This window comes from Lissotriton vulgaris, chromosome 5 (assembly GCF_964263255.1).
Source record: "Lissotriton vulgaris chromosome 5, aLisVul1.2, whole genome shotgun sequence".
NCBI lineage: Eukaryota > Metazoa > Chordata > Amphibia > Caudata > Salamandridae > Lissotriton > Lissotriton vulgaris.
The window spans coordinates 1,222,080,469-1,222,313,928 of record NC_141693.1 but is presented as its reverse complement, the minus strand read 5'-3'; the positions used below and the strand labels follow the sequence as shown (position 1 = coordinate 1,222,313,928).

The 233,460-nt window shown below is 45.7% G+C and overlaps 1 protein-coding gene across 3 annotated transcripts; it reads right to left on the bottom strand.

The window, feature by feature from the left end:
• Window positions 1-71,204: 71,204 nt before the first annotated feature.
• On the bottom strand, window positions 71,205-215,244 carry LOC147712342 (uncharacterized). Of its 3 annotated transcripts, none has more exons than XM_086923035.1 (7): window positions 215,062-215,244; window positions 202,016-202,136; window positions 194,377-194,487; window positions 187,951-188,058; window positions 147,495-147,608; window positions 119,936-120,025; window positions 71,205-73,872 (listed from the first exon to the last, which is right to left on the bottom strand). In XM_086923035.1, exons 1-7 carry the CDS (start codon window positions 215,083-215,085, stop codon window positions 73,205-73,207), a joined length of 1,236 nt encoding a protein of 411 aa, XP_086779161.1. In that variant the 5' UTR covers window positions 215,086-215,244; the 3' UTR covers window positions 71,205-73,204. The 3 variants fall into 3 exon arrangements, with proteins under 3 accessions (XP_086779161.1, XP_086779160.1, XP_086779162.1); XM_086923034.1 differs by having other exon boundaries at window positions 71,336-73,875; window positions 215,062-215,233; XM_086923036.1 differs by lacking the exon at window positions 187,951-188,058 and having other exon boundaries at window positions 72,986-73,875; window positions 215,062-215,211.
• Between the last annotated feature and the right edge of the window lie 18,216 nt (window positions 215,245-233,460).

Here is a 233,460-nt window from a genome sequence, read left to right as displayed (position 1 = left end):
TAAGTGAGCTGCGACTTGCAATGGTTTTTCATTGTGTACCAGGTAAATAGCAATTCATTTGTTAAAATATAAAAAACGAAAAATAGGTATCAAGGAAACCTATGTATCTCCTAAATGGGAACAAAAATAGAGTTTAGAAGCAGTGGTTATTTGCAAATCTGAGAAATTGTGCTTACATGTACTAGCATGTTAGAGGAAATTTTTCAAAATTACTTCTGTTTTACACATTGTCTTACATTTGGAAGGCAGAAATGCATACAAAGAAATTGTTAATAACATTTGTTCTACTATTCAGTGTTCCCCCAAGTCTCCTGATAAAAATTGTACCTTCCTTGTGTGGGTGGGCCTAGTGCCCTCGACAGGGAACAGGCGAAAAACGCAACTTGTCGCATCACTTTTTTCCAGTGAAAACTCACCCTTTTTGTGCAATGTGCCTAGCTGTGGATTTGGGACGCTAGCTCAGCCGGCACCTGGGGGGAAACCCAGCAAACTTGTAAATGTTTGAAAACTATGCACCCAGGAGAATCCAGGATGGGTGACTTGTGTGGCTCTCACCAGGTTCGGTTACCCAGAATCCCTTGCAAACCTCAAACTTTGTCAAAAAAACACATTTTCCTCACTTTTCTGTGATGGAAAGTTCTGGAATCTGCAGGGAGCCACAAACTTCCACCCAGGACGCAATCAATCAATCAATCAATCGGGTGCTTCTAAAGTGCACTACTCACCCGGGAGGGTCTCAAGGCGCGGGGGGGTGTGCAGTTTCGGGTCAGTCAAAGAGCCTGGTCTTGAGGTTCTTCCAGTAGGTGTGCAGCGTAGGGGAGCATCTGATGTGGACTGGTCTTGACCGTGAAGTAGGAGAACGCTCTTCCACCTGCTCTTGATTCTGCAGATGCACGGGGTCTCTGCTAGGGCGAGGTCTGCGGAGCGGAGGTTTCTTTTGAGTATGTGGAACAAGACTTTCGTTGAGGTATTTGGGTCTGATGTTGTGTAGGGATTTGTAGGCGTGGGTGAGTAGCTTGAAGGTTACTCTTTTCTCTACAGTAAGCCAGAGGAGGTCCCGCAGATGTTGGGTCATGTGCTCCTGTCGTGGGGTGCCGAGGACGAGTCTGGCTGCAGTGTTCTAGATGGTTTGGAGTTTGTGTATCAGGGATTTGTTAATTCCTGTATAGAGGGCGTTTCTGTAGTCCAGTCTGCTGGTTATGAGTGTGTGGGTGACGGTCTTTCTGGCTTTGGGGAGGATCCACTTGAAGGTCTTGAGGGAAAATGCGGAAAAAGTTGAAGCAGGTGGAGGTAACTGATTGATCTTGCACGTCAAGGTGAGGGAGGAGTCTAGGATGATGCTGAGGTTCCGGGCGTGGTCCGTCGTGGTGGGTGAATTTCTGAGGGCGGAGGGCCACCAGGTGTTGTCCCAAGCTGTGGGGGATGGTCCAAGGATGAGGACCACTGTCTTCTCCGAGTTGAGCTTTAGGCAGCTGTTGCTCATCCAGGCTGTGATGTCTTTCATTCCTTCCTGAAAGCTGAATCTAGTGTCTTCAGGATTCTTCGTGAGGGAGAGGATGAGCAGGGTGTCATCGGTGTAGGATACTATGCTGAGCCAATGCTGTCTGATGATGGCAGCGAGGGGGGCCATGTAGATGTTGAAGAGAGTGGGGCTGAACGATGATTCTTGGGGTACTTTGCAGTTGATCTCTGTGGGTTCGGAGAGGAAGAGTGGGAGCCTGATCCTTTGGGTTCTGTCGGCGAAAAAGGATCAGGTCCAGATGAGGACGGTCACCCCTACGCCAAGGTCTTGGAGTCTGGCTGCAAGACGGTGGGAGACGGTATTGAAAGCTGCTAAGAGGTATAGTAGGATGAGGGCAGCAGTGTGGCCCGGGTCGAGTAGAATACGGATGTCGTCGATGGCGGCGAGGAGGGCATTCTCGGTGCTGTGGTTACTGCGAAATCCGGACTAGGAAGAGTCGAGGATGGCCTTCTGTTCGATGAAGGTGGTCAGCTGGGCATTGGCGAATCTCTTTGTGACTTTTGCTGCGAAGGGAAGGATAGAGATGGGGCGGTAATTTTTCAGGTCTGTCGGGTCAGCCAAGGGTTTCTTGAGGAGGGGCTTGACCTTCCAGACTTCGGCATTCCCCCAAGTCTCCCGATAAAAAAAGGTACCTCACTTGTGTGGGTAGGACTAGTGCCCGCAACAGGAAACAGCCCAAAATGCAACCTGGGCACATCACATTTTTTCTGTGAAAACAGACCCTTTTTTCGCAATGTGCCTACCTCTGGATTTTGGACCCTTGCTCAGCCGGCACTCAGGGAAACCTAGCACACCTTGACATTTTTTTAAACTAGACACCCAGGGTCCAGGTTGGGTTGACTTGTGTGCCTCTCACCAGGTTCTGTTAGCCATAATCCCTTGCAAACCTCAAACTTTTGTCAAAAAAACAAAATTTCCCACATTTCTATGATAGAAATTTCTGGAATCTGCAGGGAGCCACAAACTTCCACACACCCAGCATTCCCCCAAGTCTCCCGATAAAAATGGTACCCCACTTGTGTAGGTAGATCTAGTGCTAGAGACAGGAAAATGGCGAAAATGCAACTTAGGTACATTACATTTTTCCCGGGAAAGCGGACCCTTTTTTCACAATGTGCCTAGCTGTGAATTGGGGAAGCTAGCTAAGCCGGCACCTAGGGACATTTTTTAAAACTAGACACCCAAGGGAATCCCGGATGGGGTGACGTGTGTAACTCTCACCAGGTTCTGTACCCAGAATACCTTGGAAACCTCAAACTTTGTCAAAAAAACAAATGTTCCTAATTTGTCTGTGACAGAAAGTTCTGTAATCTGCAGGGAGCTACAAACTTCCACCAAAACAGCATTCCCCTAAGTCCCCCGATAAAAATGGTACCTCGCATTTAGGGGTAGGCCTAGTGCCCGCGACAGGAAACAACCCAAAACGCAACTGGGGCACATCACATTTTTTCCAGTGAAAACGGACCCTTTTTTGGCATTGTGCCTAGCTATGGATTTTTGACCCTCGCTTAGCTGGCACCTAGGGAAACCTACAAACCTCTACATTTTTTAAAACTAGACACCCAGGGGAATCCAGAATGGGGTGACTTGTGTGCCTTCTATTAGTTTCTGTTACTCAGAATCCCTTGCAAACCTTAATCTTGGTCAAAAACACATTTTCCTCACATTTCTGTGATGGAAAGTTCTGGAATTTACAGGGATCCACTAACTTCCACTCGCCCAGGATTCCCCCAAGCTCCCCAACAGAAAATTGTACCTCACTTGTGTAGGTAGTAGGCCTAGTGCCCGTGGCAGGAAATGGCCCAAAACGCAACATGGGCACATCACATTTTCCCAGTGAAAACAACCCTTTTCTCACAATGTGCCTATAGCTGTGGATTTTGGACAGTAGATCAGCCTACACCTAGGGAAAACTATCAAACCCGTATATTTTTGAAAACTAGACACCCAGGGGAATCAAGGATCCCTTGCAAACCTCAAACTTAAAAAAAACAACAACACATTTCCCATACATTTTGTTATGATCTGGTAGGCTTCCTAGTTTCTGGTCATATCTAGAATGTCACCATGTCATAGAATGCGATGATGCATGCTAGAAAGTGGAACATTGAGATGGAGATTACTTCTGTACTGTTGGTGTTGTGCTTGGATCCTGAATAAAACATCTCTACCAGCTTCTACTTTGAAAAGGCTCCTTCTTTTCAACACTGGCGACGAGGTATTTTGGCCTTATTTGGGACAGGCAACCCACAACACCCTGTTCTTTTGATTTATCTTCGTTTTAACACCATCATTGCTACAGCAATTCCCCTGCTGTGCTGAAGAACTCAGAAAACAATGCAATCATGACGAGCTCAGCTCGCCATGAGCGTACGAGAGGTGTACCTCATGACAAGCTGAGCTCGTCATGAGCATCGAAGGGGTTTAAGACTTAGCGATTATTGCTCGCTTCGACCACTAGAGGGCAAACCTGCCTCACTTTGGAACTGTAAGTAAATATTGCTTGAATCAATAATACGTTTTATGAGTGCTTGGAGCTACGTTACTGTTAATTTTCGGAGCTCACCGTTAACTGCCGTTACTGCTCGCGCTCCCTCCTCCATCATTCTGCTGGAACGCACGTTGCACGCCGCACTCCAGCATATCAGAGCTGTGACTACGCAGCGTGTCTATCATTGAAACGTACACAGTGTTTTAGATGTATGTCAAGTGTTCACGTTGTGCAGCCATCTTAATTCACTCTACAGTTACCGGCACATTGTGAAGAGGTTTATTCTACATCTTATCGACCCCACGGAGACAAAGACAAATACGGTGAGACAATGCAGTATTAAGGAAATTTTATTTAGTACAGCAGATTTAGGACTTTGTGTAGGCAAAAACAAATATGATAAGACTAAGCAATATATTGGATGCTTAATTTGGTACAGCAGATTTACTACAAAAAGGAAATTGTAGAAATTAAAAGAAAGGATTTTGTTGTTATCTCCATTGGAGGATTCAGTTTTATATCATAATTTTGATGTTTCAATTGCATTGAGGAAGACGTATTTTACATTCATCTTGCTAGAAGGACTGCTTTGTTTCTCATTTTGTATGTACTGTTAAAATTGAATAAGGACTTATTTTACATTCATTCTACTGTGGAAACTGTTTTCTTCATCCTTTTACATCATTTTTACCGCTAGTCATGGCTACTTCCATAAGTATGTCGCAACCACCACCATTTTTGTCAGAAGAAGGTGAACCAATTCTTTCCTGGAAAAGATGGAGGAATTTATTTGACTCGTATATTGTAGTAACAGGAGAAAAATTGTCAGCGTTCAGAAAACAAGCCATTCTCCTCCATAATTTAAGGGTGGAAGGAAGGAACATATATGATAGCATGGATTTGATTCCCACTGGTAGTGGAGATGGTGAGCCTGCAGACGTTTACGAAATGTCCATGACCATGTTAGAGAAGTATTTTGGTCCTCGCATTAATGTGGTCTTAGAAAGACTTACGTTTTTTACTAGAGTCCAAGGCTCTGTCTAACAGGTTGGAAGTTACATCACATCTCTTAAGACCTTATCGAGAACTTGCGAGTTTGGCGAACTCTCAGACTCACTTGTCAGAGATCAGCTTGTGAGATGTATTAATTACATTAGAGTTCAGGAGAAATTATTGTTTAAGAACCCATCATTAAAGGAGGCTGTTGCCATTGTAGAAGGTATGGAGAACACTTCTACTTGGGTAAAAGAGATGAGGAAAAACAGAGAGGTTAAAAAAGAGGCACAAAGCGATGTACATGCTCTGGTTGATGGCGAAACCTTGTAGTGTTGTGACAGTATTGCCATGGTCTCACTTATTGAGAAACATAAGCTTTCAGATAAAGACACGCGGCCACGTAGTTCTCCCAGAGGGCTGCCAACTAAACTTGACCGCGAGAATCGTCCTCTTAATACCAATAGTAGCAACACCAATGATAAAGTTTCTGGTGAATTTTCCAAACCCAAATGTTTTAGATGTAGCAGTTTTTCACATTTCTCAAATTATCTTCACTGTTTTGCCATAGAGTCAATCTGCAATAAGTGTGGTATTAAAGGGCACTATGCCAGAGTGTGTAAATCATCGTCATCTTCTTAAATCTTTTAAAACTCGTAACCCAGAAAAAAGTACAGACACTGTGCGTACTATAATATTGAGCATTGATCAAAGCAAGGTTGAAACTGATGCCGAAGAAGTAGTGAAGAAGATTGAACAAAACAACGGAGAGGTTGATTCTGGAAGAATAATAATGCCGGAATGTGACATTACAGTAGATGGTTATAACCTTATAGTCCTTGCAGATTCAGGATCACCATTTACCATGATTGTCAATAAGCAATGGGAATAGATAGTAGGGTTGGATAATGTAAATTATTGCCGCCTTATATAAACCGTGTCAGTTATGGTGGTGCCAAAATCGATGATCTTGGTTATGTAGAAGCTGACATTTGTTTTAAAGAAGGATGTACACTTGCTAAAGTTTATGTGGCTGTAAGAGGGGATTACCTTTTAGGGTGGAGACATCAGACTGATTTAGGCATTGTGCTTAACCCCAGGGTGCAAGATCCCAAGGACCAAGTTATGTTAGTAGATAGTGAAAATGTAGATCAAGGCTGAAGTTATTTCGAGAAATTTCCCGTAATTTTCACAGACACCTTGGGATGTCTTAAGGGGTTTGAGCATAAGATTGTCCTAAAGGAAATGGCTGTACCCTGTGTTCATAAAGTCAGAAGAGTGCCCAATATGATGATGGCACCATTAGAGTCTGAACTCAAAAGATTCTTAGAGTTGGGGGTTATTGAGGAAATTGAAAGTTCAGAGTGGTTGGCCCCCATCGTTTTGGCACCCAAGTATGGTCGTACCAGTGTGAGAATGTGTGTGGACTTGAGTGGCCTAAATGAATGGATTTGGGTAGATCGCCAACCCCTACCGAACATTTCTGAATCCCTTAGTATGCTTAAGGGGGCACAAGTCTTTAGTGTGTTGGACTTGTCGTCTGCCTACCACCAGGTGCTTCTTCATAAAGACTCAAGGCACCTTACGTTTTTTGTGACGCCTCTGGGAGCTTACCGTTTCCTAAGAATGCCTGTTGGGCTGGCATCAGCTGCAGCATGCTTCCAGAGGGTCATGAAGATGGTCCAGAAGGGAATACTTAACACCATGTTCTATCAGGATGACACTTTAGTCTATGGGAAGAATGAGACTGAACACAGTATTACTCTTATGTCTGTTTTGGAGAGATTGAGAGAAAGGGGTCTTACTGTGAAAAAACAGAAGTGCCGTTTGGGATTGAAGTCAGTCACTTATTTGGGACATGTAATCTCTGGTGATGGGATTCAGCCCGAATTAGAGCTAGCGGAAAGTGTAGTAAAAGTTCCTGCACCCAAGGATAAAGATCAAGTCAGGTCATTCTTGGGACTGACTGAATTTTATTCTAAGTTCGTGAAGGGTTTTGCCACAGTTGACGAACCCATCAGAGCTTTACCTAAGAAAGGCACACATTTTGAGTGGACAGATGACTGTCAGAGGTCATTTGTTGACATTAAGACTGAGATTGGGAAATTGCCAACTTAAGGGCACTTTGATGTCAAGCGAAAGACGGTACTGACTACTGATGCCAGCCTCAAGGGGTTGGGGCGGTACTCTCCCAAATTGCGGGTGGAGAGGAGGAAACAGTTGCTTTTGCTTCTAGAGCTCTTAAGGATGCAGAAGCAAATTATTTGTCTATTGAGAGAAAGGAGCTCTTTGTGTATTTTGGGCTATTCAGCATTTTAAGTTTTATCTTTGGGACATTCCATTTTTGGTTAGAATAGACCATCGTCCTTTGATTCAAATGTTTTCCTTCCGCCAGAGTGAGAATATCACACCCAGACTCAAACGCTGGAGTGAGGGTCTGCAAGAATTTAACTTTCGTGTGCAGTATATACCTGCAGTGAGTAATACATCTACTGACTGTCTTTCATGCCTACCTATCTAGAACAAACCGAGTGAGTCTGAGATTGAGAATGTTTGTTGGGTGACTGAGTCAACCTTGTCAAATGAAGAGTGGATGGATGGTGTGAAGAAAGATGGAATCCTTTCTTCTCTCAGGTTAAGGACGAGTCAAGGCTGGCCTGACTATAAGACTCTGGACCAGGAAATGAAGCCATATTGGTCCATTAGAGATGAGTTGTCATTTTATGGAGGTAATCTTATGAGAGGAGATAGAGCAATCCCTCCTGTATTATTTAGGAACAGAATAATCAAATTGGGCATGAGGGACACTTAGGCAGGAGTCTCACTAAGGCTTGGGTGAGAGAAAGATACTGGTGGCCTGGGATGGATCACATGATAGAGGAAGGAATGTATGACGTGACAACGCATGCTTTTACCACGCATGCTGTTACAACGCAGGTTTTACTACGCATACCATTACAACGCATAGCGCTTTGGGGTGCTGGATAGTGAAAAGTTTAATTTACTATTCCAACTCCAGTCCCCGTGGACACTAGGGAAGGTGTTGGATAGTAAATTAAATCTATTCCCTATCCTAGAACGCCTTCCAGAGCAATGCGTTGTAATGGTTTTTGTTGTAAAACCTGCGTTGTAATAGCACTGCGTGGTAAAAGTTGCGTTGTAAAGGATGTTTCCCTAGAGGAAGTAATCAAGTATTGTGTATTGTGTGCTGCCAGTGATAAATCTCGCATTCCTAGCCATGCACCATTGTCTCCTGTGGAGATTCCTGATGTTGTGCGGACTAAATTGGGATTAGATATTGCTGGCTCGTTTGAGCTCTTACCTCATCATGAGCGTTTTGTTATTTTATTAGTGGACTACACTTCAATATGGGTATCCACCAAATGTGTGTCCATTGTAAGCACCAAGAATGTAATTGATTTTCTCAGAGATGTTTTTGCCGTTGAAGGTGTACCAAAGTTCTTGGTCATGGACAATGGGGTACAATTTGTTTCCCATGAAATATGCAAATTTCTGAAAGATCACAATATTATTCATCAGAAAACAGCTTTCTATACACCTCAGGCTAATGGTTTGACTGAGAGGATGAACCGTGTCGTCAAAAGTTGTGCCCAAAGTGCTTTAGAATCTAAGCTGTCTTTTAATAATGTTTTGAAAGATACAGGGTGGGCACACCGCACCACTCCCAATGTAGTCATACAGAAGTCTCCTTTTGAGGCTTTGAGAGGGAGAAAGGCTGTTTCAAAGTTAAATCCAGTTTGGTTACCAGTTGGTATTGGAAGTGGCATTTCTGTTGAAAATAGACGTGCCAGAATTTCTGAATACCAAGAAAAATACAAATCCAGTTATGATTAAAAAACTGTGTTAAGGGAAGAAATGGAATCTTGGTGACAAAGTCATGGTGAAAAATCCCAAACATATCTTTAAAGGGTAATCTGGTTTCATTGATACCTTTACCATTGTCGCTATTAAGAAAAATATAGTGAAAGTTGACACAGGTTGTATATGGAGCATGTCTAGACTTGTGAGGTATTCTGGAAAAAAATCAGATTCATCTTCAAGTCTATGTGTGCCTCCTTTAGATCACTCTTCTGATGATCATGTCTCCTTAGATGTGGACGTCAGCTGCAGTGATGATGTTTCCTCCGGAAGATGTAAAAACTTACCTGCCAAGTTTAAGGATTATGTTCTATACTGATGGTCAGATTTCTGTATTTCTGTTTCCTTGCATCTTTTGTATTTTTGTGTTCTGCAAAGTTTTTAATGATCTTTGTTTTGCATTGTTTTATTATTCTTATATTGCTTAGTTTTAACTTTACTTCCTTTTTTTATCAATGTTTTGTTTTCTTCATTCGGAAGGAGATGTGTTATGATCTGGTAGGCTTCCTAGTCTCTGGTTATATCTAGAATGTCACCATGTCATAGAATGCGATGATGCATGCTAGAATGGTGGGACATTGAGATGGAGATTACTGCTGTACTGTTGGTGTTGTGCTTGGATCCTGAATAAAACATCTCTACCAGCTTCTACTTTGAAAAGGCTCCTTCTTTTCAACACAATTCTGTGATGGAACGTTCTGTAATCTGCGGGGAGCCACAAACTTTCATCCACCCAGCATTCCCCCAAGTATCCCGATAAAAATGTTACCCTCCTGTCACGGGCACTAGGCCTTCCCACACAAGTGAGGTAGCATCTTTATCAAGAGACTGGGGGAAACGCTGGGTGGTAGGAAATTTGTGGCGCCCGGTGACCCTACAACTTTCCCACACAGAAAGGTGAGGGAAAATGTTATTTTTTTTATAGCTAAATTTGAGGTTTGCAGAGGATTTTGGGTAGGAAAATGTTGGGAGATCCACGCAAGCTGCACCTCTCTGGACTCCCCTGGGTGTCTAGCTTTCAGAAAGGTCTGGGCTTGGTAGGTTGCACTAGAGGGCAGCTGAGTTTGGGACCAAAATCGCAGGTGACTTCCTCACAAGTGCAAAACAACAGTTGATGAAAAGAATGCGGAACAATGTCATACATTCACCTCAGTACAGAGATCTGGGCCTAAATCCATCATTTTTTGCACTCCACATCACCCCAGTTCAGACATGGCCATATGCAAATCAGCCGTGACCCTATGCCTCATGGGAAACGTCCAGCCCGAACTGCCAAGCCATGTCTTTCCTGGACCGGAATCAAGCATCCTAGGACCGGTTTCTGGCTATCAGCCGTCTTCAGCCAGGATACCTTGACTCCAGTGGTGTGGTGAGCATGGGACTCACGTCTGAGCATACCCATCCCATTCGGGGTGACAAATGCAAAACAACAGTTGATGGACAGATTGCAGAACAATGTCATACATTCACCCCAGTACAGAGATCTGGGCCTAAATCCATCGGTTTTTTGCACTCCACACCACCCCAGTTCAGACATGGCCATATGCAAATCAGCCTTGACCCTGTGCCTCATGGGAACAGTCCAGCCCAAACTGCCAAGCCATGTCTTTCCTGGACCGGAATCAAGTCTCCTAGGACTGGTTACTGGCCATCAGCGTCTTCAGCCAGGATAGCTTGACTTCAGTGGTGTGGAGATCATGGGACTCACGTCTGAGCATACCCATCCCACTCGGGGTGACAAATGCAAAACAACAGTTGATGGACAGATTGCAGAACAAAGTCATACATTCACCCCAGTACAGAGATCTGGGCCTAAATCCATCGTTTTTTTGCACTCCACACCACCCCAGTTAAGACATGGCCATATGCAAATCAGCCTTGACCCTGTGCCTCATGGGAACAGTCCAGCCCGAACTGCGAAGCCATGTCTTTCCTGGACCGGAATCAAGCATCCTAGGACCGGTTTCTTGCTATCAGCTGTCTTCAGCCAGGATAGCTTGACTTCAGTGGTGTGGAGAGCATGGGACTCACGTCTGAGCATACCCATCCCACTCGGGGTGACAAATGCAAAACAACAGTTGATGGACAGATTGCAGAACAATGTCATACATTCACCCCAGTACAGGGATCTGGGCCTAAATCCATCGTTTTTTTGCACTCCACACCACCCCAGTTCAGACATGGCCATATGCAAACCAGCCTTGACTCTGTGCCTCATGGGAACAGTCCAGCCCGAACTGCCAAGCCATGTATTTCCTGGACCGGAATCAAGCCTCTTAGGACCGGTTTCTGGCTATCAGCCATCTTCAGCCAGGATAGCTTGACTTCAGTAGTGTGGAGAGCATGGGACTCACGTCTGAGCACACCCATCCCACTCGGGGTGACAAATGCAAAACAACAGTTGATGGACAGATTTCAGAACAATGTCATACATTCACCCCAGTACAGAGATCTGGGCCTAAATCCATCTTTTTTTTGCACTCCACACCACCCCAGTTCAGACATGGCCATATGCAAATCAGCCTTGACTCTGTGCCTCATGGGAACAGTCCAGCCCGAACTGCCAAGCCATGTTTTTCCTGGACCGGAATCAAGCATCCTAGGACCGGTTTCTGGCTGTCAGCCGTCTTCAGCCAGGATAGCTTGACTCCAGTGGTGTGGAGAGCATGGGACTCACGTGTGAGCATACCCATCCCACTCGGGGTGACAAATGCAAAACAACAGATGATGGACAGAATGCAGAACAATGTCATACATTCACCCCAGTATGGCCATGTCTGAACTGGGGTGGTGTGGAGGGCAAAAAAACGATGGATTTAGGCCCAGATCTCTGTACTGGGGTGAATGTATGACATTGTTCTGCATTCTGTCCATCTGTAACGACGTCAGCGTGCCATGCGCGAGGTTGTCAATAATTTGAAGAAGAAAAAATGCCTCAGGAAGTTGGTGAAGCGCTTCCCCACCTCCTGAGGCAAATTAAATAAGGAGCTCATGTGCACATGACAGAATGGTTCCGTCGAACGCACACAAGCACTGTGAGGCATGACAAAACCATTTGTCATGCGCATGGAAAGGGTTAATGCCTTCTGGTAGAGTTCTTTGTTTTGTCCAAACTCTCCTAAAGTAGCATAGATGATTAATGTGCCTGATACAAAGCACAACCTGTAACATGCAGATTATAGATTTGCATTTTATGTGGATAGATAATTGGGCGACTGCTTTTGACACAAATCATTTTATTACTTCTATTTCATAAGTTGCAATCCTTTTATTACAGCACAGTGACCTATTTACTGGAATCAAGGAGCTGTGTTCGAACTGTAAATCATGAGTCTAGATCCTTATGTTTTTCTCAATCTTTTGTTATTCTAAGATTGCAAAGAATTGTTCTTGTGGGACTCAATAAAATCTTCTTCGTAGACAAACTCAACCACTGTGTTACATTTTATATACTCCCATTGTCTTTCTCCCTACGGTTCAGTCTTAACATAAAATGTCTACAAGTAGGGACAGTATGACATTCCTACATCTAATTACCCTGATTGTCTTATGTAACACCTCCTGTACATTAATTTACACACTTGTATAATTTATTATGTTTTGTGTGCGTTGTAAAGTGCTCTGACACCTTACACTGGGATGAGTAGCGCTATAAAACACCTAAATAAAAAATAAATTAGTAGGTGCCATTGAAATCATTATTAGCGTAATAACTCATACAAACAGATACATCTTGAATTCTTGCAGTGCATGCACATCTTTTGCATTGGTTGAACAAAGTCAAAAACCTGCCTCCAAGTCATGGTTTCTTCACAATAATAGTGAAGTATTAAGTAATATACCTTTATTTATGCATTGGCATCTACATGTTAGGCCCTGGATTGCTCCCAGCCAGGATGCTACTTGAACAAAGGAACTTCTAATGACCATTAAATTAGGTGTTTGTTTGTGCCTGGCTGAAAGTGAGAATAAGTAAACCCTCACTGCCTGCTGGTTGCTGCACCAAATGGAATGTAGGCAACATGCTTGTGCTGTTGAAATATGTCTGTGTGTCGGAAAATTGCACCAGGACAAATTCAGCATATTGCCCTGGGTCAGCCGGATCCCAGAACCAGACCAGAAATAGCTGTCATAACCGGGATCCAACTCAATCCCCCTACTTTCTAGCACCGTCCCACCACTGCACATTAGCGTAGCAGGTACAGGTCAGTTCAGGATTGGACAGATCGAGATAAACCGTCCAACCCGGCAAAGTAGTGGAGTGGTGTGGCTCACTGGTTAGAGGCGGCAGACCCAGAAGAAGAGAACGGCCCGGGACCAGGGTTCAATTCCCGACGCGGCGGGGTCGTGGACCAGGGTCAGCGGACTCGATAATTCTCGCCTCAGTGCCTACTCTAACCAGGGATCACACTCGGCAACTCTGGGCATAAGCTTGCCTCATCTCTAAAACGGCCCCCCACATTCGCCGGGGATGCCTGGTTTCACCTTGGAGATACCCAGTAGGGACCATCTCACAGGGATAGCCAGGACGGGTTCCCCAGCGGTCTACAGCGCCACGACGCCTCAGGGCAGAAGTGCGCTTTACTAGACACATTACATTACATTACATTACCTGCTAACAATCACATAATATGTTTGCAGGGTATCAGTCTACCCTATCGAGGTTTACCCAGCAAGGAGCCAGGGTTTGTAAGTCTGACTGAGAGGAAAATAAATTATGGTTATAGGTGGTGCAAAAACGTTAACTAATAGTACAACAGAGCATAGAATAGTACATAATGACATTGTGATCAATGCTTTATCCAATGTACTCAATGGGCTCTATGCACAAGCAAAGTAGTAATTCTACACCCACAGATTAACTTCTAAGTGGGGTGCATATTTACCACTTATAAGAATTCAACAGCCCCTCAAGGCAGCCATAAGGAAATCTGCACTTGGAACAGGTTTCCCTGTGCATTCCTTGGGAAATCACATGATTTTCAATTTGGGAATACATTCCCTCTGTACAGAGTTAAAAATGCACATTTTGATAGGTTAAGCCTGCTGGCAGCGTGCATACACTGTCGCTTGGAAATGATCCATTGGATCTAAAAAAAAAAAAACCCTGAAAAGGTGTTTTTAGCCGGCTCGATACTTGCCATTCTTTGGCATCATTATCACTCTTCTTTGCTGCTTTCTAATTTGGCAGCTCTTACAAGGTGTAACTTCCTGCGTCAACTCCCTTGTCTTTGCGTGGACTATGAACCACATTTTGGATCGGTTTATCTTAATTAGGGTCGGTCTGCTGCTCGTGCTGTGATTGAGGTATTAGTTCTTTTTTTGGGGCATTTTCATACAGCGCAAACTCGACACAACCCAAATATATCGGAACACTTTACATGAGCATCATTTACATTACACAAGTTCACATACATTTTTTTAGGCAGGGTGCATGTCTGCTTTCCGCGAAAAGACTTCTCGCAAAAACATTTAAATACAAGTACTCATTCTCCCTGTCCATGTACAGTTGCATATCATATTGTTTTGATCTTTGTCATCGGACTAAAAAAGCTTGCCAAATAGTTGAGGTTTTAGTTTCATAACAATTGTGCTCTTGTATGACATATTTATGACTAATACCTTTTTCCTGGCTCATCCAAGTTGTGAATAATAAACATTGGTGGAGACTCACTGCCCCAATAACAGCATCATTTGCTTTCCATGGATTTCGATAGCAGTAATCTTGTTCCTAGTGTTCTTCGTAGCATGCTGCAACTCTGACAAAATCTAAATTTAAGTCCCCTTTTCAATGCTGTTGCAATCATATTTTATCCAGATCTCTTCATTAGAGTTAACATTCTCAAAAAGCTTGTGTAATGCTTCGAGCACCTCAGTTACTGGCTCTATTTGCCATTTTGCATCTAGGGCCAAGTAAATTTAAGCTGCACCCCAGCAAGAAACGGGAATAAATTCCTGTGGTTGGGGGTTTTGCTGTCAAGAAGTCACAGAATTGAGTGCTGCTGCCCCAGGGAGAACCAAAATGCAGACCTTCAATTTTGGGTTCTGAAAATGATAGAATGTATACTGTTACCATCCATTAAAACAAAATATTGGTCAGAGCATAAAACTATGTGCTGGGATTGTGCCATAGCAAATGGTGATGGAATAGGAGGGTGGCATAATAGAGGGTGTAGCCACTCCAGGCAAGGTGCCCATGGCCCTACATGCTACACCCCTAAAACGCCTCCTAAATTTACTATTTCGGGGATTACCTCAGACCTGTCCCTCAGATCTGTGATGACCTAAGAAAAAAGAAGACACCCTGCAGTAGAAGCCAGAAGACGACAACTGCCTCAGCCCTAGCCCTGTCTCCGGTTTCGACGACCCTGCAACCTGTCTTGCAACAACGACCTCCAAAACCCCTGGTAGGACAGTTGCCTTCAATTAAGACTCCACTCTCCTGAGGGCAGTGGACATTTCCAGAAGAAACTGACTCCAAAGACTCCGGATCCAGGTGGATCCAAGTCTCCTGTCCACTCTGCACCTGATGCCCACTGCCTGAGTCTGAGTGGCTCATCTGTGCAGTGAAGTCCCCACTGTGATGCTGACCTCGTGTTCAGAGTTGGCTGACCTCTCCTGCCCTCCCTCCAGGGGCTCCCCCGACAGCAACCAGCTTCGGTAAGAAGATTCCGACATCCAAAGACACTCCTGTACCCAAAGCCCCTCGGCCTTGGTGAGCTAAACCCACAGTGCCCCTACACCTGCCTACATTCCAACTTATCTCTGCAGACTCTGGTCTTCCTCCGGCAACCTCCGGTGCCACACATGCAGCCTCTTTACTGTCGAGAAGTTCCTAATTTACAAGCATTGGGCTCCCGACATTGAATTTACGCCCTGCACACAGATGCCTCTGTGCCGCTGGTGGTGTATGGTTGGTAAATCGTAAATCATACGTTCTTATATAGCGCCTTTCACCGTAAGGTCTCAAGGCGCTTGCTTTGAGAACCCGTCCTGGCCTTTCCCTGCGAGATTACCCCTACTGGGCAACCCCAAGGTGAAGACCAGGCATCCCATCACTGGGGGGCTGTAGTGGAGATTAAGCAAGCTATTGCCCAGAGTTGCAGAGTGTGAACCCACGATTCGAGTAGGCACCGAGGCGAGAATTATCGAGTCCGTTGACATTTTGAGCTCAAGGCCCGCCCGCATTGGGGATTGAACCTTGGTCCCAGGTCTGACCTCTGCATCCGGGACTGCCTCCTCTAACCGGTGAGCCACACTTCTCCACTGGTGCGCGCTGTGTCCCCCTCCCCCTGTGCTTAACCTAACCCCACAAGCTTTACCCCTGAAACTGATCTACTTACCGAAGCAGTGTTGCTCCAGGCACACAGTCTCCATTGGAAAGCATTGGGTCAAACTCCAATTTTGATCTCTGCTCCCAGCTGCCTCTGTGCCGCTGGTGGGGCTGTTTTGGTACTTACCTGACCCCTGGCCCTTGCTCACTTTTGGCTCCAAAGACTGAATCTGTAGGTTCGATACTGACCAGTGTAACCACAATATTGTTTTCCCTATAGGATAAAATTGGACAGTGTGAAAAAGTTCATAAGTGTCGAAAGTGAAAAGTATTTTTAATTAAAAACGTACTCATCTTATTACCAGCGGCGGTTCCTCCGCAATCGTGGAGGAGTGCCACCCCACTGCCTGGCTAAGAGCCAGCAAATGAGAAAATAAAATTATGTCATTGTTTTCTTTTTCATTTGCCGGCTCTGAGCCATCTTACACAGGGAGGGGTGGGGCATGGGGAGGAGGAGTGCCATGTGCACACCCTAAGTGCGCATATGTTTGTCCGGCCGTCTCAGGCTGACCAAAACACACGGGCGTATCTAGGTTTCTTCAGCCTGGCAGCACTGAACTGCGGGCCAGAGAAACTACCACAGACTTTCTGGTGTGAGCGGAGCATTTTCCCAGCCCGCTCAGGCTATGAGAGCAGCGCGGGGATTTCAGTGCTTGCTGGGACCAGGAAGGACGAAGCGTGATGCGAGAGGTGGGCGGTAGCTCCAGGCAAGTGTTTATTTTTATAATTATTAAACCCTCTCCCCGTGCGTGCTTCCCCTCCCGGGCTCCCCCCCCCTCCACTTGCCCCACCACCTCTTTATTGAGGCCCCCTCCCCCCACTGCTTAGTACGAAGACCTGGGTCTTAAAATAAAGTACAAACAACGTATAATTTTATAAAATTGGTCTGGATCTCCTTCTTGTATCGTGTGCCCTTAATTGATCATGTGTGTGCAATAAATGTCTTACACTCATTTGTGTTAAGTCTAAGGCTGCTAGTCCACACTACCACTAATAAAGCACTTTGGGTTGAGCCCTGTACACTTTTGGGGAACCCCTGGACTCTGTGCACGGTATTACCACGTGGTGATAATATCATATACAGAGCCAGCTAGCTACAGAGAGCAACTTAGCAGCATTACAGTGTGTCCTGCTTACTTCTTCTATGTCATTTGATCTCCATCTTTACATGTAAAACATTGGCTTGTTTTTGTCAATGGTAAATCAATTTCTTTTCAATTCTGGCCTACAGCCAGAAATTAGCTTATGTAAATAAAGGGTTGTTCTTGGCATGTAGAGCTGTAGATACACATGCTTTGAATACTCCTGCCATCTAGTGTTAGGTCCGGATGCGGATGCCTTCGGTCAATATTATCGGACTCTTTATACCCCCCACTCAGCGCATACGGAGGTAGAAACATCCTCGCTCCTACGTGATATTTCAATGACATCACTCACTGGCGATGAGCGCTCTGATTCCGACCTAGATATCACAGTTGCGGAGGTCGAAAAAGCCATCCAAGACTTACATGGGGGAAGCATCTGGCCCCAACGGATTGCCCATTGAGCTGTTCAAGCTCACAGCGGGCAGGACGGCACCCTATCTTACTGAAATGTTCAGCAAAAGCAGGGAGGGAGGCATCCTGCCAGAGGATCAAAGACTCGCTAACATGGTTGTCATTCATAAAGCGGGCAAACCGGCCAATAAGTGTTCATCCTACAGACCCATTTCGCTGCTTAATTGCGAATCAAAAATTCTAGCGAAGGTTCTTGCCTCCCGATTACTTAGGGTTCTTACCTGTGTGGTCCATGCAGACCAATCAGAAATTATGCCTGCCAGAAACACCTCCCCAACTTGCGCAGACTCCACGGAGTGCTGTGCCGGGCCGACACAATCAGGGAAGACGCTGTGGTGGTATCCCTTGATGCTTCCTCCGCATTTGACACCATTGAGTGGCCATACATGTTTGCAGTCCACCATAATTGTGTTTCGGCCCCGAATTTATTAGTTGGGTGCGGCTTCTATACCACCAACTGCTCGCCTAGGTAGTAGTCAACAATAGGAAGTCTGCCGATTTCACTCTCGGTAGGGGCACCAGACAGGGCTGCCCCTTGTCTCCGCTCCTCTTTGCCTTGACCCTTGAGCCTCTGGCAACGTGAGTCCGCTAAGACCCCGCTATAAGGGGCCTCAAATGGATGTCTGGATGGGAGAATCACATATCGTTATATGCGGACGACATACTACTCTATCTGGCCTCCCCGGCTGCCTCCCTTAATGTGGTCCTGGATATATTTCATGTGTTCGGTAGATTTGCAGGCTATACTATTAACTAGACCAAGACGGTGCTTTATGTCCGCTATGGCGGGCGGCCTTCACTCCTTCCGGGCTGTCGATTGGTGGAAGCCACTGATGGCTTCAAATACCTCGGAATATAAGTCTCTAAAGACCTGTCCAGATTTTACAGTCTCAACCTCCTGCCACCTCCTGTGCGTCTTAAATCAGATGTCCTACATTGGAAATATCTTCCCTCTTGGGACGGTCAGCCCTATTCAAAATGCCTTCCCATATTCTTATATGCGCTACAAAACACTCCACACCCGGTTGGCTCTGCGTATTTTAAATAAATCTACTGTATTTTATGAGACTTGCTGTGGGAGGGTAAACCACATCGTATTGCAACACACAAACTTACGTTGGGGGGGTTTGACGAGGGCATCGGACTTCCAGATCTAAAGAAATACTACTGGGCATCACACCTCGCAGCAATCAATCAATGCATGTCCAGGCCGCAGGCGACCCAGCCTTTCAGATCGACCGAAGGCTTCTCCCGGGTGGCAGCTTTGAAGGGGCTCTCTATGTGCGATCGCTGAAGCCTGCTCTGACTGGTCCGACTGGGCACGCGGCACATGTGTGGAAAGTGGCTACCAGGAGCTATGGATGGGAGGGGAAATTCACACAGGCCACACCACTCTGGCACAGTGAGCAACTGGGCAGACTGTTTCGTTCCAAGGGCTTAGATGGTTAGGACCTCATAGGTGTATTCAAGGTGGGTGACAAGGTGGTCCCTTTTTCACTGCTGCAAAAAGAATATGAACTAGCCCGGTCTGAACATTTTAGATATCTTCAGATTAGACATGCCTTGTGTGCGGTTCTTCCTAGGGGTAGTGCACTCCCTGAGTCCTCCCAGCTCGAAGATAGCATTCTGGATGGCGATCTACCAGAGAAAGCCATATCACTTATTTGCAAAAAGCTGATCAATAACATGACAGATTCCCTAATGCGTTTGAGGGCTAAATGGGACCATGATGTGGCCTGATTGGATGACGAGGAGTGGTTGGCCACGATGGCCTCCCCTAGGGAGGTGACCATCTCCTCCAGACTCCGCCTAGTGCAGTTAAAGCTTCTCCCTAAATCCTACCTGTCTGGGACCCTGATGGTTAGCATGGGATATAGTTCTGATGGTGGCTGTGTGAGACAATGTGGGCTGGAGGGCACCTTTATCCACACCCTTTGGGAGTGCACAGTTATCCAGAAGTACTGGGAGGCAGTGGTGCACCTGATGGAGGAGGCGTTGGGACAACAGATTGATTGTAATATTAAATTGGCCCTCCTGAATGTATGGGGCCCTACTGACCTGAAGAAAACAAGTTACTTACCTGTAACTTTAGTTCTCCTTTATTGGAATCTTTCATAGATTCACATGCCTGAATCATTCCCCGTCGTCGAGACAGGAGTCTCCGGTATATAAAAAAGCAGTGCTTAGTAGTATAGCAAACTAAAAAGAGGCCTAGGCCCATTTCCCTTTTGCAACCCATAGCCTTTGTTATGTAAAAAAGGTCCAAACGTTTCCCTGAACCAATCAGAGCTCCTCACCCTCTAGTACACTCCTGAGAGAACCTTCTGCCCCTCAGATTTTTTGCGCACTTGTGCATATAACACACTTCCTGTGCTAAATCTGAGGTGAGCCTCTCAGGGGAGGAGGTTGGGTGCATGTGAATCTATGAAAGATTCCAATAATGGAGAACTAAAGTTACAGGTAAGTAACTTGTTTTCTTACTCTAGTATTGGAACTTTCATAGATTCACATGCCTGAATCAGAATAGCGAGCAGTGGAAAAACAAAGCACATTTCTCTGATACATTTCATAATCATCCCATACCATTTGAAAATGAAGCATAATCTCATATACATATATATAAATACTTATATAAAATGTGATTTTGTAAACAAGAGAAAGTATGGATGGAGGGATGTAAAAAAGGCTCCTCATTACTGGATGATATTCCGCAGTACCGCCTCTCCCACCGCTGCATCCGATTCTGCAGCTGCCTCCAAGCAGTAGTGCCTGGTGAAGGTGTGCGTAGATGCCCAGGTCACTGCTCTGCAGATATCCTGGATTGGCACTCCTCCAAACAGAGTAGTTGATGTGGCCACCGCCCTCGTGGAATGGGCACGAACTCGTGCATTCAACGGCTTTCCAGCAGCTTGATGACAGTAGACAATCGCACTGGAAATCCATCTGGCAATTCCCCTCTTAGACAGCGGGAAACCTTTCCTGGGTGCGCTGAAAGCGACTAACAACTGAGAAGACTTGCGAAACGCCTTAGTTTCTTTCAGGTAAAATTTCATACATCTTTGAACGTCCAGCGAGTGTAATACTCGTTCCACTGCTGTTGACGGATGAGGAAAGAAACGTTTCAACACCAATGGTTCGTTCAAATGAAAGTCAGTTGGCAACTTCGGAATGAACTCCATTGCACTTGAACCCTACCTAAGTTTTGTCACTAGGCCATTTCACAGGTTTCTTCTGACTAAGTTCAGATTTAACCTCATACATTTTTATTTGGGTCATTTTAATACATGGGATAAACCGGAGTCAGCTCCGCCTTGCACCTGTGATAACTTTTCTGTTCAAGATACCTTGCATTATGTTATGTTTTGTGTTTTCTTTTTGAAGTTTAGGAAAAAACATCTGTTACCTGTTTTAAGGGAGGCTGGTTTCTCCCAGGTGAGACCAGCTTTGTTTTATCTCCAATCACTGTGTAACATTCACATCACATTTTGCATGGTAAACTCTTAGTGGCTGCGGCTAGAACTAAATCACGCAATACATTACCAGGTTCTTCCCAATGAGTTGTATTTTAAAATCTTTTTATAGCCCTGTGAGAAGGAGGCCGGACTAGATGAGAACCGTACCTTGCGCTGTCATAAAAACGAACCGCAACACCCACGCTCCTTTGCTGTGTCTTCTCAGGAGGTCGGAAGCGGTGAAGGCAGTAACCCGGAAAAGGAGGTGAACCAACCCGGATGCAATACGGCAGAACGAATGAGAGTCCGCTACAAAAGGACGAGGGTGGAGACTGCGTGCGTCCTCGCTGAAGACGGAGAAAGGAGTACAGAGACGGAGACGGAGAAAGAAGACGCCGGACCCGTAGAAGGGGCAGGAGCCCTTGCCGACGGTACGGACCCGGTGCAAGAAGACGCGGGACCCCAGGAGAGCCAGCCCAACACCGAACAGGATGTCGAAGAAGACAGCTGGTGTGAGGACTGGTGGTGTCCGGTGGATGCTGGAGAGCGGCCGTGACTCTGGGAAGAGTTACGGCGGGGTCGGTGAGTGACATCGGCTCTAGGGGATTGTAACGGGTAGCGGGTGGGAAAAGACACAGGGAGGATTTTTTTTGTCTAAGGGGTATTGGCGCGCATTGTGCATCAGTGAATATCACCGGACCTCGACCAGAAACATCGGACGGTTAAAGGCACAGCGCTCTATTGTTGAATGTCTTTATTTCCTTCATAAACGTACAACTTAGAATCAGTGGGAACACTCTTGTTGATTTTACCCTAGACATTGCGAGCACTCGTCTTTGTGAGCACTTCCAAAGTTTCTTTCTTAGGCACTATAAACCTCTGCAAATATCCTGTACTATCTAAACTTCAACCCCTTACCACTCCGTTATTCACTATTGGCCCTGTACACTAAAAAGGTGAGGTGAAGGGAAAACTTCTCTCTAGATTATTTTTGTCCTTCTCACGGTACCTTCCTTTATTCCTCCCTTCTCTTATGAGCCACCGGGGAGGACCACCACGTCCTGAAGACAAGGCGAAGACCACACGGGCCCTTTCATCACCTGACACTTCCCCGGAAACAACGGAAGAAGAGGAAAAGTTTGAGGACTCTTTGCAATCTCCCATCACATCATCACTTGTTGTTAATAAACCTTCTTCCTTTAAACCACCACTACCGCCTCCACGCCTGTTTATCAAACCCGCCCTCTTACAAGTGGTGTCAGAAGTGGGATCACAAGGCACGATGGAGGCCGCCATGGCTAAGATGGCTGAAAATCAAGAACACCTGGGGAAAATTATGGAACGGTTTCTAAATGTGGTTGAGGAAGACCGGGACAAGATCCAAAAAGTCATTTCTGGACAGGGTCAAACACACGAAGCAGCTATGGGCAAACTTGCCGAAGTATTAGGACAACAAAGAGGTTCTACCACTTTACCTTCTGTAGTGCTACAAAGATACATGGCAGGAGAAGACCCTGATTTTTTCTTTAATAACTTTGAGAGAATGGCGACTGCAGCATCATGGCCGGCCGAGAAATGGGGCCAATACTTGGGACCTTTTTTATCTGGCGACTTACAGGCCGCATACCAAGCAGCGACTTTACAAGGAGCAGTTCCCTATGCTGACATTAAGAGGTGTATACTGGAAAGATTAGGAATAGATGAGGAAACTTATAGGGTGAAGTTAAGGCAGATGAAAGAAGGACCTCAAGAAACCCCACGTGCCTTATACTTCAGAGTAAAAGATATGACGGATCGGTGGCTTAAACCTGCTACTACCGATAAGGACGGAATCATGGCCAAGATCTATCTAGAACAATATCTGACATCTCTACAACCTCCAATTCAAAGATGGGTGCGGCAGCAGGCAAACCTTACTCTGGAAACCGCTGTTGAAATAGCGAGTGCCTATCATAGAGCTTTAGACTTCCAAAAAGGAAAAGATGAGTCCCCGGGGAAAACAGGAGCTAGACATCCCAGTCCTCCTCAAATCAAGAAACCTGAATCCTTGACTTTCATACCAAGTGCCCCGTCTATTAGTGCTCCTTTTCCTACACGTCCAACTTCTACAGGTCCACAATGTTTTCAGTGTGGAGGGATGGGACATATAGCTAGATTCTGTACCCAGAAAGAAGAACCCATGGAGATCGGGATGGCCCGTAACTATTACTGTTCCCCTACAGAAAGGAAACCACCCCCTTATAGGTGTACGGTTTCAGTGAATGGACAACCTTTAACTGCTTTGGCTGACACGGGCTGTTTACATAGTGTAGTCAGACCTCAGGATTTGGGGGAAAAGCTAGGACCTATAGATGGAATGGTGGCCATTAAATGTGTTCACGGAGACACGAAACCCTACCCCACTGCTCAAGTGCAGATCCAACACTCTCAGGATGATGGTACACCCATGACTGTAGGCCTTATACCACGTTTACCCGAACAAGTAATCCTAGGCAATGATTATCCCAAATTGACCCAACTATTACAGAATGCTCCTGTGACCGAAGAAAATTGGCTATCTACCGCACCTTTCTCCACTGATGCTCGGAAGGAATGTCCTTCTTCCAAACAAAAGAAAAGCAGAAGGCAAAGAAGGGCGGAGAAAGGGAGAGTTCCTGTGGTTATGCCTGTTATTCCCGAAGAGAATCCCTGGGAGACAGACATGAATTTTCATGCTGCCCAAAGAGAGGACCATATACTCCAAGAAGCATGGAGTAAAGCTCATGAAAATGAGAAACCACAACATGTATGTCCATACTTCTTTGTTACAAGGGGTTTATTATATAGAAAAAGAGGTCCTAATCAGAAAGCCCAGTTGCTAATCCCCAAGCCATTTTGGGACAAAGTGTTATATCTAGCTCATAGTCATCTATTAGGAGGTCATTTTGGGGCAGATAAAATGGAGAAAACCATTCTTGAGCGGTTTTATTGGCCAGGAATATACCAGCAGGTGAAACAATATTGTAGGGAGTGTCCAATATGCCAGAAACATAGCCAATATCAACCCCCTAGAGTGCCTATGCGTCCCCTCCCTATTATTGATGAGCCATTTAGTCGAGTGGGCATGGACATAATAGGTCCCTTACTACCCTCACGCAGTGGGTGTCGCTATGTTTTGGTGCTTGTTGATTATGCTACTCGATTCCCAGAAGCAGTACCTCTTCGCCGTCCAGACACTACTAACATATCAAAAGCTATGATTGGAATTTTTTCTAGGGTAGGATTTCCCAAAGAGATCCTAACGGATCAAGGGACCCCATTTGTTTACAAAATGATGCGAGACATTTGTAATCAGTTGGGCGTAAAACAAATAAAAACAGCAGCATATCACCCCCAGACAGATGGCTTAGTGGAAAGATACAATGCCAAAATTAAGACCACATTAAAAAAACTACTGGCGGGGGGGGGCGTGGCCAACTGCCGAGCATGGCGGCAGCTTGAAGAGGGAGCTCCGCAAGGCATAACGGCCTGTGCACAAATCCGTACTACTATCCGTGACATCGCCCGCTCGAAGGAGCGACATCAGCTTCAGAACGCAAGCGGCACTCACTGATCCGCTCCCGGAGAAAATCCGATGCCGGGAAATGCTCCGTTCTGAGACGGACTGCTGGGGCCTCTAACTGCCCGGCAGCACCGGCCTGGCGTGCCTGGCGGACCCGGGCGAAAGTGCACCCTGCCCGGCTGAGGCGCGCTGACACCAGCCGGCACCTGCAGTGATCCGCAGGAAGACGTGCTTCGCCGCTCCGTGTCACCGGAGTGAGCCCCTGAGGGAGCGACATCGGCTGCTTCGCCCCGGACTGGCTGCGCCTATCGCCCACACGCGGAGTGAACACCCTCGCAAGCGGGGACGTCCCTGAATATCGGCGACGCCATTTTGGGGATGAGATGAAGATTGGGAATACCGCACCCACTGCGAGGTGAGCCCGAGTGAGCCGGGGACCCAGCAGCACGGCCGCAGATCCGCGCATCGGACATTTGTACAAGCCTACCCGGGGGGGAGAACGCTGCTCCTTGTCCCGTGGCACACAGAACCTGTCCTGAGGGGGCGCCTGTTGTACACTCCGAACTACTGGACGGAGCTGCAGCCTCTTTGGGAATCCACCCCGGCGCTGCAGCACAGGAACGCGCAGGGAGTCTGACACTACTTACAGGGTGCTCCCTGCCCAGAGAACGCCGGCAACGCAATACAGCGCTGGTGCTAGGCGTGCTACATCGACCACGAAGGAGCGGAGTGCACACGTGGAGGGCCACACGACAAAAGCACTGAGACCGGCCTCCTAGCAAGTGCGACCCCACGGCCGTGATATACTGGGGCGCTGTGGGTGGCGGTGCAGGCTCCTGTTGACGGTAAGACCCCCGACCAATCACACATAGCCTGACGACAGGTGAACTACGGAGGAGACCGGGCTGCACGACAGTGAGCGCGACGCCATGGCGGGCAAAGGCACGAGAAGTGCGACGACGCAAGCAAAACTTGATAAATTTGCGTACAGTCAACATGGACACTCTCAGGGTGGCGGGCGCCAATCCTCTGGTGCACCTCCGGACACAGAAGGGACAAAGAAAGTAACCCTGGAGGACATTATGAAAACCCTCACTGAGGTACAAGCAACAGTGGGCACTATTTCCTCCGAAGTTAATTTGCTGAGAGCGGACTTTAAGAAAATGTCAGAGAGAGTGTCCCAAGTAGAGGTGGTCACGAAATCACTCATTGAGGACACTTCGGACCTGCACGTGGCGATGGAACGAATGGAAAAGGTCACAAAGCAACTACAGGACAAGCTGGATGATCAGGAGGGACGCTCCAGAAGGAACAACGTCCGCATCCTGGGCCTTCCGGAATCGGAGGGGAAAGGCGCCATGGACCTGTACATCGAGGACCTTATTAAAAACAAGCTACAACCGAAGGGCCTGTCAAACTTTTTCTCTGTTGAAAGGGCGCACCGGGTCCCTGGGGGTGCGGCCAAACCGGGAGCCACACCGCGACCTGTCCTGGCCAGGCTGTTCAACTTCAGAGATAGAGACGCCATCTTGCAGGCGGCAAGGGTCGCACCGCCTGTAAAAATTCAGAACTCGACTTTGGCATTTTTTGCGGACTACACGGCAGAAGTGGCCAGGCGCCGGAAATCCTTCACTGAAGTAAAAAAGACGCTACGTGACAGGGGCCTGCCCTACTCGATGCTTTTCCCCGCCAAATTGCGGATTGTGGCCGAGGGAAAGACATGGTTTTTTGACACACCGGAGGTGGCGCGAGAATGGCTAGATGGCTGGAGGCAGGTGGGCCAACCCCAGCGAACGCACAGGGACCGCCAGAACCAACGTAACGGGAGGACGACGGAGCACCAAACCACTAGTCCTACGACTGAAGAGGGAGCCGCGGGACTGGACTCTGATCTAGAGAGAGACCCTCTCGACTCAGGCCAACCTGTTAGGGGTTGATTGACTGTGCTACATATGGACCGGCACGTTTGCAGCCCTTGGGACCTCGTAGCTGATGGAGCTGAGTAGGGCGGGCATTGGCCGATGCCTGTGGGGGACTCACCAACCCCACGAGCAAGTAAGATAGATAGGGAAGGGACTAAGCACTCTGCCAAGTTGGGGATGCGGGCGGGACATCGTCCGTGGAGCAGGGGAGCAGGGAGGGGGTGGGGGGGGGGGAAAGTTGTAATGTTATGGTTATCGTTATTGGTCATCTCTACTTACATCAGAAACACGGTCACATTGCTGGTCATCCACACTTGGTGCTCCGACACACGTCATTTCATGCAGGATACGCCACACTGCTGCACATTGGCGTCACTGGTCTTGAAAACAGATGGCACGACAAGAGCAAGCTGCACCCACTGAGGGCACCCCTGCGCTGACGATGGTACCCCCACTGAAACTGCTTACGTGGAACGTCAGGGGACTAGGGGATAAAATTAAAAGGGGTTTGGTACTGCAAACCGTCAAACGCCATGGGCCTGAGTTGGTTTTGCTTCAAGAAACACACCTGGCAGGGACTACATGCAAGGCTCTAGATAGACGCGGGTACACCATGGCAGTTCATGCTGAATTTACTACGGGTTCCAGGGGCACTGGGATACTCCTTAAGAAAAACTCACCCTTTCTGGTTCATAGCCACAAGACGGATGATCAGGGACGCTTTGCGGCGCTTTCTGGCCAGTGGGAGGGGAGAGCCCTTAATGTGGTGTCAGTATACATCCCCCCGGCGCTGCACTCTACAGCACTACCGGCACTGGGGCAATTTCTTCTTGATCTTCCGGAGGGAGACATAATCATTGGGGGGGACTTTAATGCTATCACCGACCCCTTGCTTGACACCTTCCCCACACGAGACCGCCCAAGAGGGGCTGCGGTTCTTCCCAGCTTCCTGAACGCACTGGGCCTCACGGATGCTTGGCGTCAACTGAATCCCACGGCGAACCAGTACACGCACTACTCCTCCACACACAACAGCCTCTCGCGTATTGATTTCTTCCTCCTTTTAGGGATAGGATTGGGCTCCATAGATAAGCTGGAAATCCTACCCAGGGGCATTTCCGATCACTCCCCAGTCTTACTACACCTTACCACCAAAGAGTCGAAACGCGCCAGAATATATCCGATATATCCCAATTATCTTCAGATTCCTGGAGTCAGGAAAAAACTCAAACTGGCCACAACACATTACTTTGCTGAAAATGTAGGAACGGTCTCCTCACCCTCGGTGCTCTGGGAGACGTACAAAACGGTCCTACGAGGTGCAGCCATAGCGGCAATCACTGGGCATAAAAGGGACTCCAGGACGGAACTTGCAAACTTAGAATTGGCGCTTGGCGCAGCGAACACTGCCCACATGTTAGACCCCACCCCAGAAACCGCTCACACATTACACCTCCGACAGCAGCAACATCAGGCTCACCTGACAACGGTTACTAAGGGGCACTTAGCAAACACCGCACACCGAATATATAACGTGGGAGACAAGGCTGGGAAGATGCTGGCGTGGTTGGACAAGCGAGGCGGCAGTAACAGAGGGATACAGAGACTATATGATCATGAGGGCAGGATACAGACACACCCGGCACAAATAGTACGCACCCTAGCACGCCACTTTCAGGGGATATACACCCCGTTACGGTCCGTCACGGAACAGGAGGCAATGGCCTCGCTCGGCCACATCGATATCCCTGTGCTGCCACACGAAGCGCAGCAAGACCTAGAAACAGACCTGACAGAGGGCGAGATCCAATTGGCGATACAGGCATTACAATCCGGCAAAGCACTGGGACCTAACGGCATACCAGTAGAATGGTATAAAGCGACAGCCTCGGTGCTGGCCAGACCCCTGTTGGATATGTACAATGATAGTATAGAGAGGGCACTGCTCCCACTCGACCAGCGCACGGCCACGATCGTGGCCATTCCCAAACCAGCTAAATCACCAACTGAATGCACCTCATACCGACCCATTTCCTTGCTCAACATTGAAGCGAAGATATTGGCGAAACTCCTAGCCAGTCGCCTGACACAACACCTACACACTTTGATACACCCCGACCAGTCGGGTTTCATGCCTCACCGGAGCACGGCGCTGAACCTGCGGAGGCTACATGGGGTGCTGGCGCGGGCGCATCTCCTTACGGACCAAGCTGTGATACTATCCCTGGACGCCAGGATGGCGTTCGACCTGGTGGAATGGGAATACCTGTTCGCTGTCCTGACCCGAATGGGCTTCGGCCCAAAGTATCTTGCGTGGGTGCGGTTACTGTACACATCACCGGTCGCGCAGGTGGTCGCGAATGGTCACATCTCCCCACCATTGCCACTGGGGCGAGGAACTAGGCAAGGGTGCCCGCTATCGCCCCTTCTCTTTGCATTGGTGCTGGAACCTTTGGCAATCCTGCTCAGAGCGACGCCACTGTTCCGCGGCATCACCTGGGAGGAAGGGTGGGAGGACAAAGTCTCCCTGTATGCGGATGACATGCTGATCTACATGGTCAATCCCACCGAGGGGATCCCTGCCCTATTGGCACTGTGCGATGAGCATGGCAAGGCGTCGGGATATACCCTGAATTGGTCCAAATCCATAATATTAAACAACAAAAGGAGAGGTAGGGAGAATGAGGACACTCTCTTAGTCCCCGGTCAATTATGCAAAAACAAGAAAAGAGAGGTCAGATCAGGCTATTGATCAATCTAAACGCAAACTTTACAGACCACAGTTCATGGAGTTAACACAAGATTCGACTATCACAACCGATTTGGGTGATAAAGAAAGCCCTCACACACTGACCTAGTCAGTGTCATGCTTCATCATCGGGCCCCACCAACAGAGGCCGAATGCCTCTGTGGTGTGCTACGACGCCAGAAAGACTGCGGAGCAGGTTTTGTGTTTGGAGGGCGTGCTCTTGTTTACAGTGAAAGGTTTAAAAGTGCCTGAAAAAGGGTATCGAAAAAAATATATTTAATAAATGATCCCTGAGGCACAAAATAAGGAGTATTATGTGTCTGTATTTACATGCCAAGGTTTAAGGTTGGTAAAATACAGAATATACTCAATTTTTTAGTCAACATGTTTCAGCCATAAGGGTGGTATATTACCGTGGCATTCTTCGGGGTCCGGAGTTGAGGCCACAAACAGGTTTAACAGTGGGTCGAGAGCGCTGAGGGCGATGTGCCAGGTCGCTCCGATCCCCTCCCGAGACCCATGGTGCTAGTAGCGCCCCTTTTGAAAGTGCAGTGACACTCCAAATTTACGGAGTATTTTTTGGAATTGAGTAATTCACTCTTCCATTGTTTTTATGCACTTTTTTCACTTCTTATTTTTCACTTTCACGTCCCCAGGTTAGGGTGGGTGATTAGAGAGCCCATACCGCCGGGGTGTAGTCCTGAAGAATGCCACGGTAATATACCACCCTTATGGCTGAAACATGTTGACTAAAAAATTGAGTATATTCTGTATTTTACCAACCTTAAACCTTGGCATGTAAATACAGACACATAATACTCCTTATTTTGTGCCTCAGGGATCATTTATTAAATATATTTTTTTCGATACCCTTTTTCAGGCACTTTTAAACCTTTCACTGTAAACAAGAGCACGCCCTCCAAACACAAAACCTGCTCCGCAGTCTTTCTGGCGTCGTAGCACACCACAGAGGCATTCGGCCTCTGTTGGTGGGGCCCGATGATGAAGCATGACACTGACTAGGTCAGTGTGTGAGGGCTTTCTTTATCACCCAAATCGGTTGTGATAGTCGAATCTTGTGTTAACTCCATGAACTGTGGTCTGTAAAGTTTGCGTTTAGATTGATCAATAGCCTGATCTGACCTCTCTTTTCTTGTTTTTGCCAAATCCATAATATACGTGATCAGGGGCCCGGCCCCAACGTTACATGACGACTGTCCCCTAAAAATATCGTCCACCTCCTTTAAATATCTGGGAATTTTCGTTACTACTGATGCTGCGGAATATTATACCAAGAATTTGCTGCCACCTCTGGCACGCCTACGGGCGGACGTTAAATTCTGGGCTACACTGCCGCTGACCCTCCTTGGACGGGCAGCGCTATATAAAATGATGGCTCTCCCACGGTTTCTATATGTACTTGAGAACTCCCCTTATATCGTGGGCCCGCGATACTTTAAACAGGTCGCTGCACTGATATCCAGCTTGCTGTGGAGCAATGGCCCAGCGCGAATAACGCATGATAAATTGGTGAAGGACTGGTATGAGGGAGGGATTGCACTACCCAATCTCCAGCTATATTATTGGGCATCCCAACTTAAAATAATTAATCACTGGATCCACATCCCACGGGGAGACCCAGCATACAAGGCGGACTGGTCACAGCTGGGTACAGATGGCATGCTCGCTGTGCTATACAATTACTCGCAAGTAAAGAACCTAATCGGTCCGACGTTTCACACGGCGACACTATGGCACACAGCGCAATCGCGTCTGGGTTGGAAGGGGAAAATCACCAGGTTAACGCCGCTGTGGGACACTAAAGCGCTGGGGAACTTGAGGTCCTGCAAGGGATTCACACAATGGGACAACATAGGAATTTCAGTGGTGGGGGACCTTTGGGAGGGGGGCACGGTGCTTGCATTTTCCCAACTCCAACGACAATATGGTTTAGGCCCCACTGAGACATTCAGATATGTGCAAATCCGACACGCACTCCTACAGGCAATTCCACCTGACACCCCGCTCCCGGACTCGTCACCAATGGAGGACAGGTTACTGACGGATTTTATGGAACAGAAGGCAACCTCACTCACATATAAAAAACTAGTTAACAACTTACCGGACCCCACACAGAAGCTTAAAGAGAAATGGGTGGGGGAACTGGGTGAGATGGATGAGACGGAATGGAACGAGGCGCTTGCATCACCGCGAGAAGTAGGCATATCGGCCAGGTTCCGCTTAGTGCAACTCAAGATTCTACACCGCACTTACTACACTAGACCACTTCTACATAAAATACAGAGGGCGTCGCACCCTTACTGCCTCAGGGGCTGCGGGGAGGAGGGTACTCTGCTCCACACTTTGTGGGATTGCCCACGGATCCAAGAAGTCTGGAGGCAAATTATGCGCACGGTCTCCCAGGCCATGGAAGTGTCAGTCCTGCCTGAACCCCGTAAGTGCCTGCTAAACATTTGGGACCCTAACGACCTAGACAGGTATGGGCAGCTGTGGGTTACGTTGGCTGTGACGGTGGCCAAACGAGACATTGCGCAAAAATGGGGTGCCCCGGAACTGCCTACGGTAGCTGGGTGGATCAGGAACATGGACCTCCTAATGGTGAAAGAAAGGGCAGTGTATGTGCTACGGGCATGCCCCCGCAAATGGAATAGGGTGTGGACGCATTGGAACAAGTATAGGGGGGAACCGTGTGAACCATTGCCAGAAGGGGGGGATTCGGAGTCTGAGGAAGATGAGGACTAGATGGAGTGGGTCTACCTATTGAGTACTGATGTGTGACGGGAGGGGGCAGGGTTGCAATGTTACCCTGGGAATAATACAGCGCATTTGGAATGGCCGACTGCTGACTGTGTAAGGACATAACCCATTGCCAAATGATGACCTTAGTTGGGTTTTATTGTTTTTATTCTATCTAAAAGTTGAAATGTTAGGAGCGAATACACATTCCAAGAGTGAGCTACTCATGGACTAACATGTGGTAGTACTATGAAGAAATGACACAGGTGGTATATACCAGTTATTCATGACTGCTCCATGCACAAATCAAAGAGGCAAACGCTACATGTTGGAACATAGCATGTTTTATCCATTTCTCCTGAATGCAAATAACGTTGACATGTAAATGCGGTCTACATATGTTGATGTGATTATGCTTTTTGCCATCCTGACAATAAAGATTTTTCACAAAAAAAAAAAAAATACTGGCGTTAGAAGCACGCAAGTGGGAAGACCCCTCTAGCACTCTTCGCCATTAGGTGTAGGGAACAAAGAAGTACTGGATACTCTCCTTTTGAGTTGTTGTATGGACACAAACCCCGTACTTTACTTGACATGGCTCAAGAACAATGGGAAAATGAACCTGACAATACAAAACCTCTCCCGGAATATGTCTCCAACTTAAAAACAAATTCGGGATATTGTCCGAACCAATCTGGAAAACGCCCAGAGTAATCAAAAAGGGCATTATGACAAAGGAACTAAGAATAGATCCTTTCAGATAGGAGACCTTGTTTTACTCATGATGGCTACCTCAGATCAAAAGTTGTTGGGACAATGGCATGGACCTTATAAAGTCATTGCACAGGTCACTCCAGTTACCTACTGCATTGAAACTGATGCTAACAAACATGTAACCCAAATCTACCACATTAATTTGCTTAAAAAGTGGGAGGGACCAGCACCGGCAACAGTGAGTGTGGCAGAGACCTCAGTCCCTTTGTTCCAACAAAGAATTTATACTGAACTACCAATCCCCCAGAAAGAAGAGTTGAGTCAAAGGTTGCAATCTTTGTCCCATGCCTTTTCTACACAACCGGGGAGGGTTACTCTTATTGAACATATCATTAAAACTCCACCGGGGAAAAAAGTGAAGTTAAGACCATATCGTATCTCAGAAGCACGCCGACAAGTGATACGAGAAGAAATACAAAACATGTTATAAATGGATATTATTGAACCATCTAGGAGCGAATGGAATTCGCCCATTGTGCTTGTACCCAAACCGGATGGTTCAGTCAGATTTTGCATAGACTTCCGCGAAGTAAATAAGATCTCTGATTTTGATACCTACCCCCTCCCTCGGGTGGACGAAATGGTTGAAAGGATAGGGAGAGCAAAGTATATTAGCACCTTAGATTTATGTAAGGGATACTGGCAAATACCTCTCAAAAAGGAGGATAGAGAAAAAACTGTTTTTTCTACCCCTGATGGATTATATCAATTCAAAGTAATGCCATTCGGCTTACATGGGGCACCGGCCACATTTCAGAGAGCCATGAACATAGTATTGAGACCCCATGGCAATTCCGCTGGGGCTTATATTGATGACATCATAATATATAGTGATAGTTGGGACCAGCATCTATCACATCTTTCTCAAGTAGTACAAACTTTGGGGTCATATGGATTAAGAATAAACCCTGCCAAAAGTCATTTGGCTGCACAGACAGTGAAGTACTTAGGGTACCTGTTAGGAGAGGGAGTGATAAGACCACAGACATCTAAACTGACAGCTATTTCACAAATTCCACTGCCCAGAAACAAAAAAGATTTGAGAGCCTTTTTAGGGTTATTAGGGTACTATAGAAGATTCATCCCTAATTTTTCTCAGTTGGCAGCTCCACTAACTGACCTCCTACAAAAAAATAGTCAAACTGAAACAATCTTGAAATCTCCTCCTGCTGAGGTAGTAAGAGTATTCGACACTTTGAAACATTCTCTAACATCAGATACTGTTTTGATCAGTCCTGATTACACTAGACCCTTCATCTTGCAGACAGATGCCTCTGACCAAGGACTGGGAGCAGTTCTGTCACAGGAAACACTACAAGGGGAGAAACCAATCCTATATATTAGTCGCAAACTGTTTCCACAAGAGAAAAACTATGAGACTATTGAAAAAGAGGCCCTGGCCATCAAATGGGCCATTGACTCCTTGAGGTACTATCTAGAAGGGAGGGAGTTTACTCTTTTTACCGACCACGCCCCTCTAGAATGGCTAGCAAGGAATAAAGGTCATAACGAAAGAGTACTTAGATGGTTTCTGTCTTTACAACCATATAGATTTCAGACTAAACATAGAAAAGGAAAGGAACAAGGCAATGCTGACTACTTGTCCAGATATCCCCAAAGTACAGACTCTAGAAGAAGGACAGCAAGGGAAAGCGGATGTGAGAAGGAGGCCGGACTAGATGAGAACCGTACCTTGCGCTGTCATAAAAATGAACCGCAACACCCACGCTCCTTTGCTGTGTCTTCTCAGGAGGTCGGAAGCTGTGAAGGCAGTAACCCGGAAGAGGAGGTGAACCAACCCGGATGCAATACGGCAGAACGAATGAGAGTCCGCTACAAAGGGATGAGGGCGGAGACTGCGGGCGCCCTCGCTGAAGACGGAGAAAGGAGTACAGAGACGGAGACTGAGAAAGAAGACGCGGGACCCGTAGAAGGGGCAGGAGCCCTTGCCGACGGTACGGACCCAGTGCAAGAAGATGCGGGACCCCAGGAGAGCCAGCCCAACACCGAACAGGACGTCTACGAAGACAGCTGGTGTGAGGACTGGTGGTGTCCGGTGGATGCTGGAGAGCGGCTGTGACTCTGGGAAGAGTTACGGCGGGGTCGGTGAGTGACATCGGCTCTAGGGGATTGTAACGGGTAGCGGGTGGGAAAAGACACAGGGAGGATTTTTTTTTGTCTAAGGGGTATTGGCGCGCATTGTGCCTCAGTGAATATCACCGGACCTCGACCGGAAACATTGGACGGTTAAAGGCACAGCGCTCTATTGTTGAATGTCTTTATTTCCTTCATAAACGTACAACTTAGAATCAGTGGGAACACTCTTGTTGATTTTACCCTAGACATTGCGAGCATTCGTCTTTGTGAGCACTTCCAAAGTTTCTTTCTTAGGCACTATAAACCTCTGCAAATATCCTGTACTATCTAAACTTCAACCCTTTACCACTCTGTTATTCACTATTGGCCCTGTACACTAAAAAGGTGAAGTGAAGGGAAAACTTCTCTCTAGATTAATTTTCTCCTTGTCACGGTACCTTCCTTTATTCCTCCCTTCTCCTATGAGCCACCGGGGAGGACCACCACGTCCTGAAGACAAGGCAAAGACCACACGGGCCCTTTCATCACCTGACACTTCCCCGGAAACATCGGAAGAAGAGGAAAAGTTTGAGGACTCTTTGCAATTTCCCATCACATCATCACTTGTTGTTAATAAACCTTCTTCCTTTAAACCACCACTACCGCCTCCACGCCTGTTTATCAAACCCGCCCTCTTACAAGCCCTAATATTTTGTTACAGGAATTTGATTAGTATGACATTGTATAATAGTTTTTTATATGTATAAAAATCTTTTTATCCTCTTTGTATGATTTTTAACTAAATCGAATAAAGATTCTTTGACTGACTGACTGAACTTCGGGTTTGTCCTTGAAATTGTAAGAAAGGCTCCTGAATCGTGAGCGCTTGAAGTTCCCCTACTCTTCTCGCCAAAGTCAATGCAATGAGAAGGGCCACTTTCCAGGACAAGAACTTCAGGTCTGCCCTGTGTATTGGTTCAAATGGTGGCTTCATCAATTGAGAGAGTACAATATTCAGATTCCATAATGGTGGTGGAGGCCTCACTGGAGGAAAGACCCTGAATATTCCCTTCATAAACTGTTTGATAATCCTTGATGACCATAAGGATGGGCCTGACGATGATCTCCTGTAGCGGGATAACGCAGCCAAATGCACCTTGATGGAGGCGTGTGCTAATCCTGACTTTGCCAATAGCAGAATGTAAGGAATAATTTGATGAGGTGCAGCAGTAAGAGGGTGCACATTATGCCTCTTACACCACAGACAAAACCTCTTCCATTTCATCCTGTAGGTTTTGTTGGTACTTTCCGCTCTGGCCTTGGACAGGATCTCTCTACACTCATGTGAGATGTTCAGATGGCTAAACTCACAGTGTTCAGGAGACAGGCTGCTAATCGCAAGGATTTCAGGTCCGGATGGAGCACCTGCCCCTTGGACATTGTTAGAAGCGATGGAATTGGACGCAACCAAATTGGACGGTCCTCCGACAGTAGCAGCAGTTCCGTGAACCAGTGTTGTCTGGGCCACCACGGGGCTACTAGGATCAGTCTGCACGGCTCTTTCTTGATCTTCACCAGTATGCGGGGAAGAAGTAGAATTGGAGGAAAACCGTAGGCAAAGATGCCGGACCATGCCATGGAAAACGCATTCCCCATGATCCCTTCTGGGGAAGCCAGCTTGCAAAGTACTGGCATTTTCTGTTTTCCATTGTAGCGAAGAGGTCCACTATCGGTGTTCCCCATCTTTGAAAGGCGCTGTCCAGGATCCCCTGGTCTAGCTCCCATTCGTGGCAGGACGATTTGAGCCTGCTGAGAGTATCCGCCTTGACGTTTTGATCCCCCGGGAGGTGTTCTGCTGCCAATGATATTCCTTGCTGAAGAGCCCATTCCCATATCTCCTGGGCCTCCTGAGACAGGGAGAGAGATCTTGTTCCCCCTTGCTTGTTCACATAATGCATCGCCATAGTGTTGTCTGTTCTTATTACCACCGGCGAACCTCTTATCCTTGGCAGAAAATCCAGCAATGCCAATCGGATCGCTCTGAGCTCCAGCAGATTTATGTGTAATTGCTGCTCCTGCGCCTTCCAACGACCGCTGACTTGAAGGTCCTGAAGGAAAGCTCCCCATCCTTCTAATGACGCATCCGTCGTAACCACTAGAGGAGCCGCTCTTGCCAGAAATGTCAGTCCTTGAGACACATTTGCTTCTTGCGTCCACCAATTTGCTGCCTGTACCATCACTGGTGTCACCCCTATTGTATCGTCGAAGGATCCCTCCGCTTGTCGCCATTGGAGATCGATCAGCTCTTGCCATGGTCTCATCCTTAGCCTGCAGCAAGGTACCAGGGGAATACAAGATGACATCGTGCCCAGTAAGGATTTGTACTTGCGGACTGAAAGAGACTTTCTTTTTACAAAGTCTCGGAAGAGGGACACAATCCTTAGTTGCCTTTCCTCGGAGGGAAACGCCTTGTTGCATTCCGTGTCCAATTTTGCCCCCAGAAATGTGATCACTTTTGCTGGGCGGAGGTTCGATTTTCCCTCGTGGAGAGTCAATCCTAGTTTGGCGAATAATTCTATGCAGGCCTGTGTTGACGCTCTGGCTTGTACCTTTGATGGTGACTTGACTAACCAGTCGTCGAGGTAAGGAAATATTTGATGTTTTTGTTTCCTCAACACAGCCGCTACTGGAGCCAGGCATTTCGTGAACACCCTTGGCCCTGATTTCAAGCCGAATGGCAGTACCTTGAATTGGTAATGTCTTCCGGCTACCCAGAACCGAAGGTACTGTCTGTGTGCAGGATGTATCGGCACGTGGAAATACGCGTCCTGTAGGTCCAAAGTAGTCATATGATCTCCTGCGTTTAATAACGGAAGGATGTCCTGCAGAGACACCATCCTGAAAGATTGTTTCTTGAGATAGGTGTTTAAGGATCTGTGATCCAGAAGGGCGGCACCACTGGAGCTTGTTTTTCTTGATAAGAAAAAACCGGGAGTAAAACCCCTTGTTTTCCTGGGCTTTCGGTACCGGTTCTATTGCTCCCTTTCGGAGCATTGTCCGAATCTCCTGCCGGAGCTGATGCAGATAGTTGGCTTTCTGGTGCATCAGTGGCGTACAGGGGGCGCTTGAAGAAATTCTAGGGTATGACCGAATTGAACTATTTTGAGGACCCATTGGTCCGTTGTTATTTTCCGCCAATTGTGAAGATAGTGAGCAATCTTTCCACCCAGGGGAGCATCTGACATTGTCGGAAGATGGAGGTTGTCATTGTCGACGGGCGTTGTCCTTTCCTCTGCCACCCTGTCCTCTTGGAGTTGATTTTGTGTATCCTCCTGATTGACGCTGGCAGTATGGTTGACGGTAAGGCTGCGATGAGGACGGATAAGAAGACTATCTCCCCTGTTGGTATCCTCCTCTATACGAGGATTGTCCTCTACCCCTGGAGCCACGAAAAGTGGCTTTCCTGTATTGCAGTGTTCCTAGAGCCTTTGCCGTATCCGTATCCTTTTTGATACTCTGCAGAGTATCATCAATATGCTTTCCAAATAACTCTTCCCCATTGAAAGGGAGGTCTAATATTTTGTTTTGCACCTCCGGCCTAAACGCTGTTGCTCTCAGCCATCCCTGCCTGCGTAGTACCGCCGCTCCTCCCAGGGATCTAAACGCTGTGGTCGCTATATCTATAGCGCAGTCTAAGACTTCAGCCGAAGTCTTCTCCCCTTCCATGAGAATCTTCTTCGCTTCCTGTTTCTCTGGGTCCGGCACCTGGTTGATGTATGGAGATAGGTCACACCACATCTGCCTCTCGTACCTTCCCAAGATAGCGAGGGCATTAGCAGCTCTCACTAACAGAGCCGACATTAAGGAAAACCTTTTTCCCGCATTATCCAACCTTCTGCCCTCCTTGTCTGGAGGTGCTGCGATCAGAGCAGATGGGTTCCTGGATTTCTGTTGTGCCGCTTGTGTAATAACAGAATCCGGTTTGGGATGACCCAAAAGGCAAGCAGGAGTATCCATGGGCGCCTTATACTTCTTATCTAGTCTGGCCAGAACCGGCCTTACCGTCGCTGGCGTCTCCATGACCTTTAATCCTTCCTTCCAAATATGAGACACTATAGGTAGGGCTTGCACGGATTTCCGATATGAATCCTTGAAGTCGTATAAAAAACATTCCGTCTTCTCCACTGTCATGGTCAGTGCAAATCTCTTAGTGGCCCTTTCCATCAAATTATGAAAACCACTAATGTCCTCCGGTGGAGAATCTACCGGTTTCTGTGGAGGGGTAGACGGTGAGGGGGCGATATAGTCATGCCATTCTGCACTTGTGTCCGCAATTTCCCCATCCTCATGATCGTCATCCGAGGAATCCTGGCGTGCCGTCGGTGGTGGAGACCTAGCAGTAGGTTCCGGCACAATCTCCCTCCTCCGAACCGGTGTCCCTGGTACCGATAAGGGCGTGGAGTAACCTCTGGGGCCTGTTGAGCGACTGGAGTCGCTGGGTATCTCTTCCTATAATCTTCCAACATGCCTTGTAGATCCCTCAACAAAGAGGATGGCACACTTGTCATCTCCTCACTTTGCTGTTGGCGATATCGGTGCTGTTCCTGGGGTTGTTCCTGATAACCCCCATATTCCTCCTCAGAATCCTCTTCCTGGTACTTGACCTGCATTTGCGAAGGGCTACTGGCAATTCCATACTCGTCATCCTCCTCATCTGAATCTTCCTCTTCCAGCAGGTGAGACGGCAGCAATGGGGAGACCTTGCTCGGAGATGTAACCTCTGGTGTTATAGGTTTTTTCAGAGGCATCAACCTTTTTTCTGGTGTTTTTTCCCTCGTCGAAGAGCCCGTCGACGAGATTCCCATCGCCATCGTCGACCAAGTCATCGTCGTCGACGCCACAGTCGATGCTGTTTTCGTCGTCGTCCTCATCGACGCTGCCGTCGTCGACACAGTCCTCGTCGACGCTGCCGTCGTCGACGACGCAGTCGACGCTCTCGCCGACGGTATCGTCGTCGACGGTGAAATCGGCGACGCTGTTTTCTCACTAGCTTTAGCATTATCCTTCTTCGTCGACGACGGAGGTGTTTTTGTCGTCGTCGATGATCCCTTTTTCGTCGACGGTCCCGCCAACGGTGCTGAAACAGTACCCTTCTCCTCAGAAGGCGTAGAAGATGACCTCTTGATTGTAATCTTGATTTTCTGAGGTGATTGTGGTGGATCTGAGGCAGATTTCACAATCTTTACATCACTAGCAGAACCCTTCTTCCCTTTAGCTGAGACTAAAAGGGATTTTGAGGGACTGCGCCCTGAAGACCCTGGAGTGGCCTTTTTTGGGGCCTTCTCAGGTCTTTCCCCTGAGGAATGTGTCTGAGGAGATCTACTTCTCTTCTGAGATCTCTTAGACGCCACAGATTCCTCTTCACTCTCGCTTGAGAGGATCTCCTTTCTGGCCTTATCCTTCTGAAGCCAGATCAGTAGCCTTCCCTCACGATCTCTCAAGGTCTTATTTGAAAAGGTACGACATACCTTACAATCTGCTGCCTTATGGTCTGGATCTAGGCAGTAGATGCAGTCCTTGTGAGGGTCATCTGTATAAAGTCTATTCTTAGAGCAGGTGGAACAAGCTCTAAATAACCCTTTCTTTACTTTCTCAGACATGGTAGATGAACAAACCTCAAATCTAGTCAAAATACTGTAAAAGTAAAGAATTAAAGGAGACTCCCTAGCACAACATGCGGTAGAAAAATCTGAGGGGCAGAAGGTTCTCTCAGGAGTGTTCTAGAGGGTGAGGAGCTCTGATTGGTTCAGGGAAAAGTTTGGGCCTTTTTTACATACCAAAGGCTATGGGTTGCAAAAGGGAAATGGGCCTAGGCCTCTTTTCAGTTTGCTATACTACTAAGCAATGCTTTTTTATATACCAGAGACTCCCGTCTCGACGAAGGGGAATGATTCAGGCATGTGAATCTATGAAAGTTCCAATACTGGAGTAACTCCAGGGAGCACACGTGAGTCACCTTGGGGTTGATGTTGGCAAAAAGAAACATCGCGAGAGTGTGGAGGGTCCAGAGCCCACCGTGTATAGCAGAATGGAGTAAAGATATGGACTGGTGTATGGTCACAGAAAAATCCATATACGAAGCCAGGGGGTGCCCGAATAAATGGACGCAATATTGGGGCAGTGGAATGTCCACAGGGGAGAGATATGTGAACCTCCAAGATCAGAAGAGAATATTCTCAGTGGGATCTGAATACGTCCAGTTGGAAATTGTCATTTTGTTTGGAGGTGATCATGCTTTAAAGTATTACCTGCATGCTACCAATGTATTGCCAATCTGTGTATAAGTCGATCACACATGTGTCAAGCCTTGTTTTCAATAAAAAAGAGTTAATAAAACAAGCATTTGCAATGCAATAGGGCTCGCATTAGTAAAGTTAGAGGTATTAGTATTGTAAATGACACATTTTTTATTTATGTTTTTGTTTTGAAAATAGCGAAATTAATAACTTTGACATTTACAATGCCAATAGTGTTAACTTTTGCAAACGTGACACCTATAGCATTTGTAATGCAATATGTGTTGTATTTACATGACTTAGATGTATTAATATCAAAAATAACAATGGGTTGTATTTTTTTCAATATTTAATACTTAAATAAAAGTTATTGTAATTTATAATGTCAATAGCCTAAACTTTTGCAAATAACTTTTTGGAAGATTATGTTTAGTGTATTTTATTGTGATGAAAATACAAGAACAGAAGTGAAATATTAACATTTTTTTGTGACATTTGTAATAAAGTTTGAAATATTGAGAGAACATATTTGAATCAGTTGTTCTTGAATGGTTGCACAGATTGATGCTGTGGTGGCTCTGAATGATGTTGTAGCGGTGACGAGTGATGCTGAGGCGTTCAGTGATGCTCTGGTAGTGCATAGCGATGTTGTGGTGCCCCTGAGTGATGCTGTAGTGATGCGATGGATAGTGAGGGCGATGGATAGAGGGAGGGCGAAAGATAGAGAGAGAGAGGGCGAGAGATAGAGGCAGGGTGAGAGATAGAGGCAGGGCAAGAGGACGAGGGATGGAGTGTGGGCAATTGATGGAGTGTGTGCGAGGGATGGAGTGTGGGCGAGGGATGGAGTGTGGGCGAGGGATGGAGTGTGGGCGAGGGATGGAGTGTGGGCGAGGGATGCTGTGGTGGATGCTGTGGTGGTGCTGCGTGGTGCTGTGGTGGTGCTGAGTGGTGCTGAGTGGTGCTGTGGTGGTGCTGAGTGATGCTGTGGTGGTGCTGTGGTGATGCTGAGTGATGCTGTGATGGTGCTGCGTGGTGCTGTGGTGGTGCTGTGTGATGCTGGGGTGGCGCTGAGTGGTGCTGTGGTGGCACTGAGTGGTACTGTGGTGGTGCTAAGTGATGCTGTGGTGGTGCTGAGTGATAATGTGGAGGTGCTGAGTGATGCTGGGGTGGCGCTGAGTGATGCTGTGGTGGTGCTGAGTGGTGCTGAGTGATGCTGGGGTGGTGCTGAGTGGTGCTGAGTGATGCTGTGGTGGTGCTGAGTGGTGCTGTGGAGGTGCTGAGTGATGCTGAGTGATGCTGTGGTGGTGCTGTGGTGGTGCTGAGTGATGCTGTGATGGTGCTGCTTGGTGCTGTGGTGGTGCTGAGTGATGCTGGGGTGGCGCTGAGTGATGCTGTGGTGGCGCTGAGTGGTGCTGTGGTGGCGCTGAGTGATGGTGTGGTGGTGCTGAGTGATAATGTGGTGGTGCTGAGTGATTCTGGGGTGGCGCTGAGTGATGCTGTGGTGGTGCGGAGTGGCGCTGAGTGATGCTGGGGTGGCACTGAGTGATGCTGGGGTGGTGATGAGTGGTGCTGAGTGATGCTGTGGTGGTGCTGAGGGGTGCTGTGGTGGTGCTGAGTGATGCTGTGGTGGTGCTGAGTGATGCTGTGGTGGTGCTGAGTGATGCTGTGGTGGTGCTGAGTGGTGCTGTGGTGGTGCTGAGTGATGCTGTGGTGGTGCTGAGTGATGCTGTGGTGGTGCTGAGTGATGCTGTGGTGGTGCGGAGTGGTGCTGTGGTGGTGCTGAGTGATAATGTGGTGGTGCTGAGTAATAATGTGGTGGTGCTGAGTGATAATGTGGTGGTGCTGAGTGATAATGTGGTGGTGCTGAGTGGTGCTGTGGTGGTGCTGAGTGGTGCTGTGTTGATGCTGTGGTGGTGCTGAGTGATAATGTGGTGGTGCTGAGTGATAATGAGGTGGTGCTAAGTGATAATGTGGTGGTGCTGAGTGATGCTGGGGTAGCGCTGAGTGATGATGTGGTGATGCAGAGTGGTGCTGTGGTGGTTCTGAGTGGTGCTGTGTTGCTTCTGAGGTTGTGCTGAGTGATGCTGTGGTGGTGCTGAGTGGTGTTGTGGTGGTGCTGAGTGATAATGTGGTGGTGCTGAGTGATAATGTGGTGGTGCTGAGTGATGCTGGGGTAGCGCTGAGTGATGATGTGGTGATGCCGAGTGATGCTGGGGTGGCGCTGAGTGGTGCTGTGGTGGCACTGAGTGGTGCTGTGGTGGCGCTGAGTGATGCTGTGGTGGTGCTGAGTGATAATGTGGTGGTGCTGAGTGATAATGTGGTGGTGCTGAGTGATAATGTGGTGGTGCTGAGTGATGCTGGGGTGGCGCTGAGTGATGCTGAGTGATGCTGGGGTGGCACTGAGTGATGCTGGGGTGGCACTGAGTGATGCTGGGGTGGTGCTGAGTGATGCTGGGGTGGCGCTGAGTGGTGCTGGGGTGGCGCTGAGTGATGCTGGGGTGGCGCTGAGTGATGCTGTGGTGGTGCTGAGTGATAATGTGGTGGTACTGAGTGATGCTGTGGTGGTGCTGAGTGATGCTGTGGTGGTAATGAGTGGTGCTGCTGTGGTGGTGCTGTGGTGGTGCTGAGTGGTGCTGTGGTGGTGCTGAGTGGTGCTGTGGTGGTGCTGAGTGATAATGCAGTGGTGCTGAGTGATGCTGGGGTGGCGCTGAATGATGCTAGGGTGGCGCTGAGTGATGCTGGGGTGGCGCTCAGTGGTGCTGTGGTGGTGCTGAGTGGTGCTGAGGTGGCGCTGAGTGATGCTGTGGTGGTGCTGAGTGGTGCTGTTGTGGTGCTGAGTGATGCTGTTGTGGTGCTGAGTGATGCTGTTGTGGTGCAGAGTGATGCTGTGGTGGTGCAGAGTGATGCTGTGGTGGTGCAGAGTGATGCTGTGGTGGTGCTGAGTGATGCTGTGGTGGTGCTGAGTGATGCTGTGGTGGTGATGAGTGGTGCTGTGGTGGTGCTGAGTGATAATGTGGTGGTGCTGAGTGATAATGTGGTGGTGCTGAGTGATAATGTGGTGGTGCTGAGTGGTGCTGTGGTGGTGCTGAGTGGTGCTGAGTGATGCTGTGGTGGTGCTGAGTGGTGTTGTGGTGGTGCTGTTTGATAATGTGGTGGTGATGAGTGATAATGTGGTGGTGCTGAGTGATGCTGGAGTAGCGCCGAGTGATGATGTGGTGATGCCGAGTGGTGCTGTGGTGGTGCTGAGTGATGCTGGGGTGGCGCTAAGTGGTGCTGTGGTGATGCTGTGGTGGTGCTGAGTGGTGCTGGGGTGGTGCTGAGCGATGCTGTGGTGGTGCTGAGTGATAATGTGGAGGTGCTGAGTGATGCTGTGGTGGTGCTGAGTGGTGCTGTGGTGGTGCTGTGGTGGTGCTGAGTGGTGCTGTGGTGCTGTGGTGGTGCTGAGTGATGCTGTGGTGGTGCTGAGTGGTGGTGCTGAGTGGTGCTGTGGTGATGCTGAGTGATAATGTGGTGGTGCTGAGTGATGCTGGGGTGGCGCTGAGTGATGCTGTGGTGGTGCTGTGTTGGTGCTGAGTGGTGCTGTAGTGGCGCTGAGTGATGCTGGGGTGGCGCTGAGTGATGCTGTGGTGGTGCTGAGTGATAATGTGGTGGTGCTGAGTGATAATGTGGTGGTACTGAGTGATGCTGTGGTGGTGCTGAGTGGTGCTGTGGTGGTAATGAGTGGTGCTGTGGTGGTGCTGAGTGATAATGTGGTGGTGCTGAGTGATAATGTGGTGGTGCTGAGTGGTGCTGTGGTGGTGCTGAGTGGTGCTGAGTGGTGCTGAGTGATGCTGTGGTGGTGCTGAGTGGTGTTGTGGTGGTGCTGTTTGATAATGTGGTGGTGATGAGTGATGCTGTTGTGGTGCAGAGTGATGCTGTGGTGGTGCAGAGTGATGCTGTGGGGTGCAGAGTGATGCTGTGGTGGTGCTGAGTGATGCTGTGGTGGTGCTGAGTGATGCTGTGGTGGTGCTGGTGCTGAGTGATGCTGTGGTGGTGCTGAGTGGTGCTGTGGTGGTGCTGAGTGATAATGTGGTGGTGCTGAGTGATAATGTGGTGGTGCTGAGTGATAATGTGGTGGTGCTGAGTGGTGCTGTGGTGGTGCTGAGTGGTGCTGAGTGGTGCTGAGTGATGCTGTGGTGGTGCTGAGTGGTGTTGTGGTGGTGCTGTTTGATAATGTGGTGGTGATGAGTGATAATGTGGTGGTGCTGAGTGATGCTGGAGTAGCGCCGAGTGATGATGTGGTGATGCCGAGTGTTGCTGTGGTGGTGCTGAGTGATGCTGGGGTGGCGCTAAGTGGTGCTGTGGTGATGCTGTGGTGGTGCTGAGTGGTGCTGGGGTGGTGCTGAGCGATGCTGTGGTGGTGCTGAGTGATAATGTGGTGGTGCTGAGTGATGCTGTGGAGGTGCTGAGTGATGCTGTGGAGGTGCTGAGTGATGCTGTGGTGGTGCTGAGTGGTGCTGTGGTGGTGCTGAGTGGTGCTGAGTGGTGCTGTGGTGGTGCTGAGTGATGCTGTGGTGGTGCTGAGTGGTGGTGCTGAGTGGTGCTGTGGTGATGCTGAGTGATAATGTGGTGGTGCTGAGTGATGCTGGGGTGGCCCTGAGTGATGCTGTGGTGGTGCTGAGTGGTGCTGTGTTGGTGCTGAGTGGTGCTGTAGTGGTGCTGAGTCATGCTGGGGTGGCGCTGAGTGATGCTGTGGTGGTGCTGAGTGATGCTGTGGTGGTGCTGAGTGGTGCTGTGGTGGTGCTGAGTGATAATGTGGTGGTGCTGAGTGATAATGTGGTGGTGCTGAGTGATAATGTGGTGGTGCTGAGTGGTGCTGTGGTGGTGCTGAGTGGTGCTGAGTGGTGCTGAGTGATGCTGTGGTGGTGCTGAGTGGTGTTGTGGTGGTGCTGTTTGATAATGTGGTGGTGATGAGTGATAATGTGGTGGTGCTGAGTGATGCTGGAGTAGCGCCGAGTGATGATGTGGTGATGCCGAGTGTTGCTGTGGTGGTGCTGAGTGATGCTGGGGTGGCGCTAAGTGGTGCTGTGGTGATGCTGTGGTGGTGCTGAGTGGTGCTGGGGTGGTGCTGAGCGATGCTGTGGTGGTGCTGAGTGATAATGTGGTGGTGCTGAGTGATGCTGTGGAGGTGCTGAGTGATGCTGTGGTGGTGCTGAGTGGTGCTGTGGTGGTGCTGAGTGGTGCTGAGTGGTGCTGTGGTGGTGCTGAGTGATGCTGTGGTGGTGCTGAGTGGTGGTGCTGAGTGGTGCTGTGGTGATGCTGAGTGATAATGTGGTGGTGCTGAGTGATGCTGGGGTGGCGCTGAGTGATGCTGTGGTGGTGCTGAGTGGTGCTGTGTTGGTGCTGAGTGGTGCTGTAGTGGTGCTGAGTCATGCTGGGGTGGCGCTGAGTGATGCTGTGGTGGTGCTGAGTGATAATGTGGTGGTGCTGAGTGATGCTGTGGTGGTGCTGTGGTGGTGCTGAGTGGTGCTGAGTGGTGCTGTGGTGATGCTGAGTGATAATACAGTGGTGCTGAGTGATGCTGGGGTGGCACTGAGTGATGCTGTGGTGGTGCTGAGTGGTGCTGTGGTGGTGCTGAGTGATGCTGGGGTGGCGCTGAGTGGTGCTGGGGTGGCGCTGAGTGGTGCTGGGGTGGCGCTGAGTGATGCTGTGGTGGTGCTGAGTGATAATGTGGTGGTACTGAGTGATGCTGTGGTGGTGCTGAGTGACGCTGTGGTGGTAATGAGTGGTGCTGCTGTGGTGGTGCTGAGTGGTGCTGTGGTGGTGCTGAGTGGTGCTGTGGTGATGCTGAGTGATAATGCAGTGGTGCTGAGTGATGCTGGGGTGGCGCTGAATGATGCTGGGGTGGCGCTGAATGATGCTGGGGTGGCGCTGAATGATGCTGGGGTGGCGCTGAGTGATGCTGGGGTAGCGCTGAGTGATGATGCGGTGATGCCGAGTGGTGCTGTGGTGGTGCTGAGCGATGCTGTGGTGGTGCTGAGTGATAATGTGGTGGTGCTGAGTGATGCTGTGGAGGTGCTGAGTGATGCTGTGGAGGTGCTGAGTGATGCTGTGGTGGTGCTGAGTGGTGCTGAGTGGTGCTGTGGTGGTGCTGAGTGATGCTGTGGTGGTGCTGAGTGGTGGTGCTGAGTGGTGCTGTGGTGATGCTGAGTGATAATGTGGTGGTGCTGAGTGATGCTGGGGTGGCGCTGAGTGATGCTGTGGTGGTGCTGAGTGGTGCTGTGTTGGTGCTGAGCGGTGCTGTAGTGGCGCTGAGTGATGCTGGGGTGGCGCTGAGTGATGCTGTGGTGGTGCTGAGTGATAATGTGGTGGTGCTGAGTGATAATGTGGTGGTACTGAGTGATGCTGTGGTGGTGCTGAGTGGTGCTGTGGTGGTAATGAGTGGTGCTGTGGTGGTGCTGAGTGATAATGTGGTGGTGCTGAGTGATAATGTGGTGGTGCTGAGTGGTGCTGTGGTGGTGCTGAGTGGTGCTGAGTGATGCTGTGGTGGTGCTGAGTGGTGTTGTGGTGGTGCTGTTTGATAATGTGGTGGTGATGAGTGATGCTGTTGTGGTGCAGAGTGATGCTGTGGTGGTGCAGAGTGATGCTGTGGGGTGCAGAGTGATGCTGTGGTGGTGCTGAGTGATGCTGTGGTGGTGCTGAGTGATGCTGTGGTGGTGCTGAGTGATGCTGTGGTGGTGCTGAGTGATGCTGTGGTGGTGCTGAGTGGTGCTGTGGTGGTGCTGAGTGATAATGTGGTGGTGCTGAGTGATAATGTGGTGGTGCTGAGTGGTGCTGTGGTGGTGCTGAGTGGTGCTGAGTGGTGCTGAGTGATGCTGTGGTGGTGCTGAGTGGTGTTGTGGTGGTGCTGTTTGATAATGTGGTGGTGATGAGTGATAATGTGGTGGTGCTGAGTGATGCTGGAGTAGCGCCGAGTGATGATGTGGTGATGCCGAGTGTTGCTGTGGTGGTGCTGAGTGATGCTGGGGTGGCGCTAAGTGGTGCTGTGGTGATGCTGTGGTGGTGCTGAGTGGTGCTGGGGTGGTGCTGAGCGATGCTGTGGTGGTGCTGAGTGATAATGTGGTGGTGCTGAGTGATGCTGTGGAGGTGCTGAGTGATGCTGTGGTGGTGCTGAGTGGTGCTGTGGTGGTGCTGAGTGGTGCTGAGTGGTGCTGTGGTGGTGCTGAGTGATGCTGTGGTGGTGCTGAGTGGTGGTGCTGAGTGGTGCTGTGGTGATGCTGAGTGATAATGTGGTGGTGCTGAGTGATGCTGGGGTGGCGCTGAGTGATGCTGTGGTGGTGCTGAGTGGTGCTGTGTTGGTGCTGAGTGGTGCTGTAGTGGTGCTGAGTCATGCTGGGGTGGCGCTGAGTGATGCTGTGGTGGTGCTGAGTGATAATGTGGTGGTGCTGAGTGATAATGTGGTGGTGCTGAGTGATGCTGTGGTGGTGCTGTGGTGGTGCTGAGTGGTGCTGAGTGGTGCTGTGGTGATGCTGAGTGATAATACAGTGGTGCTGAGTGATGCTGGGGTGGCACTGAGTGATGCTGTGGTGGTGCTGAGTGGTGCTGTGGTGGTGCTGAGTGATGCTGGGGTGGCGCTGAGTGGTGCTGGGGTGGCGCTGAGTGATGCTGGGGTGGCGCTGAGTGATGCTGTGGTGGTGCTGAGTGATAATGTGGTGGTACTGAGTGATGCTGTGGTGGTGCTGAGTGATGCTGTGGTGGTAATGAGTGGTGCTGCTGTGGTGGTGCTGAGTGGTGCTGTGGTGGTGCTGAGTGGTGCTGTGGTGATGCTGAGTGATAATGCAGTGGTGCTGAGTGATGCTGGGGTGGCGCTGAATGATGCTGGGGTGGCGCTGAATGATGCTGGGGTGGCGCTGAATGATGCTGGGGTGGCGCTGAGTGATGCTGGGGTAGCGCTGAGTGATGATGCGGTGATGCCGAGTGGTGCTGTGGTGGTGCTGAGCGATGCTGTGGTGGTGCTGAGTGATAATGTGGTGGTGCTGAGTGATGCTGTGGAGGTGCTGAGTGATGCTGTGGAGGTGCTGAGTGATGCTGTGGTGGTGCTGAGTGGTGCTGTGGTGGTGCTGAGTGGTGCTGAGTGGTGCTGTGGTGGTGCTGAGTGATGCTGTGGTGGTGCTGAGTGGTGGTGCTGAGTGGTGCTGTGGTGGTGCTGAGTGATAATGTGGTGGTGCTGAGTGATAATGTGGTGGTGCTGAGTGGTGCTGTGGTGGTGCTGAGTGGTGCTGAGTGATGCTGTGGTGGTGCTGAGTGGTGTTGTGGTGGTGCTGTTTGATAATGTGGTGGTGATGAGTGATAATGTGGTGGTGCTGAGTGATGCTGGAGCAGCGCCGAGTGATGATGTGGTGATGCCGAGTGGTGCTGTGGTGGTGCTGAGTGATGTTGGGGTGGCGCTGAGTGGTGCTGTGGTGATGCTGTGGTAGTGCTGAGTGGTGCTGGGGTGGCGCTGAGTGATGCTGTGGTGGTGCTGAGTGGTGCTGTGGTAGTGCTGAGTGATGCTGGGGTAGTGCTGGGTGATGCTAGGGTAGTACTGAGTGATGCTGGGGTAGCGCTGAGTGATGATGTGGTGGTGCTGAGTGATGCTGGAGTGGCGCCGAGTGATGCTGGGGTGGTGCTGAGTGATAATGTGGAAGGGAAGGGAAGAAAGAACAAAAGAAAGAAGGAAGAAGGGAGGAAGGAAAGAAAGAAAGGAATGAAAGGGAGGGAGGAATGGAAGGAAGGAATGGAAGAAAGAAAAGGAAGGCAAGAAAGGATATAAAGGAAGGATGGAAAGGAAGGAAGGAATGGAAGAAAGAAAGAAAAGGAAGGCAAGAAAGGATTGAAAGGAAGGAAGGAAAGGAAGGAAATAAAAGAAGAAAAGAAAGGATAAAAGGAAAGAAAGAAAGGATTCTAATTGCAAGTGTCAACATGAACATACTTGTTTTGAAGACGTAGTCCCCACATTTGAGATTCCACGGCAGAGAGGGGCTGTGAAGGAGGGAGGCGACGGGGACATCAAAGGAAGGGTGGGAGGGGAAAAAAACACATTAGCGAGCGAGAAAAGCCATAAACACCAGGGGGGGGGTTGCGGGGAAGTAGATTGCCTCCAAGCTTTCAAGCCTTTGAGAGGCCAAGCGCGTGCCTGGGGAAGCAACGTTGAGTGCTGGCACGACAGGCAAGAAAGAGGACAATGTGGAGCACTGGGCGGGAGAAGAGAAGGGTGTGAGAGAGATCCATGTGGAGAGATCAAAGTGGGGCGCTGCATAGGGATGGGGTGAGGACTCGGAGAAAACAATGTGGAGTAGTGGGTGGGGGAGCATCTAAGGATAGAACGGGGTGGTGGGAGCAGAGAAGTACCTCAGGAAAACAGCCCAAAAAAATATGCACACTCATGCAGTGTTTTACAAGAAAAAAATAAAAAGACTTACCAAAAAGTTTAAGAATAGAAAGAGCCTATCAGAGAGGTGGTGAACAGGGTAAGCTTCATAGGAGGGACAAAGACATGCCTATGGACTAAAATAAAGGTAGCAAATACTAACCCAGCAAATATAAAGCAAGCAAATGTGAGTGATAAACCACAAAGCCAATGGTAACCAATGAGAGGAATAAATACTACCTAATCTTTCAGCATGTCCCCAAATAGGGAGGAGGGTTGGGGAAAGGTGCCTCTGTGCTGCTGCCTGCCCTGCTGCGGCCATGATTTATTGATCTCATCCTGGGCAGAAGGTCGCTGGCGCTGCAGTAATAAAGCAACAACATAATGGTTTTTCACTGCAGATCAGTTAAATTAGCGGGTATTGGGCAAATTACTCAGGAATGTTGTGATTCACAAAATGGCAAAAAGGTGGTGGTTTCTGGTTATTGTAGACTCCTGCAGGGACTGCAGAACCCAAAGGGTTGCACTTTCACGGAACTGTCTACCATTTGCAGTTTCTTGCTGTTAACACCCCCCTCCTTCAGCGATCTATCCTGCTGAATAAATCCATTGGCAAGACAAGATTAAATCTGTTAGCTTTCTTCCTGTTGTATGCTAGTCACATACGCTGCCAGGGGCGGAAACTCTTATAAAACAAGTTATAACTCAAAGAACTCCCTTTCTTGACTTTATGTGAAGGGCTAAAACTAATGGGCATGAGGAGCCAACTGGCATGCAGGTGGTGGCGGCGCAGTGGGGCACCTCTCCTTGTGAGAGAAAAAGGGGGTTGTTAATTGCTGGATGATAAGCTGGATCACGTGATAGCGGCTTGAAGTCAAATCAAAGTCAGAAGGTTGAAAGAGCGCCTCTGCTGGTGTTGTTTCCCCTCTCTTCACACGCGACGCTGCTGTGCTGCCTGTGGACGCACAGAAGCGAAGGCTGCAGCTGGGGGCTGCGGGGGAGAGGCGGGGCGCTGTCACTGGAGAGAGGGGTGAACAGAGAATGGGAGAGTGTGGCAGATGGAATGTCGGTGAGGGAAGGGGGCAGGCAGGTTACTAGCAGAAAGGTGCGGTGTTACTGTTACGGAGGAGAGTGTGACAGGGGCCAGAGTGGAAAGGGCTGACAGGCGGGAAGGAGAGTGTGCCAAGGACTATTGGACAGAGAGCGCAGTAGTGGAGAAGAAAAAGAGTGATCAAGAAAGATAAACTGAGAAGGAAAAAGAGACAAAAGCAAAAACACAAGACAAGTAGGAAATCATTAGAACGTGAGCAAGGTGAGAAGTGTATTGTTGTGAACACATGAGTGACTGACATGAATACTACAATAAAGTTGAAGAGTAATACAAAAACAAAATAGTAAGAGATAGAGATGGCATGTGCCGGACTTCAAATACAGTACAGTATTGATCAATTCTAAACGGTACCAAGTGAGTAGCGTTTCAGCAACAGGGTGGACGTGGCAAGTGTAGCACGAATCCTGAGATAGGTCGGAAAACAGATTACAATCCAATGAAAGAGGCAATAGATAAAATTATATCCATCCGTACTATGGGAGCGTACCATAAAATAGAAGGTACATTCGGAAGGGAATGACATGGGTAAAAGGTGATTCAAAAACGCCCGCGCTTCTAACGTGTAAACACTAATGGGTGTCAGAGGTTCATACTTAAGACATATGCAAATGTAAACAGGCAAATTAGGTCTGATATGAAAGCAATACCGCGTGGTTAAACAACATACATCACAGAAAACGGCTAAAAAGACTTGTCCGGTAGGCATAATAATGCGTGATGTCATTATAGCCTTCAGTAGTACAAAAATAGTGTGGGCGCTTCGTGTAAAACAGCAAGTGATACTGTGAAGCAAATAACATGGGTGGCAGGTGAATCCAACATGACGTTGTCCAACAGCAATTAAAACTGCTAGGAATCCCTGATATGAAAGTAAATCATGTGCAGATATAAATAACTGGGTGCCACTGATTCAAAGGATGACTCTGTGCAAATATAAACAGGGAGATGAGTCTGACATAAAAAACAATGTGCAGCGTGGTAATTCTGCAAAAATCACGGTGGTCGGCTATTGAAGACAAAAACTGGTAGGCAAAATGGTCCGTGAATGTAAAAACCGGCGCAGTAGAAACCACAAAGAGGTGATCGCGTAAGAAAAAAGATGCTGAGGAAGGACGGGGTGTGTGACAAGGGAGGGAAGGACATAAGATGGAAAGAAAGAAAACTGTGGGTAGATGAGAAAAAGTGAGAGAAAAAGATAGGAGAAAGGGACGACAGCGAATAGTGGTTACAATGAGGATCGGAGAGAAGAAAGGTAATTTAAAGGGAAAAAAGAAGGAAGAAAAAGAATTACGCATTGAGAGAAGGAAACTGTGGAGTACAGGGAAAGAAGAAGTAAGCCCTGAAGTGAGAGAAGGACTGTCATAGGGAGGATGAGGAAGACGAGGCAGACTGAGGCAGCTGGAGAATAATGGAACGTGAGAGAGTGATGCGTGGGCAGAGAGAAGGCAGGCGCTGGAGAGGGAGGGGGTGGGATGCCTGTGAAAGGGACGACACACAGAGCGAATAGAGGTTACAATGAGGATCAGAGAGAAGAAAGGTAATTTAAAGAGAAATATTAAAATAAAGAAAAATAATGAAGAAAACAGAGCACTAATTAAAAAGCTCCCATTGGAAGCATCCTGCTGAGGAGTACAGTCACCCCTACCCTCCACCTTTAAAAAACAAGTTAAAAGGAGACTAAAGTGAAAGTACGGCCGGCAGGCCGTGAATAATTAGGGGGTGACAGATGCGCTGCAAGGGCTGCCTTTGATGTGGTAATGCGAGGCAGGCAGGCAGGCGGCTGGTGGCATTGTGCACGCGCTTCATGCACTGCAAGGAATCGCCAGCCAGTGGTGGTGTGGATAAAGACTGGATAAGCCCCTATAGAGCTTGCCAGCTGTGCTGCGCACAACAGGCGAGCCCTAAAAAGTGTGTGTAGAGCTTGCTCTGTTACAGAATCAGGTTGAGGAAAGAGGAAACTGATTGTTTAATATGAAAGGCAGAAACTACTTTAGGGAGAAATTTAGGATTGGTTCGAAGAACCACTCTATCTTTGTGAAACTGAAAGAAGGGCTCTTGTATAGATAATGCCTGAAGTTCACCAACTCTCCTTAGTGAAGTTATTGCTATGAGAAAAGCGACCTTGCATGAGAGGAATTATAATTGATACCTGTGAATTGGTTCAAATGGTGGACCCATTAGCCTTGTAAGGACTATGTTTAAGTTCCACACTGGTGCATGTGGGACTCTTGGTGGTATCACTCTTTTTAATCCTTCCATTAAGGCTTTATTCATTAGTACTCTGAATAGAGATAAGTGTTGTCTGTTTTGTAAGTATGCACTACTGCTGCTAGATGTAGGCGAATGGATGTGTAGGATAGTCCAGATTGCTGTAAATGTAATAGATAACAGATGATGTTCTGCACAGAAGAATCAAGAGGACTGATAATGTTATTGTTACAATAGATAACAAACTGTTTCCATTTTGCTGCATAACATGCCCTAGTAGTAAGCCTTCTAGCCTCTTTTAGGATATTCATAAAGTCTGGTGATAGTTGTAAATAACCAAACTCTATGACTTCAGGAGCCAGATCTCCAGGTTAAGTTCTTTGGGATTTGGATGCATGATTTCTCCATGGCTCTGTGTGAGGAGATTGGAGGTGCTATGCAGCTTTTTGTGTGGAATTACTGACAGCTTCAGGGGGTGGTGAACCAGGGTAGACATGCCCATGTGGGAGCTATGAGAATCAGTGTGAGGGATGTTTTCCTGAGCTTCCGAAGTACCAGCGGAATGAGTGGGAGAGGCGGAAAAGTGTATGCAATATCCCTGACCAGTTGATCCATAGGGCATTGCCTTTGGAGAGCGGGTGTGGGAACCTGGAGGCGAAGCTTGGGCATTTTGCGCTTTGGTGAACAGGTCTATGTGAGGAAATCCCCATTCCTGAAAGTAACGGAGGAGAACCTGAGGAGGAAGTTCTGCTTCTGTATGCTGAGAAGGTCTGCAGTCTGATTGTTTACTCCTGGAAGGTGCTCTCCCAGGAGAGACATCTTGTGGTGTATAGCCTATTTCCAAATGGCTAGTGCTAGGTGTGACAGTTGGAGAGAGAGTGCCCCCCTGTTTTTGTATATAGTACATAGCTGTCATGTTGTCCGTGTGGACTAGGACATCTTTGCCTATGAGGTGAATCTGAAAGTCTCTGAGTGCTAGAAACACTGCTAGCAGCTCTAGGTGATTTATATGGAGACTCTTGTGCTTTAGACTCCACAATCCTTAGATTGTGTGATTCTGTAAGTGAGCACCCCAACCAGTGAGCAATGCGTCTGCTGTTAACACTGTCTGTGGAACAGGGTCGATGTAGGGCTGCCCTTTGGATAGATTTTGTGGGTTTCACCACTGCAGAGAGCGATGGGTGAGGCCATCTACCAACAGTAGATCGGTCAACCGACCCTGTGACTGGTTCCACTGACTTGCTAAGCATTCTTGAAGGGGACGCATGTGAAGTCTTGTATGGGGAACAATCACGATGCAAGACACCATAATTCCTAGCAGTTGCATGAAGACTCTGACTGGTAATGATTGGTTGGGCTGAAACTGAGTGAGAAGAGACTGAATACTGATACTTCTGGCTGCATTTGGAGAGGCTAGAGCTTTTTGAGTGTCTATAATGGCTCCCAGATAAGTTTGTGTGTTTGAAGGCTGCAGATGGGACTTCATTTCATTCACTGTAAACCCTAGTTGGTGTAGTAAGTGAATTGTGGCTTGAGTGTGTTGGAGACACTTCTGGTAAGTGCTAGCTTTGATGAGCCAGTCGTCCAGGTATGAGAAGACGTGGATGAGCTGTCTTCTCAGGTGAGCTGTGACTGCCAGGCATTTGGTAAATACTCTGGGAGCAGTGGTAACTACAAACAGTAGTACTTTGAATTGGTAATGTTGATCCGCTATCACAAATCTGAGATATTTGCGATGAACGGGGTGCATTGGAATGTGGAAATATGGGAATTAGGAAATACAGGGAGTACCGCCTGACCCTTGATATTGTAACGGTACAGGCTATATGGCTCTTTTTAACAAGAGAGGATGGGCTTCCTGTATGTGCAGGTGTAAATGTTCTGGTGACATTTTGTGAGAACGAGGTGGAATGTTTGGAGGATTTGTGGTAAGCTCCAGGCAATAACCATGTTGGATAATTCCTAGCACCCATTTGTCTGTAGTTATGGATTGCTAAATGGGGAGGAATTGTAGGAGATGTCCCCCGACAGGTGTTAAATGATCGGGGGAAGGATAGGTAAGTCACTGCTTGTTAGGGGAAAGGGAATTATGTGGTGTGTAACACTTGCCCCTAAATTTGCCTTTGTTCCCTCTGTATCTTTCTCTAAAGAATACTCTTGTGGAGGAAGAATGATTGCTGCCTTTGTACTAGGCAGCATTACTGTTGGACGATGTGGTGTTAGATCCCCCACAGTAGAAGGACTGACAAAAGGAGTTACGATTGCCCGATCTATTTCGGGCCTGAAGAGATGCTTTTTATCAAATGGAGTATTTAGGATGAATTGTTGGGCTTCAGGTTTAAATCCAGAAATCCTTAACCAGGCGTGCCTCCTGAGTAACAAACTAGTGTTAATCGCTTGAGCTGGGTTGTCAGCAGCATCTAAGGCACATCTAATAGAGGAATTGGAAACAAGCTTTCCTTCCTGTGCTCAATCCTGAGCTTTAGCTTAGATATTAGAGCAATTGCTCCATTTCGTCCCAATGCGCTCTATCATACCTGGCTAATAGGACCTGGGTGTTGGCAATGCGCTAATGATTTGCTGCCTGGGCAGCTACTCATTTAACAGAAGCGTCTAATAATTTTGACTCTTTGTCCGGAGAGGGGGGTGGGGCATAATTAAAGACAACAAGAGAGTCTAGTGGTAACTGCCCCTTAATAAAGACTGGATCAGACGGAGCAGGTTTATATTTTTTCTCTATTCTGGGAGTGAGAATACGAGCACAAACAGGGTCTTTGAATACATCATCGGCATGTCTCATCATGCCTTTGAGCATAGGGAGAGTCTGACTAGATCTGTGTGTACTACTCAAAGTTTCAAACAAGAAACCTCCTCTAGGAATTCTTTGTGTACTTGTATCCCGTGATATTCTGCAGCTCCAGCAAGTAATTCTAAATACCCTACATTATAGTCAGGAAGGGAAGGCTTTGCAGGGAAAAGTCTGGGTCATTGTCTGCAGATGAATCAGTATTGTAGTCTTTCCAGGGATCTACAGGTAAATAAGTATCTCCATCATCATCATCATCATGCTGAGGTGGTGGGGAGTTAGTTGGTGTAATAAGTAAATATTCTAATGCTGGAGAAGATGGTGAATAAATACTGACATTCTTCCTCTTTAAAGGAATGGTATAATGTATGTCCTCTGACTCAGGTTTACGCTTCTGAGGCAGTTTGGTAAGAAGATGTCCTGTATCAGGATTAATGTAAAGTTCCATTTGTTTTGGGTCAGAGGTAGGATGTCGAAAATCAGATTTTGCAGCTTCAAAGGAGCATTTTACTGTTTTGGCACTGAGGACTTGGGTGCCTGGGTGAAATGACTTTTCGGTGCAGAAGATTTAGGTTCCGAGGCTGTTTTCTATTTTGGCATAGTGGATTTCGGCTCTGAAGCAGTCTTCAGCTTTGCCTGAAAGTTCGGCTAGGTGCCTGACTTTGGCCGACTCGATCCTGAGCCGGAAGGCTTAACAATGTGTTTTGGAGCCTGGAGGCGAGGCATTAGAAACATCATCTCAGTGTTGATCGTGGCCCGAAGGGGGAGGTGGAACCGAAGCCTTTTGTTTGGTCTGAATTGGATTTTGGGACAAGGGCTGTTCGGTACTCACGGGATGCTGACCTTGCTATATGTCGACTTCCATCTCGGAATCTGATTCCGGAAAAGATACAGGTTCTTCCTGCTCCTCTTCGGCCCCTTGTGCATCGAATTCTTCTTGCTTGGATCCTTCTCCGAAGATGTGCAGTGTGTATTCGATGTTCTGACTTTGCATTTTACGATGTTGAGCCAGACGATCGTGGAGCATATTCTGCACGCGTCACAGTCCTGTTCGTTGTGCTCCGTAGATATGAACAAGTTGCACACTAAGTGTGAGTCGGTGTGCGGATACTTTGCCAAGGGCAAAATTTAAATGGAATCCGTTCCATCGACTGTGAAGTGGACCGACGCAGTCTGGCCCGACTGCCTTCCACAAGTCTTCTCATCGAAATAGAAATTTTCTTCGACCGATACGATATGCGGAGAAGTGGGATACGCTTTTAAAACAATACTGATGTAAGTAGAGTGGATTGCACACTGAGGGGAACCCGAAGAACAGTTTCGTACCGGAGCGCAGCAATACACGTCCGAACACCCAGGCGGAAAAAAACAATCTAACAGTGGAGTCGATGCCCATGCGCCCTATCTCCGAAAGGAGGAGTCCCCTTACCTTGTGACTGGAAAGACATCTTCGAAGAAAAACAACTTGCAAACATCCAGACCCAACGCTAGATGACAGGAGTATGCAAAGCATGTGATCTTCAGCTCACATACCTCGAACACATATTTACATAAACACACACAAAGAAGAGTTTTGTTTTGGCCCTCTTTCTCCATCGGTCAGTTCAACTGTTTCCAATTAACTCCGCATACAACGTGCAACAATAAGTCTGCTCACCTTTACAGTTGGCTATATTGTATTGTCAGTGATGGTATTTTGCTTGATCTCATGAGCACAATACCACAAAATGAGATTTGGATCAGCCCCATGTAAGTGAATAGATGGTTTTGCTGTTTATTAGTTGTCTGCACTTGCTTTGATGACTTTCATCCAAATTCTTTTAACCCATCTTGGAGTATTTGGTCTCATGGTTTTCTGACTGGATGAGTTTGATCCTTCTTCGGCACACTTGAGGGGACATTTTTAATTATTTAGTATTGAGCACTGAATGGGGCTGCATGGTTCCCTGCTCTTTACCACTTCATTCTCCTAATCTCCCCTCAAACCACCAATGTGCTCCTTTTTCCCTACCCTGCTTACAAATAATCCTGGACAACAAAACAGGGTCTAGACTCCTAACCAGCAAGGCTGAGTCAAATCAACGTAATCAACAACACAACTGCCAGTGCTGGACTCTAATTAGTTTCTTTTATGTAAAGAGCTGATACGAAACAAAACATACCAGTCCGTTTTTACTAACGTCACTAGTTTATTTTAGTCATTTATAGTCACTAGTCCGATTATTTTTCATTATTTTTCAAAAGACATTTGTTTGTGCATATACAAAATATATATAAATCCATACAATGGCTGCTGTGAGGCATGCCATAAAATTATAATAAAAAAAGTGTTAAAAGCATTTTTGTTACCTTATTTATAACCAAGAAGACATAATGAAAAACTGAAAAATGTTTATGCAACTAATTTGAGGCCTGTTAAACTACCCACAGGGTAGCCTTTTAAGAGGGGTTGTGTGGTATTTGAGCAAAGTATTTCCTTTCTGTATAAGGTGATAATCTGTTTCACATTATCGTGTTTGATAATAAGATCAAGGAGTGAGAAAATGAAAAAAGCATACGTAATGGTGGTGAAGATCACTGATATTGCGTGGCCAATGCGTGCAAGGGACTCAAAAGTGCAAGTGAAAAAACACGGGTTCTTAATCACGGTCCTAACGAGGTTGTGAGGTAAACAAACTAATAATGTGTTCAGTGCCCAAAGGAAAAAAAACACGCAGGTTCTTAGTCACGGTCCTAATGAAGTTGTGAGGTAAACAAACGAATAATGTGTTCAGTGTCCAAAAGAAGAAAAAACAAATAGTCATGCCTCACGGAGAATGGCGGTTCGCTGGATAACATGGTGCATTCAATAGTGGTAGAGATGATTTACCATGATATACGGGATAGTCCATTAACAAAGTGCAAAGCGCGTAAAGGAAAAACATCGTGGCAGCATGCATGCGTGAACAGCGATGAAAGCTGGGTCCGTTACTGAAAATTCCAGCGAGTTGTCAATCTTACCGCATAAGTGGAAATCACGGGTCTAACGTTCCGATAGTAAACTCCAGTGTCATCACTCTGGAGAGTGTAACGTGCATGGGTGCATGGGTGTCTGAAATGTTCGTAGCATCAGGGTTGGAAAAAGCGAAAAAGGACTCATACATGGCGGCCATATTGGAACGGGTGACAGTGCACCGAATCCCAGTGTGCATAAAGTTTTGGTCGAGAAGAAAAACGTGTGGTGATGCAAGTAAGGGTGAAAGAGGTTAAAAAACTGAAAATTGTTACAGAGCACACAGGAAGGTACCAATGTAAAAAGTAAAAATTAAACAGAAAAATGAAAGAGGAGGGAACACGGCCTGGGGGAAGCTGGCTGGGGAGGGGGAGGAGAAATCCAAGGAAGGCTGTGTGCGGGGAGAGAGAGGGTAGGTGCTGGAGCTGGGGAACAGATGGCCGTGAAAGTTTATGGCCCAAAAGCGCGTGCCTGTGGCCACGTGAACTCGAAGAAAACCGCACCAAAAAACCCTTAGTTTCACGAGTATTTTGAGCACTTGAATTCTCTCCATTTCCCATTCCTTCGGAATGGAAAAGGCGAGACCTAAAAATGGGTCATGACGCACATGTGCATGTGTCACGATGGAATGTACTGCTGGTTACCTTGGAATGGGTCTCCTTTAATAGGAAACCATTCTAAGATTGCCGGCTTTGGGTGCACATGCCTCGTGACCCACGCATTCATGCGACAATGCCAACACGCATTGGCAAATAGCTTGGGCTCTGAAAGTCAACAACTAGTGCCTGGCTGTGAGGGGTAGGCTACACAACGTAGACACGGGAGCAACAATCTTAGCTACAGAGGCTTGACTCACTGATGTCCATCCCGCCAGGCATTGCTGCTACATTTACTTATTGACCTTTAGGCATGGAACAATGTAAGAGCAGGTATTTCATTTCCAAACTGTTGTTGTAAACACTGATACTAAGTAAGATCAGCAATACTGTAGACAGCAAGCTTATAGGTCCTGATTAATCGCGGGTGACTATACCCTAAGCGAGAAACATGTTGACCAATACCTTCACCTTTTAGTATAGTCTTGAGTGAGGAATACATCACTTTCCAGACCTCCCAGACTAACTATTGTTTTTAGTTAGCGCACGGGACCACCCGAATAAAGTTCCTTCCGGTACTCCTGCTTTATTTTACATTTCACTTTCCGTCTACTACTATCCTGGCCCCTCACCCACACTTCACCCACGGGCAGTTGGATAAAAAGATCTCCGCCAAAGAGCCCCTCTTTGAGGTGTAGCCCGTTGGGTATTGCACCGCCCACCCAACGAGGAGCATTGCCCATGATGAAGCATGACACCTGCAAGGGTGTGCGAGGCCAATATATCCAACAAAATGGATACCCACTAGTTGGTTACCATTTAACCACCTTTGCATATCCATTTCCCTTTGACCTGCACCTGTACTCCAGGAACAGCCCAGTCCTCTCTTTAGTAACACTTGATATTTTTTAGTCATCATTGCATCTTTAAACTATGCCATGAATTCAATGGCAATAGTATCTTTTCTTTGCACGAATAAAAGTCATATTTTTGTGTGATGTGTATTAAAACTAAAAAGAGTTTATATATTTGTTCTAAGTACTCCTGCCTTCTAGTAAGCACCCTTACAGTTTGATTGCAATTATATGCATTTTCCCAAATGTATTTTTGTTCATTTCAAGGGTATGACTGCCATTTTTAGTCAGTGCATGGTTTTGTTTTTGGCATATGCTTGCACTAAAACATAACAAAATATAACCATGACATCAGCTTGTCAATCAGCCCTATTGACTTTGCCAATGTTTTCTGTATCTTGTAGGTTTGGTAGCCATTCTCATTTGCTGAATTAGACATGTTTGGCAACGTTTATGTATTCTATCACATCTTCTGATACACATTTCTGCCCTGCAACTCCACCTTTGGCATATAAATGCATTTCATAAACTGTGTATTTCTTGTGATGTGGCTTTGTAGTGGCAGGTGCATTATATTTGCGGAGGTTTATCTCTTGGAGACTTGGGAATGTCATTGTTAACTACAATGACTAAAGCATGTACCTGTTTCCCGTCGGTGTATATTTATTACGACCCACCAGCTGTGTTTGAGAATCATAGATCATCATTATGCTGGTTTCCAGAGAAAGGGTGCGAAATATGTAGAAACTGTAGCTAGTCCAGGAGCCGCTCTGCAAAAGGGAGTTGGAACAAGAGCTAATTCCTGCATTCACTGGACAAAGTAGGTGCATTGACATTGATTGATAAAAGACATGATGAAATATGGGAGGCTTTCTACAGGGAGAGAATGAAGAATGCGGATGCATTATTGATACCTACATTATTGATATCAACCTCCCAGCACAAGTCTATCAAACTACTCAATTTCAATATTGCGGCACGTCAGTCTGTGAATAAAGAGGCAATAATTAAAACTCTTGTCATTTATTTTACTCAACAACTTTATCAGTAGTTACATCCAGTTAGTGTATAAAAATAAAGTTCTCACTCATCTGATGGGCATTCGGAGTAAGCTATGGAACAATAAGCATCAACTGGTAAAACTAATAAAGTACCTTTTTACTATTTGGAGTACATACGCCTGGTTACAAACTGACATGTCTAATTTATGAGAGGTGACAGGTTGGGACAGCAGAAAAAAAGTATAACGAGCTCTACTGAAAACAAAGGAGAGGTTTCATCAACTTTATGGTACGAAGATTGAGTGCACACCTTGTATCTCGAACATGACTGAAAGTGGAAAGCAAACTGAATGATGGATTCTTTTACAGGACCGGAGGCTTCAGATTATGCTTCTCAATCTTTTACTGAAACTCACAGCAGCAAATGAAAATACGTATTTTTCATTAAAAACAGTAAACAAACTACATATCCCATCATGACATGTACTTAGGCACGCCCCCTCAGTCCATAAGAGCTCCTTGCGTGCAGGCATCTTCCTCTTTCTTTGCTGCTCACAGCAAGAGATAAGTGCACTTTGTTTCCTCCCTCTGCTGTTGGCATGGTGGTTGTATGATATTGGTTATTTAAATGTTGAGAGTATATATTGAATGGTTATATCGATTATTTAGCGTTGCTATGCTTGCGACTTACCCTCCTATCGTGTGTTGGGCAGTGTGACAGGTTTTGGTGCACTGGTGGGAGTGCGGGTGCTTACATCGCCTTTTTCTCCCCGTTTTTTGGCATTCCTGTGGCTGGTGAAGGCTCGACTGAGCGTTTAAATCATTACGGTCGTTGACTGGGGGCAGACCGGCACCGTTTCTCCTCGTGGAGCCTGTGTTATTACCCGGAGCATACTTTCCCTTTGTGTGAGTGGGCGCGTCTATCGCGCAAGCGCAGGGCTTTCCTAATTGCCCGATGACGCTGTAGAGACCGGGTGGCTCTTGGCGGCAGCGCGCTCCCCAAAGCGCTGAAATTTAGGCTACTTTCTAGTAGGGTTTCAGTCGCGTTTGGGCAGCGCGCTGCGGTGCGAATTTCCTACTGACAGTTGCTCGAGTGCTGGGCATAGTTTGGCATCGGTGGTCGCTCTGCTCCTATAAATCGCCCCAAAAGGTTGTAAAATCGATGCCATTAATTTGGAGTGAGCACACACTCTTGGTATCTTTCATTGGCCTGGGTCTCTGGCCCTACTGACTACAGCTTTGCTGAGGGGGTTTCAAAGTTGATCATTGGTGTGCAAAGTGGGCTGACCCCCCCTCCCCGCCCCCCCCCCCCCCTCCTTGTGGCTTGTGAAGGTCTGTCAACACAGTGTGCTATAGTTCCCTAGAGTGGAAATAAGTAAGCCACCTCTATAAGGATGTCAGAAGGAGAGCATTACTATGAGGAGTATGCTGAGGAGGAGACATATGACGGACAGCAGGAGGCTGTCTTGGAGGACAATATAGTAAATGCTTTGGACGCTTCCGTCCAGTCCTCAGTAAACAGGGCTATGGAGACTACGGTCCCACAAACTGTCCAGCAAGCCCTAGCTGCAGCCCTACGCCCTATCAGGAAGTAACTGGAGGGCTTCGCTAAGAGACACGGCTACGACAAGCCGCAAAAGAAGAAGGTAGAGGCATCTACATCATGTCGGCCACATGCGCAAGCCTTATCCACGTTGCCCGCCGGAGGGGCAGTGGATCATTCTTACTCCGAAGGCAAGGCTAAATCCAAGCACAAATCCCATCCGGGCACGGATACTGACACAAACACCACTAACACGGACACGGACACAGACACCTCGGAGGAGCCTCCTCCAAAGAAAGCGAATACGTCCCAGCCAGCTGGGGTAGCACCCGTGAACATCCCATTCACGTTCGACCCGTCGGATATAATGCACCCCAGGTCCTCGGACTGGGTGCCCCTGACTGCGGTCACGGCTTACCTACATGAGAACCTACGTAAAAGTTTCCCTAGGGAGGTGCGTAATCGCCTCAGGTCTGAATGCTCATCCAGATCTTCCGGACAAGGTGGCGGAAACGCCGGAGATCGACGCTAGTCTTTTGACATTTCTAAAAAAGTTTTCAAAAGACCCCAAGCGTGGTCTAGATCGCGCTTGGAGGGGTTGTCAAGACAAGATGTTGGATGCGATAGGCCCTTTGGCAATAATACTGGAAATGGCCCTAGCGGCCAAGGAGTCGTCAACACCGGTGGACCCAGATGTGTTGGCAGGATGGACCCAGCGGGCCATATGCCTTATCGGCAATGCGAATTGCGTAATTTCGGCAGAGCGGCGCAAATCCCTCTTAATCAAAATGGACGGCAATCTGACAGAGTTGGCAGACGCAGAACCGGGTCCTCTGGCAGCAGGTCAGCTATTCGGGGATAAGTTCGTCAAGGACGTATCAAAATACGTCGGGACTTTCACGGCGCTGGGACTTTCACGGCGCTGGACAAGGCGCAGTCAGGCATCAAAAGAGCACTAAGCCAAGGTGTTTTTAACAGGGCCGAACGAGGCGGGGGTCGCTCGTCGGGCCGTGGAGGTCCACAAGGCCCCCAGAGAGGTGATTATGGTCGAGGCAGGAACGATTTCGATTCGACCAGAGGAGGGACCTTCTATCCCTCGCGCAGGAGGTTCAACAGGAATCACTTCCAGTCAAGCAACAATAGAGGGAACTTCAGGAATCAGCAAACCACAGGTGAGGGTTGCAGATCTTTCTCTCTTTCCTTTGGTGGGTTGGACGCAACACTGCCTCCGACAATGGCAAGAGCTTACACGGGACGCCTGGGTGTTGCAGACAGTGCAGGGCTTTCACTTGGAGTTTTATTCTCATCCTGTTCAATCAGGTATGCCGGCCAGTCTCCATTTTTCCCAACTAGATCTCAGTTTTATAGAAGAGGAGATCAAGGGATTGCTGCAAAAGCCCGCGATAGCACCGGCCGATCAGGGGCCTCACAGCTTTTGCAGCAATATATTCATTGTTCAGAAGAAAAGAGGCGGACATAGGTTGGTTCTGAATCTCAGGGAGTTCAATCAGTTTATCACATACAATCATTTCAAGATGGAGGGCATCCATCTCTTGACAGACTTACTACAGGAGGGGGACTGGATGGTCCGATTGGACCTCAACGACGCCTATCTTTTTGTCCCAAACTTCCCTCCACATCGCAGGTACCTCCAGTTCAGGTGGAAGGGCCAATGGTACGAATATTTGGCTCTGCCTTTCGGGCTCTCCTCAGCTCCTTGGTGTTTCATCAAGATAATGAAGCCAGTCGTGGCTTATCTCAGAGAGAGGGAGATTTGTCTCATAATATACCTGGACGACATCCTGATCATGGCACAGGATCAGAGGATCCTTCAACAGCATCTCGAGCAAATGACGACGCTGCTTCAAAAATTGGGGTTTGTCATCAATTCAAAGAAATCTGTGATGGTCCCCACCCAGGTAATAGATTTCCTGGGGTTCTCGATAGATTCACTGGCGGCACAGCTGTGCCTTCCAAAGGAGAAACTGAAGGATCTAAAGAAGGAGATCCGGAAGTTGCTGAGCAATCAAACGGTCACTCTCAGAGCGATTGCCAGATAAGTGGGAATTTTGGCGTCACCGGTCCAAGCGATATTCCCGGACCCTCTGCACTACAGGGCCCTGCAACAGCTAAAGATCAGGCACCTGCAGAAGGGACTGTCATATTCGGACGTCGTCCCTCTCTCGCTGGAGGTAAGGATCGACAGTGGTGGCTAGGCCATGTAGACGCCTGGAACGGCCGGGCAATATTCGGCTCACAGCCGGAGGTCATTATCGTGTCCGACGCCAGCCGCTGGGGCTGGGGTGCGCGCTGCGGAGACATTTCTACAGGCGGCAGATGGTCTCCACAGGAGCTTGCGCTACATATAAATTGCTTGGAGCTACTGGCAGGGTCGTTCGCCGTGCGGACATTGTCCCCGAGGCAGACCTCTTGTTGTATCCTCCTTCGCATGGACAACGTGTCAGCAGTGAGGTACATCAACAAGTTGGGCGGCACAAGGTCGTCGATGCTTGTACAGATAGCCAAGGATTTTTGGCATTATTGCCTGGCGAATCAAATATCCGTAATAGCGGAATATCTGCCGGACCAGTCCAATCAAGTGGCAGATTGGAATTTGAGATACCTCAGGGACTACAGCGACTGGAAGTTGCTTCCGGAGGTCTTTCAATGGCTACAGAACATTTGGGGTCCATTCCAGACGGATCTCTTTGCCTCCAGACTGACGTATCAAATACCTCAGTTCTTCAGTTGGAGGCCAGACCCTTTGGCAAAGGCAACCGATGCCTTTCTCCAGGACTGGTCGAGGGAAATTCAATATGCTTTCCCCCCCTTCATGTTGATCCCCAGAGTAATGTCACAGGTGATCAGATAATTATCTATTAAGGACACGGAGGCGAGGATTATCCCACCCGGCAAGGTTATTTGAATACCTGCTTACCCACCCAGTTGTTTTCGGTGGTTACGGTTTCATTTCCTTTATTTCAGGTTCAGACAAAAAAGCAGACTGAACGTAGAAGACTGCCAGGAAATGCACCCTGAGATGTTTCGCTATTTCTTCCACGTTGGAGGAGTTATGAAGTATTCAAGTTGGTTTTGGACTTGTTCGCCTCAAAGAAAGAGGAAGATGGCTGCACGCAAGGAGCTCTTATGGACTGAGGGGGCCTGCCTAAGTACATGTCATGATGGGATATATAGTTTGTTTACTGTTTTTAATGAAAAATACGTATTTTCATTGGCTGCTGTGAGTTTCAGTAAAAGATTGAGAAGCATAATCCTCGCCTCCGTGTCCTTAATAGAATTGAAAATTCTTGGCACGAATGTTAGCAAATTTTTGATTCCCTTACTGATGAATGTCCACTCTTTTAGGATTAATATAGGGGTCTCAAGTTTATTGGATGAGGCCCAGAGAGGCAATACATTGAACTGCTGCCATTCCAAACTCATGTGCACCTGAAGGTAGCTGCCAGTGAAGACGATTAAAGCCTGGGGAATATCTTTGGTCTACAAACTAAATATTTCTTTTAACTGTCATGGTAGTTCTTTATTTACTTGTTTGCTTTCTTGGGCAATTTTCTTGTGGCTATGTCGAGCCTCTCACAAGCTATCTTTCTCTGCCTTTTCTCATGTTTAAGCTCAATAATAGGAACATTTATCCTTAATTTCATTTCACTGCTTTATACTGGGTCACCGCTGACACCACCACGAAGGTCTTTCCAGCTAAGCAGGGCAAGAAACCTAAGCATTAAAAACAATTTAACAATGCATGGTATTCGCTAGGTTTGCAAAAAATGCCAATGGAACTTTCCTTACAGGAAAACATTGGAAGCGTTGCCCTAGGGAGTTGAAACAGCATGTCTTTCCTTTTCCAAAATGCCCTGCTTTATCCTGTGATGTAAATTTAATGAAAGCTACTTTATTGCCTGTTCACTAATATGCTTAACAAGTTCAATAAATTGTTAATCTGAGCTGAGCAATTCCGCTCCGATTCAATTTAGTTTTCCCTTCAAGAAAGCAATGCATCTCTCCACTTTTCTTTGTTTAAAAAAATCCATACATTCAATTACAAGTGAATATCCCATTGTTTTCTACAAGTTCTTGATCTGTGGCAAGTAAGAGTTTGGACAATTTCTAGAAAAGATTACCTCCTCAGGGCTCGACAAATGTACTCGCCCGCTCGCAAATGCGAGTGAATTTCTTGAAGGTCGAGTCAGTTTCAAGGCCTACTTGACCGGCCTGGCGAGTGCTATCTGGCACTGCAATATCAGGCGAAGGCTCTAGGGGGCAGCATTACAATGGCAGCAACGACAGCATTAAAGAATCAAGTGCACATGGTGCGCAGTGAAGGCTCTAGGGGGCAGCATGCACGCACCACCTAACTTAGTGGTGGTGGTGTGGTGCGCTGCCTATTGTTTCTGTGGGTCCCAGGGCCGTCAATCTGGTAGCGCGCGAAAGCTCTACCAATGATGGCCCTGCCCTGCCCCCGCGCGCTGTGCTGCTTAAAGTGCAACAGTGACGCAGCATGCCACAACGCGCTCTCTTCGGCGGAGTCGGGACGGACTACAGGGCGATTTGGAGGTGAGTCTTTTTTTTATATATGGTTTATTGTAGGCCTTCTTAAATCATGACTGCTCGGTGTCGTCTAAAATCACACATCCGTGTTAGGCCTAATGCACAAGGTGTATAAGGAGTAAAAAGGAGATACCGTTGGGAGCCTGACATTCTGCCCTCACCAAATGTTTGCATTCTGCATGGAAACATTAAGGATTGCAATATTTATTATGTTGCGCTGGATTCGAGTTTTAATACGAGGGAGTTGAGTCATATCAAAAAGTGGGTCACACAACACAGCTTACTGAGTCCTCCGACCTGAGCAGAGGAGGACATTAATGAAAAGAGATGCAGGAAAAAAGAAACGTAAGAGAATTCAAACAAATGAAAACACATTGTTGTGAGAAAGTGGCGATGTAAATGTCGAAAGGAACAACCACAAACACTGCGGATGTTTGTAGTGTCAGGTGCTCTCGAGTTAATCATGCACTTGCTAGGTGTTCAGCTGTGTTAAGATTAAAGGAGTAAATGAGTAACATACTTGTTCGGAGTGTTATAATTGCTTGGGTTTCCTATACATCATTTGGAGGAAGTTGGTTTCTGTGATTTTGAAGATGTTGTGATTCAATTGTGATTTTAGAAAACATGAGTTACATTACCTGTGATTGTCCAAAGTGTAGAATAGTTTGTCCATTCTCACAGTGATCCCTTTGGAGGTAAGCTCGTGGAAGCGTTTCTTCCATTTCATTGCATGTGATCAACTTTTGCCCCCCCTTCACTGATGTTTTTATTGAACCCGCTCTATGACAAGTATCAGACGAATTATGTCTATATCTGGTTCTTAGATACTTTGCGCGGCATCTTGAGGAAGGCTTTGTGAATGAGTATAAAGAGATACTGAAACAGCTTTACTGTTCATAAAATATTGTTGAACCTTTCACGTAAGTGGGTGCACCAATTGCACCAGAAAATAGGATGTCAAAATAGGATGTCATGCATGCCACGTTAGTGGGTGAGGGAGAGCGACTGTCATTTTATTTTTTTTTGTCTTTATTTCCACAATAATACTGGGATTATATTTTGCTATGGGATCTTGTGCTGAAATGAGGTTTTGGTTGGGGTAACTAAATGTATTTTCTCTGATGCACATCATTTCTGCATCGTTCACAGGGCATGCTTAATAAGGATTGTTGCATTAGTCTGTGCAATTTGTTTACAGTGCGTGCTGCGCCCATATAAACTGTTTAAAAAAGGTTTGCTTGCCTTTTCCCGGATGAAGCGTCAGCATAGTTTGATTTGGCTGTTTGTGTTGCAGCGTAGGGTTTCTATACTTGCACTTTAAACGTCCGGACTTCTGTCAGTGCAAGCCTTCACAAATAAAGTTGAGGACTATAAAAGGTTTGCCATGAGTCCCTGCCTGATCATGGCTTTGGCAGCACTGTCGATTGATGGGTATGGAGTTATTTTACTGGACCAGTGCATGCAGTCAGTATGTTAAATTTGTCAGGGCTCAACCGTCCTAAGATGTCCAGGTTGCATTCTGTGTTGAAAACGTAAATGCAGGGTCAGGGACTGTGAGTTAGCCGAAACCAAACTGAAGTGGGTTGTTCAAGTTGTTGGTTGAGATGTAGTGAGCGAGTCATTTGAATTCAAGCCTTTCAAGAGTGTTTTTTTTCTTTTTATAAGTGTGGTTCAAGAGAGGCGATAAAGTTGAAAGAACAAATCAGCTGCTATGTAAATGTATTTATGTAATATGTAAATGTATTTAGCGCAAACGTTGCCTGAAGAGGTTGGAGCACTTCACTAAAAAATGCATTTGAAAATCCGTCAGCATTAGCGTGATATATTCTTTCATGTGCCACCATAACACAGAATAACATTCATTCTGCGCCTATAACCTCCGTCGTGCAATTTTGAAGCGGCCTAATTACTGGAGTCGTACTTTTTGGCAACTTCAAGTGACAGCAATGTAATTACTACCACTCACTGGCGTAGCTAATTCTGGGACCTTAAAGAGAGCCCCTTTCACTTGAATCTGTCAGGAGAATTGGTTATCTGAAGGTACAAAGGAAATAAATTAAATGTCTTCCCAGAGCTTAATACTGCTTATGCAAGTTGTAGTAGAACATTGTGCGGTGAATGTACTATGCTGTAATTTGTGAATATTTGTATGTTTCCCTCACCTTAATTGCTTGATTTTGCTTGCAAGAAAGTGTCACTCATAAGGTGCGGATTGTGCACATTGTGTGACCGCTAATTACCACACCCACAGTTTCCCCCAAAAAATTAAGTTCAGGCCCAGAGAGTTAGGCTTTGGGAGGGGGGAGTGAGCTTCAGAGACCTGATTGTAGATGTTTCCGTAAAAAGATGGTGTAATTAATTGCAGGGAACACAGCCTCAGCTGTGCTGCTAGAACCCACAGGGTAGACCCCGAATGTCACATTAAGAGTATTGGTTTTGCCAGTGCCTATTTCTGAATACCAGGAGTACGTTTTGGGAATGATAAAGGTTGTGTCCAGATCAGAGAGATCTGGAAGCTTTTATTTTTGCTGCATGCTGGTTATTAGGGAGCAGGATTTTCCATTATGTGACAGTACTGTGCCTGACCGGAGACTTTTTAACTGCTATGTGCGTGCCTGCCTGGCTTGGCAGTGTTGCAGCTGGCCCGCTGGTGGTTGTTGGCGCTGCAAATGTTTTGAAAAAAATTCGTATGCGATCAGTTTGTGGGTCGAGTGCATTGCTGTTAGGTCGAGTAGAAAAGTCTACTCACTCGACCTGCAGGTCTAGTAAGATTTTTTAGATTTGTCGAGCCCTGCTCCTCAATGACTTCTAACAGCCATCCTTCTGGGTCTTCTAACTGCGCCCTGGTAGATTATTTAAGTTATTGGACACTTATATAACTGATGATCCAATAAAGCTGTTCAATAGTGCTTAGACGAAAATAAACGTGTCTGATGAACGGAAACGAGCAGTGGTTAAACACCATGTTAAAGAAACCTACAGTGGATTTGAATTATCAAAAAAATGTTGGCCCATTTCCATATTTATCCAAATTGCTATAAAGTCTTTGTAAACTGTCAGATGCTCCCTGGGACACATGGCTTGCTTGATTGTTTTCAAGCATGGTTTAGAACTGGTAAAAACACTTTACTGTTTTTCCTATGATTAACTGGTGGTGTCCAGTGTGTGGTGAATGACCTTGGTGCTAATGTCCTAATAATAATGATCTATTTGCATCCTTGAACACCATGAACCATACTTCTCTAATGTCAAGGTTATGTGCCTGGACTTTATAGGTCTAATACATGGCGGGTAAAAATCTTCATTGCGCCTATAAACCAGTCTTGCACGCTGCCAACTTTTAATGTTAAACATAAGAAACTATGCTGAAGTGTCACTATGTCTAATTAGCATATCACCATTCTGTCAGTTTTCTATCTAACATATAAATGCTGTCCCTTAAACATCCTCTCCATTAGGCAAGGGTTCACGTCTATATGTATGCTCACAACATTGAGCAGGTTTTCATTCTCCATTACAAATCCAGGACAGGGTCTAACAACTTGAACTATTCTACTTTGTCCAAAAGTCTAACTTTGATAAGGTGGTGGATGTATAAAAATGTTTTAAAGCTTAACCCCAGTAAAATGGAGGTCCTAGTGACATGCTGCGATCTTTTATTTTTGGATAAAAAAACACATTGCCGTCATGAAGTGCAAATGTCCCACCTATGCCAAATCAATGCATAATTTAGCCATTCATGTTGACCAAAATTTACTTTTGTGGTTCATGCAGCTAAAAAGCTAGCACATGCTTTTTCACCTAAAGATTTTCTTAAATATTTCTTCCTTTTATAGCCTCACCTGTGTTTCTAAATGATGTTTACTCTAATTTGGTAATGCCTTTATTATGATAATACTTTTTGGTAACTATTACAGAAAAATTACTAAATAATTAATAGTTTAATCAGAATGCTGTACCACAAATTATAACTGGCTCATCCTGAAGAGCACACATCTTCTGCACTGCTCAGGCTCTGCACTCCTACACTGGTTTCCATTCTGCACATATTAGGATTGAAATCTATTATGAATATTAACCACAGCATAGCTTTGAACTAAATCAGTTCTTCAATTTAGAAAACATAGTTTTTTTTAATAGTTTGGAGAAAACGAGAGATCTACCAAAAACGGATGGATTTCTCTTCCATCCGACCTATAGTGCATGCATCGACATGGTGCATACATGAGTATACACTCAGCAGGGATGATGAGACATGCACCAATTTTTGGTGGATGTCCACCATCTACCAAACTCTATATAACCCCCTTAGTTGTGTACCATCCAAGTCTTTGCTTACTATTAGGCTTAATTATTTTAATATTTCTGGCCGCAACGCTCCATCATTTGCACAAGAATATTTTTGCTTGTCATAGAATTACACTACTAGATTTTTACTAGGGTGAAAATTGATTAATGATAACGGCCTATGACACTGCTTTCTGATGTGTGCTATTTATCTTCTATAGTGCCAAGATGTTCCAACGTATGAATATGCTTTAAAAATAAATAGTAACATCACAAATCAGAAGTTGTTCAGGTCTTTACTGAGCATCTACTGGTGGTAAGGTTATGTTTTATTTGCTGATTTGTAAACCTCACTTTCCCTTAAGGAAGCTGTTAAAAGCTTATTTCCCTGTCTCCTCCCTAATATTATGATCTAGAATCTCAAATTGGTGGTGTTCAGTGCTGATAAATAGCTAATCAACTCACATTATATTTTCATTTCTTGATGCTTGTCTTTTAAATAGCCTCCTCAGTGGCTAAGTTGATGTTTCTTAAGATTACACTTCCAAGTGAACCTTTTACCACATACAGTACATTTATAAGGTCTTTCGCCAGTATGTATTCTTATATGTCCTTGCAGATTACCTTTCCGACTAAACATTTTCTGGCAGAAAGAACATGTGTATGGTTTGACACCTGTGTGCGTTTTTTGATGTGTAGTCAAATTTGCTTTCCAAAAGAAACTTTTTCCACAATCAAAACATGCATATGGTCTTACTCTTGAATGGGATTGCATATGCTTAATCAGTTCTCCCTTCTGACTGTAGATTTTATCACATTCCGTACATGCATATGGTGCCTGATTCTGCTGTAGGAGTGGAAGACTATTATGGAAAGGTGAATTCCTCAGATTACCTTTACCTTTATTATGAATCTGAGATATCCTGTCTTTGGTCCAGCCCTGATGTAAATTAGAATGTTCTGAATTACTTAAACCACTTTCAAGTTGAGTAGATTTCTCTCTTCTCATTTCCCAGTAACCTTTTGACCACACTTGACTTCTGGAGTGTGCTCCCTTTTGGCAGCTTTGCAGAGCCTTGATGTTTTTTTCTGATGATGCCGGTCTGCAGGGTGCACTTGGTTTGATGCACAGCATTGTTTCTTCAAAGTTCTTCTGCTTGCTTAGGTGCCTGACATCTGCTGGATTTAAATGACAGTTAGTTATTGACTTTCTACCTAATACAAAATATGTTATCACTCAAATTAGGCGTATCTTTAGAAAACAGTGCATGAATCAATCCTCAAATAATTATTTGAGCAGATGCAGCAATATTCACTAACATAAATAAAAATCAATTGTGATCAAATCTGGCAATTGTGGATGTTTGGGGATTAGGTTGTAACTGGAAAACTGTCATGGCTATTTTAAGGTCTAAGCACATCAAACACATTGTGTTTAATAATATCTAAAAGCGATGCATGATGAGTGAAGAGCTGAATATTACTAATTGCTCCTTCAAATGTGGCCATGCTTCAGTGAAGAGGAGTACCAACTTTACTGCCCTCCCTCCAGCTATCAGGCTGATCAAGCAAAGTAAGAAGGGGTGGGCTAAAAGACTATGTACAAGCTTTGGTACAGCAAATTAAACTTCCCTGCACCTATGTTCTCACCATCCAATTTCTTCAATCTTTGGAAGAATGCAACCAATGAGTTTGTAGTCTGCCCTTAATATTGGGATCAGCCACAGACATTTAGAACCAAAGGGACGTTGGATTCGGAACTTATATCCAACACTCGACTTTTCTAGAAGGTACGAAAAGCTGCCCTTGCAACTACTTTGCAAGTAACTTCAAATTTGTTTCAGAAGCAAAAATACTTATACGATCTAAACAAAACCAAAGTGTTCTTGATTGTGAAGGTTATAGAGATTTATCTCGAAATCTAAAAAAGAATGAATTAAAATGACCTTATTGTTGAAATTGTGAAAAACAGGACAGACGTTTCATTTGCACAAAGTCTTATGAAATACTGTATACAACCCAATCTTGAAGCTATCTGCAGACATATGCTCAAATGTACTCCTGTCAGGGCAGGAGTAAATCCCCATCCAGAGTGGACCTGGGGACAGAACACCACCAAAATTGGTGAATGAGTATAGAAAGGCCTTTCTTCCTTTATTTTAACCATAGAGAAAAAGGGCACTTTGCATAACTACTGAGTGGGAGCAGTTTGCACATGTTGTTTGTAAATCAGGCCCTTGATTTTCGCTATGGACACCCTGAAATGTGGCAAGGCACCTCATATTTATATTAAGTGGAATATGTGGCAGAACCAAGAACAAAAACTTGACTTAAGAAAAGCATTATGCTTTTTCCTTTCTATCACATTTTCTTAACTGTAAAAGCATCAGAATGTATTACTTTTAGAGTCTTAACAAAGCATTTGTACAGATTCTATTTTTAGGTTGAACCTGGGCAGCGCCTGCAATGCTCTGTAAGTCACGCTGTAGTAGAGTATGCAATGGAAGCCCCGCCATATTTGTCATGGGCTTGTCTCTTCATCCTTCGTAAATGCTGGCTTTAGATTTGTTAGTAGGTGTGTTAATCCCGCCTTAGTACCGCTGTGTCTTAATTCGTAACCTCCCATTAGGACCGGACTTTTTACTTCGGTTGTTAGATGGTGAGTCTTTTTTAGACCGTAAGCGCTATTTTCTTTAAGTAGTTTCTCCTACTGCAGGCACAACATGCTTTTCTGAAACATTCAGCGCTCATGCACGCTTTCACTTTCTAAGCAGCCCGGGACAACAGCGACCGCTTCTTTGCACAGGTCTCGGATTTACAAGAGTTATACATTGTGATATCACTAACTGCTGAAAGATCCAGCAGACAGTGTTAAAAGAGCTAGGGAAAACTGGCTTTACAGTATACTTTTTCCTAATCTTTCTAGCTTGAAAATCCACAGGTATGAATTAATTAAAGTGATTAAAACAGTGCTGCGGTTTGATACAGGTGAGCCGGAATCTGCATGTTAATCATACCTTCAAACGTAAAAAAGTATTACAGACACGGACTTACATTATATTGCTCAAGCGTATGTTTGTAAAAAAATCAAGCTGATGTGTTTATTTTCACAGTTTAAAGTTGACATGTATTGCAACCCAAAGATCTCTACGGAAGGATCGAGAGACCTAGGGTTTAACTAGGTTTTGAGTGGAGAGTGATGGTGTGACCATAAGCATGTATAAAGTAATGGAACTGGGTGTGACTTGCAAAACCTTTTATAGTAGAGTAGAAAGGTATTTAATTTAATAAGAGAACATTTAAATTTTTCAAATGGCCCTTTTATACTCCCTGAAAATAATATCATGGTTTCCTATAGCGCTTCATCCATCACTTCTGCTGTTTCTAAGGAAGAAAGGCTGGTTGAGTCAGCCGTACCAGCTTTCCAATTTATGGCCTGCACATTAACCTCATTCTACGATTCTGCCTTTGACTTTCAGCATTTATAGAAAGAACAGAATTCAAGTGTGATTACAATTCTGACAGTATAATTTTCCATACATAGCTAATGATTTCAACAGTGCATCTCTTCCATAATGCATCTTTATCATATTATATCCATGAAATAAATTGTTAAGTGTTTCCTTGAGTGCATATCAAATGTGCATCAGCTGGAATTCCTCATGCTTCAAGGACATATTATTTCAACAACTCCTCTTAATGATTAATTTACGGAGTTGGAATGGAAGCATGTTTGTAAGGCAGAAGTGTTCCTGCCACATAAAATCTGTGCGTCGCCCATTTCATTTAGAGGTTTTCAGAGTTCTGTCATCGGAAATCTATGACCAAGTGAACATCCGCCACAGGCTCCTGGATCAGTTTGCTAGATGGTTGTTCCAAATTGGAGTGGGCCTTCTAATGTACATTTTTCCTGCCAGGGTCTGCCATGCTAGGCCAGTGTACATGAGCAGAAAAATCGTTCTAGGTCCCTCATTTTCAGTAAGAAAACTCCCTGTAAATTACGAGGATGGGTTATTTCTGTTTTAGAGAGACTCTTCCAGCTTGTTATGGGTTTCCGAAAAAGACAATGGGATGCAAAGACTTGGCAGCTAGCTGGCATTTCACTTTTGATAAAAGTGCTCCGGATTCATCAGCCACAACACTTTAACCCAAAAAATTCCTACCATCAAGAAAGGGATCTCTAAATATGAAGTAGGGTTCTTTGCCATCAATTCCCCCTCCCCGGTTTCTTCAAACACTGATGCTTTCACTTCACTCACATAACTGTAGAAGCTTGTATGAATCCATGTCTTGACTCAACTCCCACTTGAAGACATACAAGTTGTCACTGAATTACGAAAGAGCTTTCCATACTGTACAAACATTCTGCTTGATATTTCCAGGCTATTTGTAGGGAAAGTTCTGGCCTAGAAATAGATGCCTTTGCTATTGCATACAACCTATAGGATATGGGTTTTCCTAGTAATGTTTTTTCGTGCTACTAGGCTACTAAGTCCTGGTAACCTCTTATTATACTACTCTATACTTTGCTGAGAACCACATATCTGAACTGCTTTCTGCTTATTACAGGTCAAGAACATGCATAGTAGTTAAAAAGAAGTCAAATATCTCCAACACATTTTGTCAGTGGATTTACAACATAAAATGTGGTGTTGGACCCGAGAGATTGAAAACTTATCATCCGTCCACCCTTAAACCTTTGAATTCATCCTTGATAACATATAGGGTGAAGTTCAGACATTGCAGTCATTTACAGATAACAGAAATGAAAAACTCCAGCAAATTGCTTGATTGCGATGAAAAAAAGAATCATCAAAGCAAAGCTTAGATGGACTCTCATCCAAGATATGTTACTTAAGGTAACCAAATTAGAAGTAGATTGTTTCCATGTGTAAAAACTATGCAGAAGATCGTGAAACCAGAAATAAATGTCACAACCTGAGAACCTTTGACTACCCAGAGGGCACTGAAGAAGAGGGCATCTTAAAATACATGACTCTGTTACTTATTTTGAAAAATCACACCATTGAAGTATGTACTAAAAAGCAAGATAAGTCTAAAATAATAATACTTATGTAATTTTTAGGATATACTGGATTATTGCAAGATGTAAAGTTATAGTTAAAGTTATAAGAGAAATAGTTAATATGGTCACATTCTAACATGTCTTTTTCAAAAGTCCTTTAGAAAGCTATGACTGGCAGGAAGAAGGAATATCAGGCATTGAGCCATTGATAAGACAACAACAAAAAATGATATGGCCTGGTTCCTCATCACTATTAATATTCTTATTATTACTAGACTACAGGTCATTCAGAATGTGGCAGCTCGCCTGGTCCTGAACGAGCCTAAACAGCTTTCAGTGAGGGAAGGCATTTGCTGCCTTCACTGGCTGCCAGTCAGAAAGCGGGTAATACATAAAGCTCTTTGCATGGTCTATTTGACTCTTCGCCATTAAGGGCCTGCGCCTTTCAGAACAGCATTCCACTGGTATGTCCCTAAAAGACTGCTCAGCTCATCATCTCTCAGGAAGAGATTTGGCAAAGCCAGGTGGGGAGGTCGCTCCTTTTTCGGAAGCGTCAGCTAGATTATTGAACACTCTCCCTGTACACATTGCGAGTCTGGACTCATTCTTGATATTCCATAAGCAACTTAAAACCTGGCTTTTTCCCTTCCTTCATTGCAGCTCCTTTGTCTCCGCTGATGTTTTCCTTACCAGCTCTAGTGCTTTTACACCTTCGGGTTTAGTGCGCTTTACAAATATTATTATTCCATCTATTCCATTAGGAACATGAATTCACTTCACTAGTTTACCCCTTTTACATCCACACCTAGTAGTTGAAAGCATCATATTTTCTGTATCTATAATATGTTGTGTACATTAGTGAATTGCTAATGCTACTACCATTGCATCTTTTTTATTTAATGATACTGAATAGTATATAGTAATTCTAGTGACACACTTCATTAAACAAATTTGTTAGCACCAGCATAAATGTATTTAGTGTAAGGACTACTACATGAATATATTAGTTAATTTACAATGGTACATGTAAACTAGTTTTTCACCTCAAAGAATATCCACCTCAAAGAACAATCTCAATCCTTGTCAGGGTCAGGGTAAACTCTCAAAGTCACAAAATTAACCTAATTCAACCCCCTATCGCACAGAGAGTACAGATTGAACATAGGGAAATGGATAAAGTGTTTATACAGTACCAAAACAGTAATAAAGTCAAAGTGCAAAACTATATTATCCCAAACCGAATTAGAACAATAGAGCAAAAATTAATAAACAAAATTATACCAAAATGAAAATAATCCTATCAGGGGAACCAGAGATAATAATTTTAGTAGAAATAGAGCCAAAAAGCACAAAGCACCAATGAAAGTAAATGGTTGTGGTAGATCACTGCTTAGGCACAATATGAGGCTGACGACGATGGAGCGTGTGTCTGATACACCAACCAGGTACATGGCAGTCAAAAATGTTACCTTATCACTCAGTGTTTTAAATCCTAATCTACCACAGGAGAACATTTTTAAAGGCCCCTGGACCTCAGGGGAGGTACTTAGAGTCACACAGTGTCAAGCAAAGGCAAATAGCAGGGTCCAATCCAGGTCCAGTTCCCACTGGTCACCTGGGTACATCCAAGAAAATGCATCTTGCAGCTGGTTTTGTCATGTAGCCACGCAAGAGGTCAGCTAACTCACTGTTAGAGTCAATTTCTTTGCCATGGGTACAAGGAGGTGCATGTCTGGTCCTTCAGGGCCCCTCCCAGGTCACAGACAGCAGGTTCAGTTCTCTTCTGGTCTTTTTTTTAATTTTTGTATGTTTTTGCAGGTCCAGAAAGTGTTCTACCAAAGTACTTTAGGGTCCACATTTATGACTGACACCAGCTTGTGGGTTGGGGTGACTCTTGGAAACTCCCTAGCCAAAGGAGTTCAAAGTTCCCGGGTCAACTTTACCCACTTTTCCAGTGGTTTTTGTGAATCTTACTACAAACAGGCCCAAAATGGCAGGTGTTAGAGCATTTTCAAGCTTTTGAAAGTCTTCGTCCACACTAAACCTGGAGTTTGAGGCCTAGAGGTGTGTGAGGGGACTGTACTATGGTAACCCTAGTGTCCTCCAGCATTTAACACTAAAATCCAGTTGGAGACAGGCACTGTACCCACTACAAACCGACAGACAGTCGGTAGGTGAAACGGAGGGTCCTTCAGCAACTGAACAGGGGATCCGCAAGATTATACTTGGAATTCTGTTCTCTCCATTTAAAGTGTGCCCAAGTCTTACATGTGGTTCTACAGACCTATCAAGCAGGATTTGACAGTGTAGGGTCACAGGAAGTCCACATCCCCCACTGTGAATGTTCTGTGGAGTTTAGAATAGCCATCCCAGCCCATCCCGGTTACTCAATTGTTTGCTCTGCTGAGGCATCTCACACATTTTTCACACCAATTCAAAGCTGAGCACAGGTTAAGAGCTAGCATATACTTGTGCTAATTATCCTTCTAACAGGCCAGGAAGGTAAGGGGTAACTTATAAATGTTACATAATTAAAAAGCGGACTTCACCACTATGGAATTTTAATAACTATTTAAAATAGTGATATAATTATTTTACCAGTTGGTCCCATTCCCAAAATTCACTATTAGTAATTTAATCTGTGCTCTGTTTTTTACATAGGATAGCTATGTCAGCCACAGTGTAAATAGCTTTTTGGGCCTTCTCGCTGTAGGGATTTTGTTCATGCCCCACCTTTAAATACCATGCCCCCTACCTTGTGGGCAACAAGATGTCTTACGAATATTTAAAAGAGGAGTTTTTACCTGTCAAAAAGGGATATTTTAACAGGTCTCACTGCAGCAGTCAGGCTACACAGGGTAGACCTGAAGGCATGTTTTCTTTTGTCACACAAGTGGGTGGCACAATAAGTGATGCCATCCAGAGGCGATGGTTAATATTAATTCCATTGGTGCACTTTCACACCACATACTATAGCTTTAAAGAAAAGCGAAATATGCTATTAGAAATGGGATTTTTGGTAGGCAAGGGCATGTGCCAAAGCCAGGCAGAAACCACCACTCTAGTCAGGATAAGAAAGTTACACTCCTAAAATAACCCCTGCTCAACCCCTTGGTAGCTTGGCCCGAGCCTGTAGTCTTATGTTAGAGGCAGTGTGTAAAGCATTTGCACATAACCAACAGTAATGCAGTGTAAGCACTATCAAGGCGTCATGAACAAACAAATCCAAACAGTTCTGGCTGACCGCGGCGTCGCAGGCCAGCTACGGTGTCGGGAAGACCAGCCAACAGGACCTTTTAGAAATGCAGGGCGTCAGCGACCTCTCGTTGAGCTTCCGAAAGCAGGCGTCGGTTCCGGAAGTCGGTGCAGGAGTCGTCTGGGCCCTTGAAGTCACACGCGTGGCAGATCGAACTCCTCTCTGTTGAAGTCAAGAGCGCTGGCGTCAGCAGGCATCGGCAGCTGCATTGGGAAGTGCAGCGGTGCGGCGTGCGGTGCCCTCAGGTTGAGGTGCGAGCAGATGCTCGGTGGCGGCATCAGATGGCGTCGTCTGTGAGACCAGGGTCGCGGTGCGAAGTAAATGTGGTGCTCGTCGCGGTGCTGGTAGTTCGCGGTGCAAGCAGCATCGTCGGCGTTGCTGAAGCACTGTCGTCGGCTGACGAACTGGAGTCAATGGCGCCGGAGTCTGAAGACCAAGGCTGCGGTGTGGGATGAGAGCGGTGTGTCATGCAACTTTACGAGTAGAGACCTCAAACCACAGTGCAAGCAGCGGCATTGATTTCAGCGTCGAGCGGCGTCATCGGGGATACCAAGGCGTCGCCGTGAAGCGAGGTGGTGCGGAGTGCGGGGCTCATAGGTCGCGGTGCGAGCAGCGGCTCAGTGGCGGCGTCAGCAGGCATAGCAGGTTAGACAAGGGTCACAGCGTGGCGTTGCCCTCTGCGTGCCTTTAGGACACGGAGTTGGCAGCGGCGTTCCTCCTCACAGCTTCTCCAGCCCTTCTTCTTGGCAGTCTTCTTAGTCGCAAAGAGTTCTAAAGTTCAGGGGTCTTGGCCCCAATATATGTATCCCAAAATCCTTTGATCTCTTAGGCAGAGAGTGTCTGTGCCCAGCCATAACCAGTTCTGCCTTCTCTGGTGTGACTTCCTGGCAGGAGGTGGAGACGGCAAGGTTAGAGGCAGACCAGGCCCTTTTAGGTGCAAAGAAATCTCCTCCCCCTTCCCCAATTGCAGCCCAGGTCTATTAAGCACTTTGCTGACCTACCTAGACTATCTGGAGCCACTCCTGCTCCCCAGCCTTCTGTCATCCAAAACCCAGACAGGCAATCCACATTCCAGCAGAGGCACACGGAATGACTGAGCAAGAAAATACCTCTTTTCTAAAAGTGGTATTTTCAAATACAGACTGTAAACATCACCTTCACTAAATGACGCATCTTTAGATTCTGAGTTCAGGCACACTAAACTTTATTTTCCTACCTTATTCACCAGGCCAGTTATGTTTATTAGATGTTATAAACAAACTCCCCATTCTGTCCTATGGGGAACGGGTAGCCTTGCAATAGCAAAAAACGAAATTGGCCGTAATTCGCGATAAGGACACGCCACACACCAGGGCATGTCCTACCTTTCACATACACTGCACCCGGCCCACAAGGGTACCTTGGGCCTACCTTAGGGTTGGCTGACATGTAAGAAAAGGGAAGGTGAGGGACTGGCAAGTGTGTGCACTGGCCAAGTCGACATAGCAGTTACAAACTGCGCGCAGACTCCGCAATGGAGTTAGTTTTTCAGGGCTACTCATGTGGGTGGCACAATCAGTGCTGCAGGCCCACTAGTAGTATTTGATTCACAGGCCCTGGCACACTCAGTGCACTTTACTAGGAACTAACAAGTAAATCAAATATCCAATCATGGAAACACCAATCCATAACATGATTTACCACAGGAGCACTTGCACTTTACCACTGATCAGCAGTGAGAAAAGTACGCAGAAACACTACGCCAGCAAAAACACTAAACTTTATTTTCCTACCTTATTCACCAGGCCAGTTATGTTTATTAGATGTTATAAACAAACTCCCCATTCTGTCCTATGGGGAACGGGTAGCCTTGCAATAGCAAAAAACGAAATTGGCCGTAATTCGCTATAAGGACACGCCACACACCAGGGCATGTCCTACCTTTCACATACACTGCACCCGGCCCACAAGGGTACCTTGGGCCTACCTTAGGGTTGGCTGACATGTAAGAAAAGGGAAGGTGAGGGACTGGCAAGTGTGTGCACTGGCCAAGTCGACATAGCAGTTACAAACTGCGCGCAGACTCCGCAATGGAGTTAGTTTTTCAGGGCTACTCATGTGGGTGGCACAATCAGTGCTGCAGGCCCACTAGTAGTATTTGATTCACAGGCCCTGGCACACTCAGTGCACTTTACTAGGAACTAACAAGTAAATCAAATATCCAATCATGGAAACACCAATCCATAACATGATTTACCACAGGAGCACTTGCACTTTACCACTGATCAGCAGTGAGAAAAGTACGCAGAAACACTACGCCAGCAAAAACAGAGTCAAAACCAGGAGGTCAGAAGCAAAAACTCAGGGGAAACACGCCAAAAGATGCCAAGTCTAACATATGCCTATCAGGGATCGCCAAGTTAACCATTTTACAGTGGGGGCACAGGCACTTTGCCCCTGGTCAAAAGGGATAACGTTCATAGAATTCTAAATTGGCAAAAATGAAGGTCCAGCACTGGGCAAATAGAGAAGAATACACAGAAAAGGTGAGTTTCTACATTATGTGTATAATACATACTGCTAAAACATTTATGTATCCACTGGATATAATATTAGTGGTGACATTCCAGGGTTTAGTTTGTTAAACAATATAATAAATCTGATATGTGTAAGTAGCCTTCACTTATTGATTTCTAGTGGTCCATAGCCTCTGCAAAACCACTGATCATTATGGCACTGTGGTTTTATTTTGCTCTATATTCCTATTATGCAGTACACTATTCACATAAGCTTCCCCAAAGGGAATGGCTTAAATATCACATCAAAAGGAAACAAACTCCTTTGAACTTTAAAGGAAAGCTAGCTAGATTTGATATAGCTCTCTTGCAGGTGAGCCATTGTACTCAGGAAGAGGCAATGAAACTAAACAGAGATTGTGTAAGACAAGAGAAACATGTACGTAACTCATTAAAAACCAAAGACAGGCGCACAATATTTCATAAGTCTGAAAGGGACAATACCACAAGAACAATATGTTCCAGAAGGAATATGGGTACGTACTCTTTTAGGTCTAGATTTAGACAAAAACAAGGTTTTTATTCTTAAGATCTCACTGTTCAATTTGAATTCTAGCTGCTTATGGAAATTTACTATCTCACTTGAATGTGCTGATACGATAGTAGGGGGAGACTTCAATCTAACACCAGGCCGCATGGTAGATATAAGAAGCACAACTATAATAACAGGCCAAATAACCTGAGCTGTTCTGAACACACTGAAATCAGACATTGGCCTTACAGACATATGGAATTTTTTTATTGAAAAGCCAGAGAATACACCCGTTGCTTGGCCCTCCACAAAACCTTTTCAATAAATCCCAATTATTTTGTTTCAAATTCAACTTAACACACAACTATCGACTCTGTACATTTGATGATGCCCCGGTTCAAACAAGAATGTCAATACAGTATGAAAGAAGAGGAAAGCAAATCTGGAGATGTAAACCAGTTTTGTTGAAAGATAAAACCTTTGAACAAAAAATGAAAGAATGAGTAAAGAAGAAAACCTAATACATTTAGATAAAAACACGAAGAGTACTAGCACAGACACTCAGCCAGAGCAATGAAATTGGAGTGCAATTGTATGAATACTACTCAAAATGTAAAACATTTTTCCTGAATAAAAAAACTTACAAATACTAAAGTTATCAGAGCAAGATCAAGAACAAAAGCTTTCAAAAAAAGAAAGCTAGAGAAAGTCACTAAATCCCTAAGCTCTGAAAAAGTGTCAGATCAGGATGACCTCACAAAAAGAATTCTTTAAACGTGCTCTCACAAAAGAATTCTTTAAATGTCCCCCACTTCTATGCAAGGTCTGTAAAGCTAGATTTCTGATATAATACTTCCACAAAGAAATAAAACATTAAAATAGAACTGTAATATATAAATGCAAATATCTCATAACGAGCCCACAGGGTACCCAATTTAGAGACCTACCTCTTTAATAAACAGAAACTACAAAATCCTCACAAAAATAGGAACTGAAAGCCTATTACTGTCTATTCAGAAAAGTCCGCCCTAAGACTAGTCATGATTTCTGTCCTGAACCTTTTCTTGAAAGAATAAGGGGTAGCCAAGAAATTAAGATCAGCTTATGTTGACAATATATACATTTTGATGCCACATCCTTAAACTTATTTTGGTCCAATCCTCAATGAGGTACTTATATTTTAATGAATGCATGTATAAATAAGCTTAATTGTAATAAAACAAATGTTTTATACTCAATATATTGTGCTAAGCATGTTTGATAGGTCCAATTTATAAAATAACCCTAAAAAAAATAAAGTATTTCGGTATTTGGATCAATACGTTTACTAAACCCATCTCCAATAAAATAAATAAATGGTAACATTAGTGATTGCGGGCCACTTTTTTCCAATATGGGGTAGACTGGATACAATTAAAATAATGCTTAGTCCTCATAATTTATTTATGTTTTTAAGCTCTCATTTAAACTTCTTAAGGAATATGCTACTTACCAGTATGCATCTGTTCTTGGCATAGAGGGCTGCAGAGTGGTACATTATGAATAGATCGCCATCTGATGTTGGGCTCGGATGATTGCACTTGTTTTTCTCTTGGAGAAGTCTTTTGTAGTCACAAGGCTGGTGACTCCTCCCTTGGGTGATAGTGCGCATGGGCATCGGCTCCATCCTTAGATTGTGTTGCCATAGTAGGGTTAGATGGAGTAGTATGATAGAATATAGAAAGAGATGCCCATGTAAGTGTATCTAAATAAGATAATGTTGGAACAGACACAGGTTTCCGGGGAGGCAGGGAGGGCATGTACCACTCTGCAGCCCTCTATGCCAAGAACAGATGCATACTGGTAAGTAGCATATTCCGTTCGAGGCATATGGGCTGCAGATGGTACATTATGAATAGATTACACAGCAGTTACCTCCCTAGCGGTGGTCACCAGTGTCTGTTGCAACAGTTTGAAATAACGTTTTTAATACAGCCTGGCCCACATTTGCTTGTTGTCTTGCCTGCACATCAACACAGTAGTGTTTTGTGAAGGTATGCGGTGTAGACCAAGTTGCTGCTTTGCATATGTCATCTAGGGGAATGTTCCCTAAGAATGCCATAGATGCCCCTAGTTTGCATGTAGAATGAGCTCTAGGGAGAACAGTTAGTGTTCTTTTTGCCTTTATGTAACATATCTGTATACATTTACCAATCCACCTGGCAATCCCATCTTTAAATATAGGGTTGCCTTTATGTGTTGGGGAAAACGCTACAAACAGTTGTTTAGTTTTTCTGAAAGTTTGTGTTCTTTCTATGTAATATAATATTGCCCTTTTGACATCTAGTGTATGTAGGGCCCTTTCTGCTACAGTCTGTGGCTTTGGAAAAAAGACTGGTAGTTCAAGTGGCTGATTGATGTGGAATGCTGAAATTACTTTAGGCAAGAACTTTGGGTTTGTTCTAAGAACCACTTTGTTCTTGTTTAACTGTAGAAATGGTTCTTGTATTGTTAATGCCTGTAACTCACTCACTCTCCTGAGGGAGGTGATGGCTATAAGGAAAGCCACCTTCCATGTAAGAAATTGTATTTCACACCTATGCATAGGTTCAAAAGGTGGTCCCATTAGTCTGGTGAGTACTATGTTGAGGTTCCAGACTGGAGAAGGTGGTAGTCTTGGTGGAATAACTCTCTTGAGGCCTTCCATGAAGGCCTTGATTGCGGGTACCCTAAACAGGGATAAATGTTGCCTGTTTTGTAGGTATGCTGCTATAGCTGCAAGATGTACTCTAATGGAGGTATAAGCAAGGTTATATTGCTGTAAGTGTAGTAAGTAGCAAATAATATTTTGTGTAGATGCGTCCAGAGGGTTGATGTTGTTACTGTTACAGTATACAGCAAACCTTTTCCACTTTGCTGCATAACAGGCTCTGGTGGTGGGACGTCTTGCTTATTTAATAATTTCCATACAGTTTGGAGGTAAATTTAAGTATCCAAATTCTAAGACCTCAGGAGCCAGATCGCTACGTTCAGTTGTTTGGGATCTGGGTGCATTATATGGTTCTGTGTAAGGTGCCTGGGTGAGATTTTTAGTTTTTGGTGTGGCACTTGTGAGAGTTGTAGGAGCGTGGTGAACCACGGCTGCCGTGCCCACGTGGGTGCTACCAATATCATGGTCATTGAATGTTGTTGCAGTTTTCGAACCACTAATGGAATTAGTGGGAGAGGGGGAAAAGCGTATGCAAATTTGTTGGACCAATTTATCCATAATGCATTGGCCTGCGACAGGTGGTGTGGGTACCTGGATGCAAAGCTTTGGCATTTTGCGTTCTGATGAGTGGCAAAGAGATCTATCTCCGGTTGTCCCCATCTTTGGAAGAATGGTTGCAGTATTTGGTTGTGCAGTTCCCATTCGTGTATTTGTTCTGACTCTCTGCTTAGGATGTCTGCTATCTGATTTTGAACTCCTGGAAGGTGTTCTTCTAACAGATAGATGTTTTGAGGAATGGCCCATCTCCAAATTTCCTGCACTAGTCTGGATAGTTGGAGAGAGTGTATCCCCCCTGTTTTTGAATATAGTACATTGCTGTCATGTTGTCTGTTCTGACCAGGACTGCTTTGTTGAGAACATGCATTTGAAAAGATTTTAATGCCAGAAACACTGCTAGTAGCTCTAGATGATTTATGTGCAGTCTTTTGTGCTGTACACTCCATCTCCCTTGTACTGTGTATTTGTCCATACGAGCTCCCCATCCGGTGTGCGATGCATCTGATGTTAGTATCACTTGTGGAATTGGCTCTAGGAACGACCGCCCTTGGGAATGTTTGTTGTATTCCACCACTTCAGAGAGCGATGCGTGCGGTCGTCTACCAACACCAGATCTGTAATCTGACCTTGAGCCTGATTCCACTGTGTTGCTAAACATTCCTGAAGCGGACGCATTTGCAGTCTGGCATATGGGATTAACAGTATGCAAGAGGACATCATCCCTAAAACCTGCATGAACACTCGAGCTGGCAATGAGTGTTGCGGTTGATATCTTTGAATTAGGGTAATCATTGTTTGAATCCTGACTATAGCCCTTTCTGTATTTATAGTAGCCCCTAGATATTGTTGAACTTTGTTTGGTTGCAGGTGGGATTTTGTGTAGTTCACCGTAAACCGTAGCTGGTGCAGCAGTTGAATTGTCTTTTGTGTGTTTTGAAGACATTGTTCTTGTGACGTTGCCTTTATTAGCCAGTCGTCCAAGTAAGGGAAGAAATGTATCTGCTGTCTTCTTAAATGTGCTGCAACCACTGCTAGGCATTTTGTGAACACCCTTGGTGCTGTTGTAACTCCAAACGGAAGGACTTTGAATTGATAATGTCGTCCTTCTATTACAAATCTGAGGTATTTTCTGTGAGCTTTGTGAATCAATCAATCAATCAATCAATCAATGCGTTTATATAGCGCGCTACTCACCCGGAGGGTCTCAAGGTGCTTGGGGAGGGGGGGGGGGTCCACTACTGCTCGAACAGCCAGGTCTTGAGCTGCTTCATGAAGGCGAGGTGGTCTTGAGTCAGGCGGAGGTAGGTCGGGAGGGAGTTCCACGTCTTGGCGGCCAGGTAGGAGAAGGACCTTCCTCCTGTGGTGGCTATTCGGATGCGGGGGACTGCCGGGAGGGCGTGGTTGGTCGATCGAAGCTGGCGTGTGGTAGTGTAGAAGTTGAGGCGGTTGTTGAGGTATCTTGGGCCTTGGTTGTGTAGGGCTTTGTGTGCGTGGGTGAGGAGTCGAAACGTGATTCTCTTGTTGACCGGGAGCCAGTGCAGGTCTCTCAGGTGTCCGGAGATGTGGCTGTGTCGGGGGATGTCGAGGATGAGTCTTGCTGAGGCGTTCTGGATCCGCTGGAGTCTCTTCTGGAGTTTGGCAGTGGTTCCGGCGTAGAGGGAGTTGCCGTAGTCTAGTCGGCTGGTGACGAGGGCCTGGGTGACCGTCTTTCTGGTCTCGGTGGGGATCCACCGGAAGATCTTACGTAGCATGCGCAGGATGTTGAAGCACGACGAGGAGACGGCGTTGACTTGTCTGGCCTTGGAGATGGAGGAGTCCAGGATGAAGCCCAGGTTGCGTGCGTGGTCTGTTGGTTTGGGTGCAGGGCGGGGGGCCACCAGGAGTCGTCCCAGGCGGAGGGCGACAAGCCCAGGATCAGGACTTCCGTCTTGTCTGAGTTCAGTTTCAGGCGGCTGTTCATCATCCACTCGGCTACGTCTGTCATCCCTTCGTGCAGGTTGGCTCTGGCGGTGGCGGGGTCGTTGGTGAGGGAGAGGATCAGCAGGGTGTCGTCGGCGTAAGAGATGATGTTGAGGTTGTGTTGGCGTGCGATGGTCGCAAGGGGGCTCATGTAGACATTGAAGAGGGTGGGGCTGATCGAGGAGCCTTGAGGAACGCCGCAGATGACTTCAGTGGCTTCTGATCTGAACGGGGGGAGGCGGACTCTCTGTGTCCTTCCGGCGAGGAAGGAGATGATCCATTCTAGTGCCTTCTCTTGGATTCCGACGTTGCTGAGGCGCTGCACTAGGGTGCAGTGGCAGACAGTGTCGAATGCCGCGGAGAGGTCCTGGAGGATGAGGGCCGCAGTTTCCCCGTTGTCGAGCAGGGCTCGGATGTCATCGGTGGCTGTGATGAGGGCGGTTTCGGTGCTGTGGTTGGCCCGGAAGCCAGACTGCGAGAGGTCGAGGGATCCGTTCGTCTCGAGGAAGGCGGCCAGCTGCTTGTTGACGGTCTTCTCGATGACTTTGGACGGAAACGGGAGGAGCGAGATGGTGCGGTAGTTTTTTAGTTCGGTGGGGTCCGCTGATGGTTTCTTCAGTAGAGCGCTGAGTTGGGCGTGCTTCCAGCTCTCCGGGAAGGTAGCGGTGTCGAAGGAGGTGTTGATGATGTCCCGCAGGTGGGGTGCGATGACAGCGTCGGCCTTGTTGAAGACGTGGTGAGGGCAGGGGTCGGTTGGAGATCCGGAGTGGATGGAGTTCATCGTGCGTCGGGTTTCTTCGGTGTTGTTCGGGGTCCTGGAGCGGAGGGTGGTGGTGGGGGGTGCAGGTGCGGTCATGGGGTGCGTTGGCTGTTGTGTATGTCTGCGATCTTGTTGTGGAAGTAGGAGGCGAGGGAGTTGCAGAGGTCTTGTGATGGGGTGATGTCGTTGTTTCCGGCGTTGGGGTTGGAGAGCTCTTTTACGATGTTGAAGAGTTCCTTGCTGTTGTGTGCGTTGTTGTCCAGTCGTTCCTTGAATGCGGTTTTCCTGGTGGTGTGGATCAGTTGGTGGTGTTTTCGAGTGGCGAGCTTGTGGGTGGTCATGTTGTCTGGTGTTGGATCTCTGCGCCAGGTTCTCTCGAGGGCCCGGCAGTTCTTCTTGGAGCTCTTGAGTTCGTCGGTGAACCATGGTGCTTTCTTACTGCCGGGTCTGCTGGGCGGGGTCCTCAGAGGGGCGAGGTCATCTGCGCAGTTGCTGATCCACTTCGTGAGGTTGTTGGCGGCCTGGCATGGGTTCGCTGAGCTGGCAAGGGGGTCCTGGCTCAGGAATGCGGCGAGCTGGTCGGCTGTAATCTTGTTCCAGCTTATGCGTGCAACCTGTTGCTGGTGGTGGTGGATCGTGTTCTTTCTGAAGCTGAAGTGGACGCAGCTGTGGTCCATCCAGTGGAGTCCGGTGGCGTGGCTGAAGGCGATGTCCTTGCTGGAGGAAAAGACGGGGTCGAGTGTGTGTCTGGCGTAGTGGGTGGGGGTGGTCACCAGCTGCTTGAGACCGAGGTTGGCGAGGTTGTCCAGCAGGGTGGTGGTGTTGCGGTCGTTGTTGTTCTCCAGGTGGAAGTTGAGGTCCCCGAGAAGGATATAGTCAGCGGAGGGGAGGGCGTGCGGGCTGATGAAGTCAGCGATGTCTTCGCTGAATTGTGTGCGTGGTCCCGGGGGTCTGTAGATGAGGGTGCCTCTGAGGGTGGTCTTGGGGTCGATGTGGATCTGGAAGTGCAGGTGTTCGGCGGCTGTGAGGGTGTCGTCGGTGTTGGTCGTGATGCGGATGGTGTTTCTGTGGATGATGGCGATGCCTCCTCCGGTCTGATTGCCGCGGTCCCTCCGGGTGATCTTGTATCTGTCCGGGATGGCGATGGCGATGTTGGGTGCTGAGGAGTGGGGGGCGGAGCGAGGGAGGAGCAGCTGGGAGGCGGGAGCAGGGCGGCGAATGGGAAGGGCGGCAGAGGGAAGGGGCGGGGCCGCAGGGGGGCAGCGGCGGGGAGCGGGGAGGTGGCGGGAAACGCGGCAGAGGCTGGGCACAGCAAGGGGCACCAGGGGACAAAAACAACGAACTAGGTAGAACTAAATAACACAGGGAAGAAATACAATCACAGAAATACAAAGCAGAAACAGCACACTAAAGCGGAACAAAATAAACACAGGAAAAAGTACAATACAAGGCAGCGCAAGCAGCAGCGGTCGTGGACCAGGTGCACAGCTGCGGCCAGCAGCGGCACTCGGCGGGAACGGGGGTAGCCTGGGCTCACACACGGAGGAGTGAGCGCGGTGCGTGGGGTGACCGGCCCAGAGGGTCAGAGGTCACTGCTCACCACCGTGCACACTCTGTCCTATATGGTCCAGTGGGAGGGAGGAGCAGCTGGGAGGTGGGAGCGGGGCGGCGAATGGGAAGGGCGGCAGAGGGAAGGGGGCGGGCCGCAGGGGGGCAGCGGCGGGGAGCGGGGAGGTGGCGGGAAACGCGGCAGGGGCTGGGCACAGCAAGGGGCACCAGGGGACAAAAACAACGAACTAGGTAGAACTAAATAACACAGGGAAGAAATACAATCACAGAAATACAAAGCAGACAGCACACTAAAGCGGAACGAAATAAACACAGGAAAAAGTACAATACAAGGCAGCGCAAGCAGCAGCGGTCGGGGACCAGGAGCACAGCTGCGGGCAGTGGCGGCACTCGGCGGGAACGGGGGCAGCCTGGGCTCACACACGGAGGAGTGAGCGCGGTGCGTGGGGTGACCGGCCCAGAGGGTCAGAGGTCACTGCTCACTACCGTGCACACTCTGTCCTATATGGTCCAGTGGGAGGGAGGAGCAGCTGGGAGGCGGGAGCGGGGCGGCGAATGGGAAGGGCGGCAGAGGAAAGGGGCGGGTCGCAGGGGGGCAGCGGCGGGGAGCGGGCGGGAAACGCAGCAGGGGCTGGGCACAGCAAGGGGCACCAGGGGACAAAAACAACGAACTAGGTAGAACTAAATAACACAGGGAAGAAATACAATCACAGAAATACAAAGCAGAAACAGCACACTAAAGCGGAACGAAATAAACACAGGAAAAAGTACAATACAAGGCAGCGCAAGCAGCAGCGGTCGGGGACCAGGAGCACAGCTGCGGGCAGTGACGGCACTCGGCGGGAACGGGGGCAGCCTGGGCTCACACACAGAGGAGTGAGCGCGGTGCGTGGGGTGACCGGCCCAAAGGGTCGAATTGGGATATGAAAGCCGGTGTCTTTTAGATCCAGTGTAGAAAGAAAGTCCCCTTTCCTCAGTAAAGGAAGTACTTGTTGGAGCGTGACCATGTGGAAATGCTCCGAATTTATGTATGCATTGAGGGGTCTGAGGTCTAGTATATGCCTTAGAGATCCGTCCTTTTTGGGAATTAGGAAGTATAGAGAGTATACTCCAGTTCCTTGTTGATGTTGTGGAACCTCCTCTATCGCGTTCTTTTGTAGCAGCGATAGTACCTCCTGTTTTAATAATGTCAGATGATCTTGACTCATTGGACGCTGTCTTGGGGGGATGTTTGGTGGGGTAGCAGTGAGTTCTAGGCAATAACCATGTTGGATAATTTGTCTCACCCACCTGTCTGATGTGATGTTTTCCCAGACAGGCAGGAACTGTGATATGCGTCCCCTGACCAGTGTTACATGGTCTGGGGGGAGCTGTATGAAGTCACTGTTTTGGGGTAGGAGAGTTGCGGTTGTTGTTGTTTCCGCGACCTCTACCCTTGTTGTTGTTACCTCTGTAACTACCTCTTGAATTACCTCTAGGTGATGTTGATGTAAAAGAGGTTGATTGTTGGGTTGTGCCTGTATTTTATGATCCGCCTCTATACGTGAATCTACGAAAGGAACCTCTCTGAGATGACTGTTGCAATGCTGCCATTGACTTAGCCGTTTCAGTGTCCTTCTTCATTTTCTCTAACACCTCATCTGTGCTTGAGCCGAAGAGTGCTTTCCCATTAAAGGGCTGGTTCAATAAAGAAGTTTGTACCTCCTGTTTGAACCCTGAAACTCTAAGCCATGCATGTCTTCTTAACATGATACTGGTGTTTATAGATCTTGCCGCTGCGTCTGCTGCGTCTAAGGCACACTTAATGGAAGTGTTAGTTATTATCTTCCCTTCCTGTATGAGCTGTTCTGCCCTTTTTTGATATTCCTTAGGGAGATGTGTAATGAGTTTCTCTAACTCATCGTAATGAGCTCTATCATAGCGTGCAAGTAGCGCTTGAGTATTTGCTATGCGCCAGCTGTTTGCTGCTTGAGATGCTACTCTTTTGCCAGAGGTATATTTTAACTTAGACTCTTTGTCAGGAGGAGGAGCCTCTCCTGTTGTTAGTGAGTTCGCCCTCTTACGAGCATTTGAGACCACTAACGAGTCTAGAGGTATCTGTCCCTTAATAATTACTGGGACTTTTGGGGCTGCCTTATACTTCTTGTCAATTCTTGGGTTTAACACCCTAGCCCTCACAGGATCTTTAAATATATCTGATGTGTGAGTGAGGAGACCTTTAAGCATTGGTAGAGTCCCTGGACATTTTTGTGCAGCTGGTAGTGTTTCTAAAAGAAAATCTTCTACCTGAGGTTCAGTATGTAAATCTACCTTGTTATATTTTGCTGCCCTATTAATTAATTGTGCAAAACCCGAATTATCATCAGGTGGGGAGGATTTTGAGGGATACAGATCAGGGTCAATATCATTATCTGTTACTGCATCATAATCTTCCCATGGGTCTGTGTCCTCTGGGATAATATTGCTTTCCTCCTCAGGAAAGTCCCCATCCCCTGTGTCACTTTCTACATCTGTTTGAGGTGTAGATGGTTGTGGTGTAAAAGGTCGAGGGATAGCTGGTAGAGTATGAGGAAGAGGAGAAGAGGGTGTGTCCATAGGCTGTGGAGGAAGGGGAGGAGTTGTATTTGTCCCCATTGTTCTCTTCTTAGTAGGAGGAGCTTTCCCCTACAACGGTTGCGTCTTCCTCCTTTTAGGTGGTTTTGCGACCACCTTGCCAGTTTGTGGATCAATAAACAAAGTCTTTTGTTTTGGATCTATCTCCTGCTCCTGTGTCGGTACCGAAGATTTTGGGTTCGATAGGTGCTTTTGCGTCTGTGTCTCGGTGCTATGTGTTTTCGGCACCGAGAGTTTGCTCGAGTCCGATCTTTTCGGTGTCGAGGGAATCTTCGACGTCGAAGCAAGTTTTGGTTTCGAAATGGAATGTCTCCACTTCGAACTCTCTTTGGTGTGGAGCTATGGTGTTGATGTCGACCGTTTCTTGGATCCGACATAGTGATGGGCCGAGTGTTTCGGTTTCGTTGCCGAGCCAGAAGGCGGGGCGTCGGAAACTTTTTTCGGTTGTCTGACCGGGTTTGAAGGCGGGGTCGACACCAATCGGGGTCGTATTTTTGGTAAAGGGACGTCATCACTCACGGTTTGATGAAAGTTGACTTCTCTGACATCAGACTCGTCCGCCTCCGACCCCGACCAGTCTTCATCTTCTTCCTCCTCGGAATGTTCGACCTCGAACAGTTCTGGGATTGCATTTGACTCCATCCTCGATACCTCGTATCTTCGGGCTCAACGGTTTCTAAGCGTCGACTTGGAGGAGAAAGCTGCACAGGCTTCACAATCCCTGGATTCGTGGTCAGGTGACAAACAGAGGTTGCACACCTCGTGTAGGTCCTTGTGTGGGAACTTAGCACCACACGTTGGACATTTCTGGAATGGAGTCCTTTCCATGGACTCCGGGCTGGACTACGTCGAAAAAGGCCTCACGGTCCCGTCGACGTAGTGTTAGAAATCTTCGGTGTTGACGTCCAAACGCGTCGAAAAGGGAATAAACTCGCGCTCGATAAACAATACCGTCGAATTGGAAAGAGAATACGCGCAGAAATATAACTTTTTCTCGAAGTCGATCCGGAGCGCTTCGATCCTCATCCGAACCCGATGGCGGAAAAAAACAATCTAAGGATGGAGCCGATGCCCATGCGCCCTATCACCCAAGGGAGGAGTCACCAGCCTCGTGACTACAAAAGACTTCGCCAAGAGAAAAACAAGTGCAATCATCCGAGCTCAACACCAGATGGCGATCTATTCATAATGTACCATCTGCAGCCCATATGCCTCGAACATACAATTATTAATACCAGGAAACGGAGTAGTCCAAATTTTTATTGAATACCACATCATAAAATAACTTTAACCAAATTAAAGAAGACTCAAAACAGAGAGGTTTACTCTAAAGTACACCTCACTTCTTTCTGTATGAGACAAGCATTTTGATTGCTTCATCAAATAAACTAGGACATACACTTCATTCAGTTGACTGTTAAAGTTGCTTTCTTTCCAAAATTACTTTTAAAGAAGCAGTATGAATGTCCAGTTCATCTATGTTCAAGAAATGTATGGCTTTAAAACATGCATTAAAGTAGGCATGGACGGAGTTCTGTGTAAAAAACCCTGCAGCGCAAACGGCACCACGCACAGCACAAGAGTGCGCTGCTTCTTTCTGCTGCTCGATTAGATGTTCTACTCAAGCGGTAGCTTCTTCAACACAAACAGAAGATTTCTCAACGCGAGTGGTACAAATATCCGTGACTGCCTACGTTGAGAAATCATGCAGGGAGGTGGTCTGGGGTAAGATTTTCTAACGCTGCATGTTATGCAGAGTGCGGAGTGGGAATTACTGTGCAAACTCCCAAAGCGGAGCAGAATTTCAGTAGGTAGGTCTCGCCGCATCTGAGAGTGGGCGCGCCCCAGCTGACCCAGGCGACGTAGGAGGCAGCGTGAGAGGGATTGCTGAAACGGAGGGTCGGCTGGAGCCTCAAAGCCACGGCCGGACCCCAGCGGCCGGCCTGAGGAGAGGCCTGGTCTTTGCCCTAAGCCCAGGAACGGAGGTGGCAGTCGCGCCAGTGGGCCGAAAATGGCGGGGCCAGGGGCGTGAACAGTGGCCGTGCGGGAGAAAGAAAGGCGACAGCCACATTTAACAGTGCAGGACTGGCGAGGAGTGGCATATGGACTGTGGAGCCCCTCGGTGGCTCGTGTGATCTGGACCAGTGAGGTGAGGAGTGCGGAGGGGGCGCTGGGGGCCCGAGCGCTCTGGGAGAGGCCGAAGACATGGGTGTGCCCCAAGAGGAGCAGAGCATACCCGAAGTGCCCGCACTGGTCCGGTGAAGCCTCGGGCTGGAGGTTCAGGAGGCGTCATCCGGTGAGTGCTGGCGGGGAACGGGCGCCCTGGGGAACCCCCTAGCTCGGGATCAACATCTACTGAAGGGGCTGGGACTTGAGTGGAGTGTGCACTGCTTGACCGATCCCTGGGCATCAACTGGCACAGTGGAAGTCCCGCATGGGAGCCTGAGGTCCGGAACTGTGGGGGACACTGGGAATACCTATAGAGTGTGAAAAGGGAGGATACCACCTGGGTCTGGGCTGGAACTTGTCCTGGTTGCACGCCCTGAGGCGGAGAGGTTGGTGCAATTAGTCAAGTCAAGTCAAGTCAGAGAATTTATATAGCGCACTACCTACCCAGAGGGTCTCAAGGCGCTTAGAAAGGGGAGGAGGATTATTTGTCAAATATCCACGTTTTAAGTTGTTTTCTGAATGCTAGGTGGTTCTGGGTGAGGCGAAGGTAGGCGGGGAGTGAGTTCCATGTTTTAGCAGCCAGGTATGAGAAGGATCTGCCTCCCATGGTGGTCCTGTTGATGCGAGGTACAGTGGCGAGGGCTTGTTTGGAAGAACGTAGTTGGCGGGAGGGGGTGTAGAAGGACAGTCGTGAGTTGAGGCATTCTGGTCCGATGTCGTAGAGTGATTTGTGTGCGTGAGTTAGCAGTCGGAAAGTGATTCTCTTATTGACGGGTAGCCAGTGGAGGTCTTTCAGGTGACCGGAGATGTGTTCGTTGCGCGGGATGTCTAATATGATCCTGGCTGAGGCGTTTTGGATTCGTTGGAGTTTCTTCTGGAGTTTAGCGGTAGTACCTGCGTAGAGGGTGTTTCCGTAGTCCAGTCGGCTCGTGACTAGAGCATGGGTGACTGTTTTCCTTGTTTCGGTGGGGATCCAGCGAAATGTTTTTCTGAGCATGCGAAGAATGTTGAAGCAGGATGAGGATACGGCGCTGACTTGTCTGTTCATTGAGAGTGAAGAATCCAGGATGACGCCTAGGTTCCGTGCGTGTTCTGTCGGGATGGGTGCTTTTCCAAGGGCTTCCGGCCACCAGGAGTCGTCCCATGCAGAGGGGGATGTACCTAAGATGAGGACTTCTGTTTTGTCTGAGTTCAGTTTCAGACGGCTTTGTTTCATCCATTCGGCAACTTCTTTCATTCCTTCGTGTAGGTTAGTTTTGGCGGTGCTGGGGTCATTGGTGAGAGAAAGGATAAGTTGAGTGTCATCCGCGTAAGAGATGATGTTGAGGTTGTGTTGGCGGGCGATGGCCGCGAGGGGGCTCATGTAAACGTTGAAGAGGGTGGGGCTGAGTGAGGATCCTTGAGGTACGCCACAGATGACTTCAGTGGCCTCGGACTTGAATGGTGGGAGGCGGACTCTCTGGGTTCTTCCGGAGAGGAATGAGGTGATCCATTCAAGTGCTTTTCCTTGTATTCCGATGTTATTGAGGCGTTGTAACAGGGTGCTGTGGCAGACTGTGTCGAATGCTGCCGAGAGGTCGAGGAGGATGAGGGCGACTGTGTCTCCATTGTCCAATAGAGTTCTACCCCGTACTGATGCAGCGCTGGCGCCCTGGGGATTATGTCCACAGCCAGGACACGGAAGCAGAAATCGCTATAAGAACTCTTTGAGAAGACTTCCTCCTCTCCTACGACTCAGACCCCCTCAACCCCGATGGCGACTGCGCAGGCCCGGTCAGATGCCGGGGAGGCCCCCATCACGAAGTCGTTCATGGAGTCGCTCTTCAATACACTCAGATCTGACATACAATCAGTCAAAACGGAGCTGACTGCTGAAAGGCGGGAAATCCGCAGAGCTGTGGACAGTGTGGGTGAGCGGGTTGCCACTCTCGAAGGCAGAAGTGATGAGACGTCAACGGAGCTGACCACTTTGCAACAAGAAGTGATACGCCTGCAAGATCAGCATCTTGATATGAAGACTCATCTGGAGGATCTGGAAAATAGGTCATGAAGACATAACATCAGGATTCGGGGGTGAAGACGTCGGATGCGACCAGGGATCTCTTCTCATTTACGGAGGGCCTATTCAGACACATCCTGTGTGCTCTGGCAGACTCCCCCATTGTTCTGCATAGAGCACACAGGGTTGGCCCGTCTCGTGCGCCTAACGCTCCACCGGCAGACATTCTAGTCTGCCTGCAAGATTTTATAACCAAGGAAGTCATATTGGCTAAGGCACGCACCATGCACCCTATCTTCTATCAAGGCCACTCTCCAGTGTTATACCAAGACCTTGCTCTAATTACACTGCAACGCAGAAGGCAGTTCCGTCCGGTAACGGAACACTTCAGACAACAGAACATAACATACTCATGGGGGCACCTGTTTAGACTTATCTTCCGTTTCAATGATAGGCTACATAAGATGCGCTCGCTTGCTGCGGCTTGTCAATTACTGGGTCTAGCGGTGCCTCAGGACGAAGAAGAACATAGGAGCCGCGACTCGGAGCCAGGGACCTCGGCCTCAGGATGGTAGAGGCCACGGAGGAGATGCAGATTTTGGAAGCCGAACCACCAGGCCATTGAGCAAGAACAACAGGAGGCTCTTACCACCGCCGCTGATGCCCTAGCAGGGCCTAGTTCTGATGTGGAGTGATTACGTACTTAGAGGCCTTTCTTTCCTCTTTTGGTCGGCGGCCTGCTGATCTGTGGTGGGTGGCGGGTGGCTCCAGACCACCATTCTTGACTACATTTTGAGCCCCGCCACAACGACTTCCTGGATACTCTGGGAAGACGAACTTTGCATTGAGAACTGTGTTTTCCAGTTTGGAGTTGATTCTTTGTTTTTAGTTTTGTTTTTGGACTTGGTTATGGGGTTTCTGGGGTTTTCTTTTTTAGGGTAGGGGTCCCTCGTCCACCTCCCCTTGCTCCTCATCCACAGCGTCCCCTCTTTATGCCTGTTGCGACATCGCCTTTCCTCCCTCCGCTTGGGGTAAGGGATTGTAGGTATAGCTCCAGGGTCCCTTCCTGCTTCATAGATGATAGGTGACACATTCAAGGTCCTGACGTTCAATGTGAAGGGTCTGAACAACCCGATCAAATGTAGGGCAGTGCTCAGCTATCTGGAGCAATCCAAGGCTGATATTTGCCTCCTCCAGGAGACACACCTTCTTTCCAAAGACCACCATAGGTTGCGGTCCACTGCCGGGGTGGCCATCTTAGTTTCTCGGTCATTCACCGGTAAGGTGATACAGAAGGAGGCAGAAATAAAAGGCCGTCTCCTTACATACCAATTCTCCTTAGAGGGCATGACTTTAGTTATTGGTTCCATTTATGCTCCCAACGAGGGGCAAATCAAGTTCTTACGTACTGCCCTGAGAGAGGCGGCGTCCGCCTTAGACCACCATTTGTTGCTTGGGGGTGATCTTAATCTAGTATTCGATAATGATTTGGATCGCTCTTACCAACGGAGGACACAGGTTGGGAGTTCTCCCGCGCACAGAACAAACATACATGGGAGATTTGGGGCTCCTTGATTTGTGGTGACATTTCCACCCACACACTCGCAGCTATACCTTTTTTTCTGGGGCTCACAAGACATATGCACGGTTGGATTACATTCTCTGCTCCATATCTCTTCAAGCCTCTGCCACTGACACCGAAATTTTGACGGCGTCACTATCAGACCACACCCCAGTCTTGGCCACCTTCCGACTCTCGCGTTCCTCCCGACCTTCGAGACAGTGGCGCCTGCGCGACACTCTTCTACACCAACACGCGGTGATTGAACAAATTCAGAGAGCTATATCTAACGTTTTATCCCATAACGCTAACCCCAACACTTCTTTAGCAGTTCAGTGGACGGCCTTAAAGGGGGAATTCATTGCAGTCTCCTCTGCTCAGAATCGGGAGCGGAGCCGGAAGAGGGCGGAACTCTCACAGAGGGTGCTGGAGCTTGAGCAGTTACACCAACGTACCAGGGCTCACCGCACGTGGCGGCAGGTATGTAATGAGCGCAAACAACTTGCAGCATTGGACCAAGACAGGGCTGAATTTGCAGCTATCAGGCTCCGCCATTCCTTTTACACTGGGGGGGATAGGTGTGGCCGCCTCCAGGCTAACAAACTAAGGGAGCAACGACAACACCAGAGACTGCAGGGCATCCGTGAGCCTGGAGGAGGAATTTTCATAGAAGATGAAGCCATCGCGGAAGAGTTCAGGGATTTTTATGCAGATCTGTACGCTGGGGACAGCTTAGACGCTCACCATTGCGCTGACTATATCGCTGCAGCTGGGATGCCCGCCCTTGCTGAGCCGCAGGCTGCCTTCCTCGATAGACCCATACAAACGGAAGAGGTCATTTCGGCAATCTCCTGTCTCAAGTTGGGTAAGTCACCTGGCCCTGATGACTACACGGACGCTTTTTATAAGTTCTGTTACAAATTAGCTCCTATTTTAAAAAACCTTTACAACACCTTTGAACACATGGGCAATATCCCGGGGGAAATGCTGGAGGTGGCGATCGTTGTTATTCCAAAGGATGAAGGATAAGATGACCTGTGGAGCGTACAGACCTATTTCACTTTTAAATACTGACCTTAAATTATACACTAGCATTCTAGCGGCCCGCCTGGCACCCTACATGGCTCAACTTGTTGAGCCTGATCAGGCTGGATTCATATCATAGAGGCAAACCAGCGACAACACTAAATGTGTCCTCCATCTGATTGAGAGGGCGTCCCACACTCAGGGTGAATATATGCTTTTAGCCATTGATGCTGAAAAAGCCTTTGACAGGGTGCACTGGCCATATTTGGAAATGGTTCTGCTTGTCGCAGGGTTCGGGGAGAAATTCAGGACCCGGATCCTGAACTGTTATCGTCTACCTATGGCGACGGTTCGCGTCACCGGCTACTCGTCCTCCCGCTTCCCTATTAGTAGAGGCATGCGGCAGGGATGCCCCCTATTGCCTCTCCTTTTCGCGGTCTATATGGAGCCTCTCGCTCTCAGAATCCGGAAGCATCCTCTTATCACAGGAATTAAGTTTGGGGGCGACGTCCACACTGTTAGTCTCTATGCGGACGACATTCTTCTCTCCCTGTCGGGACCGACCATAGCTCTCCGTGCCCTTTTAGTGGAACTAGACGAGTTTGCGAGAAGTTCGGGATGTAAAAACAATGTGGATAAGTCCATGGCACTGGACCTTTCCCTCTCGCCACAGACGCTGGCCTTTTTAAAAGAGGAATTCCCAGTGCACTGGGCGGAAGCGACAATCCCCTATTTGGGTATTCCCCTGGCACCGACCCTCTGGTTCATTGCGGACACAAACTACTCTCTCCTCCGCACATGTATACGTACAGAGCTCAGACGATGGAAACATTGCACCATGTCTTGGTTGGATAGGAGCGCGCCCACTAAAATGACGATCCTCCAACAGATCCTATACCTCTTCCAAACCCTCCCTCTCAAACCCCGGTGGGTTGGATCCAACAGACCCAAGCGGAGCTCCCACGTTTTATCTGGATTGGTCGCAAATCTCGGTTCCGGCATCAGATTGCGGTTCTGCCACCCGAGAAGGGCGGAGTGGGGGTGCCAGACCTTCAAACCTACTTTCATGCCGCTCAACTATAGTACCTAGTAGAATGGCAAAGGTTGGAGTCAGAGAAGCACTGCCTCTTTCAGGACCAGGCAGTAGCCGGCAGTCCTTTGCAAGGGATTCCTTTCCTCCGTAAACCACATCGCCCTCCTAACTTATATGCTTCTTACATCACTGGTACTGTCATGGAGGCTTGGGACCGCACCGCTATCTCAGCGCAGCTGACTACCTTTCCTTCTCCGATGACCCCATTGTGTGATAACTCGGATTTCCTTCCAGGTATGGACGTCCGTGCTTTTCAAGTATGGCGCTCCTCCCCCTGTAGAGTGTTAGGGCACCTTTTTGATTTAAATGGCATCATCCCCTTTCCACAGGTTAGAGAATATTATGACATTCCGGAAAAGGGTTGCCTGGAGTATTTACAATTACGCCACTGAGCTCTGCACCCTTCGGTCAAACCGCAAGCACAGCGCTTACTGACCCCCTATGAAAAGTAAATGTAAATTGATACTTGTATAGCGCACTACTCACCCGCAAGGGTCTCAAGGCGCTTGTACGAATACTGCTGTGGAACCCATCCTGGCTTTCCCTGTGAGGCGTCCATTCCTGGGCACCCCCAAGGGCACCACCAAAAGTGGTTGGGAACTCGTACCTCCGACAAGAAAATCATTTCGGATCTGTATAAACAGCTGCTCGCTAACACCACATACCCACATAATGCAGGCCGAGTGCGATGGGAGAGAGATCTAGGGAGGTCTCTAGCACATAAGGAGTGGGAGGACATATATTATAGGGCGCGACACTCAGCTTACCATGCAGGCCTCACAGATACATTAACAAAAGTCGTCACATATTGGTACTACACGCCTGAGCGCCTGCACCAGTTTGACCCACGCCGGAGCGACCTCTGCTGGAGAGAATGTGGGGAGATGGGCACCCTGGTGCATGTTCTCTGGGATTGCAGCCGCCTGCGGCCCTACTGGACTCAGGTACTGGATGAAGTGGACCAACACTTTGAAACACAGCTCCCACGATTCCCTTCTTACATCCTGCTTGGCCTTCCAAATCCTCTGATGTACCCACTCAAATCCCGGAGAGATAGGATGATTGCGATTGCCCTTGGGGCAGCCATACAAAATATCCTGGTCCATTGGAGATCCGCCCAACTTCCCTCACACACGGGATTGTGAGACTCTGGATGGTGTTGGGCATGGAGAAACTAACGCTAGCAGGTAGAGGGTCGGAATTCCCTGAGCTATGGCATCCATTCATGACGTTACTGACACCGGAATTCAGGGAACTGACATGCCCCCATTACTTGCGATTGCTTCGCCTCTCTGATACTCCAATTCCCAATGCCGCCCCTGGAAAGGCCTGCAGAACTTACCACTAACCACTGCATTACTTTCCCCCATGTTCCCCTTTCCTTCTCAACTTCAGGTGGACGAGGGGTGGGTGGGTTAGGGGGGGAGCGGGCGGGAGTGGGAAGGGGAGGGGGGAGAGGGGTTTGTTCTTTCTAAATGATTTCTTAGCGCCTCACTGGCAGGCCCGCTCCATGCCCATTGCCGTTGGCAACACTGCATTAGACACTTGTTGGTTTCTTCCGCCTTACTGTATAGGATCTGAGGGTCTTGGATTTCTGTCTGTTTTATACTCAATAAAAAAGATTTAAACCATAAAGTTAAAAACAAATAATTTGTTTTCTAAAAACTTGCTTGGATCTTTTTTTAATCATCCATAATTATGAAAAACAAACATTCAGAAACATTTAAAATTTGATACACAGTAACATTTTCGGAAGAATCGGAGTGAGACAAAGGCATCTGTTGGATATCTCAATAAATTTACTTTGTGTTTGTAGTTCAACAAAAAGGGCCAGATCTAGAGTTTGATGGACAGTACTTTGTCTCAGGGTGGCTGAGGATATTATGTATATCACCCTCATGGACTACCATCCACCAAACGTAGAGCTCACCACTGACCTAACAGCGATCTCTGACAGGAACCCCTGTCATAGGGGTTCCTGTTAAGGTACAAACAAATTGGAGGACAGCCGCAGTTGATTTTGATGGCCGCTGTCACTGAAAAACAAAAATAAAAACAAATGACCCACTACCCAAGGCTGGGGGATTATTTGTGTTTTTTCTGTTCCTCACTGCCATGTTTTACCAGGCGGCGAGGAACAGAAAAAAGGGCAGCACACTGCCCACTCATATTAGGATGGGGAGTTTAATGCCCTGTCTCCGACTGCCCATACTAATTTGGGCCACCAGAGGAAGTTTCCTTTAATGGAGCCAATGGGACCAAATCCTAAATAGGGCAGGCAGACAGTCAATTTTGAGGACAGGATACTCCGCTGCATTTGTGATGAAGTATCCTGTCCACCAAACTCTAAATCACCCAAGAAGTCTCCATAGTCAAATTTAGAGTTTAAATATTCCTAATGAATCATCTTTATACACAATAATTTAGCAGCCTAATATTACGAGATATAATTCTAGTGCTAACATATGGGTTACAAACCTCTTGGAATATTGTTTAATGCAATAAACTGTGAATTAAGATATTAAAAACATACAAAGCTACTAATATTACCCACATATCTATGGGGAGAGGAGTTGGCATAACGGCTAGGGCGGTCAACCCCAAATCTGGGGAACCGGGTTCGAGTCTCCACAAAGGACGTGCAACATCCTGTGATTCTGGGCAAATCACTTAACCTCCCTGTGCCTAACAAAAAAAATGAATGTGTCCTCATGTAACTCAACTGGTGCGCGTGTAAAGCGCTCCGATAGCCGATACCTTCGGGTCAAGTTCATATATATATATATGTGAACAAGGCGGGAGGAAGCCGCCGAAACGCGTCTAAGCAGCAACTGAGTAATTAAATAGTGTTTGGATTATGATTCACGGAGTCAGCGCCTTCTTTTTGATTGAAAGCTTGGTTTGGTCACAATATATACATATATACATATATATATATATATATATATATATATATACACACATATATATACCGAAGCTCTGTTGCCACTCTATACTGTTTGCTCCATTCCTTCAAACTTTCTCGGGTGGGGGGCTTACGCGAAACGTTTGTTTCCCGGTTTGCCGAATACAAGTTTTGCGTAACCCCCCCCATGCCACCGCCCACCTTGAGTGCAGTAATTTCTTCGGAAAGTCTGGAGGAATGGAGCGCTAATATATATATATATATATATATATATATTATTATACACTTTTCCACTTATCTTTGCTAATATATTTATGTATCCTGTCTATTTCTAATGCTCTGTCTATTAATGTCTTTGGATTGCTAGATCTGTTTATACGAACTGCTGAGATCAAATAATATGTTCCTGGAAAGATTATTTCAAATTAACATATGTTTCTTGGTGGAACGGAATATGTGCTACCCAAACACTAGCCCATTTGTACACTTTTTGCTACTTCTAAAAAACTAAGAGAGATCTTTTTTGGTTGCCTTTATTCAAATACCGTCTGTGCCATGTAAACAGCAATATAGCTGTTACTCATTTCATTTCCAATTTACCATGAATACTAATTTCTATTTTTACTGCAGTAAATATTTTTCTTGACAACAACATTAATGATTAGATCTTATTTATCTGTAAAATATATTATCCCATTTGTCTTTCTTTTCCCCCTCTCTTTTTTAAGTGTTTCTTTTTTTAATGCTGCGTATAATTCTATTTTATGTTTTAAACATCTTTTTATTATTTTCCAGAACAAAGCAGCAAAACAAAGTGCAGTCGTCAGGTAAAAGAGAGAGGCACACTGAGATAGTGTACATTAATACAGCATATTGGTAAATGTAAATGTACATGTACATGTATTTATATAGCGCAAATCGCCCACATCGCAGGCATCTATGCGCTTGCTTAAGGAACCCGTCCTGGTATTCCCCTGTGAGATACCCCGGCAGGGTATCCACAAGGTGAAAGCCAGGCATCCCGCCGCGAGGGGCCGTTGTGGAGATTAAGCAAGGTATATAGGAAACTGGGGTTTGAGAGACAAGTGCAAATCCTAGAAGATCATACATACAAATCGTGAGAAATTCATCCCAGCAGCACCAGGGCACTCCAGCCACCCCATAGCTTTCTCCATTTTTGGGGAACTTCCTGCTCTGATATATCACTTTCTCCACCTGTTGGCACCAATCCATGTATTTCTCCCAGTAAGGAATCCCAGGGGGGATCAGGGATCCCCATGTCACTTATATAATTATGGAACGACTTGCCACTGAACAACATAGATGGTGTTTTTAGATAATACTGCTGCTTTTATTCACTGGTTTTTACCATAGTGTTTTACCATCACAAACACAGTGTGAGTGTGTGTGCTTTACACTGCACGCTGTAATCACCTGGCATGTATGAGTTGGGTACATCCCCCAACACCACCCTTAGCATGCCTCACTGTCTTTATATTCTGACGTTGACCCAGCCTGCTCTTTTGATGAGAAATATATTATTAATAATTATCTGTTTTTTTTCTCATTATCTAGGCATAGGACTTTCCACTAAGGTAAAATACACCTACATCACATACATGACACTAGCATGTTGATGAGTTCTTTTTCTTTTTCTTTTCACCTATACAAGGTCCTGATGAATCGCAGGTGACTAACCTAAGTGCGAGAAACATGTTGACCAATTGTTTTCTAAGGCTTCTCTAGGATTACTCTACCTAACGTGGTGACACCTAGCGAGCCCCCCTTTTTTCACTGGTTTTAATTGTAGTAGGGGGACCCCCAGAATAAAGTTGTTTCCGGCATCCCCTGCTGCATTTTAATCACTACACCGAGCCTACCTGTTACTCTGCCCACACACCCGCACTTCACCATAGGGCAGTTGGATAAAAAAGATCTCCGCTAAAGAGCCCCTCCTCGAGGGGAGCCCGTTGGGGATTGCACCGCCCCCCCAACGAGAAGCAACCGCCAATGATGAAGCATGACACCCGTTTGGGTGTGTGAGGCAAATACATCCAACAAAATGGATGCCCAAAGGTGTACTACCCACACCTTCGGTCACGTCAGCTTTTCCTAATCTTTCCCTCCTTTGAGGAACAGTGCAGCACCCCCCTTTTTTGTTGAACTACTTGTACCAGATACGGGCACATGCTGTGACTGGACCTTTCACTTCCTCAAGTGATAATTAGTGTCCGTTGATCTACTGATCACTCTCCCCCTGTTTGATAAATACTTTTGCACGGTGCATACCGTGGGAGTCTCCTTCCGGTGGGTTAGTCTTGACAGATCCCCCATTTCAGCGACCCTATACCTAATAGGCGTGTTGCTCTCTATTCATTCCCTCAATTGGGTTTTGAATTTCTTTCCTTCACCCCTTCCTTCACACTCCCTTTGAAGGATCCTCTTCCACACGGGAGCACGTTCCTTGACCACCCTACCATGGAGGGACAGGGTCTGAGCTTCGGTGAAGAGGATGCAGCAGCTATCATGAGAACACCATCGCTTTTTGGCATTGATGTAGAGCCGGCCTCAGGAAGCAATACAGCCGAGTGGCAATCATTGTCAGATCTGAAACGAGAGTGGATACGAATAACGATACATGGGACTATGATGGCGGAATATTTCAAAGCCAAAATAGCTCCCAATGGCTTGATAGTAAAAAAAATTCCAAGAATTTTTTGGGAAGATGGACAATTTAAGATCGAATGGTCGCAGGTCTCGTGGAAGTGCACCCATGACCTATTGATCCTCATAGTAAACACGGCTAAACGACTAGCAGATGCACTGTTGGTCCGCATCCAGGCAGCTGAGGCTGCATTAAAGACTGCGGTTCTTAACCCAGGCTTTAAAACCAAATTGACAGAGTTAAACAAAGAGATGGCGGAACACAAAGAATATCTCATGAATCAAAAAGTAGCAAAATTGCAAAAAGATATCAAGAGATTTTCTAAAGAAAAAGTCTATCCCTACTTGAGAGATGACTACGTCCCCCCTGGTACTAGCTATAACTCTGACTCAAGCGCTACTTCTTCTAGAAGAGGGTCGAATAGTGGCTCTGACAGTAGTGACAACAACGACCCCCCACAGATGCCACCAAGGGCCAAAAGGGGAAGAGGGACAACAAAACTTCCAAAATTTTCCATACCAAGGACAACAAATGGGTCCCCCATTCTGGCACTTCCCACAATTCCCCCACTTCCAACCAGCTTTGGCTCCACAATACCCCCCTTTCTATGCTCCACAAAACTCTACAAACCCCCCTTTTTTAGGCAGAGGTTGGGGCAGAGGGCGAGGGCGAAAAAGAGGGAACGCGCCAGAAAAGAGGGTGCAATGGGAGGATGCACGCCCCCAAGGGATGGACACCAGGAACACGACCCGATCAGGACCAAAATGAGTCTAGTGGTCAACTTGTCAGATCGTATCCTCACTGAGGGAGAGGAACAAGCCCTCCAAAAAGGGTTAGGCTTCGTCCCCACCCCGAGGACCGACCTATTCCAACAGACCAGGGAAATCAAATCGTTTTTCCGGAAAATAAGACTTAAAGCCTTCTTTGAAGGCAAAGCTTGTGACCCTATTGAAGACTCTGGTTTACATAACCCTTCCACTTTTACACCACATAATGGTATGGTTCCAAACGAAGTCTTGACTTTTGAACAAGCAGTACTCAAAGAAATTAACCAGCTGGACAGACGGACTCGTCACTCGAACATCTCTAATAACGAAATGTTGGTTTTAAAATCACTGGCAGAAGACCCCTTCATTACCATTAAACAGGCAGATAAGGGTGGAGCCACAGTCCTGTTGAATACTGCTGATTATGATCTGGAATGTACCAGACAGTTAAATGATCGCAGGTACTACACACCTATCCCCGGTGATCCAACCAGGCGCCTACAGACCACTATCACAGGGTTGGTGATGGGTGCTGAGAGTGAAGAACGGATCTCCAAAAAAGAGGCAGAGTTCTTAATGAAAAGGGACCCCCGGGTACCATATTTCTATATACTACCCAAGATCCATAAGGGAACGAGACCAGTACCAGGGAGACCAATCGTGTCAGGGATCAATTCAATTCTAGAGCCACTCTCACAATTTTGTGACCATTTTTTACAACCACTGGTTAAATGCATTCCCTCTTACATCCAGGACACAACAGATGTCCTACGCATTCTGAACTCCATTCAGGACACAACACAAATTGACCTTTTGATTACTCTAGATGTGGAGGCCCCCTATACGAATATTCCACAAAGGGCCACCCTAGAAGTAATAGAGGAAAGATTGGGGCAACAAACCTGGAATTCTAACACTCCACAAACCTTCATCATGGAGTGCGCCACTCTTGCACTCACCGAGAATTACTTCGAGTACAAGGGACAATACTATCACCAGACCGAACGGACCTCAATGGGCACTACCTTCGCTCCTTCGGTGGCCTGTTTGTATATGGCAGAGTTTGAAGACAAGCATATACATCACCAGTCCAACCCTTTTCGAGATAATATTCAGATATGGAGACGCTTCATAGATGACATCTTAATACTCTGGACAGGCCCCACAACAGCCCACGAGGAGTTCTTTGAATGGGTGAATACACTGAACCCCTTCTTACATTTTACCATGTCCTTTTCACCTAAGGAAATTGCCTTCCTTGATCTTACTATCAAATTGGAAAATGGGTCCCTCAGTACTTCAATGTACAGAAAACCTACAGACCACAACAGTCTACTTCACTATAAAAGTCACCACCCCAAGGCCCTGCGCTCAAACTTACCATTCGGACAATTTCTCCGGATACGGCGCAATTGTAGCGATGTGACTGATTATAAGAAGGAATCCTTAATCCTTTCCAGGAACCTCCTTGACAGAGGATATCCAAAAAGCGATGTCTACAAAGCTAGAAAACGGGCTCGGAATAACAACCGAGAAGCTCTACTAGAGAGACAGGAGAGTACACCGATCGAGAACCAACCAATCACTTGTGTCACCACTTTTACCCCACTGTCCAATAGAATCAAACAGACCATTAAACGTCACTGGGGGATCCTTAACACTGGTGACCTGGATATGGAACAACCTAGGTTTGCTTTCAGGAGATCACAGAACCTGAAGGATATTCTGATCAGTACCAGACCAAAGAAGGTCACAAAAGAGACACAACAAACCCTTTGGCATCTACCTCCTGTCAGGGGCCACTACCCATGTGGCTCCTGTGGTGTCTGCAGATATACCTCAACAGTGAAAACCATCAAACTTTCAGAGACCTTCAATTGGGAACTCAGGCAACACACTAATTGCAATACTACACATTGCATTTACTTACTGACTTGCCCATGCAATTTGCAATATATTGGGATTACCACCCGCCCCATTAAAACCCGCATTATTGAACACCGCAGCAATTTTCGCTGTAAAAAAACCAATACAAAAATGTGTAAACACTACGTGGAATGCAATCATAATGAAGAGTCTTTGAAATGGGTCATCTTGGAATCCAGCCCTAATTCCCCAAAAAATGCACTCTTTATGAAGGAGCAGAGATGGGTCCATCGCTTATCCTCTGATAGCCATGGATTGAATGAAGATATTCCCTGGCATTCGCTATAAGTCAACCCTTATCAACTAGCTTACACTGATATTGGCTCCCCTTTAATTTGGTTAGACTTGGATTACATACAACAATGACACTCTCTGTTTATATGACCAGATTCCAGGTACATTCACTAGATCTTGGCTGACACTATTGTGTAAAACAATTGATAACCAACACGAGTGGTAGCTCCAAATCGTGTGGGACGCATCTCCGTGTCAACCGGTTCAGACCCTCGGGAGTTGTGCCACATCACTTTTGGCCCCCTCGAATATGACCGAGTAGTCCATACAGCACACCGCAAGTTTTGTGCCAAATTTTGGACTGTTAATATAGTGCATCACCGGGCATATTATGCGGGCTAAAAATCCAAATAATAATAAAAATATTAAGTATTGACACATGCCTTGGAAGGGCTGCAGTTCTTAAATCTCGCGGTGACTACGCAACCAAACCCCCACTGGTTGTGTTACATTCAGGGTCTCATCAACTTCTCCCCGTTCCATCATGGCCGACCCGTCCACAGAATATACCACGTGACTTTTTAAGAGGTCGGAACTACATTTCAAATTAAGTGTAAGATTAGACACTCCGAGCGGCCGCATATAAATTACGAATGGAACGACATGGGTATTGGTTGAAAATTTTTTTTTGCCCTCTCATTCCCAGACAATCTAGTTATTGAGCCATTTCAAATTAAGTGTACGATTAGACACTCCGAGCGGCCGCATATTAACTACGAATGGAACAACATGGGTATTGGTTGAATTGAATTTTTTGCCCGCTCATTCTCAGACAATCTAGTCATTGAGCCACACATGCTGTAGCTTCCCTAATACACGCTTCACCATTCCATCATGGCCGCTACAGAAACCACTTTTGTCATGTGACCCACACGGAAGGACGCAATCGGCGAGGCTCCACTCTGCCGGTTCCCCTTAAATAACAAACACCGCCAGACCTACCCATCTATCCGAACTCGGCGGAGATGGGTAGGTGCATCCACACGGTCACGGGCTGACTAAGGTAAGATGGGACTACTCTACAAGACTTGGATCCCCCCAGTCTTTGATAGCTAGTACTTTACCTTTTAATTTTCGCCCCGAGATTTAACATTCATTTCGCCTTGCAGCCACACCTGAAGGCTTAACCCCGTTGAACTGGCCCGCCGAGCACTCATGTGGCTCTTAGACCTTGACCGTTAGGTGAGCCATTAGCCTGTATATACTTTGTTTACCTGATCGCATAGATAAATAGGTGGTGTCACTTATATAATTATGGAACGACTTGCCACTGAACAACATAGATGGTGTTTTTAGATAATACTGCTGCTTTTATTCACTGGTTTTTACCATAGTGTTTTACCATCACAAACACAGTGTGAGTGTGTGTGCTTTACACTGCACGTTGTAATCACCTGGCATGTATGGGTTGGGTACATCCCCCAACACCACCCTTAGCATGCCTCACTGTCTTTATATTCTGACGTTGACCCAGCCTGCTCTTTTGATGAGAAATATATTATTAATAATTATCTGTTTTTTTTCTCATTATCTAGGCATAGGACTTTCCACCAAGGTAAAATACACCTACATCACATACATGACACTAGCATGTTGATGAGTTCTTTTTCTTTTCACCTATACAAGGTCCTGATGAATCGCAGGTGACTAACCTAAGTGCGAGAAACATGTTGACCAATTGTTTTCTAAGGCTTCTCTAGGATTACTCTACCTAACGTGGTGACACCTAGCGAGCCCCCCTTTTTTCACTGGTTTTAATTGTAGTAGGGGGACCCCCAGAATAAAGTTGTTTCCGGCATCCCCTGCTGCATTTTAATCACTACACCGAGCCTACCTGTTACTCTGCCCACACACCCGCACTTCACCATAGGGCAGTTGGATAAAAAAGATCTCCGCTAAAGAGCCCCTCCTCGAGGTGAGCCCGTTGGGGATTGCACCGCCCCCCCAACGAGGAGCAACCGCCAATGATGAAGCATGACACCCGTTTGGGTGTGTGAGGCAAATACATCCAACAAAATGGATGCCCAAAGGTGTACTACCCACACCTTCGGTCACGTCAGCTTTTCCTAATCTTTCCCTCCTTTGAGGAACAGTGCAGCACCCCCCTTTTTTGTTGAACTACTTGTACCAGATACGGGCACATGCTGTGACTGGACCTTTCACTTCCTCAAGTGATAATTAGTGTCCGTTGATCTACTGATCACTCTCCCCCTGTTTGATAAATCCCCATGACCATGCCATGTTCTTTTTTGCCACCCAGGCCCGACCTCCAGCCACAACTTAGAGTATTTGGGCCAGCTAAACTCCCCGTGCATATTAAGGAGAAGCCATTTGGCATCCGTCAGGAACTCCAATGTCACAACTCTGGACATCACTCCCGTCACTCTCATCCCAAAAGGTCTGGATAACTGGGAATGTCCAGAGTGTGAATAAAGGTGTCTTCCTGCCCGCAACCTCTCAAGCAATGACAGGTTTTGCCCGTCCCTATCCTTTGGAGCAGCATTCTAGAGTAATAGGACCTGTGTCCGATATGGAGGTAGACCAGTCTAAACCACGCTCTTATTGCAATGACTCTGGGGCACTGCATTCCCTTTCCCCATTCATCATCACCTAGCGCTCCCAGGTCAGCCACCACTTGTCCCTCAGGGTGCCAAGTGTGTCTGGGGTATTATTCATTATCTTCTTGTATGCCAATGAAATGGCCTTATCCAGAATAGGGTCAAGAAGAAGCCTATCCCCCAGGGGCGAGGATTCAGACAACTACTCGTTTCCAGTAATGTGCACCCTGAGGGCATTCACCACCTATAGGTAGTGATACCGCTCCATGTCTGCCAAGTTGTAATCACCCTAGAGTGCCTCAATTGTCAGGAGTACAGACCCTTTCCACAAGTCTACCTGGCAGTCAATGCGCAGGAGCCCCCTGTCATGGTGCCAACCTCCCAAAGCAGATCAATGTCCCACGAGGAGTCTGTTCCATCAATTTCCCAGCCCAACCATGGAATTTCCTGGTCTCCATCAACACTCCTACAACCGTTCGAGTATGGACTGGTAGGGCCTCCCTCCCCCTCGCCTATATGGCAATGCCGGGTTGTTGTATAGCATTTTAGGACCCTAGTGTAATTTTCCCGATTCATGCCCTTATATAGGTATAAATCACCTTGCCCTTATATAGGCATAGAAATCATAACCATATTTAGACATAGCTCATGCAGTCCAAATACGGCATGGCTACTTCCACTAGTTCCGAAAAGCCACAACGATCAATTGGAAAACTCGGCTTCAGCAGTTAGGGACTTCCCCTTGCTTGAATATTGATTTGTCCAAGTACTCATGGAGTTTTCAAAGAACTGAGACTCTTTGATGAAGTTATTATGTCCAACAGTACGTCAAACTCTGCACCTTCAAGGTATAAATATGCCCACCCTTGCCATAGCAAACACACGGTGGTTTAGAGCAGTTCCACTATTTACTTGCCCGACGCATCTTGCTTCGGCAAGTGCCGAGGGAAGCCGACCCTCCAGCAGACGCACTGAAAGAGATGCTGTCTTTTCTCTTTCCGAGAAATCCAGCTCCAGTGTTTCCAAGCTCCCCTTGCTGGGTGTTGGGAAATTGAGTCCGGAGACAGAGAGATACCAGACCTCCTTCATTCTAAACCAAGGTACGGAGCTGATTAGACCCTAAGAGAAATCTTGGATAGATTCTTGGCAAAGAATACTAAACCTATGCTACACCTCACTTCTTCCCTCGTACTAGACTTAGGTTAGGTACATCTGGGTAGGCGTATTTTAGAAGCACCAGTTGAGTAATTTTAGTCTTTATTTATGAATGTATGTATTTTATGGCTTAGAAACCATACCATGCTTTTACAGTATTATTTCATAATACTCTTCTTGCTGTACGCATTATACTTTACAGCCAGTATTACGATTGTAGCAGTTCATTTCCTCTGCATGAGAAAGAAGACTGTTCAATAAATACCTTTTTATTGAAAACGCCTGTCTCTCTATTTCTCTGCACCTCTGATGAAACGAAGCATGCACGATTGACTGAGTAAAATATCTATCTATTGTTTCCACGACTCTGAAGATACGTTTTATCTTGGGGAAACAAAGTTGTCATGTTATGCGGTTGTCAGAAACTAATCCCTTCTGGTTTGTTCGAGAAAGTTTCTAGTGACCTCTGAACTAGCTCGCACTCACAATTAAGTCTAATATATTCGATAGAGACCTAGATGACCTAAGTCCTACGTCAAATCTATAGTATATATTATTCCAATGCGCAGAGCCTATTGGGAATATAGGAACTACACTACAGGGTAGTCTGTGAAGCCCATCACCTCCCTATCCACTGGTATAGCCGTCTCCTGCTGGTCCACCTTCACCCAGTCGTTTATTACTATTAGCTGCAAGACTAAATAGCATTTGAAAATGTTTGGAAAGGCAAGGCCACCATCGTACACCCCCCTTTGTAGCTTGTGAATAGCTATACTGGCACCGCTGCCGACCCACAGAAGCAAATGCAAAAAGAGCAATTGATGGACAGTACAGAGATCTGGGCCTAAATTAGGGGTGGGCGGAATTTGCATAATCGCGTTACGCAAATCTCCGCGAAACTGTAAAAATCTCAGCGAACACGCAGAAATTTGGCGAACACACGGAATTGCTTGTTTGCGATGCTTTTTTGCTGTTCCCAATCGCTGTTAATGTGCTCGGGGGAAATACCTCGCAAACACGCATTTGGGAACGCGAATAAGCGCAGAAATTTTTGGCAATTTCGCGTTCTCCGCGGAACGCGAAATTACCCAAATTCCGCGAGCGGAATGGAATTTACTGCCCAGGTCTAGCCTAAATCCATCGTTTTTTGCTCACCATGCCATTCCAGTTTGAACCCAGCCATATGCAAATCAGTCTTGCCCCTGTGCCCAATGGGAACAGACCAGCCCTAACTGCGAGGCCAAGTCCTCCGTGGACTGGAAAAAAGCATCCTAGGACCGGTTTCGGTGAAACCCCGAAACCGGTCCTAGGATGCTTGTTTCCAGTCCAGGGAGGACCTGGCCTTGCAGTCCGGCTGGACTGTTCCCATTGGGCACAGGGTCAAGACTGATTTGCATATGGCTGGGTCTAAACTGGGTTGCGTGGTGAGCAAAAGAATGATGGATTTAACCCAGATCTCTTGACTGGGAGTGAATGTTTTGATTTGTTCTGCATTCTGTCCAGCAATTGTGTGTCTTTTGCTTTCTGGCCCTAAGTGCGCCGGTTATGCACAGACGTGGGTCCCGGGCTCACTGTGCCACTGGAATCAAGCTATCCTGGCTGATGAGGGATGAAACCCTGAAACCAGTCCTAGGATGCCTGTTTCCGGTCCAGGGAGGACCTGGCTTGGCAGTTCGGGCTGAACTGTTCACATGAGGCACAGGGTCAAGACTGATTTCCATATGGCCAGGTCAAAACTGGGGTGGCATGGTGAGCAAAAGAATGATGGATTTAACCAAGATTTCTTGACTGGGGGTGAATGTTTTGATTTGTTCTGCATTCCGGCAATCAGTTGTGTGTCTTTTGCTTTCTCGTCCTAAGTGTGCCGATTATGCCCAGATGTGGGTCCTGGGCTCTCTGTGCCACTGGAATCAAGCTATCCTGGCTGATGAGGGCTGAAACCCCGAAACTGGTCCTAGGATGCTTGTTTCCGGTCCAAGGAGGACCTGGCCTTGCAGTTCGGGCTGGACTGTTCCCATTGGGCACAGGGTCAAGACTGATTTGCATATGGCTGGGTCTAAACTGGGGTGGCATGATGAGCAAAAGAATGATGGATTTAATCCAGATCTCTTGACTGGGGGTGAATGTTTTGATTTGTTCTGCATTCCATCCATCAATTGTGTGTCTTTTGCTTTCTCGCCTTAAGTGCGCCGGTTACGCCCAGACGTGGGGCTCACTGTGCCACTGAAATCAAGCTATCCTGGCTGATGAGGGGTGAAACCCCGAAACCAGTCCTAGGATGCTTGTTTACGGTCCAGGGAGGAGCTTGCGTGGCAGTTTGGGCTGAACTGTTCCCATGAGGCACAGGGTCAAGACTTATTTCATATGGCCAGGTCTAAGCTGGGGTGGCATGGTGAGCAAAAGAATGATGGATTTAACCCAGATCTCTTGACAGGGGGTGAATGTTTTGATTTGTTCTGCAGTCCGTCCAACAATTGTGTGTCTTTTGCTGTCCCACAGAAGCAAGCGGACTACGTCATGTATTTTGAAAAAAAAGGTACGAGATATCGGAAATAGGGTATTTTGGAGCACGTATAAAAATTGGGGCAATGCCATCATCTTGTGTAGAGTAGCATTGCCCATTAAGAGCAACAACAGGGATCTCCAGTGACCCACATCACAGCGAAACTGGTCAAAAAGCTTGTATAGGTTCCCCTGCAGAACCTCCACGGCATTCCCATGACATATATCCCCAGGTATTTGAAACCCTCTATTCCTAAGGGTATTTTACCCCTCAGTGATAGGATGGGCACACCTCCACTAGTGGGTAAATGCAGGATTTATCCCAGTTGATGAGGTCGCCAGGGTTATCTCCGAAAATGCAGAAGATGTGTAGCACCCTATCCAAGTACAATGTTGGCTGCGGAGGTACAGCTACACGTCATCCCCGTATAACGAGATACGCTCCTCCCAGTCTCCGCTGCTGCTCACCCCCATATCAGAGGGTCCTAGCAAAGCCCGAAAGCCAGTAGCTCCAGCGCAAGCTTGCACTGGTTCCGTATACAAGAGCTGAACACAAGCACAGTACTTAGGGCTGAAATGTAGGAGGTCAAGGTCCGGAAACAGATAATTCTATTTTTTGCTAACGAATGCTTTCCACTGTGTATAATTCTATATTATAGTATTTTAATATTTCTTCACTACATTATTTACATTTTTTATCATCTGATTTTATGACAAGGTTTACACGATTTGCTTACTATGTCAGTTTTTTATAGTTCATTATATCAGGGTTTACCAATAAGTACAATATATATTTTCCTGATATTATTGGTTATATTTTTAAATGTTACGGAGACCTAGCTTCACTCCATAAATGTGATTTAAATGTTATAAAATGTCATCCCAATACAATTACTGTACTGAAAAGTTCATGTTTCCCAGAAAAACATTGAATTTGCTGAGCCATCTTTATGGATGGTATTGGAGCAGCTAGGCTTCAATTAGTTTTTCTTTGATCCAGATTGTTTCCTTCTCACTGCACTATGGTCAGTGTTCAAGGTTCACATTGGACCTTACTGAACTGCAACATATTTCAAGATTGCTGCTGCGCGTCCTTCTAGGAAGTATCACTCAGATGGACGGTTCTCTGTCAGCATTTCTGACAGCTGGGACCACTTTTGATGCTCATCTAACAATTACACAACACCTGGGTATCTACAGGCTTGCTTACGGTCATTCTCTTTATCTGGGAAGTCCTGTGTACTTCACCCAAAGTCTACAAGTCATTCAAAACGCCATAGCCCACTTCACTCGTAGGCTCCCCCTCAATCCTCTTTCTCACTCCGTCTTAAAAAACGACATTTTGCATAGACAAACAATCAATATTCAAATCAGTTGGATTCCTTCATAAAACTATCAATGATGAAGGGCCTATCTATTTTAGCACTAATTTATTCCATATCTTCCTCCACACATCCTGCCCTCTTTTCCCAGGCATTTCTAGAGGACTGAGCGTTTCCATCATTGTCTGTCTGGTCGTCGCTCCCTGTCCTACCTCGCCACTACCGTTCAGAAATCAAAACCACTCCCCACTATGTGGGTTTTCGCTCAGTTCTCTAGTCTACCTCAGGAAGTATTCTTTTCAGCTCAGGGAGGCTTGTTTTGTGGGTAGAAGTACTCACTTCTGAAATGTATTAATATAACATCTTGTAACACTTGCAGGAAGATTCATCATTGAAAAATCGGCTCGCAAAGGGCCAGATTCTCAGAATCTGGCCCTTTGCGAGTGCAATTTTTGCATTTGGGATTCATCATCCCAAATGCAAAAATCGGTAATTGCAAATTCGCTAAATTGCGAGGAATTACATTTAAGGAATCTCTATTTGAGATTCCTTAAATGCAATTAATTAACCATTTTTAAATTGCGAAATCGCAATTTTGGGCCGCTATTTACCGCGAGGTCAAACCTCGTGGTAAATAGCGAAAACTTAGAAAAATGCTTTTAAATGCATTTTTTTAAGTTGCATGTTGCACACACACATGTCCTTTGGACATGTGTGTGTGCACAACACCAGTGTAGATTACATTTCAGGGGTGCTACAGGACACCCCTAGCCCCCTTGAAATCGCTTCCTTATTTGCGATTAGCAATTTGCTAATCGCAAATAAGAAATGTGTAGGAATCGCAATTTATTTAGCGATTCCTACATGAATCCCGTTTTGCAAGTCCTTAATAGCGATTCCTTAATAATCGCTATTAAGGACTCGCAAAACGGGACTTTGATGAATCTAGGGGTTAATTTCCAAAATTTCTTAAGATATCTAGGGGCTGAGAGGGACGTTACCCAATTCTCCTGTTCCTCTCTTTTCCTCCTTAATGTATAGCTCTTTCGCTTCTTTTTCTCTTCTTTGCTGCGCTGCCAGAGCTTTGACATCTAAACACTTCACTGCTGCTCCACCTCTCATCTTCACTCATGCTTGGTTAAACGTATCTGCACTGATGCTTTATACAGCCCCTGTGCTCAGTGTAAGCTGCAAAAAGGAGTCTCCGCTCAGAGGAAAGTTGCTTTTCTGGATCTGCTAATTTTCAATATGCCCTGGTAGCAGTAACAGACTATTTTATATACTGCTGTCAAGCAACGGAGGCACTGTTATGGCTGCCACGCACCACCTTTCTTGGGCTGTTAAAGAGAAGACAGCTTTTGCAAAGAAGTGCATGGTTGTATCACTAATGGCATGTAATAAAGTATTGCAAGTGACTAATGACATCATTTTCCTATTACAGGCACACGTACGTCAGAACACAGCTGTACAAGGAAATAAAACAACAGCGCTTTTCAGGCAAGATTACTTCTCCCACATGTTGTACATTTAACACATCAGCAATGGCATGTGTTCGCAGTCTCGTAGGAAAGGGTGGAATGTAAAGCATCAGAGAGAACTTTCGCTCAATCAATGTGATTCATGAGGCTCTTTAAAAAACTTTGTAATGCTTGCTTGATGTTAAGATATTCATATTAAGAAGACAAGGACATCATCTGTGCTCAGTGATCAGCCCTTCCACCCACGCCAAGAGCTATATTTCAATTATGGGTCGTGAAAGACCAACATACTGCATGAGAATTCCTCTTTGAGAATCAGCCCGATTTTTCTCATTCCAAGCATCTAAGCACTATTTACTGACCTTTGCAATTAATGATGTTTTCAATTATCATGTTTTCCTGATAGTAGTCATCTTCCTCCTCTTTTATGCGTAATGATATAACTTCACGTCCTGTAAGAAAAACATTTCAGTTTAAGATACAGACATATATCTATACCTGACAATCTAAGGAAAATAATAGAATACAGCATGGATACCTTAGAGGAAATAAACACAATTAGCGTGTGGTTCTTAATCAGTGGTATCCAGCGTGGATTCACAAGGTCTGGATCTCGCCCTCATTTTCAGGATGCCTGGGCGTACGATCGCTCTATCCCTAAATTCTTGTCTTAACCTTTTCTGCGCCTCTCATATCTGGAATTGTTTTCCTGTTGTGCCTCCCAGTTACAATAAAGCCCAATGTGGTGAGAGATCCTTCACCGTTTTAAGACCTAATATATGGGGCTTTTCGGCAAGTTTCTGACTACACACTCCTGTGGAAAAAACTTAAAACATACTTATTTTACATACTTATTTTACTAGGTTTTTGAGTCTCTTCATCTGTGTTTTTATGGTGATGTTGTTTCTAGCACCATTATGCCCTTTGGAAATAGTTTGTGCATTATAAATAAATAAACAGACGGCGTGGTCTGGCTCCTGATGGTATGGCGGCGCTCCAGTGAGGCACCACGAATGAACTTCTCAACGGGTCACTCTACCTGACACCACCCCATAGACTAGGGGATGGACCGGATAACTAAATGAGAGGGAGTATAGACTGCTTGTGCGCCACTCGAGATGGGGGTGTTGCAACAGGTATTGCATGTTCCTGTGGGCCCCTGAAGTACCACGCTGCTGAACCATGCCCACAGCAAGCATGGCAGACTACCAGAGCACTGGGAATATGAGGCCAGCCAGACTCAGAGAATGACCACTTGGGCTGACGACATAGTAGTTCCAGACATATCTACACACTGCTCCCGCCTCAACACCATCTGGACGGTAAGCTCCCCGGAAGCAGCAGATGTCCGCAGGGGCTACAAACGGAGGACCCCGGGCCTTCCTAAAATGTGGGTTACCAGAACTAAGACTCTTGGGCACAGGTATTGTGCACCACGACCCCCTGGGGTGGAAAAGCTTTGGCATGACAGGAGACCTAGGGCCACATTGTCCTGATTACCACTGGGGAACTTGAAGTAACGGAACCAACGGTTCCCCCTTTTGTGGGCGACAGGGACACAGCCGTCCTAGCACGACCCTGCATGGTGGTTCAGACGAAAAGAAACAAGACACCCCTTACACGGGGCTGCCCCAGTGAGAGACATACAGGGTTCTCATGCCCCATGGGGGGAGGGGGGCAGGACTAGTGCGGCTTCTCAAGGGGAGACACTGACCTCTATGACTGGACACAATCCTTCAAAATGTGCAACCAAAAGAATCTGGATGCATCCCTGGGACGGGCACACCTTAGGTTCCTTAAATGAACAGACTCCTCTTCAAGTTTTATGTTCAAACCATAGTTTCAAAATTTATTGCGTGATTTTTCTTCAATTCTTCAAGGTATTTTTTAGAAACAATGCTTGTTGGAATTCTTATTCATTCCATGATTCATTCGGTTTACAAGCAAATCACATATGTGTCAAAATGCTCCAATTCATTTCGGACAGCTTGGCCCTTCATCCGGGAGCTCTACAACAAAAGGATATAGCGTAAACATATTGAAAAAATTTACCCACTATTAGATAATCAGTTTATCCACATGTATTTACACATAGCATGCTGTGAGGTTGAGTGATATCCCGTGTGCTCAAAAGTGCATAAAACCGGCGGGTGAATGCAACAATAAGACAAATTTTTAATGCTCAAAAAACTTGTGAGCTTACATGTTTGTAGCGAGTAAACAGCTTCGGGGTCTAGTTGAAAAGAATGTACAGCATCCGGGTTAGGTATATCATGCTGTGAGAATATAAACACGAGACAATAACAGAAAGATACGCTGCGCATTTCCGACTTACTAATGCTGCTGCATGTGGTCCCGCGAAGTTAATAGGTATGTTCACGGCGGTCAAGTCCAACCGAGGGACGTCTCGTTGGTAGAGCGTTGAGCGTGTCAATAAAGAGCACGCATCGCCATAAAAAAGAGCGGACTAACGCGAGTGCAGCGCTCGCAAGAAACGTAAAAAACGGACTAAAAAATTGAAAGGTGCCAGCCATATTGAACGAGACAGAATAACGTGTAACAAGTTAAACATGTTAAAAGTGTATGAAAAAGCATAAAAGTCATGAATCAGTGCACGAAAAGTGACGCAAAGTGATCACGGGAATGTAATGAGTAACATGTCATAAACAAATAACAGTACGGTTCAATATATTAGACTGTCAGCACAAAAGGGGACAAGCATCAAAAGAACCTATACAGGCATCATTAAATGTAACATGAAAATTCAATGCGATCATTAAGCCCGAAAGGCTTCATAGAATGCAGCTTAAAATCCAAGCAATTTCCCTCTGCGTGTTTATTATTGTCTCTTCCCTCACGTTTAATTACGGTTTCAAGAATCAAAAATTTTAATTGTGAGATGTGATGTTTCATTTCATTAAAGTGTACAGCAATGGCAGATTTTACGTTCATTGTCCTAATGTTAGATTTGTGTTCATTTATCATTGATCCGAACTTTTATTTTCCTTTCCGTCTTCCCGATGTATACTTTGCCACAAGGGCATTTAACCATATAAATTACGTTGATTGTGTCGCACGTAGCATTGGTTCGGAGTTTGATATTGAAACCCTTCATAGGGTGCGTTACTGTGTTTCCTTTCATAACATTGTTGCAGTTATTGCAGTTCATACAAGGCCTGGTGCCTTTATATTCACAAGGCCCAGGAGTTTCTTTAGCCAGTACTTCTCTGATATTATGATTTCTTGTGTATGCAAAAATGGGTGGGTCTTTGAACAACACATTGAAATCCGGCTCCATGCTAAGAATTGGCCAATATTTCAGTATGATCTTTTTATAAGCTGAGCTCAACGTTGAGAACTTTGAAACTAAAACCATCCTGGTATTTTCAGGTTTAATGGCCCTCTTCAGTAGCTCATCTCTTGGGATCAAAGATGCTTGAGTTTCTGCTTGTTCAATGGTAGTTTCTTGGTAACCTCTGGCTTTAAATCTTTCACCCATTTCCTTAATCCGAAATGTGGCTTGAGTTTCATTAAACGTGATCCTTTTAGCACGCAACATTTGTGAGAATGGTAGATGTCGCTTAAGTGATGCTTGATGAAAACTTGAAAAATGCAGAGTATTGTTTCTGTCAGTTTTTTTGCGGTATAGGTCAGTTTCAATACCAGCAGGCGTCAGCATAATTTGTACATCAAGGAAGGTGATTAATTTGTCATCAATCTCCCAAGTAAACTAAATTCTGTCGTCAATTCCATTAAGAGCTGTTAGAGCCTTTTGTAACTTTTCTCTTGTGTTGCTCCATAATATGAATATATCGTTGATATACCGTACTAGGAGTTTAACGTTATTGGTCCAGTTCGGGTCTGAGAAGATGTTCGTATCCTCGTATTGTTTCATATATATGTTTGCGTACGTTGGTGCTGCGCAGTTCCCCATGGAGGTACCAGACAGTTGGAGATACCATTCATTCTTATACATAAAGTTGCTTTGATAAAGGGTGAAAAACCCTAGCTCCATTAAGAATTTTTGCATCGCTGGTTTAATATCAGTGTTTAGTATGGCCATTTCCATCGCTTCAATGCCGCCGGCATGAGGGATGGAGGAGTATAATGACCTCACATCCGCCGTACACATGATAAGATGGTTGTTTTCATTGATGGTGACAGATGATAATTTGAGCAAAAAATCCGTTGTGTCCTTGATGTAACTGGTCATCCTCTTGACAGTGGGCTGTAAGTACTTATCCAGAAACTTTCCTACAGGTTCATGCAAGGATCCCCTGGTCGACACAATGGGTCTAAACGGCGGGTCCTCCAGGTTTTTATGAATTTTAGGCATCATATATATTAATGGGCTTCTGGGATGTTCCTGTAGTAAGTATTTTTTGGTTCTGTCATTGATGGTTCCATCATCACATGCTTTGTTTAGTATATTGGCAAGTATGTCTTTGAATTTAGATGTCGGATTCACTTCCAGTTTCATGTATGTTTGTTCATCCATGATGCGTTCCATAATTTTTTTTTCATACATCTCTGCATTTAAGATAACAAGTGCACCTCCTTTATCAGCCTTCACACACTTAATATTTTTATTATTAGGTATTTTCTTAAGGGTATCCAGATCTTTTTGTGTAATGTTCCTCTTTGTTTGTTTCTTATAGTTGAGTTTAGTAAGATCTTGTTTCACTAACTTTTCAAAGAGATCAATGCATTTATGACTACTGGGAGCTTAATACGTGCTATGTAGTCTCAGGCCCATAAGTTGGTCAGATCTGTGTTGAGTTGTTGGTGGTAAAACATTATCAAAAAAATGCCTAAGCCCAAGATTACCACTGGGGAACTTGAAGTAAAGGAACCAACGGTTCCCCCTTTTGTGGGCGACAGGGGCACAGCCGTCCTAGCACGACCCTGCATGGTGGTTCAGACGAAAAGAAACCAGACACCCCTTACACTGGGCTGCCCCAGTGAGAGACATACTGGGTTCTCATGCCCCATAGGGGGGTGGGGACAGGACTAGTGCGGCTTCTCAAGCGGAGACACTGACCTCTATGACTGGACACAATCCTTGCCACATCCTCCAGCTGCCGAAGGGAACATGTTGCCTACCAGCCCAGGGGCACAGTCCAATGGACATGTTAAAGGCCACGTAGCTTCAGCTCCCGCTAATCCTTGACTATGTCAAAGCCGACAAGCCAACTCTTATCACGGAACCAGTCATTGTTAACCACATCCGTGCGGGTAAGATTTACCGCCGGTGCTGAGCCCTAACGAAAACGGGCGTGGTCATGACGGAATGGTTCCGTCATGAGCACAGCTCAACCGATGCTCATGACGGAACCGTTCCGTCATGAGCATCGAAGGGGTTAAACGAGTCAGAACAGCCATAGACAAGGAAGTTCCAGCGCAAAAGAACGCACTACATGGGATTATGAAAACTTGCAGCTGTACACATGACTCTATCCATGGTAGGTGATAAAAACTTCAGCAGACATACAATCGATCAGTTCAGACATCAAAGCCTTCAATCCCAGGCTCCTCACGATAGGAACCAGGCTGGACCAACTGTAACAGAAACTTACTACACCCATTGACTGGGAGCATGGTCACTTCTGCCTCCAGAGGGAAGAGATTGAGCTTGAGGACCATAATCACAGAGCCAACCTGTGTTTCTTGGGTATTATGTAGGACATGGAGGGGGAAAACATGATGTCCTTCCTGGCGCACTTTCTGCCCTCCCTCTTGAATTCCAAAGTGCACACAGAATCAGATTGAGATGACAGACGCCCAAGAAAGGCCCACGCCAAATCATAGAGTGTTTTCTACGCCACCAACAAGCCAGCACAATTACCACGGAGGCTAAACATCAGGGACTGTTTCTCTTTAAAACCTTCATATTGCTAGATTTCTCACAAGAAACAATGGTTAAATATAAACAATTTATGTTGCTGAGATCACTTCTTAAACACTCGGGCATCAGATAGGAATATTAGACCTGGCTGCCATGCTTATTACCAGAATGTTGGAATTTTGGGATCCGGGACAACTGGAGGGATTTCTAGACGAGTTGTCAGACCCCACATGGTAATCTCCAGCACCTCTACTGCCAGACAGCACGAAGACCCCGTATCTACCCCGGCAGATGAAGCCCAACGGCTGCAAGCAGTCATGAGAAAATGGTCAACTGGGCCCAAGTGCAAATCACAGCTTAAAGCTACCCACAACACAGATCAATCAATCAATCAATTAACAACATTTGTAGAGCGCACTACATACCCGTGCGGGTCTCAAGGCACTGGGGGGGGGGGGCGGCGCTACTGATCTAATAGCCAGGTCTTGAGTAGCCTCCTAAAGGTCAGCAGGTCTTGGGTCTGTTGTAGGTTAAGTGGGAGGGTGTTCCAGGTGTTGGCGGCGAGGTGTGAGAAGGACCTAATGCCGGTGGTTTTCCTTCGGAAGCGCAGGATGGTGGTGAGTGCGAGGTGGGGGGAGAGGAGCTGGCGGTTGGGGGTGTAGAAGGAAAGTGGTTTGTTGAGGTAGGTTGGGCCGGTCTTGTGGAGAGCCTTGTGTGAGTGGATGAGGAGCTTGAAGGATATCCTCTTGTTGATGAGTAGCCAGTGCAGGTTTCTCAGGTGGGGGGTCATGTGGCTGTGGCATGGTACGTCGAGGATCAGTCGTGCTGAGGCGTTTTGGATGCGTTGCAGTCGTTTGATGAGCTTGGTCGGGGCTCCTGCGTAGAGGGCGTTTCCGCGAGTCTGCTACTGACGAGGGCCTGAGTGTTTCTGTCAGGATCCACCTGTAGATTTTGCGGAGCATGTGGAGGGTGTTAAAACAGGAGGAGGAGATGGCGTTGACTTGCTTGGTCATGGAGAGCGTTGAGTTGAGGATGATTCATAGGTTGCGTGCCTGGTCGTTGGGTGTTGGGGCTACCCCCAGTGCAGTCGGCCACCAGGAGTCGTCCCTGGCTGAGGGGTTGGAGCCAAGGATGAGGACTTCCGTTTTGACCGTGTTCAGCTTCAGTCGACTGGTCTTCATCCAGTCGGCGACGACCTTCATTCCTTCGTGGAGGTTGGCTCAGTGGCGGCTGGTGACATTTGAAAGTGGTGGGGCGTAAATACGGTACTGTAAGTCACACTGAAAGGAAAGCTTTTGCCAACATGGGGGTCGCATTGAGTCGCAATGGCGCCAGTGAAGACACTTGCAACAAAGGGCAGCAAAACCTGGGGTTCTGAAGTTTACTTTGGACTGCGCAGATGGCAGTTTTAGTAGTGCCAGATCTTATGTCAACACAACAACTCAGAAGAAAAAATTGAACAAAATGAATACACAAGAAAGGCCCAGAATCAGCCCCATGCAGCCTGATTAGTTAACGAAGCATACATACAAGTAAACATTCCATTTACTGAGATGGAGTGCGGACAGTAATGCAACGAGGAAAACGAACACCCCTACACAATAGAAAAAAGTAAAACATATAAAATTAGAGTGCACCTGTAAAACGGCAAAATAATATTTGGAAACTGACTGACAATAAGCCTAAATTAATGGTAAATGATTAGCAGACAGCAGAGTACAGGACACAGATTCTCTTAGACCACAATCAACTCAGTTAAACGATTTATGCACCTGTCCAAATATGTATGGATATCATCTCTAGCCTCCTCCTCAAAGTAGTAAACACTTGTCTGAACGTAGGCATAGTTCCTTCTTCTCTCAAGCTGGGTCGAGTCACACAATTACTTTAAAAAAAAAAAACCTTCAACATGGTTGATTTACAGATTCTCAGGCCTATTACCAACCTACCCTTCCAGAATAAAGTCATTCAATGCCATAGAAAAAAAACGCTGAAAGGTTTTTCCAAGACCAATATACTAATCAAAGCCATGTGCTACTTCAGCTTAAAACACAGCACTGAGATATCGACCCTGCAAATCGGACATGACGTTCTGAACATTTACATAAAGGTGAAGTCTATCTGCTAGTTCAAATAACCTTTATTTGGATTAATACAAAGAATAAAACAGTCATCAAGATAAAAACACAATACAATTGTTACATACTATATTGCTACACAGCAGCATGCCATTATCAATGTGTTATTGAAATTAGTTTGTGAAACTGAAAACTGCAGCGTGCGTTTCTCCGCCCTCGAGCAGAAGGGATCGTCAAGCACATATCTTAAGAATGAAACAGGCTATTCAAGAATTGCAATAAAATGCGAGGTTCAAACACGTGCTGAAAAAGCCTTTTTCTCAGCCTGGACTGGGGTGACAGCAAAGACCTGCTCGCGCCGGCACGACCTCCTCAGAGGGAGCGCCATCTCCCCCGTCATCTTTAATATTCAGAATTAAACACAGCTGTCACTGTACCAACCTCTCTCTCGTCTCCTTCCCTCCCGCTGTCCTCTCTCTTCCGACCTGGCGCTCTCCTCCACCTGCCACACACACAGAGCGGCAGCCACAAAAAACAACACAACACATCCTGTGGAGAAGCCTTTACTTACTGTTTTCAATTGCACAATTTTTTGCGCGCTAAATATGAAGACCCTTTCGGAATCTGAACGAGTTCAGGGTAAATGACAAGACGGAATGGCAAGTGAATAGAAGGGTTATTTACATCTTTTCTAAAGTCTAGAAGGAAGAAAAATCAAATGTGCACACTGAACACTTGCTCAGTGCAAATACCTGTGGCAATTAGTTCCGCCGCTTACTGTTGGTGAACAGTGGGGTGCCGACTGCCGATCGGAAGTTGAGGTCACTGCTGGTGATGGTGAAGCACTGTTTCCTTGATGATTGCAGGTAAGACATGTGATGTGAACCCCATCTGTAGAGAAAGTGAAACTGATGCGTGTGGCCCATAAAGCGGGTAAAGTGAGCTAAAGCCTATCTGATCGAGTGAGAACGACGAAGTCAAGTCAGCCTTTGCCAGTATTTTTTTATAACTGCAAGGGGCCCGGCTGGGACAAAAAAGTAGATATCGACAGGCATACTCCAGGAGACACATGGGCGAGCACAGACACACAGCGGCAGCCACAAAAAACACAACATACATGGGAGATGCGAGTTCAGTTACAGCAGTCTCGCACTCGCACACAAAGGCACACACGCACGCACATGGGTTCAAGCAGTCACCACCAGACTCACCAACATACATACACATAGGTCAGTCATCGACGCACTTCTGTACTGTAGATTGTTGTACTGTAAAAAAACGTACTTTTTATGAGGTGACGTGATTGATTGACTCACTCGACATCGACACTAGTCTCGACTGACTGTGTGGAAACTGCAGCGCAGCAGGCACGCACGAGTCACAAGGCGGGTACTGTGGGGTACATGTCCATGACACAGAGAGTAGTAAATACTACACACTCTCCTCGTGACTCTCTCACTCCTCGTCGTGTGTTGTTGTGGACTGCAGTGCACGCCAGGCGCGGTGACGTGCATGGGGAAATCTGGCCAATCACCACTGCATGGCTTGACATAAGCCACATGTGATTGGCCATTACAGTGCAGAATTTAGCAAACTTCCACCACCCACGCGCGGCACCAGTGCTGAAGTCTCCGCTGTGTCTCAGCCAATCCTGGCGCAGCATTACCAGCGCCACTGCGCCAGGATTGGCTACAGAGCAGGGCTATTGCTGCCCATTATGAGACCCGGGGGAGCCGGGTCCCTGCCTGTTTGCGTGCTGTAGGGGAGGAGGAGGAGGGAAGGTACTAAGGGTGTGCGCATGCGTGGGCCAGTCTAAAAAATCACTAGCCCAACATGCGCACACACACACAGTGCCTGCTGCGCTACCTATGTCTGTGCTGTCACTCATTGCCTCCCTCAGCCCCGCCCCCACTGCCTTCCGCGATTCCAATTCTGTCGGGCTTGTCCTGCTGGCTCTCTCTGCCGCAAACTGCTGCGAGTGCTCGTGCGCCGCTTAGTAAAGCAGATAATTTATTTTTTGAAGCCTTAGCCTAGTAGTATTTATTTACTTCCTGCAGTGTGCGGTCGTCCATGGCTAGTGGGGCAACGCCCCAACGCCCCTAATGGACGCACCGCCACTGGGTTGGCTTTGGCGGTGATGGGGTCCTTGGTGAGGGAGATGATCAGTTGAGTGTCGTCGGCGTAGGAGATTACATTGAGGTCGTGCTGTCGGGCGACGTGTGCAAGCGGGGCCATGTAAATGTTGAACAGTGTTGGGCTAAGGGAGGAGCACTGGGGTACTCCACAGATGATCTCGGAGGCTTCGGTTTGGAATGGGGGAAGGCGGACGCTCTGGGTTCTGCCAGAGAGGAAGGAGTTGATCCATTCCAGGGCTCTGTCACGGATCCCTACAGCGTGGATGCGTGTGCGTAGTGTGCGGTGGCAGACGGTGTCGACGGCGGCGGAGAGGTCCAAATCCTGATCACTCTTGAAGCCTTCCCAGTTGAGTTAAAGGCGAACTGACAAGCCCATGCAGCTGGTAGCCGAGTGGGGGGGATGGGTTCAGGTGAAGATACTTGGGGCCAGATGTAGGTCACCAATTACCGGTCGGTTACGGCCGATTTCGGCCGTTACCGACCGGTAATTGGTTCTTGAGATGTAGGGGGCCCGAATTATACCGAATCTGTAAATTTACCGATTCGGTAAATTTACAGATTCGGTAAAATACAGACTCGGTATATTTACCAAATCGGTATTTCCAGATGTAGGTGGCACTTAAAATAGTGCCACAGGCCCTTAAGAATTCGTTATTTACCATGAAATACTATCTCAGGGTAAATAACGAATTCCTGTGTACATGCACATCTGTGCATGTACACCTGTGCCATGTGGCACACATACATGCTCTAAGGGCATGTATGTGTGCCACATTGCACACAAGCCAGAATCAGGGGTGCAACAGGGTGTCAAAGTGACACCCTGTCCCCCTTGTAAATTCGGTAATTTTACCGAATCGGTATTTACCGATTCGGTAATTGACATTGATTCCTATGGGCCTCGAGACCCATAAGAATCAATGGCAATTACCGAATCGGTAAATACCGATTCGGTAATTACCGAATCTTACAGATTCGGTAATTGATTCGGTAAATATACCTACATCCCGATTGCCAGTTCTTAAATACCGAATCGGTATGATTCGGTATTTAAGAATCGGTAATCTGGGATTACCTACATCGGGCCCTAGGTTTGTTACCCTGGTGATCCCACAACACATCCATGCTCCTTACCTTAACACCCAATTTTATTAGGCCAGTTATAACACTAACTATAATTGGACCGTTGGGGAACTGGCAGCAGGCATGGGCACAAGACAGTTCACCCAACCATAGAATTTGGTTTTCCCTACGTCTGTCAGTGCTGAAAGATCTCCTACCCTCCTATCCCCATAGCCTCCATCCTGACACAACTGTCACCTGACACCTCTGAATTTTTAACACTATCCAGCGTTAGCAGAATAAGAGACAGACCTACTTGCTTCATCCATTACTCCCTCCTGTTACTTTATCACTGGGATAGTAATGTGCTTTCTTCCACATCCCACTCTGGTGAACGTACGTGACGACTTCAAATCAACACGTTAACTATAGGTTATCCACATAACCAGTGCACCAGATAGGATCACACAGGAACCATCTTTCACTCTATTTGCCTGCATGAGATCTCCCAGGGATCGATGTCTAACTCAAACACTCTTTCCCTAATCTCCCTCGATGTTAACGGGCTCTCCCAATACATAAAGAGGAAGGAAATCCTGGACTATACCCACTACCTACACCGAGACATAACTCTGATTTAGGAGACACATCTATCTGAGACTGCAAGTCATACGAGAGAGTGGGTGGGGAGAAAATATCATGCCAGCAAAGTTACACCCAACGACACAGGTCATGCTAGTCTAGCTAGTCTAAAAAAGATTACCACTGAAGATTCATAAGACGTGGGAAGACCTTTCTGGTCACCATAGGCCAGATGTGCTAACATTAGTAGTACCGATTTCCTAACTGTCATTCTTTCCGAATTGCAATTAGGAAGTCAGTAATGTAGAAAGCTTTTTTGAATTTCATTTTGATTGAAGTGATAGGTCACAATTTGTGATCCACAAACCACGTCTGTGATTGCTTTTAAATAAAGAAGTCTCTTTTTTTAAATGCAATCCATTTTCCTTATAGGAAAACGCGATGAATTTAAATGGCAGTGGTCAATAGGAAAAAAAATGTTTTCCATCCTCAGTTGGGATGGGGTCTCCTGGGACCCCTTCCCATATGGGAATAGGCTACCACCTACTTCAAGGAGTCGTTAAAACAGCAATGTTTTTCAACCATATTATAGTCGCAATACATTCAAACATTCCATTCAGATGTGGTATTTAGGAGGGACGCCCCACACATGCCTCTTCCAAATGTCGAATTGCAAAGGCCTACCAAGAGGATGTGTATTGCAGCTGCAGTTCTGAGGACAGAGTGCTAGACCACAGCTGGACTGGCAGAGCACCTTTAGGCCCACTTTCAAGGGTCCAGGACTGGAGTGGAACCATTTGGGAGGCAAGACTCACAGCAGACTAATGCCAAGTGAAGGGTTTGAGATAGCTGGGGCCTTTTCTATCCCTGATCAGGAGGCCAGCCAACTAGCCCTTGGAGTCACTCTGGTGGACATGAGATATAGATGCAGTTCCAGTGCTTTTACTCTGCTTGCAGGGCAACAGAGTAGCAACCCTTCTTGCAGAGCAGCACAGCCGTCCTTCTGAGTCTTCCAAAGGTTCTGAGGTGTACAGAAGAGTTGGGTCTGAGAGTCCAATATTTATGCCTGGTGCCCACTTTGAAGCAGGAGAAGGTTCTGTAGGTCTCCACCCACATAGGTGTTTGGAATTTCCTGCCTCACTGTCCTGGCCCCAACTTGTCTGGGGGGTCACAAAAAACTAGTGTGAAACCCTTTCGGAGTGTTTCTAGGCACAGCCTTTGTGATGTGCAATCAATCAATCATAGCATTTGTAAAGCGCACCCCATACCCGAGAGGGTCTCAAGGCGCAAAGAGGGGGGAAGCTGCTACTGCTCGAAGAGCCAGGTCTTGAGAAGTTTTCTGACGGTCAGAAGGTCTTCGGTCTGCTGTAGGGGGATGGGGAGGGTGTTCCATGTCTTGGCGGCGAGGTAGGAGAATGATCTGCCACCGGCGGTCACTCTGCATATGTGGGGGACGGTGCGAGGGCGCGGTCTGCCGAGCGGAGCTGGCGGGTGGGGATGTAGAGGCTGAGTCGGCTGTTGAGGTACCCTGGTCGGGTGTTGGGGAGTGCCTTGTGTGCGTGGGTGAGGAGTTTGAAGGTTATCCTCTTGTCGACAGGGAGCCAGTGCAGGTCTCTCAGGTGGGGTGTGATGTGGCTGCAGCGAGGAATGTCGAGGATCAGGCGTGCAGAGGCGTTCTGGATGCGTTGGAGCCATTTCAGGGGTTTGGCCGAGGCTCCTGCGTAGTGGGCGTTCCCGTACTCCAGTCTACTGCTGACGAGGGCCTGGGTGACCGTCCTTCTCGTTTCGGTGGGGATCCACTTGAAGATCCTGCAAAGCATGCGGAGAGTGTTGAAGCAGGAGGAGGAGACGGCGTTGACCTGCTTCGTCATGCAAGTGTGGAAGGTGACAGCTTCTCCCCATCATCAAATCAATGGTGGCCCATCCTTCAACAACCTATTCTCCTTTATCTGTCTGAGAGTAATACACAAAGAGCAACTACTAGCTACACCTAGTCATGTGACCCTGGATACAGGCTGCAGGCACCAAATGGTTAGGGAAGAAAATACCAACTTTCTAAAAGTGGCATTTTCAGAACTGGGACTTAAAATCCGACTTTACCATCGAAGAGGCACCAAACCTGACATTCCCAGGTGCTCTCAATTGAGAGTTAGCACTTATTAAATGCAATAAGGTAACCCAGTGTTATCCTATGGGAGCAGGAGGCCTTGCAGTAGTAAAAAATGAATTTTAAGTTTTTCACTACCAGGACAAGTAAAAGTTGAAAGTTCATGTCCAAGTTTTTAAATACACAGTACTCTGTTCTACGGGCTGCTTAGGGCCTATCCTAGGGGGTGACCTATGTATTCAAAAGGTAGGTGTAGGCCTGGCAAAAGGTTTATTTTGCCAGGTCGAAATGGCAGTTTAAACAGGCTGCAATGGAAAGCCTGAGACATGTTTAAAAGGAAACCTACGTGGTTAAGTGGGTGGCACAATCAGTGCTGCATGTTCACTAGTAACTAGTAGCATTTAATTTACAGGCCGTGGGTATATGTAGTACTGCTTGTTTAGGGGCTTATAAGTAAATGAAATGTTCCAATTGGGTGTAAAGCAATGTCATCATTTTTAAAGGATAGAGCACACACACTTTAGCACTGGTTAGCAGTGGTAAAGAGCACAGTCTTAAGGCCAACAAAAACAATATTGGCATAGATGGAGGAAAAAGGCAAAAGGTTTTGGGGGGACACCACCGTAAGCTGACTAGTCTAACACTCACGCCTAGTATTCTGTGTCTCACTCAACAGACATGATGAAAGCCATCCTAAAGATGAAGCATGAAACTAACACCCTGTATCCCTCCATGGTGGAAACAGTGCTGTTTAGACCTAAACCAAGACTCTGCGAAAGAGAGGAGAAAGCAGTGAGATTACTAGCCATGCCGTTAAGGCAACGGGAGGCTCAGCGCATCATTCTGGCCATCATAAGCCCTAACAATACCACCCTCACGCACCCAAATGACACCCTGAACATATTCTGGGACTATTTCTGGACTCTATATTCTTCAGATAATATAGATTCACAACAGGCAATAGAGGATTCTTGACATTTCACACAATACCCTCACTGTCAAATGACCAATGTTGAGATTTAGAGTCGGACATAACAGAGGACGAGATCTAGATAGTCATTGACTGTGTCCCATATAGCAAGTAGTGGAACAGTGAAGGTTTTGGATCCTACATCTGCCCAGCCCGGATCTCAACAACAGGGAAAACAGAACAGGTTGGCTGGACAGGAAAATTAACAAGAAAATTATACAGTCACGCAGTCAATATGTACCACGTGACCACTGAATTTGTATTCCAAACAAATTTATTTTCTTTTTAACTTGAATTCCCAAAGTTTCAAAAACACAGACACAAACAAAAATCGTCAGAACAGTAGGTTCATGTGTACAGTATCTACAAATATACAAATTTACAAATGTACAGCACTTACAACAACGAGTCAAACGAAGCAAATGATAACACACCAAAAAACAGTAAAACATACAGTGATCCAATTAAATTGCAATTATATAAAGTGCATGATTAGTGCATGAAACAGAAAAGAAAACCAGTCCTTAGAACTATAAAACCAGGGGACAGGCGGGAATGAGATGGAAAGGAATGCCTGCCTGTCTACCAAAACCTGTGGTCAAGTATTTATCTGGGGTGGGGGCGCTAGAGGGCGCACAAGCGGAATGGCTGCTTAGTCTCGCAGCTCCCGCTCCTTGGGACACTATCCTCCTGTTATCCTCTGCCTAAGGGATCTAAAACGGCCTGAATTCCGGACGAGTTGCAGCAAGACATCCATCCCTGCACTCGGTCCAAGTCTGGTGACCCTGGGAGACTCGGGGCCGGAGCGGTGCCGAGTTGAAAACTTGCCGATCGTTGCTGTGGTGCGGTGGGGTGCGCGAGTCCGGCCTCGCAGGACTACTACAGGCTGGGGATTGCCACGAGGAGCTAGGCCTCTCGCCGAGACGACTGGCGGACCTCCTGGACGGACCTTCGCCGGCGGACCCGCAATCGGGGTGAGTGGCGGACCGCTCGGTGGTGCGGGGACCCCCCCGCCCCCCTCCCCTCCCTCGCTGCGCTCGCCTCTCCCGCTGGAGGAGCTGCCACTGCCCCTTGGCTGTCGGGGCACAGCCATCTCACTGCCTGCTCGACCCCCGGAGAGTGCTGGACCCGCCCGGTGGGAAAAGGCGCGGAGCAGTGCACTGCCCGGCGCGGGGGCTGACCCTTGGACCTGGGCTCTCGAGCTTGCTGCCACCCCTGTACTGTGCCTCGACCGGCCCTGACCACCAGCATAGCGCTCACCATCGGGACGCTGTCCCCTCGCTGCCGGGAGACTGCACCTTCCACGTTGGGGAAGCTGGGACCCACCTCGCTCCCCATTCACCTGCCTGGCGTCCCTCCCACGTGCCTCCAACTGTACATTGCGAGGTGGCCTCGTTGTGGATACACCAGGTAGAACATCACACCTGCGTGGCACACCCCCGCTGGGGTCCAGCTGCCCTGCATCCCACACACGCCTAGAACTGTCGTGCTGCCACCCTACACAGCGACGCTAGTGTGCTGGACCCTACCACCATTGCCATTGGGACTTCGCTACCTCCCCTCCCAGCCACCAGGCCGCGCGGTGGCCTTTACGATCTCACCAGGTCCCTGAACTTCCACCACCTGGACCCTTATTGCACTTTTGGGGCGTTGCCCTGCCTCGCCCGCGCTGTGGCCCTACATCCTGGAGATAATATCCTAGCCAGATTGCCTGTGGCGCTACTGCCCCTCGCGCTTTTGGAATTCCGCGCCCCGGCGCCATCATGGTGCGACCGGAGAACCGCCAGACTAAGCTCAGCTTTGACACTGCAAAAAAAGGCGCAAAATCGACGCAGCTGGACCCGGACCCTGGCACATCGTCCCCGAGGGCCACCATCCCCGCAGCTAAAGACACTGACCTGTCCGGCCTGATACAAGAAATGCGCCAGGGATTCGCCACTGTTGTAGAGAAGGTCGACGGGGTCACCGCGCGGCTGGACGCACTGGTGCACAAGGTGGACCGTCATGAGGAACGCCTTGCGGCTGCAGAGCAACGTATCTCTGATACCTCAGACGTTGCCACAACTCACACCACTCAACTGTCCAGAATGGACAACCTCCTCCGGATCATAGCAGCCAAAAATGAGGATTTGGAAGCCCGTAGCCGCCGAAACAACATATGGGTTACCAATGTTCCGGAATCCACAGATACGGGCAGAATGGAGCTGTACGTAGAGAAGCTCCTCAAGGGGGCCATCGGTGAGGACGCTTTCTCGCCCCAGTTTATCGTCGAGAGGGCACACCGCTCCTTGGCGCCTATGCCCAAACCTGGCCTTCCTCCGCGCCCCATCATTGCTCGGCTGCTAAACTACCGTGATCGGGACACTGCCCTCCGGGCAGCCCGATCCCAAAGATCGCTACAGTATAATGGAGTCACCTTCTCCATCTACCCAGATTTTACGCCAATGGTGCAGGAGGAGCGGCGCAAGTTCCTTCCGGTGAAGAAAAAACTACGTGAGGCTCAGATCGACTATGCACTTTTATACCCTGCAAAGCTGCGAATCACCCACCAGGGCAAGCAACGGTTCTTCACCAACCCACAGAAGGTAGAAGACTTTCTCAAATCGCTCCGGAGAGCACGTGGAGAAGACCGGGATGCGGAGGAGGAACGCGGCAACGCAGACTTACCCCCGGCGCCACGCGGAAACTGACTGTTGATCTTTGCTATGCTGCACACCCTGCCTATGTCGACTTGTTCTCACCCCGGACATTGATGCACGGACAAAAAGATACTGTATGGACAAGGACGCCGCATGGACTCTTCATCCCTATGGTAACGTAACCCAAGGACCACATTCCTGGCCCTAGTCTCCACCGAGGGTGGCACAGATACGGAGCTGGGGCCTAGGAGGTGGCTGTACGCACTCTATGTCTTACCCCTACTGGGAGATCCCCTTTGACTTGCTGGAGTTCCAGCTGTTCACGTTGTTTGAGTTGGGGAAGGGGGGAGGGGGGCGGGGGGCTGGGTGGGAGTATTTGGCTGCTGGCATGATTGGGATGCTGGGGTGGGAGGTGGGGAGGGGTGTTCTTTTCTTTTTTTTCTCTTTGAGGCACTCATTTCTTAGACTGTACGCTTGGCTTAAACCTCGGTGTGGGCACCGATGCTATGGTGCGGTGGTGATATATCCGTGCTGCTTAGGCCGGTGCTGTTATAGTTCTTGTTGTGCTATCCATGGCCACTCCAGCAGCTAACACGCAATTAACTTGTTTATCCTGGAATGTAAGAGGGTTGAACAATGCCAGAAAGTGCCGTGATGTCATAGCCTATCTTGATAGAAGTCACGTACAAGTCGCTATGTTACAGGAAACGCATCTGTCACCACAGGGCGGGACGTCCTTCGCGAGTAGGTGGGCCGGAGAACGAGCTTTCTCCTCCTACTCCACCTATTCGAGGGGAGTCGCTATCCTCATTGCCCGCAGGGTACCCTTTCAAAAGTATGGAGACTTACTCGACAGGGAGGGCAGATATGCGCTACTATGGGGCAGGATAGGCCGGGACACTTTCACATTTGTAACCATGTACGCGCCTAATGTTGACACACCAGCCTTTTTCACTGCTCTCTGGGGCAAAATCCTCTCCATTGCATCACGACACATAGTCTGGGGAGGGGACTTCAATCTAGCGATGCAACCACTGTTGGATAGAGCGGATGGGGTCTGCACCTACAAGGCCAGAGCACGGGAGGCACTAGAGGGCATCGTTGAGGAGGGCGGACTGCTGGACGCCTGGCGACACCTGCACCCCCTGGGGCGGGAGGGCACGCACTTTACATCATATACCGGGACTTGGGCACGACTGGACTATTTCCTCATCACAAGAGATGTTGCTGTCGAATTGGTGGGGGTTCGCCATCTGCCGAGGACGTACTCTGATCACAGCCCTGTCTTGCTCCACTTTCGTACACCCGGCTGGGACAGCCCCCGGCCGCAATGGAGACTTCGCCCTGATGTCCTCCTTGATAACCTGTTTCGTACTGAACTAGGGGAAGAGATCGCAGATTTCTTCGCCAGGAATAAGGGATCAGTAGACTCAGTTGAGCACATATGGGAGGCATTCAAGGTCACAATCAGAGGGTATTGCATCTCCAAAGGCCATGGCGTGCTACGCACCATCCTTGCATCACTCAGCACACTGGAGAAAGAGCTGCGGGATCTGGAACTGCGAATGGTATCCGACCCCAGCCCCGACTTACAGGCCAAATTTAGGGAGACACTGACACGATATGAGGAAGAGGCTGCGCGGGAAGCGAAGTTCAGGGGAAAACACTGGCAGGCCCGTAAATATTGCGAGGGGGACAGGCCCGGGAAGGCACTAGCTACGATTACACAATCACCACGAGCTCATAACACCATACTAGAACTCACCGACACCACTGGCACTGCTGTTAGGGACTCAGATGCGATCCTTGACACCTTTGTGGCACACTATCACTCACTCTACACCTCCACCGTAGGGCCCGACGTATCCTATGCCGACTACCTCAGCGATGTTGCGCTGTGTTGGCTTAGCGACGGCGATAGAGAGTTCCTCGCAGCTCCGTTCGAGCAAGACGAAATACGCGAGGCCATTATGTCCCTCAAGAATGGCAAAGCCCCTGGGCTCGACGGCATACCGGCCGAATTCTACAAGGCTTATATTGACATCATGTCCCCGGTACTCAGCGAGGTCTTCTCGGAATCCTTGGGAGATGGAGTACTCCCTTGCTCCATGCGCGAGGTGGTGATTACCTCCCTCCTTAAGCCCAATAAGGACCCCAAATCCTGTCATTCCTATCGCCCGCTCTCCCTCCTAAATTGCGACGTCAAAGTACTTGCTAAGGTCTTGGCCACCCGGCTGTCGCTGTTAATGACCAGACTCGTGCTGCCCGACCAATCGGGATTTGTGGCGGGTAGGTCTACCTCTCACAACCTCCGCACGCTCTTTTCCCTACTCCGCACGGTACACCCTGACACACCCGTGGCGGCCATTTTCCTGGACGCAACCAAGGCGTTCGATTCTGTCGAATGGCCGTACCTGTTTTCTGTGCTGGCTGCTATGGGATTTCCTAAACTATTTATATCCTGGGTCCACCTGCTATACACTCGCCCTATGGCAAGGGTACTGATCAACGGTCATCTGTCACAGCCCATCACACTAACCAGGGGTACGAGACAGGGGTGCCCTCTCTCTCCCCTATTGTTCGCCATCGCTGTCGAACCTCTCGCCTGTAGGCTGCGTCAGCTACATCGTGGCGGCGCAGTGCAATGCCTACAGCGCCAGATTGATGTGTCGCTCTACGCGGATGACATCACGTTATATGTCAAACATCCTGAAACGTATCTCAATCCGTTGCTTAGGGAGTTTGTTCTGTATGGAGGAATGTCCGGAGTCCATATCAACTGGTCCAAGTCGCAACTTTTCCCCCTGACCGACGCGGTGACTGACTTCCCCCTTGATTACCCACTAGAGTGGTGTCGGTCCGATCTCCGCTACCTTGGGGTCTACATTTCCAGAGACAGAGACGAGACGCTGCGATCCAACTACGGTGTAGCGATAACCAAACTTGTTGCTTCAGTGGACCGCTGGATCGCCCTGCCACTCTCCATGGCCGGGAGGGCGTCGCTCATAAAAATGGTGATACTCCCTCGCTTCCTTTATCTCTTTATCAATATACCGTACTTCCCTGGCGCTAATTTCTTCCGAACCCTGTGGTCGGAGCTGCGACGGCTCTTCTGGGGAGGCAAGAACCCCCGACTCAAGTGGTCAACCATTACCCTCCCCTATGAGAAGGGAGGATTCGATGTCCCTGACTTCGAGGCCTACTATCAGTGTGCGCAGGCGCATTTCGCTTACCACTGGATGGCCCCTACTCCCTTTATGCCGCATGTAGCGGTGGAGGACTGGATAGTACATCCCCTCCCGCTTAATGGTTTACTTCACTGTCCTGAATCTGTCATTACTACACCGAATACGTCGGTCTCATGCACATTAGATGCATGGCGCCGCATTGCCAAGAAATTGGTTTGTAAATTTCTCTACTCGCCCAAGCTACCGCTCACGCATCACCCCGATCTTACCCTTTTGGGGGAACTGGGCTTTCGCAAACTCTGTGCAAAGCTGCGAGTTTCTTGCTGGGGGGACCTATTCTCCAATGGCACCTTCAAGACAGCTGACCTGTTCTTTGCTGCACAAGACCGCACTCCTCTTGACCTCTTCTTCTATGTGCGACTACGGGCGGGGATGAGAGACATCCTGCCAGACTTTCCCAGCGAGCCCGATACCCTACCACCGCTACACTTTTTATTAAGCTCACAGGATGGGGCCCACCTGGTCTCCGGCCTTTATCGTCAACTCAGGGGAGTTGTTCCGGTGCCCGAGTCCAATGCGCGGCTGCGCTGGTCTGCCGAACTCGGTCTCGACATATCAGATGAGCAGTGGGATCGCTGCTGCGCACTCACATCCCGCATTTCTGCAAGCAGCAGATTAAAGATCATTCATTATAAATACTTGCAGCGAGTATACTACACGCCGGCGAGGAAGCGGCGCTTCGGCCTGACAGATGATGACCGCTGTGAACGCTGCCATGTCGCTGGAGCCGACTATCTCCACTTGGCGTGGGCATGCCCCCAGGTGGCGGACTTCTGGCACCAGGTGCTGGATGCTCTTGCGGAGATGGTGGAAGAACCAATGCCTTCCGACCCAATGGTGACCCTGCTCGGGGACACTGTACGTTTTCCTAGATCTTGCCGGAAATTTGTTGACACTGCGCTCCTGCTGGCCAAGAGACGCGTGGCGTGCCGATGGGGACGGGGCAGGGCGCCCAAATTTAAGGACTGGCTGGGCGATTTAACATACTGCCAAGACCAGCATACGACATTTGCTGAACTGCTGCCCATTTCGAGTCGTCCCGGCGACATCTGGGGCCCACTGATGCGATATCTCCTCGCACGCTCAGACGATGCGAGCCAGGCGGACGATCAACCCACTATAGGATAGCACACTGTTCCATTACTGGACCTAGCTGAGGACCCTGCTTCCACGCGCATGCCTCCTCCCTGCATTATCCTAATAGGGCCCCCCCCCTAGACTCGACCACTGCTCACTTGTCGGCCCCCCCCCCCCCTCCCCCCTGACTCCATGCTAAGCCGGCACCGTGGCTATGCTCCCTTGGCTTACCACCACTCTCCCTTACTTTCACACAGACTCACCTAAGCCCTGCTGGCACTATGTCGAGACACCCACTGATGGTTGACTCTCTAGGGCCCCGCACCCGACCTAACCTCCGGCTACTGGAGGCCCTCTTGCTGGACTGATTGTGACCTGCACACACTCGTAATCACGCCTCCGCTCACATGACACGCCACACCGATGCACTGCTACTTAACTGACCATGATGCATGACTCGCCTCATAGTTACTACACTGTTGGGTACTGTTGTTAAGTTGTTTTATTACACATCTAAAAACGGAGAGGGGAGAGTTCTCTTTCTTCTCCAATAGAAAACTCTGTTCTGCTGCTGCTCATCCTCTTTTATCATGCCACATCGGAGAAGTACCCCCACTTCATTCCTCTTACATACTGCCGCCGGGCCCCCGGGATACCGGCAACAAGGCTGTGTACATTTCTGTTTTTTGTTGCTGCCGGCCTCCGGGTTGTGGGCATGACAAGCTGTGTGACATGTCTCCAATAACACAATAAAGCAGAGTTGAACTCCAAAAAAAAAAAAAAAAAAAAAAAAAAAAAAAGTATTTATCTGGGGTTGCACTGCTAGGGTCCAAGGTAGTGAAATGAATTATATCCTAGCGGCACCCTTTGAAATTGCCACAGGGTGGGAGTGTCGCCGCGTTTCGAACCTAGATGTTATAGGTTCTCTTCAGGACAGGGACTGGGGACGGTAAATCTGCAAAGAAATACGGAATTGGTGTCAGAATTGTACATCATAGTACTGCTAGGGTCTACTCTGACTCCAAAAGAAAAGAAAATGATTACCTGCACAGGGGCACAAAGGTTGCCGTAGTGTGGGTAAATCTCAGTGAGCAGTCAAATCTGAAAGAACATACAAAGAAGTACTCAGCACGATCACAAACCGGGGTGTCTGAGATATTAGAACAAAAATAGAGTGGCGCAAGGCCTTAGAAAATGTGAATCATACCTGTAGTTCACACAGTGATGGACTGAAGAACGTGATGCCCGCCACGCGGTGCACTCTCGGGGTGGTAAACAACTCACAAAAACGCTACAAAAAGCATTTCTTGCTACCAGACCACAAGATTAATACCTAATCGTTTCCACTCTTTTTGTAGCGGGCCTCGGTTAAATCGACACCGCTTGCAGGCTTGAATTTGGTTCAGTGACCAGGCGCCCCCATTACCTTTATTTTGAACTCAGGTAGGAACTCTCTCCTTTGCTTCAGGCCTGTGACTAGTTGGTTGGTTAAACTGAGTCGTAACAATCTGCACTCATACTGACCTTGGGAATCCTTCTCTCGTCGTTACTCACTCAGCCAACAACACCTGCGCTGCAAAATGTGAGTTGTTTACCACCCCGAGTGTGCACCGCGTGGCGGGCATCACGTTCTTCAGTCCATCACTGTGTGAACTACAGGTATGATTCACATTTTCTAAGGCCTTGCGCCACTCTATTTTTGTTCTAATATCTCAGACACCCCGGTTTGTGATCGTGCTGAGTACTTCTGATCACTGTATGTTTTACTGTTTTTTGGTGTGTTATCATTTGCTTCGTTTGACTCGTTGTTGTAAGTGCTGTACATTTGTAAATTTGTATATTTGTAGATACTGTACACATGAACCTACTGTTCTGACGATTTTTGTTTGTGTCTGTGTTTTTGAAACTTTGGGAATTCAAGTTAAAAAGAAAATAAATTTGTTTGGAATACAAATTCAGTGGTCACGTGGTACATATTGACTGCGTGACTGTATAATTTTCTTGTTAATTTTCGTGTCCAGCCAACCTGTTCTGTTTTCCCCATATAGCAAGTAGCCAGGTGTGAACGGAATGGACAAATAACCCGCACAATTTTATAAATTGCATTAAGACCTATTGGCCCCTCTTTTGTGCAAGGCACTTGGTGTTCCTTCGCTCCTTATGCTAGTGACAGACAAAACACTGAAAACTTTCCTGTGGGGAGGGCAGAAACCACATTTGAAATCAGGAAGCTACATGCTGCGATGGACAAAGGAGGTCGTGGTTGATACACACATTCACGTACTTCTTGGTGTTCCCATTAGTGCTCTTCGCGTATATACTCCACAAAATTCAATATACAACAAGATGGATTACCCTGGAAAAAGCCCTTTTTGGTAGAATGGGACGTCATAAACATGCTTTACATGAGTAATCCAAATAGGCTGATCTCCCACTCAATCCTTCATAGGACGTCTGCGACCTGGCAAGAGGCCCACAACCTGTTGAGAATAGACTCTCGGCTGCACAAACAGGCACCCATAGGGCATAATGCTACAATACGCCCTGGAAATGAAGAACAATTGGAAATTAGGGGTATATGTTTCGTCTCAGACCTACTGGACGATGGGGAACTTAGAACTAATGCCTCCACCGAGGAACAATTTACTCTGCAGCTGCATCCCTTCTGGCTCTAACAACAACTGGTCAGATACATGAACAAAGCAACATGCCCACCCCAGCCGGGGTTACAGTCTTCACTGATCCTATACAACCTGCGTAAATAGGGTATATATATAAATGGTGATCTCTACACAATATTGCTTGACCATCCGTTCTTTAGCCCCACTGATGTTGCTGAAAGACTGGTGGTCTGAAAGACTTCAAGTGCAGTCCTCAGACGAAGACTGGTCAGACTTAATGACAAAACAAGACAAGCCCTTGAGAGAAGCTTCCATGAAACTGAGCTATATCAAAATCCTATACAGGTCGCTAAAAAGGTTATGACTGTTCAAGATACTCCCTACGGCCTCCTGTTGGTGGTGTGGATTGCAGGATGAAGACACTGTTCATGTGCTATAAGAGTGCCTTAGAATAAAGCCTTTCTGTACTCAAATAGAAAACACCTTATATGTCACCCTGGATACAGTGGGGCGTCTATACCCTTCCATGACCCCTTCCCTGATGTCCTCAACCAAAGGATTAGAGGGCTAGCCACTGCACTATCTGCAGCCAAGATCTGCATATTGAGACTACAGCGAAGAGATGCATGCTGATCTCTTGATTCTTGGCAAAAAAAAAAGGTGGTTACCTTTGAACGGGTCATCGCTAGCCTTAATGACAAATTGGATTAATTCTAAGTAGCATGGAGCTGCTTCACAAGAGACCTGTGATGCCCTTTAGACCGACTACATCCAATTATGTCAGCGCACAGGACACACATCTGACCTCAAACAGAATGGAGCACGTTCCGTTGGCAAATCTAGGAGCTACATATCTCTGTATGTTTCTGTGCTTCCCTTATCACGAGGGGAGATGAAGGCAAGTGGAGCAACAGTACTATGGGCACTAAATCCAGATAGTAGAACAGGGGGTCATAATAAAATAGCCGATCCAATCGCGACTGGACTCTTAAGGATCCATTAGGACGGATTATGGAACTAACAGCCTGATTCATGACAGACCCGTTTTGCGAGTCTGTAATAGCGATTCATAAGGAATCGCTATTACAGGCTCGCAAAACGGGATTCATGTAGGAATCGCAAAATGAAATGCGATTCCTACATATTCCTTATTTGCGATTAGCAAATTGCTAATCGCAAATAAGGAATAACTCCCCATTCATTCCTATGGGCCAAAAGGCCCATAGGAATGAATGGGGAGTATTCCTTATTTGCGATTAGCAATTTGCTAATCGCAAATATGATAGCGATTTAAAGGGTGCCAGGGGTGTCCAAAGGACACCCTGTAGCACCCCTTAAATGAAAATTGAAACAGGTGTTGCGCACACACATGTCCAAAGGACATGTGTGTGTGCAACATGCAACTTAGAAAAATGCTTTTAAAAGCTTTTTTCTAAGTTTTCGCTATTTACCATGAGGTTTGACCTCGCGGTAAATAGCGGGCGAAATTGCGAATTCGCAATTTTTTAATGGATGATGAATTGCATTTAAGGAGTCTCAAATAGAGATTCCTTAAATGTAATTCCTCGCAAAATTGCGACATCGCTATTACCGATTTTTGCATTTGGGATGATGAATCCCAAATGCAAAAATAGAGCTCGCAAAGGGCCAGATTCTCAGAATCTGGCCCTTTGCGAGCCGATTTCGGCTTGATGAATCAGGCTGATTCTGTTAGCAGAGAACCATTACACAGCAAGACAAGGTTGATATCACTTGGCTATATTGTGTATTGCTGAGACTGTCACATTATTCAGCTTCTGTTGTATAACAAATTATATATTTCTCAATAAGAAACATATGAATAAAAATAAATAAATAACATACTCACTTAAATTTACATATAGCTGATCTACATAGAAATTACTTACATAGTCGGTGGTAGTGCACAAACTGTTAGGTAACATGGGGAGTTTGAAGGAACAATCTTGAAAAAAATATTAAGACTAGAACAAGAAAACACAAAGCAGTTTCTGCTGAGTGTTGTCCCTCAAACATTTGTCTTTACACCAGGTGGCACATGTTTAATCTGAAAGGTATCTTTTTGAGGCAAGTGCATGAGGATGAGGGGAACAATGATGAGACCTAATTAGTACTAACCAGAAGCCCAAGACAACGGTTTAAGAGTCCTACTAAGGTAAATATGTTAAAGCAATAGATTTATTATCCTTGAGAACTGGGATCAACGTTTTGACTAGCCTTGTTTATAAAGAATCATATATGATCCACTCAGAACAAGTGTCTGAGAATTTCTGGATTCCACAGAGATTAATTCATAGTAAATCGTTATCTAAAAATGTTATGTTATCAAAATTTGTAGAGCGCACTGTCAGCTGGGAGGCTATCCTGGAGTTGAGCAGGTGTCAGTCTAGCCAAACGCAGGGCCTAGTGGGACTATTTGAAAAGCCAGGACTTTAGCTTATTGATGAGTTCAAGAAGTGAGGAGAAGGCTCTCATGGGTAGAGATAGGTTGCCCTATGCTTCAGGAGAAATGAAGGACAAGGCTTGACAGCCTGATGTGGTTTTATGGATGCACGAGATGTGTGCAAGTAGGAGCCCAGACAAGTGGAGGTGTCTGGAAGGTTTGTGAAACCAGAAGAGATTGTTGAGGTATGCTGGCCAGTGTTAAGTAGTGCCTTGCACGTGTGGGTGAGGAGTTTGAATTGTGCTAATTTATGTATACGGAGGCACTGGACCTCATTCAATAGAAGTGTGATGTAAGGGAGGTTGAGAGTGATTCTGGCCGCCGAGTTCTGAATGATCTGAAGCCTTCTGCTTTATCCCAGCATAGAGGGTGTTCCAGTTTGCTTGTGACAAGGGTGTGTGTGACGGTTTTCCAGGTGCTGATTGGGAGACATTTGAAAAGCTTCCTCTGTATCTTTAGAGTATGGAAGGATGAGGCAGTAAAGTAAAACTATGCAGCGTAATAATCATAAAACTCTTTTGTGGATACACTGAGTGTGCCTGTCCTACTATTGTACTATAATGTGTCTAGAGGTCACTAATGCCTGGGTCAAAAATGGTCAATAATTTAATAAACTAAATATACTTTTACATGGATATGGTATCGGTGAGCAAAAATAGACAAAGGGAGGTTCATGCGACACAAGCTTAAGCTTGTTTCTAGGCTAACAAATGTGACAGATTTATTCCAAATGCACAAGCCTATTTCAGAATCTTCTTCCAATGTAGAGCAGTCAGAAGCATAGTCTAATCACATACTATGCAAGCATGCATGCACTAAATAGGACATTAAATGCGGTTAAGAATGGTAGGAGTATCTCAAGCTGATAAGTCAAGTTATAGGCTAATTTATTGTTTCAAGAACACGTCAAACTAGAAAAAACGGCTGGTGAGAAGATGATTTCTCAAGAGCATGTCAAATGAAGTGAACACTTTATCTAAGTGCCTTGTGAATCTGAAAAAAAAGGGATGTCTCAGTGTGCTGATTTAAATCTGAAGAACAGGAAAATGGTATTTTGTTAATCAATCTCAGCATTGTAAGGCATATTAATACTTACCAGAGCTGGGGTCATCGCTGCTATCTCTGCAGTCTGCATCAAGATGGTCAATGAATAGTGGGAGTGGCTCTTCCTCTTGCCTTAAAGGAATGGTCGATTTGGAAATTGGAAGTCCTGAGGAACACGTTAAAAACCCGTTATTCAAACAGAAATTAATTTTATTTTTGTGAATTTGCAAGATTATGTTTTAAACCAAGTCTATTCCTCACATAAATGCCTATTGTTGAAATGGTTACTCACTTGTAGTCCTGGTTTTGCACTGTAGGAATTACAATCAAAGTGTTCAACGTTAGAATAATTTGCAGCTGCATTTGGGGACCCTGGAACACTTCTTGAATAAAATATTTCTCATATATGTTACTAGAAAGGCTGAAGACTCCAACGCATTCATATGTTGCTGATCACTTTTTGAAAGCCTGTCATAGGCAAGATTTTCCAATTTTTAGACTTAGAAAGCACCAGAAAATCATTTTTTCAGAGCTACATTGCAGCATCCATGATAAAACCGGCTGTCTAATATCTAAATGAGCAAAAGCACAGCCTCATAAATTTGCCTTAAGGCTCCAGGAGCTTTCACTACTCATGATGTGTTGTACTTGAAGTTACCACACAGTGTCAGTTTTTTTAACGAATATAATCGAAGCGAGAAGAATGTGTATGTTAGTATTCCTAGCACTCAAGTATAAAACCCAGTGAGTAGGAGGGTAATTTGTCACAGGACTACAAGTAACCATTTATTTTGAAACTGCAGGTTCTTCACTGATAGTCATAAATGTTAGAACAGAGTAGTAAGCTAAAATTGTCCTAGACCTTGCAGTTCAAAGGCATAGGGGATAACAACTGTATGTATAAAACCCTCAGTTTAAGAGAACCAAAGCAGTTTTGCAGGGCAGCCTGACCAACCAGAATCAGATTTTAAATATGCACCTAGTCAATCATGTCTTCTGAAAGTGTGTACTGATTTCCATGTAGTTGTCCTACAAATGTCTGAAAGAGGAATGTTCCTTAACCTAGCTAGGGTGGCTGTTTTTCCTCTGGTAGAGTGGGACTTTGGACCGCCTGGTATAGGTTTATTTGTTAATTGATAAAGTGAAATAAAGTCTAATATTCAACAGGAGATTGTAGGAGAGTAGGATCTGCTTACTATGGTTACCCCCACTTTTTGCGGTGTTTCACTAATTTATCGACATTAGTCTGGCTGGGGCCCTGCTAACCAGGACCCCAGCCTAGCTGCTTCCTCTCTAAACTGATTGCATGTACATTAGGTACACTCTAAATGGGTTACTGGGTTACCCTTGTGAGGCCCTAGTATATAGTACATTAGGTACCAAGGGCATTGGTACCCCAGAGGCCTACCAGGGCCTGAAGCATGTATTATGCCACACCTGGGAAGCCTTCCAAAATGGCACTACAGGCCTGCTCTTGCAGCCTGGATAAGGTGGTGTAAGCACCCCTTACTCAGATATAGTATACCTATATCTACCTTTTAAACAGACACATGTAAACCTATAAGTCACTCCTATGGCAGGCCTTGACAATCCTGGAGGCAGAGTGCTTGGTTTTGTGTGAGAGGGTGCCCAACCATGAGCTGAGCCCCTCTGCAGCTTTCGGAATCCCTTCCTTATAGCTGTTCTGTGATACAGCCATACCATATACTCTTAAGTGCATTATACCCTCAAGGTTAATGTCAACTTTGGAATGGCTGCATCAAAACATGTCGTGTTTGGTGTCAAACACTTTTGAATACTACCCCCCCCACCAGTTCTGGCGGCGGGGGTAGCATTCCACCCTTCTAGAGGGAGAAGACATGTACACACTGGTCTAACCATTAAAAGTTAAACAGAGCCCCAGCATCACAAAATGGATGCTGCTGCCACAGACACGAGTCTGACCTCCTGCTGCAGGACAAAACTCCGGCAAGGGAGGCCTGGACAAAAGGTTTCCTGTCACAGGGAGGTGTAGTGTATTGGGGGCAGGGTGGGTGCATTCAGTGAATGCTTTTCAGACAGTGCCTGGGGCACACAAGGTGTCCATGTGCATTTCCCAGTTCAAACCAGTTGCTGGGGCACTCAGCCCCAGCTCTGGTGTGAAACTGGACAAAGGGAAAGGGGTGTAACCAACCCCTCCCCAGGCCCTCCCACAGGTGGGGTCTTAGAGTTAGTCCATCCCCTAAACTTAGTATAAGTATAGGAACCCAGTCCCTAGGACTTTAGATTGCCCTGGACGAAACGCTGCAATATATATCTTGCACCTTCAAAATTCTATTTCGACTAGAAGACTGAAGAAATCTCCTTTGGGGTCAAGGAGTGAATCCCCTGTTCAAACAGGCATCAAAGAAACATCTTGCCGGTCTGCATTTTTGAGGCTCCCGCCAGATCTCGACGAATCTGCAACACAGGAAACAGACTTCCAGACATCTCCAAGGCCGACACGAGTCCCCAGCAAAGCTGAGAGCTGTAGCCATCACGAGAGACGTGGGACAGGTACTCCTGAACATCCAGCACATTTGCTAGTGCATCGACTTCCCAAGCTTTCCCAGAATTGTGCATTAGGCTACTTGTAGTCCAAGCCCTGAGCACCTTCTGCACCGAAGCTTGTGGGTATACACTCCACGAGTGTTCCGTGGGCCCGCTTCTTGCATTTCTTCTCGAGGCCCCTTCGCGATCCCTGGTCCGTCGACTGGTGGGTCCCCATGAAGGAATCTCTTTTATTTCTTGGGCTTTCCTGGTTGCTCCTGACTCCCCTCCAAAGGGTGAGTCCCTCAGACCTTGCTGGTCTGCACCAAAGCCAATCTTTGCATTCTGCGTGGGTTGTTGTTGCCAAGGCTTCTTTGGTCCAATCCTGATACTGACGCTGCAGCACTCGACATCCGACGTGGGACAGCTCAAATCCAGCTCCTGGTGGTCATGACGCCTCCTGGTCCTCGTGGCTGAAGAGTCAAGCTTCACCTACATCACCTGAAAACACCTGACATCGGCTGGCATCTTCCTGTCGCCTTCCTGGTCACTGGCTAGTAAACCAGACTCTGTCCCCTCTGCTTTCAGATTCTTCAGATCTCCAATCCACCCTTGGATCCATCCGGACACTTTTCATCTGGTCGCCTGCAGCACTTCTTTGCAGCTCTCGGTAGGAAACGACGACGAAATCCGACACAAAAAGACACCTATGCACCCGGCTTCCCTGGATGAGGTAACACGAGTACTTCTGTGCTCCTGTGGGTCTTGACTCTCGAAGTGTCCAGTACTGAAGGGGTTTGCTCGTAGTCCACTCCTAAGTGTCCTTAATCTTTAATAATCTAATCACAACTTTCTCCATAGAAGTCAATGGTGATTTGAGACTGTGTTTAGACACTGCACGCGTCCCCCGTGGGTCTCCTGCGTCCCTACCTTGGATGGTTCCTGGTTGCCCCCGCGGTTCTACAGGCCCTAGGCCTTGTCTCTATGTTCACAGCGGTACTTATACCACTTTCTTAGTGTATGGTTTGTGAGGCCCCTAGGGGAAATCGTATACTGTGCTAATTTACTGGGTGCTAATTACGTTTCTTTATTGTACTTTTGCCTCTAGCCTCATAGAGAGACTAGAGGGGTGTGTTTAGAATAAATACATATATTTGTATATATACCTGGTGTGGTTCTCCTTTCATTTGGTCATTCACAAGATTATAGACTGATAAAACAAGCTGCTTTACATTCCTTCAAGACTTAGCCTGAAGGCTGCTCTCCACAGCTACCACTAGGATAGCTTTCTATATAGGTTGTCTTTAGACCTACCATCAATAAGGGTCGTTTGGACTGGTGCAAGGTGCCCACTAGAATAGTGGACAGCATATGCCAGGCCAACTTCTCACAGAGATGATTCTTTCGAAGTTGCAAGACCATGCTGGATGTGACCATAATTGACAAAAAGTTGGTTTGAATTGCATAGTTACTTGGGTCTTTCTGAATAAAAACAAAAAACTCTCGAAACATCCAGAGAATACAATGCATGCTCTGCTGGAGAGGATGGGTTACATAAAAACATAAAAGGAGTGACAGAGTTTTATTAATATGATGTTCTGAGACTACCTTAGGGATGAATGAGGGTCGATCCCTCACTATTATTCTGTTTGCGTAAAAGACAGTAGAGGGGTCCAAACCCGATAGAACTTGAATCTCGCTAATCCTGCAGGCTAACGTGATTGATATCAGAAAGGCAGTCTTCCAGGAAAGAAGCTGCAATGAATCTTTGCGAATCAATGCAAAAGGTGAACCTATCACTTTTGCTCAGCCTAACTTAACTCCTAAGGAAGAGGTAGGCTGAAACAACTTCTTTTGGCCTTCAAAAAATAGGTAATTACTATGAATTCTAAAAAATTATATCTGATCTTGACATTTTCTGTACACTGTAATTGCAGCAAGGTGAACTTTAATTGAAATAAACTTCAACTGTGATTAGGATAGATGTAGAAAATATGGATGAATACCATCCTCTTGGCGGGTGACAGACTCATAGCTTTTTGTTGACACCATAGACAAAATCTCTTCAATTTCAAGGATTGTCATGCTTTACAAGAGGGGAGTTTGGCTTTCTTTGATACATCCATGCATAACTGGGCAGATTCAGATGTTCATATTGTCTGATCTCAGTAGCCACGTGGCCAAATCCAGTGATGTCAGGTTCAGGTGATACAATTTGCCCTGAAATCTGATCAACAGGTTCTGTTTGCATGGCAAATTATTGTGTAGTCTGACTGACATTTGTAGCAGTGCCAGTAATGCCTGAGCCAGTCCACAGCAAAGAAATCATTTTTGCTTGGCTGTTCAAGAGCATCAGGATGAATGCAGGAAGAAAGGAAACTGGTGGACAAGTGTAAGGCAATGTCTTTGACCACATGCAATATGTTCTAAAAGCCAGAGCTCCCACCTTCGGAATTGGGAAACTACGTTCAAGTCCTTGTGTTGGCTTAATATCTTGTGATTCTGGGCAAATTACTTAATAGGTCCATCCCTTAAAACAATAGATCTAACTTAGTGTAATCTGTTGCTCATGTACAGTGTTCTAATGCCCCCAGCCCAGGAATCCAATATATAAAATTGCAACAACAAAATAAATCATTGCCCAATGATCCTGGTTCTCGTAGTCTGGACACAAAGCCTTCGTATTTGTTTTTTTTTAAACATAGGAAATAGTTATCTCTGGAATGCACCACCATATGAAGATTTGATGGGCACGTTGCCCTCCAGAATCCACTTGTGATTCTCTTTATAGAACCTACTTAAGAATTCTGATTGCTGGTTGAGGGTTCCTGGCAAGTGTATTGCTCTGGCCAAGGCCCACAACCAGATCTTTTGTGACTTCAGCAAGAACAGTCTCGATCTCCCACCCCTTACAGATTCAGGTGGTGCATGGTTGTTGTACTGTCCTTTTAAATATGAACTCTGTTGCGATAGCGGGCAAGAAAGGTGTAAGCGCTAGATGGACTGCTCTCAGTTGTAAATAGCTGATGTGATACAAATTCTCCTTCTTTGACAGTTGGGCTGATGCCACCATCCAGAAAGAGGCATCTGTGACAGTCATGTGTGCTGGGGGATCTTACTGGAACGGGATCCCTTAAAGCAAATTCACAGATTTGCACCACCGTGAGAGCTGCTGGGTTTCTGTAACCAATGATCTTTTAGAGGCCACTGGACAGACTTCATATGGACTCTTACATTTGGGACAATGGAAATGCAGGACGCCATAGAGCATAGTAAGGAATAGAATTGACGTGCTGTTTCTTAACAGCCTTTAGCAGAAGATGTCATTTCTCCCTCCAAAGGAAACAGTTTCCTTGAGCTGTGTCTAGTGTTACACTCCCAGATATGATAGTGTTTGAGCAAGTGCTGATGTTTACCTTTGTAGATTTATCTGTAAATCTAGATGGAGAATCAGACATTTTGTTATGTTAAAGTTCTGCTCCGCTTTGTCAAAGATCTAGGCTTTTTTACAAATATCTCTTAACAGTGTAACTGGGCTATAACTACTGCCATGCATTCTGGAAAGGTTCAGGGAGTTGCTACAAATACAAATTTGGTAATGTGCATTTCTCCCGACTATTCTTAGGTACTTCTTGTACCTTTTGGAAATTGGGATGTGGAAGAATGCATCCTGAATGTCTACTGCACACATCCAGTCGTGGGAGAAAATTTGATTGAGGGTTAACATTAAAAACCTTTCCTTTTTGAAACACTTGTTGGTGCTCCGCTGATTTGATATTTTTCTGAATATCTGCCTTTCTTTCGGATCAGAAAGTATCTTGTATACATTACATTCCCTTTGACAGTGTGAGGAACAGGTTAGATTGCTGATTTTACTAATAGTATAGATACATCTTTTAACTGGACCGTTTGAAATTTGACATAGATTTTGGTGGAATTGGCAGAGGTTTTGCCTAGAAACGAAGTTAGTCACTATGCTTGAGAATATTAAGCACCCACTTGTCTCCTGTAATTTTCTCTGCATCTTCTGTGTAAAAAGATATCACTTCACCCCACTGGAGTGGAAAATGGAAGGTGGGTATTTGGGCAGCAATGTCAGCTGGCGGAGAGTTGGCACCCTTAGGTGTTAGCAGGCTGTGATTGTTGCACCTAGCTTTTTGATCCTTTCCTTTAATATAATTATCCCCGCCGATGTTGTTGTTGCTTTTAGGGACAGTGAGGGGAATGAACTCTCCCTGGGTAGTAATGGCACTCCTTTTTCATGTATTGAGACTCAAAGAATTTATTTATTTCTTCTAAGGGCAATGTCTTTAGGGTTTTCTGTGAGCTGGTCAAACAGCGAACAGCCAGCGAAAGGGTTTTTGAGAATCTTCAGTGTTGCAACTAATTATATTGTGCCTAAGGAAGACTCCATGCAGTTTCCAAACACCACCAGTTCAGCTGCATCTGCAGGAGAACTCATCACCTGGCTGGAATTCAGTGAACCATCACATATCATATTTCTCAGACTTTTTTCAGGATAGAATTGATAACATTTCACATTGCAGACATGGATGCAAGGGAAGAGAATAGTCAGCAGCAGAACTTCGTATCTATAGCAATAGATTTTAATCTATTAAAACATGTTGTACTTCATCCGCTGATGTAGACAAATGTGCCTCAACACTAGACCTATTTAATCATCCTGCTTTCATACAGGAACCAACATGTTAGCAACTGTAATCACCGATTTGTGTAACCCGTCAATCACTTCAGTTGCCTGGTCACAATCCTGGAAAGATATGCAAATCCTAGCCAACACAAAAAAAAACTGTAGGCTTGGAAGAGATACCCAAGTATAGACCAATTTCAGGACTGCCTTTTCTGGTCAAAATACTAGAGTAGGAAATTAAAAAACTCTATATTGAAGTTACCAATCTACCTGATAAAGTCGAAGTGAGTTTTAGGTCTTTATTCGGTACAAAACTAACACTAGTACTAGTGCTGGATGACTTTAAAAATAATCCCAGATGAAAGTCAGAGTGCTGCATTAGTAATACTTGACCTCAGTGCAGCGTTTGATATGGTCCCCCATTCATCTGTGATTCAGAGAGGGAAAGCTTTGAGACTATGTGGGAAAGTAATGGGCTGGCTCAACTCATTTCTAACACACTGTACTTAAAGTTGTCCTGCTTCTCTTAAAAAAAGAAAGCTTCGACGTGGAGTTCTTGAAGGCTCCATTCTGAGCCCTACTTTATTCAATCCTTGCATTTCACTGCTAGGTGCTTCCATACAATAATTTGGATTATCTCTAATGTCATGCGCAGATGACACTCTGATTGTGTCAATAGCAGAGGAATCGAAGACTGTCTGCAACATTCATGACTGCATGCAGCAGCTATACAGCGGATTTGCAGAAAAGCACTAAAACTTAAAGAGGACAAAACACAACTGCTGTTTTGTTCTTTATCCCTCTAGTTGGTGGCCTAAAGTAATGGGAGAGCCTCTGATCCCAGTACCTGAAAGACAAAATCTGGGTTGTCACCAAATATACTGAACTCAGGATGAATTCACAATTTAGTCTCTGCCTCTTGCTTTCTTCATTTTAGACTACTGTGTAAAATACTACCACTTCTTCCTAGGCGAATGTATACTTAAGTGATCCATGGTATGATTTCATCTTGCCTGGACTTTTGCAATGCTTTGCCTTTGGATCTCCCCATAAAAACGATGCCTAGACTCCAAACAATACAGAATTAGATGGATATACCATTAACAAAAAGAAAAAAGGATGATTAATCTGCTGTAGCTCTGATAGAACTACATTGGTTACCTCTTAGACAGAGTGCATTTTAAAATGCCCTGCTAGGCCAACTGAGACTTTTACAGAACAGATCCAGTCAGTATATCGGAGAAACTTACAGCGTATTTACCAAACAGATTCTTAAAGTTAGGAGACCCCTTCCTCCTAATACACCACTGAACCAAACTTAGGAGAAAGGGCAGACAATCCTTCTACTTTTTAAACCCAAAATTGAGGAACAGCCTCCCACCACCACCTACAGTTGAAACAAACCATTGGAAATGTCGTAGGCATTTCAAGCCTCTATATTTTCACTGTGATGATGAGGCAAGTCCAGGACAAAAGCTTTAAGATCGCCCCATATCATCCTTCCATAACAACAGAGGTGTGCTGTGGCATTAGCAAACTGGAAGGCAGTGACGCTGTCCCACACATCTTACTCCCTGATGTTCCTATCCTTTTGCTCTCCCTGTTGGGTGGCGCAGAGTTTTCAGGAGCGGATATATGCCTTCTTCCCACTAAAGAAATAATAATGGAATCTGGGTCCAGGTCTAACTTCAGGAAATCTGGATCCTGCTAAGGGGCGGTGTATTTTGTAAGAAGCCTTAATGTAGTAGCCATAATTTTTGCAGAAGTCGGGAATTTCTCCTGTTCTAGTTTCAAGAACCCTGGGATGAGAGAAGAGGTCTTGGTGTCTTTCTTGGCTGAACTGTCTCCATCACACTATTGTCAGGGGGGCCCTCAAGCAGAATGCTCAATTTTGCAGCCCTTTCTGGTAATACGTCCTGAAAAGGTAGTCATGTTGTCCACTAATTACACCATTCCCAGGGATGCTGCAGGCAATGCTGGTGTGTAGGAGGAAGACACGGCTTTGTCATGCAAAGAATTCCATGTGGGAGATACAGATGACGACATTTGTCTTCTACCCTATTTGGGTACATGTGGAGTTCTTGAATCTCCTCTTGGGGATTTGGGTTCCTGAAGGATCCCTAGGCGACACTGGCATCTTTCTAATTGGTGACATCAATGTAGGATGAGACACCACCTGAGGGCTGCAGCAGAACCAGAAGAGGGTCTTCAGGTTCCCACCTTGATTGTCAATTCAGCAAAACAGATATTAAGGGCTGTGAAAGTGCGCGTTTCTCGATCAAAGCCAACCCTCAGTTCTGCGCGACGGGGCTCTTAGTTTACAGACCCCCTGGTGCAGATACTCCCTTCATTAGCTCACTCCTTCAGTTTTTAGACACCAATATCCTCAAATCTGCTAACTTTACAATCATGGGTGATCTTAATCTTCACCTTGACAAGGACTCCGAACCCAAAATGGCCACCTTCCTTGCTGATCTTGCGGCTTTCCAACTTACTCAATTTGTGAGGGGCTCCACTCACAGAGCGGGTCACCTCCTTGACCCCATTTTCTCCAATATCACTGGTTGTTCCGCAGGCATGCCAATCCCTATGACCTGGACCGATCATCATTTAGTTACTCTGTCTATCCCGTGCACCTTGAGATCTGTAGCGGTACCTACCCCTTCAGTCCAGAAACGACCATGGAGAAAGCTTCATCTTGAAGACCTGCACAATCTTCTGGCATTAAATCCTCCACCCCCTACCGAAGATTTAGACGTAAGCTATGACCAGTTCTGCCTTAGGATCACTCAGGCACTTGATACCTTGATCCCGGCCAGATGCACCAAGGCTCGCATCCACACAGCTAGCCCTTGGTATAACTCCGAATTAGCAAGCCTGAAAAAAGAATGCAAAAAGGCAGAGAGGAGTTGGCGGAAAAACTATGATGCCAATCTAAAATTAGACTATGTCATGCTTCAAAAAACCTACCATCGTAAGATCTGCAGAATAAGGGCGGCATATTATGCCAAGGAAATCAACAACAGCTCTAACACCTCGAAAGCTGTATTCAAAATTTTGAAAGATCTTACCGCAAAGAAAACGGTCAACACCACTATCACCTCCCCTGACCTCTGTAATAATATGGCCAACTTCTTTACCAACAAGATCATGAAAATCTACAACATTTTTCCTAAAGGCCCGCAGCCATTGGCCATTTTTGATCCTACTAGGCCCTCTCTCTCCTCTCTACCCACGCTTGAGCGAGAGAGTTTCCAAAAAATCTGCAAAAAGATTAAATCGGGCTCCCCGGCAGATCCCCTTAAGCCGGATACCTTCTGTGAAGCCCATGAATCTATCACTGAGCACATCCGAGATATCATCAACCGGTCCCTTTCGACCGCTAAAGTTCCCTCCAAGTGGAAGCAGGCCTGGGTTTCTCCCATTCTAAAAAAACCCACTCTAGACCCCTCGCTCCCTGAGAACTTCAGACCTATCTCCCTGCTTCCCTGGCCTGCCAAAATTATCGAGGCACACGTCAATAACATTCTGACAGATTTCCTCCTCACCAATAACATCTTGGATGACTCTCAACACGGGTTTAGAGCTGGTCATAGCACCGAGACCGCCTTGCTCAGTGTTTCAGAGGACCTCCATACCATCCTTGACACCGGAGGCACGGCAGCACTGGTCCTGTTGGACCTTAGTGCTGCCTTCGAAACGGTGTCACACGAGGTCCTCCTGATGAGATTGGAGGAAATTGGTATCACAGGGTCAGCTCTGGGATGGTTTAGAGACTTCCTTTTCAATAGGTCTTTTAGAGTCTCTACCCCTCCACACATCTCTGAGGAACATAACATTGGACAGGGAGTGCCGCAAGGCTCTTCCCTGAGCCCTACCCTGTTCAATGTATATGTCCGCCCCCTGGCAGAGGTGGCTAGAAGAAATGGACTTGCCCTGGTATCTTATGCAGACGATACCCAGTTGGTGGTGTCACTTATGGACAACAGTGGTCTGGAGGCACAACATTTCAAACAGACACTCACTGACATCACCAACTGGATGACGGCGAATTTTCTTCAATTAAACGCCGGGAAAACGGAGATTCTCCTCCTGGGCAAAAACACTTCGTCCTGGGGTGACAACTGGTGGCCGGATGCGCTAGGCCCATCCCCTACGCCTAAGGAATGTGTCAAAAACCTGGGAGTTTGGGTGGATTCTGCTCTAAAGTTCACGCACCACACAAAAAAGGTTGCCGCCACATGCTTTGGCGTCTTGCGTAACATCAGGCCCATTCTGAAGTTCTTTGACTGCCGCACTCGCCAACTAATCGTCCAGGCGACCATCCTTTCCAGACTGGACTATGCCAGCTCCCTTTTATTGGGGGCTAATCTAACTGAAATTACTAGATTGCAAAGAGTTCAGAATGCGGCTGCCAGGGCTCTGGTGGGTCTCCCGCGCCATTCCTCGGTATCTGGAACCCTGAAGAAACTGCACTGGCTCCCGGTGGGCAAAAGGGTCCAGTTCAAAGCATTGTGCCTCGCTTTCAAAATCCTTAAAACTTCCTCCCCCCCAATGCTTCGCCCACTCCTGTCAGAGTACATCCCTAGGAGATCGCTCCGGTCAGAGGGGCAGCATCTTGCGATCATTCCCCGCATCAGATTGGCCAGAATGGGCGGCCGCTCTTTTAGCTTCCTAGCGGCCAAGTTATGGAACAGTCTTCCTGCAGCTATCCGTGGGATACAAGATCTCCTAGCCTTCAGAAAGGCTGTTAAAACACACCTTTTTCAACAATAGCTTCTCCCTTAGCGTCTCCACCTCACTGTAATCTGTATTCTGTCCTTCCGCAGCGCCGGGACGCCCCTTCGCTGGGGCAGCTGTGCGCTATACAAATCACCATAGCATAGCATAGCATAGCATAGCATAGCATAGCAGGGATGATATATCTTAGTGGTTCCAGTGGTTGTCGAGGTGATTCCATTGCAGGCAACCTTTTAAGCCTCTTTTTAGATGTAGGTAAAAAGTCGATGTTTAAAACCTCACTGTCTAGTTGAAGACATCAGAAACGACCTTCTAGTGGATGGACTGGTGCAGCAACATTGAAAAGATGGACTGTATCTAAGGCGAGTGGGACACCAGTGCTGCTTGGAGTGCTTTGACATTGATGCTATTGTGTGTCTTTATTCTGATGACTAGGAACAGAAATGCTAGTGATGGCATTGTGGTGGCAATGTCGAGCACCTCAATAGCAAACATGTCAGTTTTCTGATGCTCTCAAAGGCAACACTGTGGTCTTCAATGATTATCGGGTCTGTAGGCCTTTAGAACAATGGCAGGGAGTGAGAACACTGGTGATGATGCATTTTCTCACCTTTGTCACCCTTTCTCTCTGGAATGTCCTCTTTGATGGTCCATAGGAGAATATGCCACTTTACCAGTGGAACTACAGTGTTCCATTGATGGCTTTTCTGATATTAACTCCACCTGAACTCTCAGGGTCTTCCAGCTTGTCTCTTAGCCTTATTCCTTCTGTCGTTCGGGTTCCTTTTGTGCATTTTTGTTAAAATTCACATTCTTTTATGGAATGAAGAGATACATACATTTTGTGTGGATCCGAGTTTTCTTCCGCCCACATCAGGGTAGTTAACCAAGAGAGATGGGATTCGGACAGGAAAACATCCTTCACAAGTGAAATGTAAAAACATTATACTCTAGCTGGATGTTAAAGATATCAAGTAAAATCACACAAATATACTTCCTGAGCGAAAATTCAATGATAAGAAAGGTGCAAAAACTCCCATTGTCTTCCTAGGATCCCACTTAGAGAAGCCAGTAAAAAGAACTACATCTGTGATGCCGCTCTGAATAAAAAGACTTCATAGGTAGTTTAAGCTCATGAAGCCTTAGAGATGTAAAATGCCTTTTCAATTCATTACTTTTTCAGCAAAACTGTTAACATATGCGAGATATACACTGTTGAAGTGTTTTAGGGTCCATGAAAGCAGAAGAGAATTATTCTAACATTTATTGCCATTAATGAAGATTCTAAGATGCAGAAGTGTGGTATCATTATCACCATTCGTTCCATTTTAATCTTTGACTGAAAAAATAAAACTGCTTCAATGCATGGATGGAGGCAGAGGCTCGGGAGTGGATGCTCTCTTTCCTTAGCCACCTCTTCCCCTACACCTAACATTGTTGTTTCTGTAGGCCCCACTTTGAACATTTCCTGATGCCTGTGGGCCATGACAGCTCTCCTGCTGCCACTGGTATGTCTGTGGCTGGGTGCCTAGTGTGCTTTCACTGTCCCTCACAGGTGTTGTCTGCAAAAAGTGCCCCTTGAAGTGTTGCACTGTATGGCCCCCATTAATGGCAGTATCTTTTTTCATTTTATCCAACATTTTCTCCACCTGGGGGCCAAAAGGATGTTCCCTATCCAATGGAATGTTGAGGAGATGGTGCGAACTCTCCAGACTAGATCCTGACATGCAAAGTCAAGCGTGTCTGCAGAGCACGATACTAGTATTCACACTACGGGAAGCAATTTATTTATTTTATTTATTTTGAAAGTTTTATAGAGCGCGAACCAGATCCTTGCGGATATCAGAGCGCTTTACAAGCAGTGGAAATTTATACAAAAACAGTACACAATAGCAGTATATATCAAGCAGTATGAGATATAAAAACATAATACAGCAGTACACAGTACAGAAATACAGATATGTGTGGATAAAGTGTGCATAAATAAAACAGCCAAGAGAGGTAGATCAAAAGCTGAATCCTAAGATGTGCTAAATCTTGTCTCTGATATAGAGAAAGGTGCGGGCCGAGTGAGCCAACGTGCAATGTAGATTGTCTGTTTGCATATATATAGGTCGTGAATGTCAGAGAGGCTCATGTGAATTTTTCCATGAGGATCGCCTTTAATTCCTTTTTGAACAATGCAGTAGATGTGGTAAGTCTGGTTTCTGGGGGTAGTGCATTCCAAATCCTAGGAGCCATCCCTGAGAAGGAGTGTTTGTAAGTTTTCGCCTTCATAAATCTATGTGGCTTCAGTAATAGGCTTTCTGCACTTCTTGTGGATCTCTTGCCTCCAGAGATAGACAGTTTCCGAGAGAGATAGCTGGGTGCTTTATGGTGAATGGCTTTGTGGGTTAAGCATGCTATTTGTAGGTGAATTCTGGCTTCCCATGGTAGCCAGTTCAATGATTTCAGGTCGGGGGAGATGTCGGACCTTTTTTTGAGCCTGTGATGAGCCTGGCTGCAGCGTTGATGGTGGCTCTTAGAGGTGCTGTTGTAGCTTTGGGGAGACCGCAAAGAGACACACTTCCGTATTCGATCCTGGGGATAACTAGAGCTTGAACTGCCATTTTGAGGTCGTTTTTTGGTAGAAAGGGTTTAAGTTTCCTTAGAATATTAATCTGGAAATTTGCACCTTTTGTTGCATTGGCAATGTGTTTATGCATTTTGAGGTTGCCATCAAGGGTTATACCCAGAGATTTAGCTGAGTCAATGATTGTCGGTTGCACGTTGAATGCCGTGAGGTGTTTGAACCAGTCCTGGAGGAGGGGGATTTTGGAGGGTGGAGCTATGAGTAGGAATTCAGTTTTGAGTGCGTTAAGTTTGAGGTGGTTCTCAGTTAGCCATGTTTGGGTGCTCAACAGTGTTTAGTTGAGTAGTATGACATCTTCAGGAGTATGAATCTTCAGATAGAGTTGTGTATCGTCTGCATACATGTGAAATTGGACGTTGGATGCTTGCAACAAGACAGTAAGAAGTTCCATGAATAGATTGAACAGTGTGGGAGATAGAGCGGACCCTTGTGGGACTCCAAGAGTTACTGGAATGACAGAAGCATCTACGGAGCAGTATATATTTGCCTTGGAGATGATTTTCCCTTCTGCAACCAACTCCTCACCTTTTTAGGTTGAGCGTGGGCAGCGCATGCGCTGCTCTGCGAGCAATGCTGTACTGGAGGATGTACTTGAAGCCCTGCCCACTCTCTGCCCTTATTTGTCATTGGCTTGTGTCTTTGTCCTTCATAAATGCTGGCTTCTGATTCCTTAATTGGCCTGTTAGTCCCTCCTTAGTACTGCCTAATTTTCATATGTAATCTCCCATGAGGACTGACCCTTTTACTTAGGTTGTTACATAGTATGTCTTATTTAGTCTGTAAGCACTATTTTGTCAAATGAGTTTCTTCTACCGCAGGCACGGCATGCATTCCTGCAGCATTGAGTGCGCCATGTGCGCTTTCATAAAAAAGAGCATTTGTTTGTCAACTTGACAAACAATTGTTTTTTGGGGTAAAAGCGCCCCTTACCACACTTTCACTTAAAGAGTAGCACGGCCCTTTCTTTAAATACGTTTTTTTTAAAGAAAAGGGCATGGCCTCTATTAACATGAAATGTTGGTTTCCACACACGGCCACACCTAAGTAGATACCGGAGCTCCGGAAGCGTTACCCGCAGTGGCATGAAACATAGGGAGGACGTTCACATTTTGTTTTATTTTTAATTCGATGTAGAACTGTTCACAGACCGAGCGTCACGTTGACTTAAAGCAGGAACACGCGTGATTGATGACAGGCTGTTTTTAACAGCGTGCAGAGATAAAGTGGTAGTCATACATTTACCAATCGAGGTAGGAAAAATGACTCCTGAAATTGTGCTGAATTAGGAGTTAAGGTGAAGTTTTAATAGATGTCCAAATTCCAGATGTGGAATTCTTAAAAGTATTTCTCTTTATTGCCCGAGGATTGCCTTCACCGTAGTATGCTGATACGAACTCCGAATTAGATAATGTCTACCATATAAAAGTCTTCGGAAACTTGGATTCTCAGATATCTGGCTGAAATCTACAACAGCCTTGTGAATACACTCTTTTGTCACTCTATGAAGCCCTGAAGTAGTCTCTTCGTGAGACGAAACACGTCAGCTTTGGTCTTCTGTTTTTATGAAAAAACACAATAAAGAGAAATCTTTTTAAGAAATCCACATCTGGAATTTGGACATCATCTTGTGTGTTCACTGTCTTTTGAACACTGATTTTGGTTGTTACAATTTGTTGAACAGTGCTGAACCTTTTGTGTATAATGTGGTTATAGGATGTGTTCCTAGGTAAGGAGCACAGAGGGAAGTGCTCCTTGGCTCTTTGCACTACATGATACCTCCAAACACTTTTCATTGTCAGGTGCGGTTTTTTATAGCCTCTACCCTCATCTCAATTGCATTCATTTGAAGTTTTAATAGCTTCTGTTATGGTGCATGGCGCAGGAATTCACCCACAGAGATCACTCGTGTCATTTCCAGTTTGTTTTGCTTGCAAATTGCCTCTTTCTCTTCGTAGAATTATCTTTGAGAATTTAAATATCTCGCTGAGAGAGAGAGACACAACTGCTTGGGAAAGTCCCTTACTTTAAAGTCTTTCTGGGCACTTTATTATTGCTTACTCGAAAAGAAATCATTGCTTTATGTTTGGGATACTTAACAAATGACACCTTTCGACACATTTACAGATTGGTGTATTTAAAAAGGCTTGCATCATATAAACACTCTGTGTAAATGCTTTGCGTTATCTTTTGACATACACATCCTTAGGTAGACTTACAGATGGAAGAACACATGAGCCTTTCCCATAAATAAACAAGCATCTGCAATGCAATAGGTCTCGCATTTACGCAAGTTTGAGCTATAGGCATTGTAAACGACAATGCCTTTTATTTACGTCATTGTCATTTATAATGCCAATAGCTTAAACTATCGCAAATGCGAGACCTATTGCATTCCAAATGTTTGTTTTCTAGAGGTAGCACAAAAAGGGTACAGAGTTCCCCGGGAAGAGTGACGGAACAGAGGAGTGTGTGTGCTAGTAAGAGGGAGGAATCCCCTTGTTGGAACTAAAACCCTCACACACCCAGCAAGCTAGGTGTCATGCTTCATCAAATGGGTTCTGCTCCTCGTCAGACTGGCGCTGCAATGTCTGACGGGCTCCCGAAACCGGGGCTCTTTATCGGAGATCTTTTGTTCCGGCCATATGGTGCATGCGTTTGAGAGGGCGGGGGGAGTGTGGTCGTGACGTGAAAATGAAGCTAAAAAAGGTGAGTCAGTCCACAACCTAATTTATTCTCGTGGTAGACTCCCTTGGGTAAAAGGGGTGAGAGGGGAGGTAAAATGCCCTGGAACTATCCAAGCAATATTAACTACTACCCTCAAATATGGTCGGCATGTTTCTTGCCTGATGGCAATTCTTCAGGACCTCAGTAGACAGTACCACACAGTGAAAAATTATAATAGTGAAGGATAAAACTTGCAATGAGGTATCCAACCTTCTATGGTCGGTAATACCGGAGTGCAGGCCGATTGGTCCTGCTGCAGTATTGTGACCTGTAAAGATGAAAATGAAAACAATTCACGAAATACCAGCGTCAGTGAAGTTTTCAAATGAGAAGGATTTACTCAACTATAGTGCAAGCACACACACATACAAGAACCGTAGTGAAGGGTTAAAAACCGAGCACATATCATAACAAGTTGGTGTTTGACTCAAGTGACCAACTAGTTTATGCAACAACATGCAACGGTGAAAACGATGAAGGCAAATAGTGCTGTAGGTAAGGAAGAGGGCTGGTTAAAAAGGCTTACCCCAGAAGATTCCCTGAGGTACCTCGCAGTCTGCTCCCGTGGGACCGGCTGAGAAGGTATGGTACCTAATGGAGGGGAATCATTGGACAATCATCTGGCGATTCATTATCAGAGTTAGGCCATTGGTAGCAAAGGTGCGCGAGGGCTACCCACCATCAAGGGCAAACACTAGGAGGTTGGCAGTCTACCTCGTATTCCGAGTGGCGGAGTAACCCGGTGTAACTATTGCTCCCCGGCTCAGTAAGGGCTGGTCTGCTGGTGGAGTGCTAGGGGTGTGTGTGCGCTGAACCAGCTGCCCGCAGCGCCCGCACTGCGCCCCAGACAAAATTTCATCAGGGAAACACAACACGGAGCAGCGAAGCAGCCCCGCACAGCGCACCCACCCGGCAGCCAAACAGACCCGCAAACAGTACCGTGGCACGGTAACAACCAATTATCCAGAGGCCCGAACTCTAGGAAATCCGAGAGTTATGACCGTCAAGACTCACCGATGTCAGGGTGGTGGACAGAGGGCAAAATAGGGAGTGAGCCTCACCTTCGGCGGCATCCGGTCCTAACCGAAGCACCTACCCCACGAGCGGCGTCCGAAACAAGACGCAGAGCAGCTGGTACCGGACACCTCGGGGAACCATTGTTTATGTATCCAGCCTCTGCGCGTTCAGCCGCACACCGCCGCTGGGGTCCCGCCCCCTCCCGCAACCGCGCATGTGCGTCAGCTGAGAGACACTAGTCGTCAGGCTGTATGGTGACAGCGGCGGCCATCTTAGAAGGGAGGAATCGGCGGATTTGGATATATCAGGAGAGGGGCATTGGTAGATGACCCACACCAGATGGGGGTATATAAATTGGCCGGATGATTCTCTGCCAGCTTGTATTAGTGCAAGTATATGCACGAGATGGAAGGGGTACAAGGGTTTTTTTTTTGTTGTTAAATGCCACTAGTTCATTAAATGATGAAGGGAGGAATCAGATAGCCTGATTACAGGGACAATAGGATTATAACCCCAAGGAAGCCCAGGGAACAGAGTCGTTTAACCCAAGTGAGTCCAGTTGGAGACGGTGGACCCATCTCTGCTCAATCCTAAACAGAGCTTGTTTGGAAATGGCTGGGTGGGATTCCAGGACCAGCCATGTGAGGCTGTCTGCAGAGTGGTTGTTTTGGGAGTAATGCTCGTACAGTTTGGTATGTGTTTTGGAGCACCTGATGTTGCTTTTGTACTCCATAATTCTCACTTTAATATGCCTCATAGTCATCCCTATGTAGTTTTTCCCACAGGGGCAGGTAATCATGTAAATACATCTTGTGCTGTTACAGTTCGTGTGCTTACGAAGCTGCCACACAAAAGTGTCTGAGATTCTAACCTCTTTACACTGTGATGTCTGTGGGCATACCGGACATCCGCCACAAGGGAAATGTCCCACCACTGGGGGGAGGTTCCACAGCGTTCTCTGGTTATCAGTGGTGCTTTTCTTTGGGCGTGTGTGGATTAGGGCATCTTTTAGGTTAGCAGTTCTTTTGAAAGCGAACCTGGGGTTTGGGATTTCTAATCCACCAGAGTTCACTATGGACCAGTGTTTATTTATGGTTTTCTTCAGAAATGATGAGTTTGGAGTGAAACAGGTGACGCAGGTTATCTGGTCATCTTTGGTCTTAGGTTGTTGCTCCAGTAAGCTCTCTCTTGGGTTATTCAGTGCTCTTTTACGCGACTGGTTTAGTAGTCTAGTAGGATATCCTCTATCCTGCAGTTTGTGTTGGAGTAGTGTTGCTTCCCTTTGGAAATCTGCTTTTGCTGTACAGTTTCTCCTGACCCTGAAGAATTGCTCGAAGGGGAGATTGTCCCTCAGGGCTCGTGGATGGTGGCTTCGGTACATTAAGAGGCTGTTCCTGTCAGTACTCTTGCGGTAGAGAGTTGTACTGAGACCGGTGGGATTGAGATTGATGCAGAGATCTAAGAAGGGGATGGTTGTTGCGGAGATGGTACCAGTGAATTTAAGATATGGGTTTTGAAGATTTACCTAGGCACAGAAAGCCTCACAGGTTGTACGATCACCCTTCCAGAGAATGAGGATGTCGTCAATATACCTGCGCCACAGAGTGATATTGTCGAGGTAGGGGTTGAGTGCAGATCTGATAGTGATTTCCTCAAAGTTGCCATGTAAATACATGCCAAGCTTGGAGCAAAAGTCGAACCCATGGAGGTCCCCTGGATCTGGTGGTACAGTTGTGATCCATATTGAAATAAATTTTCCGTCAATGCCAGGGAAGCACGTGCCATGATGAACGAAACAGGGGTTGGAGAGGACCACTCCTCTAAGAGCAGGGTGGGATCCACTGCTTCCAGTGTGGCTTGCTGGGGGATGTTAGTATACAGTGCCTCAACATCCATAGTGAGGAGGAGGTCAACGTCTTCTCTCCCCTCAATGGATTCGATGAGGCGGAGGACATCTCTAGTGTCTTGTAAGAAAGATGGAATTTTTCTCACCACTGGTTGAAGAAAAGAGTCACAGAATTTCGACAATGGCTCAAGCAGTGAGCCAATGCCGGAGACAATCGGCCTCCCAGGGACTGGTGACACTTTATTATTGCTTACTCGAAAAGAAATCATTGCTTTATGTTTGGGATACTTAACAAATGACACCTTTCGACACATTTACAGTTTGGTGCATTTAAAAAGGCTTGTATCATATAAACACTCTATGTAAATACTTTGCGTTATCTTTTGACATACACATTCTTAGGTAGACTTACAGATGGAAGAACACATGCGCCTTTCCCATAAATAAACAAGCATCTGCAATGTAAAAGGTCTTGCATTTACGCAAGTTTGAGCTATAGGCATTGAAACGACAATGCCTTTTATTTACGTCATTGTCATTTATAATGCCAATAGCTTAAACTATCACAAATGCGAGACCTATTGCATTCCAAATTTTTGTTTTCTAGAGGTGTCAGGGAGGTGCTGCATGAGTGTCTCTATCTCCTTTCAAGGAAACCTGTCATACAATGATGGTAATGCAAGAGAATTTGCGATACACCACCATTTGGTAGCGCCTACTGTTACCCGCTTCCCCACAGCATTGATGTGTTTACTTTCTTTATCCAGGGGCGGGGCATCCACTGTGGCTTCGGCTGATGCCCTTTTTATAGCTGAATAAACCACCAGAGAACCTGGCCCCTGATGTAAAGTGGGCCCTCAGGAAAAGCTTTATACTTCTTCTGTATATGGGGAGTAACCACCTTGGCATGGACTCGGTCTTTAAAATTGTCACTGGCCGGCTTAAGCATAGGTCACGGGCAGACTTAGGCATAGGTAAGAAATTAACACTATGTTCAGCTTTAGAGAGGGTCTCCACCTAATAGTCATCCTCATCATCTAGGATATGCATAGCAACATTAAGGTGTAAAGCCGCTCTCTGCACAACACAATGGCATGCTGTAGTGTCATGTGGTGGATATGATTTCACCGGATAAGGCTTTAGGTCAGTATCCTCAGGGGGTATCGACTATGTCTTTTTTCCTTGGGTCATCACCATACCATGCACCCATGGGCTGATGATAAAGTCCCTCCTCCTGTAGGGCTGTATGGATCTGAGAAGGAGTGAACTGACCCTTCTAGTTTCTCTAGAGGAGGTGGGGGTGATGGCAGTGGTGGAACTGGCCTTGGTGGAGGTGGTGTGTTTGGCTCTGGCGAAGGAGGTGGTGGTAGTAAAGGTGAAGCAAATGGTGCATTCTTAGTTGTGGTAGGTGTAGTTGGAGGAGCCGTTACTTGAACCCTGCACTTTTTAGGAACTGGGTGCTGAGGTGCTTCATACTCCGGCTTCTCCCTGAAAGTCAACCTCCTTTTCTTAGGGATCGGAGGTAGTCTGAAAACCAGCGTTGGCTGACAAGCACCTGCCTGACTCAGGAGAAATAAGAGACGTTTCATTTTGGTGTCAAGCTCTTCTGCCAGTCTCTCAAGTATGGGATCCTTAGAGGTTGGTGCCGAAGGGATTTCTGATTAGATTATTTGCCCTTGGATGCAGTGTTGTAGGTTTAGCATACAGAGCGGCAATGGCATTGCAATCTGCATGGACCACTGATTGCTTCAGCTTGATTGCTCTCCTTCCACTGATCTTGCTGTGATTTGAGGCACTACTTTCATTTTTAGGGGCTCGGCTTCACAGTACATGCACTGTCTCTTCGAGACATTACCATTTGCTAACTTCAGCCTCGCACTCATATCCTTCATTCCCGTTCGTGAAGGCATGCATACGTCATGCCTTTTCTTGTGTTTGGCTCTCCCCTGGGGAATGGACCTGATACTTGTGTCCATCCACTGCTTCAGTTTTTGGAGCTGTTATTTATTTGTGTTCAAGCACTCCATATGAGTGCTCATGTTTTAAGTCGCTCCTTTCCCCTACCACTCACCCCTCATTCATTTTGTTTTTTTCGACTTATTTTTACTCTGGCAGGCAGTTCTTTGGCAGTCCCACTGCGGTGCCTTTGAAAAAGGCATTGCAATGGGAGTGTCAAATGCAGTTCCAGCAGAGGGCATGGACTGCCATGCCCATGCCCTGCAGGAACTCAGCATGCATGCACACAGGGGGACACAATATGTGCCCTCCTGCATGCACCCCATGCTGCAGAGGCACCAGGGGACCCTGTAGGGCCTCCTTTGTTTACTCACTGCCACATTTTACAAGGCGGTTGCACCACCATGAACAGTGTGGCAGTGAGGAAACACCTAATATGCTTGGTGGTGCCTCAGCGGATTGCCAAACTCATAATAAGGGCCTAAGATATTGACAGTGCCATAGATCTCGCACTGCAGAGACCTATTGGCCCTGCCACTGCTTGTTTCTTCTTCCATGTCCTATTTGTTGAACTCCTTGACATTTATAACTATGTTTTACTATGCCACATGCACTTTTGTTTTTAACGTATGGGAAGGATAACTTATTTGTTCAGAATCACAGGGGTGTTATGTCGAAACCTAACAAGCATTGGCAAAAAAAACAAGTCTCACTTCTGAAACTATTGGCGTTGCCATTGCCTTTTATTCATGCTATACAGAATGGACATTGCTGACTTCGGCAATGATTTGGTCCATGCTGTGTAGCAGTGTAACTTCTGTAGAGCATAGTGAAAACTAATGATAAACAAGCATTGGCATAGCCAATAGGTCTCGCCATTGGAAACTTATAAGTGTTTAGCCAGAGATATTGACTTTGCCTATGTCTTTAAGCTGTGCAGTACAGAAGTCTGCAGCATGCTGAAAAGTTATAATAAAGAAGTGTCAAAAGCATTTTTGTTCCCTTAGATATGACCAAGAAAGCATTATGTACAACTGAACGACCATATTAAAAAGTATTAACAATAAATAATGTCTTGAGGTTTTTTGTCCTTTCAATGCTGGCAACTTGTATCTGCCTGTCCCAATGGTTGCTTGTTATGGTGTTTATTGTGGTGGGGGGCATTAATAACAGGAGGGTGAAGGTCAGTCAGTCAGTCAGTCAGTTAGTGAGAGTGAGAGCCTCAGTCAGTCAGTCAGTGAGAGGGTCAGTCAGTCAGTGATAGAGAGTGAAAGAGTCAGTCAGTGAGAGTGCGTTAGTTAGTCAGTTGGTGAGAGTGAGAGTCAGTCAGTCAGTGAGAGTGAGAGAGTCAGTCAGTGAGAGAGAGAGTGTGAGTCACTGAGAGTGAGAGTCAGTTAGTCAGTCAGTGAGAGAGTGAGAGAGTCAGTCAGTGAGAGAGTGAGAGAGTCAGTCAGTGAGAGAGAGTGAGTCAGTCAGTGAGTGAGAGTCAGTTAGTCAGTCAGTGAGAGTGAGAGTCAGTCAGTCAGTGAGAGTGAGAGAGTCAGTCAGTGAGAGAGAGTGAGAGAGTCAGTCAGTGAGAGAGAGTGAGAGAGTCAGTCAGTGAGAGTCAGTCAGTGAGAGAGAGTCAGTTAGTCAGTCAGTGAGAGAGAGTGAGAGAGTCAGTCAGTCAGAGAGAGTGAGTCAGTCAGTGGGAGAGAGTGAGTCAGTCAGTGAGTAAGAGTGAGTCAGTCAATGAGTGAGAGTCAGTCACTTAGTGAGAGTCAGTCAGTCAGTGAGAGAGTCCGTTAGTCAGTCAGTGAGAGTGAGTCAGTCAGATAGTCAGTGAGAGAGAGTCAGTAAGTCAGTGTGAGAGAGTCAGTCAGTGAGAGTCCGTCAGTCAGTGAGAGAGAGTGAGTCAGTTAGTGAGTGCGAGAGGGAGTCAGTCAGTGAGAGAGAGAGTCAGTCAGTCAGTGAGAGAGAGAGAGTCAGTCAGTCAGTCAGTCAGTGAGAGCGAGAGAGTCAGTTAGTCAGTCAGTCAGTCAGTTAGTTAGAGAGAGTAAGAGAGTCAGCCAGTAAGTGAGAAAGTCAGTCAGAGAGTGAGAGTCAGTGAGAGTGAGAGAGTAAGTCAGTAAGTGAGAGTCAGTCAGTGAGAGTGCGAGTCAGTCAGTGAGTGAGAGAGAGAGTCAGTCAGTCAGTGAAAGTGAGAGAATCAGGCAGTCAGCTAGTCAGTGAGAGAGAGTGAGAGAGTCAGGCAGTCAGTCAGTCAGTGAGAGAGAGTGAGAGTCAGGCATTCAGTCAGTGAGAGTGTCAGTCAGTTAGTGAGAGTGAGGGAGTCAGTTAGTGAGTCAGTCAGTGAGAGTGAGAGTCAGTCAGTCAATGAGAGAGAGTGAGAGTTAGTGAGTCAGTGAGAGAGAGGCAGTCAGTCAGTGAGAGTGAGAGTCAGTCAGTCAGTGAGAGTCAGTCAGTGAGAGTCAGTCAGTCAGTGAGAGTCAGTCAGTCAGTGAGAGTGAGTCAGTCAGTCAGTGAGAGTCATTCAGTGAGAGTGGGAGAGAGAGTCAGTCAGTGAGAGTGAGAGAGTCAGTCAGTCAGAGTGAGAGAGTCAGTCAGTCTGTGAGAGTGAGTCAGTCAGTGAGAGTGAGAGTGAGAGAGTCAGTCAGTGAGAGAGAGAGACTGAGAGAGTAAGTCAGTCAATCAGTGAGAGTCAGTGAGAGTAAGAGAGTCAGTCAGTTAGTGAGAGTGAGAGAGTCAGTCAGTCAATGAGAGAATCAATCAGTCAGTCAGTCAGTCAGTGACAGAGAGTGAGTCAGTCAGTCAGTGAGAGTGAGAGAGTGAGTCAGTCAGTGTGAGAGTGTGAGAGAGTGAGCGAGTTAGTCATTGAGAGTGAGAGAGTAAGTCGGTGAGAGTGAGAGTCAGTCAGTCAGTGAGAGTCAGTCAGTTAGTGAGAGTCTCAGTCAGTCAGTGAGAGTGAGTCAGTCAGTGAGAGAGTGATAGTCAGTCAGTGAGAAAGAGTGAGAGAGTCAGTAAGTCAGTGAGAGTGAGTCAGGCAGTAAGTTAGTCAGTCAGTGAGTGAGAGTGAGTGAGAGTCGGTCTGTTAGTGAGAGAGAGTCAGTCAGTCAGTGAGAGAGTCAGTTAGTCAGTCAGTGAGAGTGTCAGTCAGTCAGTGAGAGTGAGTCAGTCAGTCAGTTTGTGAGAGTGAGAGTCAGTCAGTCAGTGAGAGTCAGTCAGTCAGATAGTCAGTGAGAGAGAGTCAGTCAGTGAGAGAGTCAGTCAATTAGTTAGTGTAAGATAGTCAGTCAGTCAGTCAGTGAGAGAGAGTGAGTCAGTTAGTGAGTGAGAGAGATTGAGTCAGTCAGTGAGAGTGAGTCAGTCAGTGAGTGAGAGAGTTAGTTAGTGAGAGTGAGAGTCAGTCAGCCAGTTAGTGTGAGTAAAAGAGTCAGTCAGTGAGTGAGAGTGAGAGAGTCAGTGAGAGAGTGAGAGTCAGTGAGAGAGCCAATCAGTCAGTGAGAGAGAAAGTGAGAGTCAGTCAGTGAGTGAGGGAGAGTGAGAGAGTCCGTCAGTCAGTCAGTCAGTGGGAGAAAGAGTCCGTCAGTCAGTGAGAGAGTCAGTCAGTGAGAGTGAGAGTCAGTCAGCCAGTCAGAGAGAGTGAGAGAGTCAGGCAGTCAGTTAGTCAGTGAGAGAGAGTCAGGCAGTCAGTCAGTCAATGAGACAGAGGGAGAGTTAGTGAGTCAGTGAGAGTGAGAGTCAGTCAGACAGAGAGAGTCAGTCAGTCAGTGTGAGAGTCAGTCAGTCTGTGAGAGATTCAGTCAGTCTGTGAAAGTGAGAGAGTCAGTCAGTGAGAGTGAGAGAATCAGTCAGTCAGCGAGTGAGAAAGTGAGAGAGTCAGTCAGTTAGTGTGAGTAAGAGTCAGTCAGTCAGTGAGAGTGAGAAAGTCAGTAAGTCAGTCAGTGAGGAAGAGTGATAGAGTTAGTCAGTCAGTCAGTGAGAGTGAGAGAGTCAGCCAGTTAGTGAGAGAGTGAGAGAAAGAGTCAGTCAGTCATTGAGAGTGAGAGAGTCAGTCAGTCAGTGAGAGTGAGAGAGTCAGTCAGTGAGAGAGAGTGAGCCAGTCAGTCAGTCAGTGAGAGAGAGTGAGAGTCAATAAGTCAGTGAGAGTGATAGAGTCAGTCAGTGAGAGACAGTGAGAGTCAGTCAGTCAGTGAGAGAGAGGGAGAGAGTCAGTAAGTCAGTGAGAGTGAGAGAGTCAGGCAGTCAGTTAGTCAGTCAGTGAGTGAGAGTGAGTCAGTGAGTGAGTGAGAGAGAGTCAGCCAGTTAGTGAGAGAGAGTCAGTCAGTCAGTGAGAGAGTCAGTCAGTCAGTGAGACTGCCAGTCAGTCAGTGAGAGTGAGAGAGCCAGTCAGTCAGTGAGAGTGTGAGATACAGCTATGGGTTTGAGTTATACAGGACAAGGCGCTCACACAGTGCAGTTATAGTATATGGTGATGGATAAATTATAAAATGCGTTGGACGGTGCTGCCAGTGTAGAGGAAAACCCTAAAGCCTCTCAAAGGTGGTTGGGCATGGGATGCCTTAACACCATGCAAATGTACAACAGGTACTGGGCAGATCGTATGATTAAAACAATTGTGGTAGAACAGTTGCTCAAGACAAATATTCTTGACACAGGTGGTGAGGTAAAGACAGTATATGCTGCTTTATATAGGTCTTTTTTTCGGTTTTTACAAACGCCAGCCGACACGTGTTTCATCAACAGGGCAGTGCCTGGGACTCATCAGGGCTGTAAGACATATCATAGTATTACTACGGTACAAGCAAAATTATATACAAAATGAACACAAATTAAGGACTCCAGCAGCAGTCCAAGTGGGAGACAAAAAAGTGTGAAATGATTCAACATGACTTGTGCACGAAAATAGAAGTGAAAATAATAACTGATTAAGCACATTAGTGGACAGATGCGAAACGGTGCCTGGACGGATTTATAGTGAACAGCGAGTGTCAAAGGAATGACTCTGAAACTATGCGTGATTCTGCATTGGAGAATATTTGCAGATCGACAAGTCAAAAGGTGCTGGGAAGGGATATGAAGAAGATGGTGATCTTATCAAACGTAACGTGTCTGCCTGACAAAACAGTCCAATGGTGTTCGCCCGATGGGCACGGTGATGTTATAGCGCAACAGGGGTCTAAGGTGCACAATTATAGATAGTCAAAATAGAGAACGCCCGAAAGGCATAGTGATGTTGTAGCGCAAACAAGGGCCGGAAGTGCACAAACATGGAAAGTCAATGTGTGCCGTGTCACCTTGCGGCGTGGATGCGATGATGATGGCAGCGAGAGGCTGAGTAAGTCAGTCCTTTCCTCGTACGGAGAGGAACTATGCAAAAATGGATAATTTGTGCACGTGGTTGACTGTGTGGTCGAGAGTGCGAGTGACTTCAACAACATTTATCAAAAACATTGATAGTGCACATAGTATCAAGAATCTAAACAAGCATAAGCAGGAGGACCCCCTATGAGATGTACATATACTTGTGCCTAAAGTTTGGCTGTGAGAATGAGAACACAATTGACTTTGAAACAAAGTCCCGATAATTACATTAGTTGTACACAGTCTTAAGAATCAAAAAGACACGCATCCGTGAAGGTGTAAACAGTAAGACATAGTCATATCATGTGAAAGCGGGAAGAAATACCACTATATTTTCAAAACTGTCAATGGGCGGTGTTGGATATCCAACCTATGAGATAGCGATGAGCAAAAAACATTCACGGATTATGCGTTATAATAATAAACATTGCTTATTCAAAACATTGCTGAGGTTTACATTACATAGGCAAGCCTTGTTTATGACTAAAACATGATCCCCAATTGGATGTTGTGAAGATCAATGTGTATAAACCGGTTTAATGGAAAGGAGTGCTTGCCCAGTAAGTAAGTGGAACAAGCGAAATATAGGTTGAGGGTCGGTACAGGGTGGGAGCTGATTGGAGGTGGGTTCCCTTGTGCGATCTGTAAGGAGAAAATGGGGGAAGAACAGGTCAGAAGGGCCACGCAGACAGTGGAATTGCATGACAAAGTGTGTTAATCTCGTCGGACTGACACTCACCGGATTGCCGGTGAAGGTATGGTTATCGGGAGGGTATGGTGGTCAGCAAAAATAATGATCTGAAGTAGAGTCACGCGAAGCAGTCGGGTACGACTGATGCGGGGTACCCTACAGAGGAAGGAGAAATAGCGTGGGAAACGGCGGATTGTAGAGGGTCCGGGTCAGGAAGGAGGACTGTCCGCACGAGGGTTGCTCCGCAAGTGTGCAAGGGCTCAGCTCTTACCTAGGATGGTAGGTTACTGCGGCGATGTATGGCGGGAGGGGTCCGAGAGCGAGGTACTCGTGTCACTGTCAGTAGAAATACTTCCTGGTTGGTAATGCGCATGCGCGTTGGGGCTGGACCAGGAAGTGAGGATGCACGACGTAAGCAGCTAGAATGCTGACCTTGGCAATGTGCGTGTGGTGAGGGCGCCTATGAGGGGATCATGTTTGTACAATGTTTTGTTGAAAGATAGTGTTCACTATTAACAAAAAATATAATGAATTTACATGGTCTCAGCACATATTACACAATGATGTAGACCTTTAAGATGATCAAGGACAAGAAGCCTGAGAATGCTAAAGAACAGTGATTAGTGTAAATGCTTACAATAAACATCATGGGTAATAGATGTGTATTGAGTATAAGTGCATATGTGGAAACATCATGAGTGATTAGTGAGGGGGGGATAAATCGTGTGTGGGTCTCAAGTTACATAAAAGTTGTAGAAAGCGCTTGAGGGAAAAGCGCAAGATACTGAGCTAAGTAATAAGGCAGGTTTCAAGCATCCACGAAGTTTTGAAGTTCAGAATCCATGTTTTGGCCATACTTGACGGTATGCAAACGCATGATCCAGGTTGCTTCCAATCTGCGTACACGGAGTTCCCGGTTGCCTCGCGTATGTTTGGTTTGGCAATGTCTATCCCATAGAATTCAAATTTCTTGTGTGTGGATTGGCTTGCACACTTAGCTATGTGCAGGGCCATAGGGTATCGAGGATCTTGCTGGTGCATGGCTCTGGCATTTTCTCCAATACGATCCTTCTGGGGCCTGATTGTGCTGCCAACGTATTGACTGTGGCACATGCATTCCACGATGTATACGACAAATTTGGTGTTGCAGTTTATGTTGGTATTGATTTCATATTTTTGTTTATGGTGGCCCTGGAAGTGTTTGGTGTTGTTTCTCGCCCATTTGCACACGCCACAGCAGCCACATTTGTGGAATCCTTTCATGTGCGGAGTTAGCCAGGTATTCGAATTGTACGTGGGAGGTACGGTGGGGCTTTGTCTAGTTCGCAAGGTCTTACCACGTCTGTATGTGATCTGTGGTTTGGAGCTGATGCAAGGAGACAGAGTTTTGTCAGCCAAAAGCACATTCCAATGTTTGTTGATGCTTTTCCTGACAACAGGGCTGATGTTGTTGTAGTCCATGATCATCCTAGATTGAGAAGTGTTGGTAATGGGTTTGTTCTTTGGCAGTAGGTTGCTATTGGGGTCGAGTAATTGGGCCCTCTTTACTGCTTTGTTGACGACCTTTTGGTTATAGCCATGTTTGTGAAAGCGATTCCGCATATCATCTATGCAGGTTTTGAATTCAACATCCTTGCTGCAATTCCTGCGTGCTCTGACAAGTTCACCGTAGGGTATAGTTTCAATTTGATGTTTGGGGTGCGAGCTGTCAGCTCTAAGAATGGCGTTACATGAGGTCTCCTTGCGGAAAAGCCTGGTATGCAGTGTGTTGTTGAGTATGTAAATTTCCAAGTCTAGAAAGGTGACTTTATTTGCGCTGTAAATGCAAGTGAATTTCATATCCATGTCGTTTGTGTTTAGGTGGTCGAAGAAAGCTTCCAACTTTTAGTGTGTGCCGGACCAGATCTGTAGGCAGTCATCGATGTATCGCCCCCCAGTACACTATCGAGTCTACCCATGCAGCGCCCTTGATGCTCCAAATCCAAGTGGTCTCCAATGCGCCCATGTAAATGTTGGCAAACGAAGGGGAAAACCTTGAGCCCAAGGCTAACCCCTTCGTTTGTTAGCACCATTTCTTGTTGAACATGAAGAAATTGTTTTTGAGAATAATACTCATCATGGTTGAAATCATGTTTGTGTGTTGCCAAAAGTTTGCCGGTCTTGTGTTCAGATATTTGGACACTGCTACCAGTCCTTTGTCTGGATCTATGGAAGTGTACAGTGATACGACATCCAAAGTTGTAAGTGTCATTCCTGTTTGCCACTGTATGTCGTTGAGAATACTGAGGATATGTTTTGTATCCTGGATGTACGATGGGAGGTTCTTCACTAGGGGGTTGAGAAAGATGTCCACGTACTCTGCCATTCTCTCGGTGGGTCCACCTATACCAGATACTATCGGTCTACCCGGAGGAAAAGGGGCAGGTTTGTGGATCGTAGGCAGTGTGTAGAGACAAGGGGCCATTGGTTTGTTGATTTTTAGGTATGATGTTTCTGCGTCGTTCAAAAGTCCCGTTTCGTGCCATTCTTTCAATTGGTCATTTATCCGGATGGTCACAGCCTCTATCGGATTGTTTTTGATGGGCGTGTAGCATGTTAAATCATTAAGGTGGGAATATATTTCTTGTTCATAGTCAGTCTTGTCTATGACAATGACGTTGCCGCCCCTGTCTGCTTCGTTTATCACTAATTCCCTATCTAGGGAGAGTGCCTTTAGGGCTATTTGTTCGCTTTTAGTGAGATTGTCACTGATATTCTGTTTCCGTTGTTTGTGGATTTTGGTTTCGTATTTCTCAAGGTCTTCTAAGACCAGCGTGTGAAAGGTATCTATAGGGTTACCAGCTGGTAAGTTGGGTGTCCACTTTGATTTGCATCTCAAGTTACTGGTAAGTGTATTGTCATCTTCTATACCCAAGTCTTGCAATAAGTGTTCAGGTGTGAAAGGCTGGTCTGTTGTCTCGTTTAGGGTCAGGAGAAGGTGTAAGTCTTTGATCTCTTGTATGGTTTGCATGCCTTCTATAGATGTGGTGGATGTCACACCCCGGCCTGGCACCTCCTTGGGATTGTGAGCAAAATGTTTCCTCAGTTTGAGTTGACGCACAAATTTAAATAGGTCTATTTTGATTTTGCAAGGGTCACCAGTATCTTGAGGATTGAAATTTAGTCCTTTGCTGAGTACGTTCGTCATTTCTTGAGAGAGAATCTTGCTAGAGATGTTGACAACTTGGACCTCTTCAGACTCTGTATTTATGTGTGTGGGTCCCCTGACCTCAATTTCCTTTTGTATTCTTCCTTTCCTGGATCGTTTACCTCTTCTGGTCTTTTTGTGGTAGGGTTTTGACGATGTTGGGTCCTTTTCTTGCGCCTGATAGTTAAGATTTCGCCAAAAAAATTAGAGGCGTTAGTGTTCCTTTCTGTTTCAGTTTCGTTCTCACTAGGGATGGTGTTGAGAGAGGATGAACTTGATGCGTTGGAGGCTGTTCCTGCTCCCAATTTCGTTCCAGATGTCTTGGGTTTTTTCACTAGTTGGTCATAATTTCTTGCGAACGTAAAGATTCTACCTTCCCTGTAGTCTGCTTCGTCGCGTTTAAGTTGCCTGCTTTTCCGTTCCTTGATTTCCTTCTGATGTGTGGTGAGGACGTCCTTAAGTATTGCGTAGTTCTTGTCAGTCGCTTCCTTGAGGTTGAGATGTTTGATTTCTTCCTCCAATGTCTGGATTTCTGCTTGTAACTTGCACACTTTCCTTTCCCCGCTTTCAATGAGAATATTAATTAATGTGTTTGAATTGATGGTTAGTGCTTCTTCCCATTTACCCAGTAAGTCGTCGTCTAGGTCGTCGAATGTTGGACAGATTTGTGAACGGAGTCCCCGGGGAACCCTGTTTAATCTGAGTTTTCTGTTTTTCTGAGCCTTTCAAGTTTTATGAACTTGTCTTTCAGTGTATCCTTCTGTAGTGGATTGCTGCTGGTAGAAGAAACTGCAGATTGTCTGCCTTTTTCAAGATTGTCAAAAAGATCCGATGCCTCTTTGTCTCTATCCATCACCTAGGACAAAAGTGTATGACAAATGGATGCTGCTGAGCTGCCAACCTGTAAATGATACTAGTGTAGGTTCAGCTATGGGTTTGAGTTATACAAGACAAGGCGCTCACACAGTGCAGTTATAGTATATGGTGATGGATAAATTATAAAATGCGTTGGACAGTGCTGCCAGTGTTGAGGAGAACCCTAAAGCCTCTCAAAGGTGGTTGGGCATGGGATGCCTTAACACCATACAAATGTACAACAGGTACTGGGCACACATATGATTAAAACAATTGTGGTAGTACAGTTGTTCGAGACAAATATTCTTGACACCGGTGGTGAGGTAAAGTCAGTATATGGTGCTTTATATAGGTCTTTTTTTCGGTGTTCGCTGTTCACTCCCAATCCGTCCAGGCACCGTTTCGCACATGTCCACTAATGTGCTTAATTAGTTATTATTTCACTTCTATTTTCGTGCCCACGTCATGTTGAATCATTTCACACTTTTTTGTCTCCCACTTGGACTGCTGCTGGAGTCCTTAATTTGTGTTCATTTTGTATATAATTTTGCTTGTACCGTAGTAATACTATGATATGTCTTACAGCCCTGATGAGTCACAGGCACTGCCCTGTTGATGAAACACGTGTCGGCTGGCGTTTGTAAAAACTGAAAAAAGACCTATATTAAGCACCATATACTGTCTTTACCTCACCACCGGTGTCAAGAATATTTGTCTCGAACAACTGTACTACCACAATTGTTTTAATCATACGTGTGACCAGTACCTGTTGTACAGTGAGAGTGAGAGAGTCAGTCAGTGAGAGAGAGACTGGGAGAGTAAGTCAGTCAATCAGCGAGAGTCATTGAGTGAGTGAGTCAGTCAGTTAGTGAGAGTAAGAGAGTCAGTCAGTCAGTTAGTGAGAGTGAGAGAGTGAGTCAGTCAGTGAGAGAATCAATCAGTCAGTCAGTCAGTGAGAGAGAGTGAGTCAGTCAGTCAGTAGGAGTGAGAGAGTCAGTCAGTCAGTGAGAGAGAGTGAGAGAGTGAGTGAGTCAATCAGTCATTGAGAATGAGAGAGTCAGCCAGTCAGTGAGAGTCAGTCAGTTAGTGAGAGTCTCAGTCAGTCAGTGAGAGTGTGTCAGTCAGTGAGAGAGTGAGAGTCAGTCAGTGAGAGAGCCAGTGAGAGTTAGTTAGGCAGTCAGTTAGTCAGTCAGTGAGCGAGAGTGAGTTAGTGAGTGAGAGAGTGCACAGAGTAAGCATTGTAAGTGCTCCCCTTAGAATTACACAAGGTTGAGCTATCAAGGGATTACAGTATTGCTTGTCATATATATGAAGGATTTGATGTTTATATATGAATTAATTGATTAATAATTTAGAATGATATAACACCCCTATTTTAAAGAGAAAGCTAAATTATGTGTGTTGAGGTGTGCAATATCTTTTTATGATACCGCCGTGTTTATGTTTTTTAATGTTATGATAAGAGGTAAATTGTATACTTTTATGGTTGTAACAAACCAAATAAAGTTTTGTTTGACTGACTGACTGAGTGGGACAGAGCCAGGCTGTTACTGAGAAAGAGTCAGTCAGTCAGTGAGAGTCAGTAAGTCAATCAGTGAGAGTGTCAGTCAGTCAGTGAGAGTGAGTCAGTCAGTCAGTTTGTGAGAGTGAGTCAGTCAGTCAGTGAGAGTGAGAGTCAGTCAGTCAGATAGTCAGTGAGAGAGAGTCAATGAGAGTGAGAGAGTTAGTCAGTTAGTTAGTGTGAGAGAGTCAGTCAGTCAGTGAGAGTGTCAGTCAGTGAGAAAGAGTGAGTCAGTTAGTGAGTGAGAGAGTCAGTCAGTTAGTGAGAGAGAGAGAGAGAGAGTCAGTCAGTGAGAGAGTCAGTTAGTCACTCAGTGAGAGTGGCAGTCAGTCAGTGAGAGTGAGTCAGTCAGTAAGTGAGAGTGAGAAAGTCAGTTAGTGAGAGTGAGAGAGTCAGTCAGTCAGTGAGAGTCAGTCAGTGAGTGAGAGTGAGAGAGTCAGTCAGAGAGTGAGAGTGAGAGAGTCAGTCAGAGAGTGAGAGTCAGTCAGTCAGTCAGTCAGTCAGAGAGAGTGAGAGTCAGTCACTGAGAGTCAGTCAGTGAGTGAGGGAGAGTGAGAGATTCAGTCAGTCAGTGAGTGGGAGAGAGAGTCAGTCAGTCAGTGAGAGAGTCAGTCAGCGAGAGTTAAAGAGTAAGTCAGTCAGTGAGAGAGAGAGACTAAGAGAGTAAGTCAGTCAATCAGTGAGAGTCAGTCAGTGAGTGAGAGAGTCAGTCAGTTAGTGAGTGAATCAATCAGTCAGTCACTCAGTGAGAGAGAGTGAGAGAGTGAGTGAGTCAGTCAGTGAGAGTCAGTCAGTCAGTGAGAGGGAGTGAGAAAGATTCAGTCAGTCAGTGAGAGTGAGAGTCAGTCAGATAGTGAGAGTGTCAGTCAGTTCGTGAGAGTGGGAGAGTCAGTCAGTGAGAGAGAGTGAGAGTCAGTCAGTGAGAGAGAGTGACAGAGTCAGGCAGTCAGTCAGTGAGTGAGAGTGCGTCAGTCAGTGAGTGAGAGAGCGCCAGTCAGTTAGTGAGAGAGAGTCAGTCAGTCAGTGAGAGAGTCAGTCAGTCTGTGAGAGTGGGAGTGAGTGAGTGAGTCAGTTTGTGAGAGTGAGAGAGTCTGTCAGTCAGCGAGAGTGAGAGTCAGTCAGTCAGATAGTCAGTGAGAGAGAGTCAGTCAGTGAGAGTGAGTGAGAGAGTCAGTCAGTCAGTGAGAGTGTCAGTGAGAGTGAGTCAGTTAGTGAGTGAGAGAGAGTCAGTCAGTTAGTGAGAGAGAGAGTCAGTCAGTCAGTGAGAGAGTCAGTTAGTTAATCAGTGAGAGCGGCAGTCAGTCAGTGAGAGTGAGAGTCAGTTAGTGAGAGTGAGAGAGTCAGTCAGTCAGTTAGTGAGAGTAAGAGAGTCAGTCAGTGAGTGAGAGAGACAGTCAGAGAGTGAGAGTCAGTGAGTGTAAAACATTGCCAAAACCATTAGCTCTCATAGGTGAAATTTATTGGTTCTTCCAATGTGCGTTTGTCTGTGTCACTGGACTGGAGGCCTATCAACCCACTTGTGTACAGTTCTGCTTTTATGCACCTACCGAACTCCTGGCTCTAACATCCTAAGTGTATGTTGTCCGTATTTGTGTATGTAGCCTGCATGGGACAAGCATAGTGTGTGAGTGAGCCAGAGTAATGTGGACCTGTATGATTCTTTTTGGACACCCCAGGCCTTGCTACCAGATGAAGGTGAGGTTGTTTTTCTAAACATCAAAGACAGAAGTGAGAGAAGGGCGCCTTTAGAAATTCAATTATGTTTTTTGTTTGGCAAAGAGCTGTTGATTAATCTTTTTAAATACTGATATTTGGTAGATGGAAGAAGAGAGGGGTTTGACTGCAGACTATGTTGAGCAAGATGAGGGGGACATTTAGCGAGGCCTGGCATTTTGTCTTTGCATATTTACAGTTTCAGTTAGGAACTGAGAGATAAGTGCAGAAACCTCACACCTCTTTGTGCCTCTGATATGACGGCTCCAAGCTGGAGACCACCCTGCTGTCAGAAGCACTGTTCTAAACTGTGTCTGGAGAGCAACCTGGAAAGCACAGTTGAAAAGAGAACCACCCCAAGCCAATGTTAAAGTTGATGTTCAGTGGCTACAGATTTGTTTGATTTTGGTGTATAAAAATGAGACCCCACTAACTTACTTATTGATCCACCATATGTGGAAAGATAACCTTGAGACTGACCTACAAAGACTCAGAACTGCACCTGACCCATAATCACACAAATAGGTCTTACCCCAGAAGAAAAGGGACCATGTGGGACAGCAAACGACTAGAGGAGATAGTATATAGAGGTGCAGCACTGCCTACTTGTGTCAACAGTCACTACATTGTGTATTGTAGTGTTAGTTTCTAGTATTTTGTTCTAGTATGCATTAAAGTACATTTCTTTCTTGAAAAGGTATATGGTAGATTGGACATTCATTATTGTGCTGTTCTGTGATTGGTTCAGCTGAACTCAAGCACCCCCACACTACTTCCCTGAGGAGCCCTTGACTACTCGCCATCACTACCACTAAACATAGAGTGCTGAAGGGGCTGTACTTAGCTCAGTTTGCAGAACCATAGAAAGATGAACCCTGGGACAGAGGCAAACAATCCACACCCCCACACACCCTTTTGCGCTTCATGGTCCCCCGAACAGGGTCTGCCAGCCACAGAGAGTATAAATAATCATGCCACTGCTGACAATCTAAAATGCCCCATGTACATAAATGAAACTTTGCTTCTATGTAAGTTCCAACCCCTCCCCAAAACAACTTTAAAAACTGCAAGCTGGTTTCCACTTCTCTTCCCCTCAAGCATTAGGTAAGTCAACATGGCAGGCCAGTTTATGACACAAATTATCCCCATACGCACATCACCACTGGAGGCCAACTGCCAGAATCAATACATGACCCTTCGTTTTGCCTCACTAGCCTTCTTCGTTGTCACCCAGCCTCATTGACAGCAGGTTAGGGCTGAAAAGCTTAACATGAATGTGCAGGGGATGGCATACTGTGGCTGTGGCCCGCTGTAACCTTCCTCCCTGAGGATGGTCAGCCTGGTCCCAGTGCTGTTCCGACCCTCTCACCTATCATGCTCTCATCAGCGGGTCACAGTAACAAGGCATGTAATTGAGTATTTTTTAAACTATGCTTCTTTTTTTACGTCTCTGAGCAGCCAGCCTCTTTCAGGGCTGGCTATCAGCCCATCCACACCATAAACCACAACCTCAACCTTCAGTTCTTGGGGAATTACCAGTTTACACAACAGTTTAAAATGTTTTTACTCAGAGCATCACTGTTTTCTTTTCTCTTCTTTCTCACCAGCTCTGAAACTGTTTTTTGTAACAGTTGGGGAAATCTGTAAACAGTTCAGATGCAGAGTTTCCTTGTGGTTTTAGTCCTTGGACTACATGTTACATAAACACAGAAGTGAAGGAGTGAGGCTCTCACTTGAACTTGATTCCATTCACCTTTAAGGAATAGATTACAATGTAAGCCTTAACTTTTGTGCATTTGGGAGTCTAATCCTCTCTTTAGATTCCTCAAAATGTTCAATTGATCTCATTTTAAGGAAATATAGCAATTCCCTGGTCTAAACCACACTAAGAAGTACCACACATGCACCTTCTCCATCGGCTGTCAAAAGCATACAGCAATACAACTTCAAAGGAACATTTAATACCAAGCAAACCCTGGGCATGTATCAATAGTGATAAGGCTTAGCAGATGGGACAACATCCTTGCTTGTCGTGAAGACCCGACTTGTATATATGTTCTCCTAGATTGCTCTGTAGGACTGACAGCAAATGAGCACTTCAGCCAAAATATAATTATGAATGTATGCAGTGAGAATCCAGGAAGGAAACAGTAAAACAATGTATAGTCATATACACAGCTGGAACGTTGACCTACAAGAGGTTCCTGAACAATAGTAGATTAAATGTTCCTTAAAGTGCTGTGCTTTAAGTGGAGTTTTTTGTTTCTGGCTCCTGGATGCCCTGCTTCAGGTATCTTCTTTTCAGGTATTTTCCTTGCTGCATCGCTTTGTTGTGCGCTAGTAACTGTGATAGTTGTATTTTTGGCAAGGTAGTGTGGAGCTTTGGTGGTTACTGTACACAGCAGGTCTTGACGTTCATACAGGCATTTAAGTAGAGCAAAGGTAGATCCACTACATAAAATGAAGTTTCAGTAGACCACTGATGAATTGAGCAGTGGTAATCAATAAACTCTTCAATGGAGCCAAATAGAAGTCGAGGATGGTGACAAAAAGGATATTAGCAACTTTCAGGTGGTAAAGGACCACATATTTATCTGGCTAGTCACTTCTTTGGCAGTTTTCTATAGCGGGGATCAGACCGAATTAGTGCCAGAGTCCTAAGTGTAAGAGCAAGTGTGAACTTAACACCAGTTACATTCCATTACATAACAGTAAAATAATTTGGATACATTATTCATGGGCTCAGAAAACAGATGTGCTAGTTACATTTTTATTTATTTAACATAAAAAATCATGAGATCTACTTCATTGCTGGCTGAGACAAGGGCATCTAGACATATAGTTTGCCCCTGTCTATACAGGGAATATTACAACTCAATGCATCTGGGCTGCTGGATCTGTTGGTCCAGTGAAGCCGTCGCCCATGTTGTGGCCCCTGTGGAATATCAAGACCAAAGAATGTATGATGGCTCTGAAGCCTGCTTTGGGATAGTGGGTACCATACTTTCTTTGATTTTTTAGTGATGTGGATTCTGACGTGGATGTTGTCAATAATGCATCCAAGCAATTTTGCATTTGCTGCAACTTGTGTGAATGCTAAATAAGGGCCTGATTTACAGCTGACCAGTTACTCCATCACAAAAGTGATAGATATCCCGTCTGCCATGTTACAAATGCCATTGGATATAATGCACATGTAATACGTTGGACGGGACACCGCCATGTTTGTGACCGAGTAATTCGCCAACCAAACTCAAAATAAGGCCCTTAGTCAATATGCAGCTCCAGGTTGCGGGTTTCACTGGACCTTATACGAATCATGATTAACATTATCTTGGTAGGGATGAGGTTCAAATGTCACATGATGTCTAGACTTGAATGAGGAAAAGGCAGTCTTCATGTTGGTTGATATCATAGATGTTGAGACCAGCAGATCTCTGAAAGGCTACACTGGCAATATAAACATCAAAGGGGAATGAATCCCTGGGGTACTCCACTTCCCTGCTTAAGCTTTGGGTGAGGCAGGAGATGAAGTCGTGGTCAGGGTTTTCTGTTTGTAGTTTCTGTTTGTTGTGTATTCTGGTGCAGCTTTTTCATGGTTTTCAAAATCAGTGGTGATCAGCACAACATAGGGGTGGGGAGCAATTAAGTTGGCTTAGACTTTAAGCTGGAAAGTTGAATGTTTACTTTAAGGGCTCAATGCTATGCTGAAGGAAGTGCAGATCATTGTTACTAATAGCTAATCACTGAGACACGTTTTGCTTTCACAGGCTTAGTTAACAAAAGGAGGAAGTAACATTAGGTAAGGATGTGGAATTTTCTTGTTTAAATTGACTATGCCTAAAGTGAACATGCACATGGCATGGAGTTGTTTGGCTGCAGGCTGATGAACAGCATAGCTTTTTTGTCTGATTGCAGTCTCCATATAAGACAACTACTTCAATTGTCAGGACGAGCAGAGGAAGCAGAATAGGTTTAAGCCCACATTCTCATTGGTAGCAGGTTCAAAGTTTGGTAGGTAGCAATTCTCTGATGGTATTCACCATCCATGTCTAGTTGAAAGGGGTGGCTATACTGTCAAGTCATCAGGTGATATAGAAGAGGCCTACTCTGTTTCAACAATAAGTACCAACATAACAGGCTGAAACCTCACCTGGAAGCCAACTACACACAGCAGAAATTCTAGGTTTAGATTTGTGCGCAGTAGTTACAGGATACAGGACGAATTCCAGTAAATTTATCACTGTAAACACTGCGGCAGGACCTTTCAGGGACCGAAAACAAGGACCAAATAAAAGTGAGGGAAGCTACTATCACCCTTTATAGATATCAGGGAAGTGGATTGGCATAAGCCTGGTACAAACTCAGAGTTGTCCAGTTACCAGGGATGGCGACCATTTGTCTTCTTTCTTTGCTACAGAGGGGTACATATTCTACTGGTTCTGCTATTATCCAAATCGCCTTCATCCTTGTGACATGGCTTTCATATTGTGAAGAGACAAAAAAAAACAGTTATATAGTTGCACCAGTCATTCTGTGGTATTATAGCCAGCTCTCCATTCTAAGCTGATGCTATCATGAAAATGGGGCAGGCAATTACATGAATCCAGATATATTCTGTTTCAAGTTCTTGTGAATTGAGGATAGTAAGGGCTAAGGAGATGTGAAGAGCTAGATGGCAAGCTGATATCTCTCATTCAGCCACCTTCAAATGACCTTTGCATTTGTTTTATCTTCATAATTTTGTATTTCCTTTAAGTTATTTTCTGGTAGTCCCTTTCAGACATAGCATTTATCACATTTCCTGTTAGGTTTCTCTCTCTCTTTACCATACCTCATCTTTCTCTCCCTGCTCTTCTGGTGTAACTCTATTTCTCACTCTTCCAAGCCTCTGTGCCTGTGCCTCCTGTTCTCTTTTTCCCTACCTCATCCTATTATGTCCCTTAAAGTATGGTCATCTATATGGGTGTATCTCGTTGTTGTCTTTGTGTGTGCCAGTGGATGTGTGCATGAACCCATGAATGACTGTGAATGTGTGATGTCTGCAAGGAAACAAAGACTAAGAAGCATTGTTGCCTACTTACCTGAGTAATGATTAATTGTATGTCTGCTCTCAGAGCGCTGGTTGTTGTGGGAGTCAAACTCTTCTTTAGCACTTCCCAATCCACAGATATTGGTAGTAAGCAGACCACCTATTATTGCAAGTACACATAAGAGAGCATTCAGTAACAGATCATTGTGCTGTTAAAAGAAGCACTAGAGGTGTTACTCAATGATAGTATAGTAAATAACCACATTCAATGCAACAAAAATATTTCATGAGCTACTATAAATACACATTTAATATGATGCCCAAACAACATCATAAGAGGCAGTAATTCTTTGATAGATGCTAACAAATTGATACAGACACATTTAAAAGATGGATTGGAAGGAATTAATGAAAACAGAAAGAGGGAAACATGGGTAGAAATATGCACAGAGATGTTCTACAGGGCAGACACCACACCACTTGGAAGGCAGCAGCAGTACATGTTTAAATCAATGAGCCATCCTCCTTAAAAGATGCCACTGAAGGGACATGTATCTTACGTCTGCCAATAGCATCAGGAGTACTGTTGGAAAGAAACTCATGGTTGGGAACGTCAGCAATTTGCAAATACAATTACATATTAGCTTATTTGTCAGACACCACTTCACTAGCCATGACTGAAAGAAATGAATATTCAAAATAGGCCTTTTTTCTTTTTGGGAGTTTCAAATAGCGCGAGCTCGACCCGAAGGTATCAGAGTGCTTTACATGAGCACCAGTTGCATTATAGACGGACAACTTAATTTTGTTAGGCACAGGGAGATTAAGTGATTTGCCCAGAATCACAGGATGTTGAGCGTCCCTGCCAAGACTCGAATCAGGTTCCCCAGCTTCGAGGTCGACCTCTCTAGTCATTAGCCACATCCTCTCCCCTTATTGGAGCAGAGAAAAAACATGAAAAAGATGCTTTAAGAAACAGGGTACAAGAATGGTTTGTATCAACAGTGATTAATTGTATCACTCACATGATAGCCATGTCATTGACGGAACAATACAGCACACTTCTAGCTGTGAAGGTAAGATAGCTTTATAAACAGAGAAAAGTTAATGTTACTGACCACCTGTTCCCCGTCTTTTATCTCTAATCACACAATGCTGGCTTCTGTGATGTGATCATCTCACCGCCTGCAAAGACCAGCAGGCTAAATGCTTATTCATAAAAATTACGGACTATCTCACTATGGTTGTGACAAAGATGAAGCAAGTCTTCTTAATGTGTTCCTGGTTTAACAGGTTAAAGGCATGATCAAGCTCAAGATGTCAACCCTCCAGGTGCACATTAATGGCAATTATTAGCACATAATTCCAGGAAAAGCAACTTAAATGTCTACGATAGTATTTGAGAATTCTTGGCAGAGCTGGCCTAGAATGGACCTGGTTGGCTAGCAGGAGATGATAACGTTGAGCAAAATTACAAATCAACTTTTCAGCTGATTGGGAGAAAAGTTTGTCTGAACTGGAGCTAGCGCAGAGGGTTGGTAGAAAATGTAGCAGCTGTGGATCAGATTATTGGAACCTTGGTATTGTGCTCTCTTCCACTTCTTCTTGCGAGGAAGCTCCTTGCTCACCAACTTTGCAGCCTACTTGTTCTCAACTCTCTCTTGCAGCAGCGACCATTGAGAATGAACTCTTTGGAAAGAAGAGCTGTCTGGAGCAGGACAGACATTGCAAAGATGCAACTCCCTTGAAGGACAACCCATATGATGCAGATACCAGGTCACCTACATTGAGCAACTTGACCCCCAACTCTCCTTTGGTCATAACAAGAGGGTGAGGATCCCCTGAAAACACACCCTAGGGGTAGTGAGAGAAGAGTGATTGTCTGCTCAGTATGAAATTTAAAAGGCAAGCTCAATCCCCCAATACAAAGGCTGGCTGCAAATCCTGTGCCAAAATGAGGAGTCATACTTTACCTAAAGGTGGAATCAAGTCCTCGGAGGAAGTTAAGCTTTGGGCACAGAAAGGTCTTAAGCACCTGGAAGGTGAGCGCACTTTTCCTAGATCCAAAACATGTGTCCACAATCTAAGAAATCAGTATCAATGACTATCAGGTGTGTATCTTTTCTTTATTAGCCTTTCCTCATCGTGTGGTCTCCCATTGCACTAACTAGTTTTAGTTATATATTTATATAGCACTCCAGTTACAGCACAATTGTCGGTTTCAAAAGCACAACTCAATTTCTCAGGTTGCTTTGCATTACATTCATTATAGTTAATAATGTGGCAAACACTTCCTCACTTGTTCAACTCCTAATATGTACTTTGCTGTGCTTGAAGCTCACGAGAGGAGTGCATCAGTGCCAGCCCTGGAATTTTACCAACTGAACCTCAGTAGAGCAAATGGTAGGGAAGGAAAAATTGTCATATTACCCACTCAGGAGTTGCTGCTGACAATGCATTTAGTCACCCAAAAACTGATCCTTATGTGGGAGAGCCCTTTCAAAGTATACCTTATTGCCTCACTAGAGAGGTGTTCACTACTGTGTATGGTTTTGAAGCTCCCACACATACATCATAAATCCTCTTTCTAAAATTGACATAACATTTTGTACTTCATATAAGCTTTTTTCTTGCTCTACATGCATGCAAGAGAGTCATTCAGAGAACTAGTCCAGATGGTCATACATTTAATCCAGATTTGCACTGAATTGTCTCCCCAGAGCAGCATTAAGAATGCAGATGAGATGCTGTAAATGGCTTAAGACCCACTGACATGGACAGAGTTCTGAAAAGTGGAGAAAAGTGCAAAAACAAAAGAGAAGTTTGGCAGGAACCCTGCATCATAAAATACCTGAGCAATGGCAGAAACAACAGGGTCATAGCAAGTATCTGTGATAGGGAAAGTGGTATGGCCACATATTATTACTCATACATAAATAACAACAGCATGGCTCAATTTCGTGTTTAAGTAAATCTTAAAAGGACAGGATCAGCATTCCAGGATGGGGATGTCTTGAAAAATAGGTAAACCCTCACAAAGCTGCAAAGTTGGTAGTATTTCCACACTTCTGTAAGGCCCATAGTCTCCCTTGACAATTTAGATTTACACTTGTCATAGATAGGAATAAGTCAAGTTAAAGTTTATTTTGAGTCAATGCGCTTAAATTCATAAATATGTAAATCAATTTTTCAAAAGCTGCTGCACACAATACAGTTAAAAAACATCTTAATCATTCAAGAGTAAAACAAAGCCTAAATTACTAGGCAGATAGCAAGAAGTATGAAATAGCAAACTCTACAGACCTTGTAATATCAGTCTTTACCAAGTCCGTTGCAGACACCATGTTCCGGGTGCCCATATTTCTCAACAGTTACTTGAGCCATTTTACCGTTGGTAAGCATGCATTGGGTGAAGGAGCAGCAAGTGTTTTGTCTGGCCATGTGATGTATTACTATTTGCAAGTAAAGATTTTGTTGTAGTCCGTCACTCCTAAACTTAAGGTACAAAACTACCCAACACTGGTTTCTACTCATTCACCCAGGTCTGAAAGTTTGGTATACACTTACAAATTAAAAGGACAATAGTTATGTTCTCTCCGATGGTATCTGATAGCATCATCTCCAGAAGCCAGAGTTCTAGCACGCTGTAATGGGGTCGGTGGTCCAGAAAGCCCCTCGGAGACGGGTGCCTACCCTAGTAGCGTCTAATCTTGTGACCCCCCCCCCCCTCCTGTCATTTCAGCCTCCCCCGTCACAGGTCACGGCCGGACCGGCCGAATGGTATAGCTGCGACGAAGAGGATGATCTGGACTGGCCGTTTAACTGGCAGCGACCTGAGGCGGAGGCGGAGCCTAACCAGGAAGTAAATACGAACGAGGAAGAGAGCCGGGTGTGCTTGTTCACCGGTGTGGGAGTTGGAGTGGAGGACGCTGTATCGAGAGGAGACTGGTGGAGAGACGAGAGAGGAAAAGGGAAGACGGAGGAAAGACCCGACTTACCATCACTCGAGGCGGAGGAGGAGTTGCTAACCCGTCGTCAGCGCTGGAGCCAGGAGGCCAACGGCATCACGAGGCGCCCAGCCGCACGTGACCTGGAGGCGTGTGGCTCACAGAGGTACGTGACCGTATCTCGGGTTGGGTGAGGAGGCAGGGAAACCGCTTGTAGAGTAAATCCTTTTCTGGCCCTAATCCCTGGGAACCCTTCCCGCACTTAACCCCTCCCCCCCTTCACCGACGTTGTATAGCTGCATCTTTGGGATTCCTCACTCCTTTTCCCTCACTCAAAGTGTGTGTTCACTCGTACTGATACCTCCTCTCGTGTCCCTTCCTCCGAGGCGACTGAAGGCGTAACCACGGAGACAGATACAGTGGAAACGAGACGGAGCCCAATCCGGGAAAAAGACAGAGGCTACGAGAAGGAAACAGCGGCCTGAGAGGAGCCGATCCCCGAGGAGACCCACTCCCAGGAAAACTTGTACAGACTTTCTCTTTCAACAAATAAAACCCCCACGCACTAAAACCCGATTGTTGCCTATTACTGCTCACCCCGCTACACACGCATAATATTTTTACAGGTCACGGACATGTGCAACCACTCAAGTGTTTAACTACCAGGGAGCCCTAGAACATCACGTAGGGCCTTCCTGTAGTGGCTTAGTTCAGGTCTCCACCATACTCTAATCCAATATAGGTGTGGTCTTAACTGAGAAAGTGAGTTAATACCCCTTATCCAAAGATCCCAAAACAAGACTACCATTGAGGGGTTGGTGGGTAATCAAATTAAGCTTTCTTGCTTAAACATAATTCTGAAACACTGGAGTAGCCCCATATCTCGGCACCTATATCTCAGCTACATATAATGTCAGCATTTTGGCACTGCAGTTTGTACACCTACAGCCTGATTCACAAAGGACCTCCTCACTTGTGGCGGAGGCCCAGCTGTTGTGGGGAGTCTCCACACTCGAGCCGGAGAATTCTCATTGTGGAGATTCCGCCTAGAGTACAGAGACTCCCCCACAACTGTGCGGAGGCCCTTTGTGAATCAGGCCCCTAATTTATACACCTCAACAGCAAATATTGAGGAGCTCAAACATTCGCTCTTCTCGTGTGTGCTGTTCTTAACATTAATCTAAGTTTTTTCCATTACATATCGAATGTCATTGACAATGCCCAGGTATGTAAATTCATACACCAGCTTAAGGGGAAAAGTTGTCCATTTTAAAACTGTTCTTGAGCTCTATATATGATTTAAATATCATTAGATTTGTTTTAGGGATGTTAATAATCAAGCCCTTTAAGGTACAGATCTCGTTGATGTATCTAGTAGCATTTGCAGGCCACTGGATATCTTTAAGGTGTCATCAGCAAACAAGGGGTTGCAATCTTACCTCCACACAAGGCCTTCAGCACACTGAAGCAAAAGTCTCATTGTGCACCCTTTCATGAATGTGCAAGAAATAAGCGGGAGACACAAATTATTAATCATAACAGATGCCTGGGGACATTAACAAGTCAGAACGCAGAGCCACAAACTCCACATAAAGTGATTCCTTCAGCACAACACACTCTTTATAAAGGTAAATACACCCTAAACCCTTGATAAACAGGTGTCCTTCTTAACTCTCTTAGGGTGTGTGAAAGTATCTTATTATCCTCGATCCTGGACAGAGTGATAAATGTTCTAGAAGGGTCTATAAGGCTTAATAGAAATAGTTTGAGGGGTCATTCTTGTTGGCTTTCTTGTACTGAGGCACTATTTTTGCTCTTAAACGGTTCAGAGTTAGGAGATCCCTATTTAAAATAGTCTTGTATCTGAGAATGGGATCAGATCTATACAGGTCAGCTGGTATCCTATGAAGACCAGGGGGCCTTTCCCCTCTTTTGCCCATTACTTGTCTGTAAAATGTAATTTAAGGAAAACAGTCAATTCACCACTATGCAATGATGTGTGGAAGTCTTACACTTCATGGTCCTGGAGTAGAATATAGAGACAAAAAGTGTGCAAACCAGTAACCTTCAGTCACATATGTTTTGCCCTTAAGATACTCTACGCCACTCCACCCTACGCCACGCTATGTCACTCCACTGTATGCCATTCCAATACACAACACTCTATGCCACTCCTCTCTACGAAACGACTCCATTCTTTGCCGTTCTACTCTATGACACTCCACCCCACTCTTCTCTATGCTATTAACTTTTACCATGCTGAACAGCAGCCACGCTGGTGTACAACATGACTGAAACACATTGGTAAGCCAATAGCTCTTGCATAGATAAGACCTATTGGCTTTGCCAGTGCTTGCTCATATAGCTGTTCTCAGTAACACAACTCCCTGAATGCAATAGGTTTCTAAAGTATAGCCCAAATCTGGAAAATGGTTTCCTTGATGACATGTGGTCAGCTGGTAAATGTATGTATTTGGGAAGATCATTTTAAGCGTTTCAATCATATCAGACTTAATAGATGTTTCACTTACTTGGAGAAGTATTAACAGAGTGTCTTCTTTCCGACTCCTGGCTGTCTGTAATGAGCATCTTTTGCTTTTCCTTAGCTCTTAATGAAAAGACCATAGTGGTAATCACCGAGCCTGACATTAAAAGATAAGTGACATTAGTGATCATCCACATTTTCCATACTGTTTGAATTCCACTACAATACAAATACATATGTGATCTTCAGAAACGAGAGAAGAATCAATGTGGGGGGAATGGACAGCTAAAATTATCAATACAAAGGAGGCAAAACCCAATAAAGGAAGGGGAAATGCTAGTGGAACCAGTATGTACAGTAGTACTGAAAGGCCCACAGATGAAATTGCATACAAAGTCAAACAGATTGGTCTACAGAAAGAGATGCACACATGCAGGAATAGACAATTAAATGCACAGAGGAGCACTTTGACGAATCTAGATGAGAAAATGCTCACACATATGCACTACAACAGACAAAGAAGTGAGAATCGAAGAACATAAATTAACTTAGTAATGTTTTGTTTTCAGACTCTCTCACAATAACACTTGAACTTCCTCTTTGGCTCCAGACCAACTCATATTGGTCCCTCCAACACAATCCATCAATTTCCATTAATGCCACATATAATTTTACGCTTGCATTTCTGTCTTTAAACATCAATTTTAACACTCTCCTCAAAAGCTTCTGGATTTATATCTGATTACTCTAAATCTTCTGAGCTGATCGCATAATGTTTTCCTTAGTTATAATTGTCTATTGTGAGCCAAAACCCACCATCAGAATAAGCTTTCTTCTGCAAATATTGACGTAATATTTCGTTGATTTCTTCTTTCCTCCATTATGCTTTTCTCATCTCCGTTACAGCTAACAGACAACCGTGTTCCCTTTCAAATCCAAGAATCTCTTCACTTTTACCATTTGTATCCTCACTACAACTCCATACACTGGCCTCCATCACCTTTGGGCCTTTTACAACTTTCTTTTAGTCTCCCAAAATGTACAATTTTACCCATATTTTGCAGTCCTCCCCAATGGCTGGACAACCTTTGTAGGAAGTCACGTTTGTAGATCTCACTGTCGTAACACATAGTTTTTTTCAGTTTTCTTTACCCTACTATAATTCCTTTCTTTGTTTAGAACACTGCCTGCTTCCACATTTTGCTTATTTCTTTCTTCACTCACCGTTTTCATACATATTTCTGATTGTTCAACTGCTTTGGCTGTAGTGATTGCACCTTGCAACAACGGATCACCAATTATTCATAACTGATCCGGAATTTTCCTACTTCTTTTGTTGACAATTATTTGATCTCTAATCATTTCATTTGAAATAAAATGATATCCATAAGAGTCTCAAACTACTCAGGAACTCCTCAGATGACTGGGTTCTGGTGTAGAAACTATATCTTTCCAAAGTTATGCTTTTGTTGGGTTTAAAACATTTTTCATCCTCAACAATGACTCATTAATATCATTCAGGTCACCTTTCCCTAAATGACATACAATCCGTGGTAGACTTCCGAACTTCGAAACACATCTTGTTCCTCAAAAGCCAGACAATGCAATACAATGATCTTACATCTATCTACTGCCATTTCACCACCTTCAATAGCATTCAGGTAAGTCATGAACCCCTCTTTCGATTTCTTTCATGGTTTTTGAGGGTCACCCTTTTTGGAATTCTTTCAATAACAGTTAAATAAGTGTAGAAAATAGTTTAAATAAAACCTGTTATTGCGTTCCTGGCCATTCAGTAATATTTGTCAAATTTGGCGTATCTGGAAATACAATCCTATATACATTTTATAATAAGGATTACTACACACATGGAACCATTTAATTGTATCAAATACACCAAAGTGATGTTTTTCCATTTTGAATGTGTGCTCTGGTGCAGTGTCCTAAATTGTTGTTTTATAGATGGACAACATATACTGCGTGTGTCTTTATGAGGCATACTCGCTAGTCAATTTCCTCTTACTGTAAACAGGGTTAAATCTGTCATCAATAATGTTTCAAATAACAAGGTGACTAGTAAGGCCGGGATCAAGTAAGAACTGTATAAAGTGTTCAATGCAGAACACATACCCTTGTTTCTAGGGGTGGGACACATTCCTGAGTACTGATCCTATTCAAACATATCCATCTTTCTATAATAGAACAGTGACCAAATGATGGAGCACATTATCACCCTAGATCAGTTCTGATCTCCAATAGCAAAATCTACTGAAAACCTACTGGTGAACAATATACTTCTACTACTTTCATCTCATATTGAAAGACCAACATGAGTTCATACTAGGTCAGCAAATGACACACCACCGGATATTGTTGAGCACATGGCAGCTCAACTGGCAACAACGCTTCTGGAAGCTGAGAAGGCCTTTGGAGTTTGGTGGTATTTCCTGTGATAAAGATGAGCTTCTTGTAAAGATTTATTAACACGATTACTATACAGTACAAATCATTTGCAAATCTATCTGTTTTGGTAGGTTCACAAGTGAATCTGGTGCAATGCAGGGATGACCATTATCATCAATACTTTCTGGACTTGGAGCCTTTTTAAACTATGCTCTTATCGAATGCCAGACTTTCTCCTTGGCACTACAAAGGCATCATTTACTGCTTGGCAGCATCTGCTGATGATATGGACCTTTTTACAGATAACCAGTATTATAGATCAGAATTTCTGCTTGGCACTACAAAGGCATCATTAACTGCTTGGCAGTATCTGCTGATGATATTGACCTTTTTACAGATAACCAGTATTATATCTCCAAATACCATCAAATTAGCTCAGCAATATCACTCACTATACGGATTTTCCATACTTGTCAAAAACACACAACTCTTAAGGCCTGGTCTTTCCTCCTTCACTCATCTTATTCAGAGTACATTGTGACTTATTTAGCATAACATATACTTTCAAAACTGTTGTACTGCCACAGTTAAACTATTAGTCCGTTTTCAGGGCAACCCGATAGACTGCTTCAAATAAGAACAAGCATTTGCAATGCAATAGGTCGCGCATTTGCGAGATTTTGAGTTATTGACATTGTAAATGACAATGCCTTTTATTTATGTGTTTAATAATCTGTAGTAACAAAAAGCGTTGTCATTTACAATACCAATCGGTTAAAATGTAAAAAAAAGTGAGACCTCTTGCATTGCAAATGCTTGTTATTGGTCAGTTGCTGTAGGTTTCCTTTCTCTTGGTGAGTTTGTCCCTCCCTTCGAGCACGGACACATTACTTGTGTTATGTCACTGCTTGTTTTTCCATACTGTTTTTTTTTAATTTATGATTAAACACTCCAGCAGACTACGTCTTTTTCAGCTGGCTCCCTCTTGTACTTGTCCCATTTTTGTATTCCTCCCTCTCCCCTCTGCATTTTTCCCTCCCTCGTCCATGTTCTTCCACCTCTCGTCCTTGTTGTCCCCTCATCCTCCATTGTCAGTTAACTCCTTCCCAGTATTGCCTTCTGCTCCACATTAAATAAAAAGTGTGCTATAATGCGGCCAGCGTTGGCTGCTTTTTCCCACCCCGTGTTGCCCCCTCCGAAACATACTTCCCCTCCCTCTGTGTTGCCCCACCCTTCCCACCACCAATTTAAAAAAAGAGCAGCGCAAGCGCTGCATCGCTAGGCCAGACCTAAAAAACATTATATTGTACTTTCATTAGAAGAATTTATAGTGTGCTTTCTGTCATGCGCAGTATACAGCCACTCACACAGTATGTTCTTTCTTCACTAGAAAGGTTTCCAAAAATCACCTTTGTCAAAATGCCTCTGAAAATACACTCCAACACAGCGTGGTTACTTTGAGCCTAAGACAGACGTGTTTCAAACTCTATGATTCCCGCCACATTCTTTGTGAGCCCCCCTTGTTGGGTTTTAAAGTGCATCACCTAAGAGGACAAGTGAGATGCTTGCCAATGTGACTGTGTGGTGGCACTCAGGGGTATCAAAGATTAAGAGGGTATTTTCTCATTGCAGCGTCTGCGGATATATGCTAAATTGTTACACATAGAAACAGAACCTATCTGTCTCTCTTTTGCCGCACTGGGTAATCTTGGGACAAATGAGTATATCTAGAGTGTGCAATTTCCCATCTCTGCCTAAATCAGAGCACATTGATGCAAAAAAATATATACGTGGACTCAGTGGTGGCTGTTGGCAACACTTGACTCCAGCTCAGATGTTTGCTTTTAAAGTGACGTCCTTCAGGCAGTTCTTTACTTCAGATGCTCGGTAAACGCTATTGTACGAATGTACATTTACAAAGATGGAAACCTTTGGCATTTATTAAACCTATAGATACATTTAAAGTGTCTCAGTGGCTTTATAATAGTATTGCACGCCTCCCTTCCAACTAGCTTCGCTGTTCACCAGCTGCCATGAGAACAGCGCTATCCACATTAGACTATGAGCGCCTCATGAGCACCCCTACCTCTGCGAGGATTAGCAGCCTCGGCTCCCCCCCTCCAGCACAGATGCCGGATGGTAAGTAACTGTCCCGCCACATAATGACACAAATAGCAGCACTTACTGTGATGGCGTGAGCCTCTCCAAAAGCAGGTCAGCCTCCTCCTTCACGGGGCTCGGCAGCTGGGCACGCCAGGATGGTTCACAGCGACCCAAGCCAGGCACAGGAGCAGGCTGTGTTGAGGAGGCAGCAGGCGTGCTGAGCACTCGCACGGATGACACGCCTTACACGCCTTAACAGAAGAGGGGCGAGCCTCACGCGCGAAAGTGAAAGCGTGGGGGAGCGCGCAAAAGTGCTGGGTTCGCCAGAGAAGAGAAGAGACGCTGTGGGTGCATATTGGCTGTCTGAAAGAGATGCTGTAACCGTGCTCATGGCCTGTCCGGGGGCCATGTGCACAAGCAGTGCACATGTCCTGTCCTGCCACTTCAGCTAACGCCTGGGGTACGTGTTCACAGCTGATGTTTTTCAAGCACGTGCACCTATCCTGTCCTGCATTGCAAAGCAAGTCAGCAACAATAGACCTCGCCTAGGCGACAGCGCATGGCGCTGCATCACTAGGCGAGACCTAAAAAACTAATTCCTACATCTCCTACATCATATTAACACAGGTAAAGTACATATTCTTTCCTATTAATCATGCTCAATCCCATGCCTTTTATAAAGAACGTTTTGTAACCTACTCTAAAATCATGTTCTTTATCGAGGTAAGAAGAAACCATGAAGAGCATTAAAATGGCTGTAGCTAACCTCTTTGAGATGAAGTTTGAGATTATATAGTTACAGACTTTTTGTTCAGTTTCTATAGGCAGCAAATTTGCGGCAATTATGAATAACAAGGTGATACTGTTTTATGAGCTGCATTTTTGCAGCTTATTTTTCTTGAACGCTGTATTTCTGAAAATATGCTACATATGTTAAGTGTTTCCAAATTGTACAGAACACGAAGGTTGAAGAGGACTCTAGTTGTGCTATCTACTTGGGTTACATTTTTGTAAAGAGCATAACTCTATAGATATTTCAAGGCAAAAGAATAACTGGGACAATAAGACCTTCTCAGATTTTATAAAACATCACATTCTGAAGTGTGAGGCACAAAATATTATTAACACTGAAACACATGATCAGTTTTGGATTGCTTTGTAAGCCTTCTTGACCTCCATTCTTCTATTAATGCGCCTAAAAAGAATCGTTCAATTTCTACAAGTACACTTTTTCCCTGTGACAGTTGTCAATAGAGCTGCTAACACTGAAGAACAATAGGCATTATAAATCTTTCAACGCCCTAAATCTATTATAATTAATTATGTAACCCTAGAGGATTTGGCAGATTACAACAAGTGGAAAAGAGACCTTGGTCCTCCTATCTGTCCTTCAAATATAGCTACTTCCCTTAAATTCATAACACAGGTCTAACGGTCAACCAATGAACACCTTCATCATTTATATATGTTATCAACTTCACTTTACACCAAAATAATCTGACAGAAGGGGGCAACACTGAAAAATCTGGATGCCCTAAATGTAGCAATCAGAAGGTCAACTTAATGCACCTGTTGGCCCCCAGAACAATGCTACTTTGCTTCATAGTGACCAGCATTTATGGAAATAATCCCCAGAGAAAATGTATGCATTGTTACAAGCATGTATTCTTTAATCTGAAGGTAAACAAAGAGGGGCTGAGGTGTGAACATGATACCAGACATGAGGATACCATTTGCCGTTAGTAAAACAGGGATAGCGGGAGTTTCGATGGTGTTTTAGTACATCTTCTGTGAAGCATTATGTGCATTCCTCAAATTCCATCTTTCCGTTACCCCTTCTACCAGCTTCCTAAATATAATTATTCTTCCCTGCAATCCTGCGCACTTGACATCAGCCATAAAAAGAGAGATATGAACCCCAGAAGTCTGGATCCACACAATGGAAATAGGTGAAGAGGAGTGCTCTCCGTGAGGAGGCAACTGTCTGCACAGTGCCTTCAGGTTCAAGTTAGAAGTGTAGTATGCCAACAAGACTGCTCTTACTCAGAAGGAGTGCTAAATATCCAACCAAGAGGACTCCTTTCTTTACCGTACCCCCTCAGCACATGAAAGCCGTCCTTGATGTGGAGTAGGGAAATAGGGGTTAGAAGGCACTGTTGATTACATGAAGCCTCCCTAGGCACATGATGGCACAACTGGGCACGAGACCGCAGGTGGTATTAAAATTGTATTACCATGGACCATATACCTATAACTGGGCATAGATCGCTGGGACGTATGACGTTACCACGCATACTTTTACCACGCATGCATTTACAATGCAGTTTTTACAACGCATACCATTACAACGCATAGCGCTTTGGGGTGCTGGATAGTGAAATAGTTTAATTTACTATTCCAACTCCAGTCCCCGTGGACACTAGGGAAGGTGTTGGATAGTAAATTAAACTTATTCCCTATCCAGGAGCGCCCCCCAGAGCAATGCGTGGTAATGGTCTGCGTTGTAAAAGCTGCGTTGTAATGGTAGTGCGTGGTAAAAGATTTGTTGTAAAGGTTGTATACCAGATCGCTGTGGTTACAAAGGCTTGAGTAGCAATATGAACTGGAGTTGGTAAAGAGTTCTGTATATGAGAATATAGTGGCTGTTGCTAGGCATCTTAAGGTACCACTTGGGCTTAGAAGACCTTACATGGTACAAGATGGCAATGCGTGGCATATGATTTCATCATTTACGTTTATGAGGTTGTATCTGACATCTGAAGGTAGTACCTGAGCATAACAGTCCAGGCCCTAAACCAGAACAATGAATTTAGCCAATCTGTGTTTTTTGCAATGTGTTTCTTCTCTCCAATTGGTCTTCAGGGGCTGGTATTCTTACAGAACTCAACTGTACCCGACTCCACCACTTGCCCATATTGATAAATATATCCATGATAGTAGTTCCCACGTTCACTACTTACACACATTTCTTACCACCTCGTTTCCCTATTGTGCTCTAATACCTATGGCTGCTATATCGACCTGTACGTTGGCATATATTCTTAACACTGGAACATAAGTTTATCAGGATCTTGCAATTCTTTGTGGTAGGACAGGCATTAAATTATCCTGGGACACAATAAAATCAAATACCACGTCTCATGCATCACACAACAGCTTAAAAGGTGATGGAACTTTACCTAGAGACATCAAAGCTTGGTCAATTTCCTTCATCATGTTCTGGCAAAGTTTCTTCTGCCATTCCTGCAAAAGTGCCCATTCCTCTTCAGAGAAACAGGAAGACGCATCGAAGTATGCAACCTGTTCCACGAACATAAAAATTGGGAACGCTTAGTGAACAACTCCTTTCAATGACATATATGAAAACGTGCCTATTACAAGTATAATGGTGTTGTCTTTGTAACTTAACCTCACACAATGCACTTTACTTCATAAAAACACACAATAAAGCAGACTATTCTTTCTTGCAAACCTCATTCCAAAGCACTTTAGTCAACTGGAAAGGTTATTTATGGTGAATCTAATGATCATAACTGCTGTCAGATCTGTACAAGGTCCACTTAAAGTCCTCAGATACAGGAGGGAAACGACGTTGTATTTACTGTATGGGTCCCTGAGTCCCCTAAACCTACCCATCAATGACTACTGTGCCCTCCTTGTCTCTGGTTGTGCATGGGCGCATACACAGACACCCACATGCATACATAAATGTGGTTCACATGTACCTCTTTCAAAAACAAAGGGATAATTAAGTTTAGAAAAGACTTAAAAGTAAGAAATATATATTTTAAAACAACCAAATACATATATTTTTAAAACAACCAAATATATATTTTAAAACAACCGTAAGCACATTTAAATTGTGCATCTTTACCCGACACTGAGCATACAACATGCACTGTTTGTGACTTTTGAAGAGGTAGTACTTTGCCGTTCATGGTCAGTTAGGAGTGGGATATGAGTATATATTTCAACACAATATGGCTCTTAACAGCAGCCACAAGACATCCCAATCTCCCTTTATTTGCATGTTTGCACTTTCTTTTAGCGTCTGCCACCCTCGAAAAAAGTACCTTCAGTTTGCTCTTTGCTCCTGTCGCCTCCTGGCAAATTTCTGAGTGCACCAGTAAAAAGGCCCATCTCTGATATCACCCCCCCTTACTATTTTGGTTCAGTAAAGCCGAGCGAGCTATTTCAATAGGATACACTCTAATTTTAAAGAAAGTAGATGTTGCATTATTCAGATCATCACAACTCAAATACCATATCTGGAACAATATCTCTTCTAGATAGCATTAGGCATAGTTTTTGCCATAAATCTGTGATTTTGTCAGTTGTTTTATATGTTTACTAGCAGCCCGTCCCGACGTTGTCCGGGAATGAATTGCTGCCAGCCAGTAGTATATTGTTTTGTAGGATTTCGTTTTGATAGCATTTCTTATCTGTGACAGGCCTGTGAAATTCTCTGATTCACTGTGCACTGCTGATGCACTTAAGAGTGCGCATTCGGTAGTGTGTGAACTCGAGTTTCCCTACTTTATTTTTCCTTGCCACATTATATAGAGCGAACTCGACAACATGGCATGAGCACAATTTACATTACAGAAGAACACATTCATTTGTGGTAGGCACGGGGAGATAAATCGATTTGCCTAGAATCACAGGATGTTGAGCAAGATTGGAACGTAGCTCCCCAGCTCTAAAGTTCGCAATTCTAGAACTTGTGGCGGGAGTTGTGTCTAAAAGTGTATGTCGGTGCTGGCCATCAATGAGAGGGACCTGTGGATTTTTCAAATGGGTGGTGAAAAAATAGGAGTATGTTGCTGGAGATGTGGGCCGCCGTGCCACCAATGTATTTACCGGGGGAGGGTAAACACCCATTATTCCTCAACTTTCTTTCCGCATACCATCACTCCGCATACTTTCATTACGAAAGTACCATGACTCCACAATGCCATTATAACGCATGGCATTACATTTTATATGCTTTTACCACGCATACATTTACAACGAAATTCGTTGTAAATGCATGAATGGTAAAAACATGTGTTTTTTAATGTTTGGATAAGGTAAGTATGGGTATAGGGGTATATGTTTTGGGGTACTGAGGTATATGTTTTGGGGTGTTTGGGTATTTTAAGGGTTCAGGTATAGTTTTGGGTTATGGGGTACAGGGGTAGTTTTAGAGTTTAGGGATAGGTATGGGTTTTGGGGTACAGGGGTATTTTTAGGGTTCAGGGTAGGTTTGGGTTTTGGGGTACAGGGGTATTTTAAGGGTTCAGGGCTAGGTTTGGGTTTTGGGGTACATGGGTATTTTTAGGGTTCAGGGCTAGGTTTGGGTTTTGGGGTACAGGGGTATTTTAGGGTTCAGGGGTAGGTTTGGTTTTTGGGGTACAGGGTTATTTTTAGGGTACAGGGTTATTTTTAGGGTTCAGGACTAAGTTTGGGTTTGGGGTACAAGGGTATTTTTAGGGTTCATGGGTAGGTTTGGATTTTGGGGTACAGGGGTATTTTAAGGGTTCAGGGGTAGGTTTGGGTTTTGGGGTACAGGGGTATTTTAGGGTTCAGGGGTAGGTTTGGGTTTTGGGGTACAGTGGTATTTTTAGGGTTCAGGGCTAGGTTTGGGTTTTGGGGTACAGTGGTATTTTTAGGGTTCAGGGGTAGGTTTGGGTTTTGAGGTACAGGGGTATTTATAGGGTTCAGGGCTAGGTTTGGGTTTTGGAGTACAGGGGTATATTTAGGGTTTAGGGATAGGTTTGTGTTTTGGGGTACAGGGTATATTTATAGGGTTAAGATGGGTTAGTGTTTAAGGGTGTTGGGGTATTTTAAGGAGTAAGGGTGGGTTATGATTATGGGGTGCAGGGGTATTGGCACACAATATGAGACGTGGCATGAAGGGCGGAACGTACCACACGCCCCCAGCGTTTGTCACGGCCCCAGCACACGCCCACAGCACAACGCAGACACGCCCACAAGGGACTACTTTGCTGGCACGGTTCTTTTACCTTTTAAATGTATATGGTGGGCATCTGCATAGCCTATGTCTTTCTGCTGCAACTGCCCTTTCCAACGCTGTATTGGGTGTTGTGATTGGTGCTGTGGTTCCTGAGATTACCCGCCTCAAAGGTTTGGGCTCTCTCTTTATTATATTAGTACTAGCAGCCCGTCCCGACCTTGTCCGGGAGCAACAGGTTTCCCCGACCCCCGCCCGCCCCGACATTGTCCAGCAGCCCGGGCCCCCGCCAGGCCCGTCCCCCGCCTGCCCCGACCCCCGCCTGCCCCGACATGGGTCCCCTTACCTCAGCCGCCGCTCCTCCTGCCTGTCCGCTGCTCGCACCGCCGCTGGCCTGTCCGCTGCTCTTCACGTCACCGCTCCTCCCCCGCGCCATGTCCGCCGCTCCCTTACCTCAGCCACCGCTCCTCCAGCCTGTCCGCTGCTCGCACCGCCGCTGGCCTGTCCGCTGCTCCTCACGTCACCGCTCCTCCCCCGCGCCATGTCCGCCGCTCCTCGCGGCGCTCCTGGACGCCGCTCCTCCCCGCGCTCCTGACTTGAGCACGCATGTCGCGGCCGGAGCTACTTCAGAGGGACTACTTTTTTTTTTTACTGTACATTTTTTAAATAACGTTTTTTTTAACATTTATATAGCCTATGGCGATTCCAACGGTGTATCGGGTGTGTGGATTGGCGCTGTGGTTCCCGAGTTTACCCGCCTCAAAGGCTGAAAGTTCTTCCTTTATTATAGTAGTATAGATAGATAGATTCCTAGGACTGTTTGTGAGCATGGGTAAGTTGTTTATATTTTCCACAGACCAAAGTACCATCAAGTAGGGTAAAGCGCCGTCAATTAGTATATATCATGGCTCTTTTTTCAATTTAAATGAGGCTTATTGTATTACTCCTCTTTTTGTTTTCCTGTCCGGCCCCTGTGGTAACGTGTAATGTAGTGTGTGTGTTTTTGTAAGTATAAGGAGTGTTATTTAAATGTGCATGTTTTCCTTTGAGTACCAGGCCCCAAGCATGAATGTGTGAAATTTTGCGTCACATAGTATACAGCATGCCTCTTTTGTCAATGTAAATTAGGCTTATTGAATTCCTTCTGTTTTTGTTGTCCTGTGTGGCCCCTGTGCTCACGTGTAATGTAGTGCGTCCTTGTTTTCCTGTCCGCCCCCTGTGTTAATTAGTAATGTAGTGCGTCTCTTTTTTGAAGTATAAGGAGTGTTATTTAAATGTGCATGTTTTCCTTTGAGTGTCAGCCACCAAGCATGAAGTTGCGTAATTTTGCGTCAATTTGTATACAGCATGCCTCTTTTGTCAATGTAAATGAGACTTAAATGAATTCCTTCTGTTTTAGTTGTCCTGTGTGGCCCCTGTGCTAACGTGTAATGTGGTGCGTCTCTTTTTTCAAGTGTAAGGAGTGTTATTTAAATGTGATTGTTTTCCTTTGAGTGCCAGCCCCCCTATTCAACCTGTGATGTTGAGGAGATATTTGTAATCTGTCTGTTGTTGTTTGTTTAGCAATTAGAGCGAGGGCTCTGAGCACAGCTTTTTCCTGGCCCCTGAAACAACGTTTGTTTAGCAATTAGCGCTAGGGCTCTGAGCACAGATTTTTCCTGGCCCCTGCAACAACGTTATACATGTAGAAAGTGCCATAAATTAGCGTACTTTATGCCTCGTTGTGCAATGTAAGTGAGGCTTGTGGAATTGGCCCCTGCAATGTAAATTAGGCTTGTTGATTTGTCCTTGTATTTTTTTCCCTGCCCGGCCCCTGTGCAGGCCCCTGCATCAACGTTAGACGTGTGTTTAATTTTTGGGAAAGCGGGCTCGAGGTTTGTTTAAATCGCCCTGTTTTTTTTCCCCTGCCACGAGGACTGAAAGCAGCCTCAAGGCTTCTTGAATGAGCCTTGTTCTTGTTTCCGTGCCCTCTGACAATGTCTTTTTCAAAGTGTGTTTATTGTAGCGCATTAAATGTAGTTCTCTGTTTGTTCACCGCGTTAGTGCCTCTGACAGCAATAATGGTCCGAGACCGAATGCATGAATCATTCCTTTTTTTGTTTTTGTATTAATCACGTGCGTGTTGCAGCAATGGTTGAAGGTTTAGCATATTTCTCGTTTCAATTGCTGTGGTATTTTAATGTTAAGTTGCGTGATTGGTTGTTTGGGTGGAAGGCGCGGCCAACAGTGTTTGCGTTCGTTCATGTTGCGCCATTGGATGCTTGTGCAAGGCTTGCTCAACAGTGACCGCCTTGTGAAGTGGGCTGTGACTTGTGTTACCGCGTCTGTTGTCCTCCCGAAGCCGCGCCCCTTTGTTTATGCTCCGAACCCTGATGAATGTATGGCGTAGTCAGTGAGTATTGAGCCCATTGCACAGACATGTTTAGTTCCACACATGTCAAAAACGCTGTTTATGTCACCACTGTAATGCTACAGAAGTCGATATTTTCAAAAGGTGTTTATGTGTCCACTTACACCTTTCTTGCTGAAGTCGCTGTGTTTTGTGTGTGCTTGTGTGTGCTTGCTGAAGCTGTGTTTTGTGTGTGTTTGAGTGCTTGAATGGGCTGTGTTTTGTGTGTGCTTGAGTGCTAGAAGGGGCTGTGTTTCCTGTAACCGAGTGAAGTGTGATGTATTTTGGGACATGCCCCTCTGGCAATGTTACCGCCCACTGAACAATGCCTACAAGGAACTACTTTATCTAGAATGTTGTTTGCCCTTCGTAATGTATATGTTGTAGAAATGTATAGCCTATGTCCATCTCCTGGGCCTCCCCTTTCCAACGCTGTATTGGGTGTTATTATTGATGGTGTACTTCTGGAGTTTACCCGCCTCAAAGGTTCCCAGTTCTCGCTTTATAATAGTAGTATAGATGGAATATGGATATGGATATGGATTCGATTTCCAAAGCCAGCAGTGGCACTTTCCGTCGCGCAATGTTTACATATACATCTTACATTATAAAACAACACTTTGTATAACAAATCTCATACAGCATCTTAACTGTTGTTTCAGGCCCACGTCGGTCCCAATAACAGCCTCTTATGCATGTTGGGAAGTCGTTCTATAGGGACATGCAGTTGCACGCCAATATTGTGGTACGTTTAACAAGTCACTTTGTAGGCAGCTGAGCATGACATATGAGTAACGACTATTACTTGCCGTAGCATCTACGTAGTTCAGCTGCCATAGCCCCAGTCCCTTGTTTTATCTAAATCTCCCCTGGGCCAGTTGTGCATAAGAAACTAAATATTGAACTGGGTATATAGAACTTAAAACGTGCAACTATCTTCTCTACCCTGGTGAAATTTACATTCCTTTGGGCTAGTTTACCACTCTCAAATGGCTGAGTTTCCTTATTTTTTCTATATATTTCAATCAGAACTCTGTTCTCAGCTTCAGACCAATTTCACAGTTCAGCTCTTCGTGCATATGGAAAGGGCCTGTTGAGATTTTTGCAACATCGCTATCGGACTTGGGGCCAAAAGAAGTGGTTGGGCTGTGAAACTGCACTCCAGTCTTGTCATTAATCCTGGTAAATAAGAGTCTGATCTGCATATACTAGACATAGTAGTGGCAGCCACCACATCTGTGACTTCTTTCCAATATATCTAAATATTTGGGCATGTCCAGACCATATGGGGGAATTCAGCTCTCTCAATGGTGCACCATGGGCTGGTGCACAGCCTACTGTGGACTCAGGTAGGTACAGTGTAACATGCTTCATATGAGCCTATGTTTGGCGTTCCGAGTAAGGCATGTGTTGCACATTGATGCCAAATCCCACTCTGCGTCATAGAACTCGTTTTTAGTTGCTTTGCTCACACCTCATATGATACAGTGAAGCAATATAACTGATTTTGTCGTTCAAGTCAAGATGAAAAGTGCATGTGTAAGACTCCAAGTATTTATTGAGGTTACATGTTTGGCGAATCACCCTACCAACAGAGCCCTTCATTGGGAACTGACCCCTTAGAACGTAGAACATCTGGCAGATGCCAGCAAATGTGTGTAGAACACATTTGTCGAACAGCCCCTGCCCCACTGATGTGATGCCCATGTTAGACCAAGTCTGTACGACGGCGGCTATTGCCAGTTTTTAGAGCCTAAGATAATATCATCACAGTGGATGCGTTGCACGGGCTGATAAAGTTTTAGTGTCGACCAAGTTTCTTTTTCAAGAGTTTTTAGCCTTAAGTACTAATTTAGCGAGGTGTCTGAATAGCATCCCTAGTCATCAAAAAGCACTAGATGGAAGGACATTGACGATAATAAGTAACAAAGAAATGGAGGCTCTCCTGAGTGCAGTTCAGTGAGCCAGACTCAAGTAGCACACACAGATAATAAGCTTCCTAGTCAGCTGTATCACCATCTTTCCTCAGGTCGAATATATGGCCGTACCAATGTTTCCATGAATAACAATGTATCATTTTGACTGATTTAAACCAATTGATAATGCCATAGCAGGAATAAGTCGATGCTTGTTTGATCGTCCTTGCCAGGCCTCTTCTGCTCAAATTCGCCTTGAGTTCGGTCTCAGGAGACAGAGTATAAGCATCTTGGGTGCTTATTTGAAATGTTATGATAGGCTAAAAAACGATTCAAGACCTACCTTAAGTTCTATTGTGTGTAAAATCATAAGTGAACCTAGAAACATTTTGGCATATGATTATCTAAACCTGGCATTAACCACTTTTAAGGCTGAGGATCTCTGGGCTTTAACCCTTTTACAACCAGCGTTTAACAGAGTTACACATTCATCCAGGAAAAAGATCTAATCCCTTAAGGACAAAGCTGTGCTGTCCGTAAGATTTCATGCATGGATGATAACAGGTTTATATGAACTCCTCAAATCTCGAACATAGTAAGGGGGCTTGCTTGATCTAAACTCTAAGCTCAAGCTGCCGAGACATCGATTAGGTAATTGTGAAATAGGTTTCAATTCCCCTGTTTGGAGGAGATCAACTGCTGAGATCTTATGTCGCATTTGTAACTATCCAAAGGAAGATATCGGCAATATTGTTTGTATCTGCCCAGCTATGGCGGAACAGAAAGGGTTGCTGAGACAGTACTTTATTAGAAACAGCATACGTACTGGTTGGCAAGCGGTCATAGCCTGTCTCATAGGAGATGCAGCGATGTTCTGCAGGAAATTCCTTAAATTTATGCGCGCTGCAGATTAAAAATGAGCAAAGACAGAGTTTTAAAGGCGCTCCCTTTGGCTACATTAAAATTAGCTATGGTGACTCCTTACGACCAGTTATTTTCATTCCAGGCAGATCTAAAGTAAACAACTAAGTATTATTTTCCTGGGTCAAGCACACGAGGATAACAAATATGTTTTAACCTTTGCAGTTTTTATTTTCGTGGTTTAAGCACAATGATCTGAAATCCAGTTTTCCTTGTGTATTTTGCAATAACATAGGGGTTCATTACGATGGCAGAAGGCCCGCCACCGCCAGCAGTGTAGTGGCGGGCCCTCTGCCACCTGAAAGCAATTCCCCCCTGCCACATTAGGATGGTGGGGGAATCGCTTTCCGACCACGGCGGACGCAAATACCACCCGCCATACTTCCGCCACAGGCAATCGTACCGATTGCCAGGCGGAGCGGTCAGCATGCCTAAAATCGTGGCGTGCCTAGCAAGCACTGTCCGCAAAATTACGATGCTGGCCGCAGCCAGCCTTTCTGTGGTTGGTAAACACGCAATTGAAAGGCTGGCGGAGATTGCATTCGGAGGCCCGTTGCAGAAACCCCTTGTGTTGGGGGGAGGTGATGGTGCACTGGGGGTAGGGGGGTGGGGTGGGGGTACCCATGGTACGCCCCTACATTTCCATGCACTAAGTGGCAGGCACCGCCTGGTGCCTGGCACATAGTGCAAGGAAACACACTACATACATTTTTAACATTGCGGCGGGTGCTGCAGCCAGCAGCACCCGCCACAATGGTAAAGATGCAAGATGCGACTGCCACAGTGGCGGTCGCATCGTGATTCTACGTGCGGGACTGCCGCCATACAGGTGGCCACCACCACCATAGAGGACAGACTCAGGTCCGCCCGCCATCATATTGACCCCCATAGTTATTTGATTGTTAGACTGCTGTTTCCAGTATGACCAGAGTGACGAATTTTAAAATTAGTCTAAGCATACTGTCTTGTCTCCACTAAGTTTGAAACAGAGGTTCAATCATGAATGAATTATATTGTTCACATCTTTCAATCTTAAACGCATAAAGCACGTCTACTCAGAATATTTGCACAGGTCAAGATTGGAAGTTTTAATACCTGGAAAATAAGCAAAGCACTAAGTACTTTTTTAAGAGTATCTTTTTCATATCTATCAAGGCTATTATATTGTAAGTCTGCTGACTCTTTCTTGTGGCCATATATGTTTAATTTTGAAACTAGACCAAGGCACCATCTGGTCTTCTTAGAGTACTCACAATAACAATGTTACCATGTGACACTTAAATTGTAGATTCCTTTTAAATACCTTTTTTTAAATTTTGGTTTAACTGAGTACCTGATTTAGAAATGTTAGCATGTAGATTCATGCTTTTAAGAGGGTCCTGGTTAAAGTGCCAATCTGCGTCAAAACCGTTTTATAACAAAGGATGGAAGCCAGTACAGAAACACGTAAATGATCGATTTAATTTGATGATGTTCTACATTTGTGATTTTCTTGATAAAAGTGTACATTTTAATTAACTGAACAATAAAGGTAATCCATTAATTCATGCTGTATTTACCAATGCAACTGTTGTTCTAATTTGAATTGTTTACTTCTACTGCATTAATATGCTGCCTCAGGTATAAACCTAATGTTAGATTTGTAATTGGAACCCAGGCACAATCAGAACAATACAATGCCTCGTGTTTTTTATTGGACAGCAATCATAGTAAATAGAATTTTGGAAGTTCCACAGTAAATTATTTTATCTTTACAGGTGAATATGTCAGGTAATTCAGATATGCAAGCAATGGTGATAAACCAGTACTCCTGAAGAAAAAGATTTCAAAACACTCCACTGCCAACAATTTTCTTCAAAATCAAGCACTGAACCATTGTGAAAGTGGTTTGGTTCGGCATGCCTCTCAGGCACATACACACTGTTCCACACCTGGATCAGCATCTACAGAATTTAGGGCCTTAGTGGTGTGATGTTGCCCTCAAAACAAAGAGTAACCTAGAATCTTATTTTTTGTGAAATGATAAAGACTCCAGAAATCAAAGATTACACTCAGGCTGGTAAGACTCATGTGGTACATTAAGATAATGGGTTTAACCACTACTGTTCCCTTCCTTCCCAAAGCTTTGCACCTTCTTTTTTGACTTTCAATTACAGGGGTCCAACATCTCACGCTTTATAAAGTCTACAGGGCTCCTGTTCATCCAACTGACATAAATAGGGTCTTCTAGCAAGAGTCAATTTCCATCTTAAGCATTCCAGTGTAGATTTCAAAAAGTTGCCTAGGTTTAAGAGCCCTGGGTTCGCTTTTCGGTGACTTGCACCAACATCGTTGCATATAGCTTTAATATACTAGCTACTATCCTACACAAATGGTGAAATAAATGTCTAATATATCGGCTACTATCTTAATGGTAGCTTCTGCCTTTCATGTGAGCATTCTTTCTCATACAAATGCGATTGTGATATGTCTTTGTTTCTTTTTCATCTCTTACCTCTTTTTCCATTGTGGCACTTGCCTCGAATGACGAAAACAACATTTCACCTAGTGAGATAAATGAAGGTTCCTCCTGATATCACCAGAATTGGTCATTTGTTTTCAGTGCTTTCTGCAGGGCTCCTCATCATGCAATTGCGACAATTCCCCTGTCATATTTGTCAGACTTTCCCTCTAGATTGCCATTACTTCAGTGCAACAGTCCCATTGTTTTGCTAGGCTGTATACTTGAGTTGCTCAGCCACAATGTTTTCATTCCTTCCAATGCAGAGGGGACTCTGGTTTTGTTTTGTTTTTAACTTTTTAAAGCACCTTAAATATTTCAACCAGACTCCATTCTTCAGGTCTAACCATTAACTAATTAATAATGGCTCAAATCATTCATTTAAGTTATAAGCAGACATCAGTATTGCTACATAGAACTGGTTCTATATGTGCAGACCTTTAGTGTCATGTTTGGGCACAGATTGGAGGAAACTAGGCATCTTGTGCATTCTTTAACTCTGGCAATTCTTCAAATTTGTTTCTCTATCAGCACAGTTTTGTGTTGGGTCAGAAAGGTTTTTGTAGGAATTTTACCATGTATCTGAACTTCTCAATAGCAAACCAAATCTACTGAAATTATTTTTTAGAACGGACAAGTATGTTGACTTATCAAAAGGTAAAATTATGCAATTGTGTGATATCAATCATTTGAATTTGCTAGTGGATTTTCTTCTGCATTAGCCCTACAGGAAACGTGCAATTCCTTTGAAATTCTAGCATTAATGTTGAGTCTTGCTTCTTTTCAAAATTCTATTTTTTTCTGCAAATGTGCTGCTTTTTTAAATTATATCTGTTCACAGGTCTTCTTTTCCTGGAAATTAGTATTCCATAACGTATTACCAAATGGTTAGAAACCAATTCAAATGCCTTCAGAGAGATGCCTTACAATTCCAGGAGAGTGACCGTCCCAAGGAAACTGCTATCTTCTGTTAAAAGGCACCATCCAAAGAAAACAGCTATCTTCTTATAAAAGGCAATCTAGTTAATGACTTGGTCACCACTTTGTGGAATGGGAGCTACAACCCTAGATCCATCAGAAGCTCTTGATCAATCTGGAATATTTATGTTACTGTCCTACACGTTTGTCATCAGAGCGATGATTAGGAAAAAGGGAGACTTAATTCAAATGTTTCATTTCACAAAGGCCCCCGGCTTTTTCTTTGGGAATGTCTTCCCTGGGCAGAAACGACTAATAATTGTATCATTGTATTCAATTTACTGGGAAAACCACATGCTCAAAATTATTAGTGTATCTGCAGGATGAGCACTTTTTTATCATAATTCTAAATACAAATTTCATATAAGTTTTTAAGATAATCCCTTTCATTTTCTTCCTTGAGAGACATTGAAGATTTTATTCACCTGATATTCTATGGGCGCAAATCCCCCTCCCCCTTTCTTAGACACCTAAGGGTTACCTTGTTCATCTTATTCAAATTAACTATTAATTCTACATGCAAATTCAATAGATCCATAGGACACAGATTTCAATGAAGGCCAAATGTGAATGAGCCAATTTAATTGTTTCATTTTTCCAGTTGAATCATTTCCCACATTGCACTTTTTCTACTACAACATATTTGACTACTCCCCTAGCTTGTCCTATATTGCAAACTCCCTGTTGTTTCAAGGGCACTTGGAGGTTACAGCCACTCTTTTCAATGGCACTTGGAGGTTACAGCCACTCTTTTTTTTAAGACACTTTTTATTGGTATTTTCACAAACACATTATCATTGATAACACTATACAATATAATTTCTGTTGACATATATTGTCTTTGATTTAAATTGTTACAATCATTTTTACCTATACAAATGTTATTCCCCCCTCCCCTCTGTGTCCTAGTGTCCGATGCAATAAATTATCTATTCACTGTACACCTATCCTATCATGTTATCTCATCTTTGTGCTGCCCATGTGGGCCCTTCTCGCAAGGCCACTCACTGAACAGGGCCATGCAACCAGTTCAAAGTTGATGATGGGAGGGATGGAAGAAATTACAGTCGATTGCGGACTGGTCAGTGGAGGAGACCAACAGATAGTGACATACGTGCAAGGAGGTAAAGAAATAGGATGATCACAAGAAGTCTGACTACTCTAAAGAGGGGGAAGAAAGCCTACAAGACAAAACTCAAAGTGGCTGAGGTTCTGCTGAGTTCACTACGCCATGTCAACTGTGGAAGAATGGCGTAATTAAATGTACTACCATTTTGTGAACTCAGTGCCAGTAGTATGACATTTAAAGAGAGTTGAGTAGTCTGTAGAAGAGAAGGAAACATCAGACAAAACACTTTCATTATAACGATACTGTATCCAGCCTATCAACTGCACACCACATAATGCACAAAACATATACGTTTTATTAACTAGAGCAGTATAACAAAAACACTTGTAGGGACAGTAACCAAAAATGAAATATACCAGTAAATAAGAAAAAACATTCATGCGATCAATGGCTCTAAACCATGTCCAGGGAACCCGTTCCAGAACATGGCCTCACTCACCTTATCTGAAAGATTCTCGGACATTCTCTACACACTGCGGCTGTTTGAACGATTACACAGCTGTATGACCGGTAGGCGAAGATTCGGCGAAATGGAACAACAGCATCAGCTAAACCCACACAGGCAACTTTTAACGCCAAAACATTCAGAACTGCGGTTCACTTGAACACGTACTGCGCACACACGAGGCTCAGACACTAATCACCAGAACTCGCTGCATGACGCAACTGACGTGTCTGTTCCCACGTAACATCGGAAGACTTGGTTAGAGAAGGGTGTCTTTGTCATCTACAGTCAGGCTTACAGCTCGCCCATTACTTACTGCCGTTCGTTGGCTTTATTATCTCTCGTTTGCTTGCTTCTTTTCTGAATGCTTTGCTTGTGTCAGTTTGTCCGTCTGGTGTTTGTCCTTTCCAGGGACAGACCCTACTTCTCTTTAACATCAATGTGCACTTGAATAACGAAACCAGAATAATGTATGGCAGAGAATATGGAATCTAAAACATTGAGAGATACGTTTACTCTTTCTATACTCTACTGCACATATCTGTACCCATACAGTATATATCTTCAAGGTATGTAAATGTGGAGTTAGGACTAGTAAATCTATTCTTTCTTGTATTAGGGTGACAAGGCGTCCTGGACATGTACGGGCAGTCCCTGTTTTTCACGGACTGTACTGGCACCCCTACATTTTTTTCTACAACAAAGAAATGTACCGGATTTTGAAAGGGTCATTTGAGAGCCCACTTTATCACAGGAACATAAGCTGAGCTGTTGAAAAAGCCACCTTCTGTGTTGTTTTATTTTTATTTAGTGTATCTTATATAGCACACGGCTACCCCAACGGGGTGTCCCGGCGCTCGTTGTGTGTGAGTATAGTGTTGCAAGTTCTTAACGGGGTTTAACAGAATAGGAATGATTTTACAGCTTTTCGGAATGGTAGTTCTTGAATGAGTCGGATGGGTAGGGGAAGGTTGTTCCAGAGAGTGGTGGCACCTACTTGAAACGCTCTACCACCTGAACCTACCTTTTTAAATTTAGGGATGACAAGAACATTTTTTGAGCTGGAGCGGAGGAGTCTGGTGTTCATGTAGGGGCGAAGGGAGGAGGAAAGATATGCAGAACCCTTGCCCCTTACAGCTCGGTGGGTCTAAATCAAGGCCTTGAATTCTGCTCTTTGTTTAATCGGGAGCCAATGGAGGCGACGTCTGTAAAGAGAAATGTGATCACGCAGGGAAATGCCACAGACCAGGCGGACTGCAGCATTTTGGACCATCTGAAGGCGATGGCATAGGCCAGAGGGGAGTCCAATATAGAGGCCATTGGCATAGTCCAAATGGGACGTGATCAATGCCTGAATGATAGTTCTTCTGGTGTTATTGGGTAAAAAGTTAATAAACTTTTTAATCATTCTGATTTTCGAAAAGCAGGCGGCCGATACCGTTTGGATTTGTTTGTCGAATGAGAGATTAGTATCCCATCTGACTCCAAGATTCTTTACTGACTCTTTGGGTATGGGGGTGTGCTTAATTCGTGGGGCCACCAGAGATTGGATTCAAGGGGGGAGGATTGGTGAAAGAAGAGGACCTCAGTTTTTCCGGCATTAAGCCGAAGGAAATTATCGCCATCCAGCTAGCGATGTTGTTGAGGCATTTCTTTAATAGGTCAAAAGTAGACTGATTAGGATTATTGTAGGCAAACAGTAGCTGAATATCATCAGCATCAGAGGTGGATTTTATACCTGATTGGGCAATAATCTAAGCTAGTGGGGAAAAGTAAGCATTAAATAGGAGGGGGCTGAGCGAGGAGCCCTGTGGGACTCCCCATTTCAAAGGACGATTGGCCGAGGTGTAGGGAGGGGTGAAAACCGCTTGGGTTGCCTCACCCTTCTCAGGCTGCACATCAGGATTTAATGAGGGGCTAATCAGTGTCCCATCACCCCAAGCCAGACTCATTAGCATTCGGATCCTGGGTCTCATCACACTTGGGGGGAAGGACTGTGTATTTATCTGTGTGCAGGCGCGCAACCCTCATAGGGTTCAAAGGGCTTCACCCCCGTTGTGTGTGTCAGCCCGGGCTGAGACAGCTTCTCGGGCTGGCTGGTCTGGTGTCCGTCTTATTGCCGCAGCACCTGATTACTTCACAGATCTTTAAAAGACCATTTACTTGTTAACTACGCTTTGTTGTTTTTTTCACACCTTCTTAGAGCCCCTGCATCTCCACTCTTCCTATTGCTGAAAGAATTAGCTCCCTTTCCCAAATGTTTATCAGCCCCCCACCCCCCAAAATTGGGCTTTAGATGCACCACTGTGTGTGTGAATATATATTTATATATATTCACAAAAAACAAAATGACAGAGACGTTATAGTTAAAGTCACATTTCACTCGTACAAAACCAGAGAAATTCAGCAGTTATAGTTACCTGAGCTAACTGTAACTTACGGCCCGCAATGCACTGCTTATGACCTCATATATTTCATCACTCTTGACATGGTCAATGACATCACTGGTGACACCACTGATGACATCTCAAATGACATCCCTTATGACAGGATGTATGTCGTTACAACACATACTTTTACAACGCATACCTTTACAACGCATTTTTTACACAGCAACATCCATTACAACGCATTCCATTACAACGCATGCCATTACAACAAAATCATTGAAACTACCTTTACAACGCATACTCCATTTACAACGCATACCATTAGAACGCATACCATTACATTGCATGTATGGTAAGTATTGGATATTGTAGGGGTAAAAATTACTATTCTAACTCCAGGGGGTGCAACAGTAGGGTAAGTGTTGGATAGTGTAGGGGTTAAAATTACTATTCTAACTCCAGGGGGTGCAACAGTAGGGTAAATGTTGGATAGTGTAGGTATGCGTTGTAATAGTATGCGTTGTAATGACTGCGTTGTAAAGGTATGCGTTGTAGTGGTATGCGTTGTAGTGACATGCGTTGTAATGGTTGCGTTGTAATGGCATGCGTTGTAATGGATGTTGCGGTGTAAATGTTTCGTTGTAAAGGTAGTGCGTTGTAAAAATTGCGTTGTAAGTGTTGTTTCCCCTTATGACACCACCCAATGAGTGTAAGCGTTTTCTCTAAGAGTTTATGATTGTTAAACATATATACTAAGCTTCTTCAAAAGTTAAATTAGTTTACTAGGTGTACTACCAGTGTTGGAAGTGGGTGGGATCGGAAGGGCACGGCGTGCCCCTACTTTTAAAAATTATTTCAGTCCGTTCCCCTACTTCTTTGTTTTAAAAAAGCGTCCCGGGACTGCAGAAATAGCCCTACTTTAAAACTGCACCTTTATCTTTCAGCCTGTGTGGTGCACATCGAGGAAGGCCTCTGCAGTGCCCACAACCTCCTCCCCCTTCCCCTCTGGATTTCGGGGCCTGCAAAACAACATTGAAAGGACCATCAGTTTTAGGATAGCTCAAAAACGGCTACCTCTGATGGCCCTGCTGCTGCCGTGATCCCGTGATTCACACCTCATTTAGTGGGGCTGCTACTTGCCTGCACCCACTGTGACCAATACAATGGTCACATCAGGATACTTTGGTGTCCCTGCCCTTTTTCGGGCTCACGCAGACTGACAGACACCACCAGGAAAAAAAGAGAAGGGTTTCACTGAGGACTGCGTGGCTTGCTGTAAATCAGCTCTTCACCCAGCCAGAACTGAAACATAGGAGGAGGGAGGCTGCTTTACAAGAGGCCTTCAGCTGACCCAGCCCCACCAGCCTCTCCTGGAAGTTGTTCTCCATGCCTGCCCCGAGGTCCCCAGCCCCTCTTTTGCAGCTCTGCTCTTTTCTCTGCACCGGGGCCTGCAAGAGGAGCCTGGACTGCCTCTGAACTCGACAAACATCAAGTAGGTTGGGAAAATGAAAAAACTGGTGTATTTTTGTAAATAACTTGAAAATGTCGAATGTCTTATCTGCTGTTTTTTAATGTTATTTTTTTAAACATCTACCACTCCTTTTCCAGTGTTTAGGGAAGTGATTTGCCCAGAATCAAAGGATGCTTGAGCCTCCTGCCAGACCCGAACCTGGTTCCCCAGCTTCAGTCTGATAGGGCACCAACATATGTTGATTATGGATACTTCTAGAGTTGTCCCTCAGTAGCAGCCTCGTTCACTCTGAAGCAAGGGGTCAGACAGACAAGGACTGACAAAATACTGTAAATATGAAAAAGAATCAGTTTCTAAGCATGTGAGCTGTGCTATTGCAAAGCCAGCGTTGCAGCACCAGCCTGCGGTTCGTTGGTAAATTGCAACATCAGTTCAACTTGACTTGTGTACACATCAATATTAGTTGCAAAGCGCTTTATACCACTTTTGCCATTTCTAAGCATTATCTATCCCATTTCGCGATACTAAAATTAACCGACCTGGGAAGGATTAATTGGTTTTGTCAGCGTGATCCATACACATGAGACGTCAATGACGAGTATTAATTCTTTTTTTTTAATTTGTTTTTATTGTTGCATCATTACACCTGGATACAAAGTGGATCGAGTGCTGGCGTGGCGTCAACATTCAGCCACGGTCAGCCTTGCGCGCAACTTTTCTGAATACAGACTCACGGTAATTGTCATTTCTTCCATTAAACAGTACAGATTATACAGATGCATCATCAGGCTGGGGTCTAGGTATCGTGCTCCGTAAGGGGGGGAGGAGAATACTAGTGGGTATGTGAATACCCGCCTTGATGGCGTAGGATCAGGGTCTGTACAGATCTGATGACGGTATTACCAGTAACTGGGGGGACAGAACTGTGAATGACGAGTATTAATTCACTGAGGTATGTTAGCACCTTAGAAATATCGTCCCTAGTGCCTGCTAGCTGTTTCAGTCCGCTTTGTGTTGGTTACAAGGTGGACTCTTGGCATTTTGGCACACTCTACCACAATGGTTGCACAAATACGGAAGAGCCCATTTACTCAGGTAGAGAGAGGCACAGGGGTAGAGCTTTATTGAGAGCCAGGTCAAGTGCCAAAACATGTGTAATTAACCTGCTGGACAATTTTGTACAGGTTTTGAAAACATTTTACAGTGATAGTTGCACTGACGAACAGGTAATTTGCACTGATAAATCAGCTAAACATAACACTTTTTTTTAAATATTATGCATAGTAAAGCACAGGCAGGAATCGTACAGGAAGGTCAAAATGGCAAGTGGTCTTGTGTGAGGGTCTTAGGAATACCATTAATGTGCTTACCTCAGAGGTCTCCACAGAGGCCTTCCTTTGTGTACCAAACTGCTCATGTGTCATTCAGGCAGGAACCCAATTTACAGGACATTCAGGAAGAATCTGTGTCTTACACTAACAGTGATCTGTGCCGTTTATATCAAATAAGCAGACATATCTGCAGTATTGCATTGAAAAAGGCTTTACAGTAATTAGGCCGGACCCGCCATTCCAGGCATTGGGCGTTTCCCAGGGTGACTCGAAGGATAGGGGGCAGTTTAGTTTGTGTTGGCAGGTTTTGTAGCAGTGCAGGAGTTTTAAAAACACTGCACCTGCTTTCTGCACCTCACTTGCCTCTTTCAGCACCTCTGTTGGTTCTTTCTGCACTGCTCTAGCTTCTTTCTGCACCTCACTGCTCTTGCTTCTTTCTGCACCTCACTTGCCTCTTTTTGCATTTCTCTTGCTTCTTTCTACACCTCTGTAGCTTCTTTCAGCAATTCTCCTGCCTCTTTCTGCACTTCTTGTCCTTCTTTTGGCACCTCTCCTGTCTCTTTCTGTACCTTCTTGCCTCTTTCTGCACCCCTCTTGCCTCTTTTTGCACCTCTGTTGGTTCATTCAGCACTGCTCTTGCTTCTTTCTGCACCTCACTAGCCCCTTTCTGCACTTTTCTTGCCTCTTTCTAAACCTCTGTTGCTTCTTTCAGCAATTCTCTTGGCTCTTTCTGCACCTCACTTGCCTCTTTCAGCAGCTCTGTTGCTTTTCTCTGCAGATCTGGTGCCTCTGTCTGCACCTCACTTGCCTCTTTTTGCACCTCTGTTTGCACTGCTCTTGCTTCTTTCTGCACCTCACTGGCCTCTTTCTGCATTTCTCTTGCCTCTTTCTAAACCTCTGTTGCTCCTTTATGTACTTCTTCTGCTTCTTCCTGCACATCTCTTGCTTCTTTCTGCACCCCACTTGCCTCTTTCAGCACCTCTCTTGCTTTTTCTTCAGATCTCTTGCCTCTTTCTGTATCCCTCTTTTCTCTTTCTGTACCTCTCTTGCCTTTTTCTTCACCCCTGTTCCCTTTTTTGCACCTTCCCTGCCTGTTTCTGCACCCCTCTTGCCTTTTTCGGTACCTCTATTGCTTCTTTCTGCACTTCTCTTCCTTATTTCTGCACCCCTCCTGCCTCTTTATATAACTCTCTTGCCTCTATGTGCACCTATCCTACCCTTTTCTGCACCTCTCTTCCTCTTTTTGCACCTCTGTTGGATCTTTTTGCACTTCTCTTGCTTCGTTCTACACATCTGTTGCTTCTTTCAGCAATTGTCTTGACTCTTGCTCTTCCCTTTCTTCTTTCTGCACCCCTCCTGCCTTTCTGAGCACTTCTCTTGTCTCTTTGTGTACCTCTCCTACCTCTTTCTGCACCCCTCTTGCTTCTTTTTGCACCTCTGTTGGTTCATTCTGCACTGTTCTTGCATCTTTCTGCACCTCACTTGCTTCTTTCTGCACTCCTCTTGCCTCTTTCTGCACATCTCTTCCCTCTTTCTGCACCTCTCTTGCCTCTTTTTGCACACCTGTTCACTCTTTCTGTGTCTTTCCTGTCTGTTTATGCACCTTTCTTGCCTTTCTGTGCCTCTGTTGCTTCTGTCTGCACTTCTCTTGCCTCTTTTTGCACCCTTCGAGCCTTTTTCAGCACCTCTGTTGCTTCTTTCTGCACTTCTCTTCCTTTTTTATGCACCCCTTCTGCCTCTTTCTGTACCTCTATTGCCTCTTTGTGCACTTCTCCTACCTCTTTCTGCACTTCTCTTGCTTCTTTCTAAACCTCTGTTGCTTTTCTCAGCCGTTCCCTTGGCTCTTTCTTCTGTACTTCTCTTGCCTATTTCTGGACCACCTCTGTTGCTTCTTTCTGTACTTCTATTGCCTCTTTCTGCATCTCTCTTGCTTCTTTCTGCACCTCAGTTGCCTCTTTCAGCACCTCTGTTGCTTTGTTCTTCAGACCTCTTGCCTCTTTCTGCACCTCATTTGCCTCCTTCAGCACCTCTGTAGCTTTTTCTGCGGATGTCTGGCCTCTTTGTACACCCCTCTTTTCTTTCTGCACCTCTATTGCCTCTTTCTGCACCTCTGTTCCCTCTTTCTGCACCCCTGTTCCCTCTTTTTGCATCTTCCCTGTATGTTTCTGCACCTCTTTTACCTCTTTCTTGACCTCAGTTGCTTCTTTCTGCACTTCTCTTCCTTTTGTTTGCAACCCTCCTGCCTCTTTCTATACATCTTGCCTCTTTTTGCACCTCTGCTACCTCTTTCTGCATCCCTGTTGCCTCTTTATGCATCACTGTTAGTTCTTTCTGCACTGTTTTTGCTTCTTTCTGCACCTCTTTTGAAAATGTCTATATCCCTCTTGCCTCTTTCTGCACCCTCTTCCCTATTTCTCTGCCTCTCTTGCTTCTTTTTGTACTTCTCTTGCTTCTTTCTGTGTTACTCTTGCTTCTTTCTGTACCTCTCTTGCAAATTTCTATATCCCTCTTCTTCTTTCTGCACCTCTGTTGCCTCTTTCTCCACTCCTGTTCCCTCTTTTTGGACCTTTCCTGCCTGTTTCTGCACCCTTCTTGCCTTATTCTGTACCTCTATTGCTTCTTTCTGCACTTCTCTTCCTTCTTTCTGCACCCCTCCTATCCTGTAACTCTCTAGCCTCTTTGTGCACCTATCCTACCCTTTTCTGCACCAATCATCCTCTTTTTGCACCTCTGTTGGTTTTTTCTGCACTTCACTTGCTTCTTTCTACTTATTTGTTGCTTCTTTCAGCAATTGTCTTGACTCTTTCTGCTTTTCCCTTTCTTCTTTCTGCACCCCTCCTGCCTTTTTAAGTACCTCTCTTGCCTATTTGTGTACCTCTCCTACCTCTTTCTGCACCCCTCTTGCTTATTTTTGCACCTCTATTGGTTCATTCTGCACTGTTCTTGCATCTTTCCGCACCTCACTTTCCTCTTTCTGCACTTCTGTTGCGTCTTTCTGTACCTGCACCTCACTTTCCTCTTTCTGCACTTCTGTTGCGTCTTTCTGCACCTATGCTGCTTCTTTCAGCAATTCTCTTGTCTCTTTCTGCACTTCTCTTGCTTGTTTCTGCACCTCTCTTGCGTCTTTACACACCTCACTTGCTTCTTTATGCACTCCTATTGCCTCTTTCTGCACCCCTCTTCCCTCTTTATGTACCTCTCTTGCCTCTTGTTGCACCCCTTTCCTCTTTCTGTACCTTTCCTGTCTGTTTATGCACCTTTCTTGCCTTTCTGTACCTCTGTTGCTTCTTTCTACACTTTTCTTGCCTCTTTTTGCACCCTTTGAGCCTTTTTCAGCACCTTTGTTGCTTCTTTCTGCACTTCTCTTCCTTTTAATGCACCCCTTCTGCCTCTTTCTATACCTCTCTTGCCTCTTTGTGTACTTCTCCTACCTCTTTCTGCACTGCTCTTTCTTCTTTCTATACCTCACTAGCCTCTGTATGCACTTCTATTGCTTCTTTCTAAATCTGTGTTGCTTCTTTCAGCAATTCTCTTGCCTATTTCTGCAACACCTCTGTTGCGTCTTTCTGCACTTCTGTTGCCTCTTCCTGCACCTCTCTTGCTTCTTTCTGCACCCCACTTGCCTCTTCAGCACCTCTGTTGCTTTGCTCTGTATATCTCTTGCCTCTTTCTGCATCTCACTTGCCTCTTTCAGCACCACTGTTGCTTTTCTCTACAGATCTCTTGTACCCCTCTTTTCTCTTTCTGCACCCCTGTTTCCTCTTTTTGTACCTTCCCTGCCTGTTTCTGCATCTCTCTTGCCTCTTTTATACTGCTGTTGTTTCTTTCTGCACTTCTCTTCCTTTTTTTCTGTACCCATACTGCCTTTTACGGTACCTCTCTTGCCTCTTTGTGCATCTCACCTACCTTTCTCTGCATCCCTCTTGCCTCTTTTTGTACCTCTGTTGGTTCTTTATGCACTACTCTTGCTTCTTTAGGTACCTCCCTTGCCTAATTACTACACTTTTCCTGCTTGTTTCTACACCTCTGTTGCTTCTTTCAGCAATTCTCTTGCATCTTTCTGCACTTCTCTTGCTTCTTTCTGTACAGCTCTTGCTTCTTTCTGTACGCCTCTTACACATTTCTGTATCCCTCTTGCCTCTTTCTGAACCATTCTTTTTTCTTTCTGCACCTCTCTTGCCTCTTTCTCTACCCCTGTTCCCTATTTTTACACATTTCCTGCATGTTTCTGCACCCCCTTGCCTCTTCCTGTACCTCTGTTGCTTCTTTGTGCACCTATCCTACCTTTTTCTGCACCCCTCTTCCTCTTTTTCACCTCTGTTGGTTCTTTCTGCACTTCTCTTGCTTCTTTCTACACATCTGTTGCTTCTTTCAGCAATTCTCTTGCCTCTTTCTGCTCTTCCCTTCCTTCTTTCTGCACCCCTCCTGCCTTTTTAAGTATCTCTCATGCCTCTTTGTGTACCTCTCCTACCTCTTTCTGCACCCTCTTGCCTATTTTTGCAACTCTGTTGGTTCATTTTGCACTGTTCTTGCTTCTTTCTGCACCTCACTAGCCTCTTTCTGTACTTCTCTTGCTTGTTTCTGCACCTCTCTTGCGTTTTTCTGCACCTCTGTTGTTTTTTCTGCACCTCACTTGCTTCTCTCTGTACTCCTCTTTGCTCTTTCTGCATCCCTCTTCCCTGTTTCTGCACCTCTCTTGCCTCTTTTTGCATCCCTGTTACCTCTTTCTGTACCTTTCCTGTCTGTTTCTACACCTCTCATGCTTCTTTCTGCACTTTTATTGCCCCTTTCAGCACCCTTCAAGCCTCTGTCAGCACTTCTGTTGCACCCTCCTGCCTCTTTCTGTACCCCCTTGCCTCTTTGTGCACTTCTCCTACCTCTTTCTGCACCCCTCTTGCCTCTTTTTGCACCTCTGTTAGTTCTTTCTGCACTGCTCTTGCTTCTTTCTGCATGTCGTTTGCAAATCTCTGTATCCTTCACCACAGGACTGCTACTGCAGCCTGGGTAAGGTGGTGCATGCGCCTCTTACAAAGATATAGGTTACTTATATCTACCTTAAATCACAGCACATAGAAACCTATCAGTCATCAATATGGCAGGCCTTATCGATTCTTAAGGCAGGGTGCTTGGTTTCGTGTGAGAGGGTGCCCATGCATGAGCAGGGCCCCTCTGCAGCCTTCAGAACCTATTCTCTGGGGCTGTTCTGTGATGCAGCCTGACCATATACTCTTAAGTGCATTATTACCTCGCTGTAAATGCTAACTTTGGGATGGCTTAATGGAAACATGTTGCGCTTGGTGTCAAGTACTTTGGAATCCTACCCCTCTGCCAGTTCTAGTGGCGGGGGTAGAATTCCACCCTTCAAGAGGGAGAGACATGTACACACCGGTATAACTGGGAACAGTTTTAAAGAGCCCTGGCATCACAAAGTGGATGCTGCAGCCACATACACGAGTCTGGCCTCCTGCTGCTGACTCATACTCCAGCAGGGGAGGTCTGGACAATAGGTTTCCTGTCAAAGGGAGGTGCAATCACCTCCCAGACAGGCCTTAGTGGATTGGGGCTGGGTGGGTGCACTTTGAGAGTGCTTTGAAGTCTACACTGTGGGCACATTTGGTGTCCTGTGCATAGCCCAGTTCATTAGGTTACTTGTAGCCCCAGCCCCGAGCACCATTTGCACTGAAGACTGCTGGCCTACAGCACACAAATGTTCTGTGAGCCAGTTCTATGTGTTTCTGCTCGAGGCCCCTTCACGATCCCTGGTCCGTTGACTGGTGGGTCTCTACGAAGGCAACTCTGATTTTCCTTGGGCTTCCCTGGTTGCTACACACGTACCCTGACTCCTTACCGCATGGTTAGTACCTCGGACCTTGCTGGTCCGCACCGAAGCATCTTTCTCCTTTCTGTGGCCAAGGCTTGTTGGGTCCAATCCGGGCACCGACACTGCAACACTCGACATCCTTCGTGGGACAGCTCAAATCCATCTCCTAGTTGTCGTCGACGCCTCCTGGTCCTCGTGGCTGAAGAGTCAAGCTTCACCTCCTTCACCTGAAATCACCCGACATCGGTGGGCATTCACCTATCGTGCTCCTGGTCACTGGCTAGTGCCCAGACTCTGTCCCCTCTGCTTTCAGGTTTTTCTCATCTTTGATCTAGGCTTGGATCACCCGGACAATTTCTCCTTCGACTGCAGCAGCACTTTGCAGCAGATTGCCATTAAAATCTATGATGATTGCCGACACCAGAAGACACCTATGCACCCCCACTGACTGGTCGGACCTTCACCTCATTCTTTTTAAGATATCCCGTCCCCCCCACAATAATCTCTAAACCCTTAAAATGAACCAGAAACTTTAGTCAAATCCCCTCTGACGTACTTGAATCTGAACTCCAAGCCCAAATCTTTCTCACCCCTCTCTCCTACAATGCCAATGAGCTTATTGAGCATTTTAACAAGACAGTCAAAGAGGTGCTGGATCACTTAACTCCTCCCAAACTAATAAAACAAAGAAACATCCCTTCCAAATCTTGGTTCAACTCTGATCTGAATAATGAAAGACGTTCTCTTAGACAGACTGAAAGAACATGAAGACTACACCCCTCTCCCTCCCATCTAGCCCTCCTCAGATCATCAAGATCAAAATACAAGAAACACATCTTCAAGGAAAAGGCCAGTTTTTTCGGAGTATAACTTGATCATGCCAAAAATCGGCCTAGAGAACTTTTCAATATTGTTAGAAATTAAACATCATCCACCCCTCCCCGAGCTGAAGCCCTCTTATGAGAGATGTGCAGAAATTGCTAACTTATTCTCTGAGAAAATCTCAAAAATCGAGCTATCTTTCCTCCCTACCCAGATCTCCCCTTCCCTGGTGATTTCTTTTCAAACCTACTGCCCATATCGAGCCCACCTTGTCGTCTCAACACTCCAACTCATTGTCCTGTTTCTACCTCTTCTGATTCCATCCCCTCCATCTTACATCTGAAAAATAATTGCCTCTTGGCTAAGTTTTCATCCAGTATATGAACGTGAAGTCCTCAACATCATCTCCAAACTTAAGCCCACTTCGCACTCCAAAGACCCCCTCCCTTCCAGCCTCATCCATGACCTCAAACATATCATTGTCCCTTACTGGACTTCAATCATCAACTCCTCTTTTGCCACGGGGTGTGTCTCTGACTCTCTCCAGCTCGGTCAAATCACACCCATCTTCAAAAACCCATCGGCTGACCCGAATGACCCTAACAATTTTTGCCCCATTTTTAACCTCCCTCTGCTATCTAAAGTACTGGAAAAATGCGCTCTCAGACAACTCGACAATCATACCTGACCCGCTGCAAGCCGGTTTCAGAAAAGGATGCAGCACGGAAACCGCCACGCTCAAGATTGTCGACGACCTCTACCGGTCCCTTGACAATGGTGAGTCCTGCCTTCTCATTCTCCTTGTCCTCTCTGCTGCCTTCGATACAGTTAACCACGCCTCTCTACTTAACTCACTCAGAACCCGTTTTGGTATCAATGGTCTAGCCCTCAAATGGTTCTCCTCCTTTCTCCAACACAGAACACAACAAATCAAAATCAAGGACTGCCTCTCCAAACCCACTTCCGTCTCCCTAGGCATACCCCAGGGCTCAATACCCTCTGTCATGATCTCACACCCTCAGAGTCAGCAACCTTCATTGAAGGTGATAGCCTATAACGCGCAAGTTTAGAAACTGCGCTAATTTGGTATCAGAGAAAACCCACCCCTGTCCCGTGCATCCTGCACTCCTTGAATTCATTAACATATAGTTATGCATATTGATGGTATTTGTTTATAAACGTTTGCATGTGTCAATGTTTGATGAATCATGTTTTTCGTAATCTGCTATTTGTTTATTTATGTGACTCTTGGCGGTGCTTAAAGAACGTTGTGACTCTTGGCGGTGGTTTGGGAACATTGTATTCAGGATCAACAGAAGTCTCTGCTTGGTAAACATGAGCACCGATCGAGAAATGAAAAGACGCGTTGGTTTACCTTTCTCTGTCGCTTGGGAAAGACAAGCGGCAAATAGCGGAATGCACGTCAGCGTCTTTACGTTCGGGTGTGGTTCAGGTATAAAAACCACACCCGATCTTCCAGAAGGCGCTTAGCCTTCCAGCCTTCACGGAGAACGCTTCGCGCATCCCGAGGTCCCATCAGAGGCTGCCACTTTGGAAGGAAAGGAAATTCAGAACTCGGCAGCTTTGAGAAGACAGACAAAAGCTAAGTAAATGTTTTTCTTTTGAAGGCGCCCAACGCTAGCCACTCTCGTTTTGGACAAAAGAACAATTTTTGGAAAGACTGTTTCTTCTGAATTAAAAAGAAGAAAAGGACTAAAGGAGGAACAAAGGATATCTGATATTTGTTATTTAATGTTATTTGATTACCTGAGTAAAAGCTTCTTAAGCTGATTGTGATTTTAGAATTAGGCCAATTGCATCTGTTAGTATTAGGCCTGCTGTATTTTTGTTTCCATATCTTTTGTATAGCCTTTATTCAAAGAAGAAAGAAAATAAGGAAGTGGTGGAATATTAAGCAGGCATAGATAAGTAAGTGCAAGCAGGAGATAAGGTGTGCTTTAAAATGTTGGAATACTTCAGAAAGAAAAGAATTTAATAGTGAAAATTGTATCTTTGTAGAGAAGGTGAATTAATCTTCAGTAGAGAAACCTACAAGGACGTCATCATCCTAACAGCCCTGCTAACCTGACAAGATTCTTCAACACACCACTTCCAGGACGCGAAGCCCCTTCTAGTAGATCGCAGGTAGGAAACCTAAGACCTAGAGCAGAACCACAAGTCGTAATAGGGAGGTTGGAGAAGGGTATAATTTACGTGGGAAGGGTTCTAAGGACAACTTGTTATTTTGCAGGTCGACTACTAGAATCTTCATTAGCGTCAGATCCGGCCACTCTCCCTAATAACTATCTAGCATCTTGGAGTGACTTGATAAAAACCACAAGAGGTAGGATAGCTTTCTGGGAGTTTGGCTCATAGCGTCTCCGCAAAACCCAACAAGCACCTTACAGGAAAGAGCATCAAGCCATACAGGTAAGAGTGACTTGAATCACCTGACAGAAGGCTAAGCCCACGGATAACGTTTTGCCCAGGCGCTATGGACCAAACTCCTCAGGTGTCACTACAAGATATTGCAGCAATGTTAGCGGAGCTGAGGCATGAAAATGCAGAATTGCGCAGAGATATGTCTGAATTGCAAGCCAAGATACAGACTACTAGTACTTCTTGGACTTCTCCGATCAGACCAGCAACCTTTCAGCCACACATGCAAACTTTGTATAGTGGTGACGCTTCGAGCTCCCCTTCTGCTAACACCCAAATTCAGGTAGTAACTCCTGTTACTGTACCCCTTGCACCCCCAGAGAGGTTTTATGGCGACAGTAACAAGTTTGCTATATTCCTGAATCAATGTCATTTACATTTTGTGGCGAAACCCACAGCATTTCCAGATGACTCTTCGAAGGTAGCCTTCATTCTTTCATATTTAGGTGGTGAAGCAGCTCTTTGGTCTGTACCCTACGTAGAAAGAGATGATTTAATTCTCTATGATTTGCGGCGATTTAAAAATACCATGAAGAAATTATTTGCTAAACACGTTTTTGTGCAATCCGCAGATCATGAATTACTAAATTTGAAACAAGGATCCTCTGATCTGTTGCATTATATCTCTTCTTTCAATAGATTAGTTATAGAAGCAGAATGGCCAGAAGATAAACGAGTGTCTTTATTCTATAGAGGGCTAAGAGAAGAATTAAAGGATATGGTAACACAAATTCTTGATCCGCCCACAGACCCAGAGGAATTCATTGACCTGGTAGTTAAACTCAATCATCGCATTATAGAACGGAAAGGGGAGAAAGGGAAAACAGATTTCAAGGTATTTCTACCAAGAGACAAGACAAATCTTAAACATGAATCCACAGCTAGATTAGACCCTGTTGAACCAATGCAAATAGGGACTATAAGAGGGCCTTTAACCAAAGACGAGAGAGAGAAGAGAAGAAAACTGAACCAATGTATGTATTGCGGTAAATCTGGACACTTTGTCAAAGACTGCCCTACTCGACCCACAAGACCTAAGTCGAAGTCTGTGGATGTAAACATAGTAGATCAGACGGAAAACTAAAAAGCTCGATAGATCAGGAGGTCAGTTTATCGGGTAAACAGCTTAGTTTGGCCTCAAATGCACCTACCGTCTCTCATAGCCATCTCATTATTAGAATTCTTGTACAATCACAGAAGGACAAAAGTCGTTCATGGTCCATAGATGCTTTGATTGATTCTGGAGCCACAGGCAATTTTATTGACACCCAATTATTTGAGAAATTAAAATTAAAAAGAAATGAGAAAATCTCTCCAGAAATAGTTAGGGCTGTGGATGGGAAAGAATTGACTTCAGGTCCTATACAATATAATACTGAAGAATTACTTATGACATGTGCAGACAAACATCTAGAAAACATAGTTTTTGACATAATTGATGCTCCCCAGTTTGGTCTAATTTTAGGTATTCCCTGGTTAGTACTTCACAATCCCTACATAGACTGGAAGAATAGAACTCTTTTGTTTAAGTCCGATTATTGTCATATAAACTGTTTTCAACAATACCCACGTGCTGAACTTAAAGTTCAGGGGTACAATTTTCCAAAACAAATTCAGAGTGTTTTGACAGTCACTGGAGTTCCAGAAGAGTACCATGACCTTTTGGATGTATTTGACAAGAAAAAGGCCAATACCTTACCACCTCATAGGGACTATGATTGCCAAATTGACTTAGTTCCGGGAGCTACCTTACCATGTAGCAGGATTTATGCTCTCACCGAGAAAGAAAATGAACATTTGCGTACCTATTTAGACGAATATTTGGCAAACGGTTTTATCAGACATTCCAAGTCTCCCGTTTCTTCCCCTCTATTTTTCATACCGAAGAAAGGGGGAGAATTGCGCCCATGCATCGACTATCGCGCAATCAACAACGTGACTGTCAAAAATAGATATCCGTTACCCTTGATTCCGACTCTACTTGATCAAATCAAAGATGCAACAATTTACACCAAGTTAGATTTGCGTGGGGCTTACCATCTAGTAAGGGTTCGAGAGGGAGACGAATGGAAAACTGCTTTCCGTACTAAATTTGGACTCTACGAGTACCAAGTCATGCCCTTCGGACTCTGTAATGCTCCAGCCGCATTTCAATTTTTCATAAATGAGGTTTTGAGAGAGTTTCTTGACGTATGTTGTATTGTCTATATTGATGATATTCTCATCTACTCAAAAGACACCTCAGAACATGTAAAGCAAGTACGAGCCATTTTGAAACAGCTTTTACAGAATTCTCTATTTGTTAAATTGGAGAAAAGCTTGTTCCATGTCACCACAGTGGACTTTTTGGGGTATATCCTCAGTCCTTCTGGCATAGAAATGGACCAAAAAAAGGTACAAGCCATAATGGATTGGCCAGTTCCCAATAGTGTGAAACAAATTCAAAGCGTTTTGGGTTTTGCAAATTTCTATAGGCGATTCATTAAAGATTTCTCAAAAATCATCACTCCAATTACTAAGTTATTGAGAAAAAACACCAAGTTCGAATGGGATTCAGAAGCTGAAGCAGCTTTTCAGAAATTAAAATCACAGTTTACTACCGCTCCTATTCTGAAACATCCAGATCCTTCACAACCCTTTATTGTTGAAGCTGATGCCTCTCAATTTGCGATTGGAGGAATACTATCCCAAAGAAGTACCAGTACTGGCCAAATGCACCCCATAGCGTACTATTCTCGGAAATTAAATCCCACAGAACAGAATTATGCTATAGCAGATAGAGAATTACTAGCCATAAAAGCTGTTTTCAAAGAATGGCGACACTATTTGCTGGGTGCCCGTCATCCTGTGACGATTTACACTGACCACCGAAACCTTCAATCACTTAAATCTATAAAAGCTTTATCAGCCAGACAGTTAAGGTGGACTTTGTTCTTTAACGATTTTGATTTTATTATCACTTTTCGTCCTGGAAAGGAGAACAATAAAGCTGATGCTTTGTCAAGAATTGGAATAAATGATGACATGAATGTAAGACAAGAACCTGTAATTCCAATCATACCTGCTGAACGATTCCTTGTTGGTCTTATAGATTCAGATGTGGTTTCAGATCTCAAAAAAACTTTTCAGTCACAGTCTAAAGAGGAATGGAACAAACTTTATCCGTTGTTATCTTGGAAGGAAAATTTGTTATTTATGAATGACCAAGTTTTTGTTCCAATTGAATCTCTTCAGAAACGTGTTTTGCAATTGTATCATGACACTTCACTTTCAATACACCCAGGGGTAACCAAAATGTATCAGTTGATCAAGAGAAAATTCTGGTGGCCCTCAATGCACCAAGATATTCAAAATTATGTAGAAACTTGTACTGTCTGCAGTCAGAACAAACCTGTACATCATGCTCCTAGTGGTTTTCTTTTACCTCTGGCTTTACCACCTCAACCTTGGCATACAGTCTCATTAGATTTCATTGTTGAGTTACCGCGCTCTAAATCTGGTTACACTGCTATTCTTACTGTGGTAGATCATTTCACTCGTTATGCCCATTTTGTACCCTTAAAAAAACTTCCATCTGCTCTGGAACTAACTCAAGTGTTTATGAAGGAAATTGTAAAGTTACATGGCATTCCATCGGTGTTAGTTTCTGATAGAGGACCACAGTTCATCTCCCATTTTTGGCGAAATCTGGGAAAGGCTTTGAATATGGAAATCCGTACCTCTACCAGCTATCATCCACAAACTGATGGTTTAACCGAACGCACGAATCAAACAATTGAACAGTTGTTAAGATGCTTGTTAGTAACTCATGATCAAGACTGGTCAGAAGTTTTGTGGGCTGCAGAATTTGCGTACAACAACTCTGATCATTCTTCAATTGGTATGTCCCCTTTTTTCTGTACTTATGGCTATCATCCTAAGGAAATAATGGGAGCAGATTTAGAGTCAACACTAGTTCCAGCAGTATCTGATTATGTGCAGGAATTAGTTGCTAATCAACAGGAAGCACAACAACATTTGGCGCAAACCAAGGAAACTCAAAAAGTGTATGCTGATAAACATCGTTCTAAAGCCCCACTTTATTCAGTAGGGGATAGAGTGTGGTTAGCAACTAAAAAT

Coding starts and splice junctions, on each gene's coding strand:
- LOC147712342 (XM_086923034.1), bottom strand. CDS start 215,085: ATGTCCGAGAATCTTTCAGATAAG. Junction 202,137..215,061: donor CCGAGAATCTTTCAGATAAG/GTGAGTGAGGCC, acceptor TTCGTGGAACAG/GTTGCATACTTCGATGCGTC. Junction 147,609..187,950: donor TACAATTAATCATTACTCAG/GTAAGTAGGCAA, acceptor CGTGTTCCTCAG/GACTTCCAATTTCCAAATCG.